The 288,358-nt window shown below is 41.6% G+C and overlaps 4 protein-coding genes across 16 annotated transcripts; 2 read left to right on the top strand and 2 right to left on the bottom strand.

Annotated features, from left to right (window-relative positions):
- Positions 1-24,728: 24,728 nt before the first annotated feature.
- Positions 24,729-71,084, top strand: MDFIC2 (MyoD family inhibitor domain containing 2). Of its 2 annotated transcripts, XM_032985650.1 has the most exons (4): positions 24,729-24,816; positions 52,094-52,132; positions 66,034-66,255; positions 70,825-71,084. In XM_032985650.1, exons 1-4 carry the CDS (start codon positions 24,729-24,731, stop codon positions 71,082-71,084), a joined length of 609 nt encoding a protein of 202 aa, XP_032841541.1. The 2 variants fall into 2 exon arrangements, with proteins under 2 accessions (XP_032841541.1, XP_032841542.1); XM_032985651.1 differs by lacking the exon at positions 52,094-52,132.
- A 48,899-nt stretch (positions 71,085-119,983) lies between these two features.
- Positions 119,984-156,312, bottom strand: LOC104367530. Its single transcript, XM_032985743.2, has 11 exons — positions 156,079-156,312; positions 150,422-150,581; positions 148,667-148,758; positions 147,416-147,648; positions 140,125-140,361; positions 138,691-138,768; positions 137,191-137,407; positions 132,119-132,327; positions 131,520-131,592; positions 126,800-126,917; positions 119,984-120,661 (listed from the first exon to the last, which is right to left on the bottom strand). The coding sequence occupies exons 1-11, from the start codon at positions 156,092-156,094 to the stop codon at positions 120,466-120,468; spliced, it is 1,629 nt and encodes a 542-aa protein (XP_032841634.2). The 5' UTR covers positions 156,095-156,312; the 3' UTR covers positions 119,984-120,465.
- Positions 156,313-158,664: 2,352 nt separating this feature from the next.
- LOC104367529 (2-epi-5-epi-valiolone synthase) lies at positions 158,665-165,361 on the top strand. Its single transcript, XM_009974678.3, has 5 exons — positions 158,665-158,834; positions 161,134-161,767; positions 163,436-163,669; positions 164,316-164,568; positions 165,261-165,361. The coding sequence occupies exons 1-5, from the start codon at positions 158,665-158,667 to the stop codon at positions 165,359-165,361; spliced, it is 1,392 nt and encodes a 463-aa protein (XP_009972980.3).
- Positions 165,362-171,743: 6,382 nt separating this feature from the next.
- MITF (melanocyte inducing transcription factor) lies at positions 171,744-283,834 on the bottom strand. Of its 12 annotated transcripts, none has more exons than XM_042799568.1 (11): positions 283,699-283,834; positions 283,506-283,620; positions 222,623-222,869; positions 193,695-193,922; positions 192,470-192,553; positions 191,047-191,142; positions 185,087-185,204; positions 181,816-181,890; positions 180,714-180,789; positions 178,479-178,626; positions 171,744-175,810 (listed from the first exon to the last, which is right to left on the bottom strand). In XM_042799568.1, exons 2-11 carry the CDS (start codon positions 283,607-283,609, stop codon positions 175,409-175,411), a joined length of 1,578 nt encoding a protein of 525 aa, XP_042655502.1. In that variant the 5' UTR covers positions 283,610-283,620; positions 283,699-283,834; the 3' UTR covers positions 171,744-175,408. The 12 variants fall into 12 exon arrangements, with proteins under 12 accessions (XP_042655502.1, XP_042655503.1, XP_032841599.1 ...); XM_042799569.1 differs by having other exon boundaries at positions 283,711-283,834; XM_032985708.2 differs by lacking the exons at positions 283,506-283,620; positions 283,699-283,834 and adding exons at positions 275,618-275,816; positions 276,671-276,704.
- Positions 283,835-288,358: the final 4,524 nt, after the last annotated feature.

The raw sequence follows: 288,358 nt of genomic DNA, 5'->3' as shown, positions 1-288,358 counted from the left end.
CACAGTGGTTCTCTCATTAAGACACTGAGGACCCTATTTCAGGCCCCACAGCCAGTAATACCATAAGTGTGCAGGCTCACGCTTACAAGACACCAGCTCCTCACACCTCCCCGCTCCGGGAGCAATCCCTGCAAGCTTTCTAATGAAGTAGCAAGGCACAGCAACCACAGAACTCCAAAAGACCTAATCCTATCGATTCCCAAACTACAGCCACCATTTAACTCTTGCGCCACTTCCTCCCTGACCCCACGGATTCACAGCCGAATCACCTCTAATTCATCCCTTTACTGACGAAGCACAGATTAAGGATGTCCAACCTTTGTTTGATATTATACACATGTTCTGATACGTTTGGTGTTTTTCATGCTTTCTGACTCACTTTTATCCATAGCACTTTCATTCCCCACTAAATTATCCCAACGCATTTCATTAAAATATCTCATCATCAGGCATATTATTCTCCACTTTCTACCTTTTTTACCTCGTGAGGATTGATTAAATCAGCATGATGGTAGCTGAGCAGTGTTTAGGACTCAGTGTGACCACATCTGATTTGTTCATAAAGGATTTTCCTTTCTCTGGATGCCAGAGGGGTGCAACTCAATGTTCACTTATTAGTGCCTTTTCTATTTAGAAAATCAGCTACTGAAAATGTTCCAGGTTAGTTTGTTTAATCAAAAGCACCAGATAAAATTAACACAATATTGACAGAAAGAGAACTTTAAACTCTGCAGCTGTGCCAGTATTAGATGCTCCAAGGTAATTCTTACAGTCTCGTTGCAACTTGTGGCAAACTTACAATAATAATACCTTAATAATAATAATACCTTAAATTTATACAGCAGTTGTTCTCCAGAACTATCCGAAGGCACTTTAGTGACTATATATAGTCATTACTTCACCTACCACCAAACTGCGGCTACTTTAGGGATGGAAAACACTCTCCTTTAGCTCTCTGCATCTTTTAAAATGTGACTGGAAAGGAAAAAGAAATTCTCCGGTTTCAGGTGAGCAGCTAAGTACACAGAGGGCTGATCTCCAGGAGAATATTCACAGGACAGCACACCCTGCTCCTGGTCAGAGTTTCCATACTTAGCTAGATGTCCCAAGCACCTGGGATTATTATGTTTTCTAAGTACATAAAATGCTAGTTGTCTCTCTTAGTGGAGATGTCTCAACCTGCAGCAAATCCATGATAGTGCCCAGAGGGCTAAATTATATCATAAAGCCCTTAGAATGAATGTCTTTTCCATCTTGTCAGTCCATGAAGCCATGGCTTCCTGATATTTGCAATTCCAAATTTTCTGTGTGTTCAGTTATTTTCATGATAATTTGCACCAGAATTTGAGCCTTTCACCATGTGCTTGTCACTAACTGCCTCGCCGATAAAAGTGGGAAGATTTCATCTTGTTCCTAAGTCCCCGCTTGCAAAAATACCTCTTTTTCTGCATGCAAACAGCAGAATTTGTTGAGTGAGAAGCCTTATTTCTACATGTGCTCTCTCTCTCCCGCCCGCCACAGTCCCTACATGGCTACTCGGTTTCTTGGCTACAGCAGCCACCAGCAAGTTAACAACATGTCCCCCTACATGCTTGGCGAGGATCCACGACGTATCTGCTGGCCCATTCTCTTGCTCGAGAAATGCTAAATAGCATTGCTGGCATTTACATGTCTCTCATCACTGCAATGCCATCGGCCCAAACACTCCTCCTTTCCTTCCCATCGGTTACCGACGCGGCAGCAGCGCCCGAGGATCGTTGTGCCCCCAGTTCATGTGGTAATTCAAGCCTCGGGTTTGAATGACCATGCTTGCTGGAAGTCTGTTTCTGGGATTTACAAAGAAGAATTGGTGGAGAGACCACAGGAGCCCCATGGCAAAAATTTCGGACACACCATGATTTACAGCACTTGTAACTGGTAATCTGCCACAAGAAACTGCTTCAGCTGTATGGTCTCTATCCAGAAATAAATGCATTACTCTAGCTAAATGCTGCTTCTGGGCATAGTGGAAGCATCTACCCTCTGGAGAGATGCAACATGCTCCAGGACACAGCAAGCAGCCCGGGATCTGATAACCCAGCTGTTCCCACCAGGTGCCATGCCATTACCCTGAGCAGGTCCCTGTAAAATCTCCATCTCCTTCTGTCTCCCCACAACCAAAAGGTCTCCCTGACTAAGCCTCAATCCGATTTGGATGTGTGCAACCAATGGAGTTGGAGCAAGGCCGTGTTTAGCCTTTTATGGTTAGACTGAACCGGAGAATAACACACTCATGGCATCTTTTCCCACAATTGAGGCACATGCAATTAGATGACGGCAACAATATTACAGCATTGGGAAGATGTTTGTTTCAGAGCTCTTGTACCTGTTGGAGCAAAGTCCCTATGGGAGATTTACAAGTGGTTCATCAAAACAGAACCCTAAACATGTACCCTGTACCCTTCAGAGACACCGCTCGCACCAGTTAAGGGGATGCTGTATTCGTAATGCAGTGTTTTCACGCTTCGTGTTCTGCAGAGGGTATGAGGTGGCACCAGACACTGGTGGCATTTGGTCCCATGGAGGTGCTACAAACGCGTCAGGGCACCTGACGTTGGCTCCGTGAGCAGCGAGCCTATAGTGTCACGGGAGGGCTAGCTCTACCTCTGCACCGAGCAAGACCCGTATGATTAACCCTTAAAGGAAGGCTGCATGGTGCTTGAAGGTAATTTTACACTGGCACTGATTTGAGGTGGAATTTGAAATTCATGACAATCTATGTAAATGTGCTTGTGACACTGAAGAGACACACAGTGCGGATTATGCGTGACATCTTAAGAGCACACAGATTTTTTCATAAATACTCATACAGTGTCTGCCTTTTAGACATCCTGGACGTACTCTGCTCTCAGGTTACATCCATCACATTTAAAATAACTCCCATGATTATATCAATACAAAAGAATTTAGTTTAGCCTCTAATTCTATCTGCAGATTTAATAATCTTCTCCGTGTAAATGTAAGAGAGAATAAGAAATTTAAGGGTCACGGGTATTGATCATCCATCTTTTAAACTGGGAAGTATAAGATGAAATGGAAACAGTGAGGAAGGGAAAGGAAACGCTGGAGAAAGAAGGAAGGAAGCAGCACCCCCTCCTCACCACTGCTTTCCTCAGCCTTAATTTTTCATATGCGCTGATAAGATTGCTTGACCACAAACAGGACAGTGGTGACATTCTGCCGTTTCTTGTTGAATTTACATTTATTCCTTAACACAGTATGGCCTTCCAAATGTCAATAAAACATCCATAAAGAGTTAGGGACACACATTGACATCCTAAAGCAGACAGCATGCTGACACTGTAGATAACCTTAAAGGGGTTAAATCTGAAGCGAGTTACAGAAAGAGGCTCTTTCATGAGTGAGATAAATATGACTAACGTACTTTTACTAGAGACAGTTAAAAATAAAACCTTAAAGAAGAAAAACATGCATTCATTTTACACGACAGACACTATTATTTCTACATATTTCAGATTCATTTGCAAGTTAGGAAAATTGTGACTGAAAAAAAAAAATGTTAGCAATCACATTTACAGGAAGAAATTCTACTGTGTTGAGTCATAAACTGCCCCCTTGCCTCAGCTATATTACGCTTTCAAGTTAAATCTATTCCTGAGCTTTTTCTTCACCTCATTTAGCAGTGGGTATATCTTTTGGATTAATTAGAGCAATCCTCTCATTCAATAATAGTCAATTGTTTTCTGTTCAACCATTATGCATAATTGTTTTCTTTGATCCATACAAATGCTGGCTATTTTTCATGCTTAATTAAATCAGCCATCCCTCCCCGCGCGGAGATGCGCGGCGGGGCGCGGGCGGATCCTGCGCGGGTGCTCAGCCGGCTCTGCACCGTTCCGCGGTGCCGGCAGAGGGCAGCCAAGCAAGAGTAATCCCGGCCCAGCAGAGATGCTGGCTGCAGGTATTTGTCACATCAAACAATTGGCCTCAAAAGCTCTTTTTTTCCCTTCCTCCCCCCACTCCTTTCTAACAAACGCACCCCTGGCAGGCCAGCTCATCGCTTGCTTAACCAGCTCCACACTGGCATGGGAGGCACTGCATCACCCAGGTAACTGATGAGATGCTTAAGAGACATGTCTACAGGAGAAATAAAAATAAAAATAATAATAAAAAACCCCAAAACTACAAAGCAACCAAAACCACAAACAACAACAACAACAACAAGCCAGAGAGAGGTAACTGTTGTTTGCACAAGCTTCCAGTCTGACTGCGTGGTCTAGGTCTAATAAACGGCAGAAATAAAGCCATGATTTTTATCCCCAAATTATAACAGCAAACAAAGGGAAATGTATTTTTGCAGCAGAAGACCCACTAGTTAAATCTTCACAGGAGGGCTAACAGCTAAAGCTCAATCTTGAAAACACTCATCCACGTGAAGATTGATGCTTCTACAACTATCCTCCATAAGGGTACACATATATGCTTCTATATATATTTATAAGCACATACTTAATGCACAAACATACCACATTTAGATATTTATAAGCATATAAAAATATATATACGCATACAAAAATTTCTTATTCCTTCTTACTAAGTAGAAATTTCTAATTCCATAAAATCTGTGTGTTATATACACTTATATAGATCTTTTTAAGGAAAACTTACTTTTAAAATAGGATTTCAGTCATCAGAAATTAATGTGTTATGCACAAGAGCAAAATAACACTAAAGCATCATCTTAGGGAGAAGCGTTCAGACAAAACCTAGAAAGTTACAGGAATCAAACCGAAAGGCTCTGCTGAAATCACTGTGAATGTTCAGCATAGTAGTCAGTGTGTCTTCCAACCCATTTTACTTTAATGGGATGATTGCTTATAAAAGTTTCTTACTCCCCCACACACAGGTTTAAAAAAAAAAAAAAAAAAAAAAAAAAAAGCAGCAGCTTGGTGTGAGCAACCAGAATCACTAATTAGGAGTGCAAACTTTGACTAAAACCATCACTTTAAGCTGCACGTTTCACTGTTTTTACTACCTCCCCACCACAGTTTCCACCTGCCGACAGCCCTGGAGAGCACGGCAGCGACAAGAGGGGTGCTCCCCTTCCCGCCCCGCCAAGGGGCTGCTCCCCCCAGCCAGGGGAGCAGAGCAGGGCCAGGATGTGCCCCACGTCTGGCAGCTCTGGTTTGTGCTCAGCCTCAGCAAACAGCCTCCTCCTCCCCAGCCTTCAGCTCCCCAGGCTTCTGGCCCTTTGGTTTTACCCCACCATTTTTTTTTGTTTAAAATACCAAGCCCAGTTCTTGGCTCTGCTCAGACTGCATTTAAAGGCACTAAGGGCTCCCTGGGTACACCAAAGACCTCACCTCTAACCCTGCTTTGAAACGTCGCCTATGGAGATGGGTAAATCCAGGCAATCCCCCACCTCTCTGGGACCCGGTCCCAGCCCACCGCACCCCTCCAGCACCCGCAGAAGTAGAGGTGGGCCGTCGTCACCCCTCAAATGACAGCCATGGATGTGGCCCTGCTCTCACAATACCACAAGGTTTTTCCAAATTTTCACCAATTTTGGAGGGGAAATCTGCTTGTTTTAGGTATTTTTACAGGTCCAACACTAGGTGCATGCCTCAATATCAACTCGCAGAGGATGGTAGTTGTTTTATTTTTTCCTTTTCACAGAAACCTCTAAGTAGCAGACAAAGCTACTGTCGAAAGAATGTTTTTACAGCAGTGGAAATAACCAGTGCAAGGCTAGTTTTTAAAACCTGCTCCTAAAGTGCTTGGAACATTAAACAATTATTTATGAACACTTGAAACATTAGCTGTTCCACTTGAAACCATTGTCAGGGCTTTAATAACAGCCCAAGCAATGCTCTGGAAGCAACACCAAGGACTCTCACTAGTCACAAACCCTTCATTTCATTTTTAAAGCCGCTGTTGCTGTGCATCAAAATTAAAAGGTTTATAACTGTGATTAAAACAAAATCTCATCAGCAGCATGAACATCTATTCCCTTCAATGCTCCACTGAGACATTCCTCTCACTTTTTTACTGTTTGGCATGACTTTGCTTTCCTTTGCTTCTTCCTAAAACAAGTTATTCCTGCAGAAAGCTTGACTGAGGCACTGGCTGCCCTCTCTCCCAGGATTCAGGCAGATTTTCACATCAAGGAGGCCAATTGACACCAGGTTAAATAGATTTCCTAATCAGTATTGCAAACTCTTTGATAATGCAAGTACCCTAAACTTATGCTATTTATTAAAAAAAAAAATAAAATAAAAATCTTTCCGGTAAGAGAGGGAAAGGGGAATTCAATGACAGATTTCTCAGTGACAGGAAAGACCTCATTTACTGAAGTTTGCAGGTGTGCTTTTTCCCGCAGTCTACTTTTCCCAGGGAACCAAAAGCATTCAACCTTTTTCATTTATTTTAATTAATTAACATCAATAAGTTCCAACCCAAAGCAGAATCCCATTACATGAGATGCAGCACAGGCACACAGTCCTGTCCCTGTGATGGTATGTTTGGAGAAAAAGGAAAAGAGGAGGCTTGCCTGCTCTGCAGTGAGGAAAGCGTGGTACATAGAGGCTGAGACCCCGGTATGGAGGTGGGAGCCTGTCCCCCTGGAAGGGAAACCCAATCCTTCAGCAGTCAACCCGGGCTCCTGATCTGGTACTTCCAAGCAAAACGCAATCCAAAATCCAGCCCTTTCAGTATCTAGCAGCCTAAACCCACCCTACACAAAGACCCAAGGAAGGAGATGTTTCACAATCCCCTTTTAAATTTTAACACATTTTTAGTTAAGCAGTTGTCATCCAGTTTGTAAGAAAGGTCTGATCCTGCTTCTGGCTTGGGAAGACACAAGTCTACGTTGCACAGCCATAGCCAGCTACCAAGCAGGGCTCATCCACCATTCTTCATTTTGTGGTTATGATTTTGCTCACAATTAAGTTGGCTTTGTTTTGTTGGTGTTTTTTTATTTTTTTTTTTTTTTTTTCCACAGAGAAGGATGGAGGCAGGCAGAGGCCAGAACGGTGTTTCCCACCTTGACAGTAAGTGTTGTTGGCCCTGTGGTTAGGCACTCAAGCAATGATCACTTGAGTATGAGTGCTAAAGCCAAGGCTAACAAAAAAGGCCCTGCTCCACTGGGTCTGAGGAAAAGCAGGCAGCATGGTGTTAAGAAATAACTGAGGCAGAAAAAGCAGCATAAAGAATCTGAAAGACATGAATGCCTGAGGAAATGCAGATTTTGGGGAATCTGTGAGTAAACAGGCATATGACTGACTGAGCCAAAATATATACAGGATTTCACAATATTTAAATCATGTATCTTTGTGTTCTTAAAAATAAATTAAAACTATACCAGTGCTTACACATGGGGAACTGACACACGCTGGGTGCTACTAAATCTGCAGCCAATGGCCTCATCCTGCAGCCCCCGCATAAGCAGACCTGGGAGGCTGGGCACCACCCCCAGGACATTTAACCACTGACACCAGTGGGAGCAAAGGCAAGCCAGTTGTGAGTGGTTTTAAACTCCCACATGAAGAGCCCTAACAGCTTTTGAGAATCACAGAACAGAACGTGCATTATCTGTTGTGGACCCCATGCCCTCTTTTTAAGATGGCTGTTAACTTTCAGAAGTTACTGTGGCAAAGGAGCGGAAAAACGATTTGATCATATTCAGTGATATTGCTAAGAGCAACATGGAAAGACATTTGAAAAAGTGGCTTGCAGTCATTTATATACCTCTTTCCACATGTTAACCATTTTTACTTTCAATAACCATGCATCAGTGCTCTTGCTGCATTACCTTATAACTCCTTTTCTTTTTTATGGTCCTTTGTGGACACATTTTCACCTGCTTAAATCTCTGCATATCTCCTAGGAAAAAAATGTGAGACATACACACAGGTACTCTGTCCTAAGTTATAAATATATTAGGGACATACAAATGTCATCACAACTCTCAAATGCAGCTTCACTAGCTCCTGCTACAGACACACATTATGACTTGCTAGAAAAGCACCAGCCAGAATCTGGAAAGTCTCTTGCACTAGTGCTCTTCTCTCATCCAGGTAATTTGTTACTCAGAGTGTACTGATCTTATTAAAAGACCTATTCTTTTTTTTTATGACTGTTTGCTGCTATGCTAGTTTTCCCTAAAGATAAGTAAAGCCCACTTTGCTCATATTGACAAAGTGAGAAAGTAATTATCTTGTTGCAGCCCTGGAGTTCAAATCCTGGACTTACAAGGCTGCCAACAACTGTGTAAAGCAACTTCTGAAAATTTACCAGAATAAGTCTGGCTACCTAGATCAGAGGCAGTATTCTTGCAAAGCATGAATTTGCAAACAAAAGACAGAGAGCTACTGATGTTTCCTCTCCCTTGCTTGTTTAGGTCCATTCACTCCTCCTCTCTAAACAACTCTGTCATCTCCTGGAGGTCTTGGCTTCAACTCATCTTTCTCTTCCCTGACATAGTTACAAGAATAATTGCCATTATTCTTGCTGACTTGGAAGAGATTTTGAATCCTTATCAAATTATATTTTCAGAAAAATGTTGGCCCTTGTCTAGACACCTGTGATCACTGTGTGTGTTCAGGAGGGCTCAGCATTTGGAGAGATAGGGTCTTTGGGAGTCTGGCTATGAATATAGCACCTGGAGATGCTGTCCTTGACTCTTGTGCTAATCCTTGTGTCAGCTTTAGACATAGAAAACAAAAATTGATAAATCTGAAGTAGGTTCAGATTGAAAAGGCTGTTTACAACTCATGTAGGACTTCTCAGGCGTCTCTAAGGTCCCTGGTACATAGATCTTACACAAGGTACTTCTGAGTTTAAAGATACTCCTTTTAGCATGACTAACAACATGCACACTCCATTTTCATGGTGTCTCTCTGTGGTGGTATTAGTCACATTCTCACACTGGGTAGAAACATTGCTTCAGATTTCAGCAGAATTTTTTGGGAAACACAACACGGGGCTGGATTCTTTATTGTTTTCCGTATCCTTTCTGATGCAATTCTTGCAAGCAGATGAAGCTGGGAAATCCTTACGCCTACAAGCAGTCCAGTAAGGAGAGCTGAGATCTATGCAGATGTAGTTGAAAACGTTGGGTAAAGCTTTGGTAAAGCATCTACACAGCAGCCAGAACTTCCTTCTGTCTGCTTGTATTGCGCATCCTTAACGACTGCCTTCAGTAGAAGATGTTCCTAAAGGGATGGACTGAAAAAGCACACTGGTAGCTGTGCAGCAAGTAGCTTTATCAATGATTTCATTTGCAGTCCGGAAATACCAAAGGGCTTCATGATTCAAAATGTTACAAGCAATCCTAGGCCCAGGGAACTTACCACTTAGAATTGAAAGTATATGGAAACAAAGGAATGAGCAAGATGCCTAGGGTGAAGATGGATAGAATAAATTAAAATTAATCTATCATATTTTAGGACACTGAGCTCTAGCTCTGGTTCATCTCTTTCCCAATTATCGATCAAGTTGTAGCTTACTAGTTTTTTGTGAAGGAGACAAGACCATTATATTACTACGTATGTTTGAGAAATCAAAATACCACCAGCATATGAAGTAGTTGGATTTCCAGTTATGAAACATGCATTTGACTCTTAAGAATGCTGAAGGCTGAATAAAGGTTAAAAACTCAGAAATAATATTGTTCCTGCAACTTTTGCAAAAATCTTTGAGAGATGAATTTAGCAATATGTGGCTTTTAATGGTGTTACATTAAACAGCAGGATTTCCATATGGCGTGAATCTGCTGAATTGTATCGAAGATGGGGATTTTGTTCCAAATTTCTATGGCATTCTGTGATTGTGTCATTAGATACCCGCAAGCCTTTGCTACAATGAAGAGTACAGAATGTGCCAAGTAAAACAATCTTGAGTGTGCCTTCCAAGGGAAAATACTGAGACTAACATTAAAATTTCCCAGTGCCATTTTCTTTGAAATGCAGTGAGTTCTTTTTTTTTTTTTTGTTAGAAAAGGGTTAAATGGAAATGTGTCATTTTCATAATAATAATGTGTTTTATATTGAAATTTGTTCTTTGCGTCTTTTCAGTATAAGTGTTGGTGTGTATGAGTGATATGAGGATAAGTTTGTGAGGGCAATTACCCATTATTGTTGAGTAGCTGAGTAGTCCCCTGAGCAAACTCATGCATAATTTGTTTGTTCATAAGATACTGTAGAGCTGAGGCTGCAGTATCTTCTATGCCCCAGCTTATGGGAAAATGGAAGCTTTTTCCCACTACTATGCATTTCTTACCCTATTGTTTGAACTCTGATCATCCTTCTTGCCCCCCTATTATGGGCACCTTCGCTGAATAGGAATCGCATATCAAGTGGGTTAAGGTCAGAAATACATCATATAAAAGGGGAAACAGTGAATTCCTTTTACAAGATTCATTATGATAATCATGTCCAAATACATTATTAGGAGCATTAAAGAAATCCTTTTCTAATTTATTTTTGTGCCTCTTACTATCTGCATATCCTTGTTATCTAAGAGAAACAGTGTGGTCTGCAAAGTTGAGGTTACAAACGTGCAGTGGTCTTGGGATAGACAGGACTGGCTTGCGATATAACTTCAATGTTAAATAATTTTCCACTTTTTAAAAACCTCTAATCTTTCCTTACATGGTTTTCTCCCCTTACCGCTCTCTCTCCCCTTATCTGTAAGAGGACTTGCCCTTTTCCTCAGGTAGCAGCATCCCTATTACCTCTTTCCCTTACACGCAGTACAGCAGTGATTTCTTGTTTTACTGATCAGCCCTTCTGAAGCTTCACCCTGGAGAAGCCCCACAATTTAAATGTTGCTATCTGCAGCCCTTCTCCTCTAAAGAGCTGCACACATTTAACATCATGTTATATGGGCAGTGTGTTTAGTTATTAAAGTTTCTGTAATAGGAATGTGTTTCAAAATGGTTCACGTGCTCTAAGACACCTGTATACCTTGATTTGTAAGGAGTTTCTTCCCACCTTTTTTGTTTTTAAGCCAAGGCAGTTCTATGCTATACCACAAGGAGGAAGGCAGGCTGATAAACAAGTTATTTACAGTAGGAGATACAGGTATCTGTATCAAGACATCACTTTCTTAGATGAGTTAATATTTACTGTTACCCAGAAAATACTTTTCCATAGGGGTTCACAAGTTTTTTATCAGTAATAGCTCAGAAGATGGAAGCAGCACCAGAAGCAGTAACAGGGACATATCAAACTGTGTGCCTGTTTGCTATGGCTGGCATGCCATATTTTGGAAGCTTTTGTTTTAGGATACAGCCACTTAAAGGATTTCTCCCAATACTGTTAAGAGATGACATAAAAGAAACATGTCTGTAATTCTTTGATTACGTGGTGATATTTCTGTAACTGATTTTGGTAAGATTTTCACAAGAGATTAGCTTTATAAAGCCTGCAGAAAAGCTCACACTAGTTTTATCCTTCCATAGGAACAGTACATAGGCCACGTAGAACATAGACAATCCCAGACTTACATTTTCATATTTGGACAAAGCATTACTACCTGGAGTGAATTATACTTGTGTTCCACCTGTACCCAGCTCATTTTTTAGAATGGCAAACTGCTTCTTTCTGAAAGTAATGGTACAAAATGGAGGATGAAGCAATAATTGATGCCCAGATACCCAAAATATTTCTTTTTAATTTTTTTAACAAGACAACTGTTTGAGGAAGGTCCTTATTTCTTCTTTAGATACCTTTCATGTATTCTCTCCTGTTGGTAGTGTAGGTAAGAATTTATTTGAAGCATGATTATAGCTCTAATGTAATTTGCATCAAGTCTTAATGTTTCAGTTTGGAAGAAATGCTAAACTAACATGTGCATCTCTCCCTGTGTAGCTCTCCTTGGGGAACTCCAGCATAAGGCATTTGTCAAAGCAACCACCAAACTCATTCATACCTGAACAGAATGAGCTGAACATTCAAGAACATAACTCCATACAAGAAAGAAAATAACCAAAGTGCCTGAATTCAGTTATCAGCCTCATCATGTAACTTGCAGAGATATGCTAAATATCTTCATTCTAGATCCACAGAAATTAAATATTCTAAATTCCAGTGTAGAACTCTCAGACTAGCTTTTTTCCCATGAAGTTTCAGAATAAATACATTAGGGTTCCAGGCTGATTTAAATGACAAAGCCAGTTATTAATTTTGTTACTAACTTTGGATGAGCCTTCCAAGACTTTATGACACCTCCCTTTACATGTGGAACTCTGCCACCAGTGCTTTTATCTCTTCTTTTGCTCTGGCTGATGTTATTAGTATCAGAAATGCTGTTTGGATGGAAAGAGGAAATGGAGATATAGTTAATTTCTTAAAAGGTGGGGCCATTAATCCTGTCAGAAGAATATTTAGATCCTACGGAAGTAGCTACTCTCAGGATGGTAGCTGTCAGTTATAGATGAGCCTGAACACACGATCTCCAAAGCCAGTGCTGTCATCACAATATGAAGGCTCAGACTTTGTCAAAAGGATTAAAAAAAATATCCTGGGAATACATGGCACACCCAGTACTGGTGTAAGAACAGCCTAAGTTGGAGAAGACTTTTGTCACCATAAACAAGGAGGGCACAGGTTAAGAAAATAGCAGATTTTAGAACCTGATATATTTGAAGAAAGGCATCAGTAGTAGTGTGATCTTCTGGGGTCAGGATAGACTGTTTGCGGTCCAAAAAGAACCAGGCTGCTTGTGAAGAACTGCCTCTCTTCAAGGTCTGCTTCACCAGGTGACAAGAAGCCGCCAATATCAAATGTAAACATAACTATGGGTGAGCAAATATTTATAAAATGCACCAGTTATTTATAACAATACAACATGGGCCAAAAAAACGAGAGAACCATTGAAATCATGAGCAAAGAACAGGGAAGTGGTGGGACAAACAGGCCTTAAATGGAGAATACTGAGAAAATGGTCATTTCTGCACAGCATACTCTGGTATCTGAAAAAATATTCCAGGAAGGGACTCATGTACTTGCAACAGTCAAAATTTAGTGTCAGTAAGAAGAAGTCCTGAGGTGCAGGAGACTTTCTTCCCTGCTTTTGTTTCTGTTCATTGTTCTGTCATCTTTTCTTTTCACTCTCACACAGCTTTAATTTAAACAAATAAAATGCCCAGCAGCCTGAAAACAGATATTGTACTAATTATAATAGTCCTAGGGTCTCTATAGATTTCTTTTTTTTTTCCTAGCTAGATCACATGTGATCTCCGTCTCTTTTACAGATGGGGAAAATACAGTGATTCAGCCAGATCACTCACCATGCAAATGGCAGAACAAGGAAATGACTATGTATTTTCAAAGCCCCTAGCTTGTAGTTGGTACTTGCAATATCATGTCTTAGCTCTAAATCATTATTAGTTACTTGAATTTTTAGTGTATTTTAGTATATTAGTGTATCTTTATCAGCATGAATACCAAAGATCATGTCATAAAATGTCATATCTAAAGACAAGAAATTTCTGTGCTATGGCTGTGTGATCTAAACAGCAACATCCTGACATCTAAGATACTATATCTGAAAACTTGGAAGTAATTCTTGATGTCCAAGACAGTTCTGTTCCTCAGCAAGAACTTATAAGAGCTGAGAGGACACTAGGGAATCACTTGGAAAATATGACTTGCAGTTAAGCCCTTGATCAATCAGTGTAGTGAAAGGAGCAGTATCACTCTTCGGAAGTTAATTAGACACTAAGAGTAATACTCCAGAAAGCTTTGAGAGCAGATTGTGTAAAGACACCTCCCCATATAAATCATTACTATACCTCAACTCTGATTTTCCATTAATAATTAAAACTTTATAGGCAGGCTAAGCAGATATTCTAAGATGCATATTTCAGAAATTTCCACAGGTTAAAAATTAAGTACTGTCAAACAAGCTGGGCCAGGCAATGATTGCCTTTAGAGGCCTCTGTTGCAATGTACTCATGTCACTCATCATCAGACCCAAGGGCTGCGTCAGGGTCCGTGCTGAGGCACAGTGTAGACCTGGACCCGGTCAGCTTCCCTCCGTGCACATCGCCGCCTTATCCAACCGATGAGTTTGGGTTTCGTTTCATTGTATTTGGGTCAGACCTGGTGATACAGCTGTATCTGAGGATGTTCAGAATTGCTTCTGGTTCTTCAGTGTACTTTGTGTCAACAAGGGTTTTTTAGATCATGACACAAGGAAAAGAAAACGGGGGTGCGAAATAAAGGGTTGGGCACAGGGAGGCTATGGACAGCAGCTTGCATGAAGATCCAAGGCCTGGCTGGATGGTAAGAATAAGGCTCTTCCCCTCATTCTTCATGTTTGCCTATGATGTTTTCCTTGGTTTTGTGACCAGATATGGAAAGAAACGGATCTGGACCAAAGACGTAGTTTGAATGAACCTTCTGGAATTCTCAGATGTAAGAGAAGTCAGACTTTGCTGACCCTTGGCTTTGTTTTGGAGTTTAATTAGAAACAGAAGTCCGCTAAAGTGCTCTCCTTTGGGATGACCACATTAAGTCTCATCTAAATCCAACTTCCCAATAAAGTAAGGAGAGCAGGGGTCTTGTTACTGTTTTTAGATCAATTATCTTCAGTATTTCCAGCTAAGACTAAGAAAAGCGCATATTAATATATTCTGAAATAGATCTACATCCAACAAAGGTAGATATTTCTCATGTTGCTGCAGTAATACTAAAGAAAATCAAGGGATCTTATTTTGTCATTGCAAAAACATGGGAAGATAATCCCCCCATCTATTCTGTGGGACTTTTTTTTATATTATATATAAAGTTGTTAACGTTATTTATAAATAACATGTAGACTTATCCTTTTGTTGGAATAGACAAAACAGGAAAAGATAGGCAATGAAAATGTTCAAAGGAAATGGAGGGAATGGCAGACTTCAGATTTGTATGCAAAGTTTTCTATGTGATGAAATGTACCCAAATAGAGTGTCTCAATTTTCGATTATTCAAATCAAGATACTGCAATATTTTTGGACACTCGAGACTTTGAGCTCTTTGTTTATTCCTTTTCTTTCTTTACTGGCTTTGTCCCCTGAGAAACCTAACAACTGAAATATAGCAACAGTGCAGAATATTTATTGGAGAAAACAAGCACTTAAGAGGATAGCAAAATTTCAGGTTCTCAAGAAAAAGCAATAGGCATTAAAACAAAAGCTGTTGATAACTTTAACACTAAAAAGTAGTGCAGGAAGAGAAACATCTTTTGCTTTCGAGAAGAAAGCTAAGGATAGTTCAATAAAAACTTTAGACTGCTTTTCATCCAAACTGCACAGTAGAAGGAGACCTTTGCAGAAACACACAAATCCTGTGTTTTACCACCTAGGTAATGTTTGAAAAAAAACAGTCACTACTGCATTAGTGAAGAACTAATGATTATTTAGGTAGAAAAACAGTTATGAAAATGGAACAGCCATGGTGAGCGGTCTGAAAAATAGCAGATGATGACATCAACAGTATTTTCAATTACAATTTTGGCAAGAATAGATGGTATTTTACATCTAAACCAAGATAAAGATTAAGAGCTGACCCCACTGATCCCCAGAAGTTAGATGATACCTGTCTGGTCAGAGAGATGCTGCCCAATGTGAGAACCACAGCTAAAGAAACGGGTATGTGGGGCCATGTGTGTAGAGGCTGGGCTGCCCAGATAAGTCTTCTGAGGTGAGATAGCAAAGGGTGCAGTGTTGTCCCAAGAAGGCAGAGAGTCTCTGTGCTGGATAAGCAGTTCTCTTCAACAGATATTTCTCTCACATTTGAGAGGTTTTTTTTAGAATGGTCACATACCTCCTTGCTCCTCATATTTTTAGCAAAGGATGTGCAGTATTTGAAAACCTCTCTGAAACCCTGTCCCCAGGCTTTCTGTGGTAGGACAAGCTGCCTTGCACAAATCTTTGTCTAAACCCAAGATATGGTCTGAATTAAAAATTAGTAGCTTCAATTATGTGATCATCTAGTATATTAATGAATGAGGGAGTAAAAATAAGGTTGCCTGAGCAACCTCAGTTCTGACTTTGCTTAATATCAGAATACTTTTAACAACCTGAATAATTTTCTTTTGATACCAAGTGGGTTTCTTGGACAGCTCTAGAGAGCACACTGCCTTCATACACTACTAGGAGCAAGGATACAAATGTATGTATCTCACTTCCACTACACTTTGGCAAACTTGGAAAGGATCATCCCAGCTTAGGGTCTGAGGTTGCCCACAGAGAAAAGCAGCACAGCCAAAGGGCTGCTTGAGCTTTCACCAGGGCACGTTGCTCCCCAGAATAGCTCCAAAGCATCTCTGCTCTTCCCTGGTTTGTCTCACCATGAGCCAGTTGAACCTCACAGAGCATCGGAGCAGGCTTGGCCTACGAGAGAGGAGTTGAAACTCCTGGGCAAATGTTAGTCTCCTTTGTATCATTTGTATACTGTTAGGACTGATGACAATTTATTATCTATGTTCAGGATTGATTGCAAATATAAGTTTGCTCTATTCTCATCTGCATGCTTTCTATATATAGCATTACTATTTTTTCTTCTTCCCTTCCAGCAACTTTGACAAATACTTTTCAAACTCAGGATGGAAAGAAATACTGTCTTCAAAACAAAACAGGAAAAAAAGAGCCTGTTTCAAATAAAAAAATATTAATTTGATACTATTTCACCTGTGACACACCTTCCCCACCCTCCTCCAGCCTGTTACATATTTGAACGAATTTGATACTTAAAATTACAATGAATACATACAAATGACTTTAAACCCTATGATTGTTTTTGAAGTATCATGCTACATTGAATCAGACAATTCTCCTCTTTCATCTACAGTCCAGGGAACTGCACTTTTTCTTCTGAAATTCTATAGTATTTGAAAAGAAATGGTCCCAGTTTAGAGTGATAGTGTTCCAAACAGTTCTCATGTTTTTCATTAATTTTCAGTTGTATTGGTATTCTATTCCAATTAGTCCCCGTTAGTGCTTCAAAGCTCTATCTTATCTGCAGATAACATCAAAGATGAGAGCTTCCAGTTTTGAATTTGGTTTGTAGTTATTTTAAAGATACAAAGGCATCATTTGTGAATAGCTGATCAAATAAAATAAATACTTTTTTATTTTGGCTCCAAAAGGGCCAGAAAACTACTGTTCTTTTTGAAGTTCAATTTCATTTAGACATCAGACTTTATTTTCAGGGTGCTGAACTCCCAGAGCTCACACTGACTTCAGTTGCAGTTGTATGTGCTTATGTATTTCCTCCTCCACAAAACTTTGAGACTTCTCAGTTTTTCTCATTTCACTAGTCCAAATCACAGACCTTTACAAAGCACCCCATAGAAGCATTAGTGAGAAAGATCCCAAGTAACTCCCATAACCAACAACGTATTTGTTTCTTTAGGTTGAGTTCTTAGTCTTGCTTGTTAGACCTTTTTCAATCCAGCTAGAAGCTAACATAATAATTCAGAAGGAGATTGAGCTGAGGTTTCTTGTACCCCAGGGAGACCCTACCTAAGAATTCACAAAGTGGCTGTTTTCTCTCTACTGCTGCCTTCTCTCTGGCATAATAAGGATTTAAACAAAGGCAAACAAACTTAGTAAAAGAACAAGACATTCATTTCATTAGTGGTGAGCTGAGAAATAGTAGCACTGAGTTCAAGGCAGCTACAAGTTCCCTTGACATCTTCCTGAGATAAGATAGGGGTCTAATTTTGTCTTTTTCTTATAAGAGTAATTTAGACAAAACCCCTCCTTCTCAGCTCCACTCAACACCTCTGAGGAAATGACCACATTTCAACCACTGTAGGAAAGCAGCATACTTAAAGCCATGAAGGGAAAACACTTAAGTCAGTTTTCATTCTGTTTAAAAATGACAGCGCTTTCACTGACATCTTATCTGGGATAGCGCTGTTTAGGGAGGTGCTGTCAAGCTTTACCAGTGAGCAAAGAAGTCCGTAAGTGCTCAGTTTCCTCTTCATTAAAAAATACTTGCCACTGGCTTTTTACATGTGATGGAACACATAGCAAATCACTGTTGCACCTACCTAGATTGCAAATAAAAAGACAGTGTGATTTGACTATCATCAATCCCAGTATCTGCTCTGCACTCACTGAAAACATGAGGGATTTTTCTCTATGGCTCCACACATGTACTTACGCACACAGATGTGTCATACTGATACTCAGAAGCTGCCTCTGTAGTTTATCAAACCATGAAGAACCAAAGATTAAAGGTATTAATGATTCCTGTAAGGGAATGGACTGTAGAGGCACACATGCCAACCATGAGCGTGCAGTTGGGAAACGTAAAGCTTAATTTCTGACTTACTCCAAATGCTTGTATTGCAGAGACAAGTGATTTTGCAGGAATTCTGCAAACATCCATCAGCCCAACCACAACAGTTCCGGGCTAAAAAGCACTGTAGAGGACAGGACAAGAGTTCAAAATTATCTTCACAAAACAGGGAAATAATATGGAGAATATTGGGATGAAGTTCAGGAAGCACAGCTGAACAATCCTATGCTTAGGTAGGAATAATCAATTGCATAAAAAAAAAAAAAAAAAGAACAGGACTTGTTACATTGTTACAATGCAGAACAGAATCTGGGGAACATGATGAATTATAAACAAAACATAAGTCAACAATTTCATCCTGTCATGAAAAAGACAAACAACATACTAGAATCTATAAACAGGAAGAAAGCTTGGAAAACATGCCAGAAACCTCATGGTCCTACCCCATATGGGCAGTCCTAGGAGGAATGTGACAATTTTTGGACTCCATGTTACCAGAAAGGGAAAGTTCCAACAAGTTATAAGGCTTGACCGTAGGCTAATGAATGTAATCTAAATGTCAATTAAAAAAAGCTGAGGAAACATGTGATAACATTCCTTTATCCACTTAAAGGATTGTCACAAAAGGATAGGAGACTCAGCTTTGAATCTACAGTGAAGACTTAGGTTAGACATCGAGAAAAGTTTTTGTATTGTCATCAGGATAGAAAAGCACTGAAGTAGACTGCCTGGAAAGGGCATGTACCTGCATGTCTTCATGTGACTTCAAGAACAGGTTCTCTGAGTATTTTCAAGTAGACAAGTCAATCCTGTATTGAGCTAAACAAGGAGTAAATGGCCTCCTGAGATTATTTAAAATTCCTCTAAATATATTCAACTAGGGGTCCAGCAATAATCTGAGATAGCCAGTTTCTACACAGTAGTAATGAACTGTTGCAATGGAGATACAACCTTCATTTTTTGCACCTGTTAAACTCCTGTACATTCCCCCATGAGTCTCGTAACTACTGTTGGTTACACCCATCTGCCAAAGAATACATCCCCTCCATGAGACTGTCACATTCCTGTCCCCCTTATACCAGTACACACTGTGATATGGGAGCAATTATTCAGCTTATTTTCCATCTCATCTTATTAAGTCTTCCCCAATTTTTGCTGTAATGTCCCAGAGCCTTTCAAATATTTATCCAGAAAGGTCTCCTGTAGCAGGTGTCCCTTGCCCCAGAGAGGTCCACCCAAGGGACCCATTTAATCTGCCTTTCCAAATGCACCAAACTGAGCCTTTAAAAGGGCAAGTTGTCCCATAACACGCTACAGATACATTTTTATAAAAGCATTTGAGTTTGAGGTACTTCCCATCCAGACGCGCCCACCTAAATAGCAGGGTAATGTAGAATCATCTATAAAGTCAGCGCACAGAGAGGAAATGGAGAGCTTGGCCTGCAATGGACAAAACATCAAACGACATGGGAAGATTTTCTGCTTGAAGCCAGGGTATACAAAGGCACACATAGCTCGTATGTCACTATAAAGCCTGGGCTTTAATTTTGGCTGAGGCCTCTGAGAATTTGCTGCTGGTAGGAAGGAAAATAGCCAAAGTATATTGCTGCATTCAGAGGCCCTTTCCCAGCCTGGACAGAGCTCTCATGGCTCCAGGGTTGAAAGCTGGGTCTTTCTGCCTTCCCCATCCCAGCACCACAATATCATCCTCTCAGCTTTATTTCACACTTGCCCTTCGTCCTCTTCTCCTAACATTGTCCCCATCATCACCTTTTAGTGCAGACAACAAGTAACCTCCCTCCTGCCCTCTTGGAAGATGAAAGACATGCAGTCTCTCTCTTTTCTTTACTGTTCAGTGGAAATACAGAGCATTCTTAATCTTACTGATTTGTGCTTCCTCTACATTATTAGTGACCTCTCTGCTAACCCACCTTTTCAAGCTTTCATTCCATCCTCTGGTCTAAGAATGCTCTCAGACACTCACCAACCTACTGTGGCACTGAGCGGAAAAGTGAAATCAAGCCCCATGTGTCCCCTTGCAGGACACAGTTATTGAAAAATTATCTAGTGTCTATGAGGCAGAGTGATGGGGAGTAAAATCCTACTGTCTTTGTATTGCTTAGAGCCTCTGCAGCATATAGATCATTTGTCAGTGCCAGTTTGAGGTAGTCGCTATAAACAGGCTGTTTTGCATTTGAAGCACTCACAGGACATGATGGTTCGGCTTAAAAACTATGCATTTTACATGTAATCACCAGGATAATTTGGCTGTATACTGTGTTCCCACAACTTAATATTCTACCTACAGATGCATGATCAAGAAGAGATTCCTTAACTTTGACAGGGCACATCACATTATACTCACTTTATTATTGGAAATGATCACCCCAGGGTGCAAAATGGAGCAAAGGTATAGTTTCATCATACTATTTTTTTAAAAAAAAAAAAAAAAACACAACACATTTACTGCAGTATGGGGTATTCCAAAGCTACAGAGCGCCACTTGCCAGTGGACAAGTGGCTAAATTTTACTTAGATTGTGCAAGAAATAGATAACTGCTTAATCTAATGCTGTACTGTGGAAAAATCACACTGGAAAATTCAACTTCTAGACACACAGTTCATATTCTCAAGTATAAAGTCACTTTATGTAGTGAAATATAATGTAAATACTGTACCCATGGATGTAACCAAAAACTCTCCTAGCTACAGCTACACACCCTCCCTTAGACAGGATCTGATTCTGGACCCCTGACCTAACATTAAGCACACAAGGAAACCTTGACAGTTTTGTTGCTTGTTAGGACCAACAATGAGTTTTTTCCTCTGCTTTGATGGTTATTACAACCTATTAAAGTTTCCTATTCTCCAACTCTGCAAAGACTTGAATGTGCTCCCAGTTGAGCAGACCAGAAAAATATACTCTTGAATCTCAACAAGCACTTGATACAGTACATTTATCTGACAACTGATTGATATCACATCTATTTTGGCATTATGATTTTTTTTTTATTTTATTTTATCCTCCATATAAATGCCCTATTTCACAATCTGGAAGGAAAAGGAACAAGTGATGGCCCATAGCTATTTAATAGCTATAAAATAAAACCTATAAAATAAAAGTGAAATGAATTATCAAACCATAAACTAAAGTTCGGTGTTTAAAATGGGCCATGGCTTTAAAAATTCAATTACAGCTTTAATAGAAACAAGTTTACTCAATATTTTAATGACCTTCTCTCATAATGTTTTCTTCCTCCTTTGTAAAGCCCAGCATTACCAAGGATGCGTGGCAAGCTTGTGTTTCCTCTAACTACTTTAAGATTGATTAGGAAACAGAAATATTGATGCATTTATCCAAAATAACTTAATGAAATGAGACAAAAAAAAAATAACACACAGAAACATAGCTCAGTAGAAAACTGGAGTTGATCATGATTAAGAAAGGTTACATTTAATGTTCCTGGATTAAAACATTAGGACCGTTAATTGAATGTCAACAACGGAAAACACTCTGAATAGGAAAGTCATTGAATGTTTTCTTAACTCACTGATGGGCTCTTTCCTGAGGTTCAGGCTAGGTCACTTCTGAATGTTTGTATGCTACCAACACACAGTTCTACAGGTCATCTCCGCTGAGACAGCAGATGAAGAGATTATTTCAGAACAGTAATCTGCATTATCCTTGTTGAAGCACAGATGTAAAGTCAGGGTTGTGTTTGCCCAGTTTTGTCAAATTGGTACTGTCATGGTTTGGAGGATACATTTTGCAATGGGCTGCCAGTGATGCTTGTTTCTTGCACTTCTGGAGGCTGAGTCTAGACTCAGGACTAGATCCTGCTGGTTTCAAGGAGAGTTTAAGTGAGAAAAACCCTTAAGGACAAGACTTCAGGGGCTGTTCTTTCAATCAACAGTAGCTTTTAAGTCTAGTGGTTTTAGAGGGGTTTTTATTGTCTGCTTTAATTTCTTCAGGAGACGTTAGAATTTTGACAAAGTCTATAGAAAAACAGAGATGGAGTGCCGAATGAACTAGAGAGAAATAATTTTCTCTCTAGTTTGTTTTGGAAACAACCCATATCTTAATTTTAAACAGTGATTCTGAAATGCACAGCAGCATCAGATCCAGGTTGCAATCAGATATGTCTAGGCTGATTTGTGTGGAGCCCAGATGATTTTATTAGGACCCACCAGGAGCTCTACAGACCTCTCTGACAAATTCAGCTGAAGAATCAGCACCACTGATAAATTTGAAGCATTGCAGGTGCAACATCCCAGGAAAAAATAGGTGTTCCTGGGAGAAAGATGGGAACTGCAATTGAAAATACATGATTGCCAAAGCTGCATCCAATGGGAATGGAACAAAGATCTTAAAATATTACCCCTAGATGTTTCCCCCCTGTGGTTGCAATTATTCCCAAAGTACCCTGCTTAAAATAGGTTTTCAAACCATGCAAGACTAATCATTGCAATTTGGAGATGTAAGTAGGCACTTACCATGCAATTCACAATTAGCTAAAGATGGTAGAAGAATCTCAGTCATGTTGGCACAGGAGATTTAAAAAAAAAAAAAAAAAGAAAGAAAACATTTTTTCTTGCAAGAATGACATGTGATGGGAGAGTAGAGGAAGATAATTGTCATAACAAAGGGAATATGTTATTATTTATTGGCCACACTTAAGCACTGGGATCTTGGATTATAGTATCTGGTGACAAATGCTGCTTGAAATCTTGTAAATATTGCTTAAAAGGTAAGATAACTGAGTAATTCTGAATGTGCTCTGCAACCAACACTTTCAAAATTCAGTTCTGGGAAGCAGAGTGACATTTTCTTTTTGTCCTAAAGAAAAAGGAAGATGCAACTTCAGAGCACCCTAAAATCTTGTTCTCTTTAGGCTTTACCCTACTCCTCCTAACAGAGCAATATTGATGGTAACGATGGCAAGAGAATTTTTAAAGCCCACTAATAACCTTACATTTTTAGTGCCTTCAAGGTACAGGGTAATCTAGACTGTCCCCCTGCCCTCTGTGCTGCTGACTGTGAAACCCACCCAGCACAAGGGTTGTCCCCACTAGAGACCCCTCAGCCTTGTTGTAACAGAGGTAATGACTGTCCCTCTGCAGACCTGCTCTCCTGCATGATGATGGATTTTACCCTCCTGAGCTCAGGAGGGTCACAGCACTCAGCTCCCCACATGATCAGACCGTTTCTTTCCCATGGTGGCAGCTGTAAATAGGCACTTACGGTCTAATTTCTACATCCTTCGGTATTTAACTTACATTTAGCCAAAACATTGACACATTTATCTGATTCGTCGCTATTAATTTCCTGGTTCCCTTTTTATTTTCTTTCTCCTCTTGCAGCTTCACTGGGTTATGAACTACAGCTATAACCCCTCCAAAACATTTTTTTTTTCCAAAGCTTTTGATTTTTTTACACTCCACTAGTTCTGGGATGCTGATTACCACTCCCCCCCGCTCCTTCCCTACCCTACCCAGCTCTAGAAGTGCATGCAAACAAAAAAAAAAAAAAAAAAAAAAAAAAAAAACCACCCAGCAATAAGTTGGCTGATTCTGGCAGCAAGACAAATCTAGCACCACACAGCAGGCAGGCAGAGAGTGCACTGCTCATCCTTTCGGTTTTGTCAGTGTATGGGAATGCTGGACATCAACACACAGCGAGGGATTCGGCCGAAAGCACTCCTCCTCGGCGTCTGAACCCTGCTGCTTTCCCCCCCGGTTGGAAGATACAGGTAAAAATAGAGAAATGCTTTAGCTAACTGAATTCAATGAAAATATAAAGCAGTTAGAAGAAGCCCGGACAGCCTAATCTTATTCCTAGCAGGCAATGGAAGTAAACCACAGTGTACGGGCTGATAGCTACTGTATACATAATACCCTCAGGTACTGTAACTTGCATGTGATTCTTCGCATTACAGCAAATAAATTGTCGCAAGTGGCAGTAAAGATTTGGGGTTTGGATACACATTGTTCGAGTTGCCTTTATAAATATTTATGGTTATTTACATAATTATACCTCTCTCTGACAGAAAGCTTTACAGCAACTTTGAACCACAATAAACAGGCAGACTGGATGCCTCCTTTTTTAGCCAGACCATATCTATTCTATGTGTTATATGTACATCTATTACCAGCATGCTATGAGCATATCACTCATTCATTTCATAATGTAATTTATAGTTACATTACAAAAGAGCCCATCTACAAACAGCAACTATGTAATATTGATAAAGCATTTAGGAACAGAACATAATTTTAACGACTCAGATATTACATAATATAAATAATCTGCAGAAAAAAAAAAAAAAGTAAGCACAATATATTATAACAGGAACCTAAACAGAGAACATATTTCTTTGTCAGAAACTTTCTTTGAAAGAATGTGACATCCCAAAATTCTTTTCTCCCCCACAGATGTCAGAAGCCAAGACAGACAAGGTAAAAATCAAACCAGCAGAAAGTTTTGAACATGACAAGCAAAATGTTTCTTGGCTGAAGGAAGGTAAGTTACATTGATGAGTTATTAGTTACTGGTTTGTGTTCAGATATATTTATCATTTATTAAAATTATTTTTTTTAAGAAAAATGCATAAGAATACCTTATAGGCTTAAATATGGCCAGTAATTTCTACCAAACAAATTTCAAAGCTTGACTTCTATGAAAAATGCTTGCACATTTACTTACGGTGCGGAAAGGCCTAAATTATGAAATTTTAAAGGAACATGAAAGTTCATTTTTCTAATATCTTTGCATTCTTGGGGAAGTTTTATTTGACTTGAACTATAAGCCACTAGGAAGTATGGATCATCCTCTTAATTCTTATGAAAAGTTTTTATTAACTCAAACTATTACTGAATTACATTAATATTAGTTTGGTTTTCTCAAACGCAAGTAAAGATCAACCCGGAAACTTTAGATTTGGCAGTGTGTTATCTTAAAATAAAGGAGCATTAGTTGTCAGCGGTTTATGAAATAGAGACTCTCTGAAGCAAAGAAGCCATAAAAACCAAGCATCAGGGACTTTTTCAGTTTTAAAGACTGAAAAATTACAGGTATGAAGTAACTCATTTGCATCAAATACTGGTATTTCAAATACTACATTCTGTTAACTGATTTCAGAAGAAATAGACATACGATTGCAAAAGTTTTCTTATTGCATATCTGTACACATAAAGAGAGAAGGTTCTTACAATATATCTCCTTCGGAAAAAATTGATTTGGCAAGTTATTACATAGCTTATTACATCTTCATGTATGTTTGTTGGTCATAAAGTCACTGTTGTATTTCACACACACACAAAAACATCATGAATTAAACAGTGTCAAAGCAGAGATTTTCAAGATGTACATGATACAAATCAAATATCCATGGTTAGGTGCAAATTATAGGTTCTAATGAGAACAGTTATATTCTAATCCTAACAAAAGTATTTGGGGAAGACTCAACAAGTGACCTCATATTTTGAAAACATTAACTAGGGAGGTATTGAGGAAAAGTCTCATTTATAGCCACTATTATGTCATCTGTAAAATGTACATCACTATTTTAAGCTCATGTAGTTAATTGTACATTAGATCCTTTAGCTGTAAGAGAGTTTGCAATAAAGTAGGCCTAAATTAGTGTCTCTGCCTTTCAGTCTTCATTGTTTATGCAGCACTTGTGCAGAATGAAAATTGCACACTCAAGCAGAGCTGACTGGCCGACATGTAGACTTTGTTTGGCTGGACACTCAAAATCCTCTGCTTGTAAGGTGTCAGCTAACTTCCGTAAAAACTCTGCAAGTGGAAGATTTGCAGTTTGTACATCACAGAGTGATACAGCGGAGTCTGATGCTACAAGACAGCATTGCACGTTAGCTTGTCAACAGCAAACACGTAACTTAATTGAGTATCTATTCCATCAGAAGATGGTAAAGCACAAGAGAATTGCAACTTGACAAAAGGGGCATAAAGGTATGGAGGACTTTAACTGGTCCATGTCTGAGCAGGATAAGACCCAGGGCACGGGCCCTGAGTCCCATACAGTTATTTATCCCCAGTCCAGACCTACTCCAGTAGCTGGGTGGCATCTCTCACACCCATACGTTGCTGACTTCATTTCACTTAATGATGCTAATCCAAAATGTTTTATTTCTCCACTTTCTAAGGAGAGACACCATTCAGAGTTTCTAGATCATTAGCAATGTTTGGATTGTTTTCTACTTGGAGGAGCTATAATTTCTTTCAGAAAGAGACAAATGTTGTCTATTGGCACCTCTCGTCTCTTAAGTGCTACAGAGCAGAACTGGGCCTTGAAGGTCTTACGTAGCAGCTGCATCAATAAATAGCTGAAATGTTTCTCATAAGGAAATAAAAAATTTCCTTAAGAATATAGACATTATTTTATCTTATCCTGAAATTTGTTTTTTAAAAGTTTTGTTATCGCTTCTTTGCTTTAAACACTTCTGTGGTACATGGTGGGTTTTTAGAATATGGTGAACCAAACTGGAGCAGAAGCTTAACTTCTATGTTTAAATGTTTTAAAAATACATCATGTATAGATTTCAGGCATTCCAATAAACAATGAATTGTGGAGAACAGACTTGTACTGTTTCCATCAGGCACAGTAAGAAGACTATATGTTCTTTTAGCATCCAGTTTTAAAGAAAAGTTATTTTTATTCATGGTTTTGTATTGATTATTTGTTCCTTCTAAAAGAAACAATCATGAACCACATAGTATCAGAAATAAACAAAAAATATAGACTAGGCTGTGGCTTTAGTATCTTTCCTAGACTTCATTTTTTTCTTAATGTTTTGCAAAGTAATATCTCATGGACTGGTAGTGTAGTGGGTCAACATCAAAATAAGTTATCTATTACTTTATTTTTGGCTTTCGATGTTAGAAGCTGATAAATCAGGTCTGAGGGAGTGGCATTTTAATCTGGCTGCCAGTTATTTATCTTACACTTTTTTTGGGAAGAAGATATCTTGCTTTTGTCTTGAAGCCTCTAAAAGCAGAAATCAAAACCTCATTCCAAGGGAAAAGTTCTTCCACAAAGAAAAACAGAAACCAAACCAGGTTTGTGAAAAGTATTATAAGAAAACATTAGAACATGCATATAGGATTGTATCTTATCATATCAGGAGAAAGAGCATAAACAGTCCTACTCGTGCCTCTACCTCTCAGTAAGTCATTTACACCCCCTGCTGCACTCACTGCCACAAATGCACCAGAAGCCTGATGGGAGTTAAAGATGACACAGGGAAAAAATACAATGTTGGACAAACCAGCACAGTCTTAGAGAGAAACATCTACCTAATCATAACCCTAGACTGTATTTTTAAAATGGGCAATGGCATATTTACCTTCTCCTTTTATTTCTTGCTTATCCTACAAGCCTTTTTTTGGTGAGGTGTTTGAGGTCCTCCACAGTGCCTAGCAGATTGTAGAACTATAATGAAATAATAATACAAATGTAAACAGAGAAGCAGACTGATAAACGTGTGCTCTAGCTTTACCGGGCTTTAAGTCCTAAAACACTTCTATACCTCCTAAGGCACGTAGCACTTAAGTCTGGATGTGGACAACATGAGAGACTCCCTGAGTGTGAATGAGGATGGTGAAATGATCACACCTATCCCAAGATGTCTCAAGGTGAAGAATATATACCAGCAATCTTTTCTGATAGTGTGGCATGTTTTTCAGGACTATTATTTCTGAAGATTACACAACAGATAAAACCTGTGTTTGGAGGGTATGCATCAGACCACCAATTGCAAAACAGCCAGAATCAGTATGAATGAGCACTGAGAAAATGCAGTTCTGTTTGACCTTAGCACTGATGAGAACTGACTCAAGTAAAGCTTGGGACATAGGAGTAAAGCCAGACAATGACTCGTATTTTGTGTAGGAGTGGAGGCAGCTATCTCTGCTTGCTTTTTCCCGTGGGGAAGAGCTCATTTGGATGGAGATAAAGAATTCCCCATGCCAACGCCTACAAAACATCAGGGCAGAGCGAAACATGGGTTCATTTGCAAATAAGCACTTGCAAAATTATCTACATTTCTGCCCTGAAAAATTAAAATAGGACTCCTCAGCACATGCATTATCCCCAATTATACACTTTTTGCCCTGACACACACAAAATGACATAAATGACAAAGTGTATAGAATATCAATATGCATGCATAAGTAAAGAACAACTAATGTAACTTAAAGTAATATTAAATAAACATCCTCTGCATTGGCCTGTGTCCCCGCCTGTTTCATGCACCCACAAGATGTGCAACAAGCAGACCATCACACCCCAAGCAAAAAACATCTCTATGGGCTCCTAATAAGCACAGTTATTAGAGGGTCCTGTGAAATCTGGAAGCTACACAAGACATGCCTTTAGAAATACAGTACCCAAGGATGAGTAACACTCCCAGGCGATGACTCAGGGATGCTCCCACCTTGCACAGCACAGCCATGACCACATTGTTGCCTCTTCCACAAGGAACTGGGGACTCTTTCCACCATGGTGGTGATTTAGTGCCAGATTAGCAGCCATCTGGTGGGAAGGGAGGTCAAAGCGGAGCTAAATTCACACCAGCCTCAGCATGTGGCTTTTGGAGTTCCTTACAAACATTTAATCTCTTGGTATCGCTTGATGATTACAGCCATATGGATACGTGGGAGCAGGCAGGAGCTTATCTGACTGACATAAAGCTGTAAAAGGTGACACTGATTTTGCACAGGGACCAGCAGTGGTCTGTTCACTATTTCTGCATGCATTACAAATGTAAAGGAAAATGTGTGAGGGCCTAATACTGCCCTCCTACGGTTTCATCCAAAACTGGCCACTGCAGCCCCGGAAAGCAGATCCAAGTTGCACAGAAATGAAATTTCATTTCAGGATATTTTCACACAAAGCCCTCCTGTTTTATGCTGCCCAGCTGTGTACACAAATTCCCTCCATATATAACTTCCAGTGAAAAGTTAATGAAATGGCTTCCTTGCTCTCCTGCCAAAAATATAACTGAAATTCTAATCTCAAGACTTTCTCCAAAATAGCCCCTTTCTGCACTGAAATTCTCATAAATCAGAAACATTTTTGTCTAAAATAAACCTGTTTTCATTGTCTTGCAAATACTAAAAAGTCTAGCCCCGATCTCTTTAGTCAGCTGCTCTAGCCAGCAGATTTTCGCTGTAGGGAGAAATTCAGCCCTGTACCGAGGGTCAGTACAAGGTCAGCACTTAAACCATAAAATAGGGCTTAAGTGGTAAATAGAGCCCCTGTTCAGGATTATATTTCACCCCTCCAAGGACTACAGTTCATATGAAAAGGGAGATTTACTCCTATCACAAACCTGGCTGTAGTGACAATATTCAAATAATACCTTACTCCAGAAGTAATCCCATTGGGTGAGACTGCACCACATTTCTTAGTGGTACATCCCAGACATCCAATACGGGAGCAGATTATTCCTAACTGCACCACACCAAAACATCTCGCAGCCTGGTCCTGGAGTTAATAGCAAAACCTTCCTATATTACAGCACTCAGAAACGCCTTTTCCCCAGCATTCTCCTCTCACTAGCTACACAGGGGCCTTAAGAGACTTTTATAAGAAGCAGTAAAGTGGGAAGGATGTAACACCATGAGACTGGTTTTGCAGAAGGTGAGTTGTCCTGGAGACACTCAGGGAGTTTCCCAGTTCTTTCACAGCCTTCCAGCTTTTTACCTAGTTTACAGGGGTTGGAGTAGACGTACAAGGCTTGTACTTTTGCTGAGATTATTCTCAGCAGAGTGTTCTGATCCAACTTACATCCCTGCATTTAGGGAGCTAAATGACATTTTTAGAATTTCTTTCTAGAAACTCAGAAGTCAATGAATACAATTTTGCATACGTGCTTGGACACTTGTTCCCTGAATTTTGCTGACTTGGGTCCAGGAGCTTTTTTCACTCTCTTCTACCAGCCTGATTTAAGTCATTGGATTGAAAAGCTTTATAAAAGACTGATAGCAAAGAAATACCTCTCAGTTTCATGTAACAGAACATGCCAAATGCTTATAAGATGAATACTGTAATCTAAGCAGACTGTTTCCAGATAAGAACACCACACACACAAGAAAAGCACATTTAAAAACTGATGACAAGGATCCCAGGGGGCTCAAATTCCTGGAAGATGCCTTGTCAGCTTCAGGACTATGACCAGATGAATTAATCAAGACAACCCTTCCTTTAAGTTGTAAAACAGCAGATTTAAAGACTCTTTTCCAGTGGACAGGGAGTATATGAAATCTGCAATGGTCCCAGCTCACCACTCCTAATTACGGTTTTATAAACTGAGCGGTCCTTGATCTTTGAACCAGAGGATCCTTGGAGATGTAAGACTTTGAATACTGCCACAAAAGTGGAATGAATGTACAGTAAAGACAGTGGTAATTCTCTGGGTGATAGGGTGAAAGTCACACTTCTATGCTGGGTATTGACTGTAAAAATGTGAGTGAATGTTTATTTAGGTTTGATTGCCTTAAGTGAATTTGTTCCACAAAGGAAGATAAAAGTCTATGTCATTCAACTGCCAATTCCAGGGAAGACCTGAAGATGTTGTTTCATTCACCCCTGGAAGTTTTCCAGACCAATTGTGTTGTCTGCTGTACTTGGGCAAAATCTACAAAATTTTGCCCTCAGTTGCGTCAGTAGAACAAAACATGTAACAACAAAATAGATACTCATTAGTTGTTGATTTTCACAGAAACATACATGTTAGAGCAGAATCCACAGATCCAAGGGCTTCCATAGTGCTTCCTACTTTAGATGGCAAACTAGTGCATGGAAAACCTTAGCCTAAGGGTCAGTGTCAAAGTGGTGAGGAATTCCACTAAAGAAACAGAGCTGCATTGGCTTGCAAAAGATTTCATTTGTCCCAGCATGTTTAAGACAGATATCTGTAACCATTTTCAGGCACCAATGTGGCAGGAGGAATGAAGCAACAGGTCTCATTTTTACCACTTCAATTCATAGAGGGAAGGGTCAGATGCCAAAGTGGTCTCCCAGCTCTAATGCAATACAAGCCAGAAAGATGCCTGTACTAACAGAATTAAGTAACCTGGATGATAAAAAATCAGTGATAATAAAAGTGATAAGTATTTCAGAAGCTTCATCATTTTTAGTATTTGACTGTGTAACCACTCCCTATTAGGGATGTTGTTGGCCTTAGATTCCAATACATGCATCACTTTCACAGAGTGGTTTTCTTCTCTTCAAGGTGGAATTGGAGCCCAATGTCAGTTTCTTTAGTCAACTTTACATTTCTGAAAGCTCAAAAAAAAAAAATTATTTGTATTCCTTCTAATCTGGAGTAGTAACGTAAATATCCTCAGTCTTACTACCAGTTTCTTCTGGAGGCAGACAGTAAGACCTTGGAATTTAGTTGAGTATTAGGTGTTTAAAATCTATGAAAAACAGACATTTCTAACCTATTAATGAGCATTTAGTTCATTTATAGAACTTAAGTCCTTGATAGAAATCCCGTCAAGACAACCACTATGCAGGCCTGAGGTACTTTTACCCTGAGCTTGAAGGCAGGATAATCATAGATGTAAGCAGTTCAGTGCCAGTTTTCAGAAGGTGTTTTACAAGCCTGAAAGATTATACTCTGATATATAAAGCCAGACTGACAGTCACATAGACTTGTAACAAAATCTTTACTATTGGACGCATCCAATGAAATATTTAGATTAACAATAATTAGATTATGAAAAAAATAGGCCTCCCCTCATCTCATTGGAGACTCACAATTATTCTCCAAAAGTTTCTAAGTACTCAAAACAAATGCAGTGAATGGGATAAATCCTGGGCATGCTGGTTGTCTATATCTTATGAAAAACTGAAAACAGTTGAGAAAAAGACCAAAAATGGAATTAGTTTAAATGTTCATTGTTAGCTGAGGTTCAAAGGAATTCTTTTTCCATCTATTTTTTAAATAAGTATTTAGAACTAAATTCAAATGGAAAGGTACTTAGACATTAAGAGTGACTGCTCTAAATGTCCAATAATAAAATACTGGACATAACCCCCCTTTATCAGAACAGCTTAGCAATTACTGAGTAGTTCTGTGACTTCAGATCTGGGCTGAGAGCACAGGATTTTATGAATCGACTCAAATTCCCACCTTCCAGAAGAAAACTCTCATACCCAGCTATCAGATACCCTATGTAATATTGTGGTTTAGAGATTCCCAAGTGTCTGTGTATGGATAGACTACTTAAAGCTCATTGCTCCAGAGAGAGAGGAAAGGACACTACAGCCCAACAGCTAGGACACCGGCGTGAAGGGAAGGAGATTGGCTCTAGTACCCGCTAGACAGTATTCATCTATTCAATAAAAAGTAGAAAACCTTTGTCAGGTTATCTCAACACACTGTTGAGAGCAAGTAGAGAGGGATTTGAGCCTGGGCCATGCCCAATCCACCAGCTGCTCTTGCCAGCAAGGATCTCACTCACATAAGTGGGAAGGGACTGGGGCACCTCCTCCTGCTCTGCCTCAGGATCAGAGGCTGGCAGAGGTGCCCAATGTAAGTGGAGTATCCACAAGTACATTGGTGTGATCCTTCCCCCCATTCCTTCCAGTAGGTTTACCTACTTTAATTCTTCTTGTGTTTTCTTCACCTCTCCCGTCATATTACTACTCCCAGTTACCCATTCCTCTGCATGTGATGTACGAGAGGTTGAATCTGGGACTCTAGTGCCTGCTGAGCAGAAGGGTATATGCAAAAATCAGGTGTTGAAGCCCTCAGTGTCAGCTGAGTTTCTTAACAGCTCCTACTACAACTGAGATTCATCTTTTTGAAGAGAATTGCACAAGGCCTCTTTACCACCTAAGAGACAGTCAAGTGTTACAAAGATCTTTGCTATACCTCTAAATTAATTTTTATTTTATAGGAGTCACACAGTCTCTTAGGGTCTCCTGATTATACAGTCTCATTCTAATTTCAGTCTTTAATCTGAATAAACATGTTAGAAAAACACAGACACAATTAACTTAATCATAAATTCAGATGGATTGTTTATTATCTGTCTACTTAACGTGCTTATGATTGCAGCAGTTAAACATGATAATGTTTTCTTCTCTCACACATAAATGAATATACACAGTACAGAAATATGTGCAGGAAGAAAAACTTCTGCCTGAATACATCAGTAGGCTCCAGAGATAGAGAAGTAGATGCACTGCTCACTGTTGTGCTCTACAGAAAAACACAAACATTTCCATGATAGTGTTGAGACATCCGAGAACTGATTACTGACAAATTATGTTCTTCTTGCTGAAATATGCCTACATGCAGTTTCAAAAGAAAGAAAATGTTATTGCAGTGAAGATGCAGATAGGAACACTACTTGGCTATACCAGAGCACCTATAATTTAAAAGCAGAGGTGTAGATTTTGGGTAAATATCACTTGAGTTCTTCAGAGTAAAATACAGGTCAAATCAATATCTTCCTACTGAAACTCATCAAACTCATTAGACATCAGATTTACAGAGAAGAGTTTTCTGCTGTGATCTTCATAAAGATAGTTGTCTTAAAAAGGGGTTAAACCCTTTTAACATGAAAATGTCTGTTCTGTTACATGCCCATGTTAACTAACACCTGTGCCAAAACACTATCACATATCCATAAATACTTGGATGACAAAATTAAAGTGGAACATGATTCTTCCTGTTCCCACAGCGTATTGAAAGCAATTACTCCAAACATGTTTTTGGTTAAATTAATGATTATTACTCAGAATTTCCTCTGTCATTAGACTAATTTTTTAATGGCCACATAGTATACTAAGATGAAGTTATATTTGGCTTTGAAATATTCAAGTTTTAGGTAAATTTAAAAATACACTACACTTTTCCCCCAAAACAAGACTCGTTTATTATCTCTCTCGCCTCACTCTTGCTTCCCAGATAAAGCAGCCCCAAACACATGTTCTTATGTATCAATAAAGCTAAATTCAGACTAGTATTTCCTATCTCTAGACTTCCTAGGGTTTCTGACTTCTGTGTGTTGACAGTCAGAGAAAGGGTCTTCAAGGTTAACTCTCTTAACCCGTGCCTCATGCTGGCTTTCTGCATGACACTCAATCTTACTAAATAGACCTTAGAAATAAGTTGAGAAGAGTCTTAGAAAAACAGAGCACATCCTCAGGTAATTACAATTTTGCAGGGCTACTTCGTGTATCAAATTTCTATTAGATGCAACTCTTTCAGCTTTCCACCTTATGAGCTGCACTCACTCTCCACGCTCATCGAATACTGAAGTAGTCAATACCAAACTAAATCACAACGTCTCTCTTGTTGATTAACAGAGGCCTAATACACTGGGCAATCCCTGCTGTTACACATATAAAAATTCTGAATTTGACTCAGACCAAGCTGAAGTTGAATGTTTTTTAAATTGTTATATAGTCACATCACCTATGTTGACTGCTAGACCTAAACTTACATTGTGACTGATAAGTCAGTCAGTATTCCTGACTGAGAAAAGTCCACATTAACAGTACATGGGCAAAGGGGTAGACAGGGGAAGATAAAAGAATGGAAACTCAAAAGTCAATCTAAGCCTCTTCATTTTCACTTTGCTTCTTCTCAACAATTTGCCTTGGATATAAACACTACCAAACCAAATAAAAATGTATGATAAACTTTTTTCTCCTGATTGAAAGAAAAAGAATTTGTGTGTTACTGGAATTTTAAATCTCTGAAATCCATGCTTATATTCCAGGAATAGGCAAGCAATAGAAGATATGGTGAGAGACAGGGGAAAAATAGTCAAAAGAATCATAGGAAAAAGCAATTATGGCACCTGCTAGTCATTCTGGTTAGACAAGCTGTGACCAAATATATTGTTCTCAGATATTTTAAATATTTACTATTTTAAAAAATACTATTGCTATTATAAAACAAGACATACTAAAAAACCTAGCATAAAGTATTTGAAATGTATATGTTTCAGCTTCCAGATAAATAACGCCTTTTTTTAAATTTTTTTCCTAGTTTATTTATGATTTAAATAAATAAACAGCCTATGATCTTCAGGAGGATATTCACTTGACTCACATTCTTGGTCCCTAACTTTATGATTAGCCCTGTTCTATCAGAGATGGTAATCACTAAGCAAAGACAGTCCAAACAGCAGCAGAAGCTTCCTCAGCTCTCGCATGGAGGGAATCACCAACAGCTGTAGAAGGACAGTATAGTCTCCATGCCTTAAAATTTTTTCATGAAAAATAAATAAAATATAAAACTAAGCAGCGGTTTTTACAGTATGACACAGCAGTATTACTTGCATTAGGCCAATTTACCACTTATGATAGCAGTAATAGCACTAAAAGCCAATAAAAGCGGTCTGTTCGTTCAGAGATTGGCTTTTATGGCTTATTCTAAATATTATCAAGTGAATCAAAAGCTGTCATTATAGTGTCTAAAAAGCCTTCGTACCTTGTAAGCAAACAGTGTGACTTTGACAAATAATCATTAATATGCCTGTGTGAGACCAGCACTAAAAGAGAAAGAAAAAGGAAAACCCAATATTTCACTTTACATAAATCATTAAGATCATTTTAGTTAAATTTCACACAAAATAAAACAGTTTTATATGTAAAATGCCATAGTTTTCCCAAGTTGTGGGCTGTTCTATTTTTTTTTTTTTTAATCTTTGAACACACTTTTTCATAAAACAAAAACTTGTCAGATAACTGAGCAATGAATGACTGAATTATAATGATATATTCTCATCAGCTTTAGGGAAACAAATAATGCACGTGTCTAGGTAGTGCCTTTTGGGCCAACATCCAACCTAACCTTCCCTTGGCTCCCATCCTGCCTGCCTGAAGACCTGACAAGCACAATGCTGCTGCTCCTCCTCTTCTTACTTCACAAGGAGGTGTGTCCCTATAGAGCTAGAAAGGTGTAATTTACATTATTTCTGTCTCTTACCTCACCGGTAACTCTTTCAAGAAGCTCAGGGGGGAAGAAACAAGGCTCTGGCAGCTCTCAGCTGCATTCCACCCACCTCCTGCCCACTTAGATTTGAACAGGAGTGTCCTGAGAGAGAACTGTGCTCTCTATTGTATAAAGGGCAGACACATTGGATATATAGTATTTCTTCTTCCCAGTATTCCTTGCTGCTGCTCAGTAATACTAGGGCAAGTCCTCTTCGAAGAGGCACAGACCAAGTCACTACCATTTGCAATTTCTAGTCTTTGAACTTCTTGAATAGCTGGAAGAGTGGGCTAAAAAGAACCTTGTGAAGTTCAACAAGGACAAGTGTAAGCTCAAAAGGAGTGAGCCCTGTGCTGCAGCAGCAAAGGAAGTCAACAAGGTGCTAGGCTGCATCAACAAGGACATCACTAGGAGAGATAAAGTGCTTATCAGACCACACCTGAAATAATGTGTTCAGTTTTGGTCCCTACTATACAGAAAAGGTGTGGACAGGCTGGGAAGGGTCCAGAGGAGGGCCACAAAAGTGATCAACAGACTGGGAAGCCTGCCATATGAGGAAAGGCTGATAGGATTGGGTTTGTTCAGCCTTGAGACGATAATGCTTTGGGTAGACCTTATCACCATATTCCAGTATTTAAAAGATAGCTACAGAGAAGGTGGGGACTCTCTTTTTACAAGGAGTCACATAGAAAAGACAAGGGGTAATGAGTACAAGTTACTCCTGGGAAGATTCTGATTTTACACAAGAAGAAAATTTTTCACAATGAGAACCATCAGCCACTAGAATAATCACCCCAGGGAAGTGGTGGCTCCCCCAACAATGGACACAAGATTCAGCTGGACAGAGTGCTGGGGCATCTTGTCTAGACCAAGCTTTTGCCAAGAAAGGTTGGATCAGATGTTCATTGATGTCCCTTTCAACATGGTATTCTATGAATGGCACTGCACAGCATGCAGTCACCAGAAACAGTTCAGGATGAAGATTTGGGCTTACCACTGGCTGCCTGAGACAACTATTACTGGCAAGGTTTCAGTGATTTACATGTAACTTCCTGAAGTGGTTGAGTTTGGGAAAGGATGGAGGCAAAGAGACAGGAGAAAACACCTTTGTTCCTACACTTGTACTGTCACATCATGGTGTCTAACATTGCTTCTTCATGCTCTAAACTGATGAACCTCAGATGCATTACTCAGGGGTCACACGTCCCACAGCTAGCTAGCCTTGCTGGCTCTATAGAAGGGCCCTCATCTGTTCCAGATCCCTGTGGGTAGACATTACCTGGGCTATCTGGAAATGGGGTAAGATGGACAAGGTGGAAACACAGCAGGAGCTTCGGGACATCACATGGGATGGGACATCACACATGTGGGAAGGGTGAGCACAACAGCACATAAGAGGTCAGGTACTGGGAAGAATGGGCATGGATTGTACAACAGCTCTGACTATATAGTCAAGGCTTTTCTCAATTAAAATATCTTAACTGTCCAAATTCTAACTGGACCAACAGTAAACTCTTAGCTGCATACACACTGTGTGCCCCTTCTGTCCATAGAAAAACTTTTCAGTGCAATGTCAACAAGAGGATTTGAGAGCCCTAATTCTCAGCATCCTACAAAGAGTCAGGCCTTATGTCTGATGGCCACAGCACTTCCTCAGCCCTCAAGCAAGTCGGTGCCATGCTGGCAAACATCCAGGCTCTGGACTCTAGACCAGGGTATGCAACCATGGCAAGAGCCTGGGACAAACTAAGTGCCTTGAGCCAGGCATGGCTGCCTGTCAAGTCTCATGCATTGAGTACAAGCCTTGGGCAGTTAGCTCAAGCATTCATGATTCCACAGCAAGTGCTGTGTCTTGGGGAGTTTCCTTGCCTACTGCTATTTACAGTTTTTGGGGCCCCACTGGAATGGCAAGCTGGTGTGCTTGCAGTTGACAGCATTATGTGATACACTGTGCAGCTGCATGGAGCACATGGGCTAACAGAAACACGCAGTGCTGCACTGCCAGGGGAATTATTCCCCCAGCATGGCTGTTTAAGGGCCACGTGCATCTTGCAGGCAATTTATGTGAGCAGAAAACCAACAGACCTCCCATTCTAAGCTTCTAATTTCTAAGGCTATTTTTTTCCATAGATTAAAGAACTTTCCAGAAACACTACATTAACAGTGAGATAGAAAGATCCCAGGTATAAACTGATACAACCGGGTTTTGCCTAAGGTACCTTAAAGCATGGTAGGAAACCTGTTAAGATCCTCTACATGCTTGCATTTATCCAAGAAACAGTGTATATAATTCTATATAGAATAGGATTCTATATAGAATAGAACAGAATTCTGTATAATAGAGCTGGTTCCCTAAAATGCTCCCACTGAATTATGGTTTTGATTATTTCAACTCAAGGAGTGAAAGAGTAGGTAAGAATTGTTTATCTACTCAAAAAGGACTTTGGTCTATCTGAACCTTCTCTTTCAGGCAGTATCTAGCAACTACCAAGCTCCCTTCCAGATGCAGTATGCAAACTGAGCATCTGCTTTTCTGTGCCCAGACATAAGCTAGTTCAACAGAGGGTCAACAATCAAGACCTAGAGAACATAAGCTGCTCATTTGAATTAATAATGCCAGTGTTACTCTTCCATTTCCACCAACAGTATTTGGCAGTACTGATTTCAGTCTCAAGCATTCTTATAAAATGGTAAGAAAAGATTTTATTGCACAAAGGTTTGAGTGGTTTGGCCTGTTTACTTTTCATGTCATGAGTCTGCAATACAAGTATTCATCACATACCATTTTCCTGTATTATTTTTCCCAAGGGTTCAATCCCCCAATACTTTAGCCCCACCTTCATCTCTATCACACACAAGTTCTCTATTATTGCTGAAGAAAATCAGAGCACAGGACTCCACAAATTGCTGTGCAACCTGAAACAACCTATGCAACACTGACAAAAAGCAAACATTGGATAAAATTCTTTTGACTGGGATTTCAATAGCAAAGTCACTAGAATTACTCATATGCTTGAAGTTAGGCTTGTGCTTAGGCATGTTGCTGAATCTGCTTCTGATAGAAAGATGAAGACTGCCTTGGCCTAGATTAGAGGCCACACCATGGGTATAGAGTGTTGCCCTGTTTCTAATTGCTAGTATAGCCAAGAAACTGGATCCTTCCCTCCACTCAAGAGACCACCTGCAGAAATAGTTTTCCCTGCAAACTTAACACAAGAGCCCAAAACTTGGTTTTAATATAATACATATTTTCCATTCCCCCCCCCCTCTAACGAGTTGCATTGATATTTTTACCTGCATGTACTGTGTTTTGTTAATGGGAAATGTTTCAAACACTATGTGGTAATGGACTGTGGGATATGGGATTATATATTTATTAATCTCAAGAGCACTGTGTAGACTGTACCAGTAAGTTACAAGCAAGCTGGTAGAACAGGGTTTGAATTCTGGCAAGAGCTATCTACCAAGGTTGCCTGTTAAGCTGCATTTGGCTCTGCTTTAAAACTTTATGCTGAGATATAGTTACTTTGGTCAACTGTGCTACAAACAGGCTGCACTGAGCTCTGGGTCAGTCACGTCAAAACTAGGGTGATCCGGTGGCCAAGGAGATTGCTTTGAGCACTGTGGTCTGTTGCATCATATAGAAAACATTGCTATATCCACAGATAACAGCAAAAAGATGTTAGTCATGGTGTGCTTCCATTGACAGAAAAAAAGCTCTCTCTGCCCACAGAGATTGTATTTATACACACTGATGTCTAAATCTATCTGTATGTGAGTTTATAGAAGCATGTTATAGTCAAATACACCCTCACCTTCTCTCCTGCCACAATAGGTCAGCCTACATTTTTCAATGTGGTGGCTTTTACAGAAATGAAAGGCATTTTTTTGCGCAACTGAAAGACTGTCATTTTAAGATGAAAAAGCCTGCTTTACACCCTGAGGGAAAGTTGGAGAAAGTTTCATGGATTTGTCCTTTGTAATATTCTGGTTTGTCTGCATCAAGAGGAGGAAATAAAAACTAATGGAAAGAGACATTTCTTCTTGGATCAAAACTGAATACTTCCAAGAATGCATACTCAGACTGTACTCCTGAATACTTAGAAGAAACAACTGCTAGGTCAAATGACTCACAAAGTCCAGCTCCACTCAGGCACTTTATATTTATTATTCCTAATCAGGTAAAAAAGATTATGAGAAATTTTTACTTTTCATTTGACTCTCAAATCCTTTTCAGCCGTTAAGCACTAAAACAGCCTATTTGCTCCATGAAGGTGATTAATAGGAGTGGAGGTGAAGCAATTACTTAGAACTGTGAAATTAATTCTTTCCTAGATTTGGACATTAGGACGCGAACATTCCGTACAGCAAGCCAAGTGAAAGATCAACCCATAACCTTTTTAAACTTCAGAACAATTCAGATCCCAACCTTGCAGGCTTGTTTCATCTTCCCCTCTGTCACCACTTATCTTGAGGAACTGAAGCATCCTACATATTGAGACAGTAACAAAGTAAAATTTATTACCCAGTGCTAAATTAGGTATACATTAGATATACGTATTACTTAGATACTCTAAATATCTAGTGTTCTGGGTAACTGAGACCCTTGACTGCAGTTGCCAGTGCCCAGAACTTCTTCATGAAGATGAACTTTGCCTGTTTCCAAGAAATAAATAATTGTAGCATCCAAAATTAGTAGCTGTAGATGAAGTAAAGATCACAAAGGACTGCCACTGATTTTAATGACAGAAAGGTTGAGCCCTTGATAAAAATGCCAGTGCTGAATTATTAGAATCTGACTTTCCCTGATTCTCAGTCTCATTTTCTAGTATTTGTTTTATTACTCTTCGAAGTTGCTTCCAAAATAACCAAGTGGCAGAAACTTCTTTTTTGGGCTGTGATAATCTAGTTCATATGATGCCAGTCTGTTCAAAATCTTCCATTTAATTTTATGAGCTCTGGACTGTGATCCTAGGATTGTTTTTAAAACAACTAAACTTTTCCTCCAGAAAATACGCTTTTGAGACAGCAGATGTTGATAGCCTTGTACGTAAGTCTTAAGAGGTCTCTTTCCAGGACTGGCCACACTGACCTCCTTGTCTCATAGGTGTCCCACTGGAATGCAGGTTGCGTGTAAAATTAGAATTGGATCCTGTAAGTACCTCTGAATCCTTGATTCCCTCTGACTGCCAGGGAAGTGACAGTAGTTGTCATCAGCCAGGTAAAACACTGGAGTTACTGACATGGAACTTGTCTTGGAATGTATGTCAATTTATCCTAAAGTTATTTAGACAGCTGATTTTCAACTATTTTCTTCACCTACATTGTCCGTAATGTACATCATAAAAATATTTGCCCTTCGGTGAAGACTACCTAAAATATGGCTGGATAAGAAGCCTATTTGCTTTGTCTAAATACTACAAACTCTCCCATATCCAATGACTATTGGAATCATTGTGTGATCTTTTTAGCTTCTAATACATATTAATTTGTAATATACAAAACCATTCAAATAAATAATTGTACAGACTGAATAAAAAAGCAATTTAAACTTTCCTCCCCTCCCCCCCCGGTAACTGGAGACACTTTTTACAAATAGTTCTTTTAAGTAGTCTTAATAGTATCTCTTTAATATTGCCATTAAAATTCACCAGAGTTCAAGAGCAGAGCAAATTTACATCTGTTAAAATAATGGAATTGACACTGATATTACATCATTGCTATTTTAAATAATCATTCTTCATAATTCTAACCTACTTGCTTTAAGTTGCAAATAAAGGGCTTGTTTCTACTTTCAAAGTCAATGGCAAAACTCCCTTTGGCTTTCAGGGAGCAGCACCTAGCTTTAAAGACGAGGGCCTCTGGTGATATGTGCTGGGGTTTGACTGCATTCACTAATGCAGCAAAGAATAAACCATTCTGAAGTCAAAATTACCAAGGACGGTTCTATGAGCTCCAATCAGACAGGATAATTGTACTGGACTAGCCTGTTCCAAAAAATCACAAAACTCTATAGACTATTCTGAATTCCAAGGTAGTTACAGTTCTTCTGCTTAGTTTCACAAGAAAGCAACATTTTATATAGGTGTTTTTGCGATTTTAGCGCAATTTTGTGGTTTTCCTTTCTTATTATGTCAGGAGACACAGTTTGAAGAGAAGCATAATGGCAACCCTCACAAATTCACCTTCTCTTGGGAGAACATTAGAAGTTTCACTGAAATTACATAAGTGTTCTTCTACAAAGAATTCAAACTGAACCTAAAGGAATTAAAAAGATACACTACACACAGCTGGAAAGCCACCTATAAAGTGAATCAATGTAGTCCTCTCCCTTATTACAGAATAAAAGGATTTTTAAGCAAGGATTTTTAAGAAATGCAGAGAATAAAGGTTATCACTAAGACTATTTAAAATACTGGAGAAAAATAGGATTTTTACTACCTGTTTAACACTCTAAAAAAAACCAAAATTTGGTACCTGTCTAGTCCTAGGCTGTCTTTGTGTTCTTCAGAAAAAAAAAAAAAAAGGAAAAATCCACGTCCACACCACAATTTATTATATGTAAAATTATCATGATTCAGCTACCTACATAGGCCTCAAGTTTTCAGGGACAGGAACATTTCAACTGTATCTGCACTGAGCTTTTAGTCTGACAGATTTCTGGCGATGGCAGAAATCACCAGTCACTGCAGTTAACTTTCTACTATTTTGAACATTTACTGGACAATAACCACCAGCTGAGTCTTAACCATAATTTTGCACTGCAGTATAGGACCTGTTAGATGTTATCTGGGAGCCAGAGAACTTTATTAGCACTGTCATAAAGCTAAAACAGAATCAATCCCTTGTTCTATCATCAACACTGCCCATTATAAATATCTATCAAACCTTAGCAAATTTAAGTCCTAACTGAAATGGCCATTGCCTCAGTGTCTTTAAGAGCAATTTGGTTTAAAAAACCCCACATAAGAGAACAAATTGTGAGCTGTTACTGTGAAGAAAAGTATAAACAGCACCACCAAGACAAGGGAAGAAACAAATTATTCCAGAAAAATCAAGTTTTGATGAACCTGCAGTGCTTATTACTTTAATCTACTTGGAATTACTTACCCCATTACATGTCTTTCCCCTTTCACAGCAGGACACTTGCCCTTATGCTTATTTGGGAAAAGAAAAAAAAAATGTAGCTCGGGTAGTAGGGAAATATCTTCCAAGCAAGGATGACTGGGCAATGCTCTGCCTCAGGAAGCATTTCAGGCACTGTCGTTTGATTGTGTCTAAGAAGAAATGAGAGGGAAAACACCTAAGGGATTAGCCTACAGAGATTTTTATGTCATGCAGGCTGGGACTAGCTGAACTAGGAGGTCCTTTCCAGATGCATCATCTGTAATTCTTTTTGGCACCATTCCTTGGCTTTAAAATATGCCGCCTTCCCCTATGCCAATGGCACTAACATAACATGACGTCTAGTGCAACTCAGCCTTCAGGATACTCTTGAATCACACAGCAAACCAGTGCTATGCAATTAAGTTACAAACACAGCTTTTTGTAAACAATCTGCTTTTTTTGTGACTTTCCAACCATGCTAACAGGTGGAAACAGCATACACCTCACATGGAGGACCAGTTGTTGGCACAACATTTCATCACTGGGGGAAGGAGTAATATTCAAATATGTGTGTCTATCCCTATCTAATCAAACATATATATATAATTATAGAGACTATATTTATATTATAAATATATAGTCTTGATTCTTCATGCCAACTCTATTCTTTTCTAACTAAAATTTGCTTATCTGAAGACTTCACGTAGCTGCAGAAATTTTCATGGGAAGAAATATGTTCTCATGTCATCTATTTTTGGCTTTCCATGCCGTGACAACGGAGGCTGGCCTGGAGTTTCTATATATGAATGCTTCTCAGGTAGCAGAACAGCTACTGCAGATTGCCTGGCACCTGCTCGAGGATGAGGTGAACAGAAAGTAAAGAAAAGTATTTTTGTTTCGTCAAGAACATGTTGGCCAAGCCATATTTGTAGAAGATAAAAACTGAGGAAAGTGTAAACCAATGGGGAATGGAGTCTTTTAATATTTTGGGAGCATGAAATGGTGAAATCAGAGTTCTGAACTTGAACAGGTTTAAGATGGAATAGAACATAAAGGGCAGGTGCTGGAGAGAAATATCCTTTTCAGGATAAGTATTTTCAAAAGCTGGTAGTCACATTTTGTTAATTCCAATCTTATTTTAATGAAGTAACTTCTGAAAAGGGAATATAAAAATATGGAACCTGAGTACCAATAGAAGCATATTGTAAGTATGATACATCGAAGTCTACCACTGCTGGGCTAAGAAAAAAAACTAACGCACTTAAAATCATCATCTTTTATTTTCTAATATATTTTTTTGGAAGACCTGACTTTTTTTAATAGAGTAGCTATTCAGAGAAAGTAATTATAATTTGATTTTTAAGGGCCTGGATTTTTTCTTACATGTATCATTTTAACTCAGGAGTAATCTCATTCAAGCAAATGAGATGAGGTTGGTGTGAACAAATTTAAACGTGATCAGAAGCTCACCCCAAGATATTTATGGATAGAGTGAGTCATTCTTGTTCTGGTTGGATGATTACATCAGTGGAGAATTAGTCTATCATCATGCAGGGCCTGATATTCCTTTCTCTTACATCACCACACAACAGGAAACATTGTGTGGAGTTCACCAATATTTCACTAGCCTAAAACCAACAAGATGGAAGAACTGAGCCCACATCCCTGTTCCCTTATACTAGTTGTGTATTGACTGCGAAGAAATTGTCCCCATTTAAATCTGCAGATCTTCTGGTCTTTCTTCCTTTGTTTACCTACTAAAACTTTCATATAAGTTGTTTTAAGATCTGTTTCTCATTTAAGGTATTAAGTAACTGTGGTCATAAGAGAGCATATGTTCTTTTTCTGGCATCACATTCAAGTAGTAATTTTTTCCATTGGTCTCCAGTGACATATCTACAGAGATGGTAAGGAGAAATTGAATAGATAACGTAATTTTAACTACTCAAACTCCCTCTACACCAAATGAAGTTCTGTGAGAAATCTTTAACAGTCCAAATCTCTGAGCATTTTGCAACAATTTCTGTGTCAAAGTAAAACAACTATGCCAGACCCAACAGTATCATTCCCTTTTTGGGCACACATTGGGTTTGGTAGCGCTAGAACATGTGATCCATCCATCTTATCTCTAAGAATAGGCAATACCAACTATTCAAGAAGCCAGCTCAGGAAGTGTTGTGGTGGGCTGCTGTGAGTATCTAAAATAGATTATGAGAAGAGAAAAAAATGGTTGGAAAGCCTTCAGCAACTGTTGGAGTTCCTGAGAAGTTTTCCCTCATGGCAATGACTTTAAGGCTAGAGGCAGAAAACCAAAATGGCAGCCTACAAATTCCCCAGACACCAGGTGTTTACCAGAAAAATCTGTTCCCCAGCCACACGTTGTCCCTGTTCTCAATAGTTTCCATGGGCATTTTCCCCTATACCAGACATGAGACGGTCTGCCTTCCCAGTACATCTGTGCACTTCTCAATTCTGAGAAATGGGGAGGATTAAAACCACCTTTGAAGTGCAGAAAACTGAGTGTAGCTGCTTCTTGGAGCCAGCTCAGCAACCCTAGAAACTGAGAACCACAATGATGTTTTACACCAGCTTCTTCATGCTATAGGCAACTAGAGCATCACGTTTTGCTGCTATCCTGTCTCTGGCCAGCCAGTGGTCCACCAAGGACACTGGAGAACAATAGATTGAAACCATTTCCAGCACAGTTTTCCTCAAGATATTTAAGCACCAAGCATTGCAGGTATCATTGTTTCATATTCATGTTATACTTTGCTAACACCATGTAGAGTTTCTCTGCATTAAGTGGTGTATTTTATCTTTTCCCACAAGTGAGAGACATCTGCACCATAACTTATCCTATGGACAGGTCTTTTTATATCTAAATCCCAAGATTTTTTTGGGGAAAAAAAGAGAAGATTATGTATGTTTATTCAGAAATTAGAGATTAATAATTTTGAAAGTAATTTACAAATAGCAATTGGCCTCTGCAATGAAGGTCAGAAGAAAAAGGACACATTAGCAATTGAATATCTTCCCTCCCTTTAAAGTTTTAATATGGCATACCTGCTAATAATGGGAAATATCCTTCTTCAAGAGTCGCATTTTCAAAAATTGGTAGGATCCTTTTGCTAATTCTAATCTTCTTTTAATAAAATAATTTGTTAAAAAGGATTATAAAAGAGCATGGAAATGGAATGCCAATAGAAATGTACTGCCTATACAATAAATAGTTAATGTATTTTCTAAATGAATGATTTAAAATAGCTATTAAAGTAAAGAGAATGAGCTTATGTTTCTAGTAATGACTTCTCTGCCTCAGAATGAAATCTGTAAATCCCTGATTGCAATTTCACATCCCAAAAGAACAAGCAGTCCTGGGACTGATGCTTACTGCCTTTATCATTAATACTAGCATACCACATATGTGATTTTTATATCACTGGTTTGAATATTTAGATTTATACTTGTGTGTGCTTTATATTTTAAATCTCATACAGCTATTCTGTCACAGAAATAAAGCTCTCCAACAAGGCTTTTTTGTATGTACATGCATACATGTATACACAGACTTTCAATATAACTACAATTTTATTCATAAGAGTGCATAATGATTCAGGCTGTGATTGTTAATAAAAATGCATTTCTAACCATCAAATTTGAGTCTATTATTCTAAGTTAATTGCATTTGCCCTAAAGAGACTTGCGACTGGCTGTCAGCCTATTTGTGTCAGTTCCATTTTATTCATCAGTCAATCTTGTCTCTTCTTTTTCCACATCCCATATATTGATCAAATAGATTTGTTAGCATGCCTCTGCAGCTTTAAAAAAGTTTGTTATTTGTCACGTTTATTTGATTACTATATTAGTTTATGTGTTATCTTAATTGTTATTTCAATATAAAATAAACGCCCCTTGGTAGTCCCACAAGATTCCCTTTAAATATAATCCATATAATAAGTTAGTGGATGGAGTGAATGTGGTAAGAAAATAAACACATTAAACCTATTTTAAAAGGTGGTATTAATCAGCAGCAGTATTGTACTTGATCCAAAAGACAGGAATAGAAGTAAGTACAGTGTGAAACAATTTTGATAAACATCAGTGCCGTATCATTGCATATTATACTATGTATAAAATACTTCAAGAAAAAGATGTGTGATATAAAATAAACGGAGGTCATATCTGGAAGAGTGGGTTTTGTGGTTAAGAGTGAAATGGAACGATATTATATATGGCTTTAGACACTAAAAATTATACTAGGCAGGCTGCAAGCAAAGGCAGGTGGAAATGATGTTACAGGGGGCCAATTTTTTGATAGGGAGAGGAAAAACAGTTTTTAGGAAGGTATTTACTGGAGCAAAAGTTAAACATCTAAGCAGGTAGCTTCTTACTCTGTAAAGATATGATACACTGTTTACTGAAATAAATAAGAGCTTACATAGATTTAAAAAATGAAGCAGCATCTTGTGCACAGTAGTTATTCAGTCATCATAATGACTTCACAGAAACACAAATTTTACCTCGATGTTCTCAAAGGGGAAGGTCATGTAACCAGTTTTTCCAAACTAATGTCTCAGGAACCTACCTCCAACTCCGTCATTACCAGCAAGGCTACATAAGCCTGGCTCCTTGCTTAACATTGAATCTGGGATCTCCACAGTTGGTACCTGAGCTTACATAGTGTCAGAAATAAGTACTGTGGGAAATCATCAATTACATGCTTACCATCTCAAAAAAAAATTATATGAGAAATCCATATGTTTAAGATTGCTCATTACATGGAAGCAATGATTTAATAAAATTTTTAGGAAACAACATCTTTACCGGTACTTAAGCACATTGACCAACCCCCATAGCTTTCTGAAATTGAAATGTGAAATTACCAAAGTTTTCCAACTTTCTTGTGAAAAGCTAAATTCTTTAACTTTTGATTTGCATTAGTCTTTGTATTATCTAACTTTAGCCACCTAGAAGTTTGTTTTCTGGTCCGGATAATTATCTATATATTTTCTGTAACCAACTGCAGGCAACAGGGACAAAACGAGTCTTCCAAAGAGCAATTAGTCTTTGCTTAGACTCTTCTATCAAGATGGGATGACTTGCCAGCAGCATGGCCTTGTGTATTCCGCTGATTATTGTAAGATTTTAAGCCAGACTGAACATCTATCATACCAGCTGCAGCTTGGTACGTTGAACACCACCCTAAGGGGGACCCATCTCATTATAGCAGGAGCATTTTTAAACACCTGTGCCTAGCTGTGGACAGTTGAAATGTCCAACTCAGATTATTGTTTTTCATCTGGAACCTCTTTAACAGTATTTCATACTAAGCAACCATGCTAAAGCTTCAGATGCCCTACAATAAAACTCAAATTTGCCACTGTCCTAGAGCAGTTCACAACACTCCTGTGATTCAGAAGCATGCGGCATGATGATAGTTTCAAGCTAAACTGTCATGGCCAGCTAGTATGGAATATAAACAGGAACAGATGAGAATAATACAGCCTCAACATTTGAGACAACAAAGAAAGAGTGAAATGATTGCTACATAAAAGACATTTCAAAGACCTCCCAGAAAAGCAAGCATAAAAATCCCCAATAAAAAGGCTCAGCAAGAAAGCTGTCACACCCCCTAATCCTCAGCAGACTTTAACAAGATGTTCGCATGAGCCAGAGATTGTCTCCTTCCCCAGAACACAAAAGGCACAGAAAACAATACTGTCTAGCATAGGATTAGGAGGCAAGAGATAGATAAAAAGGATTCCTTAACCTTACAATTAGAAATCCCAACTATCTAGCCAAAAGGATAATCGGAAACAGACTGCAAACCTGTGTCACAATAATTGCTGCATCTTTCTTTACTCTTTGAAAACTGATATATTTTCTGAAGATTATTTTTCATTTATTGCCACCCCAATAAAGGTTTTGATGGCCACTTCACTACAAGACCACTGCTACTACCAAACCACAATTCAGCACACATGACAATAGCCTTATTTCCCATTCTTTATATTTCCACCACCTCCAACTAAGCAAGAATTAGATTACTAAAGCTGATACAAACCTCCCAGTAAATTGTACAACTAAAAGCAAAATTATTTGTAATCAGTAGTCTTCTAACAAATAGTCAGCTTAATATTCCCTAAACCAGACACATACACAGATTCTTCATGCCAAACATGGCATAAGAATGTGCTCTGATTAAAAAGGAAACAACTTAGTTGTTATAACAAGCATCTTTAGCTTTATCTGGTATAACTAATGCCTTTAAACAGAAGGCAAGGTACTGCAAGAGTAGAAAACAGACTTGAAGCTGGAGGAAACCTACAGGCAGAAAAGAAACTACAGTCTCCAATGTTTGACCCGCCTGCTGTAGCTAACTAGTGACCATAAGGTGCAATAGCTGTAGGAAGCTTGCTGCTTAAAAATTTAAGACTCTTTCTGAAGTTCAACAAGGCAACCAGAAAACATTGGCAATTGCATTTACAGAGCGTATATTAACTTACAGACATGGCTTCAGCACCCAATCATATATGATGAGGATCTATAAACATCCCTGCTTTGTAGGGGATTATTTGAGGTACACAAGAATTCAATGGTTAGTGCAAGGACTCATTGAGGGACAGCAAGGATTTAAGTCACTGTCTCCAATGGGCTGTTGATGTTGCTAGCCTTTCCCAGTCTTCCTAGTACCACCAGGAAAGGAAAAGTCAAGCATTTTTTTTTTTCCTTCAGGTAGAGCACACTTGCAAACTATCATTCTGTGCTCTTGTGATCCTACTGCCTACTGGACCTTAAATCTCCTGACTTGAGCTAAGGTTAGGTGGGCTTGTTCTGTACAAGCTAGACGCTACCTCAGAGCTGCCTCATATACTGTGGCAGATGAAATAATCCCTCTAAGTAAACTACTTTAAAACACTTAGAAACAGGTTGGCAGAGATGCAACCTTAACCATTGTCATTTGTTATGGAAAGACGTAAACAAATCACACTTCCCAGAAGAATCATGGTTTGAAATAAACACACAGAAAAAGGCATACATTTCTTATCTTTTTAGTAAAGCTTAAAGAGAGGCTAAAGCTTGGCTTACACATTCTTGTAAAAGAACAGGGAGAAAAGCTAACTAAGGATTTCTGAGTAAACTTCTTGGGCCCCAGTGCAGATGAGAGCAAGTAATTCACTATGTATGTCCCCGAATCACATAACTAGCAGCGTACCAGACAGAGAAATACAGGATGGAAAACATTGCAGGATAGTGTGGTCTGCATGGTGGCGTAAGGAAATTAAGCTCTTCTCAGCCACACATTTCCCCAGGGACTCCAGATCTTGCTCGTGACAGCGTCAGAGACTCAATAACCATCACCTGTAAGCATGCTTGTCCCCACGCCATGAGGAGCTTTGCTTCTGTCCTGTGGAAAGCTCGGCTATGCTTAATTCAAGAGCCTGGGAATAGGCCCATGGCACCCTGTCATCTCAAAATTATTTCCAGACTGTATTTTCCTCATTTTGTGAGAAAGCAAAGTTCTGTTTGCCACTATTACAAGCACAACTTGACATTTACAAGGTAAGCTAGCATTTTTCATTCAGATCCAGATTTACCAAAAAAAACGTAGAATGTTATTTCTTTAAGTGACCCCTGTGTGGCACAAAATCCGCCATCCAGTGGGATCCACTGCCAATTTAGATAAGACCTATGGCTTCCCCTCGCAACTGAGGAGAAATGCCTACAAACACCATGAAGTTTTCTGCTTTGCCATTGTTACTGATTTTGAGATACTCTGATACCATGGTGGTGAAAGGCAGTGCAAAACCCCGAGGTACCTAAAAGCACAGGAAGCACTGCCATGCCGACACAGAAAAATAAAGATGGGTGAGCTAAACTTGAACATCCACTGTATCCTAAAGTCATGGTTCAGAAAAGTAGACCACATATTACAGTGGCTATGTTTAATAACTCACTCTGATAGCTTCAAAAACTGAAATTCCAGCATCTTCATATGTACCATTGGTAGGAACAAAGGTATAATGAAGCACACAGTGATGAGGTCTGTATTCAGGTTCATTACCAGTGTTTTCCTTGGTTGTGATTATTTTAATAAAGGTTTTTCCTAATTAAGGTTTTCATGATTTGGCATAGGAAGCAGATAAAACACCTGATATAGCATATCCTGAAGCCAAACATTTCCATTGGCCTTAACAGGCATTAGGATGAGCCCTTACAGATCAAGGCAGAGCCATTTCACTGATCAGATGCATGAAGACAACTCAGAATGAGCCAATAAAAAGACATAGCAAAAAACATAAACTTTACTCTCTCAGAAACTCAGGGATGAACACTGCATTTATGAGTCATGATCCTTGGAAAGTCTCTGCTCCTCTGGCTAGGACAATTTGTGTTGACCGTATGAAAATTGTCTGTGCTCCCAGGGGAAAAAAAAATCATCTCAGTGAGAGTCCAGGGAACACTGGATCCTTAAATGGAAGGGGTATCTCCCAGCTTCTATTAAGAGTTGTTTTTTTCCATACTTCTGAAATCAATTAGGGGACTAATTCTCCAGTCCCAGAAGCTTGACTTTACTCTCGTAACAATACAGTTTTTAGGTGATTTCAAAGCACTGGTGCCTGTGTGAGATAACAAAGCCACCTCACCAGCTGAGGAGCTTCTCCTGTTTAGTGAAGCCTTCCTCTCACATTCTGGTTTTCCAGAACTGGGCAGCCCAATTCTACCACCCCTTGGAGACTCAGGTAAGTCTCCCACCTTCTCATCTCCTCCCCACAGTACATAGGTCATGGCACCACATCTTTGAAATTACTGAAGTGACACCTTTAATGCAGAATATCAGCTCAATTATTCTAATTCCATGGGGTTATAAGCAACATTTTTTGCCTTAATACTGACCCATCACCTGTTCCAACCTTCAGCCCACCTTTAAAATGAGACTATTATTTGTATTAATGACTTAAAGAAACATCTTAAGATTTACTTAAAACAGCAGAACAAGCATAGAAGTGCTGTGCAGTGGGCTAAGCCTACAAACTTGTATGAGGATAACAAGCTCTTAACGTCACAAGCATTTTCTTACAAAAAATTTAGTAAGCACCACAAAATGTCAGCCTACAAACCATGCAAAGACTGCTCATTTCAATCTGCAGGATCTCAGTGAATTACTTTGAGATCAGGCAACCCCAAACTGACAACTAGCCACCTTACAAGAGTTTCTAATTCTACACCTTACCTGAAGAACAGTCATAATGTTGCTCTCTTCCTCTTACCTTTATTTATCTGCTGAAGGAGGAGGAAGGCCCATGGCACCCTCCCTTCCCAGCTGAGCATGTTTCCTGAGTGAGGGTTCCTGAACAAATCTGTATCACCTGAAAGCCTTTCAAAGGGGGAGATATACCAATTTATCTGCTTCCTGCTCAACCACAGCAGAAGTGAGTAATGTTTATCTGCTCCCTTTACTGCTGATGATGACATGTAATTGGAGATTTCCAGCTGGAACCAACCTGAGGGACCTCTCAGACTTTGGCAGTGGCTCTTAGCAGTCCTCACCATGACCATTACTTGGGGTGATGCTGGTTAGAGGGTGAGCACACCAAGGCTGTACAGCACCCACAAGCTGTGCTCTTTGAGTAACGATGAGCTGGTTGTGTTAGAGAACATGTCATTTTAAAAAATTTAGAAAGTGCCATGCCCTCATTAGGACGTCTCTTAATGGGGCACCCAAGACCCTGTTGTTGTAAGTAAAAAGCCTGCAACCAACTGCTCTGCATTTATTGGCATTGCAAACACACACGATGCAAACTTTCTCTGCTAGTTAGAGGACAGTGCTGGGGCTTTGGTAGGCAAGGTCAAGATGATGTTAGTCTCCTCTGATAAAGGATGAAGAGGTAAATCATTCTATCCAACTCAGAAGTCATTCAGATGGTACTTTTGGCATTTCCTCCCCACCCCCCCCACCCCCCACCCCCCCCCCGCTTTTGTTCTGTCAGTCTGAAGAGAACAGCTCGTGTGATGTAATTTAGAATGGAGCTTTTTTAAAGCTTTCACTCAGGAAAAGCTTCAGGAGCTCTGGGGGTATAGCTTAGCTCCGAGAAATAGAAAGAAAGCAAGTTTGCATTGACAGCTTGATCCCAGAGAGAGGTGGCTGCCTGCTTGTCTAACAGGTCCTCTGGGTCTGGATGAGGCAGAGACAGAGGAGCAGTCATATTAAGTGAACGCGCGCTGCCAATGTTAAAGGAACAATTACCATTATTCTGCATAGTTCACTGTTTGCTACTGCTATTTCCTTCAATAAAACCTCTTTTCACTTGCCAATTGGAGCTTGTCATGTAACAATATTTCTTATGCACAATACACATAGTAAAATGCCCCTGTGTTTTTAATACATTTATAGTTGTTAACAATAGCGATATAGTGACAGAAAGAATGTACTTGCTTTGAATACAGAATACATTGAAAAAAGAACAAACCAGAGGCCCTGCTCTGAAGGATTAATGAGGGTTAGATTTTGCCTAATCTGTGTTAAAACAGTGACACCTCTTCTATTTCATTGACACGCACTTTTCCCTCTCAGGGCCTGGGCTGTGACCGCCTTGCTTGAATTGTACACCTGAGCCTTGAGCATAAGCTTCAGTGAAAGTTTTGGGGTGAGGAGATGTTGAGGAGAGGGTCGAGCTCTCATCTGCCCCCATGCACGGGCAGCCCTGAGGGGGGTGGCTGAGGGGTGCTGCTCCTGGGGCTTTGGCAAGCTCAGTGCACTGAAGGTTGCCCAACCAACCCTTTGATCCCATGTGTGGTCCACAGAGAGGTGGGAGGGTGCTGACCTCCCGTCTAGCAACACCTGAAACCTCTGGTGTTCACTGCTCTCATCCGACAGCAGCAGAACTCCTTGGGCGCGCGGTTCCTTGCTAAGCAGGACAAACAGCCGGCGTTGGGGAGAGGCGGGAATTTCACTGAGGTCGCAAGAACTCTGCAGCTCTCCTCCGAAAGCTCTTACAACAAAGACATTGTGCGCATACTGCACTTGCCAGCATTACAAAGCCAACATTACAGGTGGAAATGACCACAGTGAGGGTGCCACGGTGAGAAGAAATTAAATGTTTGTTCTTGTGAGCAGGCTGAACCTGGTATTTCATGCACCCAAATGAACAAGCATTCGGTTTGGAAACCTTTGTAGCACAGTCATGAAGGAAACTTTCTTCTGCCATAAGATTCATGTTTTCTAAGAACACTATTTTGTTCTGAACAAGTTAATATACACAGGAAAAGACATCTTGAGTGTTCCTGGACTCTCCTACACTATCCAGGAATAGTGATAGACTGCGAGTTTAAACACATCCTTCCACTGCACAGCGAGAGAAGTGTATTTAATACTGTGAGCAGAACAGTTACTGTGTTTGCCTTTGCCAGAGCTGGCAAGACTACGTTGTCCTAAAAGTACGTATTACATAATTAAAAAACAGTGGATGTCATCTGTGTGCCCCCGGAATAGATGTTCTACATCTTTGGTGTCCCCCAGGATAAAAATGTTTTGTGAAAAGATGCACAGCATGATACATCTTCTGCTTCAGATATTGCTAATTGCTTTGTCTACAACTCTTTCTGAGGAAAAGAGAGAAGAAACACAGAGAAGGCTACCATACTGGAGGATTTTTTGGAGCCTGGTCCATTGAGCTCCCTGGGATTCTTTCCATTGACATGTGGTGATACTTGATCAGACCCTTGTGGAGCTAAACAAATGATTTTCCAGCATGGTCCAGCAAAGGCTGCTCAGCAGCACACAGGGAGGTGCTCAGATGGTAATAAGATTAATAATGTTTGCTACAGTGGACAAGTCCAGCTCCCAGTTGTGTTCCAGTATGGCATGCAGATGAGAGAGAAAAAAATTGAAGTGTTTGCTAGGAAAGTCTCTAGAAGACATAGAACTCCCACAAATTGCCACTCATTATTGCATTCAAATCAAATAAAAGCTTTTATAACTATTAGAAGACATAGGGTTTTGTAGTCATATATTATCACATGTCAATTTACCACAAGTAGAGATTTAAGGACCATCTATGTGAAATGCTGCATCTTCTGTGATTTGTAGCTCTATTTGATGGCATTTAAACTGTTTGGATGTATTTTAAGAATATATGTGGTTTTGATGGTGTCCCCCCACCAAATCAAAATGCTGACAGCCTCAGAGCTCCTCTGGCATTAATGCTGTGTAAGGATATCTTTGTGACCATAACCATGTGTAATACCTGCTTTGGGAATAAACTCTTGGCACATAACTTCAGTGTCATTCAGGAAGTGAAAGGAAGACACTGTGCTGTCTTTTCATTGGAAAGTTCACAAATTCTGCCTAGAGATCCCTCTGATATTTTTACTTTTCACTTTTCAAGAGGTAGTGGTTACCAAAAATAAAACAGAATTTTAAGTGCTTTCTGAACTTAATAACACAGAATTTTATGTGGAAAAAAAATATTTTGTAATAAACTCACTATTTTCTGTTTTACATTACCTATAAATTTCCCAAACTAAACAGAGTGAGCAATTATACAGCATGTCCAGGGGTGATACCTATCTTTAGTTACTGTGCCAGAATATTAAATAAAGCCCCGTCCACTTCTAGCTACTCCATTCTGGTTAGGATTTTGTTTCTGAAACTTGATCATATTGGCAAACAGTCTTAACCTCATTGATGGGGTGAGTATTTAATCATAAGAGGAAGGAAGGAAGGAAGACTGAATTAATGCAGCAGTCAAAGAGAGGACAATAATAATAATAATAATAATAATAATAATAATAATAATAATAATAATAATAATAATAATAATAATAATAATAATAATGTTTGGGGGTTTTTTTAATTTTAAAACAACACGATCAATTCAGATAAGATAATGCATCAAAACCTCCAGCTTCACGCTCTGCAGTGAGAAATAAAGAGAATTTGAGAGTTTTGAGTCATCCTGGCAATACAACAAGCAGCTGCCCGTGAGCACTGGCATGGACCTGCCCCAGCACCTAGTGCAGGGTGCCTGTGCAGCCCCATCAGTGGGGTGGCCTCAGGGGCTCTGTGTGGGGCCATGCATCCCAAATCCCTGCAGCCCAGGGAAGGGACAGGGACTGTCACGGCCCTATGGTGGCTGGGTTGACCTACTGACATTAATAAAAACAAACAGATGCTTAACCCTGCCCTTGGAGGGGGAAGGACAGGGCTGCATGGTTTTTAGTTTGGGTTCAGTTTGAGACTTACTTGCACTGAGTTTGTTTAATCATCCCTTTTAACAGAATGTCAGGTGAGTACAGCCTTGGAACAGAAAGAAACAAAAGATTATGGAAACAAGACTTTATTTTTCTTTACAAAAGCTTTTTAGGGCTGTTTCATGTGATAGAGACACCACACCACCTACAAGATCCAAAAATCCAGTCTGGGGCTTAAATTCAACTTCAAAAACAGCCACTCCTTCTTGGAGACTCCCAGAGAGGATGATCTCTTTCAAGAGCTGCTGGAGTAACAACAGGGTGCCAGGATGCCCTGTGCATAAACTGGAGGAAATTAATGCAGAACAGGCAAAAGAAAAAAAAAGTTACCTATCAGCAAGCAGCATGTGAAATGCCAAGAGATCCTGCTGCTCTCTGGACTAACTCCAGTTACTATAGTGGATTTATTTCATGAAGGCCATTTCATACAATCACAACAGCCAGGACATAAATACAGACCTAAAGAAAAACTTGGTAGGAAAGAAAACAGTGGTTGAAGGAGATTTTGGAAGATCCATCTAGAAACAAATCTTGGGGCTCCAGCACAGTCTACAGGAGGATGCATGGCTGTATCCTGCACCCTGGCCCAGGGGTTTCAGTGATTGCATTGCCTGGTGACCAGCTGAGGTTATGCTTCTGATGTAGTTAACACTAGATACCAGAGCTGTGAAGTCCTGTGATTTATCTTGGTGTTTATCAGCCGAGGGCTCCTGAGGACCTGGCGCCAAGCTCTGACACAGAGCGATGGAGGGAGCAGGTCTGTGGGCAGGCACCTGTAAACCATCCAGTGAACAGACTACAAAAGCAATTGTGAATTTTGCTATTGTGTTGTCTGAGAGTATGAATTATGTCCGGTGTCTAATGTGGATGATGATGTCTGAGGCAATAGGGACTTCTGAATTAGCGCATAAAAACCCTTTCATAAAGTGTTTGGTCCTCCTTGCAAAGTCCGTTACAACTCTAAAGTGTAAGCAAACAACATAAAATTCACACTGATCTCTTCAATTCTTTTTTAAGCATCCTTAAATCCAGCCTTTTTTCCCCTCCTGTACGTCTTACTTTTTATAGTTAAAAGTAATTTTAAAGCAAAAAAGAACATAAACAATATACACTGACTCTTGACACTCCATTGCTTTTTTAAACTAGAATAATAAAAATTTGCAAATGAACAAAAGAGTGGGAGGAAGATATCTGATTTACAATGTTTTTGAGATAAAGAACACTATAAAAAAAGATCAATGTGAATAATAAAGCATTGTTAACTGAGTCATGACATTTCTATTCTCAGTGAAGATTTGAACAGTAGAGCTCTGCAAATGAGCACCTTGTGCCATTTTCAAAGTGGGAGGAAGACATGTAATTATAATTTTTAAAGTGAAGAGAATTTTTTAAAAATCTCTGTGAAAAAGTTTATTGAAAAACATATCGACATATCAATATGACATAAATTACTTTAATTTTATTAAACTAGGAGGGGGGAAAACCTCTTTTTGAAGATTGGCTGCAGAAAACATTCCTTGAAAATAATTTTCTTTATTAAAAACTCTTTTGCTAAGATGAAACAGCACTGAATGTCAGCACTACCGTATATTTATTCTGTAACTCTTCCAACAGCTGAGATCTATAAAAGAAACATATTTTCAAAACAGTTTTAACCTCCATTGTCTTGATCATTCGTATTAACATTTTGCATGTCACCTATTGAAAACCCTTAAAGGAACCTTTTATTCAGTCAAAATTAATGAAGCCATTTTCTTAAACAACCTCTAAAAAGTAAAAAGGAAGTAATGTTGTGTATTTTATTTGACATACGTTTTCTGCCATTCACTTATTTGTATGATGAGAGCAAAACTTCATATTTATCCTATCAAATCTACAGAGAAAAATGATTTTGAGAGAGGAGAAAACTAACTGCTCTTGCTGTGTGTGCAGTTTAAATCCACAGTGAAAATACAGCATTGATCAGATTACTCCATTTGAATCATTTAGTGCTTTGGCATTCCTGAAGTTAGGGCCCAGCTGTGAAATCATATTTGGGGCCAAACTTTGCTGTTAGGTGAGTGCACATGGCTCCCATTTTCTTCAAAGGGAATGACACACATGGCCAATATTTAACTTTCACCCCTTCCATTCTTCAGCCAGAACCAGTGGACTATATGCAGGCAATTTAATAGAATTAAGAATATAATCAAGATTTTCCAAGACTTACTAGTGATTTGGGCTATATAATTCAATACACCTCAAAGTGCAGATGCTCAGCATATTCTGAAAATCAGGCCATCTATAATGTCTTACTTTAAGCAGGTAAAATCATAAATCTCTTTCAGTATTTTGGCCATTGAATCCTAGCAAACAGGGCGTAGGATACCTCTTCAAAATCATGAGCTCCAATTTCTGGGTTGGCTGGGATGTCTGGGAGATTTACCACATCCCAATCCGTTTTGGGTAATGTGTTTTCAGACAATTCTCCCCTGCCATTATTATCATTATGGGACTTGAACACAGTACAGATGCCCTTCTGCAGCAGCTGTCCCCTCGAGAAAATCTAGGGTCTGGTTCTGCAGCTCCCCTGGGATGGACTGCATTGCTGGGATGGCCTGCAAGACTTTGAGACATAAGTGCCACAGAGAGAAAAAAGGATGCATCCCAAAATCTATCTGCCCTATGACATATGCAGATCTTCATTTCAACTCAAGGTCAAGTGGAAAACTTTCCTACCATCCTTGCTGACTCTCCTCTTCTCTTTCCCTCGACTCCATCTGTTCCTCACCCATCTCCTTCGTTCCACACTCGCCTCCCTCTTCTTCCTGTGTCCATCTGTTCCCTCCTTCCTCAACACAAGTTGGGGAAGGAAAGTAAATTCAGTCATTCACTGAACAGATTTCAAGATGAACCCCCTCCCTCTCCAGTTCTAACTTCATTCATCATGGTAAAAATTATAATGAATAGAAATGTTGAAGGTGAAAATTTATTAGGGATTGTGTTGCTTTCTTACATCAAAAGCAGTTAAAGCTGCATATAAACATTGGCTTCATTCATTTTTCTTAATATATGGTATAATTAGTGAGAAATATTAGTGGAAGTGCTTGCTATGCAGTCCATCAACACATGCCTGTCAGAGTTTAGGATCTGGGCCAAAATTTTTTGCCAGTCCTGTGATAGATTTATAATAAGCCTATAGAAGGCTTTACAGTCAGCTGGGTCACTAATTCATGAAGTTAAAATGTATGCAATGAGGTCAAAAATTCACTATTGATAAAATACCCTCTCCTGGGATTGCACCATTAGCTTTGTTACTGCAACAGCAAAATAAAGTAAACCCAAAGCTCCTGTGAATTACCAGTCCATCACCATAAATCAGAAGAGAAGCACTTGCACAAGTTCATGATGTCATATGAAGCCCAATATATATTTATAGCCTTGTGTACTATTTCCTGTTTCCTCACGGCAAAAATAAACAGTCTCTAAATTCCCTGTATCCTTATGCCTGAGCTCAGCAAAATGTAATAGGCATGAAACTATGAAAGTATCCATGATATATTAGTCTAGAACAGCTTGCTTCAGGTCGGCTGTGATGCCTGCTCTCCCTCTGGCCTCTCCTACGTGGATGAGAGCAGTTCCCATGGATTTTGCTCCATCTGCTGCACTTACTGTAGGGATAGTCCCACACCTCCTTCTACTTTGCCTCTCTGACCCTGGGAAAGAGAAAGAAGAGGGTTTTAAGCCTTCAAGCCCTACACATGGAGTGGATGGCCTGGGAATCACAGCTGAGGTGGAGGAGCTCAGTGCCCATGTGGGGACCTGGGCTTGCCACCACAAGGACTTTGGTTATCTTGTCCACTAAGATGGCTAAGCCATGGAGGTTGGAGATTGGGATGTAATTTGCTGATGATTTGGGAACATCATCTAAGGTTTCTGGGGTGTTTGGGCATGGGTGATGCCCCACATGTCATTGCAGACCTCTCAGCCCTCAAATTTCTGTACCTACCTGAAACAGGAACTTCTGTGTTTTCCAGTGATCCTCTTCCCCTCTTCTCAGATAATTTCTCTCTCAGAAATTTGTTTTATTTTTGGCTTCCTTTCCAGAAATGAGACAAAGGGTAACAGAAACAGTACCCCAACCCCTGTAACCTCCCCTTGTAAGAAGGGACACTTGCTCTTTTTTTATCCCAAAGCAACAACTCCTGAAGTCAATGACTGTCACTAAATGGCTGGGGGTGACACATGCGCCAAACCACATTTATTTACAGTGTCCCTCTGCAATACTGTTTTGTTCTTCCACCAAGACAGCTGCACCAGGTCCCTGCCCCTCCCCACGCTCCCCAGGGTGATGCTGAGCAGTGGGGACCATCCAGGTAAGCTGCTGGACCCATACATGTGTCACACCATGCAGATATACCCCTGGCATCCCCTCATTGCTGCTGGCAGACAAATGATGTCTTTTAGACTGGCAAGAAAAAGTACTTTGTTTTTTCTTTTCACTTTTTCAAAACTTGGCCATTGAAAGCTGGGGTTTGGGTTTCATGAGTCTTTTCAAACTAAGTGAGTTCAGTTCAAGCTTTTATATTTACAAGTTATCATCCATCAGGTCTGATGTAGCTCTGACTGCTTCATCTCAGGACTGAATGGACACGGCACACAGCTCTTTCAGTGACAAGTATGTGATATATTAAGTAGGTAGCGACGGCAATGCGTGGGATAACCAATGACAGGGAGATCATCCAGGCATTCCTTTGGTTCTGTCGCTGCACTGATACATGAAGATGCCTTGTGGTGAAATTTAAAAGTTACACGTCCTAAACTGCTAGAGTTTTCCACACAGTTCACCATTAACCTTTGGGATGCCTTGCCACAGGGGTGTGAGGCGAAGGGCCACTGACCAGGATGGGTTTGGAACAAATGCCACCACAGAGTAGAGCCACAGGTTCCCTTGTCCTTTGCTTGCAAGATGTGTATGAGCCCTGTGCAAGGTGACAGATCAGTTCTCTTCTTTCAGTGGCAACTCCCCCTAACCAGTTGCTCCAAACAGCTCTTTGGCATTACCCATATTGCTGCAGCCCCTGTCCAGAAGAATAGACCACCCCTTATACGCCCTGTCCCATGCCAAAAACAGACTTAGAGCCCTTATATGACACTATATAAAAGCTAATTTCAAAAGCATGCTAGGAAACTCCAGCCTCCTAGTCTCCAGGACTGCAAAGCCCTGGTTTGTGCCTAAGCCAATGAAGAGAAATAGAGGCCAGGGGACCTACTCTGAATGCCAGTCTTAGTATCACTGCTCCTTGCTATTAACCAGAGGGATCTGGAGCTGGAATCAATGGAAAATAAACAATTTACTTTGTGCTTTCATGAATTTAGGCACTGTACTCAGCCGCCTGAATCACCCAACTTAAAAAAAAAAAAAATAGAAATTTCATGTGAGTATTGAGACTATCTATCTTTAATACAAACATGGGTGAACAATCCTAGTCTACTGCAACAGCCAAGGCAAGCCTCAGCTTCCCTGTGTGAGAAAGTTGCTGCTTCATGATACTATTTTAAAATGGCACATTGTGGGGGTTTACCTCTAGCTGTCTCTGCCTAACAGTCTAACACTGAATAATCTGAGCTTTCTTCATCACGATACACTTATTTTTCCCTTTTAATTCACTTCAGTGGATGATTTTTACATGTTAAAAACACAGACATTTGTGGATATCTGAAGCTGAACACAGGTTCTTATAAGACAGTAACAAAGTTTGACCCTCTTCCCATCTCTGATTGTAATTTATTTTTTTTTATGTTCTCATTTAACAGTAATCATAAATAATATCAGTTTTACATAATATATTTTTAAGGCCTATTTGCTTCCACTTATTTGTTCCAAATTCTCAACCTACTACTGTTCCGTGCAGTAACAAACTGTAAAAGAAGAAAAAACCAAAGTGCTAACCACTTTTTTTTTTTTTTTTTTTATGCTGGTCTAGCATAATCTTTATTTCTTTAGACACTTTGTGCAAACATTAAATTGATAAAAGACATAATGTAGATGGACCCACAGCTGAACTGAAGGTAATTGCATAAAAATGAAATGGAGACCTATAATTGTACACTGCTTTAGCCCCTATCACACTGTTTTCTAGAAGCAAGGATCTCGCTTGTCATAGCAAGTTGCTTGTTACGGTGATTGCATGAAGACTTGATCTAGCTGTACAAGACAAGTATAACATTACTTAAAGGGAGCTTTTCAAACTAAGAGTCTGACACTAAAATGTACTGTATTTTCAAAGATGTAGTATGCTTTAACAAACAGAAGAGTCCTTGAATGACAGCTTTTGTTACCCTTTTGTTTGATGGTACTGTATTGAAAAATTCAGGTTATGTCTATGCCTTTCTATTTCTGGTTTTGATTTCTCTTCAACAGCACTTCAAGAATAAAAATTGACTCGAAGCATGAATAGTAGAAGACGGTGGATACAGTAAATGTTAGTCTGGCATTTACTGATTACCTCTGATTTTTTTTTTTTTCAGTCTCGTTTGTTGAATGCTTAAATGCATTCTGTGGGCCATTGTATTGTCGCACAAATGGGCAACTCAACAGTTATATTGCAATTTATAATATATCCGGTTTAGACTTTTGGGCCAATTTTGAAAGTGGAAAAATGATAGAAATCGTCATTCTTGCCTAGGTCTTCCAATCCGATCCGTATGTATTCAAGTACTCAGCCTGCATGTAGCTCTCAGCCTGGACAAACAAGACCCATTTGTAAGATTACACCTGAATAACAGGTGGGGCATGTGTCTTTTGGACTCACAAATGAATTACTATCCAATAAATCCAACGCATAAGCGGAACATTGCTTCCTCCAGGGCTCTGCTACTTCAATTAACACAGCTTTTCATGGAGACAGTATGTTATTGAAAGAAAGTGCAGGAAAAACTGTGGTATGCCATTGGTTTATAAACACTGGAAAACAGTGGTTACTGTACATGTAAGCACATCCAAAATGCACGAATTTTCACATTTTGCACTCAAGAGGCTGGCCAAGTCAGAGAGGGGGAAAAAAAAGCTGTATTTACTTACTCTGGGGGAAAAAACATCAACAAATTATCACAGATAGGCAAAGTCAAATTTGCTTTGTCCAGGATTCTGGTTTCCTATGACCAAAGTGTACAACCTGCAGGCAAGTGCCACTGTGCTTTGCACTGCTGGTTCACTCCTGGAGGAGCCACTGCCCCTCCTGCTCTTCCCAAGTCTCGCCTGTGGCTTTCCTTCACCATAATGCTCACAAAAACTGACAGTTATCATTTTCTGAGACTCCTCTCCGTGCCACTGTTGTCTAACTCTCTCCTTCCCTCCACTTTTCTCATCCCACTGGTCACACCCTGCCTAAGGCCAACCTGTAAACTCTCCAGGACAGGGAAAATCCACGTTTCCTTTATGGTAGACTTTGTCATTATTACAAGTTCAAAATCAAGCCAAAACATCTGCCAACACACATTTTTAAAGCAGTGATCTAAAGTTAAAATGAAAATGATAGCTTAGTATTTCTTCTTATCCTCTCCCAAGGTCTTACTCCACTAACCTCTACACAGCTTTTCTGCTTCTACATATTTCACCACATGAAGATGATCTAAAATGGCATGAAATCTGACTATGAGTAAAAATCTGATGAGTGCTCACTCATTCTGTAAGTAAATGAAATCATAGAAATCATAGAAAAAATAGCTTGAAGGGGACTTCTAGAAGTCACCACACCTGGCCTTGCCTCAAACCAGGGCTAACTCTGCAGTAAGAGCAGGTTGCTGGGGTTTGTTCCCAGCTGAGCTCTCCACACTTCCCCAGTCTTGCCAGGGACTGTCCTGGTGCTTTACAACTGCCATGATGAAGAATTTGTTCCCATACGCAATCCCAATTTCCCTTCCTGCAGCTTGTGACAGTGGCCTCTTGTCCTTACATCTCTGTGCACTGCTGGAAGGAGTTGGGTCTGGCTTCTCCTTTACCCTGGTAATGAAGTGGAAGACAACATCCAGCACCACTCTTTGCCTTCTCTTCTCCAGGCCAACCAAGACTAGCTCCCTCAGCATCTCCTCATACATCAGATGCTCCAGATCCCTCAGCACTTTGGTGGCCTTCGCTGGATTAGCTCCAGATACCAGTTAGACCTTAAATTCTGGCTTCCCCTCACTTCAAGCCCAAAGGTCCCAGTGGATTTTCACCTACCTTGCAATCCACGCATCTCACCCACATTTCCTCCTTTTGGCTGCAAGGATACTATGGGACACAACTGCAGTCTCTTCAAGGTTTCATTCTATCAACCTTTTCTTGACATTTCTTTAATATATGTCAGGATTCAAAGGTACCTGAAAAACAAGAGATATGCAGGGTCTCTCTCTGGCTCCTTGCAACAGAGCACAGACTAACTGCTTTAGAGCACTTACTGTTCCTCTCAGAAAGTAATGTTTGTAAAACTGAGGTGTTTGTAAAGATTGATTTTCTGTATATAGCTCAAGAGCAAGCATATCACAAGATTTAAGTAAGATAAAAAGTGAGGCTGTGCTTGATGTGAGGTGCAGGAGTTAATCAGCTGTAGATAAGAATTGATGAGGTTTTATCATCCCAGCCATAGAGAGAATGAGTGTGTTTCTTGGCCTCTTGATCACTTTGGAGAGTAAGTGAAACTATATATCAACCAATGTTTATCTGTGCCTGAGAAGTTCTTCAAGAATAAATTGAGCTCAGAACTCTTCTTAACCTTTCCCCTAGTTGGGATTTAAAATTAAGCGCTCTCTGGTTTTTGAACTGCCTCACTGGCATGCTGACAGCATGTGAAGTATCCCATCTTCTAGTTGACTTCCAGGCCAACAACACAAGTGTGGATGAAGTTATGAAATAATGAATCTGAATGTTAAACAGAGACCATCTGGCTTTCTTTGCTACAAGATTATGAGCCATGGCAAGCTGGCACATCTGCATCTAGGTACCACCTACACACACATTGTTAGCTGTAAATTTAGGGAAACAGAGCTGCTGCTGAAAAATAACAAGATAATTGTTTTGCTTTCTTTTATATCACAAACTGAAGTTAGGATATCACACTGGAAATAGATGTCAACTGAGGCAATAGTTCTCTTCTCTCTCCTAACCTGATCCCACCCAGTGGAAGTGAATTATTGCTTAGCCTCTAAGTCCTCTGGGTTTAAGAGAAAACCTTAGAATGCAAGTTCACAAATACTTACACTATGAATAAACTTTAGTTGCGTAAAGAGACTGAAATCATTAGGTAAGTAGGGTTAGGCCTTGGAAGTAAACATCCGTAGGCTTGGAAATTTTGCATATGTTATTCTTTCAGATCTCTGTCTTAGTATTGCAAACAAGTCTTTTTTTTTTTTTTTTTCCTAATCCCACCAGATAACCATCTTACAAATGAAAAACATACAGATGAAAAGCCTGTGAAAGGTATTGTTATGAGTTCTGTCGCAGAATTCAGCATCACAGACGCTTCATCAAAGGGTACCAAAAATGAGAAGAAATTGTCAGATGCTAGCACATCGTCCATTGCTTCCCTGGAGGAATGCAGAGAATTCACTTACATTGAAGAAGACGCATCAGTACATCAGAGAGACAGTGACGGTATGTTTTATAAAACAGATCACATTTAAGCTGATTTCTAAATAATGCCCGTTGCAAGAGCACTGTGTGTATCTAACTTGTAATAAAAGTTTACGTGCTGAACAGGAGGTTCAAGAACATAGCCAAAAGCAGCATTAAATTGCCCTGCAGACATTTCTGAGATAGGTGAGAATCTGTAGACAATGATCTTCAATTGTCAGTGATATTAAAGCCATAGAAGAAGATCTCAGATCCAATTCTGCAACAGAGCATTTGTACTTCTGTGATGAGTATTTGCACAGAGGTACTAGTGTTGGTATGAGATAAACAGAATATCTCACATGGACACATTTCTCCGCAGTAGCGGAGGCTGTTGCTTTTGCCATTGGCACTGCAGCAGCTGTTGTGGTTGCTGAACAGATGCTATGTTTGGTGGTCAGAATATTATTTCTATGGGCCTGTATAGGCAGTTCTGCTGTGGACCATTGCATCCAACCCTGCCATTCTGCTGACCCATCACCAAATCCTCCCTCTGATGACTGCACTGTAAAACTCACGTGGGTCAGGATGAGGAGCTCTCTTCATACTCTGCCATGCTCCTGCAGAAAACTGTCTCTGATGGAGTGGATACATGTCAATAGAACTTCTGGTTAGTTAATGAACAAAAGCATATTTGAAAACAAAGTGTTATGAAATGTAGTTACAGACCAAAATTGCAGCAGAAGCCCAATAGTCCAAGTGCATTTTCACAAATGAACATTGTTAAAACATAACTTGCTCTGGGGCTAATAATCAGAGCTGTTTTACCTTCTCCAAAAAGGAGCTGATCCTTTTTATCATGTAAAAGCACAAGTTAAAGAGCTGAATATCTGGATATTTTTTTTAAGAGTTTCAGAGACAGTAGCATAACCAAGAGTTAAGGAATAGAATGAGTTGTGAACACTCATTACAAACCGAGGAACATGATTCCTGCTAATCTAAATAATACAACACACCTGATATTAGTGGAATTATGCTGAGAAACAGCTATTCCTGGTTATTCCAGTGGATGTGAAAAAAAAGGGCTTCTGTGAAGCATATTTGAAGTTTCTTATATGTGCCTTCTGCAGTAATGGATTAGTGTGTTATATCCATAGGAGTTGGGATCTATCAGGTATATAATTTAACAGTTCCTAAATTAAATATTTCTAAATACAGATCAACACAAAAAACCTCCATTCTCTTCAGGAACCATCACCATCTCTATTGTATCATGGATCCTGTAATAAAAGGGATGTCTCTGATACATTTATTAGGATACATTTAATTTCAATGAAGGATCTGAAGTATTTATGACATTTAGGGAATTTGTTCTCTAGTCCAGGCACTCACTATTTTCTGAGTTTGCTGACTATCTGAGCAGGCCCCTCAACTATTACTGGCACACAGGTGTGTACCATGTGATACAAATAACAGATTTCATAGTCCTTAAAAAAAGCTAAAAGTGAAGGAAATTAACAAAAAAACCTCAATCTGTGCTCAATTAATAATGTTAAGGGCTGGATGGAAGCCAAGAAAACCAAAGGAAGCCAGATTTGTGGTTGTCACTGCATACTCTGCTCACTCTACTCTGACAAGTTACTGCTTATTCCACTCACACGAGGCCAAATCCTGCTCACTGGTGCATGGAGAACCTCTGAAGGCAGAGAAGTATCTGAGGAAATAGGTGCTTATTTTGTTCCCTGTGCTCAGCAAGGAGCAGATCCAAAGCTCACAGGTCTCACCAAGGGTGACCATCGTGGCTTCAGCGAGCTTTGGACCAGGTTTGTTCAGGGCATCATCTGCGTGAGCAAAGCGTGAGCTGACAGCCACCAAACAAGAGCAGGAAAATTTGGAGATGAGGCAGGCTAGCAAAATTATTAGAAGTTCTTCTTTTGTGCTAATTAATCTATTAATGTAGAGAATGAGAGCTGAGGTCGTTGTTCTCACTGAGATAAATGCAGTAATGCTGTTTCGCAAACAGCAGGGAAAACAGAGGAAAAAACAGGAGATTGCATCTTCTTTTATGCAGTTTGTGGCTAATTTATTTTCAAATACATAAATGAATGCATAGGAATGGATGTTTAATTACTAATATCTATTATTTATATACATTACCCCACTTAAAACAAGACAAAAAAGCCTCACACATGCAGATTTTTTGAAATGTGTTACATCCATTATCACAGTTCATGGTGTGTGCTCTGATGGGAATTTAAAAGCATCTTTACTGCACATCACAGACTCTGTGCTGAAACATTATTTTATTATTAAAATCTTGTGCTTTTTGTGCGCTCTCTTTCCTGGATGAAACCCTGAGAATCGTATCTATATTCTTCAGATTACATAAGCACCATTATGGTTAACACATTCAGGAAAAAAACTGTTATTAGAAAACAGATCTTTGGAGAGGAAAAAAAAATTGAAAGATCCTTAACTGATATATAATTTTGAATTTAATCTCCCACATCTATGTATAGGAAGGAAAATTCATAAACATAATATATCTAAAAAGAAGAGTCTTAATTACATCAAGGACTACTGGATTAAATGATTACATTTTCTACAGTGTAAATTTCATACAATTAAATGCAGTGGCGTCACCTTATAAAATGTTTCAATTTTATAATTATTTCAGCTCATTTATTTGGAAAAAAATGTAAGCCTGAATTTACTAAGTATCATTGAAATTCAGTCATTCTTATTCTACAGAACTGACTTAGAAGTTAGTTGTGCTTGTCTGAACTTAAATAGAACTTGACATATTTAAATAAGTATTAAAATTGATAACATTGATGATGATATGCTACTCAGAAAGAAGTTCAATCACATGCTATTTATTCTTGCTACCTGCTTTAACTGACTTTTTTTTTTTTTTTTCATAAAGAAGCTGGAATGATTTTTTAATTTTGTTTTTCATCAAGAAAGCTTTCCTTAAAAGAAAAAAAAAAAAAAAAGCATAATTCTGGAAACTTCCTGGCAGTGAACTTTATGTTACGTGAGATAGAAAATGCCACAACAGAACCAATGCAGTTGAATGAGTTCACAGTTAGTCATCCTAGGGCAAGAAATGTGGTTATAACCATATGCCATATGCCATATGAAAGAACCAATGAAAAGGCATTCATATTGTTGAAGGCATTTTTCCTTTCCAAAAACAAGGAGGGAAAAAAAAAAATTGAAAGGTCTGGGTCTTTGCGCTCCAACTGGATTCACACAGTCAGAATCTCACACCTGCTCCGAGCCCTGCTGCACCCCGAGGCAGCCTCCCCAGATGCTGTAGTTTGAATGGTGGGGAGTTAATTAGTTGATTTTTGAGGGGAACAAATATAACACAAAGTTTTCATCATGGTGAGCAAGTTTTCAGGACTATTCACTGGCTCCAGACACACATCCTAGCTGATGCTGTTTTCCAAACTTTTGTCTCCTTTCAAACATTAACAAGTCTGTGAATGAAAAGGTGAGAAACCCATTTTGGTGGGGAAGTGGGAGGACCCTGGGCTGCGAATCAGTCAGCACGCTGCCCTCTGCAAAGGCTGTATTCTAGACTTGCTTTTCCTCCCTGTCTTCGATTAGGCAATCTAGCTGTCATTAACATTTTAACTGAAACAGACTACAGAAATCAAACTGTAAGCAGATGATGAATCTCTATTCTTTTTTTCCCTCCGTGTGTGTGGACTTGGTCTTGTTCATAAGATCATCTCAGTCCTTACCCAGATGTTGTACCGACTTCAGGAGCCAGGACCACACTACCCCCTGTATTCAGACTGATCACGTAGAAAAAGAAGAGCTAGAACTGGAGAGTCTGGGGGATTGAGCCACTCTCTACAAAAGCCTCGGGAGTTTGTGCACTGACTTCCATCAGGGATTGATTCAGACCGTAACATCCGTACAGTCCAGAAAGGCATCGATTAAATAAGAAGGATTCAGTTCTGAATTCTTCATATGCAGGAAAAAATGCCCCTGAAAGTTTCTTTGTTTTTTGGGGGGAGGGGGTGATTATTTTTTTTTTTTTGCCTTCCTAGAAATATCAGGAGCAGACTGATGATTTGAATCTTTAATTGAAAACTCTTGTGAAAGAGAAAATAAACTCTAGCATCATGTGTGTTGGTCAGGTAGGGCACGTGGCATCACAAAGCAGCAGCACTTCCAAACTCCTGCAAGGCTGCAAAGCCCCCAGCTAGCATCCCTGCTGCGTGAGTTTCACTCCTGTGATGAAATTTATAGCCCAAACACCAAGAGTATAAAATCATAGAATCATTTAGGTTGGAAAAAACCTTTAAGATCATTGGGTCCAACCATAAAGTTGGTTCAGAGTACTTGTTCCTCTGAACTTCACTGCCACAGAACATTTTCATTCAAATTGTTTTCATGCTGCTGTTGTTTTTCCAGAACAAATAACACAGAAAAGAAATACTTTCATTTGCCTTTATGGAAGTAGTTATCATCAATGTATTTTTAGCCTACTCTGTGTGCTGTCTTGCATCTCATTTCTGTGTAGTCACACTAGCCTCAACCTGGATAATCAGGCATACCCTTTTCTTACGTCTCGCTGCTTTTCCTTTTTCTTAGATGAATGTGCAACACTTATCCTGGCCTGCTTGTTCTGCCAATTTTGGGACTTTCTTATAATGCTGCCTGATACCTGTGAACATTGGCTGACAGATACCTGTTGTCCATCCAATAGATACTACCAGACGTCCAACGAAGACCACGCCAACAACGACTGCAACTGTGACTGTGACATTGATTGCAGCCTTTTTGAGTCCTGCCACGAGACTGGTGAATGCCTGGAACTTGCTATGGAGATTTCCGAAGTCTGCTATCGCTAATAGGAAAATAAGTGACAAAATTCCTCAAAACTGCCTGAAAGTGAACTGACAGAATTTAAAGGAGTTTTTGTTTTTAAAGGTAACAATAATAACCAGAGTGTTTGCCAATGAGGACTATGTGCATCATGCTGCTCCCACCCTGGAGGTCTGTGTATCTGTACCATTCTGGTTGTATGATTTCACAAACTGCTGAAACCAATAAAGGGCAAAAAAGGGTCTTCTCCTTCACCATAGACGACAACAGAATTCCTAAGTGCCAAGTATGCTCGATGCTTTACCCACTGTCAATCCAAGGCTTTTATAAACCTGTAATTGCTTTAAACATGGATTTCCCCATTCATAAACACCGGACAAATTAGAATATTATTTTAGGACTGATATATATTAGTTCATCTTACTAATGGATTCATACCTAAACATGTATTACACATTGTTGGTTATGATTAATAATGTATGATACAGCATCATTTTATAATTAAAAATTTATTTATTCAATCTCTTAAAACACACTTATATGCTCAGTTTAGGTAGAAAAGAAAATTAAATGAATTAGAAACCATGCTAGCAGTAATTACAGCAAATGTCTCTAAAAATCTCCGGTGAATTTTGTAGAGGAAGCATTTTAACAGGGTAGTGCAATTCGACAGTGTATTAATGTGCGTGCCTATGGTTATGTAATAACAGGTTATGCCTATTGTTCATTAGTTATAGGAAAGGGCTCCTTAAGTGTAATTAGCCTAAATGGGAATTGACTGCACACTTCCAGAGGAGAATTACCCCATGGATATCCAGTAACTCCTTTGCCTGATTTTCATTTGTAAGGTTTCTGCAAGCAGCAGAATGTTGTCACCTGTTTTAGTGGAAACAGGCATCTCCACCTGTGCACAAAAGATTACAAAATGACAATATCTATCCTGGTTGTGCTTTCAGACTCCCTCTATCTCTTTTCTGATGGCAGGTCTGATTAATAAAAAGAAAATACATATTGCACATTACACATATGACAACAAAGGCATGTAAATTCAGCTGCCTGAGGGCGCAGAACGCACGTATTAAGCACAGAGGAAAATACAGAGTTGCTTGCTCACATTAGTTATTTATAGGCTAACACCAAAGACAATGTTTGCTTTGTATAGGCACTAAAACTTCTCCCCCAAACCTCACTGATCTCAGTGCAGAAGTGCCTGGGGAATCCTAAACAAGAATCCTGGACAAGATGATGGGATACTCAGGATTGCTGAAATCATTGAAGCCACTTGTTTAATACTCCGAGTTTCAAGTCTGTAGTCCTGACACACGAATATTTAATGGCAACAAAAATTAATATGAATTTCCTCTTTTTTCCCCCCTTCTGGAAAAGTCATGTTTTGAACAAATCAGAAAATAAGAAGGTGGAACTGCTTATGATCTTTGAACAGGTGTCTTACAAAATTAGTGATCTAAGGATGGCAAACCTTAGAAACACATCATGCAGCCCAGCATACCTTGTTTCTGTGCTTCTTCCAGACATCAGTGGGGAGGAAAAGAGGTTTGTTTATTTTAATTATAATGTCACATTGTGAGTTGTAGCCACCTAAAGGAACAAAGTCGTTAGTCCTTAATTGCTACACCTGCTCTAGCCTACCAGCTGGGTCTGGAACCAAACCCAAGAAGCACTAACCACCACCAGCCAGGAGACACTGGTTTTGCACACCCTGGGCTGGGCAATGCTGAGTTTTAATGCTCCAGTTTGCACTCTCCTGTAGATTTTTGATCTTAAATCTCCCCATACTGAGCCTCATAGCTAAACTCTCTGTGCAATGTAATGGGCCACAGAGTCTTGGATCATCCCACTTTCTACCATAGGTTGTCCTTGATAAAATGGCAAGTGGGTATGTATGAATAAAGACACTGACCCAAAGCATTTAAGAGTCAGAAAAGGAGAAAACTTGCTCCACATATAATTTCTTAGAGAAGTACCTATAGAGATGCACATTGGCTGTCCTTGCTCTTGATGTTGCCATCCAAAAGGGGAGACTTCACATGCAGTGTCTGGAAGGAGCCCAAGAGAGGAAACCAGAGGGTGGCATACCCCAAAACGCCACAAGTGAGGGACTGAGAGATGGGGAACTTGTCTTGCAAGACAGGATGTCTTGTTCCAACTCTGAGCCTGCAAGGTAATACACCTTGACCATACTGGGATCACCCATGGCAAGTGAGATCTACAAGGACTACTAGCACAAATATTTTTTTTCAACTCTTTACCTAGGAATGATTACTCAAAAGACCTTTTTTTCCATATTGTAATCTACAGGTTGGAAAACTGAGGTCATGTCTACTATAGGGCATGGGTTAGGTCACAGACAGAATTACAATGGTCACAGTCATAGCCATGGCTAGACAGGATGGCCCAACAATATGAATTGAATCACACTGTGGGATATATTGAGACCTGCTGTTGTAGTGAATGGTGGTGGTTTAAATAATGCAGCAATATTTCCTTGACTAAAGCGTACAATAGCACATTGCTCAGTTTCCTGTTTTAGGAAGTAGATTTTGAGAGGCCTTCTGTATGAGCAATGAAACTTTGAAAAATGTGTGATTTCTTACAACATAGTAGAAGCAGCAGCTTATGATGACTTTGTTTTCTGTCATAAAATTGTTAATTGAGACATTGTATCTTCATGCCCACAGGAACCCTTCAATACATTAACACCAGAGAAAGTCAGTCAGACTTTTCCATTAACTGTTCCAGAAACTGGGTTTTCTCTTTGGAGAGCCACCCTATTCCCACACTAAACTGACTTCCTAGGCCACAGAAATACCCATTTATCAGATCTGAACATGGGTAGACATTCCAGTGAAACAGAAATATTTGGAACAATTCAAGGCTGTCTCTGTATTTTTTATTTACTGGGAAGGAAGGTCTGAGCACTTGAGTAGGAGGCGTTTGGGTGGATGGCTGTTCTGAACATGTTGGACTCAGCTGTGCTCCCGGAGAGATGTCAGCTCCGCAGCGTGTGAAACCAGCTCCTCAGAACAACAAATAGAAGTTACCATTTTGCAAACGGGAACATCGCTTCGACACGACGCCTCCCCTCAGCACCATAAATGAGCTGACAGATTGGTTGGGGGAAGAGAGAGACAGAGATAATAACGAAGAGTTATATTGCTGCCTTCTACAGGAAGGGGCCATGGGATGCTCTCTAAGGATCTCCTCTTGGAAATGACCCAGCAGTCTCCTCCTTGAGAGGAAAATGTCTTTTCACCTCCTTTCACTGTGTTCTCAGGACACAATACAGATTAGGATGTAAACTCTTTCCATGAGAAACTGTCACTTGCTGAATATTGTGCTGCACACAGAGTACTGAATGTGAAAGGCCACAGGTTTCTTCCAAAAGATTAAAGACCAGTTATCACAAAGGAAATTAAATTCTCTAACTGAATATGAGCCCTTCCCTAATGTCGTTCTGGTGCCTTACTCTCCATGCACACTATGAGTCCCTTTAGACATGGGGCTAACACAAATTAACCTATGTACACTCCCAAACACAGAGATGAAACATATTACATTATCTCCTTTGAATTTCCTCTGTTTCCTAGAGCATTTTAATCATTCTTACTTTTTTCAGCAATCACAACCAGAATGACCAACATCATCTAAATGTCAAGACAATGCACAACTCTGCCTTAACTCCAGTGCTGCATAGGGATTCAGTCTGCGTGCTAGAGCTGAGCTCTAGAAGAATTTTGTTCTCAGGAAAAAAAGCAAAATGCAGGAACAATTTAGTTGTTCACAATTGTATTTCCCCTATTGTTATGCTTGTACAGTATCAAGAAACGTTGGACTAAGAACATATGTATCTATTAAATTTTTCTTTTGATTATGTGAAACGGGTGGTTCCATTGTTTTAATCTTTATCTATGTCAAGCCATATTTTAGACTTCTTAAATTCAAGGTAAGTTTCCTATTATGCAAGAAAATAAGTTTACCAAACAGATCGGGATTTCCAGGCAACGATCTACTATAACTCACATTAACTGACTATCAATAATGATTAATAATCTATCATTCCTGTGGCCTTTTTTTTTAAAAAAAAAAAAAAAAAAGAGAGGGAATTATTGAGAAACTGCACTTTCTGTCAGCATACTTCATATAACTGCATAACGGAACAATTCTATGGAATTCATGATTCTGCTGGTAACGATCTAGATTTCCTTAACATTGCTCATGAACAGGAATTGTTGCCATCTGATGCATGTTCCGTGGCCTGTGCAAAATGAGTTGATGGGTGCAAGCCAATTCATAATGGATGTGTGCCCATATCACAAAAAACACCATTATAATTGGTACCCTTAGGAAAAATGCCAAGATCCGAGTGTAAACAGAGCACTTTCTGTCCCAAGAGCTAGCTCTTCCATGGTCAGAGTTGAAGCACAATAGAAAGAGCAATGCTGAACTGCATCTGCTGGCTCTGTAAAGGGCTTCACTCTCCTGAGATAGCAATTGGCAACTCACATCCCCTTCAAAATAAAGAGAAAATTCACTTTTAAGGGAAACATTCATTGTGCCTCTTCTCCCTGCACCCATTAAAGTAATCATGGAGGTTGTGTAAGTATAAAATGAAACAGAGCCAGTTGTTTTTACAGTATATAATTTTTCTTCTTTCTAGGTATATCCAGAAAAAAAAAATATATATATTGTCACTAAATAAAAAATGTCTATTTATCAATCCCCATTTGAAATCTAAGAAATCTACAAATCATAAAACGCCAAAAGTCACTGACTTATCTCCTAGTGCTTTCCAGTGGTGAGCCACCATTCTCCCGGTATTTAAGAGGGACCATGGCCTTCCAACCAGCCAGTTCACAGGCCACTAGAGTATCTTGCTTATAAAATAAAAAGCAAAAAAAAAAGACATCTCATAGACATTCTGTTGATGGCCTGCCTGAGCAGAGCATTTTACATGACAAAGTAATATTGAAAAAGTCTGCTTCCTTATTAGAGGATCTTGCAGCTGAAAGAGTCATTCACATGCTCATACCGCAGTATATCAAAATGACCATGGTAGAAAGAGAAAAAAAAACCAAAACATTTTATACAAGCACACAAGAAAATCACCATCAATATCATTAAAATGCAGACTCAATTTATATTGCCAGTTTTGCCATGATTTCTATGAAGTAAAAAATAATGCCAGGGAGTGGTGAAGACAATATTATTAGATGAACTGTATAAAAAGCACGAGTGATTCCATTAACAAGCACAGCTGAGAAAAGACAGGATTTAAATCAAATCTAAATATGATAAAATTATACAGCCAAAGTGACATGTCCATTTTAGAAAACATACAGGGCAGGGGCAGAAGAAGCAAAACAAAAGTAGAATTTTGGTTTTATGCTGTAAAACATGTTCCGTCTTACACAGCATTTAAAAACACGATGGAAGCATCCTGTTAACTCCTCAGTTTTATACTGTACTTGTTCTAGGCGAATAACAAGCGTGCAGTTAATTTACAGGGACACCCATTGTCCATCTTTATCGTGGTATATTTGCATCATTCAACCCCTCAGAGAGTCAATGTGCCTTATTGCTTGACACAATCATCATACACACAAACTCTTCTACTCAGAAAACAGCAAAGCTGGCCACAGAAGCACCGTTTCAGCTTCTCAAAACTTTTGGGATGTTGTAATATATCTTTGCTCCACATGGAGGGTGAAGCAAAATGTGCCAAAGGTTGGTGTTAAAGAGGAGAGTCAATTGTTTAAAATAAAAGGATTGGGTTTTCTAATCTGTTCTCTTTTGGAACAGGAGAGCTCACCCTGCACTTAATGAGCCTTTTCATAAAAAACGTAACCGGAAACATCTCTCTCCAAGAAGTGTTTTCTGGATAGTACAGTGTCCAACAAAGTCTACTGTATATACATAAAGAAAGAGACAGGTAAAGGATTAAGAACCAGAAAGAGATGGGGTAGCTTTGGGTAATGTAACAAATAGCGGTTGCTACTAGCTCAGGATTTCTGATTGCTCCCTGGAAAAGTTTTCTCCTGTCAGGGTAATCTTTGTGATTTCTGCCGCACCAGAGGCAAATGAGCCATGGCATGAAAACAGGACAAGCATCAGCAGGCTTTTGTCCCAGCTCCTGGAGATTTCTGCTTCCTCACGTACTGCCCACTCCTGTCCTTGTTTACATCCAGATGGTCTCTCTGAAATAAGTTTCATTTGTGAGGGATTTCACCACAGTTCAAAATCAGGAGTGGAGAAGGACATGTATCAATATTCATCTTCTCAAAGATATAATCAAATATTAATCCATTTTAAACCCCTTGATTTTACTATGCATTTCAGTTTTTCCTATAATCTATTACCCATACACATCATAAAGTCATCACTAAGAGGGGAAGCTGGAAAAATCCAGCTACCTTTCCAAATGGAAATCAAAAGATATATTTTTAGCTACATTAAGCCAACTGCATGCAGCTCTGCACACTTATGTAATTCCAACATAAAAATAATCCATAATATTCCAGAGGAACAAATCCAATTCTTAGTCATATAAATTTTCATATAAGTCCATCAAAATCCATTCCAAAAATGTCTCAGTCTCTCTGAGCGCTAGAGTTGGAACAAAAGAGCAAGTCCTTTAAAGTGCCTTTGGAGCTTCCAGGGATGTTAAATCTAATTGCCCTTAGCATAGCACCGATCCACAAAGGTTTAAGTCATGGAAAATGTATTTTACCTTTATACAAGATATACTACACAAAGTTTATCATGGCACAGTAAAGTCAGATCTAACTTACTTCATACAAATTTCAGACAGAAAGAAATTAACCTTTGATGCTTCACTTTGACTAACCAGGCCAGAAAAAATGTGTCGTCTTATTGCAGAGACACAATATTATATTAAGTTATATGACACAATAAGGTATGGTATGTTAAAATATCAATTTGTGCACTTGAGTGTATATGTGTATGTAGAAATCCATATTATTCTCATGGATATTTATAGCAATGTCTCTATGTTCCAAGAAGCAAGAAATGATAGGGAATGGGCAAAGATTAATTGTGACAGAAATCTTCTTAAGACAAAGCGACAACCAGCATTATTTGTTAATGTTTTTAGAAGCTGTATAATTATCAGAGTTAAAGCTGAGCTGAAATTTTCCAGTAAAACAGTTGTTCATGACCCAGTGATCATTTGCTAAAGCAGACCTTGCAGCATCATGGGCAAGGTAGCACTGGGAACTGCTCCTTTCCCTGGAGGGCTCCACGGGGCTTTGGCAGCCCACAGAAAGAACAATGACCCAGGTGTTTTTCTGGGAGCCTGGGAAGTCCTTGAGATTCAGGTCAACTGTCTGTTCAATTTCATTAAAATATAAAATAAGAACTAGAACATAAGCCTTCCTTTTTTTTTCCAGAATGAGTTTTCTTTGATGATCCTTCTACGTGAGTCCTTTAATTTTCTAACATTTATCTGAACTGGTATTTTTCCTCAAACTCCAGAATCTCTGGTGGAATAAAATCCCCTAATTTTTGTCTGTAACGGCTCTGTCATGACCAGTGTTTTATAGGCATGGGAGGAGACTGTGTCTGACCCAGACAGCTCCTAATTTTAAAGATGAAAGAGGGAGAAGTATAAGTTTGTATAGTCTGCAAACAGGAAAGCAGAATGAAGGGACCAAGGGTGGATTTTTTTCCTCCAAGAACTTCATTTCTCATCTAGAAATCTGATCTGCAGTGAGGGGGACCAAGCGACAAGCCGTATTTATAACACAGCCAAGGTCACTGTTCCCTTGGTCCAGTCCCCCAGTGTACTCAACACTCCTAAGCTGCGTCTACACTATAATGGCCCAAGAAAACTTAAGCAGTCTTAAAAGAAAAAAAAAAAAAAAAAAGAATTTGCAATGGCACGTCTTCTTAACCAAGATCATCATGGAAAAGTCAGCTGCTCTGCATATAGCCTTCAGGATTGTGTCTGTAACACTTGAAATCCTGCCCAAGTCTGGCTTCGCTCGCACTAACAGGTACTCTGTGTGCTTCTGCATCTTTTCCTACAAGCAAATGTTGCAACTTTCCTATTGCGACAGCTGTAATAGGCATTCACTTTACTCTGTTTTTCCTTAACACTCCTGATTCCTTTTATATCTAGTTGGGAATACACTCAAGCGCTAATGGCACTTGTTCAGCCATCCAGAGAAGGCGCAGCGTCGCCTTTTGAGCTATTTGTATTTCTTCATTTTGGAAATATGAACTTTGCCAAGATCCAAATGCCTGATATTTAATTTAGATTCATCCCTCTTAAGGTCAGAAGGCACCATTAAAATTATCTGGCAACACAAGATCGGCATCAACTTGGAGAAAGGAGGTTTTAAATCAGTCATTCCTTCCTCTTTCTTCTGTTTGGGCAGTGAGAGTATTCCAGGTGCCAGATAATTAAGTCACCACTGACAAATGAGGCAGGTGATAGACCTGCATCCATATGCTATCACTTCTAGTTTGGTAACCCCAAGGGATGTGGCTCATGCTGCACGATAGTGATCTACAGCTGCTGGCGTTTGCTAGTTGGTCAGCACAGGCTCCTTCTGCCCCCACCTGATGGAAAAGTCCTAAGGGGCTGAGCAGAAGTGTAGCTTTTAAGGTTCCAAAGACATAATTTCATGGAAAAGGACCTGCTGTGAGGTTTCAGGCCATAAGCACTTTCTGCTGTCGGCTCTATGGGGTGGTTCAAAGCATTGGGAACAGCATCAGTGCACTCCTGCACAACTGCAGATAGCATGAACTGCCTTGCAAGCTTTCAAATCTTTGAATCCATGCGTGAAAAACGGCTTGAATGGCATAGGAAGAAATGGTACTAATAAACCCTATGAAAACCATTGGTAAGGCAAAGCAAGGAGAGCTAAGGGAGTGTGGCGACAGCCAAAAAATTCAGAAACTCCTTCAGCAAACAGGGAGAGAGACATACCACCACCCAGGCAGGTCTGACATAAGGGTTTTGAACAGGAGCCTTCAAAGTTTTATTACTAGGCTCCTTTTTGTAAGGCAGGGCACAGCAAATACTCCATTTAAGGCTTCTGTGGAGTAGAACCAGAAATATCCAGCCTTGCAAATATCCTCACCAGCCAAGCGTGGAGCCGAGACATGCAAAATGAGCGCCCGTCAGCTCAGTGCCAGCACAACAGAAGGCAGAAGTGCTTCAAGGAACTTGTGACAGGTTCTCTGGATGCACCAATTTGAGACGGGCCAATCCCTGCTCGAAATGTGCAAACTCTCACACTCCTTGGCATGACCGCGCAGCCAAAATGCACATTTTTTAAAGGATTCAGAGAAAACACGACCAAAGGGACAGGAACGCGGAAGAATTTGGCAATGGGAAGCAGATGCTTCCTAGGGAGGAGACAGGGCTTAGTTCGAAAAAGGTTTGAGGGAAACTTTATATATAGCAATGAAGTTGCTGAAGTCTATTTTATTGCAGAGTATCTAACTTACAGGAAGGACTGTACTCTAAACAGTCACACCTAGGAAAGCAACTCTGTGGAGATTCACTCAGGGGAGTGGGGCAACTTAAGTGGTATAAATGTCAGTGCTCTGGTTTACCTACAGCAGTCACTGCAGTCACCCATCATGAGCCAGGTTACCCAGGTTTTGCCATTCTCTGCTTTCTAACAACCCATCTGAAACCCCAGTGGTGATGTACCAGGAATGCCTACAGTGAGAAGGTCAACTGGTGTGCAGGGCTGGAGGGGGAAAGAGAAAGAGAGGGGATCAAAACAAAGTATAGAGACTCAAGATGAACTCCAAAGTTGCTGGCAAGAAAGAAACGTAACCATTAGTTTTGAGGAGGGAGGTGATACAGTCCAGGCTTGTTCCTGGCTAGTGGGATACAGTTTTTTGTTGAACTTTGTCTGAGAACAGTAATGTTGTTAAGCGCTGAAATGGAAAGAAAATGAAGGACAGGCTAACCTGGGAGGGAGGGAGTTATCTACCTAAAAGAGAAAAAAAGGCAAGTTTTAGGGGAAAGGTTCCAGGAGAGGGTAGAAAGTTGTATGAGAGAAGGAAGAGAAAGAACATCACTATTTTCCTTTACTGAACTAAAAAGGTGATTGCCTCCATCCGAACAGATCTTACTTTACTTTCTTCTCTCAGGTAAGTCTGAAATACATTACTCTGAATTGACCTCGCTTATACCTTGAGCTGAGCCTTTGCATCCTTCAGTTAAAAAAATAAGACACTTGCAGTTCTCTGGGCTTCAGTCCGTTTCATACTGGTGTTAATTTTATTTTTCAGGCTGAACAACCTCACTCCTCATTCACATCTTAGGGCCTCCTCATAAAATTAGCCTTGGAAAGCAAGACAATTGGACTGAAAATTCTTGGACTTGCCTTGGCTTTGGAACACTCCTAAAAAACCTCATGTTTCCTTGGAAATACTCCCCTTTAGACCAAACTAAATCTGCTCTATTTCCACTAAGTGTCACAAGATCGTACCTCCCTCCAGCGGGACCAGAGAGTTTCCTTCCTATAAAGCTGGGTTTAAAGGCCAGCTGCACTCCCGAGGCTTCAGCAACAGCCTGCAGTCTCCAGCACACCACATGCCAGAAACCAGCATCTATACAGGCTCACAAAGGCTGTAAAACATCTTGTGTGGAGTGGAAAAAAAAAAAAAAAAAAATGCCAAGGAGCTTTGCCAAACACTTTCTGCTTATTTGTACCTATGCCAAATGCTTCACAGTCTTTTGCAGGGGGCATCAGAAAGTTACCCCGCAGCAGCCCTGGGAAACAGGGACGTCCCTTCTGTCAGTGCCCTCGGAGAAGGCTGGGGCAGAGCTCCTGCTCCCGAGGAACTGCAGTAGTTTTGAGATGTCTGCATAGAGATTAGGCTGTCTGATGCCCTCGGGGAGAAAACTTTCATCTGAGGCACAATTTAACTCCAGTCCTGCCACAGAATCCATTTGTAACCCTGCTGACACACGTATGACACTCGCCTCAGTTTCCCCATCTGGAAAAAATATTAGTATGTCCTTTACACAGCTATCTTGGGCACTGAAGGAACGTTCACTTCTGAATCACATAGTTTGGAAACCAAGAAGCAGAGAAACAGGAAAATACAGGACATGAGCCATCCTCCTTTTGAAGAGCACTTGATCTTCTGCAGCAGTTTGGCATTGCTGCCTACACTGTGCTATAGGGACCTACAAGACAAGCTCTTCTCCACACCTAACAAGAGTCTTCAAGAGAAGCAGCTTTTCCCAATCTGAGGTGTAGGAGGAGGGTCTTACAGTTAAGAAGTTCCTTCTTGTCCAGAAGGAACAAAACTTGGAGACAAAGTGAACCAAGGGGAGAGCTGACTTCAGCTGTGCCCTTTGCTGCTTTGAAAGGAGCTCAGATGAGCTGTGTTCACCTGCTGTGGAGAGAGGAGAGAGTTTTAAGTGCAACAATTTTTAAGCAGTAGAGGAAAGCCAGTGTCCTGGCTGGGACTGGTGATCGAGAGTATCTTGCACTGCATGTAGAGCAAGAGAGACAGCAAGGCATCAGTCAAGCACTGGTCAGAGGAAGAGCAGTGAAGATAAGCACTTTGCAGATGAATACACTTTACCCTGATTAACTTTTCCTCCCTGTACTTTGTCCCTTTCACCAGTGGTCATTCCCTGCCAGCTGGTCCTGGCAGCCTGGGGTGAAGCACTGGGTGCTTGTGCTTCAGCAGCCCTTCCCCTGGCAGCAGGGCAGCCCCAGCTCCTGGTGCTGCCGGCAGCTGGGGTGAAGCCTTTCATCATGAAAGAGTAATTCCTTCTACTGGGGGAAGCATTCAAAAGCCACAAGTGGCCACACAGACGTCCAAAAAGGCAAAAGCCTCTTTGAGGAGCTTACAACATAAGAAAGAAATAACAGCACAAGAGAAATGATGGGAGAAGGCACAGGCAGAGGGTTACGGGATGTTCTGAGGTTCAGGCAGCCAGTCATTAACTCCTATACTTCAGTGAGGTTTTATTATTTCACCGCATAACCATCTGCTTAACCAGCCTCAAGTCTCCAATGTCCAGGTCCCGCTCCAACACAACAGAGATACTGAGTTTTGAAGAGGAAACACGAAGCATAAAGGTACCTTCATATCTCTGAGCAGCCTCAACCTCCTCTCAGAAAGCACAAGAAAAGGCAGGTCCCAGACCACTACTCTCACAGGTCAGCTTAAATCCGTCCTTTGCAAGGGACAGCTGATTTTGATTTAAACACAGCTGTGCCTTATCCTTGGCTCCTGCAAGCTGGTATCCATGTGCTGAAGTGAGGGTCCCTGCTAATGGCTGCCGGGGGGGGGACTTGGTCCGCTGCATCCGTAGGGGTTGCAGAGGACACACGAGCACCCTGATGGCACAGGACAGATGCTCCCGGCCGCTCTGTGACCGGGGGGACATCCCTGCCCTCACCCCTCACACCACCTCACTCTCTCTGTGCAGGCATCAGCGTGGAATCTGCCCTGATAATCCGATCCGGGACTGTCACTTCTGACGTGGGGCTGACTTTTGTCAAAACCTATCATTAGGACTCTGTTTCCCCACTGTTTTGAACCTTCTTACGTACAACATTGAAGCCTCAGATTTGTCAAAACACGCAAAGGTGCTGCCAGAGGCTGAGCAACTCATTTTAGTCCCTTTACAAAGCCATTTTAAGGAAAGAAACAACATGTCAGGGCGATGCCAACAGCTGACTGTACCAACAAGAAGAGATTTGACGTACTTTTCTGTGCTGCAGTGCCTGTTATAATAAAAGACAGCAGTGCATTAGTGAAAGATTTATGCTAGTATTTCAACAATGGAAAACATGAGCTTTGCTGTATTCTCATTCACACCGAGACAGGCAACGAGGGCATGTCATGTAACACTATTTCCAGGAATGATGTTACAATTGAAGAAATGCTGATTTGCTGGTACAGTAAGACAATTCCTGGAAGCAGGAGAGACCCTCGTATTATTATCATTGCAGAGGGAGAATTTGACTGTGCAGCCTCTTACCCAGGGCTGGTGAGGAGGGATGGCTCTCCTGATCCCAAAGGGTAGGAAGGAAAGGTGAGCCAGAAAGCCTGGGAGAGCTGCCGCTCCGCCGTGGCCCCCTCTGCGCGGCAGCAGCCTCCCTGGCACCGTCAGAGCCCTCCATGCCAGCAAGCACAAGTGCCAGCTAATTGAATTTGCTAATGATACATTCTCTCGAAACCCTTCGTGCTGCACCCACCATTTTGCGCTCGCAATTAAATTACAAGCAAAAAAAAAAAAAAAAAAAAAAGAAGAAAAAAAAAAAAATGCCATGTGGTGTCATTTGACATTTAGATGTCAAAGTAACTGATTGACAGGGAAAAAATCAACAGCAAAAGGCCCGTTCCTGCCAAAGCCAGCGGGGAGGTTGCCAGCGGCGTTGGGAAGAGCAGGATCGGAGCCCTCGTGGGGCAACGGGATGAGGCAGGACAGTGGAAGAATGGACAAGCAAGCCCCATGCCAGGTTATCCTGGCCACGAGAGATGTGGGAAGAGGGAATCAGACACCTCCAGGAGCCTCTGTCTCTGTCCCCCATCTTCCAGCATGGGGGTTTGGGACCCATGGAGGGAGAGAGGGAGCAGACCCCGACACCTTCGTGGGAGGGTTGTTCTGTACAGATCCTGAGGAGATGGGTGTCTCTTACCCTGCCAGAGGTTTTGATGTCTCGGTGGTTTTTTTCCACCCCTGTTCAGGATAAAGGAGGGATTTAAAAAAATAAAAAAATAAAAAAAAAATTCTGAGCTGACCATTTGGAAAAAGGGAGAGTTAAAGCAAATAACTCATTTTGATCATTTTGAAATATTTTCTTCATTTTTTTTCACCTTATGGAATTTTTTGTTTGTTTTTAGCCCAAAGAATAAATTAACAAAAAGGAAAACTTTTAAATGTCAAAACCTAGAGAGTTTTCATAATTCAAATAAGCTTTTTTACCCAAAACCTTTTTAAACCAAAGAGATTCACCCCAACAGGCCCCATCCTGCAAAAAGCCTCGGCAATGACAAATACGACATTTTTCCAATGGAATTAAATGTTCGCACCCAGATTCCTGGTGAGCCAAAGGAGGGAGACGTGCCTTGGGGTCAGTGAGGTGGGAAGGGGAATGCAGAGCCAGGGCCCCAGCCCGGCCGTGCACACGTGTGCACATCAGCACACTCATCCCTGCAGCCTCCACCAGCATCTGCATGTGGTCCAGGAGTGCAAAGCACTGCTATGAACATGGGCCTCTGGTTTGACAAAGGGAGAAGAAAGGAAGAAAGAGCACAAAAAAAAAAAAAAAAAAAAAAAAAAAAAGAGGAATTACAGCTGCATCTTTTCTTTTTCACAGACCTCACGTGGAAGTTGGGTAAATAAGTGAAGTTTTGGGTCATTCACTGCAGGCAGTCCTGGATCCACTGGCACAGTGCTCAGCTGCTGGAGGGGTACAAAGGCACAGATTCCTATAACAGAAGAAGAATATTAGCAATACAAAATTAAAATCTCTCTCTCCCTCAAGCTCATTTAAGCACTGTCTGTGGCAAACAAGGTACACCACTGAGCTCCCAGCCTGCCTTCATCCCTGCCTGCAGCCTCCTGCAGACCCCACGGACCACCAGTGCCGTGGGTTTCTGTGGGCTCCAGCTCAGCCCCCCACAGACCTGTGCTGGGCAGATAGTGGGCACTGGGACATATGTGTGTTTTAATGGAATGGACTAGGTATGTACATGGAGTTAAAAATAAAGCTTTGGGGCTTTTTTCATTCTCTTAGATGCAGGTGGGGCTGTAAAACCCTGTTACCATGAGTCAGAGAGCCAGACTTGGCAAAGCTTGTCTTGCCACTTTAAAAACAGAGCACTAATTAAATCAAGTAACAACAAGGAAAAAAAATATCACTTTTTTTCCAATAACTAATCCAGCCTGAAATGAATTAAAAATATTTTACCTGGACTCTATTCATGTACAGAATAAAGCAAAAAAACATGCCTAGAAAAAAAATTGCTTGGCAAAAACCTAATGCAAATTGCTCTAGCATGAAAGTGCAGACTCTTTTTTAAGCAGTTTAGATAGATTTAATCATGAAGCTGAAAGCCTCCTTCTTCTCTGAGGCGAGGCCAAATGAATAGCCCATGCTTGGGTGTTCTTTGTAGAGGAGAGAGGATGGACCATCAGAGTCATTCTGAATATCCCATTACAAACTGCTAACAGGCAAAAGTGTACCCTTTTTCTTCCAATGTATATTTTACATCCTATTGCCACTGTAAGAAAGGTTGTGGGTGGGTTCTTTAAGGTGATGTTAAGGCAGAAGTTTAGGCTTCAGGCTGGTCCTGTATCCCCTGCACAGAGATCTGCCATTGCTCATAAACTCTCACTGGGCGATGCTGTGCTCTGCCCCAGAATTGTCCCTGACACGGAGATGCTGAACCAGTTCTGGCAGCACATCTTACGGGCACAATTGACCTGAAAGATTTTAATAGCCATTACAGTGATTTCATTCCTCTGTGTTCCTGTTTCATGCAAACGTTTCAGAAAAATGAGATCCATTTTGAACCCGCATCAGTGCAGAAAAAATGTTCATACTTTCAGTACTCCACAGTTCCTTGGCACTATCCTTACAGATTTTCTTCCAGGGTTTTTTTTTTTTAATCATATGTTGTTTATAAAGAAAAAAAATCTTAAGAAATGTTAGTATCAGTGAGACACAGAAAATTAGTGCGAAAAACACTCAGTAAAAATACTGGAATGTGACGGGAAGTAATCTATTTTTAAAAGCAGCTAATTCCTCCTGAGCACGCCACACTTGCAGAATTAGTTAGCAACAGTCAGGCTTCACACAGGAGTCACAGGACAAAGTTATAAAGCTTGCCTTGTGCAGGACATCCGATCAGCTTGTCATGGGATTCACTTGACTATAAAATTACTTGGGGCAAAACGATGCACAAATCCAGCTCACTGTACATGGCAGTCATACCATTAACTCCAATAGGAATCTGCTCGCCTGAATAGAACAAGAAAGTCTTGCTGGGGAATTTCTATCAGCACAGTGAGCAGTAATAGATACAAAACGTAAAGCCTGCAGTTATTCATTCTGGAGATTTATTTTTATTGGGAGCTATTTACAGCAGTATCTGCAGCTGCACATTTGCGGATGCTCAGGCCAGCCTGGACCACAGAGCGTTTCCCCAGGGGTGATCCCGAGCGCGGCAGAGGCACGCTGGCTCCTTTCCCCGTCTTTATCTGCTGCAGCCGGTGCTCTGCGTGCTATGTGCAGGCTTATACCTGCACCCAAATCTGCTGCTAACTTCAGGGACAAATTTGGCTGCCAAATAAAAGCAATGTCTGGTCCGGTCGGCCGGGTGGGTGGAGTACACGCCGTGTGCCATGGCAGGGTCTGTATTAACCTTGAAGACTACCCATAAATCTCATTAACGGTCATTAAAATTCCCAGCTGGTGTTGGGAGGAAAATAGACATTGATTGGTATGCAGGGGAATTCAGGGGGAGGGAGCAGGCACCGGGGAATTGTGCAGCTCCTGCTTAGGCTCCCGATCTGCTGGGGGACTGTTTCGATGGATCAGACCAGGTTTGGGTACAGCTCACTGGAGCAGGGGACCCAGAGCCACAGCAGATCCAGTGGGCATGATGCTGAACCCCGATACAACTTGTCCTCACCTTGTCCCAAGCACCTCATGTGAATATGGCTCTGCAATATTTCTGCAAGGAACAGAAAACTCAAGGACCATGCCCAAAATTACATGGGAAAAGCAGTGCTGCCTGAGACCTTCCAAGTCCCATCCCTTGCATCTTTTCACTGAAGGCATCTTTGGTTTTTTTCAGAGTGCTCATTTAAATTACATTTAATAAGATAGGCACGTCAGATTTTGTTTACAGAAGTTTACTGTTCAAGTCAGTAGGGAAAATAAAAATCTATCGACTGTGGCTTTTAAACAATAAGAACACAGATTTTTTTTATTAGCACTTTATTTCAGTGCAGACAGAAACATCACTGACTATCACTGTTGTTTACCGTTAAAGGCACAGCTCCTACCGCCTTTCCACACATAGAATATTCCCATGACAATCAATGGAAGTTTAGCATAAAGAGCAAAATATACTCCATCATGTTGTCTCTCTATATAGTAAATGCTAATTTCTTGCCAACTATAAACTTGAAAATTTCTTGCAGTGCATTGCAACACAAACCTATTCTCAGTGTGTAATTTAGATTTTCAAGATGTGTACATTCCCAGCGGAGAGTCATTTGTGTGTGTGTGTGTGTGAGAGTATATGTATAGAAGAAATGAAATGTTAATGACTTCTCCATCTACGTTTCTATACTTGTTAGCTTTTCCTACTAGTTTTCTTCTGCCCTTCAGTGTGCTAATTGTGCCTGTAAAAGTCCAGGAAATTTGTGTCATAAATAGTTTCTGCCTATTATAGCCAATGAAACACATATTGAGACAAATATATGGGACTGAATCACAAGTTATTTCACTGAAGTCAATGGGGTTACTCTGCATTTTGATTTCGATTTGGCAAAGCATGTGGTCTAAAGTTGGTCTTGGAGACGGGAATAAAATTAAGCACATGCATACATACTTGTCTGGGTTTTTTTTTAAATTGATTCCATACAGGGAGCAGAATTTAGCTAAATATATTAAATAGAGTTTCCTTCTGATTTTCATCACTATAGATAATAGCTTGTATTAGGAAAAGTGTACCATAAATATCACACATTTGCCAGAGAATGGGCAAATAGGAAATACTGATGCTGCACTTGAATCCCTACTAGTGCTGATTTTGATGGCCAGGTTATTGCCATCTGGCCATTAATTTTGCTGGCAGGTTGGAAAATAATATGCTTTTCTGTGTTAACTAATTACTTTTATATTCAGGAGCAAAAAAAATCCTTTGGTTTCTCAGGTGTTCAGAAGTACTACCATTTATTTGCCATTGCCTGTTCCCCAGAATTCTGGGTGTGTCACTCTCTTTGGTGGGTATATTGAACCCTTAAAACCAAGTTGCTCTTTTTTTTTTTTTTTTTTCATGTGGTACAGAATTGTGTGCATGTGTGTTTTTAAATAAGGGCACCTGCATAAAAATGTCTATCCTCATTAGATCCATTTTCTCAATTAAATTCAAGTTTCTATGTCCAAAATGCATAAATCTGGGTATTGATTTAGTCATAAAATAATGAAACTCCCAGCAGTCTTCTAAACCCATTTTACTTGGATGAGCATATAAGCTTTTAAAATATCAAGTTATTCCAGTATTTAATACACATAACTGCTTCCAGAGGTCTGAAGGCAATAAGGCATATCTTCCCCACTCCATTTGAAGTGCTACAGTTAGACCTAGCCAGTCCCTCACTACTGGTTTTAAGGCTTTTGACAATTTTATTCAGTGTGAGTTTGATACTTTCTCAACAGGGGCTATATCCCCTGAAGCCAAAATCAATAACCTATCAAATCAAAGCTCTATAAAATACCAATGGGCTCTTGGTGTTTTGCTCCCATAAATACAATTCAGCTTAACTCTACACTTCCAAAACAGGCTGACTCTACATTTACTGGCCTGTTCCACCAAGTTAACTATATTGTCAACGTGTACTTCCAAAAATCTCTTTTTAGGCCACAAATAATGATCTGTTCCTTGTAAAATAGAGAATCAAAACCAATTCCACTTACCTGTATTCAGGGAACAACTGAACTTTTTTTTTTTTTTTTTTCTCCCTTCAAACAGGACAGTATTTTGTTGCTCCAGAGCATCCTTTACCTTGTTCAAAGGACATGCCCAACTGAGCAAGTATAACTTCTGCATGGAGACAGCAGGAGCCTGGGTAAAGCATTTAAGTTTCTTGTGGTCCTATTTTAAGTTAAACTGGATTTCACAGTGCATAGACCAATGTTGGTAAACAAGCTTTAAGGTAAACTGGCCTCTTACTCAGCCTTATATACGCTCAGGGCAGTTTGAAAATCTAGAAAAAATAGTAAATTGAAACAAATTTTTAAAATGTCAGTGTGTTTTATTTGAATCTTTTCCACTCCTCACACACATGCTGAAGTTGCTGCTCGATAGAACAAAATCTTACAGAGTTGAGCATTTTATGAGCTAAGAAACATTCTCTTCTACTGCAAAAGGTAACAGTGCAAGGAGTAACTTACCTTGGTAAATCAAAGCAAATTCATCATACAGTGGTTTTGTTCAGCTGCCACAGTTTAGCAAACAAACTTGCCCTGCATAATATAACAAATATTCTTCCAATAACTAAGTGCAACATTTCAAGTTCAGTGGGTTTGCAAGGTGTTTGATCTGCTGATTCAAGCTTCGGTTCCTTTCCTTTCCTTGCTTGCCTTTAGCACCAGAAAGCTCAGTTCACTACCACGTTATTCCAGGATTTACACTGCTACACAACTGGAGCAAAAGATCCTTACTGCTGGCTGTTTTCAAATTATTTCAAAATAATTGAACTGTCAGGTTTCACTGAAATTGCACACACAGAAATCTGAAGTAACATGGTGATGAATTGTCCTCCAAGTACAAGTATTCTGATTATTAATGAATATGAACTACAATTACTCCTAGCAGTTTCATATATGCAATCTTGACTCCTGTTCAGCAGCAAGACTGGTTTCTAAATATAGTCTTGAAGTCAGCATGTAAAATATGTAAAGTGTGGCCACATTTCAAATTCAGTTGTATATCATAAATCAAAATTAACGCCAAAAACTTTCACCCAAATTAGCGTATTTTGGTCCTCTCTTCTCTTTGATTAATTCTTCTCTAATAAATATTACTAGTTAATTGCTATTTTTTTTCCTCTGTATGGCATTTACATAGTTCCTCTACAGCAAACATCACAGAAACTTATTTATGTATTGATCTCTCTGGTGTCCTCCAAAAAAACAGTTGTCTAGCACTGCATTATTCCAGACAGGTCCCGACATTCTTGACACTGTTCTACAAAATTAGTAAGCACATTTGCTTTTATGCTAATAAGAAAAAAAAAAAAAGTTAGTGTGATTGTTCAGAGCCAGTGATATCATCTGGAATAATCTTCTTCCACTATTAATTTCATCTCTGTAGCTAGCAAGGACGATGTCCAGATTTGGAGGGCTGAACAGCTGCCGAGCAGGACCACAACCTTTGTTTCGTGACATCTCTCATTTTGACCCCTGTTTTCTGGTCACCGGAGAGATGATTGACTAAGTGCGCAGGGAAGTCCATTTTTAGTACGGTGGACTGGAGCACGGCATGACAAACTGTGATGTCTGAGTTTTGCGTTACACCATCTGGCCTGCCATTTCCAGAGCCTCACATCAGAGTCCTGATGATGTATGTTTAAGCTTGGCACTATCATTTATCTCATATCTTGTGTTTAAACAGATGCAAGCTGAATATAACAGAAAAGGAGACCTTGATGCAGGAGTCACTGCAGAAAGTGATGCTCTTGAGCTGTCTACAGACTCCAAGATTAAGTGTAAAATCTGACAGGGAGGATATGTATTAAAAAATATGTGTTGACAGAATGATTTAACTAATATTTTAAAGGCACAACATCAACTGAATTTCCATATCATTTATAATGTTAGTGAACAAGGTACTACAAAGCAGGCTATCCCTTTCTGTCACCATCATCTTATTCGCAACTTTATTTTACAGATCAAGAATGTTTTAATAAAAGGAAGCTCTGGGGCCTGATTTTCAGCTGCTGTAAATCAACCCAGCTACACTGATAGCACCAAGGTAGCCACATTAATGAAGCAATGACAATTTACATCAGCTGAGGATCTGGTTCCTAACTCTAGCACAAGTTCTTATACACAGAGATATCTTGCTGCATCGCCAGGAATAAAAGACCTCAATGATTAAAACAAGCTCTTGAATTGCCATGGGTGGGAACGCGCGACTGCCCAGTCTGAACCAGATGCATTCGTCAGCCCATGAAAAGGAGGGAAAAGGGGAGGGGACTGCCCTGTGCCGTGAGGCCATGCAGAGGTGCTGGGTGTGAGGTCCCCACTGTCCCAATCATGCTCAGCATTTTTTTTTCTTCATCCCCAATTAAAATATATGTCTCCTTCTGGACCTCGATCACATAAATCAACAAATCCAATGGAAGGATGTCATTTTACACTAGGTTTGGATTCTGCCCCTGAAGCCTAGATTAAGTTCACCAACCTGTAGAAATTCACCTAATTGCAATGCTGAAATTAGCAGTCCAGGTCAGCACTCCTAATCCACAGAAAGAGGTAGGAACAACCAGAAGGGGTTGCAGCTATTTTAAGATATGAAACATATCTTAAATGAGGGGTACAAGCCTCTTTTCACTGGAAAGGGAGTGTTGAGAAACTGCTTTGTATCCTGGACACTGGGTCCTGGCATCCGAAAGAGAGAATACCCTAGGGCAAACAAACTAACCGATGTAGGCAAATGGGAACTTCTGGAGGAGAAACTGGAGGCTGGAAGGGGAAGAAAACATGATGAACTGGATAACAGAAGTAGGTAATTGAGATGTGAACAGTTTGAGAAGACTGAGCTGTACGAAACCTAGATATGCCACCCTCTTATTCCCTCAACATTGCTGTAAGTGACAACAGCACTTCCACGATGTCCATGGGACATCCCAGTGCTGAAACTGGACTAGGAGCAGCCATGGTGCTGGGGGGACAAGACAGCAGCCCCTAAGTGACATACACCCTGCAACAGCTCCTGAGTAGACAATTTTCAGCCCTTATTAAAATGTTAGCACTTTATTTTGTGAATGGAATGTTACTTTTATTGCATGCACAATTAGCCTTTCGTATTAGCAACTTCCTAGCAACTCTGTTTCTTAAAATAGGGACTTACAGTGCAAGCTTTTATCTTATATAATCCCTTAGAAAAAGATAGCTCAGACACCTTTTGGGGGTTTTAAACATCAAACCTTCAGCTTGAGACCTGTCTTTATCAAAGGAACTAGCAGCTCTATCTAGGGTTTATGTTCTTTAGAGGAATTCCAAATTGCCTGTTTTTTATAGACTACCTACATAACAACCTCCTACAGTATTTAAATTTTTGTAATTTTCTACTTCTAATGTGATCTTCACATTTAAATGCACACAGAGTATTTTACATTTATCTATTTAATATCATAGTTATGTCTTTCTTTAAATGCCTGTTATTCAACAACTTATTAATAGTGAACTGTATTTTTTTTTTTCAAACAGAAACCATTTAAATTTAGTTAGTTTATGGTGATTTCTCATATCTTTTCATCCAGGAGAAAAGTCTTAATAGCCTAGAAGTCTATATTTATAAAACATGTTTGTCTATTTAGCCCCAGATGTATCGTCATTATGAGAGAATTAAAGCATTTTTCCTGACTTTTCACAGCATTGCTATGCATTAATAAATGTGACTTCTCTGAAGCAGATTTGCTATTTATCACCAATCCTTAAAAACAGTTTTGGGATTAAAAACCAAATAAGTTCTTCCCTGCAGAGTGTTTAAAGTCTTCTCAGGAATCTGTCCCAAAGACAGAGGTCACAGTGGAGCTGTGCTTACCTTGGCTGTCACAACGTTATGAGGTCCCATTGCAAGGCTCTCAGCCAACAGCTGCCAGATGTGACCCCATCCATGCTGATACAGAGCACCCTGATGCCTGGGCTACACATGTGGGGTGACTGGCCTGAATGTGGCTCAGAGAAATGTCTTGTTAGTGAAGGGTGTCTACCATCTCCTGAGCAAGAAGAGATAAGGGAAGAGAAACCAAGTGTAGTGTCATTTAACATCACACTCACCCCTGCAGACTTCTTACTCCTGTGGACTCGCGTTTTGGTGCGAATGTGGGCCATAATGCAGCACAAAGCCTTTGCACGTGCTGTACTTGAAGAGCAGAAATATTCGCGGGGTTTCAAGGACGTCCTTGGCCACTGCATGTAGCTTCTAGAGGAATGAGACAGTGAAATGTGTGTTTTCCTGACAGGCTCTGGCACGCAGAGAGGAAAAGATGAGGGCTGAGAGAGAAATAGGATCAGCTGAAGTGTTGTTCGTAATGACCTGCACAGGATCATCAACTGTAGCTTCAGTCAACAGTGTCATTGACTTCACCCACACTGTTAACTCCAGAGCATCTCCCAGGCAGGAGGGAGGTGACCCACTCACTTTTGACTGGTGCCTGAACATTATTACTCTGAAACAGGCTGAGCAGGAGGAAATGGAGGGTTCTCCAAGGATGGGGACAGCCCAGCTCCTTGCATTCCCACTGGGCCCCCAACACCAAATGATGTCTGAGAAAGTTTGGCTGTAGATGTATCCCCGAGTGCAGGGAGGGCCTAAAACGTGGAGCATCTCACCCACCTCTTTGGGTCATTCTCCTCTCTGCAGGACCTGAGCCATTTGCAGGTCATGCAGCTTCTGCCCTTCTCCCTTGCTATGGGAACCTAACAGCAAAACTTCAAGGAGTCCTTTTCCTCCTTTTTATTTATCCACCAAGCATGCTTAGCAAGGGTTGATTTATATTTGAGCAGCAGTGTGTATGAAGGTCTACACAAGGCAGCTCAACCACCAGAAAAGTTAATATGTGCTTTGCATTTGCTGTCTCTAATTACAGGAGGGAAGGAGTGGAGGTACGTCTATGCCTGCCTCTGCATGAGCCACTTCGACTATTGCAAAGCTAATTAAATATGTCTCCTGTATATAAAATATATCATCTCTAGATAACAGCATACTGTTAAATTCTTCATCTTATTAAAAGCTTGCATTAATGCTTTTCCAACATAAATTTTAACTGTGGACAGGTACTATTTGAGGAGCCTGACAATAGGACTGACCTAGATTAGGCTGACAGTGCCAAAAGATATATCACCTTTAGCTGTCTGGGAGAGAAGAAGGATGAGGAATACATTCTCCATTATTGCCTAATGCTGATGTGCCGGCATTATCTCCAGAAACCCGGTGTTTCTTTGCCTTCTGCTCTCTTGGTATGGCAGGCGGCTACACCATGCCAAGGAACGATATTCTCTGCTTGCTGTCTCTTATTTCCCATCTTATAACTCAGCTGCAGGGAGATTTAATGCGGCATTGGATAATGATTTTAAAGCCGTTGATAAGTCCCCTTATAGTTTACAAAATTATGGGAGAAGTCAAATAATTCCAGGTGGTTGGGTTTATGCAGTAAGTTCTCGCAGGCATTTAGGTCAGGGCTGTCTGTACAGAAGCAGAAGGAAGTCTGCCTGCACCAACACTCAAGCCTTTGCTAATTAAATCTTCTCTAAGGTTGCTTGGACTCTTGTACTAGGCCTGAGAAAACAAGAGGCAGTGATGACAGGTTTAGAAACCACAGGGAGTTTCACCACATAGAGAACATTTTGTTCTTTCAGTATATGTGCACAGAGCATATCAGAGATCTTTTCAAGGCATCCTTGTACAAAAAAAGAGACAGCAAGTGGATTCATGCAAAACCCTTCACTTTCACACAACTTCTAATGCAGAAAACAAGACTACCAAAGAACAGCAGTATTTCTCACATGCATTACTGAATATTCAAAGGATATGAAAATAGCTTTAAGAGTCTAAGAAAATAGAAATTCCAAATATTAATAGGAACTCTGCCATTGATTTTAGCACAGAACTTGCATTGACATTGTGAGAGTCTTAGACACTTGATTGACACGGTGATGGCTCATTCAAAGTGTATGCAAAGTTAGTGCAACTGTATTAGGCTTTTCTCTTGACTTCAGTTTTTTTAACTTTTTCCACTGACATCCCTTGGGCTATTGTATTGACAGAATAATACTTCTGTTGCAATGCTGGTGTATGAGAGACTTTCTTTTTTGGGCAGGGGGAAGGGAAGACTCTTCCACTGCTGTCCTCCTGGATGAAGTGCTCAAGATAGAGTGAATGAGGTGCAGCCACAGAGTATCCAGCCCATTAAATTATTTTTTGATTAATTAGTGGGTTACACACTCAAAAATTCAGTGAAAACCAGCAGGAGCTCCCTCTACAAACCAGCACCTTTGAAAACGAGACTCTGTATGTATTCTGTTATTGGGACAATAAAGCCAAAGATCAATTTTGGAGCCACACCTCTTTAAGAGCGTTTTGCAGAGCTGGCTCAAACCTCCTCCGCAGGGCAGGAGAAATCCAACATTGCCATCTCCCAGAAGAGGACAAAACTGCTTCCCAGGACAAGGGTGATATTTGGCATGTTTCCTCCCCACATACCCAGCCAGCCGTCTGCTGTAGCACAGGCCCATCCCTTCCCCGGGCAGTGAGCTCATGTCCCCTGGAAGGGGCTCATGGACTAAATTACTAAAGCAGTCAAAATTGGCCTGTTCCAGAGGGGAAGAAAGTAATACTTCATTGACACCAGCTTTTGCTATACAACTGGGTGAAAGATAAAGAAAAGGAAGAAAAACTGATGGAGGAAAGGCTCTCTAGGGACAAAGTTATCCCTCGAGTGTTAGGACAGTAAAGTAAAATTTATTGTATCTAAGGATTCTGTCTGATGAAAAGAAAATACAATGCCAAAGCAAAACTGAGGATTGGGAACACAATGAGCAACAACTGGAAGGGTCTCAGAATGACTTCCTCAGCAGGAGTAAATGGCTGTAACTGCACTGGATTTAATACCAAACAAGACTATGTCAGGGATCTATCAAAAATGTCCTACAGAAACAGATGTTTCCACCTACTCAGAGATATGGACAAGAGTCTCAATTACCCCAAATCCCTCTTATGCTCTTCTAAATATATACCCATCATATGCCCTTTAAAGTGTGAGAATGATGCAAGACAGACTTCACGTGTATGAAAATCTTATCCTGGATTTTTTACAGGGAAAAGCATAACTTATCATTAAACTTTTTCCCAGCAGTTCCACTGGCTGTGGAAATTCACCTCCTCATTTTGGAAGGTGCATAGAGAAATATGTCTAACTCAAGGAAGAAAAATGAAAACTGACAACAAAACATCATAATCTGCTTGATCAGCTCGAACACAGAAATAAAAAATGCTACCTTTTAAAAGAGCAGTCTGAATTATCTTGATTTGTACATAGAAATAACTGACAACAACTTCTAGATAGCACCACTTTCTATCTGCATGTTTAAACTTAAAAGTCAAGGTTGAGTGAAAAAATATTGCTGCCTTGAAAGATAAATATATTACTTATATTAGCTATAACAGGAATATGTGCTACTGCATAAATATTTAAAATCAGATTTGGAAACTATATATTTTGAAGAAACCAAGGCCAATAAATATTGGATTACAAATTCATATTTACAATTTCCTTTAAAAAAAAAACCCTTATGATTTCTGTTTCACTGAAATGGGGTGGTAATATTTTGTCTATGTTGTACAAATGTTCAATTTGTACTCTCTTCTCCAAGCTAGCTTTTCCCATTTCCTTTTAACTATCAGAAAAGTGAAAACAGTGTCTTAAAATTTTTTCATTCAAATTTCCTAGATTAAATCACATGCTTTTAAACCTCAGTCTATCAAGACACTTTTCCTGCAGCATTACAACCCAACTAGTTGAGAGGGATGAAAAGCAATAGAGTTGTGCTAATAGAGCAACACTAGTTTGGAACAGATAAAACAGAAATGCTGCACAGTAGGCAACTGACAAAGCCCATTGCCAAAAGACATCCTGAAAGAAGGATGTTGGCAAATTTTAAAAAGAGGAGGTGGGCAGGAGAGACCATTGTACATAATTAGAGCAGAAAGGGCTTGAAATGTTTTAAAATATAAGACATGTGCCAGCCTGTAAAAAACATGAACAAGGAGGAGGCATTTCGTTTGGTCTGCTCTTGCGTTTTGACCTACTGTAAATATTATGGCATTTAACTCCGGGGCAGCTCTTATGGGTCATTTTTACCTACAAAATTAGGCCTCCATAGCCTGGGATCTCATATGATCAGATGGCTTCTACATTAATTACTGAAGACCAGGTTCTTCCCTTCTTGCTCAGATAAGTTGCTGTCGGTCTCTGATGGTGCAGACTTTGAATCAGAGGATTTATAGCAGTGTCAGGGAAGGACTAGGGAAATGATAAGCAAGGGGTAACAAAGCAAAAACTAAAACCTAATTTGGCAAGTGCCAAAGTATAAAAAGTTTAAAGTATGTAAAGGATGTTTATATAAAGTTTAGGAAGAATATAGACTCCAGTCACACAGATCACATTTAACAAAATGCTTAAGTGGGGCTAATAGTAAAACAGTCAAGGAAGAAAATAAACTGGTCTTTCTGTCCTACAAACTTACATCTGCAATTGTTCAGGATGGGTGATATCCCAGAGGGGTGAAAAATCTTGTCACTGAAGTTGTAGAGTCATAGAGTCCCCTCATGCTGGACCCCCATGTTAGTTCACGGGGGAGCCAGCACCTCCACACAGGCATCAGAGGGATGCTAAAATCTACCCTAACACAGCTGATGGTATGAACAGCACAGCACTCTGAATTTCAGAAAGTGATTGCTGGTTTTAGTTGCTCTTTTTGGGTGGCTGCCCAATAGAATTGATTGCCAGAGAGCAAAGGCTTGGGCTCACTGTGAATTAGGAGCTAATAAAACATCCCAAGGGACAGGTGAAGGCATGCTGATTGTTTCTGAAAGTGTAGGCTTTTAAACATAACATGACTACCAAAAAACAACAGCAACAAAAAAAAAAAAAAATCAAGTTTTGTTCATAACCAGCACAACAAAAACATCTGACTTCAGGGGGAAAAAAAGAAAATATGGATTTTTTTGCAAAATCCCGTTAGAAAATTATCTCATTTTTGAACACCTATAATGCTGACTCAGATACATCAGACTTTTTTTTTTTTCCCCCCTCGGAAAACCTAGTTATCTTTTACATTCCTTTCCTTTTCATTCTACAATTGACTGTTGTGATAATGTAGCATATCTCTTGCCCATTACTGGACCATCAGTGACTACACCAAAAGAAAAAGCCATGTACAGTTAGTGCCTTGATCCAAAGGGAAAGATAAATGACAACAAAGTTTTAAGAAACCTTGGGGTAAATTAAATCTTCACTATTTTAAGCTATTTTACCACTCTTTCCAGCAAGCTTACCTCAGCACTGACAACCCACTGCATTCACATGAAGCGTTGACATCGTGCCCATAACTGCAGAATGAACTTTGGCAATACATTTGGCTCTCTGGGATACAGCAGATGGACCTCTGGGTTTCCAACTGCTCCCCTTCTCAGGAAGTTTTCACACTTGTTCATTAATACTTAGCTTAAAGGGCAATTTGCTGCCCACTACTGTGTGGACAGCATTTTTAATAAATAATGTATACTGTGTAATGAGGACAATAAAGGCCAAGGTAAAAAATGTAAAACACTTTGATGGGATGTCTTGATCAAAGTTTCCCATCACCTTCTCTAAATACTTTACTAATGATCTTCTAGCTTGAGGAGATTACTTTTTTCTCTTAGAAACAAGTTCATAATATCCTAATAATATGCTGCTAATTGTTGAAGTAGCAAAGTTCAGATGTGTTATTCCAGCTGTCCTCACTGAGTAAATGTGCTTATATTGCACACTGAAAGCTTCAGTAGGGTGTAAGTGATACATGTACAGGGTCTTCTTCAGGTCTGCACTGCCTGGGAGAACTTCAGCCTCTCAGCACAAGAGTGGATTCCAGTTTTCAGGGGTTGAATATGGAATAATGAAGTGAAATAATAGCATTAACCAATACCTAATTAACACACAATCTATTTAATTTCTAGCTCCACCATTAGGTTACTATTAAAGTATATTTAGTCGGTCTGTGTAAAACTGCATTATGGCAGCTTTTCAGAGTTAGGCTATTCACAGGCCATTTGCAATTTTCATTTCTCTTCTCTCTTTAATGTCATAGACTTAACTTCATGAAGGTCTAGAGCAGGTTAGTGCACAAGATTGACGATTACAACCTAATAGGTTTTTTTCTTGGCCCCTTCACAGCATGTATTAGAAACGTGCACAGATTCAGTCTGTCTCCTTCTGGCCTCCAAGGTAAGGGGGAGCTGCATTTTAGGTAAGAGGAACTGTTATTTCTGACAGGGCTATGTGGTTCTCTGCTGGCCTCCAAAGTATTTAGTGTATTTGGATACTCAGGCAGGTAAACAGGACCAGTGCTTTAAACCTAGTGCCCATGGAACTAACAGAGTCCCATCCACTGTGGGAGGACTTTACATCCAACACAATGTACAATGTGTTACATCTCTCTTGTACTCCTACCTTAGCTCCTGTTAGGGTCACGGCCAAGGGCATGCTTGTCCATGATGTCTATAACTCCAGTTCTGCATCCCACCAGGCCAAAACGCTTCTGATCGAGAAGATGGCTGCATGCAAGCTCCTGCTCGTGCTCAGGGACCAGCCCGGTTCGTCTGCTGCCCGTGCACTGAGCAGAGGGGATGGAGCAGCGTGAGCAGGTCCAGCACTGCCGTGAGCACCAAGGGGAAGAGTCTGTGCTTGCAGCCCTGAATTTCTGCCCAGGTGGGTGCTGGGGCAAGGGTTCAAGCTGAGCATGTTGTGGACCTGTCCATCGTCATGTATTCCCTCTCAGTAAGGTCTGGGTCATGTGCATTCACAGTTAAATTATTCCATCTGCACCAAGCCTGACTGTGGTCACAGATATCATCGTCAGCAGATGAGACCTTGGGGAGTCACAGTCCCCTGTTGTTCCCTGCCAACAGGCCCCACCGCAGCAGTCCATATACTTACTTGCTAACTTTAGTAAATCATTCAAAATATTGCCTAGCCCATAGTGTAAAAGACAGCTGTGATTTAGTAAGGCTCTCAGGCTGGCTGGGCAGAACAGAGCTGTCTGTGTTACCTCAAGCTAGAAAAGGATGAGTTTTCAACAGACCTCCTCAGGATATTTTAATTTGTGTAAGTGCATTCAAAGCATGAAAGCAGACGGACAATATGTGAATTATGAACTAATTGGGGGAAGATGGAAATGAGAAGGTAAATTTCATTTACATTATCTCCCTTTTTACGCTTGCTAAGGTCTAAGGTAAAGGCTTGGTCTCTTTCTGGTCCATAAAATATGGATTGCTATTTTCAAACTACATCAACACTGCTAATAGCCATTCCCATTAGTCAGCCGTATAATAGCATTATGATGCTATGAAATATTGACATGATAAAACAATGTAAGCCAGAGGTTACTGACAGTGCACACTCTGATATTGACAAATAAATGCAGATATTTTAATGCACTCCTTTTGCCACCTCTCTACCTGGCTGACAGTACATAAAAAGCATTTTTCCAGATCCTTCACTCACTATTGCTAATGCCAGTTGCTGGCAGAGGACACTGAAATTAATGGGACTATTCCCACTGATTTTTTTCCAGCATGGAAGAAGAATTCAGGGATTTGGCTAAAATGGGGCCACTGCTGAAAATTTTATATTTCAGCTGATGTGGTGTGAGAAAGGCTGGGAGAGGAGGTGCAAGAAACCCACTACAGAGATACAAACTTGCTGGACAATGCCCAGCTTTTTGGAAATGAGAACATACAGAAATGATCAGGGGAAGACAAAGTGATAGACTTGGTTGCTCCAGCACCATTTACTTACACCCACGCACTTTCTCTGGAAGGGAGCTGTACTGTATCTTCTTCACTAGCTAGCTGCAAAGTCATCTTTCTGCAAAAGAAATATACATAAACATATATCCATCTACCCCAAGGAAGTATTCTGTTGGGCATTTTTAAATATCAAATTCATTTATAACACCTGTTCAGTGCCTAATTTTCCTCCCTAAATCATACTTGCAGTACTTATTTTGTTAGGTTAAGGACAATTTCATGTAACATTTGATGATACAGTATAGATGAGAGGGAGAGAAGCCTATTTTTCCAGAAATAACGATTACTGGTCACCTACTAGAATGCATTTCAGAAACATTAAGGCAGAAATCATCTCTTTAATGGAAAACATATCCTCTGTACCAGACGCTCACATTCATTACCGTTTTCTTTACCTCTTGTCTTTAATTATACCTATTTTCACTCTGTTATTCTTCCTCTCTAACCAAAACACGTTCACACAGAATTTCAGATGTGGCCATCTCTATTTTCCAGCCGCTCCAATGATGCCTCCTCATTTACAGCTCTAGATCCCATCAGAAACTGGGATAAAGGCTCTTGCCAGGCGATGGTGTTTCATTCACTGGTGTTTGCAGAGCAAGTGGACGTTCCCAGGTGCTAAGGTCCAGAGGCCCTGTTCTGCACGTGTTTCTGCTTCCTTTGTACCCAAGAAGAGCCTAGCAGTTTTGTGTTTCTCCTGAAGAACGTGTCTGCTGGACTCACTCTCCAGCCTCCCAGGAGTCCACTCTAGGACTGAGCTCCCCTTCTCATTTCTTGAACCCCATCTGTTTTAATGATGACTAATTTCCACCGCACATAAATCACCAGCTCCCCCTTGTTTTCCTGGAAGAATACTTATTCTGTGATACATACCTCCTTATCTGTTCCTATAACCAGCTGTCCTTCCTTTGATGGTTTCTACCAGGATTGCTATACAAAATCCCCAGGCTGTATAAATCCCATCCTGTGGAAATGTGGTGATTTTGCCACTGGGGTATCCAGCCCACTCCTGAGATGACAAGACACGAGGAAGGGTCTGTAACAAGCGCTGGCTTTGATGTTGTCTTCCCACACACGCTGTCGCCTCACGTCTGAGGCTGTACGTACCACAGGAGGGTACAACAAGGGCAGCCTGAGGACAGCTTGTCTGGTGGGGCTTCTTCCAGGAAGACACATGTTTCTGGTCTCCATTATCTGCAGGAGTCAAACAGAGGACGTGTCAGTGTGAGCTGATGGGTAGTGCTGAGCTAAGGAGAACACAGCCATGTTTGAACAAACACCTCCTGTGTGCCTTTAACAGCTTACACTTCACAGGCAAGGTCTGGATAACAGAGGAAATTTCACCGCCAGATGCTGTAGCTCTACCTGCAGACATGGACCACACAAGGGAACGGAGCTGTTCCGGGTGAAGAACGGAGGGAGGGAAGGACGAGGTCACTGCTCACCTCCTGCATCCTGGCACGGCTGGGACAATGAGATCTCCCCTTGCTTCCCACCAACACGGGACACATACTCTTGCTTAAGATTGGAAGTGTAGCTTTTAGTTATGGAGGGGCATGGATTGTCCAAACTGCCGTGCAATTAAAACAAGAATGAAACAGAGAAGCAGGTGTAATGAAGGGAACAATAAAAAGAGAAAGGAGAAGCTTTTGCTGGCAGGGAATGTGCTTGCTCCTCAGCTATTGACAATGAAGCTGTGAAGCGGGTCCCTTCGTTGTGCCCACACTACAGGGTGTCACTGCCATCCCCACTTGCCAGACAGGACTCCAGAGACTTAACGGCAGAGTGATCCCATCAGCGGGGCTTGAAGTGGGGCGATTCCCCCTCCCCGACAGGAACAAGTGCTGCCTCCACTGATGCCCGAGGGTCACAGTGGTCTCAGTCACTCTCGGGCTACCTGAGAGTACAAGCAACAGTTTGCAACTGTGACTGTTGTAGTGCCATAAAGCTGATCAAAATCCCAGAGGAAGCTGATATCACTGCTCATCACAACTGCTTTCCCTGCTCTTATTCGGGAGACAGCTCCAGAGGACAGGCACTCAAAAATAGACCTTCCTGTAAAACTTAACATTACTGGATTTTAGCACAGGTTTGAAACCTTACTCAGACTAGGATACGATGCTTGGAATATGCTCTCCTGAATTAGCACTTTACTCTGCTGATCTGGCTCCTTACCTGAGCAATGCTTAATAGCTGTAAAGTAGCAGAAAGCATTCCAAGTTGTGTGCTACGTTGCTGAGCTGGTGGGTGAAGCACGGGCAATTAAAAATGTAGCCAGAAATAAGTTTTCAGCTACAAGAGATAAGAGAAGTGATAGTTGCTTGTCCTTACTATTTACCTTGGTTTAGAAGCTGATGGCAACACTCCAAAGGAATTAGTTTAAACTGAACACTGAACTCAGTTTAATTAGTTTTAAGGTATTGACACCACAGCAAGAACCATCAGACAAAACTTCAGTGCTTGATCAAACATATGGCTTTATCTTTGTCCAGTGTGAGGCTTTTGCTGCCTAAACCTGAAAACTTCTTATCACTTAATGGCTTGGCTCGAAAGAAAGCTAATTTGGGATGGTAAGTGGATTGACTGACCAATTTGTGTTTTAAGACTAATCCACATGTGCTGTACTTCACAGTGCTCCATGGTGAACTCCTCACCTTGTTCTGAAGCTTTCTGTATAAGCTATCTTCTGTGACAAGTGCAGGGAGATGCAGTGAAGAGTTAAAAGTGAATCTCCTGCCTCTTTGAACTGTTTTCTCAGTACTGCATGTACACAGATACACTTTTGATGTGTTAACTAGAAAATCTGACTGAAAAAGAACAAAGCAGCTGTCACTGAAAGGAAGACACTGACGAAGAACCACACAGCCTTTTATTGAAGAACTGTCAAGATTGATCCTACAGCACTCAGTTTGTCTGTAGTATTTATCAAAGACCAAGATCAGATGAAGGAAATTAAAAAAAAATAATAAAATTCTATCCACTGGACATTTATAAATGGTATCTGAAAATGCATTACATTTAAAACACCTATAAGGACATTTTTTTTAACAGTTCAGGGACTGAAATACAAGCACACTGGCATTTTTCACAAGTCCTGAAAAATATTAATTTGTCATTGTTGAGCAAACCCACTTAATTGCTTGCAAAGTTTTAAGTAGCAAACTTGATTAAAAACCATTCTGTGCTAATAAATAAATGAACTCCTAGAAAGTTCAAAATCTCTTGCCTTTAAAAGAAAAATGGCATGCAGTGCATCCTTGTAAGTACTGACTTTCATGTCATAGTTGCACCATGAGAGCTCAAAACAAGATCAGGGCACAAGTGTGCCAGAACCTCCCCAAACACCTGAGTAGGATGCAGATGGCCACACAAGCAGAGGGATTGAGATGTTTATTCAAGGTCACAGAAAGCTGCCTTTGGATAGTCATATCTACAGCCCTGAAGGTTTCAATCCAGTACTCTACCACAAGTCCAGCTGCTAATTGAACATCCTTGCTGGCCTAGGGATGAAGCATGTGATGTGACGATGTGAATGAGGGCGATACATGTCTCGCAGGACTGACAGTGACTGCCATTGAAAGGATATTAAAAGCCAAAACCTTTCTGGATTAATATCACAGGTCCTGGTCCTGCAGTGAGCTCCTTGGGGGAACCAGAACTCCCTCATGGGTAGCACAGCAAAACCTGTGGTCCCTGTGTGATATCTCTTGGCAAATGTTGACAGTTTAATGATGAATACTCTGGAGATATCTCCAACATGGACCCAAAAAAACATCTCAACCAACCTCGCTTTAAAAGTAACAAAAATGCTGTCCTTTCTTCCAAAGAGGCAATTGCTGCACAAAGAACTCGGAAGTACTATGCAAGTGTTGATTAACATTCAAATTCTACTCCTCTACACACACACATGCTTTGGGAAGGGAGGACAGATTAAGCTTTCTGTCAGAGATGGAAATGGAAGTTGCACTAAGGAGACGTGGAAACCCACGTGAAAATTATTTGTGCCATTGCCTTTTGTAGAAAAGCACCAATAAATCCTGGAAATTCTGGTGCGCTATTCTGCACCCTGGGCCATTTCAGGCACTGTTTCACATGGGCTACGAGAGTGGTTGCCAGCCTTTCTTTAGCCAAGGATCACCTGAAGAAATCAGAAAGAATCTGCGCCTCACAGGGTCCAGCTCCTTACACCACAATCACACATTTTCAATCATGATGGTTAATACCTCCTAGCTACCGAGGCTGCCAACATTTCCACCTCTCCTTCCAGTAGAGTAAAACCACATCCCTGAACAGGATAGGGCATATGGCCAAGAAACGCATATATATGGTACATCAAAGAACTGTCCATAGGGGGTTCATGCACACTGTCTTTGCAAGATGCTTACTAATAAGGTAGTCAGACCTTCATAATTAATTCATGTGCCTATGGATAAGCACAGCACTGGCCTGCCTCTCCCTTGAGAAACGGCCCTGGGAGACATGGCAGTGTGTTAGGCAAAGCAGGGGTTAAGGAGTTGGATTGGGAATAGACGTGTGTCTCAGTTTGACAGTCATACGCTAACTGGGGATGGCTGAACAGATGCTCTCCGAATGCTAATGTCACTCATGGTGTTCTACTTTGGGCAGACTTTCTCCACCAGCACAAGTCATCTGGGAAACGGCTGAGCTTGGAGGAGCTGGTGGCCGTTCTCCTGGGGCACCGGGGCTCTGCCCAGCTGGAGCTCGCCCCAGCGCACATGGCCAGGCTAAAATCCTTTTCTCAAACATTATTTAAGTGCCTTAAACCAGCGTTGTCCCTTTTTGCCAGCCCTTGGCAGGTGGTGGATTGCTATAAATCACCTGCAGGTGGGGCCTTAGCCATTCAGATACTCTTGGAGGAATTTGAAAAGTACATTGGACTTGCCATGTACACTGTAAAAGACATTTAGCAAGTCCTTAGCCAGACTATCTTCATCAATTTAGACACTGGTTCTGTATTCAGACCAGCTCCTACTCAGACTCCTAATTCTGAAGCACCTTTTGAAGCTGAGGGGTCTGTGCTATCAAAGCCAGTGCACGGTCAAGACCTCATATAACAGGCTGCTTAGATTGAGGATGTATACAGTGCCACAGGGACCTGTGACATTGTATAGTGATCATTAACAAGAGTTACTTAAATTGCACTTGAAAAAAATATATATTGATATAAACTTTGAGCAGAAGAGCCCGAAATTTTAAAATTACATTGCAGTTGTCCATTATAAATAAAATATCAGAGCTCTTCCCTAGCTCCACCCATATAAACTTTTCCCGAAATTAATCAGTTATTTGTCTGGGTGACTACAGAGATATGGGACTCTGGGTGTACCGGCAAAAGCTTGCTCACATAGGATGCTCTCAGTGGAGTAACACTCATTTACACTACCAAGAATCTGTCCCAGAGATTTTACTTTTTCTGAAAAACACTTCTCGCTGTGGCAGACATAACGCCATATCAAAGGCATGTGCTGTAATACACAATAAAGATATAGCTTTCATAATTTTCAATTACACTTCCTCTGCAATGATGTTAGTGAATCTCACCCAAAAGTAAATTATTCAGTGCAGATGATATAGAAATCTTTGATGAGTGTCACTTTTCCATTTAAAGTTTTACCAAGATCTTCTTGGATAAGGGGCTCTTTTTCACATGACACATTTTATATTTTGTTTCTGTCCCTCACCTTCATTCAGCAGGCTGTTTCAACTTTTTAATATACTTTTCTAACGAAACACTGAGTAGCCATTCAAATAGGTCTATTCAGGCGAAGTGCTCATTCATTCAGCCAGAAATACTGATATATATGTTTTATTTAGTTTTAAGAATACTTTTTTTTTTTTTTTTTTTAATTTTGAGAACACTGAAAGCTAGAGCCAAATATGAAAAGGCAACCTTCTTTCAAGGCAGGCTTGGAGGGAGAAGTATCGTGGGCTGCACTGGGAATCCTTTTCTTTCATGTAAATAAATAGTTCATTTACAAGAGCTTTTTAAATGGAAAAACATATCCAATACACCAATACATTTAAACTCAATCATATGGTAAAATATAGCAAACTGAAAAGCTGAATTCCAGAATTTTTTTATCTTTCTTTTCATGAAGTTACAAATACATTGGATTCTAATTAAAAAAAAAAAAAAAAAAATTAAATGTCCCTTTAACTTCACAGTTATTTTCTACTTGCTGTATTTCAGCTATGTATAACAATTCATAATTTCATTTTTCCATCTACTCTTTCTCTTCTACTAAGCTATTGAGAATCCTGCCCATGTGGCATGGCCAGTAAATGATGTCCTGGGTTTATTTTTATATGATTCAAACTCCTAGTTTTATGTCTTGATCACTAATACATTCCTTATTACCTCAGCCATACTGGTCAAGAAGCACCAGGTATCAGTTCAGTAAGTGTTATGTCAATTATTCCTGTTTGGAAATGGGTAACACCTAACTCCAGCCATAACTACTTTTGCAAGCGTGGAAGCAAGGGAAGAAAAAAAAGGCTTGCACACTGTTACAGGGTGTTCAACCGACATACAAGGAAGCCTCTATACCATGATACTAAATTGGTAAGAAAAGCCCCATCTCTACCTATTGGAGAGAGGGTGATAAAATTTCATTGATGAGCACATATATCAAGATAGACCAAGACGAGCCTTGAACAGAAAAATCAGCAGCTTGTGTCTGAGACTAAAAGCTGTATCAGCAAAGAAGGTAAGAGATAATGGAAGTCTGGATGAGAGAGGTTTAGTGTGAGTTGATGCACAGGAAAGGCGGCTTCAGCCATGAAGGGAGTAGAGACGTCACTCTTCACTGTTTTCCTCCTTCTGCCTTAGAGTATTACACCTGCCTGCATTTCCCTAATTCTTTAAAAAAGGCCTGGATATATCTGCAGCTCATGAGAGGTGACACATACCCATGCAAAACCCCAAGCTTCAGCATCTGTCACAGAACACATCAAAAGCATAGTAAAGCATACCTGTTTGTCCTGGCATTTATCCTACTCTTGCCTTGGTTTTGGCACTGCTTAGGCAGTGCAGTGTGAGCCTGGTTCCAGCCTGTTGTAAATAGCCCACAAGCAAAGGTCAAAGGCAGTCTTTATCCCTTGTGTCTTACACACTGTATTTTTCTTGACACTCTAGAAAATATTCCCGAAGATTAAGACTTCCCAGTAGTACACAGGCACACTCAAATTTTTGTCCTCTGCTAGCAATAATCTAGAAATAGAGACATGTAACACTATCTGAAAAAAACAGGGAATTTTCCAGTGGGAAAATACATCACTGCCTTTCACTGCTGAGGTCTGTAAGCCCAGCTGAAGTTCTGCATCTGCAGTTGATGCATAGTCTTTGGGAGAAGAAACCACAAAACTTGGTGAATTATAGATCCAGTGTATGGACCAGAACCTCTGTGCTATGGGCTAGCACACCAGTATTACTCAGAAGTAGTTCATAGGCGAGTGATAGAATAATCAAAGCTGTGGAAAAACCCTTATGTGAAGAGCTGGAAATGGCTTGGGTTTATTTGTATTAAAGAAAAGGACATACAAGAGACATGGGTAATAGAGATTGACTAGGACCTTCTAGTCTCCCTGACTCAAACCATAAGAGGAACATGAAAAGGTGGGAAATTAAAAACCGATAACTAATTTTCCCAACTCGCTCAAGTCCAACAGAAAGTCTTTGAAGCCTACAACCTTGCAAGATTCAAGATGGAACTGGACATTTGTACAAATTTCACTATCCAGAGAAGTTCTATCTCTGTTTAACAGCCATCTGGTAAACACAACACATCATGCTTTTAGCCATTCTTACATTTTGAAATGGCAGACCAGCATGGAGAGCAAAAAGATTGTATTCCCCTACTGTTGGGTTTTACATTACAAAAGTTAAGGTTCCCAGACTTTTGGGCTCTGGGACCACCATAAAACCACTGGTGTTCCTACTGATTCCCACCCCAACAGTGGCGAACCGATAGACTTACTAGTGTTGCCATCTAACACAGATCCATACATTAGCTACAGATCATACACCCTTGCCATATAACCAGATTGACAGCCCGTGCTGGGAAAGCTGGTACAAACTTTGACTACTGTTGGCGTGCTCCTTGTACAGACTTCAATTCAAATGTGCACAGTGCTCAAAGAAACAAGACCATGGTTCAAAAGACAACAGGACACCCCTTTTTGCAAGCCGACATCTCTCTAAGCCAGCGATCTATCAGGAACACTATTCCTCCCTACCACAACCACTCATCTCTGAAAGAAAATTTGTAATTCCCGTTCTTGATTTCCTTTCAACCTGTTTCTCTAAAACAATCTTCCCCTCAGGCAACGTGAGTCTCCAGCCTTTGTTTGGCTGAAGATGTAAATATTTGGGCACTCACAGATTTGATATATATATACATATTTGTTGGAACATTTACCACCTGCTATTCAAAGTTAAATCCATAGATTACAGAAAACAAGTTCTTTATCGCTTTTTGTCTAATGTAAAATTAAAGGCAGCTGAAAGCCTACAAGCTTTCTCTTGCTTGTGAGTCAGTTGTAGCATAATTACCCCTCTAAGGCTTGAATAGCAGAGATGAGCTAGATCTCTGCAAAGGCCCATCATCCCAGCAAGATCTCCAGAAGCTTCTGTGCTGCTGAGGACATTAAAGCAGAGGTCATTAAAGCAGATGCCACAGACTAATGAAAAATCCTCGGCTGTACTCTGCATGAACTCCCATTTGCCAGTGATAAAGGCTCACTTGGCTCTTGAGGCAGGGAGGTCCAGGGTCTCCATAGCACCTCATAGGCCTCCTTCTGAGACCAATGCAGATAACACTGTAGTGATGCTTTGCACAGGGTTTTTCCAGACCCATTTCCAAAGATAAAAGTGGCTTTTAGAGGTCTGTGAGATCTTCACACAGCCAAACTCTTCCTATGTGTGAAGTCAGGTCTACCACACCTGCATTGTTTTCCCAGGGTGGCTTTTCTTTTGTAAGGTGCTGAGGCAGTACTAGGAGCAAGGTCAACCATTTCCAGGCATCTCAGAAACTTCTTCAGACTCAAAACCCAATGAAGTATCTGGGTGCCTGGTTGGAGTCACTGAAGTGAGGTTCTGCCAGCACTCACAAAAACAAACCAAAACCAACCAAAATACCAAGGAGATGCATTTGCCAGGAGAATTGTGTTGCGTTCTCATGCTTACTATTTTCACATGGTGACCTGGGGGTGGAATGAACAGAGAGCAGACTACATAGGAGCAGGACGTGTGTGTGGAATGTATACAGTGGTACAGCAGAGATAGTACAAACAGCAATGCAAACTGCTAGAATGCCGTGACCTCCAGTATCAAACTAGGCTTGATTCTCAGTACTACCTACAGGTTCCTTTAGGTTTATTTCACTCAGTGAGCTCTCAAAAATATGCTTGAATAAAATACCACATCCCTGAAAGGGACCAGGCTTACTTTAGACATTTCCGAATTTCCCAGTCCCTTGTGACTACTCTCAGTAAACGGGTACCAGCGTTGTTTCAATGCCCACGTCCACTGCTGGCATCCAGGCTCCAAGCACAAAACCAAACTGTTCACCTGGTAACTGCTTTTTGCACTTAATTGTATACGTGCAAATATTTTAGAATACCCAGCTATGTATATGGGACTTACATGGTATGCACCTAATGATACACACAACAGTATGAGCAATATCCTCCAATCAAGAAGGTTTGGAAATCTGAGAAGCAGAAGCACTGATAGCTGGTCACTAAACTGACTGTTTGGATCTGACTGTTATAGGAGAGGAAAGGTATGTCTCTGTTCCCTAATGAAAAGGATAGACAGATATTGAAGATGAGTAAGTTGGACTTTAATTACTGTTTTTGATGTCTGATCTATAACTCTCTGAAAGTTTTGTACAGGATTAAAATGGAAGCATCAGAAAATTCCACTGGGATATAGATGAGGTCCAGTTTACAAAAATATTCTCTTCATAAAGAAGCTCAATGCCCTCTTTTGCTTGGCAAACCATCATGAATTTATGATGCATTGCATTTGGAAGGCAACACGGCGCACAGCTGAGGCAAGTTACTGAAACGCAGGGAGAGTAAAAGCAAAATGTTCTGAGAGTGAGGGTGCATATGGGGATGTATTTGAAAAAAAAAATATATATATATATAAATATACACACACATTTGCTAGAGAAAATGTATATGTATTTATAAAAAAATCTAAACTTCTCACCAGTCAAAAGTTAGAAATGATGCAAAACGCATCTGCTTTGATAAGCCTGTTATAAATCTCACAGCTTGAAGCTTTCAACTGACCCTTTCCAGTTCATGAATATTTTAAGCGAACCTAGTTTAATTTAAAACAACCCTGGATCAATATATGCATTTATCCTGGCACTGTCCAAATTTCAGGTCCTTGTATTATCAAAAATTGTATCATATGTCTCCAGTTTGACTGCAAATCTAGGGTTCATTCAAGGCTGGAACTCAAATTAGGGGTAAACCTATATGGATTGAAACCTAAAAACGTCTGTATGGAACCCAGCCAAGCAAGACAACGTGGCTAACTATATTTAGAGCAATCCCGTGACATAAAGTCTCTCCTATTGCCCATGCTGATGCTCAGAGAAGCACACAGATGCCCTGGGGAATCGGTGGTTTCTAATACCACTTCGTGTGATGGTGTTCAGCACACGATATCTGCAAGGAGACATTTCTGCACTCCAAGGAAGTCCACACTACCTAGCTTCAGAAAACCCACCCACTTGTTCCCCGAAACACTAATGGGGAGAAGAGATGCCCACCCCACCAAGAACGGACACCTCCAACCTAGAGGGGGGCACCTTCCACACAAAAATCATTTCAACAAACCCAAATTGATACTGCCCTGAACACCTTTTGGAAGAAGTCCTCTTGCCTGTATGATGCTCTTCTTCATCCAGGTGTGCAGAGAGAGCTGTAGGCTGAGAACCATGAGTCTGAAAAATCATTCTTTGGAGATTTTCAGGATCTTGGAGCACTTGTATGACATTGCAAGACTTGAAAAAAGCAACTATTTGTAAGAATAACTCCAAACCTACTGTCCAGATTAAATCTTAATGGCATTAACAACTATTCACTGTCCCACAGATCAGTGTTCTCCCATCTTCATGTCAGTGAGAGGCATTTCTTAATAACTACAGTGAAATTTAAATCCTGCTTTCCTCTTAAAGTCAATGAGAGTTTTGCTGTGAGTCATAATTTATTATGTACTTATGTTTTTCCTTCCTAGAACTGTTCATTTTTTTTGAAAAAGTTCTCTTGAAAGACACTAGCATATATTCTACTGCACTAAATACGTTTTTCATTTTAAAACCTCTCTTTCCATACATCTCCATCCACTGCAAAATTCATTTGGTGCCACTAACATAACACAGATCCTGTATTAATCCAAGCGGCATACTTCTAATGCCATTAAATTTTGTAGCAGTGACAGGCACCTGGCTGTCACCATCTCACCTGGTGTCAGGGGCAGCAGCCAGCTCCCCAGCTGCAGTCCCTTGGGTGCACTGGGACACCCTTGTGAGCACAGCACCCGTCAGAGACTTCCCAAAAGCATGGACACAAATTTACAGGTGTCCATTGGAAAGGCTGTAGAGTTCCTCACTTCTCGAGGCATAATTTTAATACCTGAAAAACATCCGTTGCCATAGGAAGGACAGACTAAACTAGCTTCCAGATGCTTTGGTAAAAAGAAAAGCTATTGGTCATTTTAAATGCAATTAATAACAGATACTAAGTTAAGGCTGCCTCACAACACCAACCTTTCTACCTAATCACACATGCTAGCGATGATAAAAAGGCAGAAACATGGACTAATTTTACACTCGAGCTGTATTTGTGGAGGCTTATTCAGTGCATAGATTGTATAACCAACCTCTAATGAAATACCTACATAAACATCCAGCCTGTGACTTCATTAAGATGCTCACTGACTCTATGGGAAGTCCATAATAATCTCTATAGAAAGAATGCAATCAATATGTTATCGAGAAGATAAGTCAGTGTCAATGTTAATGTTTAAATATTCATCTACTTGTACCAACATCTTGTCTGTTACTGAAACAACAGGAATATTCAAAGATTAACTCTACATAAAAGACTCGGTAATTTTTTTCTCCAATTCCTTGTTTTTCTCTCGTCAGTTCTACGAACAGTTGTTAAGTAGAACAGGTTGGCATTTTTTCATCAAAACGTTACTTATTTGAAAAATGGGTCTTGGAACAAACCAAGACTTTTGCAGAAAATTTTCATTTGGGGAAATTTTTCAGCTTGTTGTCAAGAAAAGTGAAAACTGAAAAGAACTCATTTTCCAGGATACACAATAGTTCTGAATATATAATCAAAAGAGCTAAAAGAACCAGACGGTATTTGTTTTAATCCAAAGAATTTGAAGGGAGAGAATATAAAAGGACTCGTATTAACTGCAAGCACATTTATGAGAAGCTTCGGAAGAGAGAAGATTTGCTTCTTCATTCAGGACCACTAGACTAACTCCAGAAAGTACCGGAGGAGGGAAAGAGGGAGGAAGACTTCCTAGCATTTGCGACCCACTCAAGCCATTTCTATCACTCAGAAGAGACTTCTCAAAATTTCTTCAGTGAAAGATCTGTTTAAAATTAGAAATAAAGAAAAAAAACCTTATGTAGAAGATTAAGGAGCATGTGAAATGCTTGGACAGAAAGATGCTGAAGTTCATTGAAGCTTGTGTTCTGTGGGGTGCTGTTTGGAGGCTCTAAATATAACCAACATTTCTGCCACCAGAGGCAACAGTCCCCTGCAAAAGGGGAGAAAACTGATCTCTCAGATGATTGCATTGCCCTGAGAAATCCTGCTGAAGAGCATTAATATGGTTTCATGCAAGATGGTGAGTACATCTCCCAGATATCTGGAAAAACTAATATACGGCAGTGAACTTATTCCCACAACTGATTCATCCATTACAGCATAGGTAGTGTGCAGCATATCAAAAGTAAATCAACACTTCCAACACCTTATTCACAGGTAAGCACTGAAGTAAAACCTGTTATCATTTCCTAGGTGGGATTTGAACAACAGAATTGGATGAGTGATATGGCAATAAGAGAAGCAGAGACAAACCACATCGTCATCAAGAGAAGTTGGTAATGGGATAGCATAGTACTTGCCACTTTGCGATTTACCAAAAGCCTTGTTTTAACCAGTGCTGTAATTAAAGCCCTTAATCATTCTGAACAGTTCCAAATGAATGGCTTCTCTCATGCGTTAACATATCATTTACACAACAACTCTACATGTAAGGTAATGTCAGTAGTCTGTCTGGACATAGGAAGTAGCCTATGGAAACATAAATCTATTTCTTGGTATTTTAATACAAATCTGAAAATGCAGAGTTTACACATTTAAGAAGCTGTTACAAACTGTCAAGCAAAAGAATATGTATCTTGTGAATTAATGAGGCTTCCTAAAGACACAAACTGCGTCTGTACACAGCATGCTATGCTGGTGAAAGGGGAGCAAATAGAGCATGGCAGAAAGCACTTGCAGCTGCAGTGTGGGGTTATGTCCCGAAGGACATCTCCAGGGGAGGCCAGCTAGGGCTGAATTAGTCCTCATCAAGCTCCAGTTTGGGAAAGGACTTTAACAAAAGGGGAATTGGATTTACAGCCTTCCCTTATGCTTGGATACATTTTCAGGCCACCCCTGGATTCAAGAAGATATTCACATAATCAATTGGGAAGGGATGAAGTGGGAGTTACTGGTACTTACCCACAGACAAGAGTCTTCCTGCGTTTCCTACCACCGATGAAGTACTGGTACCAGAAGCTTTATGGATTGCAATGGCATCATTTAGGGTGCAAGTAAATGAAGGCTAAATCCAAGCCTTAGTATGGAGAGGTATTTCTGGGTAACCCGTGTGTACTTTCAACTCACTCTGCTTGGTCCCTTGCCACTCTTCTCCGTTTGCCTTGGTGCGATGGGGCGACAGCAGCTGCACTGGCAGCAGAGCAGAGGAAAGAGGTCAGGTAGGACAGGTGGGGAGTGGAGAGCTCTAGAGAAAGAGGAAAGATGTATTGGATGGAGAAAAGACACTGGGTAGGTGAAAATCTAGCAGCAAACACTCCCTGTGATTTGAGAGTTTTGAAGAATTTCAACCTGTTCTGGTGAGAAGGCATATGCTGTAAGACTGCATTGGGGTTCTCCAAGGAAGAGCATGTATTTTCCTTCCCTGCTCTAAAGAATTAAAACAGTGTGGAAATTAATATAAATCAGATTTATAATCACAGTGTAAAACACATATGGTATTAGGCAAGGCTGGGAAAGTTATCCAATTTTCAGTCCTCAGCTCCCTGCGTTTCCCCTCCCAACAACTGTTTAACTGTCTCTCTTGAAGATCATAAACCTCTTGTTCCCAGGTGTTAATGCTCCCTTCTGTTCCTCTGTTGGCTGGCTGGAAAGGCAACAAGAGCCTCCCAGATCTTCTTGCTCCCTAAACGAGTGGGAAAGGCAATCCCTTTCTATCTTGCTACCCAAAGGCGCAGGAATTTGTCACAAAAGCTTTTGCCCTAAGGGAACTACTGATTTAAGAAAATGTTCCAAAATGAGTTTTGCTGAACTTCCAGCAAAACGTTGGTGTTTTTCTGAGGAAGAACTGATGGACTCAGTGCTGTGGTGGACTCCACAGGGAAGACCTAGCAGAGGGATGGAAGTCCTCAACAGGGCATGTCGGACCCTGTGCCTCTCAAAAAACAGAAACCCATGAGACTTGGGTCCTCACACACCTGATGGGTCCGGTTTCTTCCGCATGCAGCAAAGAGCCCCAAGAGCCACACCTGACAGTGCACAGCTTCCTCCCCTGCTTCGCACTGGAAATTTGAATGGTTCCCACCACATTTGCTCTAGTTACGTGCTGAAACAGATAAGTAAAATGCACCTGCATGAAACGCTTTACCAACCTGCTGCCCCTGGCCTTACATACCCAGTTACTGGAGACATCCATCTCCCAGGTGCCTTCCAGCAGGAGAAGCAGTATGTGTGCGCTTCAGGGCTGCAGCACAGGCTGCAATCACCAGATATTCCAGGTCAATGGTCTTGGGTCACCAGATGTCACCCGCAGCACCTATGCCTTCGCAGGTGGCACCTTAACACATTTCTTTCAGGGTGACTGATGATGGGTGGATGAGCTACCATAAAATCCTCCTTTTTCTCTCAGAGGCCACAGTAACATTCAGTCCTACTCCTGTGTCAAGCTTAGGTCTGCATTTTAACGTATATATTGAGGAGACTGTTAAAAAAAAATCTAATATTATGCTTTTGAATAGAGAATTTACCTAAGTAAATAATTATTTTTAAACCCAAGATTTAGGCAGCTTTAGTATTCCACATTATGCTAATGTTTGACAATTACTAAGTGTGGGTATCAGCCAGCATTTTTTTTTTAAGTTTAATTTAAAGCAATTTGACATGGAAAGGTTATTACTTTAGTTGCCAATAAAAGCTGTACTTTTAACATAAGTGTACACCAAGCCCTAGGGTATGTGACTATTATCTTTTCTGCAATTATGTGGTGTTCTACATAAATGTTTAAAAAAAAAAAAAAAAAAAAAAAAAAAAAAACTCAGAAATATCAAAAGTACTAACTTAGCTCCAATATAAAAGTTGCAGAGCCGGGAAGCCCGGCTCCCGCAGACACAACACAGGTTGAGGTTTCCTCCTAGAGGTACCGCCGGGAACGGCGCCTCCGCCCGCGGTCGCTCCGCGCTGCTCCGCGCCGCTCAACCACCTCATTAACACTGATGATGCCATTTCGCAGCTTTGCCCTCATTCCCCAGAAAGACGCTTTCCCCCCCGAAATATTTCCTTTTTTTTTTTTTTTTTTTTTTTTTTCCTCCATCCTCAGGTATTCCGTGCTTAGACAGTCTTTCCTTGACATCCCTCCCGAGCTTTGCTTTTCCCTTCAAAGGGGAAATCGCCACCTCCCCTTGCTTTAGGGCTGTGCTTCCAGAAGAGACCCCGCGACTGCAGCACCGCTGCACAAGGCAGGGTGGGATCCCGTGCCCGGGGAGCAGCCCCCACACAGCAAGATGCAGACCCCAACCCAAACACAAAGTTTGGTCCCATGAGCCAGAAGCACCACTGCACGGTCAGCCCTGCCTTTGAGTAGAAGTCAGCCTTTTCCCCCCAGAAAATTACAGGGTAGACCATGAAGAACCCCAGTGCTGTTGCTGGAGCCCTGGAGTGGAGGATGCCCTGGGTGCTGGCGTGTGGAGGAGAGAGGTGAGAGTCTGGCCTTAGGAGGAGACAGGCCAGTTCAAGCATGTGTGAGGAGAGGCATTTCCCTCCTCACACCTGTTCTCCTCCAGGATTCATTTCTTTGGCCAAAGCAAGGATGTCATTCAAACCAAAAGTGCCGTGGGGGTGTTCGCCCGTGGCTCCCGGGGACTCTGCACCAAGTGCCATGCTGCCTTGGGCTGCTCGGTCCTGAGTCCCGCAGGGCGAGACGCCTCTTCCACCAGCCTCTCTGGGCCAGCAAGAGGCCGAGCCAGGGTTCGCGTGGGTGCACTGCCCTGTCTCCAAACAGGGTCCAAGCCCCACATCAGCCCGTGCAGGTAAACTCACTCCTCTCTGCCCTGCCCGCTCAGCCCTTCAAAGGCAGAGCCTGGGGGCAAACAGATCCGAGCCAGACAAGCTCTAGTCCAAACACTGGAGGCTGCTTAGTTAAGACATCATTTTGATTATTTTTTTTTTTCTTTTTTAAAGTCTGGGGTTTTTTTTTTTCTTTTTTTTCTGTCTGGGTTTTGTTTTTAAAGTTAATTTTAAGCTTGTGAAAGTCACAGCACAGCCCTTGCTGGCTGCAAATCTTCTTCCCCAAAACACCCGGCACCAGGGCAATGTAACTTCAGCTTCCTGCAGCGCCCTGCCAGCGCCTTTTGGTGCTCACCTGCAACCATCTCCAGACAGGGAAAGGGAGTTCAGCCTCAGCAGCCTGTTCAGTCCTTCATCTTTCTACTGAAAAAGTGGGAACATTGGTTACAGTTCCAGTGCCAACTGCAGTTCATGTTTCAAATTAGCTGAAGTTTGGGTTTTTTTACACTTTAGGTAGGATCTGCAACAAACTGTTCACCAGCAGTCCGAGCAAAAGTATACAAGCCCCTCTAGGATCCCTTGGAAGAGCTCCTGATGAGTTCACCAATGTTTATACATGAACCTCTGGGTGAAAAGCCAGCCAGAGGGATGTGAGAACTCCACCAAGGCCTCCAGAGCATGACACAAAATGATGCAAGTGTGGGAGCTAGGAGAGAAAAGTTTTTGTGAGCCCAGAAAAATAATAAAACGTTTAAAACCTTAATTGTTTTTCTTGAAGATTTATCCAAAATTGAGCTCTCCTTAAGTCTGTGAGTTTTCAGAGCATTGTCAATAAATTAGATCATGCACACAAGACAGGGATTTCAAGCCAAAAAGCTCTAGCCCTAAGTCGCTTTAACACCAACACTCCCCAGAAAAAAGGCTGGAGATGAAACATGAGATATGTATTAATTATCAATGGTCTAATAGAAAATTTAATGAAGACAAGTATCTTCTTGCACTTTATCCACGATAACGATGATAGTACGTCAGCGAGATGCATACCTTACACTGTGGTGGTGAATGTCAAGTCTGAAGCCATTATAGCAATTCACCACAATAATGGCTAGCCAATGTATGGACTTGTAGCACTTAATCAAAGTAATGACATTCATCCACAATTATTTATGTTATGGTAACAAAGAGCTGCCAAATGCAAAACAAATGACATGAGGATTTGCAAGTGAATTCCTTCCCGTAAATTCTCCTTAGGCTATGCTTAAAGGCCCTCGGGATGGAAGTCTGTATAAATTCAGAGCGTTATCAAAACGGTGGTGTTACCATGCCACGTTTTACTGCCTATAAGCAATGAACCCAGCACTATTGCTGAAATGAGCTCTTTAGCCAACAGAACTGTACTGATAACACTTGAGCTGGCCCTGATTTACACCGGAGAGTTGTCTTCAGAATTTTACAGAAGGAAAAAAAAAAAAAAAAAAAAATTAGAAGACAACCTTTGCTTACATCTGCCTATCAAAGAAAACAAAGAACCAGTTGTATCAACACTTGTACATGCATTTAACTTAAAATATATGAGCAATCCCCACTTACCTCAATGGGCTTTGGATTAGAGCCATTATAATTACCAACGATGATTCTCTATTAAGTGCAGTACTTTTCTTTCAGGGGCATTTATGTGGGTGTTTGTATAAAAACACTGTCAAAAACTAAGAACACCAGTAAATATAAAACGGCAACATTCAGATTCAAATGCAATGAACTAATTTATTTTTTTTAACACTACATCCAACTGGTTTTCACCACTCACAGATGTCACTGGAACAACTTGGATACAGAAACATCACCTAAGGACAATATACTACACAGACCAGTTAATATTGATTACATTAAAAATGTCCCCTGGTAAATAATAGCCAAATCTCACTGCAGTAAATGTGTCTTTATATCATTAAATACTAATTTAACAGAAATCTGTATGCATAGTGGAAAAACATGAAAATGTTGAAAATGAAAGATTGGGGTTTTTTCTTTTTTCTCCTTTTTTTTTTTTTTTTTTTTTAATTTGCATTAAGCGAGTCTCCAACACAACACCCGAACGAAGAAAACAGTAATTTCATATTAGTTGGCCACTTAGCTCCACAGGCCAAATGTGGGACTCAGCTCAACTCTAATACTTACTTGCCAAAGTGACCTACGCCCCTGAGAGGGGAGGCCAGAGGGCGCCCCTCACCACAGGCTCTGGCCACCCTCGATGACCAGATTATGGCCTGTCATGTAGTCTGAGGCTTCGGAGGCCAAATAGACGGCGGCAGCCTGGAGGTCGGTGGCCTGAGCCAGCCTCCCAGCGGGGATGTCCCCCAGCCAGCCCCGCACCAGCGGCCGCAGGTCCTTGGAGCGGATGAGCGGCGTGTCGACGATGCCCCTGCAACGAGCAGACCCCGCGAGAGTTTAGGACCCGTTTTCCCCCAGGAGAGACAGCACTTAGAGGTTTTTGAGACGTTGACGCGGACGGAAAACCGGGGAATAGCACAAAGGAGGTGCCCAAGTCAGACCTGCTCTGCCTCTGCTGAAGGTCGTGAGGCAAACTTCAGGAGCGCTTCTGCCCTATCGCCTTTCACCACCAACAGGCAGGCTTAGAGGTTTTCTTTAAAGTGTGTACACACATACTATCTTCTCAGCTGATAACAGCACCCCCTTAATTTCAGGTTATTCATTGTAACCACCAGTTTAAATTATTTTATAGAAAACAAGCATGGTATTGGAACTGAAAGTGCCCTGAACTGGGTCTGTCACAGCTCTTGGGAGCTTTCACCCTCCTACCTTCTTCTCACCGCTTTGCAGCACAACGTCACCCAGTGTGTTTGTGTACAGCCCAGAAACTGAAAACACCCCAACTTCCCATACGTCAAAAAATGGGGGAAACAAAAGTCAGTGCCCTTCCGGGCACCAGACCCTTTTCACATAAAGAAGGAGAGGCAAATATAAGCACAGCACACCCAGTGCAATTCCCCTTAAACCAGTATCCCAACAAATCACACTGCATTTACCTGTCTTGCCATTTTTACATTAATGAGTGACTACACCATTTATTAAAACTCTGCTAAGTTCATTTTTTTCAGGTGCCCTAAAAATGAGTGATGCTCCAGAAAGCACAATGCAGGGTGAACATTTGGCTGGCTTTTATGACTTTAACTGCGACTGATTTGTCATACTCCTCCTTAACAACATATTTGTATTTTGCAAAATGTATAATTTTTTTCAGCCCCTGAACAAATATATTTACATAACTGTGTCTAACGAGAAATTACATTTAACTTCTCAGAAATGACAATAACTAAAACCTGAACTGCCAATTCCACTTCATTAGTGTGGTAGAAATGCATTCCAAATGTTAATAAAAATTCCAACATGCTGATAAATTAGCGCTTCTAAGGAGCATGTGACACCTTGGTTAACATATTCAACCTCAATTATATTTCTCTTCAGCACCCTGTTATCTGGAACCTTTGCTGGCAATCAGAGGTGCTGTTTTTCAGCGGCCAATTTTCTAGATAATGTAGCTTATCAACACTGTGGGTAAACTTGCCAATGAAATCAGGCTGCACTGAACCACACACACGCTAATTGCATCTCTTTTTTATGCATATTTACAGACTGTCACTTCAAAGAAATCAGTGGCCCATTGAGGCAGCCAGTTAGCTGGAAGAATTGCCGCTTGCAAATGAAAATTAGCAAACAAGCTAGTGATAAATATGAAATGAACAAAGTATAAAAATACCCGTTTTGTTCTGAAACTTCATCGGCATCCCAATTTATACTTCCAAGGAAATAATTTTTTGAGACACATTGGATTCTGGGTATGAGATTTACCTTTTGTTTTAAATGAAGGCTGAAATCTGCTATTTACTCTGTTATGAAGTGGAACTAATACAGACTTTCCCCCAAACATTTCTGTTTCCACTAATCGAGCAGGATTTAAATGTCGGCTTTATTTTTTATTGTAATTGTCAATAAACACCAGAGCAGTTCAGAAACACTGAGCGATGCAGCTCACTTAAGCTCTGGCAACATAATAAAGTCGAACACATTCCAGTATAGGACTGCAGACGGGTTACTTAGTTCCCCCAAGCACAGCCCCCCCCTCTCCCCCCTCACTCTCCCAAACTCCTCAAGAACTGGTTTTCTTCAGAGAGAAACATGCTTTGAGCAGCAGACGTGAAATATATTGGACTCTTTTCCCTTACGTGCCTCTCACCATGCTTACAAAGCCATCAACATAATCATTTTGGCTTTACACTATCAGAGACCAGAATAAGATCCATATGAATTTATAATTTCTTTAATTTACATATATGCTTTAACCCCAAGGGAATGCAGATTAGGGAATACAACACATAGTCCTCCAACAGAACAGATTTTGCTAAAAAGAGGACATTTTTCAATCTGTTCAGAAAAATGATCTTTGGTCTGATCACTGCAACCTGTAAATCACAGCACCGTGCCTCTCGCTGGACCTTTCTTTACGTTCACTTCAAGTAGCAAAAATTTAGATGTGTAATAAAACTTCATTACAAATTTTTGTTATATAAATGAGAAAAAAATATAGCGCAAAACTTAAAAGTTGCAAACACACATACTGATGGCACTATAAATATTAGGCATGTCATTGATACTACACATCTTCTGGGAAAGCTCTGATGCCAAGTTGGGCAATTTAATGTTGTCGAACCCTTTTAGGCAGATTTTAGTTGGCTTCTAACCAGTTCCAGCAAAGACAACTGCCAATGCATTAATTCCCTACCTCATCTTGTATGCAGTGCTGAGCCTATCAGTACTTTCTGTTGCATGTCAATGTAATATCAAACTGCTGGTTCTTTAATGTTAGATATGAGCATCAATATTTCATTATTGATACACAGGACAATACACATTAGGATACATTAGGGGAAAAAAAAAAAAAAAAAGAACAACAAAAAACCCCAGTTGCCTAAAACATTTCCACTTTGAGAGACACATTAGGAAAAATATCACTTACCAGATACTTAACTGGAATTGTTACGTATGCTCAATCCCCAAATGAGAGCAAAAAAAGATTCCATCTGTGTGTAACTTGATTTCTTTCAGATGAGTTATTAATTTGAATGAGTTAAGTACACTCCACTTAATCAGGAAGTGTTTAATCACAAGATCCACTTAATTGGGACATCTCCCACGGAATTAAGATTTAAGTCCAAAGATACTTACCAGCAACGACTGCTGCTTAATGGGGATAGTAATGCTGCTTAATTGGGATGCCTTCAGGAGATGCTGGGGTGCTCCTTCTCCTGCCAGCTCTGCCTCTCCTCCCCCCGTGATGGGGTACACCCAAAACCTGCTGTGATCCTGCCCTACACCTGCTTTCTGACTCCTCGTACCCACTGGGCTAAAAGCCTGGCACAGCACCGTATGGCTGCTTCTGTCCCATCCTGGGGGAGCAAGATGGGCATCCAGGGCACAGCCTCTTTGCCCATCACAGCCCAAACCCAAATCCCGGCAGCCCCGCGGTGGGGAACGTGGTTCATCCTCTGAGACTGGAGTTTCACTGGGTCTCCAACCAGTTGGCCTGGCTGCAGCTGGGGGTTGAGATGAAGATCAGCTTCCAGCTGCCCATCCCATTATGGCATTTTACGCCTTGCAAATCAAGCAGGGAGATGCAAGTAGCCCCAAAAATGGATACTGATTCGGTGCAATGCCTGCAAAAATGGAGTTCCAATGCTGCACGTGCCAAAAATCAGAGACCCTCCAAAGTCCCCTGCTCCATCACACCCAACACACTTCACATGTGCAGGGACCAGGAAAAAAGACTAAAATACACCATGGGCAGCCAGGTATTGACACCCAGGTCCCCTCTGCAGCCTGATGTCCCTTTTGGGGAGAGCCCAGCACCTTCTTCATTCTTCATGGCACCAGCTGTGCAGCAATCTGCGAGGTAATTGCACTGGGGGGTGGCAGAAGGGCTGAGCACAGTTCCCACGATACACTGAGACGCTTGCTGCGGCATGAAGCAACAGGCAAAGTCAGCCAAAGCATCCAGGGAGTCTTGGCCACCTTCTCCCCATGGGCATGAGGCTTGCCTGGCCATCAAGAGAAACCTGAATCTTCAATTTTATAAATGCAATAAATTATCCTAGGGAGTCTTCCATAACATTTTATGCATTGATAACTTTTATGCATTGCTTTCCATAAGTTTTATGCACTCATTAAGAAATTTAGTTGATAAAAAATGACCAGATAGGAAGACAGAAAAAAGGCCAAAAGGTTTGCATGGTGAAATAATGTTTAAGGCCAGACTGGAGTGTTTGGAGCTTCAGGCAGTGGTATGCTGAGAGTGCCTTAAAGCACTAATGCAGCTGAGAGTGGGAGGAACAAAGTCTTTAAGGACACATGTATTTTAATTACAGACAGTATCTCGGGTATCATCATGCACTATATCTACCTCTGTGCTCCTCACACTCCTCAAAATCCCCTCTTGTTCTAAGATGACTACATGCTAGGTCAGACAACCATGCTCAAAAACGCTTGTGCATTTTGGACATTTTTCAACCCTGCAAAGCACTGACAGCATCGAGAGAGGTGCTGTTGCTTTGAGGCTACTGCCCAGCGTTGGGTACTAAGATCAAGTGGGATGAAGATGCCCCTGTGCCTCGGTGAGTCACGTCAAGAGGCACGACAATGAGACCAGTGGGGTCCACAGTTCTGGGGATGGGACCAAACCTGCACTGAAACGCAGGTTCACATCTCATACAGGCAGAAAAGGGTGAACGTGAATATTTATTCACCCTCAAGCACATGTGGCTTTTGCTTGTGGTGAGGCGGGATCTGAGCTATATGATCTGATGTGGGCTCCTTCCTCTGAGCCTCCACCCAGAGCTCCCCGAGCCAAGGCTTTGGGCTGCCAGCTCCCGGGGAGGATCGGCTCAGGTCTCCGGCTGTGTTAGGGGCAATGGCTCTGTCCCAAACGTGGGACCTTAAAGACAGCAGAAACATTTGTCCTCTGTGCGTCCTTTCTGGCTATTCCTCCACAACGAAACACTGCCCATCTTGTAGGATTTTGAACTCAGAGCTAGAGTTTAAGACAGGTAGGGATAATCAAAATGCAACCCTGTTTTGGCTTGAAAAGCAGAAAAAGAAAAGGGTGACTATTTTTTCTCCATGCTCTGACAAGTGCCTCCAGAAACATAACTTCTTCAAATATGAGTGTATGCTTCCAGCTTATGCAAAACAATGAGTTTTGATCATTCGGTGGATATTTTTTAAATTTATGTAAACCCTCTAGAAATGGGTAATTCCTCATCTAAGAGCCTCCTTATCCGTGATTTCTGTGAATGTGGTACTACTATCCCATCTCTGTTGGTAAAGATTACCCATGTGTTTTCAGACACAGTTCCTGCCAGGTCCTACTGAGCTTCCCTAATTCCCTTCATCTCCTCTGGCTCCCGAAAGCCAGTGTAAATTCACTAGCACAAGTTGTGGGAACACTATTGCAGAGCTGCTAGCATCAGGATGGGGAAAATCCCATTACAAAGTAAGATGCTGTTTAAAGAATCTGTGGATCACATAAATGACGGCTGGAGTCACTGGTATAATTAGTAATAAATAATCATAAGGAAGACAGCTAGCACAAGGAAGTGGAGAGCAGGCCGACAGTAAAAACAGAAGCACTTACCATTGAGCTCTGTGATTTTTTTTTTTTTACTCCACTTTGTGGATTAAAATATGTAATTTGTTTTTCCTGATTTGATGTACATTATATCTTCATTATTACAATTTAACTCCTGGGTTAAAAACCTGCCCTTACTTACTCTGATTGACTCCTATGGTCTATGGAATTTGACCGCTTCCAATTAATGCTATCCACTTGGGTTTCTGCTTAGCACTATCATGCACTGTTAATTGTTTAATAAAATGACTGTGTTGGGTATGTGTGTGAGAAACAGGGAGAAAAAAAGTATATGTGATAAGAAAACTTTTCTTTGTGAATCAATATCATAAAATAAAACATACAGCTCTAAGCCCCTAAAAATAAGAAAAATGTAATTTGTAATAAATACATATATATATTTACAAAATTACACCTGGCCCCCTGTGATTGTCAGAGCTGAACAGTATCTCAATTACAGCAGTATAATGTGGCTTTTAAAGTGCCTATATATTTGTCTCAAGTAAAAAAGGGAAAGAAGTATTGTCTATTAAGTGTCAAAAGCCTTTTCTTTAACCGCAGAAGGCTTGGACAGACTAAGGAAATATTTCATCTGGAAAAGAAATGCTAAAAACTACCCTTCACATTACAGGAAAACCTATTATCAAATGCTAAAACCTCTTCTTAAATCCCTGAGTATACACAGCAACAGAGCAGGCTTGGTTCTAAGTATTTAAACCTTTGTTAAGGAAAAGACAACATAAAAAGGGATGCAATCCACCTGCTAATTAGAAACTTTATTTGCCGAGATACTGTTCATTTGAGCTTTTTAGAACATTTCATTCTCTTTGTACTTTCAAAATGAGACTACATTTTACTTACGGGGAAATGCAGTTGACTCTCACTCCTCTGTCAATCCACTCGGTTCCTAATGTCTGTGTTAATTTTACGACCCCAGCTTTCGAGACGTTGTACGCCAACTGCTTCTGTGGGTGTGGGACTACAAGGGATTCAGAAATAGAAAAATATTTATTCTCCACAAATTAAGACAGCTTAGGCACTACATGAACAATTCCCTACATTGAGATGAATCATTTATCATTTTGTCTGACACTAGGCAGGGAGCAACAAGAATTAAGCCACCCACAATAAAAAACTCAAAATCTGTATTTTGCCATCTAACATTTTTACCTCAGCAGCTGGGCTACTGGAAAAAAACGGAGGGAAAAAAATAAAAAAGAAATGAAGAAATTTAGAAGCTTCTATATTTGTGCAAAGTCAAAACCAATGTGTTAAACATACATATGCAATATTTGACTACACTTAAGAAAGATAAATAATCATATATACACATGCACATTCATATATTATACACATATGTATGTTTATATACAAAATACTTGCACACTGTAATACTAATAAAAAATATCATATTATATAATATATGATATGATGTAGTATGATGTGATACTATATTGTGTAATATAATATTATATTATAATATAATACTATTTAAGTGCATAATATATTTTATATAACATATTATACTGGTTGTAGCCTCTTGGAAGAAATTATTCTCCTTAATTTTTGAATTATCCATAGTCTGATGCAAACACATCATATTATCTAATCAGTGTTTGTGTGGATGTGAGCACAGGTGCATCCCAAAAATTCAGAACACCCACCACTTTCAAAATCTGAAGCTTTTGAAAATGTTTCAAAGATGTCACATGTCAGTCAGAGAGGGAAAATGATCGGCTTGCTAATTACAATGTTCGAGCTTGTTAGTGCTGTGTGCTCGGGTGGCTCTGCCCCTCCACCAGCTCTCACACTTGCAGTGTTCCCAAGAAAGCTACTTAAGGACAAATCCCCAGTGGGTGTAAAGTGCTTTAAACCCACGGGAGTCAAAGCAAACCAATCCAGCTGTTGGGATTTACACCCACAAAGATCTCTCCTTGGACCTTTCTGGTTGCCATTATGACTTTGTTAAACAAATCCAGTGCAAAGCACTGATCCATAATTAGCACAGTATCGGTACTGAGCATCACTGAGTTGCTGACTTTTTTGTGGGGGGAGAGTGGGGAGAATCAGTGTTAAATATCAGTAATCACAAAGGCAAGCAATTGTAGGCTGTGGGTTTAGGTAGCACTGAACCCTGGAAGAGAGTCAATTGCTGCGTTTGTGTAAGGTACAGCAGGCAAACCCCACAGCATTTTGATCAAAGCACATATGCAGCACTGGCAGATGGCATTAAATTGGTCATAATTTATTAAATTAAGCTGGTGCATCAGTTCTAGATCACCACCATCTATGGTATCCCAATACATCCACTACTGCTTTTATTGACTCAAACTATTGGTTTTGAGCGTGTCATTTTAAGGGCTGAAATGAAGACGATAATAAATCAAGTTATCCAACCTCTCTAAGAGCCAAAAGCTCTGCTGAAAATTACTGAGCACATGAATAAGGACCTTTGCCTTGAACACAGATGTTTGTGAATAGATTTAAAGCACACACATGATGGGAGCAACAATTAGCGTTTCTTTTTTTTCTGCATGTGCTGAAGGTTTGCTCAGAATTCGGAGACCTTTTGTTTGCTACAAAGAGCATTTCACACCGTGGCCACCCTCTGCCATCATTTATTCTGCTTTCATTTTTTTGTTCTATATGAAGTAATTCACATTTTGACCAGCAGAACCGCTTTGCCCTCTGCATGTGCCTGTTGCCCCCCAGACGCAGCACACCGTCTAGGCTCTCAAAGAGGTGGAATGCAATTTCTTGATTAATTGCCGTGCATCAGCTCCAAGTTACATACAACTTCGGTAGTTAACCTTGTAACCTCCCAAAAGCAGTTCTTCGCTAAACTTTCCAAACATGTCTGTTTGTGATAAATCATTCGGCGTTTGCTAAGAGGATAAGAGTTTTGGCACCGGTTCTGCACCTGAGCGCACGTGGGTGAGCGCAGCAAGTCGCTGCAAGCTATCAGAATCAGCTTTCTGGTTTGGGGTGGGTGCTGAGACAGGGCTCTCAAGAGTCCTTCTGTGGAAATGCTTTTGTCTTCCTGAGAATATCTAAGGAAGGCAATTTAAAAGATGAAATTTCCACCTCCTGAGACACTTGGCCCCTCTCAATGGGAAATGCTCAAGAAGCTGCCAGTGGGCACCGTGAAGCTCCAGTGCTGGGTGGGCTTTTCTCCAGCTTAGCACCCCACACCGCCCCCTCTTCCCTTACCCCAGGGTGGTCCCTTCTAGAGAGAAGAGTAAAGCTGCAGCCCTGCAAACTCATACAAAATGGGGCTAATGCTTCTGAACAAAGCTATGCCTCCAGCAGTGTCACAAAGAAAATCTGAATTTGTAAGGCTTCTGGGAAGCGAGGACACTCACTCCTGTTTCAGATGGAGAAGATGGGAGGAAAGCAGATAAGAATGCTGCCAACATCAGCTGCATTACATTTTAAACACCTGACACTACGTGTTTGCAACCTGGTTCGGTGCATAAGGCTTCTAGCCTGACCTTGAAGCAGCCATGTAATGTTAATGAGAGGTGCACACAGATAGAGAAGACCAGACCACTTACCACTAAAGATATTCACTGTAAAAATTACAGATCTGAGTTACACCTGTGCAAATCGCAGAGCTGCAGCAGCCTCGTCTCCGCTGCTGAAGCATACGTCTGGAATAATTCCAGTGATATACCAGAATCAAAATGCACATATGCAAAATGTATGCAGCTTATTTTCAATTAATTAAAACCGATTCTGAGCAGTGTATCTGGAAAAATCACAAACAAAAACCTCCCTATCCTGCTAAGTGTCTCCTCATTTGCCTGTATCTCTAAGGAAGGACTCAACCTACAACAACAACAAAAAAAATATCCCCTAACTATTTCTAGAAACATTTCATACTATGCCAGTTGGCCAACATACTTAAATAACCAACCAACCAACATATTTATTTAACATTCAGCAGATGGACATGATATGAACATCGTGGTTTTCAGTCGTAGTTTTATAACTACTAGATTTTTTCAATGCCAAGATTCAAACAGGTTCAGAAGGTAAACACATCTCTTCATCTCTTAACTTCTGGCCTAGCATGCATTAACTTTCAATGACAATTAAATGCATCTTGCAATGACCCTTCCAGGCTGCTCTCGGGGCTGCTTTCCAGTGTTTGCTCCTGCTCCAGGACCGATACCTCCCTCAAATGTACTCCCCATGGGGGTCCCTGTGGAGTTGGCACATTGGTCAAGGAGGTGCAGCCCCGAGTTGGGGCTGGGAGGGATGCCGTGGTGGAGTGGCGTTACCTCCCAGCTCAGCAGAACTGTGCCAGGGCCTGATGGAGAAGCTGGGAAAAGCCTCTCCTTAAGCAGTGGAGAGCACTTCTGGGCTGGGAGAGCAAGGCCGGGAGCAGTGTGCCAAACCAGCAGCCCCCCAGCTGGTGCCAATTTCCAGGGATTCATAACTTTCTCTAAGGTGGAACACTTCCCAGTAAATTTTGCTCTGCGACGATGATGTGGGTGGTGACAGCCCAAGCCCAGACCAGAGCCCCTCTGTGCAGAGCAGAGCACAAAAGTCTGGAGCATTGAAAATGTAAAGTTTTGCATTTTTTTCAAAACTATTTTTCTTTGGGAGATTTTGTAACTCTGCAAAGCTGGGCCAGAGGAATGGTGCCTATGTTTAATCATAAGTAAAACAGCTGGTAAAGACACTTGAAAAAAAGATTAACAACAACATTATAAATGCATTTTTGAAGAAACATTTAAAGTTACTGTGCAATAAACTGAGCAGAATGTCACAGAATGTCAAACTGGGCACAGTAAAAATAAATGTTATTCCCAAGGAAAATAAAAAGACTGTGTATTTATGTAACATTCAGCAGATGGACATGATATTAATACAGGGGTTTTCAGTTGTACTTTTATAGCTACTAGATTTTCTTGCCTAACTTGGCAACCCAAGGCACCATTTGATTTTTGGATTTGGACAATACTGCAACAGATGTCCAGACCAATAAAATAAATTCCTAAAGGGCTATACTTAATTTGTGTAATTGATCAATTTTTGTTACATGGGCCTCAGTTCACCAGCATGTAACTGCCTTCCAGATTAGCTCAGCAGTAGGGATTTCATTCCATATGTTACAATGGTTTATTGGCGTTTTTGACGACACTGCTGATTCAGCAGCATTGGTGGAGACACCTGTTGGCAACGATAATGAAATAAAACCCACGAGTACCGGGGCGAAAACCGGTGCAAAAGCTTTTGGGTGGCTTGTAAACATCACAGGGACACAGCTTCCCTCACTCAAATAATGTTTGCCTGAAGTTACTGGGGTCTGCCCCAGCACCTCTCCCATGCCATCAGTGCATCCCAGTCAGAGAAGGTGACTCCGCCTCTTCTATAAAAAGTAATAAGTGCTCTAAAACATAGAGGACAGATAAATGTTGAAAAATGGTATCAATAAAAATTTTGTAGTACATTTCCTCTAATACAAAATGTCAGTGATTTACTCCTTCCCAATACAGGTTTAATTGATTCAAATAGCATCGGTAGTAATTAAAATATGGATTCTGAAGCACAACTGTTAGCTCTCATCACTCACCTATTAAACTTGCCATAGATGCTGTGTTAATTATCTTCCCATATCCTTGATTCAGCATAATGCGGCCTGCAGCCTGTGACAGAAATTAAAGGAAAGACCAGTGACCCTTTTTGTGATTGCGCTAATAATGACATGATAATAAATTAGTCTTCACTTTTCAGAAGAGTTTATGTGCTAACACATTTTTTTTAAGCACTTGATATAAAAAATTGATAGAAAAATGGCTGATGCAGGAAAAATCCCATTGCCATTTCAGACCCTCTTCACTGTTGGCAATATTTTTTCAAAATAATCACTAATGTTGGGAAAGACCCCCCAAAGTTTTCTGTTTTTCCGGATGTATCAAATAATCACCTACCAAAAAATTTGACCATTCTTAAATGCCTGGGATCAGGCAGCCAGTAAGGACCAGCTACTTTTTAAAATACTGACCAAAATCTTTAACTGATATAAAGCAAATCTCTCCCTAAATCCACCAAAACTAGGACCAATTTTATTGTGGTAATTAGTAATAAAGTGTTATTAAATCTTGGTAAAGTAAATGCTTAGAAAATTATTGCCCATTTGCAAAACAAACTGGTACAACATTTCACACTTACTTGGCAGCACAAAAATAATCCTCGTAAATTAACATTAAATGTTTTGTCCCATTCTTCTAGGGAAGTATCTTCGCTTGCAGAATTCATATTGATTCCCGCATTGTTGCATGCAATGTGAACTGTGCCCCAGCGAGCTACAATGGTATCCACCATCCTTTGCACATCCTCGGGTTTGCTTACATCTGCTGTGAGGGCAAGGCTTTTAATTCCTGCATTAAAATAGAGTGATGAACTCAGGACGGGAATTCATAGGGAAAGAAAAAAAAAAAAAAAAAGTTTTACGATTACTTATTAATTCATATATATATACGCCACCTTAATTCATTGCTCCACAAACTGTAGCAAAATGTGCTTGTTGTTGTAATGCTGTTATTATAAAGTTGCTAACTGGTGCGAGGGTTGCTTGTTGGAGGCAAACCCGAGCCCGAGGGCTGAGGGGAGCCTGCCACGCCAGCGGGGCGAAGCTTTGAACACTGCACCATCTTCTGTCCAAACCCTCAACTGCACCTTCCCGTCCGGGAACACTTCCACGGAACATCGCCCGTGAGCGGATGGGGACAGCTCAGGAACAAGGTAAAGCAAAGCACTCCTTCATTTGCTCAAATGTAGATGGTGTTTATGTCAGTTCCCCCCCCCAAGATGCTGCAGAAATCAAACCGATTTATTCAAAAAGTGCTCTCCGGGTGAACGACAGCATCCAGACAGCTGGGAGCCTCGGACAAAACCAAACCAGTTTTAGGTGGGAGCTAACTGGGAATACCTGCAGGTTCACAGATACAGTAGTCACGGTGCCTGGCCTTATTTCCTGCAAATTACACTACCAGAATAGCACAAACATTCAGAAGTTAAGAGATTTACTGGATTTGAAACATGCAAAAGTTGGGGGTTTTTTAGGAAAAAAAAACAGGTATTGACTTTTGCACCAGTGATGATCCATAAATAGCTTCATTACTGTTGAAATCAGCTTAAAATACCCTATTATTAAACAAAATAAGCAGCCTGATGAGGCACCTGATGCTAATGGGATTATAGCTACCCTGAAAGTCAAGCAAGGCTACACCAGTAAGGGCTGTGGTGAAATGGGTGTTAAGCAGGGAGGGAAGCAGCTGCTGGGGTTGGACCATAGATCAGCAGTCTGCAAGCAGAGAGCGCACAGGTTGTGAGTTACAGCTGTTAAAGCAAGATTTGTAACTTCTATTTAAATGGAAAAATTATTCCCCATCGGTCCCTCTCTTAGATCATCTTAATAAAAAGTTTAAAAGAAGTCTTAAACCTATCCTAGGAGAACAGGAGAAGACTCTCCCATAATGGAGCTTTGAGATGGAGGCTTCCATAAAAGCAAGGCAAAGCAATAACTGCCCCATGATGTTTGAAGAACCTGACAGGGAAGAGGCTTTTGGATGGAAAAGCTCCTCTTAATCTCCAGAGCCTCCAGGAGCCGGCTGGAGCAGGGGGGTGCCGGTCTGGGGGGCTCCCACGCCAGGTATGGGAGCTCACGTCCCCTCTGGCCTTCAGCTGGGCCACGGTCCCCTTGCATTCCACAGCAGAGAAAAGGGCAGACCCATGACACAGCCACCTACAGAAATGAATGCACGCTCTGCCACAAAACAAGACCTCTTATTTTATCGCAGGTTTTATGCTAAACGTGCTGAAAGAATAAGAATAGCAGACAGCCCCCGTTGCTCCTCCTAATTGTTATCAAGACATGTAACGTACAGGGAGCTGCTGCAATCTTTCTTATTCAATTTACAGACAAAATGGGTGCAAGCGTGTTACTAATGGTAACAGAATGAGGCTCTTCACCTGCCCTCCAACTCTCACCCCATTTATGGCTTCATCTTATATGATAGTTCATAAAAATAAGACAAAAGGTGCCACATGTGACTGTCTAGAGAAGAAGCAGTGAAGGCACGCTCGCTTCAAACCAGAGTCCCACACTTGACCTTAATCAATTCAGCTGATATCCTGCATCCTGAGAGAGGGAAACAAAACACTTTCTCTCCACTGTTCCCCCAAACCACCTGCTAATAATAATAATAATAAATAAAATGAGATATGGAAAGATAACTTTAAATCTGTGGTCCCAACCAGAGGTAAGAAACGCAACACACGACCGTGCTGCTACATGCAGGATGGTGCCTGTGCATCTCTGCAGTCCTCAGTTTAGTTTAGTGGTGCTCGTGGAGGCAGTTTTGTGATGAGAGGGGCAGCAGAGGAGCCAGGGACTCCATGCTGGGGAGACATCAATGTGCCAAATCTGCCAGAGGTGCCCTTCTGCAGGGGACATGTACAGGCCCCCCCTGTCACAGGCTTCATCTCTGGTCTCTCAGTAGAAATGGAAGTAATACATTGCATATAGACAAGAAGATCAGAAGTGACATTGTGGGGAAGGCATTTGCATAGTTTACAGTGAAAATGCACATTTTAAAAATCCCATCAGACTAATTCTTCCCTTAAGGTACAGGCAGCGATTCCCCCTGAAGACAGAGGGGTATGTAATGGAAGGTAACCCTTAGGATTTTTTGGTTATGTTTTATCATTTTTGGTTCTTCTGTCAGGATCCATTAGTAACTGTTGAAAAAGGTATTCACGCAGGATCTAAAAACAAAGACCCCTGTAGCCAAGGGAGATACACCCGAGCTGTCTAACAAAGCTAAAATTGAGATCACAGAGGTTCTGATGTTTAAAACTCATCATGAAATGATGGCACCATCCCAAAAAGACAGTAAAGGGCTCCTTGGTATAAGAAGCAAAGCAGGTTTAAGAAAGCTGAGCAAAATGTTTTGAAAAAGTATCAGTATGTGAATGACTTGGGGCACTGTGTTTCCAACTTTGAGTTAGAGATCCACAACCAAAGGGAGAGGGAGGGAAATCATACCTCTTTTGTGCTTATTATAGCAGGAAAATTATGTATTAATACTAGAATTGCTTCAATTTACTCATGAATATTTTGAGAGTAAAGCTAGCTGAATCTTTTTGTCAACATTTATTTCCAACAGAGTACATTACTTCTTCGGAGGCAAAATGTTTTGTGGAAATGTATTGATTTTAACAAAAGTTTTCAAGAGAAAGATTCTGAGGTCTAGGTTAGACTCTCTAGTTACTTCTGGAGAGAAAGAGAGTGAAAACCTGACCTTTTCAGATCCTTTCCAAAAACGGGCATTTGGATAGAATTCCCTTTCACAAAAGCGTTACAGAGTTTGGCTTTTGTTCCAATGAAGAATGACAGTAAATTTGAAACCTTAAGAAACATCATGAGATGGCATAGATGTGCCCTGAGCAGCTGCAGTGGTCAAGTTGAGAGAGAATATTTGACCTCAAAGGATAAAGATATGTAAAGACTGAGAAGTGAGATTTTCTTCATGTTAGACTGCAATGATATTTGCTATGACCTCTTTGACTGCATTTTGTAACACCCTACCCACCTCTGGGCTTGCAGCCCACCGGTGAAGGAGCAGAGATGTAGGGCAGCCATTGATGGATGATCAAACTCCTACTGACAATGCCCTGGAGACAAGTTAAGTTCGTTTTCAAATAGGCTGTTGGCATCCCAAGTCTCATGGCTACATCAACTAGCCCATTTCTATCTGAATAGCTCTACTTGATATGCAGGACCTCACTGTGAAAAAATGTCCAAAAGGCAAGTTAACTTGTAGGGCACAGCTACTTTGTGCCAAGACCATATGGCTTCAGTGCATAAGAAAATGAAAAGCTTCAGGGAAGGAGGGACTGGATGACTCAAGAATTTGTAATAGGAGCTGGACACTTTCTATTCTAGGATGCTATTTGGGATCAGAGCAGAAATTAGACCTTTAACCATTACACTGATAATCAGGGTAAAGTGTCTCCTGCTTACTAGAGCTGGGATCGTACAGACTGAGACTTTTTGTTTAAGATGTTCTCTGGGGAGCCTTGGGATGGCATCAAAACCAGAACTGAACTATTCCTCACCCCTTCCTCAGGAAGTTGATTGAGACTGGGTAGTAGAAATACATCTGCAGGGTCTGGTTTTGCTGGAGAATATGGTTTCCAGTGGCCCAATCCCTTTCTGAAATCAGAGTGGAAACAAATACTGGTGACTTTATCCAAACAGGAATGTGAAAATTTCCTGGGTATATCTCTGTCTTTAGAGGCAATGAAGTACCAAACTTAGAAGAAGACTCGGTTGTAATCTTGCAAAAGGAATTATAAAATGAGTAACTTTTCCTTTCTTTTCTCATTAAAATTATATTTCCAGTTTTCTTTTTCCCCTTTACAATTGCAGTTTAGCATGACTCTAGGGGGAAATTCAATTTTATGTTACGTTTTCTGTTTTTACTGCTAGAAGTAGCTTGTAGCGGATTTTACCTCTTATTTGGGATTTTAGTTATTATGTCCATCAGTATTTTGTTCCTAGATCTGACCTTGCATACAGAAAGAACTATAGCTGAGGGTTTCCAAAATGACTTTGCTTCAATTTGAGGGCACAATGAGAGACTTAAGATGAAAATACCTCTACCTGGTTTTGGTCTTTTGGCTTATGGTCCGGACATTATGTATGGAAGAGGTGCCAGGGAGGGGATATATGCGAGCGAGTTCGTAGGCCACGTCTATCATCCATCCTTAGTGAAGCCTGAGGTGCCTTGGCTGCTGCAGGATTTACTCTGAGGAACACCATCTCTGTTCAATGCAAGTTATACACATCTCATCTGCAAGAGGTGGCCTTTCTCTGTCCCCATCAGCCACATCTCACTGCCGTTTTTCCTTTGGGCATTGTTGGCAAGGAATTTTGTCTGGATCACTTTGCATCTCTGGTTGAGTTTATATTGATAAATACCTCTAGCAGATGATGTGCTATCGATGACTGTTTGCTGAGACAATGCTGACATCCAGCCTGGGCAGGAGAAGTTTTGTGACCATGGCATGTATTTGCTATTTGAAAATCCTCTGGTCTAACCTATTTCCTATCAGGGCTGGGTGGATGATAATTGCACTGCAGAGAAAGGGTCAGGTTTGAACAAGGAAAGCAGCCTGTGACAACACTCATCACCAGGCTCTGTACAGCAGGATCTGCAGGTCAGTCCTGTGCTTACCTTTGAGGCTGAGCTCACACACCACCGCTTCTGCCTTTGCAAGGACCAGGTCCACAACGGCTACTTTAGCACCTGCTTCCCCTAACGCATGAGCAAAGGATCTTCCAATTCCCTGCCCTCCGCCGGTGACATAAGCCACCTTGCCATCCAAACGCAGCCGGTCAAGGATGTGGCGCCTGTTATAACCCCAGAAGACGTCATCCCTCACCACTTCTTTCTAAAACAAAAGCATATATACATTGCACAATAAGGTGCAAAGCTCAGTAAGTGGTAGCTATGAAGGACTCTACCTGTGAGAATGAGGTGGGAGCATGAAGCGGGGTCCATGTTTTCCTGGTCCATTATTTAATACAAAAGGTGTGATTAATTCAGGCCAAAAAGCACCCTTAACCCTACAGATATTAGTCTCAATAGGAGCTCTAAGGTGCAAGACAATGGAGCAGAAAGGCTGTGGTTCAGCGAGATGCACTGACCGCTCCACTTCCATGAGAGTAGGGTATGGTATTTCCTGACCCAGCTTCTCATGGGAGACTGGTCAGGTACAGTGTCTTAGAAGCTGACTGATTAAGTCTTCCAGTTATTTCACCCCCAGGGCCCAATCCTGCTCGCAGGCTCAGCTGACTCCAGGGAGGCACAAAGGCTAAGAACAAGTTTCCGAAGGCAGGATTTGGCTCAGGTGGAGTGCAATCAAAATATCTTCAACAAGGCTGGTGCACAAATAAAGATATCAGCCAATAACTTAAACCAAGCTGTCATCTGATCAGCTGCCATACATCATTTCCCCCCTGACTGGAATCAAAATGGAAAATACAAGATGTTTAAAATATTGAGTTCAAAATGCTAGGAACTACCAGTGGCTGTAGCTTTAAGAGCATTCAGAAACTGCAAAACAATCAGGATGTTTGGGTCTGGATTTACTGAGTTAGGTCATTATGATTCCAGATGGGAATTTCATTACAGCTGGATGATGCCCACTACATAAAATGGAGAAAGATAAAAGCACCATCTTTTCCACAGGACAAGCAAAATCTAAGGCCATGAAAATATTCAGATCAGAGACCATAGGAGAGCATCTTGTACTGTCTCCTGGGGGAAAAAAAGAGTTACTTCAGAAATATTACATTGGTTCATTATGGCCAGGCCTTGGCTCCATCTGCCTGCACTCCCCTGCACGGGAAGGACCAGAGAGCACCAGGCACAGATACCCAGCAGGCAGCATGCCAGCCTCTCCGGGGATTTATCACAGCACCGGCGTAGCTGATCCAAAAGACTTTGAAAGGAATCAGCATTTAACAGGTTTAGCCTATTAAAATTATTTAGCCCTGGACTAGTGAGGCTAATATGTCAAGCCCTAAGCTGGCAAGTCCATGCTGCACAGCACCATGGCATGGCAGAACATGAGTCTGGGCTCTCACCACCAAACCCCTGGAAATTATTTTGTCACTGTCCTCAGCAGAGTCAAAATTTTCCCAAAAGTGCTCACAGAGAAGAAATACGCACCTTGGATTGAATCACTGCATCTGGAGGTGCAGGGCTCCTTCGAATGATGCTCAGTCCACTCTGCACAGGTAAAATTACCTGCAAATACAATGCACACACACACAGTTCTCAACTGCTTTGTACCTGGCTTTTTATCATCCAAATTCCACTCGTATGAAGGGTAGTCTGTCTTTGCTTAGGCCACAGTAGCTTTTTTCCTACTCCTATTCTTTAGCTGAAATTCCTTCCAACACAAATATGTCAGGCATTTGTATTTGCTCATATTCCTCATCCAACTCCCAGCTTCCACAAATGCCAGGAAAAAAATGCAATTTTCTCTCTCCGTTTTCTAAATCAGTGTCAGCTGCTGAGGTTTCTGGGTTTCCACTGCCTGGCTAATGGTGTCATGAGGATATTCCAGTCTTACTCGTGGAGCTCAGCACCATAATAGCAACATCTTGGTGTTCTTCAGAATTTGCCAGAACATCTATCCTGCACTGATAGATGAATGTCAGTGGGTTTTGACATCTACCTTCTCTGATACCATTATCACATTTTAGTGAAAGCTGAACTCAATGTTGGAGATTCAACACCACTATCAAACTATTAGAACATTAGATACGGAAACAACATGCTATTTACATGCATTGAATGACTAATAGTAAGATTTAGGGTATGGAAAATTGTCATTAATCTTTCCCCCTTCTACAAAGAAAAACTGTTGCTCCTGGTACATTAGTTGACAATGGTGTGGATGGTCGAATAAATACAGAATCACAGGAGGCACCTCTAGAGGCTGTCTGACCTGCAGATAGACAAGGACCTTAAGCCTACGAGGCGCATATCAAAACCCTCTGGGCACAAGCCTGACATGGGCAGGCAGGGATCCAGCCATCCTGGGTGGCTCCCCCCCAGCCCCAGCAGCCCCTCTGCCACCCCGGTGAAGCCATGGCATGAGAGCAAGCTTTGCAGGCTGGTGTCTACTGCCCTGGGCTAGCATCATTCACACCTGCTTTTAAAGCCCTGGAGGGTATGTGTCTAATTTTGCCTCTAAAACCAGAGCATATTTTCTATGCATCCTATTACTTCTTTCATTCTCTCCTGCTGGAGTTGGACTTTGTTGACTCAGGTTGTGCTGGTGATGCCCTACGGCCTCCAGAGCCTTTAAAGCAGAGCGGCAGTTCCTTGGTTGTACTGCAGAGCCGATTATTCACCCTTAAGTGCTCCACTTTTATCTTGCCTTTAACACTCTATAAGATGTAGACAGAGAGTAGGGACCATTTCTGAATATAGAAACTCATACATAGAGGTCAAGTGAGGTGAATTATAATAAAATCTGAGTTCATTTTAGGTCCTCTGGATAATGGCACCAACAAAAGAAACATTTTAAAGAGTACTTTGCAGAATCCATAGATACAGTACCACAGGCACCTTAACCAATCACATTGCACTAACCTGCTCAACACGAGGATCTGAATTAATCACTGTATTTAATTTTCTGACAGCTAGTACATTTTCATCAGATATGTTCTCCAGGTAGACTTGTCCTTTCATGAGTGTATTCTCTACACAGATCACTGCATCCATTCTCAGCAAGTGGTTATCCATGACAAAGCTGTAGTATTTAATGGCGTTCCTTTGATCAGCATCAATAAAGACCATATCAAAGTGCTCGTCCTCAGCATGTATTGCCTGGAAAAAAAAATATGTTGGAGAAAACAGTAATTATTTACCTGAAAATTTAAAGTCCTGCCACAAAAATGTCCTTTACGTAAAACCCAATCCAGAGGGAACCTTGTTCTTTTAAGGTAACATTGCTAGAATTACTTCTGGAGATCTTGGGAGTTTTCCATGCTTTGCAAACAATTCTCCAGCAGTGCTGGTGCCAAGAACTCTGAACCTCTCAAAGAAAATCAGGATAGAAAAGGGAATTGGCTCATCCCACCTTGTGATGTGAGAGTCACAGCAGAAACATCAGCATATCTAGAGTCAAAGCAAATTGATCCATCAGGGTAAGGTAAAGGACTGGTATTAAACCCTGTGGCTGAGGTGCTGCAATAAGTTATCTCTTCTCAAAAGAGCAGCCATCAACAAATTGAAGAGTGGAAAAAAGAGGCATAAGACTGATCCTGGGAATTGCAAACTAGTGAGTCCCACTTCAGTAGCAGGAAAATGGTTGAAATCCCAATTAATAATAGAATTGTAAAGCACATAAAAGAACAGGTCATGATAGAGATAAAGCAGCACAGCTCCTATGAAGGAAAATGATGTTTCTTTAATCTAAAAAATTGCTTTGGATGGCTCAGCAACAGAGAGGATAAAAGAGAACTGGCTGCTATCATCTAATTGGATTTTCAGAAATGTGGCACACCTTCCCTCCAAGCAGGCTGCTGATGATAATGTATAAAAGTGTTGATGGATGACCAGATGGGAGCCTTTACAGCCTTCTCCTGTGGCAGTTAATGCACTCGCTGCCCAAGAGGCTGCTATGGAATATTTCAGATTCCATCTGGGACTATTTAACTGCATCTGTGTGCGTTGCAATGAAACAACGGCTCATCCACCTATCTCCGCAAGCAGAAATGCTTTCAAGTCTTGGCATTTTGAATGAAAAGAGAAACAATTATGTTTTCCAGAACTCACTGTTTCTACCACAACTTTTAACAGTACTTCTTGCGTCCAGATTTCTCTTTTGTGTTTGGAGACATTGAGCACAATGAGTGATGAGCGATCCCCTGAGATGTACGAGAGAAAGCATCAATAACAAATGGCAACAGAATGTGAAAAACTAATTTGTTTTCAAGAGTGAGGTTGATGGCTCCCAAACAGAGATTTCAGGAGCCTTTCTGAAGCAGGGAGTGCGTCATTCAGACGATGAAATAGCGGGAAGTGGATCATTGAAGCTCTGAATTACTCTATTGTGCAAACTGGTGTAATTTTGAGCTTGTTAGTGGTTAAGAAATTAAGCTTTCCTGAGAGCCTGGATAGTCACAGTTATCTGCAGATGCTTGATAGCACAGAAGATCTGCCAAAAGCATTCACAAGTCCACATTTAGGGCACCTTTTGATACTATACTACAATAAAAGAAGACCTTAAGGCCAAATATATGCTGGTTTATAATAAATGCAGCAGAAACTGGGCCGTCTCATTTCCTGGGATTCATCTTTTCACTTCATGACCAGTAAGAAAATTTTGCCCTGGTTCCCTCTTGAGCTGTATTAGGGGAAAATAGCAGGAACGTTTCTGCTGCTGTGGAAGAGCATCTTATATCAGGTCACAACTCACTGAGTCTGTCCAATGTAGATACTTCAGGAAGGGTCAGAAGATGAAATCTGGGAGGAGGAGTCCATCAGGAAGAAAGATTAGAGGTCTCATACCCCAGAGAGGACAGCCAAAGCCAAATTCAAGTAATTATCATGACTTATCACTTCTTTCTGACTTGTAACCTTCCCAGGCGGATGAGGTGGGGGGCAGACATTCAGAAGCAGATGTGGCCATCTCTGAACATATGTTACTACCGCTCCGAGGTATTGCTCCCTAATGAAAAAGAATCTCACTTTTATGTATTGACTTCATTAGGTCCATATGGGGCTGTGTAGATTTTTGGATATTAGCTGGACTTCTCATTTCAGCCCTCTTTCTGTACTGTCTACCTGCTGACAGCTCATCTCCTTCTTATCTATCTTCTGATACAGATAAACCACCTTTTAACTTCACAGCTTTCATCCCAGGAGGATGCCTGTGTTGTATGTGTATCCAATACACACCTGTCTTGTCCTTGCACTGTCCGGGTGTGCGAGGCCGCTCTTTGGAAGGCATTTCTCTTCTGCCAGTTCATCACGTCCTGAACAGCCAGCCATGAAGGTCACTTGAGCACCTTTCATTTCTTCTAGATACCCAGTACTAGACACCTATATGAAAATGCCTGAATCACCACCTTGGAGTTCATACTGTGACCATGCCATCATTTGAGCTTCTTGTTTCCACAGCTTCAAGATTGCTGTTGGGTTTTCAATATTTAGCTGGAAACAGCTCCAGGCCTGTAAGGGGGATCCATGAAATTCCTTGAACCTCTTTTGCCTCTAGAGCAGCCTCTACACAAGAGGATAACAGCCACATGAGCAAGAAAGTGTTCTGTTTCCTGGGGCAACTTGGCTTGCAGAGCATGGGTCACCTGGGCAGGTGGTCACCGTGGCCAGGGTGGACACACTGGAGAGGGTTTCCTCACTGCCAGCACCCGCTGCTGAACCAAGACAGCCAGAAGGAAAAAGCCTGCTCTACTGGTAGCTCTGACTGTGGAGATAAGCACTGGAAATATTAGTGTAGTGATGCTCTCCACCTCAGAAGGGATGAGGGAGTTTTAAACGGAGGGATTTGACCACCCTTGTCCTCCCACAGCAGACTGGGCCAGGCCTTGCCTGGGACCTCACAGAACGTTGGAGATGCCTTTGTCCTTTGCTAGAAGAGGGGCAGAGCCCAAACGTCTCCAACTGTGAGGAAAGATGAGATCCAGAAGGAAATAATCTGCCTGCAAAATATCCCGCTGAAACTAATTTCCTGAATGTTTACAGTGCAATCCCTGCTCCTTGCTACAGAGGCACCATGGATGGTAACAGATGGCAACAAGAAGTGTCTTAATTCAGAGCAAACTTGGCTAAAATTAATGCTTTTGCTTACAGTGAGTCATTAACTTCCTTTTGGATTAAGAAAGGAAAAAATCTTGTAACACCGCATTCCATAGAAGAGATGCACCAAAAGCGAGCATGAGAAAGGGCACAGCAGCACTGTTGGCGGATATGGCAAAAGATCAGGGAGAGGACATCCCGTTTAAAAACATGAATGAGTTTTCTGCCAAAGCTCAGAGCAAATTTGATTGGAGTCCTGATCAGAGACAACACTCTCTCATAAGGCACATACAAACTCAATCAGAGTAAAATGACTGTCCAGTTCCTTTGATATGGATCATACAGTCAGCATATTTGTAATAAAGATGTACTCAAAACTTATTACGTTCCCTATGCCTTGTTCTTGACCTAAATGTAATAGCAATCCATCCTTAGGGTACACAGAATACATGAAAAAGTACAGCTTCCTTTTAAAACACCATTAGAATATTTTACTGTATGTGGACATACACTCTTGTTACTCCTAAATGCTATTCTATTGAGTACAGTTTATATTCACCGGCAAAGCTAAATCTCTAGGGAAGCTAGAGAGGGAATGCAATTTCTAGTAATAACAGCTCACAACAGTGAATACTATCCACTTATCCCCACAATTTCCAGCTATTTTGGACTCCTTTCTGAATTAACCTTTCATATCAAAAGGAGCAATTCTGCACACTAGAGACTCCGACACAATTTCATGCATAATTTATTCACTCAGTTCAACATTAAACGCAGAGTCCTTGACTTTGTCAAGGTGGATTCTGTTGGCAGACTTCACAAGCAGCAAAACAGGAGAAATGAGATCTGCAGCTCAACCTCTTCACCTATTCTGTCTGGTAAAAGGAGGGAAAAAAGAAAAAAGAAAACCCCGACATGCTTACACAATGCCCTGCAATCAGCAGAATCTGCTGCAAACACAATGTTATTTTTGTGTTGCATTTTCAATTTTAAAATGAAAGGATCAAAATCGTGGATAAGAATAATTTCCTGGTAGTTTGCATTCCCTCTGGGCTCAATCCCATATCCATTGTTCAACCAAAAGTCCACTGGGAATAAAAGGAAGCTCTTTGTGTAGGATCAGGCCTCATGCTCACAGCTGATGCATGGCAAGACACATTATTCAAGCTCATCACGAGAGTTTAGACTTAAGGAGTTTGTTGGGAAAGGTTTTTAAATGTTGGCCCAGCACCCATTGAAGAAGTAGCTAATTCCCACTGAAAGCACCTATATCAGAGACTGAACACAGGGAAAGGCTTCTCCTCAGTCCACATTTCAAAGTATTACATAAAAATTACTGAGATCATTGGGCACAGAGGCTTGTGTCATGGTGAGCTGCATGCTTTGGTGGGGACCTACTATAACTTGGCAGTATCTGTCCCTCACATGTGGGAAAGGTGGATTTTTTTCCATCATGCCCTCAGGTACCAAATGAACCCCACTGTTCAGCTCTGAGGCTCCTGTCTGGTATTTAGCATCCTTTGGCAGCAAAAAAGCCCAGACGTTTTGGAGCTGACTCTGATCTGGGACAAGAGATGGGGGCTTCAGAAAGCCTGGTCAAGGTGCCACTATGGGCTGATGTGCTGCCTTTGCACTGCTCTTCACTCGCTCACAGCCCTGATGAGCTGCGTTGTAGGTGGAAGAGCCAAAGCCCTGTGGGTGCTGCAAAGGCCCCACTGGCACAGATGTGTCAAATCTGTGTGGTAATTGATGCAACTTCTGGCAGATTCCCTTGTAAAGGACATCGAGACATCGACAGCGAATGTGGATGCAGCACTGGACACATCCTGCAGCACTTGGATGGTACCCTCTACCCGAGGCTAGGATGTAACCCTTGGATGGAGTAGTTTTACACCAGAAGTGAGAGTACATCATATATGTTCTGTCAGTTTGGACTTTCTGAATCATAGGTACATGCAGCAGAAAAGGACTTCCCTGCCAGGTAGTGTTATTTATATGTCATATGACACTTCTGTGATTTGAAAGAGACAGTGAAATTAGGCAAATACTGTTCCCAGGAGCTTGCATTGCTGCAAAAATTTGAGGAGCAGCAGATGAGGAGAAATCCTGCCTTATTACACTCAGCTTGGAAGCAAAATCCAGCCATAGTCACCTCATCAAGAAAGCTGCAGCAGACACCTCCAAAGAGCAAGTGGTGGCTGACCATCTCTGTCTTCTAATTTCTCTAGAGGGGCAAGAATGAAATGTAGGGCTGCAGACACCATAGACAACAAAGATAATCCTTGCCAGAGCTTGTTCCAGCTCTCCTGAATCTCACCAAGCTTTTCAACAGTTATTATCCAGCTCTGCTCTAGACCAGCCTCCCTGCAGACGATGGTGGACAGAAACACTGTTGTTCTCCACCTCCTCCATGAAGCTGAGCTGGGAGATCTTGGCAACACCATCCCTGGCCCATCTGCTGCCTGTGACTGCCTTGTCCTCCTGCCTTTTGGCATGTCCATGGGGCAGTGGAGGAAGCCTGCTTGGTCTCCAACCTAAACTGGTCTCCTCTAGGAGGGAAAAGGCAGCATGCTGTTTACAGCCTGAGCCTCTTCCATGCATATGGCTGTGTTCCCGCACAGCTGCCCTGCTCCACTTGGGCAAACCTCAATTAGCCCAAAATGCAAAAGCAACAGAAAGGCCACCAGATGCATTACTTCAGCTCTGTGGATTAAGACCTGTAGGACAATCCTGACTGTCTTGATAGCAATGACAAAATCTCTGCCAGGTTGAGCAACAGAAGTTCAGAGCGCAGTGCAGAAATCCTGTGTAGAGAGATATCCCCAGTGCTGGGATCTCTCCTGCCAAACAGAAGCATCTCCGCTCCCATCAGCCCCAAGAGCTCTTTGAAGCCCTGAGTACCTGCAGAACTGGGGTCAGGATGTGTCTTTGTGTTGCAATCAGAGGATATAAAATCAATTGCAACATTCTGTTTTAAGGATTTAATTTTCATGTCTTTGCTCCCTTCTTTAATCTCTACACAGCATGTGCTCTGCCTGCCTCTAGATATTTTAATTCAGTCACAGTAAGTCAGTTGCACAGAATGGGCACTAGAGAGCAACAGCAATTCAATTAATTTTACACTCACTGCGGGGAGCTGGGATTTTAGATGCTGCACGTTGCAGGTGATCTGTAACGTTTCATTTATCCATATACTTGGTAAAGCTCTTTGTTTCTTCCTTACCATGCTTGGAGGTCATGAAAGCCAGAGGTCAGAAAGCTCCTGGCCATTTAATTTTAGAAATAAATATGGTACCTGTTAATCCAAATACAGTCACAATCAAGCTCACACTGACACATCCAGATCGAAAGTGGAATCAGATCAAATTGGTTTGCATTAATAATAGAAAGGTTATATACTTAATGAATTTGGCATGGACATCACCTGTGAGCATGCTGGACCTTCAGCCACATCCTGGAGATCCATAAACTGGAATTAAACATGAGACTCCTCTAGCTGCTGGCAGTCATAAACTTTTCTCTTTCTCAGGACAAAGTCACTAGTCAGAACGAAACAAATACAGCTAACAAGTTTGCTTGTCTGAACCTTATCATGTTGCTCTGAAAATGAGAAACTTGTGTTCCAATTGCCCACAGTGTTTTCAGTGGTGGAAAATAGCAAGAGGTTGTGATTGAATTACCAGCTCTTTCAGGACTTTCCAAATTCTTGTGAACATTGGGAGCAAGCTGTCCTTCTCAAGAGCTGGCTCAGGAGGGCAGAGATGCGCTCTTCCAGCTTGTTATATTTGGAATTAAAGACCCTGAAACAAAGCTCAGCCATGTCAATAAAAACTCTGCCATTGAAGCTTATTGACCTAAATTTAGAGCTTGTGATTCCTCTGATCAAAAAGATGCAGCATTTTTTTTACAAAGGAAAAAAAAAAATATCTCATGTGTCAGATCTGTTCCATCATACTTTGTCATGAATAAGAAATAACTCCAATGCAAGGGTGTGTTCACATATTTGCAAGCAAACTAGGGTCTCCATCCAGAATTTTGTGGGAAGGAAATAGGACCTGCCTGAAACACTTTAATCTGCTCTGCACAAAAGCTCCCAAACTCCCTTTCCAACTGACTTTACCTCCAAAGTGTCTGCCATTGGTCCCACTCGCATGCTTATCTTTTTACCATCTGAAGAATAATCAAATGCTTCTTGGCTGTTCACTCCGAGATACGGTGCTTCTGCACATGCAAAGATCTTACCATCATCTGGCAATTCTTCTGCAATAGCAAGGATACTGTAACCTTTAAGCTTGCCAATTAATAAAATCTTCCTGGCTCTGATCATACGAACAAACATCCTAAAAATTTGGCCTGTTGAAAGACAAGAATGAAAATTTTAAAATAAAACCATAGGAAACACTGTACCCTGTTCACAATGAAAATTAGATGTACCTTTTAAGTGATCATGAAAAAAAAAATCTTATCTTAAAACACTCTCAAATAAGGGTTTAACAACAGAATCTGACAGAATTTCATCTGAAATGCAGCTAAAAGACAACAGAATAAAGGGACTGGTTTTAAATGTAGAACCTTTATCATCAATGCTGCTATTGTTCAAGTGCTTGTTAAATAGTGCTTGAAATATTGCATATTTTAACATTCCCCCCATATGAAAATGGCTTTAAGATGTCTCCATATTCTTTCTGGAACCCAGTTAAAAAAAATCACTACATTACCTTGCATTTGCTCTTAGAGTCATTATCCCTAGACAGCACCATCATTTAAGAAATTTATCATCAGTGGTGTCCTTCGAACAATGTATTAGTGTAATACATTATAAGAGAACTTCACTGTGATGATATATTACCCAAAGATGGGAACATCTGGGAAGAATGAATCTGGGAATAGATTTAGTGTAATAGGCTTTATATGTGGATACAAGCCTGAGTATTGCTACTTGAAAAGGTACAGTGCTTGGCCACAGGCCACCTCCACTGCAAAAGCACGTAAACTCCTATCAGACACCACCAAACACAAAACATCATGGGTTTTCCCTTCCTTCCCCTTCCAGTGAGGACAATTATCTCCTTGTTGATCATGAAGAGATGGGTTTGGCACTGTGAATTAAAGCACTCACGAGCTTGTGCGTGTACATGTGTGCACGGGCACAAGAGCACGAGAGGCAAAGGACAGGGAAAACTCATGCAAAAGGAAGATTAAAGTCTACAGGAAGTTCTTATCTTTCTTTTTAAGTAATTTTCCACATTTCCTGAACACTTCCATGGCATTCATCTTTTCTCCACTCAAGATGGAGTAGAGGATGATGAACTTTGGTGATAATCTTTACACCCATCCAGAGCAATTTTATACTCTCGGATGGCCAACTTGCCATTCAAAGAGCCAGAGGCGCGTTCTTCCTGCAGCCTAACTCTGTTTTCGGTTCCTTCAGAATCCCCTGGGCTGTGGTCAGGTGAGGTTTTTCTGGAAAAAAAAAAAAGAAATTTCAACATTTTGATAACAAACAAAATCTGAGTATCCCGCATAAAAAACAGCGACCAAGAGGGAACTCTTGGAAAATGTCCATCTATGCATGAACATGAAAAATTAGCCCAGAGCATTACAAATATCCCTAAATTACAATCCTAAAAGGACCTGGCTTGGCGATAGGCTTTCCTTGGTGCTGGCAGCCACTCCAGCAATAGGGCCTTGGGCAGAAGGGTTTGTGGGACCAAAAGAAAGTGTTCTGCTATGTTCAGCCCCAAATCTTTCCCATTTCTAGTTGGTCCCAGACAGGTGTCTATCTGCTGTTTTTTAGTAAATGGCTCCAGCTACCCCGGCCAGGTTTGTTCAGCTCTAGGGTGGGTATTTTTTTAGCCCAAACAAGCTATCATTACAGAATAGGGAAAAAGATGTCAAAATAAAATTTTTTTGCAAGACAGGAAAGAAACAGTTTTCCTCACAAACTGCTGAGAAAATCAGGGTATCTCCAAATGCTATTTCACAGAAGCCAGGCCTGTGACAATGTCTCTGGATGAACTGAGATGCTACCTATTAGAAAGAGAAGGGAACAGACAACTAGGAGAAGTCCATAGCCTCCAGACAGATTAGATTACCCTATCTGAAGAAAGTAACCACCAGAAATGGCTGGTGATGCTTCTGTGGGCCAGAATTTAGAGTCATTTCAGCTTTCTTTTTTTTTTTTTTCCCCAGCTCCCCTCCACTCCTCAGTAAAATGAGAAAGAATTCATAACCCGTGTCAGCCACACTCAGATAATCCAAGATTTAAATAGTAGAACATTTCATATAACCTCTTTTCTGCCCCTCACAAATGCTTTAACAACTTTAATAAGATAATGTATAGCTATTATCGTACAGCAAGCGTAAGTCAAACAACTATCAGCTATTATTTCAGCAACAGAACGAACGCTCAGCGTTCCCGTAATCCACAGCCTGGAACAGTTTACACATTGTCAGTTTTAGACAGAACTGGCTTTTTCCACATATCAAAATGTACGCTGATAAATGGGAATTATTTAGCAGACCCCACATGGCTGGGTAATATACTGTAGCTCAAAAAAGAATAATGAGGGTATCAGTTGGACTTCTGAATTAATGATACCTTAAATTAGTTTAATTAATTAGTTTAGCTACTAGAGTAATTTAGTTAGCAGATTAATTAATGTTTGTTAAGCACTTGGAGATAAAAGCTGCATATAAAGGCTGTTATTATAGGGTGGATCCAGAGGTGCAGGTTTTCTTCATTCTTTATTTATCCCAGCACCAATATGATCCAGGGGCTCATTCCCTGAGCCTTTCAGCAGGCACTGTGTAGAGGCTGGCATGCTGATTTTTCACAGGATATGGTCCAACACAGACACTGCCATACTCAATAGTCAATTGGTAGAATACTTTCCAAAATTTAGAGTTAGAATTTTTTGTTCTCACCTCCACTCCTCAAGGCCATAGGCATACATAGGCACACACACATCCATGAACACTTTGCTATATTTTTGGGTGCAATTAAATCTCATTCTTTTTCTTTCCACTGTCCCCCACAATTATGACATATTCTGAACAAAAAATCTAAGAACATATTCATACAATCACAGAAAAAAAGCATGAGGTTACAAAGGAGCATACATACCTCTCTGAAGTTGCCATTGCATCCAGGTAAGGGTCTAGTCCAAGAGCAACATCAAGAGCTTTTTGTAAGTAATTCTTGAGCTGTTCAGGAACATGAGAGTCATTGAGGGCTATTTCTTTGGCTTTGAGAAGGTTCTCAGCAATGAGTCCAGCTGGGGTTTCTGAAATGGAAAATAAAGGGAAGAACAATGATTTTGTAACTACTCAAATTAGCAGAAGAGGAATCTAGATTGCAAAAAACAAGTGCTTTTTTTTTTTTTTCATACAAAATACAAGTTTTTTAAGGACCATGAAAACAATAATGGAAACCTTTTAAAACTGAAAAGATATTATACTTTTAACTCATTTTTGTCACATGAATTCTCCCTTTTTTCCCCTTACAGCTGATTCTTTTCTGAGAAGAAAAGGATATTTCAAAAAACATTGATTTTCACATTTGAAGCTCTGAGACAAACATTAAACACCAACCAACTGCATATGAACTCCACTCCTCTAGCTAGTTTTTCCTTGGAGAAAACAGAGCATTTCTCAAACCACTCTTGCAAAGCCAGACAGTTCCTCTCAGGACATGCAGGCACGGGGTCTAGCTTTGTAACAAGGAGGATCTCCACTACCTGAGTATCAATGGGGTGCAAGAGTGCCCCCGACACGTGTTCATGGCATGGAGGCTGCTGTGCACAGAGTCTGCAGAGAAACCCGTGATGCTCATGCCTAAAATACAACTACACCTGTCCCAACACAGCCCAACTGACAAATGCTCAAAAAACATATTGTGCCAAATCCATAACGGCATAAAATCAAAGATACTCTTTAACTAATGATTTTAAGCAGGCAATGTAACAATCACCCTGGCAGGAACACAATCTCCTAACCCTTCTTCTGCCTTCAACCTGCCACAATCTTCTGCCTTCAACCAGCTCACAGTGGTGATGCACCATGCTGAACTTTCTGTTTCTCAGGTCACAAAAAATAACTATGCTTGAACCCATCAGCACCACATGGCAAGTCTCCCAGCACCCTTTTACAAGCCAGATCCTGCCAAAAGCTGAATAGTCAGTAAAAGAGAAACAGTTATGCACAACACAATAACGTATCAGTGTTCCAAAGGCTGCAGAAATGTCTCTAGGATCAAGATCACCCTGCCCTGGGGGCAAAAATGATGCTGCCCATGGCCACTGTACTTGCCCTGAGACCCCAGGAAACCCACATGGCAGCAATGCAGTGATGGACCTCAGCAAGCTATGGCCCCACAGAGTGAGACATAGTTCAGAAAAACTTCCCCACTCCTCAAGTGTAAGATCACGCGCTGGGTTATGAAAGCATGGGTGAGACCAGATTTCAGAGACACAGGGCAAGCAGGCTGTGAGTATAACTGGGGTGGAGCAGATTGCCCCTGGCACAACTTTATTTCATATGATAGAAAAGCTACAGACAACTAAAAGAAGCAGGTGAAAAGAGGACACGCTTCCTCTGGAGGACTGGCCTGGACCAGCCCAGAAACCACAGGGCAAAGCCCTGTCCACGTGGAACTGCAATTGCTGCAGGCACCATGTCCTCATCCCAAGACAGGTTTCTGGTGGAGTCTTGGACATCGTAGAAGGCATCCAGCAGCTCCATGGCCTGTGGACAGAACTTCAGTATGAAGCCACTGAGAATCACCTCATATAAGTAACTCCCCTGTAGCCCACTGTTGAGAAAGATTGTATGAAGGCAAATGCAACAGCATATTTTAGGAATAGCTTTTAATCAGATCATTAAAGGAACAAACTGCAAAGTGGAGATACATACATGATTCTGACTTCTCTGTTCTCCATTTCTTTCCTATCTCCTTAGAGTGCCACCTTGGATATATTCTCCAAACCCTGGGTTGTATGGCTGTTCTAACCCAGCCTTGGTGGTGGCCTCGTGTCAGCATCTAAGCCAACTGCTAGCATGTCATGAGGGTGTCTGGTTTTTTTAATGTCTTCTCTATCTGAGCATTTCAAGGGATAAATCTGAGGTGGATACACTGAGCAACTACATATCCTGAACGCAGGATGTGAGAATAGTTGAGCCTTATTGTGAACGTGACCACTATGAGTGTCTCTTTCTACAACCCCCCCAGCACATCAAGATGAATGGAGGTCCAGTAGATGACCCCCTCACCAAAAGAGCACCAGGACTTCCAGATGCTGGGAACCTGTCCTTTCCCTGATGCCAAGGGGCATCATATGAATAAACTCATGTCTTTGGGAACAGGGAAAGGTCTAAACCTCTCCAAAAGTCTGCTTCTCAGAGCATCAGTTCTCAGCTGTCTGTTGGTACTAAGATGATAACTCTGTTGTTTTTTGAGACTTCACCAATTTTCATTATCCAAATTATAAAAAAAAAAAAAAAAAAAAATGAAAGCAGACAAGGAACGTAAAATATATGTGCATTTTGCATGGGAATTGCCAACCTGGACCAGACTTACTGGTCATCTAAACAACAGCGTGCTCATGGCAGCAGCCCAACCTGACGTATTAGGCTAGCTATAGAAGCCCCTGATTTACATCTCATGGCAATCTCTTGCCATCAGGGGCAGGTTAGATATCTTTAAGCAGTTTTATAGTTACTTGCAAGTGCAGGAATAACCACCCTCTTCCCAGACCATGTTAGTTTGTTGACCTCAGCCCAGCTACATTTCGTGTGAGGACACATTGTCTTTTCTCACTGTTTTCACCACCACATGAGCGAGCATCTCCAGGCTCCTGCTGTATGGCTGCAGGATGCTGAAGATCAGGATCTGTTTTACCAAATACTCAGAGACTTTTTGTTAATTTAGGGGAAAAAAACATATTTATAATCCACGTTGGGTTTTAGTAATCATCATGTTACTCTTCTAGATGAGTAACAGATAAGCATCCCCTGTATTACTCAAGGGAGAAGAAAAAACAATTTACCTCCAGCTGTTTTGTAACCTGTGTTATAACACCAACCTCAAATGCCAAGAAGTGCTACCAGGGAGAGGGAGCAGGCAGTGCATGCCAAGATCAGCTCTATATCTAAGCTTATGCAATCTTTTCAGCAAGTGTTGCATTTTTTTACAGCCTGATGATGCTTTGGGCCGACAGCAGATGTCAGAATTGCCTTCATTTATACAAGCACCCGACAAGTCAGAGCAGAGCTCAGGGCTGTGCTCAAGGCTCTGAGTACTAAGGTGAGCCAAAATTTATGTAACTAGGCGGGGGTTATGTTACTCCAGGAAAAGTGCTTCATTTTATTGCATAGATTTGCATAACTCCAGCAAAGCTGCTGGACTGTATTAAGCACTGAGATTGCCTGGTTGCCTCCCCACAGCTCTATCTATGTACAGACATCTCTTTCCCTTTCCCATCTAGTTGTGCATTATCTTTTCATTATCACATATACAAGTGGGGAAAAAAAATAAATAAATAAAGGCTCACTCAGAGGAGGAAAATTCTGCCAGGTGTGAAGCAGAGGAGTTCAAGCCCTACCATGAAAGAGCAGAAAAGGGCTGCTTTAAGCCTCCAGCAGCCTCAGAAAAAAAAGATAAGGTGGCAGTTCTTAAAATGGACCACAATTGCCAACAGGATCATTCCCAGCTGAGACCTGGAAACCTCGGTAGATGCTGAGAGCACAGCCAGACTGTTTTACAACAAAACTGAATAATAGCCTGCAGTTTCTATTTTTTTCCAGAATCAGGCACTTTTTGTTCAAGTCAGGAGGAGTCAGGGGTGCAGGTGGGGCTGTATGCGGGGGATATTAGCATCCCCCTGAGCAGGCAGGCAGTGCAGCATCATGAAGGGACATGCTGCTCCAGAAGCGAAATTAAACTCTACAGCTTGGTCTTAGATGGCACTTTTTTGGGGGGGATCTCAGCCAGGAAAGGGGAGACACTGCAATGTTTGCAGGGGGCTGCTCAGGAGAAGATGTGGAGACAAGCACAGAAGAAGTCAGTTTTGTTTTAGCAAAAAACAAAGCAAAAATGCCAGACAGGATCTTTGGTTCCCGTTTTTGGGTTATCCTCATTTCACCTTCCAACCTCTAAATCTGTTTTGCAGCCCCAGCAATGACTTCCAGGAGAGGTCCCCTTCCCTGCCAGGGAAAAGCATTAAACATGATCCACCCGAACACCGTGCTGCCAGACGGGTGCCCAGCACATCGGCAGGAGCTGCTCAGTGTTAAACACTTGGAAATCTGGTCTGATAAAATATTCCCAAACTGTTCCAGCCATCATATTCACCAAGGCACCTCAGGCATCGACAACAGCTTATCACAACACTCACCACTTCATCTGGGAGTGTAAATACACCTCAGTCATTGCATTTTACCAGGCAATCCTGTTTATGGAAATCACAATGCAATGCTTGAACTATGCCCTCATCCCACCAGAACCCTGAACACAAAACTGCAGCCTCCTAAGAGACCCTATACTACTGCTTGACCCAGTGCATTAAACCCAGCTGTGATGTCTGCCCATTCTATGGATGGAGCTGTAGCAGAGGAAAGCAGGAGTGTGATTGTGGCACACATGAGGCTGCTCAGTGGCTCCAAATCCACCACCCATGAGCCTGGGCAGGGCCATGCACCCGGGCACAGACATGTCACAGCCCGTGTGTGGCCAGGAGTGGGCTGGTGGCATGGGCCAAACTCAACTGCCTGGCCATTAAACATTGCAGGGGGGCATGAGTGGAACCAGCCAGGTTCAGCTTAATTGATCAGCTTGATCTCAGCATCGTTAGTGCCTGAGCGTGCAGCAAAGTCAGCAGCAATGTCAAGGGGGGAGAGAGCAGTTTTGGGATGGAATGGGAGCACAAGGAGGAGGGAGAGGAAGCAGCCAGGGTGGGGAATCTGCTGCTCATGTCAGGAACCGGGGTGCTAAAATCTGCCTGAACTTCAGGGGAAGGTGAGGAAAACTAATGCTGGTTAATGCATTTTCTACAGGCTCTGCTGCTGGAAAAGAAGTAAAAAAGCTGGATGCTCCCCAGCGCTCCTCTGTTTACATTAGGGAGGCTCTGGAGTCACCAGAAGAGAGTATGCAAAACATACTTTTATTTTCATACATAATGAAGGATGCTGAGTATGGCAGGAATAAGCAGTACCCACTGACAGTAGGATCCAAAGCCCAAGGCAGTCAAAGGGAGCCTTTCAATTGCTTTAAAGGGCTTTAGATCAGGTTGTAAGAGAACAAAGTCTCTTGGTTCAGAGCAGTCTGGATTCCCACATGCGGCTGATGATTTTAGAAAACAGGCAAAAAAAGCAGCAAACATCTTGCTGTGTGTGACACCAGGCACATGTGGCTATCACAGAAAGCACAGAGGCAATGTTAAAGCTGCAGAAAAAAAGTATTTCTAAAACAAGCATCCCAATCCATTCAGAAATTAGTCACAGACAAAGCTCTCTTGGCACTGTGAGTGTCCACCTCCCCACCCCTCCCTTTCTGCTGGGAGCATCCCTCTCCCTCCACTTCAGGTTCCTGCAGACCCATCTCCTCTGCTCAGCCTCAAACTCCTCTCCCCAATAAACCTTTCCTCTGCTCCTTTCTGCCAAGTCACAGAGCCTGTAGGTCACATCTCTGTGGGGCAGTGGGGGACCCAGGACTGGGACAACACACAGAGTCCCCTCCTGTCACACCACCTCTCCTGGAGCTCCCCCCACCCCACACAGGGAGTTTACCTGCTGGATTATGCATGTTGCTTCTTGTCCCCCGGCCTCCGAGGATGCTGCTGTGGGTTTGCTGCCTCTGCAGAGCAGCACGTCGGTGCTCAGATGTCCATGTCCATCGAGGGGATGGGCTTCTTCACCTGAGATCACCTGGGCAGAGCCCCAGCCCTGGGCAGAGGCTGCGCAGGGAAGATGGCCCCGGGCTGGGGCTGCACCCACCTGTCCCCACCCAGAGCACGGGCAGCGGGTGAGATCCAACAGCATCTGACATGGAAACAACACAAAAAAAAAAAAAAAAAAAAAAAAAAAAAAAAAAAAAAAAAAAGCTGACTTTCAATGCCTTCACTTTATGTAAGAGCAGTGTTCACGTCCTGACCTCGGGAAGCTGCTGGATCTCAAGGAGATAATTGGCAGTTTCATAACCTTCTGGTTACATAGCACAGACATGTGTCCCAGCTAAACCATCAGCTATGAGGCCGAAAATGTCCCAGGGCTTTGAACCCCAGATTATCTACAAGTGGTCCATAGGTACGAGGTCACTGCTGCCCCACACAGCCAAAGGCAGGAGCACCTCCTGCTCTGGGGTCTGGAGCCTGGGGCTGGGCAGAGGACGTGAAAAGGCTGTGGGGAGCAGGTCTTTGCTGCAAGGCTCTTTGAAGCCCTTCTGCAGGGCAGATGGTACAAGGACATGGCAGTTATTGGCTATGGCAAGCAGTTGGACATTGGAAAGTCAATTTGCCAGCTTCTAAACTGAAATAGAAGACATTTCAATGCCCCCAGAACACATCAGGGAAGTATAAACGCAAAATAAGTAAATGAACAGGACAAAAGAGTAAAAGAAAAGCAAATAAAATAAGTTCCAATGCTCAGTGGATCGCTATTAATCAAAACAAATAAACAAGACAGAGAGGACAGACCTCCTTGCATACCTAAGATTATTCCATCTTATGATTTAGTAAACAACAAGCTGCATTAGACCTGCAGTCCCTGTGGAAAGCAATCCAAATTGTGTTTGGATTGGGAGTTAAAATTTCAGATGTGTATTTGGTAAACAGACCAAGAGCTTTAGTATGCCACCTAATCCACCCCCCACGAGCTTTGGAGGTGACTTTGGGCAAGTTGCTTTTCTTCTGGTGACTCTATTTTCCTATTCTGTGAAATGGGGGTAACAGTCTGTCCTCTTTGCAAAGTGCTTTGCCATCCAGAGATGAAGCCAGCACTGAGAACTAGATATTAGGAGTTATTACCCTTCCTGGATCAGGGCTACAGGGCTTTAGAGTTTATTCTTGTAGCTTTTTCCCAAAAAAATAATTTTGAGGGAAATGTAGGCTCTTAAGTGAGTTTGGCTGCAATTAAGCCTTTAATGCAATGAAGTGGTCTTGCCTGATGGGCTCTTGAAGAACCGTTTTTTCCAGCCTCTGCTTTTACACCTGTTTTTGGTTTTCTTGATCTTTGTTTCTGAACAAGGACAGCTTCCAGAAACGTGGCCAAGAAGGAGGCAACGACAGGTTTGTACCTTCAGGCACTGCTGGTGAAATCAGAAGGGATCAGAGGAAGATCTTCCCCTGTGCTCAGCACACAGAGCTGGATGCCAAGGGAATGTTTGGTGCGGCAAGCTGAGCCCGGGGCCCTCCGAAAGAGCACCTGGAAGATCATATGGAAAGGTGAGTTGTGCATCCCTCAGACACGTGTGCTGGCCACCACCACTAGAAGCACTGGCCCCTCGCCAGCCCCCACCACACCATCAGATCCTAGAGAAGGGGAATTGATCCCTCTGGCTGAGCCATCCCACAGGATCAACATGCTTTTGGGTCCGGGAGGTAGAGTCTCCCCGAGTATGTGGCAGGGATCTGTCATAGTCTTAATAAGACAAACAGGTGACAACTGCAGGAAAGCATGGGATTCAAAAAGCAATCTGGACCACACTGCTGATCCTGAAGTGACTCCACCACAGGGAAACCTCAGCATCTCAGTCCCACAGACAGCTGGGCAAGCAAATCAAAATTCAGCTCATCCCCCAAACAGCCTTTCAGGAGATAAACTCTCTCTGATTATGGTTTTTTAAGCCCACCATAAAAGCTAAAAATGACAAAAAACCACATTCTTCTCCTCAACACAAGAGAAACCTGGGAATGTGAGCTCAGGAGGTTTAACCAGATGGTATCAATCCCCTCCCCATGCTCCCGCTCCTCTCTCACCCCATCAGGGTGGGTTAGAACCACAGCCAGATCAGAGGCTCCACATAGCAAAGGAGGTTCCTGAACATCATGGAGAATCACACAAATTGCCTTTCATAACTTTAAATTTGCTGTAGGGCATCATGTTGGAAGTTAAGGTATGAACTTGTATTGTACTTCTTAAGCATTATAAAACTAGCTGATTATACAACCCCATCCTGGTACTTGCACGTGTGTTCAAATGCTCCTACTAACCTTAATGTGCATCCCAGATTAGATAATCTTAGTTTTGTAATTGGTCTCCCCCGTGGAGACAAGACCTCCCCTTTCAAAGCCTGGTCACCTCAAGCATTTAAAAAGCACCTCAAGGGCACCCAGTTACAGGATATTTCTTAACAGGGAGATTTTACCTTCTGGAAGTATGCCAGTGTCAAAAGAAGCCTTTGCTCCAGCAGCCCTGGCCACTGTGCACCAGGACCCCCAGCAGACAGACTTCCAGCTGGTGCGAGTCAAGAGCACATGGTGCCGGATCAAGAAAGGAGAAACTCTTTCTGACAGCGAGGACAAGATAACTTTATCTCAAGCAAAAATGTAAGTATAGGAGCCCACGTTGATCACTGGTGACTGCACCGGACAGCTCTAGCTAGCCAAAGTGTGTTGTCTCCCTGGCGGGGTGAAGCTCAGATGGAAAAAACACCTTGTGTGCTGTTGCAGCTTAAACCGACTACTAAGTGTACAACCCTCTGAAACTGGGCTTCAAAACATGTGCAATTACTCTCTGTGGCATGACTTGGTCATGTTACAGAGGGAATTTTATCAACAGCTTCAATTTCTGTAGATAGGAAGTTTCTTGAAACTTCTGAAAACCTTATGCAGGGACTTCTGAACACTGCACTTGGGCGTTTTTTTTCCCCCATGTGTGTACACGAAATCTTTGTGTGAAAAAGCTCATGCACACATGGGAGAAGGACTCATTTACAGAGATGGTTGTAGATAAATGAAATGCTTAGATGGGAAAAATAAACACAGTAGGTCACTGACAGGAGCAAAACCCATAACACATCTTTCAAACTGTAGAAGTCACCTAACACTGCTTCAGACAGAGGAGAAAGACAAATTTCCCCCAGGGACACATACAGATCTTTGCTGATATTACATTTCTCCAGTTAATTATCCTTTAATTACAGGATACTCCCTGTCATGGGCACACAGAACCCCATTTGTGATTCAGGTCTTCCTTCATATGGCTAAATTTGCGTGTCAGAAATTTTCTAGCATTTGTCATACTCACGTTGTAACGTCACAAGTCTAACCCATTTTTCAGTCAGGTCAGAGGGATCTTCACCCGCGCTGGCAGCGGGCAGCGGCTGCATGTGAGCATTGCTCGGGCAGAGCTGAAGTAGGTAGAACAGGACTTTAGCAGACCCAAAGGCTGCCTGCTGGACCTCAGTCAACGGCAGAATGAAACCAGAGCCTAGAGCACACCCAGAAAAATCCTCAGCTGACATATGCTCCAACAAGCGTATGTCCAGCCTCAAATTCACCACTATTTTTGTACAGCAGTGGGGTTGCAATGAGTGCTACCTGTGCCATCCAGCACCCAAAGCTGATTCCATCAACTAACTTTCAAAACCATCCTGTCTCTTAGAAGTGTCACGTGACGGAGAGGGATGCACATGCACATATATTACAGCTATAAGGTATACATTTGGTGCATTAAAATGTACATGATGATGTTTTTCATAATATTGCATTCTAAAAACCTGGTAGAAATTTTCTGGAAGGTATAAATCCTCACTGTTTTTCTTTAAGACTTTAAAAGGTTTGGGCCAGATTTGGAGGCAATTTGGTAAAGAAAGCAGAGAAGCATCTACTTAGACTTACAAGAGAAAGTCCAGGCATGTGGAAAGAAATTGGGCATGTACAGAAATCTGATTATCCCATGAGCCATCTGCTCACTCAGAAACCAAAACAAACATTGATGGAAACTTTCAGTTTTTACCCAACTGCAGCTCAACAAGAGGTCTTATATAAAATACATTTTTCATTTTTGTTCTGTCTTTTTTTTTTTTTTTTAAATAATCCATTCCTGATTTCCAACAAAATTAAAAAGTCACTTGTTTTTCACCTGGCTCCCCCTTCCCCAACAGGAGAAGCAGTAACTGGGTTGCAGGGCTATGTTCTTCACTGATTCATATAGATACTACATGCCAGCTTTGTAGGCTTCTATTTATCCTTTCAAACTCCACTATGGAACCCTTTTCTAATTCTCAAATAATTACTTTTTTATTTTAACTATCTTGGAGCGCTTCCTATTTCTATCATACCTATCTGACTGTAAAGAGATCCACTTTTCAATGAGTTCCACTGTTCAGCTGGAGAATTGTAGAGACACTCTTTTGTATTGAGGTGTGTGTATGTGTGTGTCTGTGCACATAGACAGGAATAAGTCAACTCATATCACCCAAGATATACTGGGCAGAGGATGGTTCCTTTATACTTTGGAAAATTTTGACAATCTCTTTCCCACTCCCTTTTGGGAAGCTGGGATGATTGGTCTGGAGTTTTCTGCTGTTTTAGTGACAAATGAATGAATTTGAAGGAAAAGTATTTGCTTCTCCAGCCCTTCTTGCTCTCTGTTTTATCATTACCATGTGGAACTTCAGCCATTTGACTGTTCTCCAAGATGTGGGAGGGTTTCTCCAGTGCCAAAGCAATTGAGCCCTGACACCCAGGAGAAGCGTCCCACCCTCACAGCCCCACACTTCTGCAGTGCACGGGCAAGAGACCCCACATTCCCCACCCCCCAGCTATATCCTTAAACTAGTTCAGACATGGAAAGTACGAAAGAAGAATATGATTTCAAACCATGTTTTCTGATCTTTGCCAGAGGTGAATGCGTCTCCGAAGGTGGGATTTCCTGGACAATTGAAGCTCCCATCTATTTTTGCTACAAAGTAGTAGAAACGTACAATATTCTGGATCCTTCTAACACTACTCTGCTCTGGGGTCACATTAGCGACCCCCAGCAACTAGAGCTAGCTACTAGCGGCAAAAGGAAGCTGAGGCGCTTTATTGTCATAGATGAAGTCGTTGACGAACTTTACGGCTCCAAAGTCAGAGAATACTTTGAAGCGAATAATGTTCAGCACAAAATCCTTGCCCTGCCTACCACTGAAGAAACAAAATCCATGGACCTGGTCTTGAACATCTTGCAAGAAGTCCAGAACTTCAGCATCGAGAGGCGAACCGAGCCCATCATCGCCATCGGAGGAGGAGTCTGCCTGGACATCGTAGGACTAGCCGCGTCGCTCTATAGAAGACGTACCCCTTACATTCGGGTCCCAACAACCCTCCTCTCTTATGTTGATGTCAGTGTGGGAGCGAAGAACGGGGTGAATTTCCTGCAGTGTAAGAACAAGCTCGGGGGCTACACCCCCCCAGCAGCTAGTTTCCTGGATAGATCCTTCATTCAGAGCATTCCTCGGCGACACATCTCCAATGGCCTTGGTGAAATTTTAAAGGTATGAACTTTTGCAACTGCAGCTTGCAAAACTGAAATCATAGAATGGTTTCAGATGGAAGGGATCTTTAACAGCCATCTGGTCCAACCCCCCTGCAATAAGCAGGGACATCTTCAGTTAGATCAGGCTACTCAGAGCCCCGTCCAACCTGACCTTGAATGTTTCCAGGGATGGGAAATCTATCACCTCTCTGGGCAACCTGTTCCAGTGTTTTCCCACCCTTACTGTAAAAAATTTCTTCCTTATATCTAGTCTGAATCTACCCTCTTTTAGTTTAAACCATTACCCCTTGTCCTGACACAATAGGCCTTACTGAAAAGTCTGTCTCCATCTATCTTGTAAGTCCCCTTTAAGTATTAAAAGTCTACAATGCTGGTAAAACATCCATCAGCATCCATGGCATTGTATAAATCACCCTGTAGAAACAAGGGTGAGCCATCAAGGCTGCACGGGGACTTTTAGCTCCCATTGAGCCTACGTATATTTTTACAGCTGCTGAACTTGTTAGAATATCCCTTACACACAGTGCTTAATGCTAACCCTGTGGAGTACACTCCAAAACTCAAGGCCAGACATAGGCTCAGTACAAACAGGAAAGAAAGCATCTTCAGTTGAAGCTGATCCGTAGCACTCTAAAATGAACTGCTGGCAGAGAATTTGAGGTTCATTATACTGGGGATTAATAATCTGCAAGATCATTTGCACCTACCTCACAGAGTATGTTGAATGTAGTCAATCAATCTCCTGTGAGACAAATTCTACTTCTAAAATTACCAGGGAAGTGAATGGTAAATGGTTTTATGCCTGAAGAGCTTTGAAAACTTTGGATAAAGCAGAGTTCAAATTACTAAAGTGTATTAGAGATTAATTAATAAGTAACATTTTTCAGTGCTTGCATAGTGGGAACTCCCCACGATATCTGGAGGTTTCTGACATGTCACCATTCCCCACTTCAGGAGAAGGCTAATGCCTGAGTCAGAGGGTGAAAAAATACGTACTCGTAACAATGAAACCACTTCTGAATCCCCACATTTCCCATATTGCAGTGCTTTCCCACCTTCCCTTGCTCAAAGAGCAATTCCAAGGATTAGATGAGAGTTATCCTGTGGATGTCCACCATCCAGTCCCTGTCCTGGGGATGGCCACCATTCAACTGAGAGAGTCTCGAGTTTCCTGCCAGGCACACAAATAGCCAAAGCTCATTACAAAGCATCTGCTGGGCTACTAGAGCGGGCAGGAAGCTCACAGCATGGTCAGGGTTGCCCAGTAGCAAGGGAGCTTGCCCACCAGTGCTCCCATCATCTCTGCCATTTTACCAGAGCCCCACTGGGCATTTCCACACTGCCTTTTGCATACATCTTCACTCACCATAGCTGACAACATGTGTGACACTACCAGGTCACAATTCCTGGAGACCTGAATATATACCAAACTGGTATATCCTCCCTACTCCTACAGTTCCATCTACACACTAACCAGGAACTGTATCTACAGAAATAATTCTGTGCGTTGCAGAGGCAGAACTTGCCCATGTACCAAGTGTGTAGGTATGCCTTTGCTAGTGTATAACATGATATTAGAATCTAGTCTATCAAAACACTCAAGTTTTCAACAGCGCATGCAAGGATCACATAATTATCTTCAATTACCTCTTCTGTTCCACCCTAGATGGCACTCATGAAACACAAAGGGCTGTTTGACCTGCTCAAGACCCATGGGAAATACCTGCTGGACACCAAGTTCCAGTCCTACAGTGGTTCTGCCGACCACTGGGACGCTGCACTACAGACTACCAGGATTGCCATTGAAACCATGTTGGAAGAGCTGGCTCCCAACCTCTGGGAGGATGACCTGGACAGACTTGTTGATTTTGGTCACCTTATAAGCCCAGAGCTGGAAATGGTGAGTGACAGATTTTTATATTTCAACATCTGTTTAAAAAAAAAAAAAAAAAAAAAAGAAAGTTTTCAACTGCAGCATGAAAACTTTGTGGAAAAGGAGCCAAGCTAAACTCCAGATTTGCATGTTACCTCAGATCACCCAACACACTTAGTCTGGTCCTGTTGGATAAGGACCCTTTTTGCTGCCAGATTTCCCCCACATCTCTACCCATGTTTCCTATTCAGACCACAGACCAGTTACTCCTTTTTACCAGGCTTTTACCAAAGCACAAAGTTGACCAGATTTCAGTGAAGCCATTAAAAATCACCAACATGAGCTACAACAGAGCAAAGGCCATGGAGACCATAGCCTGTATTACTGGGGAGAAATTGGCACTTCTCTCCATCCTATGGTGCTCTTCATCAGTGATTAGAATGGGAGGAGGATTGGATCCTGGATCCCTATGGGAGATTTTTACATGCAATTAATCACCTGTAAAAGAGATCATTCTCTGCAACCCATCAATCACAGGATGCTAACACCCAGCAAACCCGTATTCCTGCTGTGAGTCAAATGTCAATTTTTGCAAGCACTTTTGGGAAAAACCTTCTTATTTACTATTTGTCAACCCAAACCTTTTCCCCCACCCACCTTCGCTTCGTTTCAGAGGGTTTTGCCATCGCTGATGCACGGGGAAGCTGTGAACATCGACATGGCATTCATGACGTACGTCGCCCACGCGCGTGGGCTCCTCACGGCCGAGGAGAAGGAGCAGATCATCCAGTGCATGAGGGGCCTGGAGCTGCCGGTCTGGCACGGCGGCTGCAGCTGGGCCCTCATCAAGAGAGCTCTGAGGGAACGCCTGAAACACAGTGGGGGGCAGCCCCGAATGCCTCTCCCCACCGGCCTCGGCGTAGCAGGTACCGCAGCGAGAGACACCAGGGAGCCCCCAGAGAGGGAGCGTGGGGGGCAGCGGACACCCCAGCACCCTGACACACCAGAAAACGTGCCCTGTAGCTCCTCAGTTTCTGGTTTTACCTGTGCTTTTCTTAACATCTCGATAGATCTATCGAGAGACAGGATCCTTCTCTCGTGTGTAGCCACCAGAACTCAGTTACACACTGAGGTCTAATTAATTGCATTATGATTGACCAATTCACTTTGCAAGCGTGCTTGCAAACCAACAGTCTAAACGCACGTGCTGGCAGACAAACCAACAATGTCATAAGGGAAAAATAAGTCCTTTGTTCTACTTGAAAATATTTGTCAAATAATCCTTGACAAAAAGAATTTAATGTATTACTGCGCCCAGAACTAATACCTGAAAACTAAAGAGTATCTGTTCAATATCTGGGGTGAATCACTCTTTCTTACAAGATTTAAAAAAAACTGAACAACCCCTAACAAAGAAGCAATGCATGGGACCAGGTCATGATCTCTTGTATCAGTATCTGTCTAGACTATTTCCATGAAGCTCAGTCTCTACATACTCACAAGAAAACAGACTCTCATAAACTGTTTGGAGGAGCTACTCTCCCCCCTAGTGAGTTAGTGTATGCAAGCAGGAAAAGCTTCTCTGGATGTCCAATTAACTACAAGTCTTATTTTACAGAGATATTCAATGACACTAGTGAAGAGACCCTGGAAAAAGCATACAAGCTGTGGGTTGGGGACTGCAAGACAGTGCTGGAAGAAGAACCAGCCGCCCTCTGAGATCTGCGAGCCGGACTGACGGCCCTGCCCCACACGCTGTTCAACATCGTCAGTTAGTGAGTAGGACTGAATTTTAAACAAGGTAAATACAGCAGCACCTCTGAAAGCACGTACACCCCAGAGCTCCATGGAACAAGAAGAATATTGGCATCTGACCTGATTTACCTCTTTCAATTGCTCTATTTGAAAGGGAATTCATTAGTGCTCAAGAAGCGATTGCTCAGAAGTGAAACCACTGTAGCGTAGTTCGTAGCAAGCTGCCTCCTTTGGGGGAAAGTGAGTGGCATTTATTCATTCATTTATTCTCTTATTTCAACCTGGGGGCTGCATGGCTTTGCACAGCACTGTCCCACCATGGCTTGTTGTTGGACACCTGAGGTCAGTATCTGGCTCACAGACCGTGTAAAAGAAGTGAGGCATCTTGATGGCACCACGCAAAATCTCCATGCTATATAAAAATCTTTGAGGCGGCTTGTCTCCTTCACTAGTTTTGGCATTCTGAGTCCTGCTTGTTTTCTCAGCTCATTCTAACTATCAAAAAAAAAATAAACTCACCTGCCAGCCTTTGCTCCCAGTGTGAGGCACCGTCACGTAGCTGCAGATCAGCAGATATTGCTGCTGCGAAGCCCGACGGGAGCTGTATCTCGACAGCAGGGCAGTCCTGTGTCCTGGGACTCTTAGCTACAGAGCACATGCTGGCAAGACTCACCTTGCTGCCAAAATGTATAGCAGTGGTTTTACCGTGTAACCCCCACAAGCCTCCGGTGTGACAAATACAGTACAATTTGTACCAGCGCTGCCTATAAGCGAAGTTGAGCTCCAGGCCGTACCGCAGGGACCCCACGGAGCGTCTGCCACGGGCCTCCCCGTCCCAGGCTGGCCAGGGCTCTGCCCCCATCCCAGGTAGATAAGGTCAGCTGGGGGAAAACCAAGAGAAATCAGGGGACAAGCGAGTAGATCATCTTCAAGCAGCCTCAGCATCACATCTCAGGATCGTGGCAAACTCAGAGCGGCTTATATATCAGATGCTGACTGTGAAAAATGTAAAGGCAATGTCATCTTTCTCCCTGGAGGTTGAATCAAAGGAAACACAATCAACAAACAGCCTATGAATTCTCTACTGCGTTTTTTTTTTTTTTTTTTTTCCTTATGTCATACTAGTTTGTGCTGAGGTGCTGGCCTCTGTTTTGCTGAAGTAATAAAAGCTATTAAATCTGGAAAACTTTAAAAATAACGATTCCATTGGTGCACACAGTGTGTGCCTGTGTACATTTGCAAGTGCTTGAGAGACAGAAAGACACTGGAGGGGTGAAGAATAGAGCTGATCTAATAAATATTTTTTTTCTTCTTGAGCCTGGAGAAACTGTGCCTAAAAGCACACAAAAGACTTCCTTGGCCCTTCTCCAGAGCCACACACTTCTTTAGCTTCAGGATGGGGTTTCACACAGATGGCATCACCTTGCCAAACAGACTTGTTGCCGGGCCCTCGCAGCAAACAGCATAAAAGCACATCCTCAGAGCCACGTCTTCCCACAGAAATAATCCCCTAGCACACCGAGTTAGATAAGCCCGTGGCTGAGAATATCAGTGAAATTTTGTCCTTTTTCCAGACCGTCAGACATAGGTTCATTCAGCCGGTCCCTGACAGCAGCCACCGAGAGGGGAAAGCATCGCTCCCGCCCGCAGGGGAAGCCACCGTCAGCCCTTCGCTAGAACAGAAAGGGACGGTGCAACACAAGAGCGGATGAGGACCTGAACTTTTTCAGAGCGTAAGAGAGCCCCGAGGACAGCCGTGCTGAGGGGCAACGTGCTGAGAGCCGCCGGGAGGGGAGGTGGGGGTTGTCCCTGCCCCACCTGGTGCTGGCCACCTCTCTGGGACCGGAGACCCACAGCTCTGGTGCTCCTCTCCCAGAGCTCGCAGGGATCACCTGGGTACACTCACGAGTGGTTTTACCTCCTCTCCAGGAGCCATTTCCCACATCCAATAATCTAGAAGTGAATGAAGCGCAGGATTATTGGCTGCCCAGCAGCTTCCTCCAGCGCCGCAGTCCTGCTCCCATCTACCTCCATGGAGGAGGCACAAGACAAACGTCAACTTGAGTTGCTTATTTTAAATGTCCGGGGACAGACTCTCAGGAGCCCAAAGGCATTTAGCACTCCAGTCCCATGGAAAGCCAAGCAGCAGCTTAGCAGGATCCAGCCAGACTGAACCCAGAGTCACAAAACCACACGTACACGTTAAAAGCCCAACATTTAGGACTGATGTGAGGGGACAGTGACGTGGCTGCAGGTCACCTGCCAGCTGTTCCCACTCGTTGGCTTTGCCTCCGTCTTCAGGAGCCGGTGTGTGTGTGTGTAACAACATATCAAAGGAGCTGGAGCACAATTAAGACTGAAAAGTGAACACATGATTATTATTTTTTACCCTCCCTTCTGCTGTGGGTGACAGAATACAATCAACCCCTGACATGCTTGGTTGCTTAGTAGCAGACAGCCACATTTTTAATTATATACTAAAATATGCTAAAGAACATAAAACGGCTGTGTGACTAATACGTGTATATCAAGAAAGGCATATGACAGCAACTAAATTGCTTCAGTGTCTGATAAAGAGTGCCTCTGCCAGGCTTGTCATCGAAAGATCAAGGGAAGGAGGTGGAAAGTATTATTAATAAAGCAGCGACTTTTTAAAATACACCTCATTGTTTGCAGTGCATTTTTTTTTTAATGTCTAGCATGAATTTAATTCTTTTCCATTTATTCAGCTTTGATTCAATTCCTGCTTTTTCAAATGGAACTATTATCATTAGACCTAAAATCTCTGCTTATTTTCTTATTAGCTTCAGTGACATATTACTCCAAAGAGAAAGTGGAAAGTCATACGGGACCCAGCTGTGTTCTCTGAAGTGCAAATTCTTCATAGATTTCTTTTAATAAAATTACTTTAGTGGTCAGAGAACAAGAAATTATTTTATTATTTACATGTTTTGAAGTAATTTCTATTGCAACAACCTGCTCTAGAAACTGCTTTGTGACAGGAAAAAAAAAAAAAAAAAAAAGATTATAAGCTCTGATATTTTTTAATAAAGGAGTATTTATGCAGTTATCATTCATGTCCAGTCAACAGTAACACTCAACGTACCCAATGTAAAATGAGAATCAGGCCAGAGGTCTCGAAGACACTAAGAGATTTTGAGTAAATGTGTTTAAAGTGGCTAACCAAGCAGCGCTGGGTGTAACAGCAGCTGCCCTCCTCCTCGTACGACGCCGGGCGTGCTCAGCCGTTCTGCGCGTGTCCGTCTGGAGCCGCTACGGCCGGCACAAATTACACGCTGCGTTCCGAGAAAACGACTTGCAGGCGACGGCATTAAATCCAAGCTCACCTTGGAGCGAGGCGAGTCCGCAGGCCTGCGCCGGGGTGGAGCTGACGCGCCCTGGGGGGATGTCGCCTCCGCCAGCGCCGGGGTGCAGCCGAAACCTTCACCGCGGCGGGGTCTGCGCCCACCCGGGGAAGCCTTGCCCTCCTTAAAGCCTCACAGCCCGGTGGAAAGGATGTGGCCCCACAAGAGTGTGCTGTTCCCTGCTTTTTTTTTTTTTTTTCCATTAACATCTGACTCTTGCTGCTATGGAAGGCGGAAAGGAGGGAAGCCGGCGGGAGCACCGAGGCCCTGCTGAAGGGCGAAAGAGCAGGCGAAGCATTTGAGGGAGACAAGAGCCCCCAGAGCCGCGTGCCCCATCTCCCAAACCCTGCTCAGAGCCCCGAGCGCATCCCGGGGGCCCGGTGCCTCCCTGCCAGCACCCGGCTCCCGCAGGGAGCCAGGCGCTTGTCCTCCCTCCCAAAAAATTGCAGCTGCCCTACCTGCCACCAGCTACAGCGAGGCCGCTGCTGATGGGCTGTGCCCAGCTCCCAAAGCTGCCCCAGACACCCAGTGCAGCTCCCCCGGCCTCCCCTGCCCATCAGGTGTTAAGGATTCCTCCCACAGCTCCTTTGAGACAGTATCCACAATACGCAACCATGTGTATCAGCCCCGTGGTAATCAATATTTAGATGTGTTATATGCCCTGGCTCGTCCTACTGACCGTAGCAGCCTTCTCATTACCTCGCACAGCTCTTGGACAGCGTTAATGAAGAGGTCTGTTGCAGAAATCATTTCCCTCTTTGATCGTAGAGCACGACGGTGCCTCAGCCCCAGTGATCCCAGCCCCGGGAAATGCAGGGATGGGGTAAAAGTGGCAGCAGGAGGGGCTGGGAGCTGCCTTCTCTCCGAGGAATCGCAAACGACAGCATCCACCCGGCGTTCAGCACCGCTGGAGTTTGACAGAAGCCAACTCACTCCTTTGCGACCTAGGTGAGAAAGTCATAAAAAGGGAGAAACTGCAGATTCAGGCCTCGGTGGAGACATGAGCCTCAACACATGCCTGTTAAGAGAGGCACTCTCAAAAATTTAGTTAAAATGGGACAGTTTCAAGTAAGGATGCACTTCAGATCACAGGCTAAGGCAGCAGCAGTGCTCAGTGCACGTGCATTTAACCTGTGAGCCAGCATCCTATTAAGCCTTACTGATCTTAATAAGTCAGGGACACCTTTTCAAGCCATTCTCCTGCAATTTTAAGCACGTGTACTTCAAAGGAGCTGGAGAAAGAGAGGTTATGACAACCATTCAGTGCCGGGACTTCCCCCAGACGTGACAGCAAAAGGAGCAGCAGCTGCTGACGCTGCAGAGGCAGCTCAATCACCATCTCCTGGCCCGGCACCGGGAGCTGCCGAGCTCCCAGCTGTGTCTCCTTGGGCGGGAAGCACGATGTGGTGACCCGGTGGCAGGTCCTGCCACGCTGCTGCACCACGCAGCTTCCCGCAGCCCGGCCACGGGGCTTTTCCAGCAAACCAGACTCCACCAGGGGTTGGTGGCTTTATTTTTAACATCCACTTCCTTACCCCGCACAGAGTTTTTCAGGCTCGTCCAAAGGAACTGAAAGGCTTCTCACCAGACCTGCTACCACCTCTGTCCTGACACACACTGAGCAACTGCTTACAACCATTATCCCCACAACGGGTTTTCTCCCTGCTCCTCCTGAGCTCTGCAACCCAGCCGAAACCTGGAGCTGCTCCCACTGACAAGCAGGAAAATCACTCCCTAAATGCAGTGCTAGCACAACTGACCACCAAAAGGAAAGCCAAAATACATCTAAAAACTCAAACTCGAAATTATATCCTAGGCTGCTGATAAATAGATTTCATATTGCAGTACTACACCACCACATTCTAATACTCTACTGAATTTCTGCGGAAATAGCTGGAAACACAATCTTTAACACAAATATCTTCCACAAAAAGAGAGCAGGGCTTTTCTACAGTAGTCCTAGCAGAGCCAGGTAGCTTCACCCAGCATTTTTTGTTTGGTTGGTTTTTAAATGGAACGATGCAGGGCAGCAAGTAATTTTTAATTGTAACCAAATGAAGTCTTTTCTACTCCTAAAACGTATGAGATTTTTAAGACAGGACAAATTCCAAACTTCTGTTGTTTGTTTTCAGGGCTTAAGACCCATGAGATAATAGACATTTAGTCACCACAGCTGCTGCAGCAACGTCCACAGAGATGGCGAGGACTCCAGGCTGTGAGCACAGTTGCAGAACATGACCGGAAGGGATGAAAGCAACAGAGAGACAGGGAGAAATCATGAAGATGGGAAGACAAAAGAAAAACCCAACTGATTCCTGACCGGCACGAGCTGCAGCTCCGGGCACAACCCAGGAGCAGCTGTTTGCGTGTTGGGCGAGCGGAGTGACCCAGGGGGTGAGCAGAGAGAGGACGGGGATCTCTCCGTGCGCAGGCCAGCCGGAGGAGGTGAGGAGGTGCTCCTGCACAGGACGGCGGGGGGTAGGTGGCTTGCAGGAGGGACAGCTTGGCGAAGGGGTGTAGGTACCCCGAGGCCTCACTGAGCCCACGCCTGGCCCAGGGCGGCTGGTGGGAGGCGAAGGGTGATGCAGCCGGGCGTGGTTTCGGCAGACACCCCTTCCAGAAAAGAGGGAGGGAGGGAGGCAAAAGGCAAGAGCCCACAGGAGGGGAGAGAGGCAACGGCATTTTTCCACGTCCACCTGTTTAGTTTCTTATGCTGGACCATAAGCTTTGGGTCTGTCCACTTTGGCGTGTATTTGCAAAGCCCAAGTGGGGCCTGATCCGGAGCTCTGTTCCCCTCCGTTCAACCAAAAGACAAAACACAACCAGACAGCTCTGGTACAACCAGAGTTACTGACTGACAGCAGGTCAGGAACACGAAGACATCCATTGCAAAGTCACAAACACAGGAGCACTGCTGGGACTTCAAATGCACAGAAAAAACAAGATTCACTTACATGGAAAACGAGTGGCTTACACAGACGTATGTGAAAAACCAAATGCTTTAATCCATCTATCAAGAACAACAGTTCAAATTATTTCATTGGATACATTAATATTGATCCATAATTTACAGTGCTATGGACCATACACAAATTATTGCTGCAGTCAACAGCAGATGAATATCAACATTACAGTACCAAGCATCATAGCAAGAGGCAGTAATTAATGTCACTTTTTCAAGAAATATAGGTATTTATACTTTTATCAACATCCGCTTCCCCCCCAGTGCATTTTATGTCAAACAACATAAATGTAAGTGCATTATTTTGTGCTTTGTGCTTTCCTTATGTACCTTCTTTTTGCTTTTACAGGTTGTAAGAGTTAAATATTGCTTTGTAGGCCAAAAGCAGTAAGGAAGAACTTCACGGTACTCTGCACATTCCTGCTTGCTGCATGGCTTTGGCAAAGTGAGAACTGGTAGGCATCCCGCCTGCCCGCTCAGGGAAGCCACCACCAGCCCGGTGTCACCCAAGACACCCTCATCAGACTGGGCAACAACTTCTGTCCATCTCACTCCACCTAGTTCATGCCAAACCCTGCCTGTAATTGCTGTCTCTGTCATCTGCCATTGATCCCCTGTAAAAGGTCCCGGCCACACGTTCCAGGGTGCTCAAACAGGCAAAGACATCTCCAGTTAGCACCCGCCCGGAGGTCCGTGTCTCCTAGAGGTGTCCCCACTGCAGTGTCAGCACGCGTCCATTCAAAGGGTGGGCAAACTCAGAGGGGGGCTGTAGCCTAAGGAAACATGGGGCAAAGAGTGAGCAGGGCACAGCCGAGTCCTATGTTACCCCAGAGCAACACGATGTACGGAGAGCACACAACACAGCTGCTGGGGCCACAGTGACTTTTATCAAGAAATCCAGCTCTTGATGTAACAGTTTTCCTTCAATCCTAATTCATCTCTGTGTAGCATGTAGCCAAAAATCAGAAGTCATGGCTGTCAACGAGTACCAGTGGTTTTACGTAAGCTTTAAAAAAATATTTATATACCACAGTCTAGACTTCAATTTCTGAATGCCCAGCATGGGCATCAAACCTAAAGCCTTATTCAATATATTCAGTGGTTCTCAGTTACCACACTCAAGCGCGCACCCCCCGATTTTGTTGTACAATGCTGCAGGGCTGTCCCATTTTACTGGGGGAAGGTAACGCGGCCTTGTGTTACAGCTACAAGCATTTCGCAGCCCCGATTTTCTTTACTTGTCACCGTTACCAAACGGCAGCACCAGAAGCCTGCACCCACACACTCAGCTCGGAGCTAACGACGGCGCAGCTGCCTTGCAGGGAACGGGGAGCGTTTCCCTGCGCGAGAACCACGGCGTCTGCAGCGCATCCTGGGTCCTGCCCTGGGCCGGAGCTTCGCTGCTCTAGGAAAGACACATTCCCAAAAAGCTGTCTGGGGGTGGGGGGGAGAGGCATCATTATAATCTAACTCCAGCTCCTCCTGCAAAAAATAAAATAATTAAAAAAAAAAAAGGTGGTTGCACCAACACTAACGCACAGCTCGCTGCTCAAGCAGAAACGGAGAGGGCCGGGCTCAGCCGGCGACAGCGGCGCAGCCCCCGGCGTCCCGCCGAGCCCCCCCCGGCCATCAGCACCAGCAGGAGTGGGGCTGGGCAGGGGCTGCTTCCAGAGCTCCCTGCGGAAACGTTATTTTTTTTTGGGGGGGGGGGGGGGGAAGCCCAGCGAGCCGCCCCACAGGCTCCGGGAACTCCCGACGTCACCCCCGGCTGGCCATCGCGACCCAATTCACATTTGGTTTCTGGACACTCACTGCTGCGACCAAGGTTTCCTTATAAAGCCTGCCAAACTGGCACTCAAGTCACTAACCGCTTCACTTATCCTATGTAATTTCCAGTGTAGCACAAAGGAGAACGGGAAGCTCTTGTTTTCTCTACGTAGGCACCACGCTACACTGCAGCGTCCTATAAACCACGGCGCTAAGGCTCTCTCTCTCCCATGCCACACTTCAGTCAGTGCTAGTCGAGGAAGACTACAACTAGAGTTTAAGGCACTTCATTCTGAACGAGATACGCTTGCCTGCCGCCCGCGAGTCAGCTGTAGGCTGCTAGTGAGAAACTCATTCACTCCGTCTAGCTCGTAACACCACAGGTCACCTCTGTAAAACACCTAGGCTTGATATAATACAAGTATAACTACCAGTATTGCATAGGACTACACTTGAGTAGATAATGCACCGAACTACTTTTACAACATTGTTGCATGTTAAAAATTAATAACATTGTTATCAAGTAACAGTTATTTGCAGATACAGTAATTTACTCTTTTTTTTGTTTGTTTGTTTTTTTTATATGTCAGCCCCAGTGCTGAAATAAAACACAAATTACTATAACGGGTATATTAACTACATAGGTATGTTTTCAAGCATATTACTACTTTTTTTTCTGTATCACTAAAAATAAATATGTAAGTTCAGTTTCTCTACAGAGTTGTTTTATTACCTAATCTAAATTTGTATTCTACCTTAAATGTGTTTAAAAACATTTTCAAAGTGAGACTGTAATATACAAAATATTCTCAAAATCTCTCTTAAAACACAGAACCCTGCATAAAAGCTTCCTTTCAAGTGTTTACAATGTACGCAGAAAACCTCCAATGAGTTTTAAAAATGTCAAAAAATTGTTGCAATATTAAGAGGCAAAAATCTTACAAATGAAATACAAATATATTTAAAACAAAAAGTTGAGGATAACTAAGGAATCCATGCAAATCAAAATAAACTGTACAATGCAATTTAAAAAAAAAAAAATAAAGCCAATTAGATATGTACAACATAATGTGCCCAGCTGATAAAATGTATCAATTTTTTTTGTCCAAAGAGTGTATACCAACTTACAGTGTTCCTGCTTGGTTTACTGTTGGTAAGCCATCAACGCGTGTTACAAAACAAAATAAAAATCTAAGAGAAAAACTCGAACCATGATCAAAAGGAAAACCCAAATCAGCTCAGAGTAAAACTAAACAGCACTCTGAGAAACAGACTCGCATCTCCCTGCAATTTTCAGCAACGGCATTTTATATCGCAATCAACACAATCAGGATGTCTTAACACCTTTTTTTTTTTGTTTGTTTGTATTCTGAGTGGAATAGGGTGGGCATTTTTCCCTAAACACTTGTCATGTAAAGACCAACTCTGAGGGACACTGTATCTTTAAGGCAGCACTATTAAATTAATACAATTACAAATTGGACATTTTTTTTTTTTTTGGTTTCTTTACATTCTTTAACTTTACATTTTGTTTCCAAGTAAGTAGGTTGCATTTACAATTCTATGATACCCCCCTCCCCCCCCAGTAGAAACATACTCTTCATTTGTAATTCTATTGCTTTGAGTAGATTTGACCAGTTCAAAGTTCTTGGCGAATCCAGTTCACAGATCCTGTACATATGCTGTACAATATTTTGGAGGCAATGGTAGTTTTAAAATAGAATATACAAGTTTCTTCACAAAAATTCTAAAAAAATTCCTATATATATAATATATACACACACGCACACACACTGGGCTACTGATGAAGCACAAGGGAAAAAAAAAAAAAAAATCAAAAAAATTCTACAAAAGGTAAATTATTTAATCTACTGATCAAGAAACAAAGCAGTTTATGAGAGGTGGGCCAAGTGTATGCTAACAAGCATGATCGGTGTCCTCCATGCTCACGCTGCTCCGCCTGCTACTCGTCTTCGACGCTCCGGGAGACACAGAGGAAAGTAGTGGGTCAGTTACCCCGACGGGGGAGAGGGTATCGTCCATCAAGATATCTTCCAGTTTGGATCCCATTTTTGCAGGAACACTGTAAGTGCCAGTCGGTTCAGTCACGCTGCCGAGGTTGTCACTGAAGGTGATGGTGCCGTCGGTGAGATCGAGGGTGGTAGTGCAGGACAGGTCTGTGTGGTGCGGCATCATGTCTTGGGTGCAGTTGTCCAGCACAGGCTCTTGTTTGATGACCCTGTTGACCATATCAGGGGAGCAAAGGCCTGTAGATGGAACAAGGGACAGTCCGTGTGCCCGAGCTTGCATCTCGAGTTCCTGTGAAGGAGGATAAGGGACAAATTAAAAAAAAAAAACAAAACAAAACTGAAAGCAAAACCCGTCATCTTACGCTCTTGTGTACCGCAACTCCTTCTGTTGGAAACAAACAGTTTCCTCCCTTTCCAGCAGCGACAAGTGCTTGCACCTTGCACGTTTCTGCCCCGCAGATTTCCACCTGAACATCAGTCTCTTCAAGAGGTGGGTGGACGTGACCCCACACAGGTCCTTGACACTCCTCCTCAGAACTTACACCAGGGCCAAAACCCATCACCCTGTAGAAGACACATTTCCCCTTGAGCCACTCCTCAAACCAGTGCCATGGTAGGCGAATCTGGCATCAGTTCAGGTGAGGAAAGCATTTAAAAGTTGGGGGAAAAAAAAAAAAAAAAGAAAAAAAAATGGCAGAAGTGTATGCTTAGTACTTATTTAAAAGTCATATGTGAAGGCACAGCACGTCTCTATGATGCTTGTCATTTCCTGCTGAGACACTGGAAAGGACACTTCTCATTCTGCAAGTCTGGTAGAGGTGGAAGTAAAGAGGTCAGGCAAAACTGAGCAACGATATTCCTGCACTGAAAAATTATAGGCAAGTCACAGGTGGGCCTTAGACTTCACACAGAGCCAGGATTCTTCGAATCTTCATGAAAAGTTTAAATTCCAAATTCGCATTTAATTATATAGATGCACTTGACTGAAGACAGGTAATAGAAGAATTCACTGAAATGCCCCTTCTCAAACGCTGTAGTAAGAGACGTGTTTGGCTTCTACTTATGCCCTGTATTAGGCAATCACAATCACTGTTGTGACTGTACTGTTTCTGGATATCCCTGTCACTGAGGTTGATTAACAGACCTTTTTCCATTTTCAAGCTAGGACAACAAGCTTGTAATTGGCATGCTGCAAGATCAGCAGAGAAGGTGGAACAGGGAAGCACCTCTTCCATCAGCTAACATGCCAAAATCCTGAGTTCCTTATTCTGTGCTTAATCAGAATCAACGCCAAAAGGGAAAAATACAGACTTCAGGTTATTTATTGCCAGAGGTATTGCCCATGATTCAAAGGTCTGGATTTTATGTTATTTTGACTGCAGGTGCCAGAGCAGATGGATATGCAAAAGAAGATGAAAGGTGGTTAAAAAGTGATCTGACTTAGCTTCAAAATACCACTGCTCAATGTTGCTGTGCAGAAGGGTTGCACATCTTTACTGTCTCACTCTAGCAAACAGATCGCTCAACAAAGTACAAAAACTGAGCCGAAGCTCAACCCAACCCATTCTATTTTAAAGCTGTTTACTTCCACACTTGACTCTCAGGTATTTCTAGCTTCATTATCCACTTTGTGGATTAGCCGTGCAGCCAGGCTGGCACTCTGCAGTCCGCACCCTCTCTGTGTTAGGTGTTCTTACACCCAATTCTAGATATACTGCTTTAATTACCCTTTTATGGAGAGGGGTGGACATCCAGCTATCTTTGCCCACCTGGAGAACGGAGTTGACAACAAAAGCTGTGTAGGCTGCAAGGCTAAGGTTTCCTATCTATCTTGTGGTGAAGGCAAAGGAATTAGAGAAACAGAGTCCTTACTCCTAAATCTCAGTGTAATAGAGGCTATTGGGAACCTGAGTGAATCTAACAAGGCAACAACCCATGAAGAAAACATACTCATGACACCTACTGCTCTTCAGTGTTGAAAAGGAGAACTGTTTTACAGTCCTAGAGACTTCAATGAACAAGGAAGACAAACAACTGTAGGTCCTCAGACAAAAAAAAAAAAAAAAAAAAAAGCAGCTCAACATCCACAGGTCTTGCCTGTCTTGCTGCAACAACTCTCGGAGCCCTCATGTTACATGTGCTTCTCTGCAACTGCTCTCAGAGAAGCCAGAGCAGTCTCAACATTAAATACAGTTGCCAGTCCCCAAGTTACTCACAGGGAACTCAAGATACAGTGCTGCAATGTCTGTCACCAATACACCCCTCCCTGCCCATTTTGTCCTCTCAGCAGTGTTTACCCTCCACCAGAAAGCAGATGACAGATTCCTGCAGAGCATCACAGAGAGGTTGATTGAGAGAAGACATAAGGGATCATATGTAGGAGAGACTAACCTGAAGAGTTCTCTGACAGATAAGGCCTAGATCAGTCCCCTCACATACTTTAGAAAACCCACAAGCAAAACAAGAATATTTCATCTATTACCATTCGTCCAAAGCTGCTTCAGAAGAAAAGAAAACAAGCACTAAAGCTACAGGTCAAAAGAAGTCCCCAAAGACAACAACTAAAATGAGCACACTGCCAAACAGCTGAACTGAATTTCATCACTATTGGCAAATAAATGATATATGAAGTCCCAACTCCTTAGGCCTGGCACCCAGAAAAAGTAATACCATATAAATCTTTTTCATAGTATAGTTTGCAACTTATGTTGGCCACGGTAGAACAAAAATACACCGGCCATAAGTGCTTTACTAGACTACTGGGATTTTATTTGACCTTTTTTTTAATTAATGTAGCCTGCTTTTTTTTTTCTGGAAAAATTAGCTCAGCATTGTTCATCATTAATTAAGACAGTTGATCCTTCTAACCCACGTCCCTACAAACACACTTCAGTTACCATTATTTGCAGTCACACACTGCAACATCAAGAGCATTTGCAGCTTATTTTTCAGCAAACCTGTATTCGGAGCAGCAGGTGCCTGTTGGCATGTTCCAACTTCTTCTGTCTGTTCTCAAGCTCCTTTGTGCGTTGCTGCTCTCTCTGCAGCTTACGGATGTAGTCCACTGATGCTTTTAGAATAGTTCCCTTATTCCAGCGCATATCCCTTTGAAATTGAAACAAAAGGAAAAGTTAAGGCTTGCAGGGAAGCTTTATTTTATAGTCATTACCTTCACATCAGCATCTATGATTACACCTCATATATACGTAACACCCAGCTAACATTTACTACAGGCTTATGAATACAGAAAGCATTTGAAATGCCCTAGAGGGGGCCGGAGGGCAGCCCCAGCCCGGCCAAGGGGCACACAGCCCCAGAGCTGCCCTGCAGCCCCCTGGGCTCCCCGAGGCCAACTCCCTGCCTTCTGCACAGTTTGGGACCAGCACTGTGCAGGGCGACTGAAGACCAGGGTCTCCTTTCGTTGCCTTATGGCAAGGCTGCAAGACAACAACAACAACAAAACCCCACAAGACTCTTCTCAAACATCACAGGGCTTGCTATCTGGGTGATACCTGATGTCAGCTGGGGAATTAAAAGGCCCATATATGACGTGGTGCTTCTGAGAGAGAAAGACCTGAGGCCCTTTAGCTCTCAAGAAGCAGCAAACAATAGTCCTGGTAGCACTGTATCACAGCTGTGTTACAGTAGGAAGAGAAGAGCCTAATGCAGCAGCATATTCAAGTGCTTTCAACTTAAAACTCTGGATAAAATACAAACACCACATTGCAACCTAGGGGCGATGGTTCTTCAGTCAGGGGCCTATGTGGCTCCCATATTGCCTCTCCCACATTATTCCTCCCACACTCACTTTAAAGAGAGAGGCTGCCTGCATCATCTTCTCTTCCATATCACCTTTATTTAAATTAAAAAAAAGTTCACTGCAGACTATCAGACCAAAGATAGGGCCACAAAGATCAGTGGGCTGGAGCAGCTCCCCGGGGAGGCCGGGCTGAGAGAGTTGGGGGGTTCAGCCTGGAGAGGAGAAGGCTCCGGGGAGCCCTTCGAGCGGCCTCCCAGGGCTTAAAGGGGGGGCAGGAGAGGTGAGGGGGGACTCTCTTGATCAGGGAGTATAGTGGTAGGACAAGGGGTGATGGCTTTGAAACTGAAAGAGCAGAGATTCAGATTAGATGTAAAGAAGAAATTCTTCCCCGTGTGGGGGGTGAGGCGTTGGCCCAGGGTGCCCAGAGCAGCTGTGGCTGCCCCCTCCCTGGAAGGGTTCAAGGCCAGGTTGGACGGGGCTGGGAGCCCCCTGGGCTGGGGGAAGGGGTCCTGCCCGGGGCTGGGGGGTTGGAACTGGACAATCTTTAAGGTCCCTTATGATTCTATGAAAGATCCACCTGTCCCGTAAGTTGATACTGTGCAATATTGTCTTGCTTGCCTCAGAGGAAGCTAAAGAGCCTCTCTGAAGAGTAGCTATGAGCTGCTCCATGAGCAACTACTTTAAAATAATGGAAAGTCTCCCCAGAAGCATCATGGGGCATTGATTCAGATTTACGTGAGCCTCTCAAGCTCCAGAGCAAGGGGCTCTCCTTGCTATTGAATCAGGATGGGGAAAGCATTAAGGCAAGTTAGTAGCAGTAAAATTACCTAAAAGAACTATGGGAAAATTACTACAAACAGTAGCAAATTATCAGTGGACACACAGCTATGCTCTTTATTTTTCTTCTTTTTTCTTGGAGGGGAGGGGTATATGATGGCTTCTCAGATAAACTGCCCTCCATTTTCACAGAAAGAGGGATTGGTTCTGTCTTGCCAAGCTATGATGTCTCATAAGTTAAAAGAATCCTTTAGCAAGGCAAGCAGCCAGGCAGCCAGCAAGCAGCAAAACTAGAGTAAGGTTTCACATCCTGACAACTCCACCTCTGGTACGGCAGTCACTCCTAGCATCAACCCCTGCCATGCCAAAGCACAGGGTCCTGCCAGATGCTGAGCTGCTGCACAACAGTATGGTGTCTGTTTTGTGACAAAAATCATCGAATTAATATAAACTTAAGCAAGTTCCAAAAGAGAAAAATAAACCCCCAAATAATCTTCAAAAAAATATAACGGAATCTTGAAGCATTTCTACAGTCATAGATTGCAAAGATCAGACAAGAAAACCCAGGATTTTTATTTTTTTTGTAAATTCTTTTTTTCCCCTAAGTTTTATTTTTCTTTTAACACCTCCCTCCCATAGGTCACATTATACTTACGGGTCATTTGACTTGGGTATCAAAGTGCCTAGTTCTTTTATACGATCATTAATATTAAATCTTCTTCTTCGTTCAACTTTAGGAAAAACAGCACAAATGTTACAAGTAATACTCACACTTAATTACAACTGATAAAGTGTTTCATCAAAGATTTCTTTAAGTGCTTTTGAAACGTTTGCATGAAGCTTAAAATCCACTGACACAGTAATTTATTTTGCTCCCCTACACATGGACACCCTAAGACAGAATTTCTGCCTGTACTGTAAAAATGTGGGACTGCTGGAGTGCCAGAGTTAAACTGAGACTCTAAAAAACAGGATGGCTGTGTTAGCATAGGACTCAACTGAGAAGCAAATGTTTTCCTGAGAAAAAGCATCACAGTCGAAATCAGAGACAAAAATTCAGATGCTCATGTAAATCCCAAAGCAGGAAAAGAAACAAAACATAAAATCTCTTTTTTAAATGTACTCTTCCAGATGTATGTAACATTTTGAGGATCCAAAAGTCAAATACAAATTCTCCTGCATTAGCTCTTCATGCTATGGAAAAGGCTTCTTAATAGGGCAAGGCACAAAACAGTTCATTTTTTATAGTAAGATAAAGTATAAAAGCATAACTTAAAGATCTTTTAGGTCATAAGGTGCTCATGATTTTAAAATGTTTTTTTTCCAACTTGGAAATATGCTTTCCCTTCAAAAATGGTATTTATAAAATTTCCACACTGAGAACGCACACGTTTAAAGTCACAAACTCACCACACATCTAAGACTTTAGATTAATTTGAAAGATTCAGCTAAAGACATGGTGGATTTGTCAAAAGCAACTGGATCAAATGTTGTTCCCAGTAATTCCACCAGTAACAAGCACCCAATCGCTTGGCTTATTAAAAAAAAAAAATAAAAACAGAGTTTAAAATTCCATAGTAGATTTAAGCACACATTTTACAAGAATCTGAGATATTTAATCTATGGGCATAACATAATGAAGTGGTGCTATATACTACATGCAGCGTCTCATTCAGATTTAAAACACCAGCATTCAAACACTTTACACCTAAAATCATTACTAGAATTGGTGCAAAATGCAAAGAACCAAAACTTACTCAAGTTGTGATTGTCTTTCTTTTGCCTCTCCTTAGCCAACGCTCTCGCTTCTGACTCTGTAGGAAAAATACATGCTGTGCATGTGAATGAAGTAATTAGAATTAAAGGAATTCAAACACAACGTTTCAGTCTGTGAAACATTTGCACAGGAAGCCCAATCCGGTATTTGTCAAACCAATTATTACACCCATTCCAGCAAGTGAGAAGGGTCTGTACAACAAGCTGTGCCTGTCTACAGACAACGCTGGTGTCGAACTTCACCCCTGCACCTGCGGAGCACCTCTGCCCACACTTCCCATTCTGACTTCCGTGACGAAAATGTTTCCCACGGAGGCCCTGATTCAGCAAGGTATTTGAGGACAACAAACTGCTGAAATCCAACATACCTTCTCCTACGTTTACGCTCACGTACCACACAGAAGCTGAACCAGAGGAACAGCATGCTTACTGCATTGCTACCTGTGCAGGATGTGAAGCAGGCAGGAGTCAGAGGAATTAAGGCTACGTCCTTTTGCGGCACGTGCATGCACATCACCACAAGACTCAAGGTATAATTTAAGTGAGCTATTAAAAATACTGTATTCTCCAGCTACACTAACTGTTCTCATCATATGGAAAAAAAAAAAAAAAAAGATTAAAAGTTCAACACCTTTATTAGTAATAATGTTAGAAAACAATGGTCCTTGCTTTAAGAAAAGCAAAAAGAAAAATAATGACGACCATGCCACACATCACTTGTCTCCTCAACTCGGAACTGCTCTTAACCTTGCTCCATACATTTGTTATTGGACTTCAGCATGCAATAGTTCAGGCAAAAGCATAACTAAATTTGTTATTTTCGGCTCTTGTTTGATCTTACATTTCTCAAGCAGTTTTAAGTAATTTCATGCTTGCTCTACCCCTTTTATTTTTTGAAAAAGGTGAGGTTATTAATCCTTGACCTGTTGCATTTAAGTCTCAAAACCAGCAATCATTACTTAGTTTCACAGTAAGCCAGTGAGGAGGAATGAGTGTACGATCTATTACCACACGTTCCATTATGAAAACAAAATCCCTCACTGACTCCAACAAGTTTATTTCCTGTATTATTTTATTTTTAAGGAATATGGATTAGGTCCCACTCAATTCAAAGTAACAGGTAAGAAGGGTTTCCCTCGGAGTAATGAAAGCTTACTACTTCATCACTTAGAATACAGAGCTGCCCAATATTATACAGAGTATAACAAGACACATCCTTTTCTAAAGAATCCCCAAAAAAGTTTGAAAGATCATTGCAAGTCTTAATGAAATTTGGGCTTCATCTGACATGGCCTTATGAAACAGATAGGAGATTTGTAAGGCCAAAACTGATAGAAACTGCACTCCTGGGTGAGCAGGAGTCCCATTACATGCTTCAGTAACTACAGCTGAGAACTCACAACCATCATCGATATCAGATGCTGGGACAACAGATTTGAGTTTTTGGGGGATTCTTTATCATTTTGATATTTTTACAGTCGGATGAAGAAAAGTTTCTGACAAATGCTACATTTAAATATTGCAAGCTCTCTCCAGCCTCGCTCAAACAGCTAAATCAGGAAATGGAGAATCAAAAGACTTCTGCCTGCAGTAACATGTTGATTTTAAAATCACTGGCTGTCAGAAAACACCATCAATAGTGCTTTCTGCACAAAGGCTGGGCCAGATCAATGTCAAAGTGACTGCTGTTAAATCTGAGTTTAACTCCTAAACCTCTCCTAAATTAAATGCAATCTGCTAGCATATACTTTGAACAGAAATAGCCTCACCTAAATTGTTTCTGTGTACAGGCTTATGTAGCACATAGACATTTAGCTTAGTTCAGGGCTGTGTTGGTGTACTGAGGACTTCCATAAGACTGCTTCACTCCCTGATTTCCCCTCTCTTTCTGCCTTCTCTGCCTGAAGTCTTACACAACCATTTGCAGTAAATCCACCAGCCTGGACGTCTGAAAGTTGGATGTTTACTTTGCAGTCTATAGCCACCTCTACCTTTCTATAGCCGGGGCAATTAAACTGTCTGTAATGCAGGACTTTTGAACAGTTCTCATCTCCTTCCCACCTCCTCTTGCCATAGTTCCATTGCTGTACAAGCTTTTCTTTTTTCTAGCAGCCACAAATCATCGTGCAGCTTGTGTGTCTTCATTTGGTGATGAACTCAAATTTTGTGCAGTCATATAAATGCAAATATCCACCAGCTCAGAGATGTGGCATTTCCTCCCGAGAAGCTGACTCCTGGGCTATTAAAACTGCTCTACTTAAACTAATTCCTGCCCAGAACCTGCTTTGCAACTGCGTCAGCCTGTGAGTTTTCACAACAGAGACCCAGAAAGATGACAGACAGACAAGAAAGAAACTATGCCTGTACCACACTGCATACAGTATGACTCCCTCTTGGGCTTAAGAACAGCCATTTCTGGGTATTAAGATGATTCTGTCATCAGTTCTAGAATGGATCTCTATTTGTTCATCCTGCAGACAACCCTGCCTTGAATACTGCACCCTATGTGTGGCTATATCCTTTTAAGTGAAGCAGAACAGCAAAAACAAAACATGCCTGAGAATACAAAATTTCTTATTTCTTCCTTCAGACTACTTAGCTTCTATACACACGCACCTGAGGAAAGAAGCTTTTATTGTCTCCCTTCCCTCCCCCTGCCTCCCACGGCTTATTCAGAGAGCTGCTGGAAGAACCCACAGGACAAGAAATGTGCAGGATGCCTCAATCTCATCTGAATTTAGGAGATGCGTATTCTCTCTCTTGAATGCTGAATTTTACACTTGATAGGATCTAGGTGTCCAGGTTTCATACTACAACAGGTTATTTGTTCATTTCTACCCTCCCCCTACTAGAGTACAGCCTCAACATGTAGCATTCCTGGACACAAATCCCACAGAGACTCCAGATGTGAAGTTGTTAATGTTCAGTGTTGATGAAGCAAACAACAAGCCCAAACTAGAAAACAGCTCTGCAGGAGATGCCTAGAAGCTTCCTGTGACACAATGTTTTCAAGGTGCAGTTTTGATTATAACAACCAGGGACTTGATCATCACTTGTCACCGTGAACACACACATGCCCACACGTGAACACAACCGCATTGCTGGCTAATATGTCTGCTAAAAAATGGTCTGCAAAGCAAAAAGTAACTATTCATCCACAGTTTCTTTCTCATTACTGAAATTATGTCCAATATCACCTGAATTCAAACCAATTATACTGTTGCTCCAAGGTGGTATTTTAAACATATTTACCTGTGAGCTCCCTTTTTATATTAGGAAGATTAGCTGGACATGAGTTGCTGATGTTTAGTCCTGGAGGAGGCATGCTTTGGTTGCCATAAAGGTCAATCAAATTGCCAGACACAGGCAACTGGAAAAGATAAACAAGGAAAAAGATCATTTGCTTTGCCCTTATGAAAGGCTTTGTACAGAAGAACAGAGTTAGGATCTGCTAAGAAATCTGTGCTCTTTTCTATGTGCAAACAGAGCGTGCAGGAAGGTCAGCAAAAGTCACAGATACGCACAGGCATGAGGAATAAAATACCTACATTGGGGAAATTCTGTCCTCTCTCTCCTCAAGAATATGCAGACAGACTATGCAGAAGAAGTAACATGCTGACAATATTGCTGTATTGTTGCTCCTTATTTTTCAGTGAAATTATTCAATCTGTACCCCCATCACTTCTCTTACTCAAAACGTCTGAAAGAGCCTCCAGAGGAAGCCCTGCTTTTACCAAGAGTACATGAGTAAAAGTACTTAGCAAGTTGTCACATGATTGAAGAAGAACACTGTATTAATCAATCACATTCTTCATGTGATTTGAAAGCTACCTACACAGAAAACATTTAAGTTTACTTTAACTTGTTTTTCGCCTTACATAACAAGAACATGCATCAGCAGGAGGAGGATTATTTTTACATTCAGCTTCCTCAATTACTTGTTCATTCTGCTATTCTTATTTAGGCATGTTTAAAGCCAGGAGATTTATACAGAAATAGCACAGTATTCCAACAAGACTTATCAAAGATATCCCTTTAAATTGAAACTTATTTAAAGCTTACGTTTATCTCAAGTGGATTATTTTACCCATCTCTCTTTTGTTTTCAAACTAGGTTTTGAAAAGACAGGTATAAACCACTTTGATATCTTATCTAGGTGGCAAATACTTCTTATCATCGTTGCTGCAAAGAAAACCAATCCCTCCAAGGCACTGATCCTGCAGAGATTAGAGTATTAACTTTACACCCATGTAAATAATGCTGTTGAATACAATGGAGTGAGCCACAGCCTGGACTATTAATCTCCTACTGATGGTCCTTGTCAGTCCGAGACCTAAGAAAATTTCTCTGCCATTTGGAGCTACCATAAGAAGCAAAGATGATACGTATCCATTAAAATACTACTAGCTATAAACCATGCTGATAATTGTCTTGAACAGACAGTGGCCAGCAACAAAGTCCCCTGACTCAGTCTTTAAGTGACAGAAGAAAAATGTAAATGAATTCTCACCAAGATTCAGCTTTAGAATTCCTTGCCCTCCCCTTAGTTCTTGAATCCAATATAAAAAAAAAAAAAAGAAAAAAAAAAAAAGAAAAAGGAAAATAAAATAAAATTTTTAAAAAGGCACATCTATAATAAAGATAAGGTCACAGCTGTTCCTCACAGATTATGGTCCCAATTGTGACCTACCCACATTAATGTCAGGGTGACCACTCACTCTCACTGCTCTACAAGGCTGACCCTTGTAGCTTTTGGCCCCACAAATGCGTCCATGACACAGGCACAGCAATAGCGTCATACACCCTTCTGACTTGGATGTGCTTTTTCTATTCATGCTCCTAAGCATGGGGAGAGCACAAAGACCTTGTTTGTAGCCCAGGGACTTGAAGTTCAAAACCAGACATGTGAAATCTAATTAGGAATTTGGGGGAATAAAAAGATTTTTTTTTTCCCCCCCCTCAGAAATCTAGAAACTAGCATCTCAAAGCCTGGGTAAAGCAGCTAGGTTATAATGAAACATGGAGAACAGCTAAGGTCACCAAGCTGCTTTCCTTACTGCAAGATGGACCCTGATTGTTACAAGTTTGTCTTTTTTTTTTTTTTTTTTTCCTCCAAAGGTGTCAACACTGTGTGCCAGATTTCCATGTAAATAAACAGGACCTATGTAAGCAATCACCACAAAAGAAGACAGTAATGCAGGCAGCAGCCGCTGAATGTCCTGCAGAAGCTGCAGGCACCAGAGGAACCCAACCAAGAGCTGTGCAACAACCAAAGCAAAGCACTGCTGATGCAGCATTAGCTAAATAAGGGAAGATATTTGCACAGCTGCTAAACGTTGCAGGTTTGAAGGTACACATGGATGCTTATCACAGAAATTTACAATAGGGGTAGATGCCAACAGTCTCAGATTAAATCAATGATCCATAAGCAAAGAGACTGACCAGCTTCTTTTTTTGACTATTTTTCCCATCAAGCTGAACTGCACAGTCAAAGCTTCAGTTTTCACTTTTTACTATGTGTGTGACTACATGTATGGTCCACACTCAGTATGAGTCTCTGAGAGGCCTCTTCTCCAGAATGGCTGCAAGTCACATCTTTGGGACTAACCTTATACAGTTCCTTTCAAATGAAAAAAATATAAGGTGCATGCAACACTTCAGCTCATCTCACATGGCTAAAATACCTGCAGTTAAAGGTAAGTTAAAACTGAGGCACATCCTCTATTCACAATTATATTCCAGGTTCCAGAGGAGTAAAATTAGTTGACCTGTAAAGTTAAACCAGTCATCACTAGTGCAGAATTCAGGGAACCGGCAAGGCGAGAGGACCCCGATGCAGAGGGCATTGGTTTGAGAGGGACAAGCCAGTAGTGCTGTGAACACACAAAAGCAGCCTCTAGGCTGAAATGGGGCCAAAAACAACTCAGAAGGGGCTTATAATAGGCATAATGCAGCGACACCTAGGCATTTATTTCAAATGCTTCCTATTAGAAGAAACAGGAAAGAATTAAACATTACTTGCAAACATTTCAGCTCTAATCTGTTAGTCAAGCCTTTCATCCCTTTCCCCAAGTAGAAAGAGATGGAAAAACATTCAAAACTCCCAGAGCCATTTCATTGGGAAGATGGAGTCTCAAAACGCTGAGAAAGACATGGAATTTTCTGGTGCTAAGGAGGTTCCTTCTCTGTCTTCTCCAAACTCTAGCATGTTTCCAACCTAAATATGCCTTCCTTAAGGCTTTCTTAGCTACTTCTGGCTAAGAAGAAATTTAAATACAGCATCATTCTGATCATCCACTTTTACTCTCCCAAAAAGTAAACAAAGGAAGAATGGCTTATGTCAGGCTTAGCTTGTTATCTCATTGAAGTAGCATGATCTAAAATGCCTTCGTTTGTGAGATTTCATATTTTTAGGCCTTGGCTTCACACGGTGCACAAACATACCAAGCAAAACAAATTTCAGCCTTCCTATCACTTTGCATCTGCCTTTTTTTTTTTTTCCCTTTTTTTTTTTTTTTTTAATAACTGCTTTTATAACAGAAATTTCAAGTATGGTAATTATTACTGAAGATTCATCATTGTGTACATTCAGGGGAGTCTGAGGCCTTCCTTTCTCCTCCACTACTCCAACAAAACAAGCACCTACATTCAGGTCATTCAGGCTCTGTATAAAAATCACTGAGGCATCAGCTGTGGGATCAACAAGGCTGTTTCTAAGGTATCAGTACACTCGGGAATGGATTCTGTTCCCCAGCTCTTTCAGCTTACAACACATTGTGTTGTTCCCTTACCTACAAGCACACGCTCCAGCAACAGGCCCTGAAATAAGACTCCTCTCTACTTCTAGAGTTTAACTTCCACAGGAAAGTCACATTTAGAAGTGGAGCTGCACATTTTCACACGGCTTTCCATATCAGACTCTTGCTAGAATTGATTAGTTGGATGAATTAGTTGTAATTCCAACTTGTCATACAAGAGTATTTTACACAGTTCCTAGCAATTCAATTACTAGGTCATATCTATGCAGAAAACTACTGACCATTTTGTGATACCTTTCAGCACAGAAGCAAAGTCAATTAACTTGTGACCCAATACCAAAGTTTACAAACACTTCCACAAGCAGTTGATTGCAGTGAGCCCTTTTCAATTAAGAGGTACTTGGAAACTTCCCTCAGCTTGCTCTACACAGAAATCTCTGACTTTGATTATCAATTAAGTACTGTTACCAAATGTAACAAAATGCTCGTTTTGTTCTTTGTTGGTTATGGAACAACAGCAGCCTTTGTCATGGTCTCAACACTGCTATTTATAGGTTGCATCTCTTTAGAGACCATTTCCTCTCTTGATTTCTTCCACCTCTGCTTACATCAGTCTACAGACATTAATTCCTTATTAGTCTAATGCTGTGTGTTTTAAGAACTAAATCCTGTTCCAAAAGAAAAGTGTCTGTTACATCAGGTTCATTTTACTCAAATCAATTGCTGGGAAACATGGCTCAAATTTCCACCTCTTCAAAATTGGTACCAGATTAATTCAGAGACTGAAATATGCCTTTTGCCTCCAGCAATTTAAGTGTATTAGTAAACAAGTCTTAATTCTACAATTTCATATCCTTATTTTACAGACTTCACCACATACAGTGGGCAATTCCTGAAATTTCACAGCAAATGTTGACCAGGTGGTCTTTACAAGGCTTGTTGTCATGCAGTAAGCAGGAGGGTTGCAGACTACCCTAAATATTGACTACATGGACTCCTTGAACCACAGGAGTGCAGAATACTATTATGTCCTCGCCTGGGAGCAAAGAGCTACTGCTGGTACCCCTGTGAAATAAGAGAGGAAGAAAAGCACAAAGAAACCCAAGTCCCCTCTAATTTAATGGATCCCAATCCAATGGAACTTCAGAGGAAGGACCCCAGAACCACCTGGTCCCTCAATTAAAACAAAACAAAACAAAAAACAAGCAACTATCTTGAAAAACATCTTTTTCACAGGTTTTTAAGTTTTCCTCTCAAATTCCAGGACAGATGCAGTTTTCAAGTCATCTTAGATTCAAGAAAAACTCATCCCTTCCAATAGGACTCTGCAGTTATTTCTCTGTTTACTCAAAGGGCACTACTTAGCAAGGGATGCTGGTGGGCTGTTTCCTGTAGCACACACCACGTCTCCGGGAGGGCTGTGGGAATCTGTGGGAGCGTAGGACTAGCTTAATATGACATCAGACAAGTACTGTCAGCAAATGTAAACCTGTGCTACCAAATCAACGCTTTGTGGTAAGCTGTAAATTTTGGCACTAGATAAAAAAGAAACAGACGCCAGCCCTGGCAGACATCTACTCAGCCAGATCTAACAGCACTTAAGCCTACAGCAAAAAATTCACTGGAGCTACCCTCCACAAAAGATCAAAATAAGATTATGCCAGAAGTACAATTATATTAATGCTTACAGCAACGTGAACCAGAAAATAGAAACAACAATTTGGAGGTAACCTACTCCTGCCCTCACTCTCTGACTTTCACACCTCGGTGTTCTTGTCTTGTCACAGGCTTCCTACATCCCTTTCCCCCATTCAGTTTTTAAGCTTCTTAATTCCTTCCCCTTTGTTTGTTTTGAAGGTAGGCTTTTAAATTTTTCTTTCTCTCCCTAAATTTTGCAACATCTTTGCTGTCATCTAGCTAGGGACTTATCTCCATTTAATATCAGATTAAGCTAAAGCTGTGATGTTAGAGCTAACAGACAGACTGAGTGTCTCTGGACAGGGATGCTAACACATGCTTAAGCGTGGTGTACAATTTCTTATTTGAACATGACAAGATACAGGAACCTGGAGTGCCGGAGGTTCCTTCTAGGTTTTCTGAAACCAAGTATAATGTCCATGGTGATTTTTAATATCGATGGGTATAAGCTCACTCCTGTTGGCCCACTTCACTCCTCTGTTAAAATCCTCTCATGGACTAACTTGATATTGAAATGAGAAAAGCAAAATTGCCCTTTGTATTCCCTCAACCTGACTCCAGCTTGCATTTTTATATTCATCTTTTTCATTGCAACTGTATACCTTAAGCTCTTCAAAGAAAAACTAATTACACTCTGTGGGACAATACAATAACTACTTAATTGCTTGGAAAAAAAAATAACGCTATGGTTTTGCATTCTCTCAAGGAAATACAATTAGATTTAACAGGGAAACCAGAAGGAAAGGACCATTGTACCGTATTCGCCATTTGCAGGGCTGGGTCCATCAAGCCAAGGATTTCTTCATTGTAACTGGACTCCAGACTAATTATATCATCAATCACATCATCCATCTGCAGCAGAAAAGGTGGACAAAGGAAAACGAAACAGTTATCAAAAGCAATAGGATACAGAGGCCTGACAAAGCACTCCAGCCACACACTGGCTCTCTGCAGCACGGGCCCACGCAGAGGCTCCTGTGCAGTTCTGCCACACTCCAAATCCAGGCCCTCAGCCCTGACTCCCCACTTTTCAGCCAGGACAGTCAGGTCACCACAAAGCTGAGGCTTCATGGTCTAACCCACTCCTCCCACCAGCAGCTACCCTGACCGAGCTGCCCACGGACACACCGTTCCTCCCACAGCAGACGAGGAGGTAGCTCCCCATAACAGGAGCTCCGCTAACGACGTGAACGCCTCTCCCCCCCACAGCACTGCCTGACCACCCTCCACCTCCTCCCTCTTGTTCTGGGGCCAAAATTTGTGTATGGACAGTAAAGTCCAAGCTCCTGACTCCTGCAGGGGAAGCAGAGGGAACAAAGGCTTGCTGCTGGGTGACAGGCTGCCCACCCTCGACAACAGAATCCGTTGGATTCACGTCCCTCACACGCCCTCCCAGGAAGCACCATGCAAGAGCAGCTCGACGATGATTTTAGGTGCTGCAAGCCATCTTCTTTCTGGGGCTGGGCTGGAAGGTGCCTCCGTAAGCTCCTGCATGGTCAGGAGAAACAGAACCCTCCAAAGCACCCACACAGGTGCTCCAAACCTTGCTGCAGGATTGACTACTTCCATTTTGCTCACTATAAAAATGAAGCTTAAATGACAGTCATCTACAAAATTAATATGTAAGGTTGATGGTAGAAATAGTAGCGTATGGAATTTGTATCAGCTGAAGAAAGTGTGATCAGAACGAATTACAGTGACTGGAAGTGAGGGCAAGAAAAGAACTAACAGTTACAGCCCGTAGCTGAAGTCTTGTTACTAGAAATAAAAACCCCTTAGTTTTAAAAAAATAAGTAAGTAGAAGGATGACTACTGAGGATGAATTACCACAGATGGATTAAAGCCTTCTCATAATTTTTTTTAAATGCAAATGTGATCTGCATAGAAATGTCTTAGAAACTATCAGGACAAGAACACATACATGCAGTTTTGGGAAAACTTCTGCTATATCCTTCTGCTATAGCACTGCAGTGCTAGAAAAGCACTAGCACTCTCCAGATGTCTTAATACATTTTTGACATCAATGCTAATAAACAACCTTGTTGTTTTGTTCCTTAAATACATCTTATATTCATCTTCCTAAAGACACTGTGGGGCAAGTTTATTCTTCAACATAACTTCAAAGAAACATGCTCATTAGAAAGGGGACCTGTGCTCCAACTCCTGTGTCATCCAGTACCTGCATGCATGATGCTCGTGAGTGTGTATTCAGAGCCGGGCACTCACTCTCAACCCTGCTTTGCTCTTCAAATTTATAAAATCCCTGCAGAAATAAAAAGGAAAAAAAAAGAAGGGGAAAAAAAAGAAAAAAAAAAAAAAAGGCAAAGCATGGATCTGAGTTCATGGCAGTCTCAGTCCCAAAAAGAGCACAACTGAAACAGTTTCATGCACACATGTGCCTGATGACACAGCGAAGTGAAGCTATAAGTATCTTGAGGAAAAAAAAAAAATATTTGGTTACAACTGGGATGATAGGATGTAACTATTTGATTTTCATTTCTTTTGAAGCTATGGAGCACAAGTATTTTATCTTGCATGTGCAAAGCATGTTCTGCAATAACTGTTTCTCAAATTGGTACAACTTTTTCCTCACAGTGCATCCGTATTAAAAATCTGGCACAAAGGCTTAAGGGGGGAGGATGAGGGGACACAAGGAGCTCTACAATTGTCTCTCATTTGTCACATTACAAAAATATTGACATGATTCTTATACTTTGTTAACATCTTTCAAATCATCTTCCTTCAGCACCTGAGCAGACATGTAACATCCAACTACGTTTTTGCCAGCAAATATTAAGACAAGGTTGCGAAGGACTTCTAGGCATAGGCTAGTAAAATCTTATATTTGCAGCACTGATCTTATCACGAAACAGCCATCAGTAACATTTTAGGATATATTAGCTGGGGTAATCTGGCCTTCCAGCTAAGCAAGAGACTTGCTCAAGACTTACTGTAAAACTATCCAAAATATCTCAGAAAGCTTTGTTTTTCAGTTATTTTTGCTATGCTCTTTGCTCTTTCTACACAAATGAGCCATAAATAACATTATTCCAGAAAGCTACAGCTTACAAAACTGCTTTGTATTCTCCAAAGGTCAATTATTCATTGCGTGCATCAAGCAAAGAGGAAGGGGGGGGGGGGAGTAGTTTTAACAAGCGTAAACTAGTTAAAATAGTTCAAAAAAGGGGAAGTTAAAGGGACACAGTTTTTTTTTTCCAAAATGTTCTATGCAAATATATATTCATCAGGCAGACACAGAGGTAGTAGTTGCATTTTCAAAGTGAGCAGTTCAGAAAAGAAGATAGAAATCTCTTCTTAACAATGAGCAAATACGGTTTAAATCAGAAAGCAAGCAGACTGCAATTCCATTTTACTGAAGAATATGCACAGCGAGAACGTATTACCTCTTTCTCACAGTTGGAGTTAAGGGTAAGCATAGCCATTGGGCTGTTGGGTGCGCTGCTCCCAGTTCCAGGCGGCATGACATGGTCACCGGGCTGGTTTGGACATGGCAAGCTCAGGGCTTGGTTGGCATGTTTATTTGCTAGAGTGGTAGAGAGGTACTGCTTTACCTGCTGCCGCTGGGCTTGCTGAATGTGGTACTTGGTTGGATTCTCAAGGTGAGTCTGCACCTGTATGACACAATTTTTAAAAGTGCTTTATTATAGTTTTACAACATCGCTATATGTGCTATCGATTTGAGTTGTACATTTGTGACATATACACCAGCTAAGCATTTGACTTAAAGTACAAACCCGTGCAGCCCCAAGAAAGTCAATGGCGCTTCACTAATTCACACTCAGTGGCAAGAAATCAGTTTATGAGCTGGTGTTTCAGTCACTGACTTGTTAACTGTAAACCAAGAAGTTCCACTTGTTTTTCTACAACATGAGGTTTCTCACTGAAGACCAATGCTCAGGTTTTCCAGTTTATACAGATAAAGACGGCTCTGCATTCAGACCTGCGGCTACGTGACATTTAGTTTTCACTAAACTAAAATAAAAATAAAGTTTTCACTAAAATGGAGAAATAAGTTGCAGGACACATTTTACTTGTTAGTAGCTACCAATTAAAACCAAGTAGTATAGATTGCTATCCTTTATCGGATGTCAAGTAACAGTGTGATCAAAAGTTTTGTTGTTGGCTTTTTAGTTTTTGTTTGTTTTTTTTTTTTTTTAAAGTAACACATTGGTTAAAAAAAAAAGAAATATATAATTTTTTTGCCTACAAATTATTTATATCTCAGATATATGGCCTAAATCATATACAAATAAGACAGCCTGTTTATAAACACATTATGCAAATAAGATGCAAGAAAAGAAGTGTTTCTGTTCAGATCAATCACTGTCCTCAGCAACAGCTATTTTTGCATTTAAGATAAGTTTTTCAGTACTTAGAATTTTTTTATATACAAAATATGAAAAACTTCATACCAAACTATTCTCACGCACCCTAAATAAGCAAGAGAAGACAATTTTTTCCATACAAAATTTTCACCATATCCTGGAAACTCTTTGTCACCTTTCTTTGATCATTAGTGTTTTTATCAGAAGGCAGAAAACAAAACAAAATATAATAATGCTCTGGGAAGATTTTTAGTTTTAGAACAGTTCCATTAAAGTGACTTTTACTGTCACAAATGACCATGTGTGTCCCCCACTTATTTTTGTGGAAGAAATTAGTCAAAGTATACTAGGTATCAGAGGAAAAGGTTTTCCTGTATAGTGTAAGCCTTCTTAACAACAGGTTTTAAAATAAGTCTGCAATAACAACTCACCTGATAATGATTATACTCAAGCATTTCCAGCATACTGCTTATAGGTTGCAAGAGAAGAGACTGCAGTATCCTTTGCTCTTTACTATTCCAGTTTGAAGGATTCACATATGGAAGCACCATAAACAAGCTACTCCAAAACAGCAGAAGAAACTTGAATGTCACTGCTCAGACTTATAGCAACCTACACTAATTAGCCACGCATGTAGAGAAACAAACAGTTCACACAGGGGCTCTTCTTGGAAGCTATGCAAGTTTAGCCCTAATTATTGGTATTATTTTTTTTCCTCTGGCTTTGACATCATGCTTTTTCATAAACATAAAAGGACCTTTTAAGTGATGGGCTATCAAAGTCAGATTGACAGTTCGCTCAAGGCTAATTCGCTATTCATCTTTCGTTCCAGTCATACTATTAGACAATGGTATTTTTCTTTAGCACTAAGCTTAAAGGTTTTTAAGTACAGAGAAAGAAATAAGTGAACAAATGCCCTATGAGCCTAACACATATCCCCTGGCAGTGGGGTGCACTGGATAAGCCCATGGGGCGATGCAGTCCTATTTGGGCTTCCAGGCGCAGCAGGCCACCGCAGCCACCGGTCCACCCAGGACCTGCAGCCGAACACGGCGGATTTGAAAAAGCTCTACCACATCCTCAGCCTCCCTGGTGCTTCAGAGTCCACTAATTCTGCTTCAGTCTACAACTGGAGGGAGCTTTCCAGTTCGGGAATGGTTGACAATGGGCTAAAACACGTCCCAAAGGCACTTCGCTGCACTCGTACACAGTCACGGTACTGTGCGTGGTCCCTACACCTTCCAGAATTACTACTTCTTTCTATCCAACTCCTTGAAAAAAAGCCTGTACTCAGGCACAGGCATCAAAAGCTGCTCAACCAGTATTTTTTTCCAAAGTCTCTGCTGCACAGCAAAGCACACTTAAGATAGCATTTCTAGAGAGTTTAATCTGATTTGTTGCACTAAATCTCAAGACAACACAATACAGAAGTCTGCTGTGATAAGTACAGCACTTGCTTTGTCAGTCCCAAACTGCGTTATCAATCTTCCTACCACCAGTGGTAAGAGTTAGGCTACCCAGATAAGTCTATTTTTCACTTAAATTTTCATCTTCCAAGTAGATAAAGTTATCAGTAAACGAGTTATTTTCATAACGCTTATCTTTGAACATGTTCTTTTAAAAACAAGCCCTACTTGCCTGAGAGAATTTGCACTTTCCTTTTCCTCTACAGGCATCAGCTACCACGGCTGCTCTCCATGGACCCGGCCAGGGCGACAGGATGGAGCAAAGACTCTCCTCCCTGCACCAGTCTCCCACCCAGGAGAGACACCAGCAACACTCCAAGATCCACACCTCAACTCTGCATCATCAAATATCGTATTATTTATTATATACATACTAATAAACTGAACTGGCTCCATGTCAACTTTTGAAACACACACTGCCTAACCGACATAGGATTTTTGTTGGCAAATCACATACTTATTTCACAAGAATGTACTTTCCCTAAGATTTTGTTTTATTATCGTACATTAGAATAGTTTGTGTTATTTTGTTACTCCCTTTTTTTAAATTTTCTTTTTTTTTTTTTTTTTTAATGGGTTGTGCTGCCCTCAGTGTGCTGGTGAAGGCAAGAAAAAAAAAAGTTGTGAATCTTAAACAAAGGAGCTGCATTCTTTCTCAAACTTAAGTTGTAGATTTCTACTAAATACAGAAGTGTAACTACTCTCAGCAAGATTAAAATTCTCAGAGAAGTGCATCCTCTTTGGTACGTGGCAACAGATTTCAGCTGCAGTTCAGAAGCTACTGTCAGCTTTTATCTACCTCCCCCCCCCTTTTTTTTTGACAGGTGGGGGTTGACTATGGATTTTTTCTTCCTCTGCCCACCCTTACAGTGAATTTAACAACTAGATAAACATTACTGCCTATTTGTGTGTGGCATAACTGCAAAGGCAAATTATAATCTAGCCAGTCTAATTCCTGACACACCACACAGTCACTCTGGCTCACAGAAAAAGGAATATCCTTCTGGAAGTATACTGAACAGAGTGATCCAGTAGACCACATTTTCACATAGATTCAACTCTTGCTAAACACAGGCAAAAAGTGACTCAGGAAATCAATTTACTGTCATGTGTCTGGGCTTAAAATCATCAGCAGCGAAGAAGATGCTCTATTGCCTTTACAGAAGGAAAAACTACCAGAACCACCATAGTCATTGCACACTATATATGCACAGTTCTCCAAGGACATGTCACCTTCTCATACAAACCCAGCAGTGAACCGAAAACCACAGAGAACTGCCTTTCCTGTCATTATATTGCTCCAAGATGATGTAAAGGAGAGATTCAGGGACTGAACATTCCCTTTTAATCCACAGCTTGTCAAACATACTTTCACATTTGAATACAGGAACATATTATTATTCTCCAAATGGAGGAGAATGTGACACAGCTATTCCTGCATGTCAGTGCAACAAGGACAGAAGTTCGTGCAGGATGGAAACAGCTTGACACACGTTCCTTCTTGGACAGACAGACCAGTTTCAACTACCCTCACTCTGGCCAAGTGTGAGGCACAAGAGGCTATACAGAAGGCATCTGAAAAACTTCAGTTTGATTCTTCGTTGTGTCACTTACAAGCTTCATCACTGAAATCTGGTGGGGATTACCTTTATGAACTCAGTGGTTTTTGTTTAGCCTAACTCTGTCTTTGGCCTAGAGCATCCTTTTCTGCAGTCTCTACATCAAAGAGAGCACAACTGTGCCTGCTTAGGCAAATGTCCCAAGATGCACCAGTCATGGTCAGGCTGTAGATAAGCCACAAAGCAGTCTTACTTTTTGACAAAATATCTCACAAGCAAAAAGCTGTAGAACAAACTCTAAACCAAAATTCCACTACCCCAGAATTTGAAACCATGAATAAAAGCTTTGACTAGATCTAATTATGGTCTGCAGCCCCTTCTTCCCTTCGGGGTGAAGAATAGGTCCTGTTCTTCCAAATTCGTGAGACACAAAGTGAAAGATGGTAATTTATTGGTTTGGATATACTCCTTAAAAAATGCAGCTGAATGGGGACATGCAAGGAAAATGGAACAACTTGAAACTGAATCCTTTGGATCTTCAACCATCTGTCTCCTGGAATTTCAACCCAAACTTTGCTGTAACACTGATAAACTGAACAGAACATTGGGGGTTTTTGAACATTCTGGTATCAGCAAGCAAGAAGTAATGGAAAGAAGTAATGGTAGTATCATCTGTAGAACTTTGGAAATTATTTAAGACAAGGTGGCAAAACCAGCTAAATTTATCACACCATAGCAACAGAAGAATTTGGCTAGGAGGAACTACAGATCGAAGATGACCAAGTGGCACCCTGCAACCTGAATTCAACCCAGAAACACCTGGAAGAAGGCTACACTTTCAATTTGTATTCAGGTGCATTTTCAATTTGCATGGTTATCAAGGTACTGCTGACATGGGTGTCAGAATAACACTGCCTTAAAAGTAGAGGCCCAGAACTGGTTGCATGCTAGAACAGCCTCCAAGGTCAGCACAGCAGAATCTCCACGGGCATCACTGCACCAGCTACTCCCGGCACTATGAGTCTCACGGGTCAGCAATTCAAGCTCCAGCCATTCTTGACATGCTGACACTGAGCTACTGTGTTTTTTCTTGAGCTGAAGAGTTGACAAAAGCAGTATAAAGACATCAGCTTGACTGCACCATATGTAACCCAGTTTAGGCCCTACAAGGCTGAGCAGGACTAGAAAAGTTCTGGAGGGAGCCACACTGATTACTCAGCACCCGTCCCTGGCTCTTTGGGGTATCCTGGAGAACAATGTTATCTCAAGCAGGTGAAAGGCTTTCTCATACCTTCATTTATCTCCAGATCTGACTGCTAATTCCAGTGCATACATCCAGTTCAAGTATCTGAATAGGGGAAAACCAGCTCCTGAGCAGCCGTCTATCTCCTTCCACATCACAAAAACAATAGTAATAACCCATACACATAGAGCAGATTTTTCCCAGCCCTTGGGTCTAGTGTCAATCAAGCAACCGTTTAATCAGTGGCTTTCACTAGCTTTAAGCATGCACACTGTATCAGTGGGAATTTCAGGTGTACTTCAGACTACATTCTTCAAAATCCTTGTGTTATATTACACATCAGTAACAGGACTCCAGAGTAGACCCGTCTACTTCCTTCAATTTGAAAAACTAAAAGTGTTTCCTGTTAAGGTGATCAGGGGGCTCAGGAATTTAAACACCAAGCACATCTGCTTGCTTAAGCACAAAGCATACAGCTCATATAGTTCCTCTGTGTGAAGCCAACACAAGCAACTGAAACAATGCTTCTGATACTCACTCCTCCTGTCAAATCTTGATGGGAATCACTCAGCCTTAATTTACTAATAACTTGCTAATGGTGGCAAGAACTTGGAACAGTGCTATGTGGCAACAAAGCAATGTACCCCCACTCCCTGTGGGTATGCAAGGACCAAATCCCTGTTGTAGAGGCAGGCAGGAGAGCTCATTCTTGGGCAGGCACTGAGCAGGGAAGCCTATTGGCTTGGCCTATGCACTTTGAACAGTGAAATCCAGAAACTAAATGACTAATGATTACAATAGCGGGGAATTTATACAAGAGTAAAAATTAGCAATTACCTGCGGCTAATCATCCTCTAGGAAAACTTCAAGTCCATTGAAGCATAGAATCATTTCAATTTGGAAAAGACCTTTAAGATCATCGAGTACAACCGTAGTTTGAAGTTGATTAACTGATGTAGGATCAAGCTTCAACCCATCAGTGCTTCTAGATGAAGGTAACTAGGCTAAGTTAGTTGGCCTGTGTTATTGATATACTTATGAATTTGTCCATGCATGGGTTTGATTTGTTTGAAATGGGTAATTCCAGGAAGCAAGCACAAACCCAGCAGATCTTGTGTTAAGAGTATTTCTTCAAGATGGAACACTGCACATTGGTTTTACCATCTCAGGTGCTACTTAAAACCACAGTGTGTTACTTGTCATAAGTACCACTGCTTTCAAACTTCTCTTACTACCCAGGGAGAAACATGAAAAAAATTTTCTACTTGAGTGTGATCACAGAATAGTTTTGTATTAACAGCCTTAAGTGCTGCATTATAACCACCTCCACAGTCCCCTCCAAAAAACAAACAAACAAACAAAAAAAGAAACAAAACACAAAAGCCCCCCAACAAAATACCAAAGTTATAAAACTCTGAAACACTCAACAGTAGTTTTACTCACTTGTGGTTTTTCCGGCAACTATTGAACAATTCAACATGCAATTTCATCACCAAAACTTTTGCAGATATCCAGACTATTCCTGGTTCACTCATGTTCCCACAACATTCACATGAAGTGAATTAAAGGCAACCAGGATAAGTAGAAAAACCATCAGGAACAAAACATTAAATGAATTTGAGGAGAACAAAGACACTTCTCAACTAGCCACACTTGAAACCCAGATGTAGAAGCAGGACTTGACCACTCTGAAGACAGCGATCATGTCCCACCTCAGGGAACAGGTCTCCTTGTCCCCCCAGCCCAGATGCCTACTGGCTCCAGGACTTCTTTTGCCACCTCTTGGTCTTCCCCGCTCTTCATCTCGCCCTTTCTTCATGGCAGGTATCACATCCCCATCTCTCTCACTCCCTCTGGCAAAGACCACCACCACTCCAGAGCCCCTGGCCATCCCCACTCCAGGGACTCACCATGGGTCCTGCCCAGAGCCAGTGCTGTGCTCAGCCTCTGCCATGCTCAGCCAGGAGCCATTTGTGCAGCCAAACAGCTTCCCTTGCTTTCCTCCCCCCATCTGAGCTTACGAGACCCAACACCTATTTCCTAGCAAAAAGCAAAATGCTAAGAACCAGGACGTGGAGTTAAGCAGTGGAGACCTCGTGTCTGTGCATGCAAAGCTGAAGATGCTCCAAATCCTCCGTTGGTGCAACACAAGTGACAAAAGGCCATCATGGTGACAGCAGTTCTGGGCTGCCCCACTGCTCTGGCCCCCACGAGCTGGGAAGGAGCATATTCCCATTCCCCAAACCACACAGAAGGAGATTCTTCTCACCAAAAACATCACTAAACCTTCCTATGAAAGTAAAGCCAAACCACTTCATGCTTCATTTAAGCAGACATAGGCTTGAGCACCAGGACATACCAGAGATTTACAGAGGACAGCTAACCAAGGCGGAGGAAGACTTTTCCCCGCACCCTTACTCTTTTTTTTTTTTAATTAAAAAGACCATTTGTTTCAAGTAAATTGCCTTAGGACTCACAGTTTATAATTACAAATAAAATACTTTTTCGTCAGTTTTCTTGGTTCAATAGAACTTTTTGTTGCTTAGACAGCTAAATGTCATGGGATTTTTAAGAAAGGTTAAAATTCTGTGCCATTTAACAATTAATGGTACCCAAAGAAAAACGCTGCAAAACCACATCCACTGAAGTGTTTTGCAAGGGCTACAAGCTTCAGTTGGGTCCACTGCAGCAGAAAGCCTGTTCAACATGCTAGTCCAGGGCATCAAAGCCGCTTTTTAAAGCTGCTTCGACTCACCACTTTCAAGGATAAAAAAACAGCAGCAACAGCAACAAATTATTTTCTAGAACTCTGAATAAAAACAGAAAGCTGTATAAATAGCTGTCTATCCTTTCAGGCTTGGGGGGGGTGGGGGGGGTAGAAATCTGAGGAGAATGACATATAAGAAAGATAATCAATTAGTGCCCCTTGCATTAGCAGTGATTTATTCTCCTTATGTTTTCTAATCCATGTTCAAGATCCTGCAAGTTATATTCACTGCAGCTTGATCCACTAAGTCTAAAAAACTTAAAGACCACAAAAAACCTCAATTATTTGATTAAAATATCGACCATGGGTTTCACTGCAATACCAGGAAGAGCCCTTCTACTATCCAACTCTGAGCAATCCAAATAACCAGCCAGACAATGGTTTAACTCATTCTCAAAGACATTTTCCCACATGCTGCATTCAAACATTAAGCAATGGCATCACATTTTTCCCCCCAAGGATGTCAGTGGCCTGAAGTAGCTTTGCATGAGAAGTTCAACCCTCTTGCTTTCTGAAATCTTTCCAGCCCTCCAAGACAGAACAGCTACCTCGTTTGAAATGTAACCAAAATTAAATTGATTGGGTTGCAATATATCATTCCCCATAGGGCCACTGTGAATTTAGTAACAGATAAACCTATTCAGTAATTTCTCCAGCTTCTCTTTTCCTCTTCCCTCCATCTCTTCTAGAGCATATTTGCTCCCCTTTCTTTTACTCCATAACCCAGGAAGAGTAGCCAGAACACTGATGATGAAGTTCAAGAGCAGGAAAAAGGTGAAGAGTTACTTTTATTGACTGCAAAATGACAAGCAGGATGAGTTGATTCTAGCATTTTACCTTAGGACATAGCCAACGCAAGGAAACAACATCAGTTACAGCACAATAAAACACCCTGATTACTTAATTCATCCAAAAAACCTGCTGAACTTGAAAACCAAGGCAGGTATGAGACAGTTATTTAAGATCTGGCATCATGATTGCAGTCTAAGTGGATTCAACAGCCATCTTCAAGCACGAAGAGTTATGAAAAAGGCACATTGTACAGAAGGACCATCATTTATATAACTAGGGGTTGTTTTGCAAATCACCAAAAATTCCTCTGTATAACGTGACTTTTTATCCAAGGGAAAGACATGAAGCAGACAAAAAGAACAAAGTTTTTGTGGATTAGTATTTAAAAACTGTTTTAGCTATAGAAGCACATGACAAGAGTATCTAAGGAAATTAAAGAGAGGTCAGCCAAATTTGCTTAAGGCGACAGGAATTGATGTAATTTGCAGGTTAGTGGCATGCTAGCTGCTGTTCTGGCTTTCAGACAGGATTCAGTCCTTTGAACTCCTGCGTTTTTTTTTGTTCGGAAACCAGCATTTTAGCTGTTTACTTCTTAAGACACATGCCATAAATTTTTATTTTATACAGTTGCTGAGAGGATACCAAAAAGCACTGCAACATTTTAGGACAGACAAGTAATTGACTTCATAGAATGTCAGACACAAATCTTTTGCTATGATTTCACCTACCCCAGGTGCTTCAGAGCGTAAATATTTTATGACTAACAGGCAACAATATCAGCCACACGATTGCATCTGACAGGCAAGTTTGAATTATGGTACTGCCATGATAAAAAGCTTAATTCAAGCACCTCATATTTACATCCACTTCTGCTATCTGCCTCTCTCATGGGGAAGCTGGGCAGCACTTTCATCGGCACTAGCGGGTTTGAGATTGCTCACAGTAGGACGCGACTGTCTCCTCCTTACAGGAACTGTCAAAGATAGAGATAAAGTTGCTTCCAAAAAGCTCTCTTGTAAGATCTGGCATAGAGATGTGAACTCAAGAGGGAGCAGTCATAGGACTACAGATATTTCAGCTGCCCGAGAGTCCAAAGCCAGTACAGACGGTTTGAAGCCACCTCTGCTCCCAGCTTCCCCTTGCAAAGCCCAAGCACAATCCTACAGACCAAGCAACACCAACACAAGATTTACCAGACCATTCTAACACAGTTCACTATCGACTTGAAAGAGTCACATCAGAGAGGCAAAAGTGTTTGTCCAACCTTATCTTCCTCTAAGGTTGCCAAGCACCGAGTTAGCCAGTGCCAGCTTTGACTTGCGGTCGCATATTTAGAGCCTGAGCAAGACTATTGCATTTCATAGGGGTTACTAATCCAACCACTGTTCCAAGTTGTCAGTAACCCCTGCTAGACCTGCACAACAGAGTATTTCACTTCCAGGTCTTTGGTTCACTAAAACCCTCCTGGAAAAACTGGTGTCTTTAATGACTTCAGTCTACTGCATTTCCCATGGCAGGGAAGAGGTGCAGAACACTGACTGTTCTCCCCAGCCAGGCCTTGACAGGTCAGACTACTACTTAAATCACATCAACGTTCACATGTGCAAAGCACTCAAGAGATTCTGGGTCTATTTCTAGAGCCTACAACCGACAGCATGCACTTTGCTATATAAAAGGAGGAACATGAGTTTTTCCTCAAATCCTGCAATACCCCCAGGAGGCAGTTTCCACAGGTGAGTAGAGGCATCCTTCTCCACACATGGTTTTGCCCTGGTTGCTCATCATTGCTCATTTGTCAAATGTGAAGAATGTAAATGAAACTGGGTGAAAATAATGTCATCTTTCATAGAAAATGAACAAAGGAGAAAGCAGAAGTCAGTTTTACACAAGATGTTGAGTAAAAAGTAACCAGAGCTAAGCTTAAGACAGAAGGAGAGACAGCACGTGCTGGCTTTAAAATAAAACTCCTTATGACCAACTTGCTAGAGACATGGAGCTCCCCACACACAGAACTGGACAGGTTGTTTGCTTTTCCAGACTTTAATAAATACAATTCAAGAAGCTTCTATACTCTGTGCCAAAAGCAGATTGTAATGCAGTAGATCTACACTGACCCTGCACGGACTTGACTTAATGTGTGCCATGCAACACTGACTTTTAACAGGTGAAACCTAAGCTAAAATAGGCTTTTTGCCCAAACTGTAAATAAAAGTTATAAAAAAGGGAAAAAAAACAACCCGTTACTTTTGTAAATTTTGAAAACCCATACCCTCAACACTGGTCTCATTTGTCACTATGAGGTTTGTGAAAGGTTGCTCAATTTTATAGTATAAGAGACAGTTTTGAGCCAAGATAATTTTAAGTGTTGAAGAATGTAATCTTCAGCACTTTGTGGCTAAGCAAGAAGCAAGTGTGATTTAAAAGTCTTTCAAATCCACAACACTAGCTTGTGAGAAAGAACTGGTGTTCTGAATATTGCCTGTGGACTACTGAAGTATTTATTTACAAAATTTCAACATTCAGCACTGAAACACAAGATAGGGAGAGAAATGAAAGATGGCACTAGATCAAGTTATATCAAACACCCAAAAGCCACAAACAGAAACAGTTGTATCCTTCTCTTAAAAAAAAAAAAAACAACAAACAAAAAACAAAAAACAAAACAAAACAAACAAAAAAACACAACAACACTACTTGTAAACTCAAATGCAATTCTTGGATTATTATATTCAAGGGAAAAAAACTCCCTACTTTGGAGGCATACTGCACATCAGAAGGACATTTTAGAATAGTTTGGGTTGGAAGGGACCTTTAAAGGTCATCTAGTCCAACCTCTACATCTTGTTGCATACTTGTCTAAAGACATCTACACTTGTTGCATACTTGTCTGAAAATGATCTAGGTGAAAGACTGCTACACTCATTGTTCACATAATTACATGGGCACTGCGAGGTTGGCAGCATGCTCTCAAGGTCACTTACAAAGCACATATTAAGAACATGCCACTAATCACAATCCAAATGTGAAAACATAAATAAACCAAACCAAACACAACCAGTGTCACATAGTGCGTGCTGGAACTGCCTGGCCTGTGCATCTACTGAGAAGCCTTCCTACCAAAACTTGTAAAGAAGCATCCAAAAATAAGAGTGAAAATAATTTCGAAAAGACCATTTATTTTAACAAACCACTTGGCAACAGACTGGCTACAGCACAGAGGACACTTGTTCTGGAACAGGCCTGTTTTGAGGCTATCCACTCTACAACAAAGACACCGCGCCACGAGAAGAAGTTAGCAAGAGAATGAAGATTTTGTTAATTCGAAACAGTTTTATGCTGTTAACATGCCCTGAGCTTCTACATGTCACAGTTAATAAAGAATTAGAAGGACTTAGCTGGGCTCTATACCACTTCGCCTACAGCTGATGATGTCTCATGTCAGCCCCAATATGGAAGGCTTGAATAAGCAGAAGAATAAAGCAGTCTAGATCCATCCATTTTATTCACACTACTAATATGATCATTAGACACAGCCTAAAATAATAATAAATCGCTGACTTCATTTAAGTGAAGGAAATGCAAGCTGGCTTACCACCGAACTCCTTGGTTTTTATCCTTCTGCTCAACGAGCTGTGATGTTATTTATGACTGTATTAAAACCTACTGAGTTATAATAAAACAGTTTCAGTACCTCAGAGTGCTTGATCATCATGTTCGCTAATGTAAGATAATCCAAGTCACCTTCATGCAAACTCCACCGGCTGTGTTCTGAAGCATTCTGCTAAATACCAGAATTAGGATTTTCTGGGGGACTCTGGCAAGCCGCAAAGGTGGCTTTTGTACTCCTTCTGCAGGGTGGCAAGCCACCACTCTGGAAGAGAATTAACCCAGGCGGCCAAACTGATGCTGTGGAGAATCAAAAATGAAAGTCAGAGCTGTCAGGGTTACTTTGCAAGAGCAGTGGCTCTTCCTAGGCAGCAGAGTGCCAAAGTCCAACACTTCCATTAGCAACATTACATCTTTTACTCCCTGACATCTCACTCACTAAGTAGGTGCTACAACTGACATCACAGTAGCCACAAGAGATTAAAGGTAACATCAGTAGGAAACTAAGTATGTTTGTTCCACTTCGATTTTAAACCCAGAAACCACAATGAAACTTACTGTTTTAGTTTTTTCTTAGCTAAAGGAACGTTGCCATAATACTTCTGTAACACAAAGACATATTTAAGGCAAATAGCCATTAGGTTGCATGACCTCACCTCTACACTCCATGATTTTATTCCCACAACAGTCAGACAGCAGCTATCGTCTGACTCTCAGAAAAAACAAGAAGAGTATCAGCTCATTTATTAAACAAGGATGACAACATTGCAGCCCTTTTAAGATCTCGGGCCTTACATACGTAGAGACATAGCATCACAATCTATTTTATACTTACAAAAACAACATCCAGCCACTTGGCCATTTTTGTAACCTTCCCCACACCTGCCCCTCCATGTCTTCCAGAGATGAGCTGTTGAAAACCCTTCTCCTCATGTTATTTCACATATGGTAGGCAAATAATTAGTTACACTGTGCAACGAGAAGCTCCTGTCCACATAAATGACCCTTGATCAGGCCAGAGGATGGCGCGATTGCATGACCATCACCTGAGCCAGTGAAACCTTTTGACAAAAACCAAGTTAGCTGTCAGCAGCCGTGTTTGTATTGCAGTTGTAACGAAAAACTGCAGTCACAATTGTTACTTCAACAGATATTGCACCAGCATGTTTCTCATCACAAAAAGTTAAGACTGTGAAAAACAGGTTATATAAAAAAATAGTCAAAACTTCTCCTGTGATGCTCATTCAGCACACACACATACCCTGGCGCAGCAGCATTTTCAGCATGTGAGCACATGTAAGACCTCCAGCTCGCAACAGACTAGAAGCCCTTGAGCCTCTGCTGCATGGAGTCCCACCAAGGTCGGGGTTAGGGCTCTTTCTGCAAGACTGGAATCACATTTTATTACATGACACCAGACAAATTCCACCTTCCCAAACAGCTTACAGAAAACTCTTTTTAATGGTTTAATCTGAACTTCAAAAAAGCACAAGCCAACAACTCACCAGGGGAGGCACATTCACAAAACACAAAGAAGAGTGTGTGTTATCATTCCAGTTCTCCAAAGGTTAGTTGCAAACACGAATTGCCAAGAAACTCAGAAGTAATAGTTTTGTCAGAAGATCAAAACGTCTTTTGAGAAAGAAATACAGGGCCTCCAGGCTTGGTCTCAGAAGAATCCTATTTTAAACCGCACTTGACCCACACTAACGTAACACTTCAAATGCTATTACAAGAACAGAACTACGTTCACAAGGGGAAATAGGCATAGTGTCTTCCACTAAAGCCATATTTATTTATGTAAAAAAATCATTCATCTCCTCTTAACACTGAAAAAAATACAAACAACACGACATGTATTGTACAATATACCTCTCATCACTGATTGATAACCTACACAAAGTTTTAGCTACCCAGGAAATAGTATGGGAACGTAACACAATTCAAGGCAACCAGGTATCAGAGTTGGAAGGATGTAATTAGAGATTAGGTGTGGATTAACTAGTTCCTAACTCATCCTTCCCCACCTTCCTCACCCTTTTTTAAACAGCAAGTGTAAACCCATTTTAGTATGTCACTACTTTTCAGGATGGCATAAATATTTTTAGATATCTTAATGCTTAAAAAATGCAAATAAACTCACACTGAACAGAATTTATTTTAAATGAAATAAAGCTTGAACGGAGGAAAAGCAAAAGTTTGGGGTTTTTTTGGTCATCTGCTAGGAGCCAGAGGAGATGCCAGTATATCCATGATAGCAAACAGCTAGGTTTTGACAACAGCAGATCTACTTGCAGCCGGTCCTGAGGACAGCAGAGCTGGCTGCGCATCCTCAAACAGCACAGTGCAAGATGTGGGACCTCGTAGGGGAATGGTTCAGAGCACTACATGCATTTCAATCCGTTGATGTCAGACAGGCTCTAGTCTGCTCTCACAGACTGAACTCCCAGTAGTGGCTGGAGAACACGAGGTCTTCTGGTTTAACTTCCTCGGATGAGAATCTAATTGGTACTCATCAACAGCACTGGGCAAAAATAAGCTAATATGTAGTAAGCGGGGGCAACTGGGAGTTTACTTCAAAAGCACATTGCTGCTCCCCACTAAAGGCAGAGCTGGCCTGAGAAGGTGCCAGTGTGGATGTCCAGCTGCTATGTTCTTGCCCCACCACTTCAGCTCACTGCTTTTACCCCTCAGTTATGCTGGTACAGCTGTTTGCAGGGCTACACTGAACCATGCAATCAAAGCCACTAAGCCGATTTAAAAAAAAGTCACTTTTCCAAAAATAGGCCTTTTTTGAAATCTCAAACTGTCTCCATAGTCCCACATAATTTTTAGTGTAGCCCCACAAATGCATATATTGGCCCAACCACAGGAGCAGCAACTAACAGGGCTGCAAGGGGCATCATTAGCCACCTTTGCTGCCACAGGCAATGTATCATGGAACCAAACCCAAAATAAAAAAAAAGGGGGCAAAAATAGGGAACTGATTAACAGCCAGAGCTGCTTCTGCTTTACCCCATCTGGTGGCCTACTGCTTATATACAGCTGGTAGCAATAGCTATTCAGGCATGTTATCTGGAATTGCAGCTACTAGAGAAGAAAATGCACAGTTAGATTAACTGTGTACCTCTAATACTTATCTGTTGCTATTCCCTGGGTCCCGCAGCAGTCAGCACATTCCTCACCCCGCATTCAAAGTGGAGCGTCTAGGCCCTGTGTGCTCAGATCACACAGAGCCACCAAGACCCGACTGTCCACACAGCCTTCCACTTTTAACCAAAGCAGATAAATGGAATTAAAAAATTTTCTTTGAGAAAATGTAAGTTTAGAGAGAGGGGTTTTCTAAGGATAAATCCTGGGAACAGGCAGAAGCCCTGTTTGGAAGCTTTTCCCTCATTACTTACATTAAACACCACAGGGAAAGGCAGAAGGCAATTCTGAAGAGTGAGCCATGTAGGAAGCAGCACCTCGCATAGAGCAGCCACTTATTGAATAAATAGGCAGCACTCTAGAGCAGACGGCACCACTTTTATTCCCTGAAAAAGCCAATGTACATTAGACAAGGTAAACTCTTTTGAAAAGCCACAGTAGCATGATTAAATACTATTTTTCCTTTTACACAGCAAACCATACAGGGCTGAACCCTTAAGGAATATATGAACTTTCATGTGAATGGAGCCCATTAAATGCTGCACAATGAATGGTGCCTGTGGTCCAGAATTCATTTCCTTTTGGAAAGCAAAGAGGACAGAAAGCTTACGATTGCTACACACAAGTGCTGACTCATTCAAAGTCATTTTACTCCTTCCCTGAACAAACTGTTTCTTTGAGACCAAGGCTATCATGGTATTTCAGAAGAGTATAGTTTTGGTGAGAGACAGGAAGCAGAACTGTAAAATAGTCAAATTAATACTATAGTAAAGCAGTTTACTCGAAAGATGACTTTTCAATCAGTAAGTTATGAGAATACAGATGACTGATGTATTTTTTTAAACAGAAGTCTCACTTCTCAGAATTTTCTGTTTAACAAGACAAGGATTAACTTTACTCTTTAATACGGCAGGAATTCACTTTAAAGCAGCTCCTGAAATGCTAACATTGCTTCAAGAGAACAGCCCTACTTCGCATGAGGCTGTAGCAGCACTAAAAGCGGCTCTGCCCCCACAACAAAAACAAGCTGTCTCACCAAAAGCGGATTTATCAGTACAGCTGCTATCAGGACAGCAACGCTGGTTAAGGGCAACAACTCTGGATCACTGATATGGGTAAACTGGAATAAGTCTTTCCTGAGAATATCACACCCTCTAGGCAGGACTCCCAAAACAGGGAAGAAACAAAAACCCCACACACCTAAAGAAAAAAACACAAGCACAGAGAAGGCACAGCCTTAAGTAGGAAGTAGAAATCTTAAAGACAAGGTTTAGTGTGCTGCCTACAGGTCCTTGTCAGGACCTTCATGAAGACCTGGGATAGGCAGATAGGTTTCAATCTTGAAATAGGTTCCTTTCAAGGAAGGGAGTATTTTATTTTAAAAATATAATTCCCATTACTTGCCGGTTTGTATTTTCCTCTGAAAAGAACAGAAAGTTTTAATTCATTGCCAACCATTACGTCCCTATGCTGAATTTTAATGGTTTCAACCACAAATTTCCTGGTGACTTTTAGGAAGGAAGCCTGAAATACAAGCTTCGATTCACCTCCCTTGACATACAAACTTCCTCTCAAATTCATAAATTATTTTTGATTTCAGGTTAGAATAACTTCTTGTTCAATACCACGACCAGCATATTTTATAGAACTGTTTACTGTCAAGGCCCTTAATTGGAACTAGGAAAGAAAAAGAAATCTCAGTGTTAGATAGGGAGGGAAAAATACTCTAAAACTTATTCTTAGGATTTTCTGAAGCTTGCAGCAATGAGCCCTTAGGCCCAGACCATTCAAGGACGCCCAGGTGCCTGACTGCCACTGAGACCCCACGCTCAGCTCCAGCGACGGCTCCCAGCACCCCTGTACATTCAGCACCTGTAGCACCCGTGGCCTGTGACGCTTTTTGGCAAGTGGATCTGCTGCTCTCCGTGCTCAAAAGGAGAGGATGGATGGATAGGAGTACATTGCTCCAAGACAGAAAAATAACTCTTTAAAATAACTGGTTTCTTTAAACACACAAGACACCTTCCTGCTGACGTCAGTGTGTTCATTTGGAGATATGACACCAATTCCAGCCAAGTCAGTAACAAAAATACTGTTGTCACAAGCCAGGGCTTCAAGTAGAAGGGTTGCCTGAAAACAGCTACTGGTATCTGGGTTGTATAAGTCACATTAATTTAGAAATACAGTAATATTTGCTACTTTTTTACGGAAAGCCATCACATGCTTCTTCAAATGATTTTTCTTTCACTAGCTCGCATCGTCTACAGAAAATCAGGATTTGTAGCACAAAGTAGAACAGGGGTATAATTTAAAACAATACAGTTGTGTCTTGCATAGCTTTGAGGATTGGGAATGTTCAACAGGAAACATGCTTCAGTTTTATCACTTAAGCTTTTTTTAGCACTCTAGCCTTACTTGCTGAGCAGGTTTATTACTTCTACTGGACGCCGGTAGCAGGTTTATTTACAAGAGGCAGTCTGCCTTTCACAGACTTTCTAGCAGTAATTGGTTTTCACGTGTAATAACGATTACATACAGCATTTAACTGGTAAATGGATTAAAGGTACCTCTGGGACATTAGTTGGTGAAAATAAAAGACAGTAACACAAGCAAACAACACAATTAGAATAATGTGTCAAACCACATTGAACACCTGAGCATTAGACTTTGTCTGAGAAAGGAATAGTCTAGAAAAATTATTTCCCCAGCAGCTGAGAGCTTTCCCATCAAATACACACACTCTTGGAAACCATAATGCCATCTGCTGAGAGATTATGAAAGTGCAACGCAATGAGTGACAGACCAGAATGTGTTCTCGGTGCTTCTGAGCATTTCCTGTACTAGTTTAATTACTGTAACATTGGCATTGAAATGCATGCTGCTCGTAATCAAGTTCAAAAGGAAAAAAAAAAAAATAAACAAAACAAACTATCTGCTTGAATTGTATAAGTTACCCAACAATTTTCAAAGAACTAGCTGGAACATCAAGTACTGGTATTTAGCGAGTTGAGGACACTAAGTCACAGTCTATAACAAGATATTGTTCCAGTATGTTAAAAAGATAAGAATATGATGTGGGAAACATAAACTATTAATTTGGCATGGACATTCTAACTTTGCAAAAATAGTGGTATTAGAATGGTGTTTGTTGTCTTGGTTTGGGGTTTATTTTTTGGTTGTGTTGTTGTTGGGTTTTTTGTTTGTTTGTTTGGGGGGTTTTGTCTGGTTTTGCCTTTTTTTTTTTTTTTTTTTAAAAAAGATACACGATTTTCTACTCCAAATCATTGCAAGCTGAAATAAACATACCTAGTTTTAAGTCAATTTAAACTATAAAAGTTTATTAACAAGTCTCAAAATAATAAACAGGTGGGTAACTGGCATCCTGTGGAAGTGCTTCTAGTGACAACCTGCAGGACTGAGTCGCTACTCCAACACCCCAGTGCTCTCTCTGCAAGTGTTTGGAGGCAGCAAGTTATTGTAGTAGTTAGGTAGTAGTAGTAGGTAGGTAACAAAAGAATTGCTGAGAACTAAAGATTGGCAGAGTAGTATTTCCACAAAGGCCATAATTTTCTTGTTGTTGCTTTTTGTTTGTTGTGTTTTTTGTTTTGTTTTGTTTGTTCGATTTTTATTTTTTTTTTAATTTACCAATCTAACAAGTATATAAAAACAGACACGCAGTTTTGCTGGGTCACAGCAGCAAGTAACAAAGACAAGCTCCCCCAGACTAAGCACTGTTCCAGGGGATGCATGGAAGATGATCGAGGACATTGTTTTTTTCTTATTTCCACTGAAACACTGTATCTAATTCTGTACCAGACAACACTGATGAGCTTGGGAGAGGTTCAGAAAACATCTTCTAAGGGATTCAGGATCTGGCAAACCTATCATAAGCAGAAGGCAAGCACAGCCTGCTTTTCCTCTAGCCCACAACAGTTTCAGCAGTGTTGCAATCCGAGCCTGACATTAATTATTAAAGGAAGATTTACAGTAATAGTAACTTAATTCTTTAAGTCAGACAGACCTAACCAGATCCACTGGCCAGCAACTGTTGATGTAACAAACTCAAACAGGTTGCTGCCATACAGAGACATTCTCCCACAGTGCAGAGGTAGCAGTGTATTATCCAGTTCTAGGCTCATCCTCTCGTTTAACTTCTGAGTAATGCTATTCCTGTCTATAAAGAAAGAACATTGCATGAGTATTTTCCTAGGCAAATACAAACCAGCTGAGTTCTATCCTCAATACAGAGAGAATTTTCCACTACAAGCACTGAAGAGATGCGTTAACTAAAATGGATTGTCTTGCTCACAGAAGAAGACATGAAGCTGGCACTCATTACTGAGAGATAAAGGGTTAAAGCTGTTACCCATTTCCTCAACTGGACAACTACTGCTATTGTAAAGTCCATATTCAGCTGAATTCCATCAGGCCATGCTTTCTTAACACAATCTGACATGTACCTCTTCAAGATCTTGGATTTTTTTTTCCTCCTTTTTGCCTCTCAGTAGTAGACGTTAGAAATAAATACACCCAAAAAGCCAAATGGTAATCCAAATACAAAGTAATATTTAATTATCAAGCTGGGGAGACTGATGACAGGATTGAATAATTTATTTTTTTAAAAAAAACAAAACAAAACACACTTGCCAGGTTCTTTACAGACAACACAATACTGTTTTTTGTTTCAAGTTCATAACTTGGCTCTTAAAGTAGTTGATAATGAACCAGCAGGCATTATTTTAAATCAACCAGTTTTATTAAATGAGCCAGAAAGGAAAGAGGCAGGGCTAATTACCAACATTCCTTGATGAATTACCTAGCGGTGTGTGGTAAATCTTTGGACGTCTTTGTCTTTATCCCCAAATTTATCCCTTACTTATTTCTCAAGAGGTTAAAGGACATGGGGCTAATTAAGGAACCAATCCAATGACAGACAGAATCATTCAAGGTAAGGCTGGTTTTTACTCTTTCAAGCTTTTGCATCTCTGCCTGGTACTTCTTAATCTAACTTTTTTTTTTTTTTTTTTAATATTACTGCTGGGGTAGGGGAGGAAAAGTGCTAATCTTGTCACGGTCAGACAGGTTGAAATTGCCATGCAGTGCTGGGCAAAATGCTACATATTTGTAATTTAGCCAATAAGAAATTCCTTAAGCCTCTCTTGAATGGCAGGAATGTCTCCAGCTTGTCACTTTGAATTCATTCACTACACAGGTTCAGTGTCTCAGAGAATAATGCTGCCGAACTAGCTGAAGAACTGAAATATTTGCAAATACACATAATACCAGAAGATTACTTTAAGCAGATCTAAATTTTCACATTTAAAATTTAATGTCTATCAAAGGTGTCAGCAGAGGCCTCCCTAGACCTCCACCCAACTCCCTCCAGTCTCCAGCACCACGTGTGGCTCCAGGAACTATTTTCTGCCAAATTAAGCTGTGGAAGCAACGAGCACAACTGCAATGATCAGCCCTGACCCTCTTCATACTTCTTTGGCTCAACCAAGGGAGTAAAATAAGGTGCTTTTTAAATTAACATTGACTGAAGTAGTACTTAATGCAAGCTGTTAAAATCTGCTAGCTGGTGGGATGCAGAGCCTCATTGATGCTTTTAATACCCAGAACTGTGGGCACCTACAGATCTCTGGGAAGATTAACTCATCTTCTGCAGCTCCAAAACAGCCACTGACACGTGATGAACCACCATTTTCCCAAGGTCTGGTAATTCAGCCATCAGATAATATGGCTAGACCATGAAGGAAAAAAAAGTGCTTTGAAGCTGTAACAGAACAAACTTAGCAAGCTCTCCTTAACTTTGCGGATGTTAAGCCAGCAGGAAGATAGCAAATCCTCAAGACCACCAACTAGGGTATAAACCACCAAGAATCTTCTAAAAGGTGATCAGAGCTTGGACTTCCAGATGCCTCTACGGTTTTGTGTGAATATATCCTTATTTCCTCCATGTCAAAAATGTTATTTCGAACTACCAGGTAACTACTGTGAACTTGCAGGGCAACAGCTCTGTGATAAGGAGCAGTTTCTCAGCTACCTTCCCACTCTGCTCATTTATCCATGCACTCTGCTCACAGCATCATTTGCCCAGAAAATAGTCCCCCAGTAGCACAATTCAGCAGCAGCATGGCTTGTCCCACAACTTTGGGAGCTGCATTTTGTGCCACAGTGACCACAGCTGAAGAGTCAAGATGGAAAGATCAGGCATCTTCATCAGCGACAGCATTTCTCTCTAGAGCTGGCAACATGTGTATTTGCATCTATAGGAAAAGGACATTTGGGACAAAGGCTGAAAGCAGTGTTTTGCACTAGCAGTCAAGCAGTCAGATACTTGTACACCGAAGCATGTTGACCCCTTGAATTCCATGCATTTTTAATGTCTAATAACCCAGGTGTTAAGCAAGAGTTTACATTTTACCTCTATTAATAACCACAGACATTTAGCACCAGTGCTTGTTTTGGAACAGCTTTCAATCCACTAAGCAAGCAAAAGATTTAAGGCCTGAGAGATACTTTTACTTACATGAAGGCTTAGGAGATATGACAGGCTTTAGTGGTTCTGTAGTTAAACACAAGTTTTTCCTTATGAAGAATTTGCTGCAGGCTTAAGTTATGTATACCAGAGTCACTGAGTGTAAGTAACCTTAGTTCAAACGTTCTATCTGTATTTCACTAAGACTCAGTCTGGCACATCACTTAAGTTCTCAATTGCAAATACATGCCATGCTTACATAACATACCAGCACACACTACTATCTACCATTGTCAGGTTAGATTAAATTAACTTTTAATCAGATAAGTGTGTCCACAAACACACATTTGCTGTAGCAGATGCTACCACACGCTTATCTTGACATCCCATTGTTCCTGTTCTTCAGAACCATGAGATAAGTCCCCTATACAATAAAGTTTTATGGTAATTATTACACCAAGAATACTATTGCTAACTGCACAGCCTTCTCTGCTAGGCAGGACTGCATTACCACCACAGGTCACTCCGTAATAAGCACACTGGAAAAGGACTAGGAGGAGGTATTTTTTTGATATAAGTCCATAGTCATTAACATCACTCAGAAGGCATGCTTGGCATTTCAAAAATGAAGAAATACAGGGTATCTGATGCAAAGAGCTTATCGTGGTGGCACATTTAAAATCTGAATGAACAATGACACGAGGGTGAAGGCAAAAGGCCAGCCTGGTCCCTGCATCCTTCCAAGCAGCGTGGCTGCAGCACTGCGCCCCTGTCAACTCGGAAAAAGTTGCTGTAAAAGGAAAGATGAGCACGAACTACAGCAATGAGACAGCATTAAGGAAGGGAAAAATGGACCTGCTGTGCTATCCGCAGTGATCAGCCCACAATACTGCCATGAGATTGGGAAAAAGCTCATGGAGTAATAAAGCAGAAGTGGAAGTCCAGGGAACAGTTTCTGGTTCTAGGCTTTGAAAAGAAGAGGCTTCATCTTGTTTAGCCAGAGAAGAGATCTCAAACTGCAGATCACCAAAGCAGGACCTGCCTTGACCAAATCCCCTGGAGCAAGGGAACTGTTTGCTCACTCTTCAGAAACGAGGGTAAAATGGATGTTTGTATCCTGAAGGGGACCTGTTATATCATCTGCTGGTCAGGAGATCTGCTTTTATCTTACTACCCGCAAAGCATTTAGACAGTGTCTAAAAGGCATCTGCACCACTGCAGGAACACGCCAGTTCATGCAGCAAACACCCACTGTGGGTTCTCACCCCAGCCCTCGAGGCTGTACTTTGCAGCAGCATCAGATGTGACTCTCCCATCTTAGTGCTGGTGCCAAATGGAAGTTGCGTTCTTAAAGCCCCAGTGGCAGGCAGAGAGGTTAGAAAAGAGACACAGGAAGCTCAACAGATTTCTTATTATGCTGTTCTTTGGTGTGACAACACTCAGGAGGAAGGAGAGGTAAACCAACCGCATCCTCAGGACCGCTAGCATTCAGCAGCGGGGACAGACTGGAACAAGGACCACACCATTGCACTACAACACATCCAGCGTAGGCTTCCGTCAGCCCTCGTGCCACGGCCTGGTGCATCAAATTAAAAACACGACAGCACAAGTGTCACATCCATGCACCAACTGAGGAACGCCAACAAGTAACATGGGGGGGACAGAAGGAAGTAGTGTTCACCCTCAATTTTCCACCTTCCGTCTGCTTAGTGAGACATGCAGAGGGCTGGATGTCAGCTGCCCACCGGTAATGTGTTTAATTCTGCAAGATCTGGTAATGTTTTCAGAGGAACAGATTTGTGATTCCACGGGCCAAAGCTGGCACTGAGCCTCCTCTCCTGACTCTTGAGGATGCTCCAGTGCATCTCCTCCCATGGAGGACATAAGCCTGCTCACACCAGTCACAGGTTCTGCAAAGCCACATTGTGTTTTGGGCAGGCAGGTCCAAAGTACTTAGGGGATTGTGTTATGTTTGTTCTGAATAGTCAACTTTATCCAGAAATCAGGCAAAACAATACAAACCACACAGCATAGCTATAATTCTATTTTTATAATGTCTCTCAATGAGCAAACAAGTGAGTCTCCAGTCTCCCTGGCCCACCTCTGTGAATATCTGCAATAAGTTTACTTTCTGGACCAGTGCAAATTATGTAAATAAAATTACTTTAAGTGCACTTATTAAAAATAAATAAAATCGAACAGAGCCGTCTTCAAAGGTAAGACTTAATCAGCATCTTGGGTGAGACTACTACCAGCAGAACTTCTCAGACTAACCCAAAGAACAAGTAGAGTATCTTGCATGGCTTGCTTGGGAAAATACGGGATGATGGTTGGTACTTTCAAGCCTTTAGACAGATTCCTTTTTTTTTGTCCCTGGATCTTTTTAAAGTTTTAAATGGAAGAAAACCCTTTTCCTTCTGTGTCTCCTAAAAGCATGTCAAGGGTGGTGAACCCCAAGTACTGCCACAGTGCAGCTTTGGTGAAGACGCCAGAGGGAAATATCACGTAAAACTCTAGCTATACAAGTCAGTGTTTCTGCCTGCTGAACAAAAAAACCTTAAAATCAGCTGCCTGGACTGATGTGGAAGACTGCAAGCCAGTAGCCTGGCAGGCTGGAGATCACTCACTTTACAAGAATCCTGCAAGTTGCTTGGTAGGAAAGGAGGCTGTAAGCAGGCAAGTGAGGTGGGGAGAAGGGGACATGAAAGACACGAAAAGCAGAACCCAGCAACTCCATCACATCAACAGGAGATGCTCCCTAAATAACTGTCAACAGACAGCTGCTAGGACCACAGGAGAAAAGCTAATTCTGTGGTATCAAGCAGGAAGACGGTAACAGATGAAGTCTGAGACAGCTACAGGGAAGCTGATTAGCAGACCAGCTTCACTACAGACCAAGAGCATATTCTCTCAATTTCTAATAGCCAAAGATTTCACCACCTTTAACAAATTTAACTCCACAAGGTATGGGATTAATAGCAGTAATATTTTTCAAATGGACAACTGAAGAGCAAAAGGACTAACCCATCATCAGGTCTCAGTGACTACAGGCAGGGACGTGATGTAAGACCTCCTCCAGTCCTGGGCTAACTCTGCTTACAGAAATGCAGCAGCCAGTTCCCAGAGATCAGCTCTGGAATACTAAAGTTGAGATCTGCAACAGTGCTTCTGCTCCAACAGATAAGTACTCCTACCAGACAACAGAATAACTGCAGTCAACAACAACAAAAAGAACAGCTTCTTAATATCAATTAAGTATACAAAATTAATATACCCCTGTATAGAAGAAACTACTCCATTAAAAAAAAAAAAAAAAAAGAAAAGAAAAACCTACTGAAGACATCTTAAGAGGAGCTCTTTGCAAAGAAATTAACTCTTTTAAATAAAAATATAAACTTACTTTGTACCTCAGGAATGGATCATGATCCAACAGTGATAGTGCTTGGAACTACTCCAACAATCAACATTTTAAGTTATATGCTCCTATTTCCAAGGCAGATCCTGAAGTTGAATTGCAGCAGAAGCAAAGAAACTCTTGTGCCATCTTCCTGTAGAGTTGGTCCTCAACTACCAACAGGAGATGGATGACAAGGCGCTTAAATATAAACCCAGCCTGTCCAGCTGTGAAGCTAACATCAGCTCTGCAGAAGGATAACTGAAAACCATAACAAATCTTCCTTTTGCTATCAGATCTGCAGAGATACTGTTTCAAACACATTAGACCTACTCCTAGTTCCTCTCTTAATAAGGCTGCACAAAGCAACACAAAACTGGAATTCCAACAGGTCATTTCCTACCTTGCCAAGCTACATTACTTGGCAGAGAAGTGATGCAGTAAGAAGTCATTACTCAAGAAGATGAAATCCTATTTATTCATATGGCCTTGAGCATACCACATTATGTAATTTGGAGATTCCTATGCAATGTGACATAGATTCATATGTATTTCTCTTTCTTTCTGTATTGTTTCTAAATGAACATCTTGAAAACAAATATAAAATCCAAGCTCATTAACACCGTTGGCTTCTTTTTAAACTAGTCATTCCAAACTACCATCCTTAGACATACAAGTATTATCCTCCTTACAATGCGAGATAGGGGAGAAAGGGCAAGTCACACAATGTAATTAAAAACACAAAACATTGACAAATTCAACAAGCTTGGAGTGCGGTTTTTTGATGCTAAATTCCAAAACAAACAAAACAACAAAAAAAATCTACATTTGGTCTTCTTTGTTTGTGAAGTAATATTCAAAAAGATCTCTTTTAAAGAAAGTTGCCTTGCAGATTAACATTTCTGAAAGTGTAAAAATACCCTTTTTGTCTATCTCATTCTTTAAGGTCACTAAATCCAGACCATCTGGATAATAAAGTTACCAACTTAGTTCCCTATTTCTCTAATTAAAACTTCTGTACAGCTCATATGGAAAATTTGTCTACAGCTAAAAAACAACTGAAGTGTAAAAAGCAGCTGCAGGGAAATGATGTCACTCGTCCAGTGTTACTGCAGGCAGAGCTGGCTGTCAGCATCTCGGCACCAGGAAGATCCTGGTTTATTGTTAATCTCATCTTTGGAGCCAAATAATCTATTTTAAAAAAAATTATATGGATCATTCAGCCAAATCCTACTCTCACTGAAGCATCAGTGGTAAATATTCTGCAAGATCATAACTTCAAGCCTGGTGTTTCATACTCTTTTTTTTTTTTTTTTTTGTACAGAACTGGTATACTTTTATCAGTAAGGATAAAAGGTTGAATCTTTAGCTGCCTTCCTCCCCAAGAACACAAGCAGCAAAACTAAGAAAAGCAGTCTCTCTTCTCTCATGGGCAGAGACCAAGAGGACTTGTTTTTGCTACTTTTTTTACCGTTGCTTATGTCAGTACAGGTGATTAGAAGACAGGCATCATTTTGTTCTAGCAGGTAGCTCACGTTTCCACAGCCATCCCCTTCTATGCACAAAAGGTAGTTGTTCACAGTTATTACTTTTAGTTTGCAAGCCAGTTAAGGATACATTCTCCTAATTTTTTGCTCTACGGGCTCATGCACGCTGCTGTTTGAGACAAAGATGAGTGCAGCGAAGGTGTTCTCCCCCTTTCATCCAGAGGAAATGGGGACAGACACTTCTTTGCAATCCTGAAGGGCAAGGATTCAAGCTCAAGTCCTTCACATGAAGTTCCCTAGCAATGCTTCAGCAAGCTACAGATTTGCATACAAATCCTCCGATGAGCTTGTTCCTAGTAACCCCCTTTTGTAATAACCGAGCATCACCTTTCAGCTGCAGCGTCTTCTGTAGTTTGTCCCTCAGAAATAAAGGGCTGCCTCCCCTCCTCTCTCATATAGAGGCAATTGTAAAATGAACGATACAGACAACTGCTAATGCTTCTTCAAGAGATTACACTCCTTCCTTATCAGTAAAGTATCGTCAGATAATAAACACTTTCCTCCAAGTTTTCAGAGAGGTTTAAAAAAACCTCCTAAAATTCACATCATAACATATTAGGATGAAAGGATGTAAAAATGTAACGTATGCTTATTTAACTGGGTGTATTACAAACAAAAAACTATTTCATAGCACCTATACATCTGCCGGATCTGAATTATAACTATGGTGTTATAACCTGGAAGCAAGTTTAACAAACTGTTATACACCAACATTGTGAATAATTCACAAATGTTCAACAAAATAGCTCTTCCCAGTCTATTTCGGACTCCTTACTATATGCACATGCACACATGCTCGAAGTCTATCGTATTTAATTTTTAGTGGAAACGTGTCTGTGTGTATATATAGGTAGAATTCAAAAGTCAACTGTTGCCTTTTTGCTCCTAGATCGTAGACCATACTTGCGTACGACTCGTGTCCCAATTCAGTATTAGTTTTGGCACTGTCAACACAATACCATAATGCATATTCAATAACTAAAAGCACCCTACATTTCCTCCATAAATCCATCACACAGACTGCCTCGAAATCCTGAGCCTGCAAATCTATTTTAGAACTAAATCTATGAATACATATCATTGATATGTAACAGCGATGAGCAAACTACAAGTGGATTGTTACCAAGCTCAATTAACTTATCTGGTAAGAATATGCTTACCAACTGAAAGCATTTACTAAATATGAGACTGTTAAAAAAAGATTTAGCAATAATGCAGAGCAAATAGATAACTCTTAAAACCTAATGACAATTTTAAATTTTCATTAAATACGTCAGCAAATTTCTCCAAAACATTTTGCATTCTTTCACTCACACATTTCACATTGCTTTACTCTACTTGGACCTACGCAGTGCATGAAATTATCTCTTTTCTTATAGCTGTTCACCTTCTTCCCCAAGTAATTAGCAAGCTACATCCCCTCTGACAGAGGGATACTAACAAGCTCCTACAGTTTCCAGTAGGACAAGGAATCCAAAGCTACTAATAGCAAACAAGTCATTTAAGCAAAAAAGGGATTACGAAGGCTTGTTGCGAGAGGCTGGAAACTCACCCGTATTTCAGATCAAGGCTTTCTGAGGAGCTCTTTTGTAATGAGTTTTGACTCCATTTTACAAAAATATTTAATTGTTTTCTTTTAAAAAACAAAATATTGATTTAAATATCTATTAATAATGTCTTCTTTTTGAAAATAATTAAGTACTATAAAGATGCAGAAGTGTTTTCCAAAGGGAAAATGATGGAAACATTAGTTTTGTAACAAAACGTTCCTCCCGAGATCTCAAAGTTGAAAGAAAACAGAAGTCACACCAACTTTTTCAAAAAGGTTTTCCATTTTTCACTACCAGGACACCAAACTAAGCTGCAAGTCGAGCCAGAGCGCAGCTTGTTTGCAGGATTTCTTTGCCAAAAATCCCTAACAAATACAGTACGTTTAGAGGAGCGAGAGCTCTTAACCAGCAAGGCAGAGGGACGGGCGTACCTTGAGGACCTCCATGGGTACCTGGGTGGCGGGGGGCAGGCTGGTGGGGACGCTGACGTTGATGGCAGGTGTCTGGCTGACGGGTACTCGCTGCTGCATGAACTGGGCTGCCTGCTGCTTCTGCTGCTGCTCCCGACGCTCCTGCTCCTGCATCTGCTCACGCATGAGCTGCTGGCGTAGCAGGATTCGTGAGGTCATGCTGGAGGAGCTTAAGGGAGGCTTGGAAGCGCCAGGATGCTCGGAATTGCTGTGGGAAGACCAGAGAGAGACAGCTCAGCTTCCACAAGCGGGATCGCGGCTCCAGCGGTCGGAGCTTGCAGAATTACACCAGAACACGGGGCGGGATGGGTGAGGACACACCGCTCCACGCGAGGGGGACTTTGGAGCCGACCCGCTTCGGGTACTTAGCAGCCACATTAGGCTGCCTTAACTTGACTGCAGCTAACCATTTCCAAAGGCCAATACCCAAAGAAGTATTTGCTGTTTCAATTTTTACAGCAACCACCCACAAGAAAAACAAATGCTTTTATAGATAGCAGCAAGCACTCATATTCCTTTTTTTTTTTTTTTTTTTTTTAATTAATAAAGGGTTGTATCAAGTCTAACGATAGGTATAGGTAATACACCAGATCTAATGATCTAGCCCAAATATAAATAAATAACATACATCTACCTCTCCCATGAAAGCAAAACATAACAAAGTTGATTTATTTTCTGCAAAATACTACCTCAGGGTTGGATTTGCTAGTGGTGACATTCCTTACAGCTAGAAAACAGACTCAAAATAACTCAACTCCCACTTCAGGCCTACCAGCATCTTCCAAGCACAGTAAGATATGAGAACAGGCAGAATAAACAACAATAGTCGCTGTATTTTCAGTCACACTGAACTGCTTCACCAACTAAGTGCTATTTCTAAGCCATGGCAAGCAGAGCTTCCCACCAGACAGCATAATGCACACGCAGGACTTTGCCATGGACTGCAAGGACATCTCCTGAAGCAGCCCATCTTCCCGTTAGCCCTCAGAAGCAAGAGCCCATTTTTAAGACATTTCTCTAGCATCAGTAAGACAGAACAAGTAGGGTAGGTAAGTACCAAGCCACACATCCTTCGAGGAAAGGATGTTGAAGTAGGTAAGAATATGTGACTCCATATATCCAGATGAGAAAGAGCTACAGTGTGTACAGTTCAAGATATTTGGGTTCTGAACCTGACTGCTGCAGCTGGTTGCCATCAGCCCATGGAAAGAAATGTCTCGTTAGTCTATAACAGTGGAAAGCCATGCCTGGGGAAGCCAACAGTAGCCCTCTGGCTCTAGGAGAAGACTGCTCTTGCAAACCCCACCTCTGGCTCTGATGTTTAGGTGGTACCTGCAGGATGCTGACTGGACAGCTTGCAAAGGAGTCCAGGAGCCAACATCTCTTCCAGGTCTTGCCTGGAGGCTGCGGGCACTGAGAGCTACTTCTGCTTGGGCAACCAGTGTCAGAGTTGCTGGAAGATTTCTGGCTTTGTTTAGGACAAATGTTGAAAACAGTTCAGAGCAGAAACGAAAAAGGAGAACCCACACTTACTCCCCCAAGAAATTAAACTCTGCTTTTCCAGAGCACACATTTTGGGGGCAGGGAGGGAGGGGACCATCTTGCTATTTAAGACCTGTCAGGTTGAAACATTCGCAGAGACACTGATCCTTTTGATAAAACAAGAGAAAACCTTTGTGGTGAAACTAATGCAGCTGTGGAATAATCGCACTAATTAGCTGCTCAAGACAAGTCATTGACTGTGATACTTGTAAAAAAAAAAAAAACACCCTTTCAATTAAGGGTGAAGCATTCTCACATCAAAACCCAGCAACATGTTTCCTGGCTGCACATCTGAACCATTTGCACATTTTCAAACCAAGGAGACGCTTTATTTCCATGACTAGGATAGTTACAGATAGTGGTCTCCCAATTTTTTTTGATCACGCACTGCTACCAGGAAGAAATGTTGGAGCATGCACCTTCAATATATGTATACTTATTTCTTTATGAATTATATACATGTATTACTGAGGCACTGGTATTTTCTTCCTACCCGCCAGAAACATTGCACATCGCACTTTGGAGACCACTGTAACAGATGAGCAAACAGAGGCACTCAAATACTGCTTTTAAGGAAGGATTCATTCTCCTCATGTTGAAGGAAAGTCTCTTTTGTATTTCACTAAGCAGGATTCTCATTTGTGTGCTACTGGCATTTCTTAGATACCTAATGCTGCAAAACTGATAACCCAGCAGTTCCTCCCACCTTCTTTCACTTTGAACTGTTTCTCCACCTACCAAAGCTAAGTATGCTGAAAACCATCTCAGAATAACCTTCCCATATGCTGAAACTTGAGGGAATGCGAGGGAGAAGGAAGGAGAAATTATTTCCACAGCATTTCAAACAGCCCCTGACAGGAACCTCATCTTGCTCACGCGATTACTGTACCTACTCACACCAACAACTCAACAACTGTTCTTACAGCTTCCTGTAGGTGATTCAGGGCTCTACCATTGATTGAAAATTGTCAACAAAAGCTTCAAATATTGTGTCTTTAAAAGAAACAATAAGCCAAGAAAATGCTGTTCTGCCAAATCCTTCCCAAAAGGGCAGAGACTCTTCCAGGTTTTATTTCTTTCACAATTCTGCTCAATATTTTAATTATTCACTGGTAAAAAAAAAAAAAAGTCTTAGAAGTAATTAGTTAGGTGGTACAAGGTTGGGCAATGTACTTTTTAAGCAAGTATCAAAAAAGGAACAGACACAAGCAAGGGGAGGAAGAGTCTTATCTTATTCACATTCAGAACACCAGATTTTGATGGCCAGACGAGCAGAAAGAAAAAGGTTGAGAGGAGATTATCATATGTCCCGTTCACCATTATTTCAAAGCCAGAAACCAGTGTAGCTACAAAAAAAAAACACGAGCACAGTGGACAGATCATTCTCTTACTTATGCACGTTGTAATTTTCTGCAGCATAGAGGCACACAAGCCCTGAACTCATGCAGCACTGGCAGCAACGTGCTGCCAGACTGCAGCTACTGCCATCAACGCATCTGAGCTCAAGTAATGCTTTTATCTGGGATAAAAGCTGCTGCACAACACCTGCCTGCCTGACCAGATGCTCCTGTCACAAGCACTGTGAAGGGAACTGGACAAACACAGGACAGCTCCTGCCAGGCAGATTCCCTGGTATTCATCCTCCGGGGGAAGGGGGGGGCTGTAAAGCTCCTCCCGCAGGCAGGGCAGTCTCACCACCCCAGCACTCCTTCTATTCACCATGAGTGGCACCCATCAAATGAGGAAAACTGTTTGAAACTTTGGTATCTCATCCTCTAAGCCTGTCCCACGCACAACATGGACCACCCTCCCACCCAGCTTCCTTTCCCCACCTCATCTGTTCCTCCTCTCGACTGCAAAGCTCCAGGATGGAATGGAAGATGGTTTGGGCTTCATTGCCACGTACCCTCCGGAGAGCAAACAGGAGAAGCTTTGTCAGAAACTCGGTTTTTCAATCAAAAAAGCAATTAAAAACTTTCTGTTAAAGGCTTCATCAAGAGTTCTGAAAATTCCTATTTGTACAGCTTCTTGACCTTTACATGCTGCTGCCCAGGCAGACCTCCCACCATCAAGCACGGTGCCATGTAACACAGTGTGACCCAGAACCTGGACATGTGGATTCAAAACTCTCATACGTGAACTGATTCACCCCCAGATTATGCAGAGTTGGTAACAGAGCCCACGCACACAACTGATACATGATGTGATTTAGATACTTCCTGCAAACATGGTTTATGGATACCATCTAATTGCAATAAATGAAACCGACTCATCCTTTTAATTGACATATGACTAAACCTGTTATCCATTAGCAGTCTAATAAGCATAGTGTAATACAGACTGAGAGTTATTAGGTATGAGTGTCATCTGCCAATCCAATTAATCATGAAGTGATAACGTTTTATTAAATAAGTTTAAATTACACATCCTTTGCACAGATGCCTGGGAAATGTTAGTTGCTGCATCCATAATTTATGATGCAGATGGCCATTGCATAATAAAAAGCAACTGATCAGATTAAAATCAAGTTTGATTTTGTTGCCATCAACTCAAGAGATTACAGAGACCGTATCTTTTAGAGCCTAATCTACCTTCCCAGATGTGTACTGATTATTTCACCTTTGTCTCCTTGGGCAAAAAGACAAACTAGTCTTTTGTTGGTCAGTTTTGTTTTCAGAGTCTTATAAATTGATCAAATTCTCTGGTTCACCTGCATTATTTACATGAGTTGTCACGTTTACAAATACTATTTTGCATTAGCTATGTACTTGGTAAGAAGCTTCTCTGGACATTTTGGACTGGACAAAATTATTTAATTTAGCTTTGCTTTTCAATTATTGTTTTAAGTTTGTTTTTTTTTTTTTTTAAATAAAGAAAAAAGAAAGGCCTCCAATGTAAGGTTTCTTAGACAAATTACAATAAGTAAAAGCACAGGCCAACTTCTCCTCAAACCCAAAGCTTCCTTAAACAGAGATGAACAAGAATCAAATAAAAAGCATTAAAAAAAAAGAACTTTCTAAACCACTTGTTCTGGGCAGCATTAACTACCCTGCTCCAAGCAGAGAAACAGCACACAAAAGGGAGGCTGTTGCTCTTCTCTGTTTATGTCAACTGTTTGTTAATGGGTTAGTCCACACAGAAATCAGTCAAGAAAAGCAGATTTAGAACCTCAAGAAATCCACTGAGCTGCACCAGATCTTGGAGGTCAGAGGTAAGAAATAACACAGGATTTAAATGCTTGTGTTTCACCTCTTACCCTTAATCCATTCATAATTATTTATAGAGAAAAGAAAGCCATCCACATGTAAGTATCTGACATTAGCATAAAACTATTCGGATCTTTAAAGCAAGCAGATGAGAGGTTGCCAATGTTATAACTCAAATACTTGGCCTGACCTCCAGAAGGCATTATCAGAAGAAACCACTGCACAGCTCTCCTCCCAACACCCCTTCTGTTCAATGACACTTCAGTTCCCTCAAAACTGAAGTTTATTTGTCCAGATTCTGTTTTCAGTCTCTCTACCAAGCGGTAAAACCTCAGAAACTTTTTGTTGCCAGTACAATGTGTGGCTGAAGCAACACCACTTCTAGCAGCATCTAACCTGCCAGCCAGCATTGCTGTTTGCCACAGAGAAGGCTGACAGACAACGAAAGGGCAACAACCACCAAAATAAAATAAAAAAATAAATTAAAAAAAAAAAAATGCAAGAGGGAGCCACATTACTCCCCAAAAACCCCAAACCCAAAACACCCACAAGCAACAAAAAAGCCCCCTACACGATCTCTTCTCCCCTATCTTCAGCTAAAGCAAGGGATTCTATGAACAAGAAAACTACCAGGACATTTTCTCTGGGGCACTTTGTACTTCATTCCTAAAATTTAATAATTATTGCAGGTTACAGTGGTGCTCCACTCACCACGCCAACTGGCTGGTGTGCTTAAAGTATCAATGTTAAAAAACAAACAAAAAAAAAAAAAAAAAAAAAAAAAAAAACAAAAAAAACCCACACCAACAAAACCAAACCAACAGTTGGCACCCTTGTACCTCCTTTCTTGCCAAGGACACAGCAATTACATAAACGGTGTGGAGACCTTTATCAGCTTTTATAATAAAGCAAGAACTATGTTTTAGGCCTCTATATGAAAGGTTTCCTCATTTGAAGGTTGCACGTTTAGAGACACACTGCCCGCTGTTACGTCTGCTCCATCAAGGTAAATATTTTTCTGTCCCTCGGGTGCTTTCTTATCCTGACCTTCGCCGGCACAGAGCAGCTCTCCCGCCGCAGTGCCGCTTACCCTACACCACGGGCTGCACCCACAGAACAACCCTCAATCCAACAGCCATCCATCTACCCGAGTGCACTGCGTCCACCTGGTCAGCAGGGGGAAGGAGGAAAAAACCCTCAAACATCCACCATGCAGATCTACTACCCAGGAGCTAAGGGCTGAATTACAAATTGAATTAATCCAGTGGATACACTTGTTTTATAAAAAAAAGAAGAAACAAAAACAAATCCAAGCAAAAACAAAAGAAAAAAAAAAAGAACAAAAAACAACTACACAAAGCACTTCATTTAAACCTCAGCTAAGAATTTTTTTAAGTAGCTGTACACCATTTAGTAGTTTTCCATTTTTCTTCCTGTCTTTAAAACACACCTTCACAAGCTGCTGAACATAATGCTTTCTGAACTTAATGAAAACCTCTCTCATGACCCAGGAGCACTCAGTAAATAATTATTAAGCTCTGGAGGTGGCTTTTGCATGAGTGTTGACTTAATAAAATGCCATAAGTTGATCTGCTTGAATGCCCATTTACTTGGGGACACAGCTTCCAGTATAGCTTGGAAAGTTTGATTACCACCAGATTAAGGAACAAGGTAAAACTAAAGAGGTTCAATCTAGAAGCCACAAAGGTCACATTTTACAATCCTTTACTATAGTTCCTTTTAAAAGGGAAATGTATAATTGCAAGCCAAGAGTAGCTTCAGACTTCTATATAATCACTATAATGCACTAAACTAAACCTCCATTACCCCAAATATGTGTGTTTGCCATGAAATTTCAGAAGGAGATATCTAGCTAGCTAGATATATGCATACACATTTATATTTCTTTTTAAACATGGAGTATTTTACAAGTCTTCCCCTCCTGAAAATCACCACCATTAACTCAGACGGTCAGCCACAGCTCCTGTGGCTCTGCAGAAGACAGTGGCCAGCTCCCAAGCATGGTATTTTTAACTCCCAGAACACAACCTCCATCACAACAAATCAATCACGCAATCTGCTCACGGTGCCGTCGCTCCGGGAAAGCGCCACTTACAGACAGAAGCTGTCAAAGGAGCAGGGCATGAACATCTGAACTCTAACAGCTTCCATCTCTTCCCCTCCCTCGTGTCCGAGGGCTTTTGCTGAGCACCCTCGGGTGAAAGTCAAGCGGTGTCCTGGCCGGCCGTGTCTCTAGGGGTGGCTCCAGATAAGGACCTGGCAACTCCAATCCCCACGGAGCAGCAACACGGGCAGCAGTGCCGGCACTGCAGACCTGTGCAATCCAGCACCTACCGAGCAGAAGAGAAAAAGGGGGTGCTGAGACAGCCACGCACAAGGCCTTCAGATGTCACGAAAAGACTCCGAAACAGCCCAGATGGTCAGAGTCAGCATCTCGCTACGTCTTGCCTCACCTGCATGACAGGAATGCACAAACTCCTGATGGGGAGAGCCTGGAGCAAGGTGTGGGTCCTGCAGCGGGCACAGAGAAATGCCCGGCGCTACCGTGGGGCTGAGCGGGACCCGCAGCCCCGTGTCCCGGCGGCTGTTCCACCCTCGCCGTCCCGCGGACAGCCAGCCTGCTGCAGGTCTGGGAGAAAGGGAAGACGCGGGTTGGCGTTGAAAGCACTTCTCCCATTCATTAATTAAAAGGGGTGTGATCAGGCCATTAAGCCAACAGAGGAGTGGATAAGAGCTGTCTGTAACGGCGCAGTTTTCTCACGATCTTTATCACCAAAAAGATGAAGGGAAAGGGTGGGTTCAAGACAAATTTGTTTTCTGGGACGTAACTCCTTCACATTTCAAGGTTCACCTAGGTGAACCTCCACCTAGGAACCACTGGAGGTGCATCTCACAAAAGCTACATGTGCATCTGTAACGGTGCGGAGACTAGATGTGATGGTGTACACACTGTTTCCCCAGTTTCACCTCTGCTCAAACAGGCTGAACCCCTCAGGCAGAAAAGGAGGAGGCAGATGAAGATACCTACACACACAAAGACCTCAAGCTCCCAAAAGTATTCCATGAAGGGTTAAAGGAATTTAAAATGTAGCTGACTTGATTACCCAATATTGGTTTAGTGGTCTTCCTCAAACTTTCAAAGCCATCACAAACTTAGACAAGATACTACTACTACTATAAAAAAAAAAAAAAAAAAAAAAAAAAAGAGAGAGAGAGAAAAGGCGTGAGGCAGATCTGTCTTTCACTTGGAAGCCTGACCTTGTCAAAGGCTTTTTGAACCATTTTCCAGACACCACCTCTATGGGTACTTCCCTCTCTAAAGAGCTCTACACACATTTGCAAAACAAAAAAGCCAGATAACTAAAACAACCAAGAGGTGATAAAAGAAAAAGCGAACTGATAACACTCCACTAATAACCTCTGTAGTTCTTGATTTTGTAATACAGAATTTACCTTCTTTTATCTGGGTAAATAGAGAAGATAACATGGTCGCCAAGAGGGAAGGTGACGTATGATCACCGCACTTTTTGATACTTTGCAACTACATAGTGCCCAGATCTGACTTCACATCACCTTTCCACCATATCTTGGTTTAGAAATTACCTATCACTTACATAGTTGGATAGCAAGTTTATTCACAGAGGCAGCCCTGCGGGAAACAAGACTCGACCACGTCGTGTTCACAGCTTGTACGGTCACCCACATGCTCAGATTCCCTCCCAGCCAAAAAGCCACCGCGCTCCTCAAGGCTTACAATGACCCAGCAATTCCCAGCCTAAATCCTTCTGCTCATCTGAGGTTTTCTGCTCATTGACTCCAGTGTTACAGTGCCATTCAACACTTTCCAAAGACGAGGAGGCAGCTTGAAGCCTCATCTCACGTAGATGACATCCTCATTCTGGTATGCTGAGCAACCAAGATCTTCCGAAGCAAAAGGGAAAGTGTTTATGGAAGATTTGCTTTAAATGATTAAGAACCCCAAAGAGTCATAATGAAAACCACAAAGTGAATTCTGAGCTCAGTATGTGTTAGGTTGGCGTTACCAGCATGTAGGACTTGCTTGTTACAGTGAATACTAGGTGCAGGGGAACAAACACCACCTAACGCACCAGTGCAGTAACTCTAACACTAAAATAATCTTGGACACATATTATGCAAACTCCCACTTCAGTCTCTAGCGGCAACACTAGCTGTTCATTACAGGACCTGATCAGATCAGGGAGTGTCTTTAGCAACTTTTCTAACAAAGCAACTCTCCAGACTGCAGAAACTAATTCCTCAGCGTCCACAGGTTTTAAACAGACTTCAATTTTAAAGTCCTTAAGCATTGCGCATAGTTCTACATTTTTGGCTATTTGTGGAAGAGTTATTGAGGCAAAGAAGATTGTTTTACTGGGCAGGCTGAACAATGGGGTGGGGGGAACGACACGGGCAGAAAAAACCTTTATGCAGCAAGTTACTTTACCAACCATTTGGATATTTACACTGCAAGTGCAATTTGCAATTGCAGGACAGATGTACCAGTCTTGCTGCCTTGGGTATGTACAGCACAGACAGGAAGGTGGGATAAGCTCCAGCTGTCCATGTAAGAAAGCATTAGTGATGTTTACAAACTTGCTAATGAGGCTAAAACAGTCGTTCACTAGAGGAATTGCTTAACTGCAAACAGCTAGAGAAAAGACAGCCTTCACTTCCCTCGCTTAGGCCATTTAATGTAACCTACAACATCCCTTACATGGGGTAATGCCAAACCAAGGCTCCTGGAGAAAGCAAACCCCAGGAGTCCATCAGGTACCACTGCTATGCTACCACAGGATCCAGCAGCATCCTCTGTACAGCCCCATCCAGCAATAAGGTCCCTCTGTCCCCAAGTACCTATCCCAAATCCCTGCCACGCCCCGTTCAGGGATTTCCCAAGATGTGTATGGTTTCTGTGTGCTTACAACATTTGGGCGTACGCTGTGGGTCACATCAGAACACCTCGGGGTCTACTCTGCAGCTGCAGAAGATGGCCAGCATAGGTCAGTGCAAGTGTTGAGTAGAGAACCTCTCCATCTGACATCCAACAGCTAAAAATTCTATTTTAAGTTCATGACATCTATATGAACTACAGTCTTTCACAGAAATATTCAGTATTGATTTGAAGGCTGGAGTACTAAGGAACTGGCATGTTCAGGGACTTTTTCTGGCCATTCCCCCTTTGCCCCTGTAAAAAAAATTCTGCACCTTGTTTCTAGCTAGAAACTCTTCATGAACACCAGAGAGAGGGGAAGAGGAAACCAGTTACTTAAACTTGGGGTCACATGTAAATAAATGAAATATCAAAAACATGATACAGAATGACATCTCACTCAAAATAAAAACATGCAAGCAATATTTATACTTTCTGATTTCAAAGCGTCAAAGTATATACAGAAAGATCCTCTTTAATCCATTCATAAGTCTTTTCTTAACACCTCAAATACAGCCCTGCTCATACACAGCATTAATTTCATTTTGCAATCACTCTTTTGTTCTGTATCTTTCTTATGTTGCATCTAAAAAACATATGTTCTTCTCAAAGAGGAGACATCAAGAAGAATCCTCAGAAATAACTTTATGCAACCAAATAAATTCTCAAAAATTAATACAGCTGCTGCAGTTCTAGAAAAAGGCTAACCGTTCAGCGTGGTCCATGGTTTACAGTTTAATGATAACTAAGTAAGACACGCTGTCCATGTAACTGGCTTCAGGAATACTACTTCTTTTCAAAATACATTACAGCTACTGGCTTCTTTTTTAAAAAGAAAAAAAAAAAAAAAAAGGAAAAAAGCAGCCAACTCAAAACTATTTGACTTTCTTAATCTCTTCTGCACTGCCAGAAGCATAGCACTTGAATGGCTATTTCTGTTCAAAGCTATATTTGTTGTGGAACTCCTGCTGCAAACTCCTGAATCATGTAAACAGTGGCAAGAGCCAAAAAAATGTTTCACCGGACTTGAAGTTCACATCTGCCTTAGTTACTAGGACAAAAAGAAAAAAAAAAAAGAAAAAAAAAAGCAGGCGTTTAGTTTATAACCAATAAATCCTGCAAAGACTACAGTTAATCATGAATTCCCGCAACAGGGTTTTGTTTAATCTGGTTTATTTAGCATTCATGACCTTGGCAAAGTACCTGCAGGAGCACCCACCAATACTGTAGAGAGCCGCAATTCACACCTTCTGTTATATTAGGCTACAGCAGACACCTATAAAGCACTATATTAGTTAACCAGGTTTATAAACTTGCAGCAAAGTCACCTGGAAATGATGTACAGTTCCAGACTTGCTGGAGCCCAGTCGTCAACTGCGTTGCTGTCCCTAAAAAGCTGTATTATAACACCTCTCAGCCTGGACTTGGTAGCAGCTTTCACGTTTCTGCAAAACAAATGCTTGGCAAACACTCTGCTGGGAGCAAAATGACCCTCCTATTTCTTTGGCTTCTAGGTTCAGAGAGGTTAGCACTAAAAACCACCTCCCTCACCTAGACCTACCACTTCAGATACAAAGTTCACCTTCTCTTCACTCACCTTCTTCTATTCCTCCTGATACTCCTCCAGCAGGAAGAATCCCCAAGATTCCCAATATGCTAGAAACTATGAAAAGCCCCAAAACAACAACAAACACCCCCACAGGTGCTTGATGCCAACTTCCCACAAAGAAGCTACCACTGCAGGCAGGGACAAATTCTACCAAGTGGTCTCTGGCACTGCACTGTAGAAAGAGGTGCTACAGGTAAAAGGACAAGCAGAATATTTTTGGAGAAGAATGGGACATCATAAATGGATTAAGGAAAACGAAAATATATTTTCTTCATTATCCACAGAAAAAATCTGGACTAAATTGTAGGAGCCTGTTTTTGCCAAACAACCATTTGCTAAATTCAGAAGTTTAGTAGCCGTTTGATAGCATTGCCAATATGTGCCTAATACACTGAAAATATTTTTTCCCATCCTTTTAGAAAGGCTGCTTCAAAGCCACATTCAGGAACTGCAACTGGTTTTCCAAGTACTCAAGGAGAAAAAAAAAAAAAAAAAAGAAAGAAAAAAGGAAAATCTATTTTTAGCAACTTCCAGAACAAACAAGATGATTTATTATTCTTGTTTTGTTTTCAAAAGCAGGTAATAAAATGTCTTGCCCATTTATACTCATATTATCTACCACTTACTGTAGTTTAAGATAGTACAAATCAGTCAGGAAGAGTCAAAAGATATTTTGCCTTAGAAGTGTTAACCTTATACATCGTTACACTTCTGCGCCCCTTCTCTTCAGAGAGCTGTAACTTGGCTATACAATTCTAAATCTTAATAGAAGAATGCGTATTTAGTTTTGCCTAGAATTGACATTACAGACTACTTCAAATTGTATTAAAGCTGGTATTAACCTCTATATAAGCCAGGGTACAGAAAATGAGCATCAGCTGTCAGGGTGCCAAAGTTACTCAATTAACACTTGCACAGTCAAAGAGTTTGCAATCCTATTCAGAAGTTACCATAAAAAAACAAACCAAAAAAACTCTACAAAGCCATGCCTGAGCTAGGGAAAGCCATCTTCCACAGGATTTCTTCTTACTTTGCCAGCTTCCCGACCTCTCCCTTTCTACACTAGATGGAGCTTTGTCCCTGCTTCCCCAGCCTGCACCTGGCACCGCTCCGAGCCCGGGATGAAAAGGGTGAGGAGGCAAAGGGTGAAACGCCGGCCGGAGCGTGAACGCAACGGCTCCAGGAACACCCCGATACCCAGCAAGCTCCCACCATGCCCACCCTGGTCCTGCTCCCCTCCCGCCCCCCTTAATCCCTCGTTCGAGCACTGTTTTGTCGTTTTCAAAGAATAAAAGATTTCAACAAATCCAAATCCCGAACTATGCTGCAACTTCTACCAGCTTTTACTATGACCATAAGGCACTGCCTTGAGTTCATACCACATTAAAACTACATTGCTTTTTTTCTCATTATAAATGGTCATCATTTAAGCTTATTACCAGATTACACACCCAAACTGCTCACTGGCTTTCCTGGATCCCTCTTCATATTCCCACTTTTTTTCTTTCAAAACTGTCTCCTCTCTAGTAATCTGAAACATCTGTACCTAATGCCTCTGCTAAGGCTCCAGACGTGGATCCACTGACACTTTTGGGAAACAACTAATTGATTAAAGTAAAATTCCCTTGACTTTTATCTGCTGGATTTGGTCTGTATTGTTTTAGAACATAGTTCAGGAGAAACAGCTCATCCTTCTGGTGAGCTGCCACAACTCCATTAGGATGTTTCAAAGCACAACAGGATATGGTCCATCATCAGTACTTCTATGATGAGTTTAAACTCAATGGGACAGAGGAGAGCCCAGGGGATTGAGTCACTCCTCATGTCACAGGAGGCCAGCACTGCAACACAAGTGTGAAGTAAAAAGTAGCAGCCGGAGGCTCTATCGGACAAGGTAATACCAGAGAGGATGCAGAAGCACAAGTGCCCGTAGTACCAGATGTCTGTGTAAGACCTTGTGGGCAAGGACTCCTGCCTGGGAACCTCTGCTCAAGCACAAGGACCTGAAAATGAAGTGACAAGAGAAAAAAAGAGCCCACTCTATAGTGGGAAGCTAAAGAAAACTTTGGCATTTTAATCTCACAAAATGGAGGTTGACGGAGATGAGTGTTGCTGTCTATAAATACAGCAGAGAAACAAACACCCAGGAGAGAACAACCCTGGCATTTCACCAAGCGATATAAACCAGCTATGAACACGATTAAATTGGTACCAACAGTCTCATTCTGAGAAGTCCAGTCCTGAAACAGTTTCCAACTGGAGGACTGGCAAAGGAACAACTTGCTTCTTTACAGATAAAGACTCATTGCCTAATCAAAGTAGGTCACTGTGGAACAAAGGAGCCAGTAACTGAATTACAGGCCACAGAAGATGCCCTCCAGCCAAAGGCTCCAACAGGACAGATGCAGGAAAAGACAAACGCTTTGGCAGCGCATACAGACCTGAAGTAGCACTGGACTACAGTATTGCACAAAACAGGAGCCGTTGCCTTCACACCAATCAGCATGGTCAAACACAATCCTGGAAGGCGAGCATGCTAGCTTGAACAGGCTTCTCAGCAGGTCCCACCAAAACAAAGATGCTCTGCTAGAGCTACCAGCCTTTTCAGACCCTAACAAAACATTCCTCCTATCTGGCACACTGGGTCGGCTGGAAAGCGAATGTCAGCAATCATTGTGCTGCAATTTCTTGGAAATCCTCTCTTCCCCCTCGCCCCCACCTTTGGGGATGCCGTTGTCCGTATCCTCTCCCACGTTAGCCCAGCTGAGTGAGCCAAAGTTCATAAGTGTTGAACCGAAGCAGTAAATAATACCTCAAAAATGCAACCCCTCCTTTCTAACTAATTTAGAAATAACTTGAGTGCCTATGTCACCACTTTGCAAGTGAGTGACTACAGTTCAGCTAACCCCACCTTTTGTGGCTGGCTGCTACACTATTCCCCGGATTCCTGCACTGAACCATGCAGAGATCAGAGCGGTCCTGTGCTTCCTTAATTTGGGGCAGCCACACATTCAAATGGAGTAAGTTGACAGATAAGACTAACTTCAAGTACTAACAGTAGGAAAAGGTCTGAAAATAGGCTCCAAATAAAGGTCATTTTTGTCATGCAAAAGTTCCTCCAAGTCACTATTTCTTAAATAGGCAAAAACTCCCATCAAGCAGTACAAATAACTGACATAATAGCGCAAAAGAAAGCTAGAGTTAGAAAACTGTGGGAGCAGGTGATGAAAAGGAAAAGCTGTTATTCATTCACATCAGAATGATCAGCCTCGGTGCCTATTTTCTGTTGACCATGCCACATTATTCAGTTTAACTGGTCTGCAGAGTCAACGTCAAGGCGTTTTGACTAAATCAAGTAGGTCGCCAGTTTTGAGCAAAAATATTTGCTTCTTCAGCTGAAGAACAAAATGAAAAAAAGAGAACAAATACAAGGCACACCTACTATCCTTACTTCTCCTAGGCAGCCTCCCTGGTTTCCAGGCAATGGCTTCCTGACTAGCCTGGGGGTACCTCTACCAGTCCACACTGGACAGACAAAACTGGTCAGTCAATTTAAGTAGTTTTCAGGTCAAGATGTTTATAACATGCATATAAGTTACAGCAGACTTTGACAGAGGAAGAAAACTCACATTCCCTTCCAGGGAGTTTGCTTTGTAAGGAGAATTAAGCCAATTTACCTTCAAGGATCTTACCACCACACCTCCATTTGCCCATGACTTTCTGCCATCCTGGAAAGCTGGAGCCCTCATGCTTTAAACTACCAGGCTGTATGGGCTAAGCTATAGAAGCTCACCTGCCTCTTCCTCTCCCAAACAAAAACTGATAACCCAAAGATTAAGGGTCCTCCCCAATACAAGCTTAAAAACCAAGAAATATCTACTACAGAAAGAGACAACTTAAAGTAGACAGAAGGCATGCAGAGAAAGAGATTTAATCAAGAGCAGATTTAAGGACATCTTTCAAAGACAAAACAGCAGCTGAAGAGTACAACAGCCACATATCTGACAAAGGTGCCATCACCCATAATGACTTTCAACACAAGGATTTTGAGCAGAGCCTCTTAGGGGATTGACTTGGGGACACACAGCCTGGGCAGTAAAGACAGGACGTGAAACCACATCTCTAAAACCCAGCATCATCCATCCTCTGCAGTCAACAATCATGCGTCTTTCGTTTTCTTACCTGGCAATGACAAGCAACACAAGACATAACTGCAGGTGACCCTGCCAGGCTCTTGCAACACCTACTCTCAAGTTTAGCAGAGAACCACCCTTTCAGTCTGTTACAGCAGCATAAAAACCCAAACCCTTGGCATCCCGTGACTGTTCAATTTCCTGGACTTGCCATCCAAAATTTGCACTGAAGTTCCGAAGTGGAACAGAATGAAAACATCTTCACTGGCCATGTTATATCCAGCCTGGGAACAAAGAACTTCAGCCTCCAGTGCTCTTTTAATACAGTCTAATTTATTCTGAAAAAAGTAATAATTAATAAGTACTCAAAACCAAAGTATGCAGCCTGAAAAACATCCTCCTGTCTGGCAGAGCAAGCGCTTTCTAAAGATCCATTAGCTCATGCTGCTAAAGTTGTTTTTTAAAAATAATTGGGGGAAAACGGAGACGATCTACAAAATACACAACAATGTTAAATAGAAAACGTTACATTGAAAAAAAAAATGAAGCAGATCAAATGCATTAGGTAATATGTTCTAATGATTAAGTCCATACACAAGTTCTTTGGAACTGAAGTCTTTGATATCGGAACGATTATGTATGAGTTTTTAAAAATCTAACAAGAATTTAGTGCTACTAAAAAGCCAGCACATTACATTTTTCCAGACTGGGATTAAAAAAATTCTCTGAAATAAGAGCAAAAAAGCCCAAGGCAAAAAAAAAAAAAAAAGTCAAACCAAATTTCACCATGCATCCCACCACACACCTCTGCAGAACCAGCACCAGGTAAACTGAAGATTGCAAAATCAGCCAGAATAATGCTGTTCCCAAGCCAAAGGGATTTGGTTTTCAAACAGGTCCAAGACCTTGGTACTATAGTGGCCCAGAACAGGATGGCAGATAAAGCATCAGCAACTACCAGCAAGGGATCCACTCAAGACTGATACCAGCAGTTTTACAAGAAATAAAACAGCTTTACAGTTATTACTTAAGTCGTATCCTTCCTTATTTTAAGGAAAACCTCAATATAGTGCCATAAAAAAAGTCAATAAAAGGCTACTGTGATTCCAGTGAATGCAGAAGATCATAGTTTGGGAGGATGAAAAGCCCTCTCCATGCCCACGTGCAAATAACAGGCTGAAGTTGGTAGGAATGGTCTGATTCACCTCTAGAAGACCATGGCACTTCCAACACAGCTTAAGAAAAATAAGCTGAGTAGTGTCCTCAAAACAAAACCACTCCACAAAAATCCCCAAACCACTCACTGAACCACGGCAACTCCAAATCTATTACTGTAAGGACATATTACTACAGGGACAACTCATGGATAAGACAAGACCCATTTTCCAAAATCGTTCTCTTGTACTGATGCTCTCCCACCCTGAACAAAATGGTGTAACCCCCAATCTTGCTTACCTGGGGTAGCAGGCATGCAGAGACCATGCTCCAAAAAAACTGACGTAGTCAGTTTTGTTGGAAATTGGCCAGAATGCTCCAGATTCAGCTGTAGCAGCTTAAAAACCCAGCTTCTAACCAATTTATCATTTTCTCACTGTATTGTTCAACAGTGGTATCATTTTACCAACTGTCCAAGTACTACCCTCCAAGAAGCAATAGATGAGAGCTTCTCTGTAACAGTGTTTTTCATCGTAACTAGAGTAGCAAAACAAGTTTTCTACAGCAAAGCCCATCTTTATAAACCTTAGTTTGAGATTAAATGCAGTAAAACTCTTTGGAACTAATAAATCAAATATGCAAATACAAGGTGGGACCCACCCTGCATGCATTTTTGTATTGGTTAACATTTCACATACATAAAAATTTCAACAGTGAACTTCAAGCCAGAATGGCTAAATCATATACTTGCCTCATTTCAATTAAAAACATGAATATAACTATTTTCAGTGTCGTTGGGAACGTTCAGATGCATGGGAAGAAAACAAGGAAATGAAAGAAAACCAAAACCCACCAAATGAAAGTACCTACAGAAAACAGATTTAAAACTGTATTTCCGCATAGCAGTAAAACAACATGCTGCTTGGAAACATCCTTCCACTCCTATTTAACATAATGGTGGTATGAATTACTGCCAAAGTAAACTTCAAAAATTTGTTTGCCATGGAGGAAAACCAAGCAAACTGAAGTTCTGTGTGCAGAAGCCTGTTTCAAAAGCGTGAAGGTTTCTTTGTTCCTTTTAGTGCCAGGTCATTCCAAACTTTTAAGTCTAAATATTTTATTCTGCTTGCAAAACCTTTATTAACCAAAAAAAAAAAAAAAAAAAAAAAGAAAGAAAACTGGAAGGAAAGAGCCCTGCTTAATGCCCTCTGTAAAAATATCACCAAGGGCAACACTCTTCCTATTCTATCAGTCTACTCCCAACAGTTTGGCATCTGAAAGAAAAATATTATTTCATGTAGTGAATAGGGAAGGTATGTTTTTTGAAAAAATGTTTCTATTAAATCCAGGGGGAAAAAAAAAGAGATATATTTACAATTTTAATACAAATTACTTAATCTGTCCTCTTAAATGGCAGTTTCTGACCATTAACAACCGTAAATATAGATAAGACTTTTTATTCAACTATCATGCTAAATTTCAAGTTTCTGTAAGCAGCCCGATAAAGCAGCTCAATTATTCCTCCCTTGCTTATCTGTTATCTAAAAACCACAGACAATATCATTTCAGACACTAGAAAAATACTTGGAACTTTCTGTGCTGTGGCTCAGCTGCCCCAACAGATCTCTATGCACAAACAAGAGTTTTACTTCTCCATCTCTGCTTTCCATTTAGGTCTTCTGCATTTCCATGGTTTTAAGTCCATATTTTCAGCATACAGACATCTAAGCAAACAGCAATTTCTGAAAGTTACCTCAGAAAGTTTATGTTACTTATTCACGATATTTCTCATGGTATTTGTTGTAGTAACCTTCGGATTTAAACTCATAGTGCAAGGTCAGATTCCTAACTGCTGCAGGACTGGGGAGAAAAAGAGGTTGATTTTAATGAGATTATTAGACAGCAACTTTCACTGAGCATTTAATTACAACATTAAATTCAAGCACACATTCAGTGCATCATAATCAAATTTAGCTGGGACACTGTCCCAAACCCAAGGAAATTAATAGGAGTATTTAATTCTTACTTCCCATGGACTAATGCTCTTTTGGCACAGACTGTATTTGACTACAGCATTTTCAGCTGAAAACTCACTTTGCCGTTACTGCATCTGAGGAAACGGCAGTCGCAGGGCAGTGTGGACCCCACCACGTACAGTGTTGGTTCTGCAGTCAACGGCATTTGCATCGGAGCAAACCATGAAGCAGCTGGCTGGCCATTAAAGCACATACGAAGGTGTTATGCATGCTTGTTCGGCTGTTTTGTAGAAGAAAAAGAAACGAGCAAGGAGACATTTACCACCCGGTGTGGGTTCGGATTTTTTGTTGTTGTAAATCAGGTAATTTCTTAATTTTATTCCTACCTGGGCCAGGAGGGGAGGGAGCAGGGGAAAAAAAAGAAAAAAAAAAAAATCCTACAACACTGTTCTCCAGTTCCTGCAAGGCAGCTGCATGAGCTGACGTGCAAATGCAACCCCGTGCTGGCACCAGAAGTGACAATTGCTCTGTACAGCTCTGCTGCAGCATAGAGAAGAAAAAGCACTGAGAACTTACCCAGGGGATTCATTCTTTCGCTTTTCGATCCAGCAAGGCAAGAGCTCACCGGGAACTGCACTTCTGATGGCCACAAAACCAAGACTAGACAGAAAGGTCTTAGTAAGCACCGGCTTCCAGAAACTGCACTTCCACTCCTACCATCCACCTCCTAACCCTGCCGCTGCATTTGTGGCTGCCTTTGTTAGAATACTTCTGCAAATGAAAACAGATGAGTAACTATTGCTGCTTTAGCAAACTCCCAAGCCCATGGTCACTAATAATAGCTTTGTTCCTTTTATTACTAAACAAAACCAAAAAAAAAAAAAAAGTTTAAATGCTTGTATAAAATGCACATTGCTGAATGTTTTCTTTCATTGATCCAGTGCCGTTTCCCATACGAGCTTAGGCCCAGGTCTCTCGAACAATTTATGTGCATCAACACAATGTGGAGCAATCTCAGGCTTTTTGAAGGGGCATCCCTCATAAAAAAAGAAAAAATAAAAATAATCAGGTTTTATGCTCCTTCATTTTAAACATTACAAGTTCAATTTAATTAAAAAAAAAAAAAAAAAACCAAAATCTGAACAGAGACATTCCCACTTTTTGCACAAACTTAAACCCAAACACAGATCTGAGCTCTTTGGTATGTGACATCCCGGAGCTTATGAAGTGAGAGAGGCAAAGGTGCTTTGGCAGGCCGAGCTCCCGGCTCCCTGCCCGCACACTGGCACATCACCGCCAGATCCTGCCCTGCTCCGGCAGCAAACAGCGGGGACGGGAGGGAAAGGGCAGCGTGCGGGGAAGCAAAAGTGGAGAAGGGCAACAGGCGAGGAAGAAAATGGAGACGGTATGAAGCCATTGCTGTGAAATGACAGTAGGAGAATGATGACAAGAAAGCCTTTGCTTGCACAAACTCTGACCTGGCCAACCACTGGTAAAGGAAATAAACAAACAAACAAACAAACAAAAACAAACAAACAAACAAAAACACCACAAAAAATACTTTTGTTAAAAAATTCTGATTTTTCTCCCTAGAATCAAATCAATTACAGGAACCCCTAAAAATAATAAAAGTAACTGTCTTGCATCAGGAAAGTCTGTCATGCTTCTACATGATGGCGCCTTACACTACACACCCCCTTTGGCCCAGGACCTGCGATAGCCTCCTCCTCCTCCCACCGCCCGTGCTCGCACCCGGGGCCGAGCAGGGGCTGTGCCTCTCGGCTCCCCTGGTCTGGCACGCAGGTTTTCACACCGAGCTTGGATGGAACCGTAGCACCGCCAAGCCCAGGGCCTCCCTTAGCCTGCAGGATGCTCCTGGGAAATCACTCTGGGCCATTGGGCTTTGGCCACCCATGCTGGAAGGCGAGTAGACATCAAGAAAAAAAGATATTGAATGTTTAAAAGTCAGGCCATAGCATTTTCATACTGTTAACATCTCAGAGCTTCCAGTGCTTTTTAGCTTATTGATTTCTATTATTGGTTGACTGTTGCTGAATAATCCCAAGCACTGCATGGCAAGTGTTTTTTTTACAGGAAGTCACCAAGCCAGAAGCAGCGAAAGCATCCTCTTGTTCTTGTGTGAGCCCTTTTGCTTTTTTTTTTTTTTTTTTTTTTTTCAGTTTATTTGAACAATGGCACCATGAAACAGCTTACAATAATGACTGTTACAAAATAGGAAGCTGAATTATTAGGCAAGCTTCGTCTGCATAACTCAATCAGCCTAGGGAGGATATGACAGGCACGACAAAGACAAAGAACCGGACTTGATGACCCCAGGCATCTAATTCAGGACTCTGTTTCTGCAACTGAGTTACTTAAACGTTGAAGTTTGCTTTTGCTCCTTTATTAGATGCACCATTACTATAACTGCAGCAGCAAAGCACACACACTTCCCAAGGAGGCGGATCACCAAGCATACACACAGAAGGCAAACACTTTGGAGAGGCTGCGCTGAGAACTTTACTGGAAAATAAGTTTCAAAATGCAAAAGCAAAGTTTAGTATTTAACCTTTTTAGTGTACAAGATGTACACACAGCAGGATGGGTAAATCATGAGTTAGTCTTTAAGCAAAAAGCCAAGCATAGCTTTGGAAACCAAAAAAAAAACAACTATTAAAGGTAGTTTTTAAGTAGTTGCACTGTTCAAAGGCACAGAATTTCTACATGCCTGCTGAGAGCACCACTGGGACCAGCTCTGGAGTGATACACTTTGGACCAGATGTTCAGTAACTAAAGGCAGATACCCACCACCCTGTCATTACAATAACCCTAGTGAAACTATGAAAATCAGGTCTGAGTGCTTGTCTGAGCAATACTTCTGTAGACAACAGCAACACAAGTGACTGAGCAACAGCAATACAGGAACCTGTAAGTGAATCATTAACGAGCAATGATTTCTCCATTACTCACTGTGGATATAGAGTTACTGTGGGTAAGATTTGTTTCTAAAAAAAGGGAACAGCCAACGACATGAGTGCTAACACATTCATCAGAGCTCCACACAACGTAGAAAGGAAAGAGGAAGGCATGGCTACCGGTCAGCCTTTGTCCAAAAGAGCAGTTCATGGAAGAAGGCTCCGTGGAGCTGGGCAGCAGCATCGCGCACCATCTCCTTCCATGGGGGTCGTGCTCAGCAGCTCAAGTCAACTGGTTGTTGATTTTGCATTACACCAAGAAATTATTAACTCGTTCTGCAAAAGCTATACATCTGTCAGACTAGTGATACAGATCAATAACCAGCACAATCGAATTATCAATAGTTTGACCTCTAGGCAAGGGTTTCTGTATCCTTTTACACATATTCTACAGCAAATATTCCTATTACATTTTCTCCAAGCATTTGCGGTCTATACTACTGAAAACAAGCAACAGGAGAACTGAGCTGACATTCTCAGCCAATCTTTAGTCAAGATTAGCAAGCAATTAAAGCTGTTGTATGAGGAATTTTAAGTGCTCTGCTACTTCATGCCAAAACAAGAGCTAGTCAAGCACTGAAATTTGTTTTTTCACAATTCTGTTCTATACAAAAACTGAAGACAAATTTAAAAGAAAAGATTTTTGAAGCAAGGATTCAACCAATTACCAAAACATCTATTATAGATTAAATACCTATATATGCTGAATGAAATTCTACATCAAAAAAGGACATGCAAATATTCTGATTGCTTCCTACCAAAAATGTCAAAGTTAATGTATTCCTACAAAACATTTCAATTTCAACCAAACTGGGGGGTTCTAATAATTTTTTATTGTTTTGTTGCCAAAACATAATTAACGGTTATGTTAATTGCACCCCAGACAGTTTGGGTGCAGCACATCCTGGGAATACTTTTAAAGCCTAGAGCCAAATCTCAGACCCCAAAACAAAGGAGTGCTTTGCCACTCATTGCCTACAATCAGATCCACCAAGACAGGTAGCAGAGAATACAGCTTTTGTCCCAAGAGTGGATCACTTAGTCCCAGCTACACCTCTTCATTAAGTCGCCAGGAAAACTAGGCAAATAGAGAAAGCCATGCATTTTGTGAAGGTAAGAGTTACAAGATGTTCAAGAGGGAAAGCTTTTTTTTTTTTTTTAAGCACAACAAAACCAAGCAGATTTTGTGAACTGTCACCCACAGCAACAATTACACAGCCTGCATGGGTTTTAATAATATGGGTTGAAAATAATTATTTTCATAAATGCACCAACTGGAGCAGAAAGAAATGTTACAATGAACAAAGCAAGTAAACGAAGTTAAGTAAGGCAAATCAACCCTGAGCTACAGTTTCAGACTGATCTGCTGTTCATATAAAGAACGCTGTAGTTGGAGATTAGGGGTGAGAAATAAGAACTCATTAGCTCTTCTTCAGGGTTCATGATTCAAATCTGACAAAACACACACTTCAGTGTTTCCAAGCTTAAAGAAAATTCCAGCAGGGTCACAGAAGATGCTATTTATAGCTGACTTAATCTCTGTGCACTCAAACACAGCTTTTGTGCATACACATATTTTGTTAGCACTTAAATACAAAAAAAAAAAAAAGATCTGCTACTGAAAACTTTATCATTCACAAGTTCTGAAAATGCAAATGAGTTTTTCCTCTTAATATTAGCTGCTCCTGACTGAATGACACCAAAAAACAGCCTATAGTTTTTCCAGCCAAAACTGTTACCGGAAAAAAAACAGGTCCTGGAAAATATTCAGTGACAAAACCGAGAAAGAAGAACGTGGAAAGTTACCAGCAATTAATTTCTTCAGTAGGAAACAAACTCTTCCCATCCTCTCTGTACCTATCAGTACAGCTGATTTTGTTCTGAAACCTGGAACATCCAGGCAGTGAAATGCATTGGGAAGTGCCTGGCACATGGAAGGAAAGCCAACAGCCCTGCAGCCCCGGTCTTTAAGGTCATTCTACAAACATAAGCACAGCTAAGCCCTCTGACAAAAAGAAAATACATTAGAAATCAGTGGTCCTCTGCTCTGCCTTGGCTCTTGACTGGCTGCTCGCTGCAAAGATGATTTAGGTCTGGAGCTGTTAGTAAGAGGGCAAAGCAAACTGGCCAAACATCTGCGTAATCTACACTGGGATCGGGGAGAGGTGATGGGACGGCTCCCATGCCAAGCAAATGGTGCCTCAGCAAACGGACTGCCATCTGGGGTGAGATGGCTGGCTCAGCGGACACAGCCAGAGAGCAGCAATCACTGTTTATGTGACTACAAGATGAGAGGAAATCCGGACAGACTACCCAGCTCTACAGGCAGTGGTCAGCGGGTCAACCCGTGCTGGATGGGTTGGTTAACAGTAGCCATCCTTGGGGGCGATCAACACCCGGATCACCACTTGTTCAACATTTTCATCAGTGACTCTTGGGAGATAAGCAAAGCTTGACTAGACAAGGCTGCTTAGAGCCTTGCCCAACTTTGAACTTGGACATGGAGCCAAGAGGTTGGACCAGATGACCTTTGGGAGACCCTTCCAAACCAAATGATTTTTGGTCCAGAAACACTGAAGTTAAGTCTCTTAAATTACTTATCATATACTTAAAAATATTTTATTCATCCAAGTTAGAAAGGTTTCAGTCATGGCAGATGGGATGAAGAATGATATGGCCCAGGCACTGCATCCCCCATGGAAAGATACACAAGAACATTTGTAGTTACAAGACACTTGCTACTCTTCAGTAACTGCTCTGTGCATGTATTGCTACACAGGCTCCACACAGGTCATTTACTCACAGGGCCCTTGTTATTAATCCTGGTAAATAAGTTTGTCTGTTGACCGACTGTAATTTTAAGCGATTCAGAGGTTGAATGTTCCTAACCAGCCAAACTCTTTTAATGGAATTAAAGAGAGATATCATGTAAGCTTATAATAATGTTGACAACTACTAAAATTCAGTTAGCTGAGCCAATAAGAAACCACTGAACCCTTACATACATTCTCTTCTTCCCAGCGAGCATGCCCGGCACAGAACACCATGTGGAGACTGCACATTTCCCTAACTGCCTTCTTCAAATACTAACGGATCAAATCTGACTGTAAGGGAATGGTGAGCAGCTGAACCCCTCTCCTTCCCCCGAAACAACACTCTGGTGAGTCAGCCCTCAGCTTTTTTCCGGCTCAAATCCAACACATGCACACATACACACAGAGGTTGTTTAGCATATTGTCATTCTGCAACAGTGCCAGTGCCCAAGTTTACTTTTTATTACCTTTCAGTGAGTTTAGGAGAAGATTACAGCTTGGAGGAACACAGGAAAGCATCTTCTTTACCAAACACTACCATGGTGACAACTCCATATTACTAACACGCTGCATTAAAGTCTTTGAGTTAATAGCTGCTTAGCACTGAAAACAGAAGTACTTTACCAATGTACATGCATCAGAAAAATTAAGCAGAATCAGTCAGAATCTCTCCTCATTAGTTTTCTGTAAGTGATAGAAATCTTCTAGCGGTCATAATCCATAACCAGCCGTCATTTCTCTTAAGGTACACCTCAAGGAAACTTGATGTACATCCAAACTTCTGCAAGCTTGCTGCTTTTTGTTGGATGCATCTTTCATTTTCCCTAGGAGTGAAAATCATGTTCTGGAAGGGCTGCAGCATGCCAGGGATTCTTAAAATAGAAAGGCCTGTAGTTGGTGATACTGCAAATATAAACACAGTTATTGGTATAGTGGTGGGAGTAATAGCAGTGACACCGACCCAGAGCAGCCCCGTGGTCAAACTCGGCTGGCAAGCTGCAGACAGCTCCCTAGAATGTGAGCAGAAGAAAGGGAACGGCCGTTTAACAGTTTGAATGGGCATAATGCAAACAAAATGAGTTGTGGCAAATTCACAGCACAATTCTAACCCTCAGGCTGCAGTGTTACTATATTTAGGAATTTCAGTGCAGGAAGGGAGCTAAGAGAGCTACAAGAAGTGCTTTAGTAAAGTAACAGTTAGAGAGCAAGCTGATGGCAAACCTGTGTAATTTTGACCTTGCTGTACAAACAAAGAAAAAAAAGCATTTGCCGTCGGCAGCTGAGGCATGGTGTCTAACTGCCACTTTTGTATGATCGGGGAAAAGTGCAATCATGGCTTTCTGTAATAGCAGACTTTAGAGAAGGATACAAACACCAAGAATCTCAGAGAAAAAAGCTGGACTGAGAAAGGCTTAGCCACCAAACTAGCGAAGCCTACAAACCTTAAAGTCTGCTTAGAAATACTAGATGTCAAAGTTATCAAAGCACACTACCAGTTATAACTGTGTCCTAGTCTAATATAATAATGTCATGTTTATTTTTGTCCTCAACTCCAGACTAGGTGCTCCAGCTATATTTGTGCTTCTCGTAGCATTTTAAAGGAAACACACACACTGACTGAGCAGAGTAGTAGAGAGTATATTATATTATCTATGCCAAAGAGGAGCCTTGGTGCACCACCAAGTTAATAAGCAATTTCAGGTCAACAGAAACACCAAAGCATATATTGAGAAATACTTGCCCAAACATTTTTAAATAAATGTTTCTATTGGACTAAGAACAAACAATATTCCATAGGTTTTAGAATCATTTAGTAAGCTTTGTTTGGTAAACTAAAAGAAAAACTTATTCCAAAAATTTAAATCAAAAAGGTTACTAAGCCTTCAGACATGCGATGACCCAGCCAGTGGCCAGAGCCACTTGAGCACACAGTCCATCTGGCAGCATCATTCAAACTATTGGGGCACTGCAGCACATACATCCTGACAGCGAGAATTCCCAAAACTTCTGAAGAAAATATTCATGATCTCTCTGGTTATTGTTAAGCACATTGCACAGAGCAATGGTGGGAAGAGGGGAGACAGTGTCCCTTCACTTGCCTCTGATTTCAGTTGCATTGCTGTTGACTAGAATACAACTATTAATTACTTTGTAAAAGACAAGACAGCAAGGTTTAGGTCAGAGATAATAAACAGTGCCTAAATGTTGGAAAATAAACAATGCACAACTTCAGTGTAGCTCCTTAATCTCTACTTAGGGTGCACTGTCTTAACTTCCAGCATCCTTCTTGCAACCAACACACACGTGGAAACAAAAGGACATTCACCATGTTATTACCAAGGGTTCAAATTTCAGGTAGAAACAAAAGTTGAACTTCTTGCTGAAGGCAGAAAAGATTGCTCCCAAAGGATAGCTGTTCCCATGACAAGTAACACCCTCCAGTAGCAGCAGTCTAGCTTTAGGGACAATGAAAGTATGGTTCTTGCACTCAGAGAGGGGATCATCCATTTTAGGGTAACACTACCTCAGGCAGGCAAAGTCACATCTGAAGTAAATCTGCTCATTATTTTATAACAAGCAAAAGCACCACGTTACCAAAACTCACTTAAAGTCATTTCAAATAGACCAAAAACTGATAAAGAAATAAAACCTGTACAAATTATTTGTTTTATTTCTAAGTATCACCAGGAAAAAATAAGCCCATCATACGGCCAAACTTACCAAAATCTAAGTACTCTGAAAAGAAGCCTAGCTAACAGCATGAGACATTTCACACTCAAAAAAAAACCCCAAACAAACAGAAAAACAAGCAAACAAACAAAACAAAAAAACAGCTTCACATATGGTTAAATAACATTATGTCTGAGAGATTTGAGAGAATTCTGCTCCTGGCAGGAGCAACCAGAAAACCGCTGCAAGAGAGGTCCCACTGCACTTGTTTCCAAAGATGCCAGAGATGCAGAGGCCACCCCCCTTTCCAGTTTCTGTGTCCACCCTGTTCTCAAATGCAAGGCTGAGCATTTGGTCCACAGGAGACCATTTCTTTCAGCTTCTCATGAGACCCCCTGGGCAGGAGGTGGGGCCACAGTTCAGCCCTTCCAGGTCCAATACTCCCTCCAGTGCTCAACCTAGGTGCCACAAACACTTTATGCTTCTAGAGGCCTTCAGGAAAAGCTACAGCCAACACACAAAGACAGCAGGCCGGCTACATCTACAGGATCAGCAAACAGATCTTAGTCACCCTCTTCCCTCCATTTCGGAAAGGTCACTGTGACCAGTCTCTGAAAATCAGACAGAAGCCCCCACTTTTCTCACCACCTCCCTAAATCAGGTTACAAATTTCAAGACAAAGTTGCCTGCCCTTCTCTCTCCTTGTCTTTTCTTCTTGCAGCTTGTTTTTTCTTACCCCTCACCCCAACCTTAGGATGACAGGCCACAAATAAGATGAGCTGGACTCAGATATCCACACAGAAAAGCCATTGTTTAAAGGTCTTGGGCCAGAACTCAAACTCAAAGTAGATGGCCCTGACCACCCTTGGTCAACTTTAAGTATTCAGTACAGATCCTTTGCCTTCCCTAAATATAAAAGAAACCAGGGCAGATGACTGCAGGATGCATCCGCAAAGTACTTGCTTAGAGCGGCTGATGAACAAATTCATTCGCCTGAAACGTCAAAAGTTATATTCTTGTAATAAGAAAAAGTGATGTTCTTGCAGCCACGATGATCACAGGATATGAGCAATTCAAGAGTTTTTAAGGATATTACTTCATTAGATCAAAAGAAACACTTGTAGGGGGGAAACATAAGCTTTTAGTAGACAAATTCAGCTTCCAGGTGTTCACACCTTGCACCACTCAGACCACCACCAAGCTCCAAAATGTATTTTTTGTTTTGGTATTTCTCACACAAGACAGAAACAGGGCTAAAGGACAGACAGGACACTGGACAAAGCCATTTCTCTCCTGTGAGGTCAGCACAGTTATATTCCAGGTCAAACAGTGCCAGCATCTATGTTCGCACATGATTAAAGAAAACTACCAAAGTATAAGAAAATGCTTGCTTAACGGTTGACCAAATCTGAAATACCGTTAAGTGTTCTGCTGTTCCAATAGCATGTCAACAGATGGATCAGCATTAGTAACACAGAGATTATTCACGTCACTGGTTGCATAAACCAAGAAAAAGACTGCTATTGTGGAACAACTGAGATTTCTTATGAAGTAATAATTTAACCATAAAAATATTAATTGATTCATTTTCATACATTTTGTGGAATCCCTATCCTTAGATGCAAAGCCAAGTCTGCTTAAATTTGATTAGTTTTGGGGAGGAGGGGGAGTGGGGAGACAGGAAATAATTAATCATTTATGAACAGAAGAAAAAACTGCTAATGCAATCAAGCCATCACTTCTAATTCAGTTGGCAAGTTTTCCTTTATTGTATGATGGGAACGTGCTAAATCAAGTCACCAGATCTGAATTCCTCCCCTTCCATGACAGAGGCATAGAGAGGCTTTAATATTACCAAAGCCATGTAGTACAGCTTTTATGCTAAATTCTACTTATCCCGCTACTAGCCACCGTAGCAAAAAAATTCTGAGTAAACAGGGAAAAATAAATCTCAGTGAGATGTAAGCTACAAAGCACACATTATGGCTGGTTTGGGCCACAGACATAAGGATTATTGGATAGTCAAACAGAGGATAAATAGTAAAAAATAGGCAGAGAGGTCACAACTACTCTTCAACCTCTCCTGAATCCAACGCAAACTCATGTCCTAGCCCAAGCGCATGACCTGCGATCCCAGACTGGTCTCAGGAATAGCCAGTTTGCAAAATCTGAAGTCCTCAATACAAAAGGCGCGCTCTCCTTTTCCTGCAATCTGTCTGTAATTAATCCTACCATTTGTTGTTTCCATATTACTTACCTTCCTACCATTTCTTACCCTTTTCTACCCTACCCAAGCTAAGTAAATTCACAAAACTAGAGTTCTAGGGATCATCCTTGGATTTGTGCTGTACAAAACACCACGAAGTACAGAGGTATAGCTGGGATTCCTCTGTACTGTGAAAATACAAAGAATCAAGATCTGGCTATTGGCAGGAAGCTACAGACATTTCATTTAGCCTTCAATGGTACCGGGGGAGGACAGAGGGGACAATAACGTGGAAGACTTCACATCAAAAGAAAGGATGTAGTACAAGAGGCCTTCTCCTTTAGGAGAAAGGGACACAGAAAAATGCAAGAAAGAACAGAGAATGCAGAGAAGAAGCTGCCAGGACAACAGTGGGAGTGCAAGGACCAGCCCTGAGGGATGTGGCACAGGTGGAGACCGCAACATGAGAAAGGCAGGAACCAGATATCAGGGCAGGTGAGGTAAGGGACAAGGAAAGACAGGGACAGCAAACAGTGTGGAGAGTGCAACTGAGTATCATCATAGTAAGGATGGAGGAATGCTTGTCTGGGTTTATGTGGGGAAAGAGGTGGGACAAGAGACCCAAGAACAGCATCAGCTCCTAGAAATGTTTTAAAAAAAAAAAAAAAAAAAAAAAAAAGAATTGAAAAAATAAGAACAAGAAACCCCAAAGGCTTTTGGTTTTGTTCTGTTTAAGGAAAGGTCAAAGCTGCAAGTGTTGAGCAACAAAAACTAAATGACAGCTTCAAGAAGTGAGCTGGTCAGAGTTCATTCTCCGTGCATTGGACCATGCAGGAGAGCATTTCCCAGTCCCAGCCAGGAGCAGACAGTGCAGGAACTTCCTCTTTCAGTAACCTGACAGATAAGAAGTACCCTGTTGTACATGTTACTGTCTGCCACGTCTCTCCAACACTATGGGTCCAGCACTGACTACTAAGCTATTCCTACATGTCAGAGAACATCATTGCCAGTAGCGTAAGGCCATCATTACCAGTAACTGCAACTAAGCTAGTTCTGTCTGCACAGAGGGAATGGTTGTTTTATGTTCTGAAATATTTTGTAATAAACTTATTTTCAGAAGCTCATAGGAGAGTTTTGCTTGGTGACACTAGCATCAGATGAAAAAACTACAGGACCTGGCAAGGATGAGGGCTGCTGACTGCTGCTCATCTACACTACCTGAGGAGAACTTGCTCCCTTTTCTGTTTCTATTTTGCCATTTGCAAAGCAGGAATGATGATAATGGCCTCTTCTATAAGGTATTTTTTGAATTAGAAAACACAGCCACTGTTGTCCAGGCACAAACAATGGTCCCTGTTCTAAAGAAAATGGAGAGAGGCCAAATACTTGGATGTATAACCCAAGCAGAGCTGCACTGAGGGCATGCAGTCTGGTAGAAGGTACATGGCAGGCTCAGAGATGCCCAGCAGCCCTGGCATTAAGGAGGTGGGGAGAAGCACACACACCCCTCCCTCCCAGCACCACACAGAAAAACACTCCATATACTTAATGTTTCACTGCACAAGCAGCTAAGCATTGGCTGTGCTTAAGTCCCAGACAACAGGGAAAAATAATTATGAAAAGTATCTGGGATGCTGGAAGATTTGCTTTCTTATTCACAGTGTGTTGTATCTGCCTCTGCAGTTTTTCCTCACGTCTCTGCCCAGATGCGAACCGAAACTAGTTAAGTAACAGTACAGTTCACCCTTGATGATGCAGAGTTTCTAATGAGGGACTTCCCAAGAAAATAATACTCAGACTTTGAGTAATAATTATTCATACATGTTATAAATAAACACAGCTCCTAATACTTTTAATTAGACAGTTTCCACCAAGAAGTTATGTTCCCCTTAAATATTTACATTGTAAAAAAAAAAAAAAAAAAACAAAAAAAAAAAAAACAACAAAACACACCAACCAAACCCAAACTTAAACAACATTTCTCCCAGTGTTAAAGGAGTTGTAGAGCGGCCTACATCAACATGGTCTTACTGGAATCCTCTCTCATTACAGCTTTCTTCCTTCAGACTAGGTAAAAAATTGAGATCAGAAGCATTCATTTACTCAGCTATTCACATTTGAACAAAATTAATCGTTTACGTACGTAAACGTTTTATCCATCTGCATCACAAGTTACAATTACATTTGAAAGTATTAAACAAACCAGCTGTTGAATGACTGGCTTCTGCAATTCTAACAGACAGTAACCCATACCCAGAGGCTTCTATTTTGCTACATTCCCTTGAGCATATAGAGTATTTTACCCACTGTGGGAGGAATTGCTCTCTCCCCCTAACTGAAAATAGCTTATTTATCACAGTCACAAAACTTAAGCTTTTTCTACAACTCCCCCCTATATATTAGCATATCACAGGTTTTGTGCACATTCACTCATATACACCAAGTCTCTACCTGCCACGTAGAAGCTACTTAATTATTTGTTTGCACTGCCACAGCACACAGGAGCAGTCAACATCAATCAGCATCTTGTACAAACAGCACTACACAAATACCCAACATGACCACTCATGTCCTAAAGAACTTATAGAAGACAAACAACATAAGTAACATGGGGGGAGCCAAAAGTGTTCCAGGAGATAGCAGCAGTCCCTACAATAGATGCTAAAGGGGTCTGTTTGTCTGTTTTTAATAACAACAATAATAAAAAAAACCCTCAACCAATTCCTACTATGGATCTCTTCTTCCCTTTCAAGGAAGGAGAAATACTCAGAATACTGTTTCCATACTAAAGTTAACGGTCGCATCAAAATGAGTTGACAAGGCAAACAGACAGAAGCTTTTACTTGAAAGAGCATGGTAGCTGGTAGTCTTCCCTCTCCTTCCGCCCCAGGCTCTGCTCTGCTGAACCTTCCCCTTCATTTTCTATGAGTGAATTTTATTTTATGTAATACTGCGATAGGAAGCGTTGCAGCAGAAAGCATCTCAAGATCATCTTTACCTGCCAATTTACCCCCTGCACTGGCAGGCTGAAGATCTCAAGGGAAAGCATGCAAGACAGAGACAGATGGAAAAAATGAGCTAACAAGACTGTTTCTATTAAGAGCACCTCATCAAAGAGCAACTCAAAGAAACTGAAAAGATGGGGCAGAAAAAGACACACAAGAGGAAAGAAAGCAAGGTAAGCACATTCAGTGAGACACCTGCTGTAAAAGCTTTGTGAGATGACTCACCCAGTCCCCTGTTCCTCTCTCCAGCTTAGTTCAACACTGGATCAGAGGGAAGTGCTACACATCAGGAAAAAAGGGTGGAGTTGACAGAACATTTCCTGGGCAATCACAGGAGCAATAAGCAGCCTGTTTGACCACCCCGTGAAAATTACAGGAACATCAACACTGCTCAAACACACACAGCACGCTAGAGCGCCCTGCAAGCTGCTCCCTCAGCCTTATGCAGCCAGCATGCTAGAGGCTGGTTGTAATCTGTCCCTGTGATAGCAAGCTCCACTCCAGATGTTCCTGTGTGCCACCCAGACAGCCCTAAAAACATGACACCAACACACTGCCAGTCTCTCAACACAGTTCATTACTAAGACCATTTTAAAAGGCTCATGATAATAACAATCTTGAAACTGTGCTCTGTGGGACCAGGCAGATGAGCACATGGCAAAAGGTTTGAGAAGGTGAAGCAGATGTGCTGTAACACGGAGACAAATCTGGAACAGTGATTTCCAAGGTCAGAAAGAAAGAAGGTGAAGGTCAAATATGAAATTATGGCAGCTTGTTGACTAACAGACAAAAACCCCTCCAGGATGAAAGAGCAAGTTTGGGAAGGAAGGGACAGGGAGCCTCATGGCACTGCTGGATTCTGAGGGACAGAAGGTAGATGTGAAAGGATAAGGAAAGTTCTTACAGCTAAGGATATATTTAACATACATACTTTCAAGCCAGAAAGAATAGGCAAAAGACAGAGCCTGAAGGCTCCGAGTTCCTCTTTGTGCTGCATAGAAGACCGAAGGATCCTCTAAAGATACAGTCCCACTTATTTGTTAAGAAGGCCCAAAGGCACATATACGACAAAGTGAGGTACTACAGCCAAAGCAAGGAGATTAAGTGGAAACTCACCTTGATATCAGCTCCCAGCCAGTTGCTAACACCTGCCCTAGAAACCCTCTGGACAAAGCTCCCACTGGGCCAGACTGTCTCACGCTTCCCTGCTGCCTCGCTCCCCTTGGAACTGAACTCCGAATACCCCATCACCTTCCCTCATGTATCCAGCCAATACCTTCATATCCTGTGCTATTCATCTTTCTCATCCTCATAGCAGAGCTATTACCTACAACTCTCCTAATCACAGTTAATTGCTGTATGCTATATGGAAGAGATCCATAATCTTCAAAGCATCTTCCAAACAACTACAGCAGAAGAGATTTCCCCGTCTGCTCAAGGCATTTGGCAAGAGCACAGCAGCAGACATTACACCAAGTGGCCTTTTTGTTTCCATTCCCTTAGTCACAACCCTATGCATCAAAGATTGATTTCACGCCTATCTGGGATGAATGAGCTTTCCTAAACGTTTATGACATGCTAAAGAAAAAAAAGCAGCAAGGGGAAGGTATGACTCACCAAGTATTTGCCAATCTATAGCTGATCTTCAGAAGTTACTACATTTGTATCATGTTTCAGAAATAAACACGCAGGTTTCCAACACTTATCTGGGACCTACAGCACACAGCATTCTACCATTATGGGCTACCGCAGCTTCTGGAGGGACAATACCACACACACTAGCCTTCCCCAGGAGACAGTAAATACCCAGTTACCCAGAACAGAAAGAAAACGCTTCCTTAAACAATAACACACCCATTGATAAAGGCTTTTTTCCCGAACTGTATTTTAATCCCTACTCTCTTCTACAAGGTGTAAATGACAGCACAGACTCAGAAGATTCAAAATCCACACAAAATTTATTTTCTTTCTTTTTAATCACCAAAATTCTTCTCAGGTTTCCAGAAGGACCATGTTGTCTCCTCCCATCCTCAAAGGTATTTGGCACAAGAAAAGGCAACACCTATACCACAGCTGAACAGATAAACCATCTACCTTGGCTGTCTGAATCACTGTTTTAAATAAAGCACAAGAATATGGGAAATCCCAAGCTTTCCTTTGCCTCCCAACATTCCTATTCCCCGTTTCAAGTTCAAGTGAAGTCCTACAGAACTTCAGGGATCAGTTTTGCTCCCAGGTATGAACAAGCAAAGTATGCAACAGCGGGCTCCAGGTTCATGTCCTGGCTATGTTTTCTTCTCTCAATGCCATTTTTACAAAATTACTTAGCAGACAAACCCAGGCTAGAGAGGTAGATTTGCATGTTGGCAGTCGTTAGTTAGGTGAAGAAAGTGGCTGTAACTCTTAAGAGATGGACTTGGAGTGGTCCCTCCATTAGGGAATGTTGTAAATACTCCAGCAGAGATTTCCCACCCGCCCCCCCTTTTTTTTTAAGAAATGCTATTTGCACCACAGCTGTTGTCACAGCCTGTAAAAGCCAAGTAAAAGAAACGTCACCTTTGGAAAAAGTTTTAAACAGCTGAAAAATCCCAATCTCCATGAAACCACTGGGGTGACACCTGGGGAGGTTGGACGTACTACAGCTGGTGATGCCAACAAACCAAACCCCAGATTAGGAAGATGAAAACCGCCACTACAGACCACACCATCAATACCACCATCCTTCAGAACAGCTATTATCAAGTACATGGAAAGAAATTACAAAACCCAGTCAGTAGGGAAGCTTATTCCCTGCTATTCCCAAAGCACGGAGAACTGCTTTCACTCTAGCAGATGCTCTCTTGCCTCAGTTACCCAAGTGCATCCAACTCTGTCAATCCCATAGCATCAATGCAACTAGTGATGTTTACAGGAGAATTATACCACATACAAAGTGTTCTTTCTCCTGAGCAAAGCAATACACATGATTACACATACTTTTACAGAAACTCTAATTTTTTTAATCATCCAAAGATTTAGGACTGTGTTGTCCCATGAAGTAGAAACAACACAATCTATCAATGTAACCTAAAGCATGCACAAAATACAAAGACACAAAACCACCACAACATTTATGTAAAATTATATCCATTGCTAAGTTATTGGACATCAAAGCAGACAGAAGACAAGTAATTCTGAAGCGTTCAAATCCGATGCAGAACCTCCGTGTCCCATTGCCACCTGCCAGATACGATGGGACCCTGAAAGGACATCAGGGCAAATCAAGTTAGCTCCCCTAACCTCCACTGAAATGAGTTATCTTTATTTTTTTTTTATTCTTGCCCCCATTTTTTCCCTTTTCTGGCTTTACTTTAGTAGACCCAAAATGTTTTTGCTAGTTTTCACTCTTTCTTTTCTCCAGGTCATATTTCTATTATATGTGGGCACTTCTGTCTGATAACAAAAGGAATTAAGCACTGGACTACCTTAAAAACTGTGTTTCTTTTCAATGTGTTGTTCCTATTGTATTTCTTTTATGTTCAGCTTCAATGACTACTAACATACCGAGCCTAGGTCTTTGGTTTTTTTAAATAAAGCAAATCTCCTGACATCACTCGAAACAGAAGCTTGAACAGAGAGTAATCAACAGTTACTCTTAACAGTGTATGGTAATGAATGAAACAATCTCCATTAACTTTGGTTAGTAACTACAGTTCTACACCCTGTAAAAGTTCTGCGGCTTAGCAAATGAGGAACAGGCAGCCTTCTATTAACTCTTTCTTGTTTAGACAGTATTTTGTGTGCTTAATGCTGACAAAATTCTGTTTGCCTAACTCATGAGAGCACTTCGTTTCTTTTAGTAGGAAAACTCTGATAATTCAGCTTTCGTTCAAGCAAATAAAATCTAGATTTGACTTGAGGTGCTCTCATGGCCTTAATGTCATTAAGAATGAGTCTGCATCTTGTGCCAAGACATTGTATCTTCCTCTCCACCAGGTAAATATCCAACTGGGTAAGAAGTGGAAAAGAGCTGGATGACTAACAAACATGAATCCAACAACTGAAAATAAGCAGATTGATCTGTTATCCCCATTCTGGCCAGCAAGTGTTGCTGTTTACCAAGGGAAAGCAAGAACGGAGGAGAAAAAAAAAAAAATCTAAATTGCTAAATTTTGTTATTGTGTTTGTACCCAAATACTTCCATGTAGAATTGTCTTTCATCAGTGGAAACTCAGTGTGGCTTCACAAGAGCATGCTTTTGATAGTTTCTGAAAGCAGAAAGCTTGCCGACTATTTTATGCAATAAACTGAACATGTATATGATCCTCGGCCGTGTTAAGCACATTGCAAATGACCAAGGAGAAAATTTGTGTGGGGAGGTAACTGCAGAAACTATTCTTAGTAATAAGAGTTCTGCATCTGTTAAATGAGCTCTGCTGGCACTGTGCTGAAAATTTATATTCAAGAACACGTGCTCCAAATGTTGTGAAAAAGATACTATTTTAAATTCTGTTTTATGTAACCTGAAACATCTCTGAGAGCTCATGGAGGTATTTCATTGCGTACTAAGAAGGAGCAGAGCCCAGAGCAGCAGTCTCCAGCACAGCACTCAAACAATAGCCAGTGGTGCATGGGCATCCGAAGCCTGAAAGGTAAAAGCACAGCAAAAGCCAGAGCAAAGCCCAATCTCCCACAGAAACAGGTTACACAGAATCACAGGCCGAAACGTGGCTGAAAACTATGGCTTTAAAACAGAGGGTTTGCTGGCTAAACCACTGTCACTCAGCATGGGGATGATCTGCAGCAAAACGTTTAAGCAAATCCTTAATGTTCAGTGTACCACAGAGTTCCATTTCCTGATCCCCTCACGGAGGCAGCGTAAGACTCACAGATAAGCAGTAAAACCGTTAAGAAACCTGCAGATGAAAAGAATATGGTGCAAGCCTTGTGTGTGTGGCAGTGAATAAGACGGGAAACTTGGTCGGAAGACAGAATGAAGCACCAGAGCCAGTTTCCCATTTTAATAGACAATTTCACTGATCAAACTTCAATACTTATTTTAACTGTCTTACTTCAATCTGAAAACCAACTTTTGGTAGGGCAAAAGTTTGGTACAGGCTTTTTTGGGTTTTGTTTTTTGTTTTTTTTTTGTTTGTTTGTTTGTTTTTTTTTTTTTTTGTTTTTGTTTGCTTTGTTTTGTTGTTTTTTTTTTTTTTTTCTAGTATCAGCCATTTTTTGTAAGTCCTCCCATAGCATTTTAGTTCTGGACACTGTGAGAAGATGAGCTGAAGTTCACTCTCTCCCCAGTACATCTTCAGCGCCTCTTCAGTTAGACCAAGCAGAAATCATGGCAAAGTACACTCTCTCTAATGTAACTTCTTCAATGGTTATGCCTCTATATACCAAGCACAACTAGATCCCTGCATGCACATATAAATAACCACTACACAAAGTGCTGTCAAATGGATTAAGACCATTCACCTCTAAATCCACAGCTGAAAACTCATCATGTGGCTGAGAGCACTCTGCATTTGACATCACCTGAAGACCACTATGACACCACCTTCCTGCAACACCTAAAAAAGTAAACGACCACAGGAAAAAGTCATTATCCCACCTGGGAATAACTGGGACCTTTACTTGTAGAGCAGCTGTAGAGAGGTCAAAACCTGAAAGGATTTTGGAGACAGACAGAAAGACAGACAGAAAGTTGCAGGAACTTTGGCAAAATAGTTTTCTAGTTGGTTAAACAGCCAAAAGCAGTATTAGCCTGTACCACTCACACCAGACTTACTCCTAACCCCTTCCTCCTAGCTCCCAGGAGCCATATTCCAGTACCCATATTCTGGTACCCATTTTGAAAGACAGCTCCCCTCTTTAATCACTTTTTACTAAAAAGCTCCTTTTAAAAGCTGATAGTACAGACAGGGCCCTACAGTAGTCACAAAGTATTTTCTCCTGCTAACCCATCCTCATGGCAACAGCCAGAAATACCCTTCAGTAACCCATACGTGTCAACAAGCTCCATTACAGCTGAGGATGTTTGGTATAGCAGTTATTTCACAAGCCTCTGGTGGGACTGTAAATTCTGGCAGTGTCAAATACATTTCCTTTTATTACAAAACCCATTTTGAAGCCATCAGAAAGATCGTTCATTTGTAAACTAGCACTCCTATATTTAGAATATTACTCGGATTACAGATTTTTTTTTTTTCCTTCCTGACACTGCAGAAATGAAGAAAAAGAAAAGGCAGCAGCACTAGCCCAAGCAAGCAGGCAACTTTTCAAATACTGGAAAAGTTTTTAAGTTCTTGGATTAAGGGACTGTTCCACTGGATTTGAAGGAAAGGCCTGGTTCATGACTTCCAGCTAAAACATTGTCCCTGACTTCACCCCTCTGTAAAATGGAAACTCTTCCTCTGGCCAGGCTCACCTTGCAATGTGACACGCAGTTCGCTTCAGAAAGCAAAGGATCAAGGTGTTGCAGGGATGTGGGGTGTGAAAAACCAAAAGGTCCATCAAGTATATGGTGAAAAAAGGACCACTTTCATAACTCCCCATTTCTTCTCTGCTGAAAGTACAAACACTACCTACTGACCCCTCAGCCAAACTGAGGGCAGCAGACCCCACTCACAAGGCTCCCCCGAAGACAGGCAGCCTTTTAGAAATATTGGACTAATTTGTTTTAACATGTACACTGAAGTACATCATGACATGGAACTTGCAAGTCAAATAAAATATGACAAATAGATTAACTGAAATCCGTACTTCCTTCAACTAACAACTGAACTAATACATTAGGAGAATAAACAAGTCTCCCGTACATGCAAAGATGAACACAGCTTCGCATGAGGGACCTCTAAATAAACACTAAATCGAACTACCAAACATGACTGACAGGATAATGACTAATACCCCATTTAAAGCAAAGCACCGTATAGCTCGCTCTTACGGACCTGGGAGATTTTGATGTCTTTGACCAAGTTCTCCCAACACAGATAAGCTTTTTTTCATCAAATCTGGATTAACTGGATCAGTTATCTACTCCGCGTAAAGGATATCCAAGCTTTTGATTTCTTGATGAAAACCTGCTCTGCAGCTAGAACTAATGTCAAGGCCTACCCCAACAGCTTGGTACAAATAAACTGGGGGAGGGTTGCATACATTAGTTCCCAGATCTTTGAATATACTTTTTTTTGGGGTGGAGGGCACCGTTCCAATAGTTTCTTAAAATTATGGCAGCAGAACAGAGTGTGAAGCTGGGTGGCATGTAGCTGCCAACACATCAAGCATTTGCAATGATTCATTAGCCCAGACTTTGATGAGTTGTTCCTGGTTTTGAAATAACTAAAGAAGGAACTAGACATCCAAACTGCCAGAGCTCAGCTCATTGGTACCCAAATTCCAGGTGCTGGGCAAATGCATGGAATAAGCAGACTCATGGTCCATCCAGCTCTGCATCCTGTCTCCAGTGGGAAAGCACACAAGCCCAGCTACTCTCTGTACTCTGTTCCCCCCATAACCCTCCAGCATCCCCAAGTCATTAACTAAGGGATAAGGCAATCCCAGGCCAGTTCCCTTTAGTGTCTGTTTTGTCCATGAAACTGTCCGATCTCTTTCTGAACCTACTAGTACCATCTACACCTCCACAGCCTCCTGCAGCAACCAAATCCATAAATTAGCTACCTGATTAAACTTATTTATTTCCCTACAAACCTACATTATTGCATTTCATGTATTTACTTTTATTTTAACACATGTAGATATCTTGTCAAATGATGGAAAAGTGGTGTGCATCGTGAAGTCATATACATTAACTGGTAGGAGAGAGAATAAACCAAAAGAATAAACTAACCAGCCATTGGCTAGGTACCACTTTCATAGCTCAGCATTTGTATTCAATCACCATCTAACTTCTGTGTATTTTTTTTTTTTTAATGAAAACACTACCATAACTTCCTATTTATTTAACCCTAATCTCTTTGTCAAATTTTCCTGTTAATCCTTTTTTCCAGGCTCCCCTCCTCCCTTCCCCTAGGGAAAGTGTCTTTGAAAAGTTTTTATCAAATATAATTTAGACTGATCTAGCTATTTCTAGATGGCCTCCAACGCAATGAATTTATTCACTTGCCATGAATTTTCCAATAGGGAAGAAATAAATGGATGTGAGATGGGATTTCTAAAAGCAAGAACCTTGCTAGTACTTCAGGAATTATGGTTCTTCATGTCTTCTAATAAAATCACTGGATCAAATTCACAGAGACACCAAATACTGCCAGTGACTTCACCCTTGTCTCTAACCCAAACAGTTCTTTCACAGAAAGAGGGCCACAGCACAGGCAGGTATTCAGAGTGTTGGCACACCTTACTGGAATCTTTTGCCTGAAAATCCAGCCATTAACATATGGAGGAACTGGAGCAAGCACTTCTATTTTTATTATACACCATCTTTTCCAAGTTATCATTTTCCCTGCATTACAAGGTATTTGGCAAAACAGACAGAAAATCGTGAATTAAGATCAAGAATTACAGAACAGACCTTAGCCTTCCCATCAGTGTGACGGTATATTTTTCTCTACAGAATCCCCGTTCAAGTTGCGTGTTGCACAGTACAAATAATTAATGCGATTACATTTGGGCCTTTTCTCTTCTTTGGAAAAGAAGCTCCTGTATAGCACTATCAGGCAGCCTGGAAAGTCGGGAGAGAGATCTCCAGGCTCCTGTCTAAGACCAGAAGCATCAGTAAAGCCACTATTTTTCTGTTTTCACTATAACAGGTTTTGTCACTTCTCCACAGACACTGTTTCCTTGGCATGTCACATCTTAACTGAGACCCTACACCTGTTCAAGGCTCTGCTACCATCAGCCTCTAGGCCACAGTGAACCACCACCGACTACCCAAGGTGACAGGGCTGGGATCTAGAACCACGGGTTCCTGATGCTTAAGAACAGCTTCAAGCTGGTCACCAACAGTGCCACATTTCTCCAACATCATCTGCTCAGCACTTTCTCTCATTTACAAAGGAAGGTCCTCAGAGGTACCTCCGAGTGTACCTGCCCTGTCGTGCTCCATCAGGTCTGTCTCAAGAGCCCTTTCCTGGGCAGGACGCCGACCAGGGTTTTGCCAACAGCAAGGCAGTGGGTGAGCTAGGACTCCTTCCCATCACGCTGACAGCTCTGCCTCATTGTTTCCCCCTGTAGCCATCTGCTTCTCATGTCTTATTCTCAGACTGCAGATCTGCTGTGAAGCAGCCCACCACCTTCCTTCATGCTCACATAGCACCTACCAGCAGCACGGGATGCTGGGTCCCAAGCAGGGAACCTAAGTGTTATAGTAGAATAAGTCATAACATGCAGAACAAAAGCTGTTTACAGAGGACTTGGTTGTTGGAGCTTCCCAGATATACTGCTGGCAAAATAACATCAGATTTCATAATAATTTCCCTGACATGTGCCAACTATAGAGGAGCCCTCTTCAACCAGTACAGCTCCAGAGTTCCCAGTATCAAAGTCCTAGGTCTATATACAAAGCTGCTGAGGAGAAACAAGGTTTATATTCTGATTAATTGTTCAGGATGAAAATATGGGCTCTGACATAATGTAATAGCTATTTTGGCACAACTTTTGAGGAGCATGAGTAAGCAGCCTCTCCTAATTGATGTGCAGATCCTGGAGTGGGTAGTAACTGCATAATAGCTTCATGTTGTCTTCTGAAAGTTAACACAGATGTGAACCCTGTCAAACTAGTCCACAGTTACCAGCAGTGGCTACACACTGGAAGAATTTAATCCTGTTTCATCCATTATCTGTATTTTCTGTCTCCCACGGAAAACGGATTAACACAGGACAACTTGGATGTTACAGCCGCAGTCAACACAAGTGATTCCAGGTCTCAGTGGTGGCAGGAGGACTCAAGCAGACAATCAAAATACCTTAACAAGTTACCATTTAGCAGCTGAGCAGTGAGAACAGCCACGTGCGCTGTTAGATCACAGCCAATGTGTACTAAAACAGCTTAGCTTAGTCTACAGTCAAAGAGGTTAGTGTTAACCTGCATTACATCATATTTGCTATGAACCAGGACTTTGCACACAAATAACTACTGCAGTATAGCTGAAATCAGTAAATTATTACACAGAATTAACTAAACCATGCTTGAGCCGTAAGATGAGCTCAGTGAGCCAGTGTAGATGGGACATGGTTCCTATGGAGTAAGCATAAAGCTCAAGGAAAGAGTCCTGTCAGATTTCTAGACGACTAGAATTACTGCTCATTCATTTAAGAGATTCAGCATGTCAAAAATCAGTCCTATGAAGTCATCAAACTGGACTCATTGGTAAAGATGTCATAGACTGGAAGCGTGATCCTTGTCACACTTTCTGCTGGAATGCTGTTTTTAAAACAGCAAAATTCAGCCACATACAGAAAATCAACCACAGGCCAGCAACCATACAACTCACACATCATTGTTACCATGTTTTTATAAGGTCAGCAGTATGATTTTGTGTTCCATCTAACCCAACATAACTGCAAGCTGCTACAGAAGGAAGAGTCCTGTCCTCCCACAGTCTGGTTCTCCACCCGCCCTTGGGTTAGGTCTTGTAACTGTGTGGCCGCAGCACAAGTCAATTCTGTAAGCAAATGGAAAACTTTTTTTTTTTTGAGCATGTGTGGTCCTTTCCCATTGAATCATCGAGACAAACCAACTCTCCCTGCTTTCGTTCAGCAGCCAGCTCCTTCACAGGGTGCAGGACTGCGACTCAAGGCACAGGCAGTCACAGCCATACCTTCCAGCAGCAGGCTGCAGCCAGAGGAGATCAGGGGTAGCACAAAACCACTCCCTAGGTAGTGCATAGTCCTTCTGTCAGCATTCATAAGATGAACTTTCACCCCACATTACTGCCTTGGAAATAAAGTAGTTAAGCAAGTGATAAGAGGCTATTTTTTTTTCCCCTTAAATCACTCAAATGAAAGAAGAGATAAAGCCTCTGATTCCACATATCTAAGCTCTAGACGAGACGGCTGGGTGAACATCAAGCCTCCTGCATCTTCGTCTCTACTGGGGTAGACAATACCAAAGAATTGGTAGAAGTGCACTTTAACATGAGAATGCACATCACCAGGCAAAAGCACGATAGACAGTATTGCTCTGCAAATGCCTTTGTGTTCATGTTCTGAATTGGCACTCTTACATAGTCCCCGATACCCAGACCTAAAAGGATGCGTAAACAACATTCTGTGCATGCAATGTTCAGTAAAAAAGGGGAAGGCTGCCCCTTATCCCTGCAGTCACCCAAAACCCCTGGGCAGCAGAAACCAACACAGTTTTCCAGGCTGCTTAAAGGCCTGTAACTTTTATCCAAAGGTAAGTCAGATCATACGAATTGATGTGACACTAGCAGCCCAGTCCCGACAAGCATGGGACTTACCAGCTGGCATATACTCCACATATATATGCAATAAGCCTGACACTTGCTGGGAAAAATTAAACCTATTTCCCCTTGCATACAAGCTCTGCTCTTGAGGAGGGGAGCAGCAGTATGCAGCTATATGCCAATGCTAGGAGTAGCAAAACAGTCCTCTTGCCAGGAAAGATGGGGATGACTTTTGTTTGTAACAGTAACGGCTGTTATAGGATGTAAAATATGAGCACAGCAGTATGAAGAACGCTACCAGATAAATCACAAAGGCCAGGCCAATTTTTGTGAAGCAACTCTGCTGCCTGCAGGTGTAATTTTCATTCCATGTACCATCCTTCTGTGCCTCTCTCCAAAAATAAACTCAGTAGGATATGCTGGAGTTTGGGTTCAGTCTTCAGTTAAAACAGAAAAGGGGATCTCAACTATTAGTCCAAGACTCAGTTGAACCAGGGGTTCCCCTCTACCTTTATACACTTTTCTCCCAGCCTCTGAGAATGTCTCATGCCTTCTGGCAGCTGTACCGTCACAGCCATCCAATGTCCAGATTTCACAAAAAGCTGTACAATAAACCTAAGTGCAAGAACAACAGAAATCCCAACTTCATCACTAATTCCCAATTTAATTCAGAACATTCCTTAACCATGCAAATACAGAGGTAAGGCAGTGCCTTCAAAATGCTTTTCATTAAGAACTCAGCATCTAGCATAGCTCCCTGTAAACTGCATATAATCTAATTTCTGCACTACCCAGTTTCAGTTCCTCATTACTGAATATCTTTCATGTTTTAATTCACATGACATTAGATTTGCTGCACTAAACGAGCACCTTCTGAACTTGAGAATAAAGTGGAAGTTAATTACTAAACCAGATCTTTAAGTGAGAGTAAAACTCTATTAATGCCTAAAGCAATGCTAAACTTGACAACTTAATTGAAGTTAAGCATTGCAGAGTTAAACTGCCCCAACAGCTTTATTCAAGCAGCAGCTCACACAGTGAGACCTCCCAAGATCCCACATTTTACACAGATGACAGAGGACAGGACTCCTCCTGCTCCCACATCTTGCATTTGCAGCAAGATACTCAAGTAGCATTTTGAGATGGCCTTGTAAGCTGATGTCCAGACCTCTGCCCCGACCTGCTTCTCCTCATCTGCTCTGCACACACCACTAAGCCTTAGAATAAACAAGGGGAGACAAACAAAAGTGATGGAGTAAAAAGAGCTCTCACTTCAGGTTGTACAGGTAGAGGCAAAAACTATCGTCAAGATCTGCCAACATCCAGCATTCACACCGTATTAATTTTGTCACCGAGGCACCTAACAGTAACTGAGCCTCACAGCACCCTGGGAGTACAGACACTGCTGCGCACAGTTTACCATCCAAAGTCATCCTCATATACAAGAAAAAAGCCCAAAAGGAATTCATAAATGCAGACATCATCTTCATCTATTACCTCAAAGTAAGCAGGATCATTGAATATATTAGGTCTCAAGTTAGTCTGGAGCTTCTAGATGGCAGTAAGTAAACAAGTCTCTTCCCCAGAAAGTGCTACTCTGGGAAAGCACCCTTAACTTTCTGCTTATTTCTCAATTGTTACTGGAAATGCAAAAGGAACAAAATCTGGAGCAGTAAACATGGTTTATTTTCTATACTTGATGTTTTGCCATTGTCAGTCAACTCCAGTTACCCAAACATGTCAGAGCCTGACAGTACAGAAAAATGAATGCAGCCTCAGAAAATACAAACTGGAGACTGTATAGTCAGCACATGTTCATTTCTGTGTCTGATACCAAGTGAATGTAGCAACACTGCTACGGCATGGCATAGCACTGGACTCTAACAACACTGTCAATAGCAAGTAAAGGACTTGTATTTAACTGCTACACTTTATTTTACCCTGGAAGGCACCTCTGACAAACTTCTCCAGTAATTCCAGTAAACTTTTTTTATGCTAAAGAACATATTCTCTAAAATCTCCAGTTTGTTATCCCTCAAAGCTGCCCAAAGCAAGCTACAGAAAACTGAAATGTAGTCCTACATAACTATAATGATGCAGGACAACCAAGGCAAAACCAGTCCCAACTGAAGCTAAGATATTCAATTCCATGTGATATTGAACACAGCTTGGCAGAAATGTGTTGTACGCTGTCCTGATGAACAGAGACACAGTCGCAGGTTACAAAAAGGCACTCTGTGCACAGCACACTGAGGAACCGATTCTAGAATTATCCCAGAGCATGAAATGGCCAAAGTTCATGTTTACTATTTTAAAAGTAATTTCATCTTTAGTGTATGAATTCATAGCAGACATGTTAGTGCTGGTGCATCAAAGAACTGGAATATTTTAGTCAACAGCCTCATGCAATTATTATACATGTTAAACAGTTCAGATAACATCACAAGTGATGAGCATCTGTCAGATGCTTTACACAAACACCACCAAGGTACAGTTTTGCAGCACTGGACACAACCCCTGCACTGAAGCAGAAGTGTTTATTAAACGTAACGTTATGTTGTAGGGTGCTTTGCATCCATCCACAATGACAAATGACAGAGCAAAAATCATTTGTGTTAAACAAGATTGAATCAACATAAGGAAGAAAACCTGGCAGCCTCTGAGTCAAGACTGAAAAGGATGTGGAAGTTTTGCCCACCATGTCTTTAACTATGCTTGTGCAATTGATTGCTTTTAGGACAACAATTTTGCTAAGAAATACATCCCCTTGCCTTATTTAGAAAAGGAAAGCTGAAGGATTGCAACTCGGGGAGGAGGTGTGAAGCCTCCTGCATACTTCATCTTGTGCACACTGTGATACATAAGAAACAGTTTATGTATGAGTTATATATAACTCAAAAAAACCCCAAAAAACTCAAACAAAAAAACACACTTTTTTACTGTAAGGATCATCAATACTGGAATAGGTTGCCCAGAGAAGCTGTGGAGTCTGTGTCTTTGGAGATACTCAAAACCCAACAAGACATGGTTCCAAGCAACCTATTCAACCTGATGAGTAAGAGCGGGTCAAGACCATCTTCAGAGGCATCACCTCAATGACTCTGTGATTCTACGCAGCCACTGAGAAAAACTTAAGTCTGTTGAAAATAATTCTATTCTAAATTTTCAGATCCTGTTCACATGACATGCAGTATTAGAACAACGACGCTGTGGTTGGCTTTGAGAACAACCTAGTTTGGATTCCGAAAGCTGCAGTCATATACAGCTCCTTTTTCAGAGGCGCTGCACAAGCACACGCTGTCACAGTGGGCACACACACACACGCAACTGCTCAAGGAACTGTTCTTCATGATTTAAGCACATTCAAATCTAAACACTCATCTCTCAAACTCCTAAAATTTTCCAATGCTGAGAAGTTGAGCGCTTTACTTCACCCCCACTTAAAAAGAAAAAAAAAAAAAAAAAAAAAAAAAAACCCCAACCCATAAGTCAACACTATCATCAGGATGTCAGAAACTAAACGGGCAGTTAGGTCATTTGGAGGGGGGCGGGCAGAAGAAAAACCTAACTGATAGTGCTCTTCAACTGTTAAACAGACTATACTGAAATTCAGTTAATTCTGCATCCCACGTTGACAAGATTATGCATTTATCTTTTTCTAGTGAGACTTTTTACTTTTCTAAGTAGTATTTCAGCGTAACTAGAATATCTTGAAATCACAGTGTCGGGCTCAAAAGTACATCAAATTTAACAGCCTGCCATATGCTGAACACTCTTCTCCCAATCCAACATGTTCAAACCATGAGCTGAAACTTAAACACAAATAGTCTCGAGCAGCACAGCTCACGTGCTTAAGGTTTGCCGGATCAGGGTAGAGCACTCCTGTGTTTGTTACAGCCCCAGGGCTGCAACAAGTTTAAACCTACAAGTACAAAAACAATTGAATTATTTAGGATTCTGAAATAAAAGAATACCTGGAAGTGCTTTGCTGAACAGAGGTTTGATCAAGGGAGGTCTTTAAATATATGCTGAAATTCAGCTGGCGCTTAAGTCTGATCTCTTTCAAAGAAGCCTCGGCATGAACACTGGATGCTTTCTTTAGCTTGCAGCTCTCACTATGCCAAGGATTCAAAGTACATTAGGAGGAAAAAAAAAAAAAAAAAACAAACAAAAAAAAAAAAAAAAAACCAAAGCCCATGGCAGGCATTTGTTCAGGGAGAATGCTTTTGAGAGAAACTATATATTATTTTAATATTTTGATTACTTTTACAAATTCAAACAAGCCCAAGGTGTTTCTAAAATCCCAGGTCATAAACGAGCACATAGGTACCTCCCTGAATTTTAACTCAAATTCTCATCTTCATCTACCAAGATGACAGGAAACAGAAAAGAGCCTGTTACCAAAAACTTCGATAAAATTCAGTTAAGTTATCCAGATGGTTTTCATTCCACAGAAAATACTAAACCAGCAGTTTGCAGAGCATAGCATTTTCTAAATACACAAAATAAAGAGAAAACAATACACAAGTGGAAAATGCAAATGCTGAGCCCATTATATTTTTGTTCCAGCAGAAACACAACACAATCAATACAATCTTGCAGTTCTAGGGCACCCGTCTTTCTGCTGCTGGGGGTGCTCTGCAACCGTAAGTGCCATCAAATAAAGCGCACACAGTTCCTAGTTTGACAGCTTATTTTTTCCTTTGCTATATGCAGAAAGGAGGAACTGCATTTCTATCACATAGCCCCCAAAGCCTGGCATTCCCTATACCACTACAAGAAGTCAAACAGCAGCTACTGAGCAACCTGTATACTTTGGATGACTCTGAGAACAGCCAAATTTAGCATTTCTCCAAAGCATAGCCTGATTCTGTAGCTCAGAAATACAGGGAAAACTATCTTTTATTAAATAGCGATTACAGAATTGAAATTTTAAGAGCCATGAAAGTCCCTGCCACAAAAAATAAGCCCGCTAAAGAGAGACAGGGACAGATACTGCAATTTCTGCACTGTGTTATTTAATAAACCTCAATGAAAAGGTATTAAATTACAGATGGGAAACACGCATCAGACAATTGTATGACAACACCAGAAATCACTCAAATCCACCACCAGAAGAATTAGAAAACTAATCAGAAAGATCAGCAAGAGATGAGCCATGAAAAAATATCTTTATAGTTACAGATGGATATTCATCCCTTTTACACGGCATCTCACTAAAACGTTTCATAGCAACGGGGCAAGAGTTATCAGATAGCAGGGGATGAGACTGGTAACCATACAAACCAGTACCATCCTCCAGCTCATAGCACATCCCAAAAACGATATGAGAAAACAGGCGAGTGAGCAAACCCAGTAGTTATGTGAGGAGGAGCTGCAAGAAATCACTAAAGCATTTCTTCTTCAGATCATTAATATGCTTTTTTCTGCAGTAGTCCTGGTTTTCCACATCAGCCAGCCAGGATGGCACAAACAAGGGCATCACCACGATCTGCTGAACATTGTGCCGTAACGAGAGCACACTGACGCTCTCACAATCCTTTGGGAGAGCAGGACCTGTCATCTTCCGTGTGCCTCTGTCTCTGTGCCTACCTAAAAGAGCTCTACTGCCCAGGCTGCGGAGGAGAAGCCCTGGGTATGAAAATGGTGGGATTACCAGCTGAGACTGCGCCCACCATCAGAGATGCTGCAGGTTGCAGATCACTGCAAGAGCCACCTTTTCTCACCAGCCTCCTTTCACCGAGCTGGTAACGCAGCACGACATGTGGCACAGCAGAACGGCGTTCGGGAACACGAGATCATCGGACCTGTTCCTCTGAAGGTCTATTTATAGTCTCAAGTGGTGCTGCGAGGCAAAAGGCCAAATGGTCAACAGTTTCAAAGAGCAAGTCCCTAAAGATCCCACCTGAGATCCAAGGACACACACATACACCTCCCTCCCCCCAGATCGGTGCGTGAGATCGCTGCAGACCCTGAGGAGGGAAATTTTGTGTTATGGAGATCACAGCACCCCAGCACAACTCTTACAAGCACCTTCGTTAGAAAGGTTAAGTGAGGGATAATTAACAAGTCTCCTCCACAAAGGAGGACTCCTTTAGAAAGACGGTAATTACTGCCTACTCAGAGGGATCTCTCCCAGAAAGCAGGCTGCTGTAAAGGTAGGGTGGCTGATTCCTTTGGGAAATACCAAAAAGGCTGCAAGGAAGACCCTCCTCAGCTCTGCAAACATGCAGCAGCAGCACCAGGCCCCTTCCAGACAGCCCTGTTCTCTTTGCAGGGGCAGCTCCAGAACCTCTGAGATCCCCTTAACAGGCAGATCTGCTTCATGCTTTTCTACACTACTTGACACGCTTGAAAAACAGATAGTCCTTGCTGGCCCACAGCATCTTCAGGGCCAGCAGCTCCAACAGCACCGCAAATATCAGAAGCTGTATTAGCTGGGAACTAAATTATCTCTTGCAGAATAGTTTTGCAATTAAATTGAAACTGTAATTGTGCAACAAGCTAAATCAAAAAAACAAGTTTGTGATAGAGACACAATCATATTTCACCTCCTGACTTACTCACTTTACTCCTTTGTAACTCACTTCTACATAGGTTCAAGCTTTTCTTGCTGTACCACGAATGATTTCACATTCCTAAAAAATTAAGCGCTCTTAAGAAATAACGTATACTTGTCTCACTCTTAATATACACCTTTACCTGACAGCTTCCTCAGCAATACTTACCACTCAGAGAGGCCCTTCAGCCATCAGTACCATCAGAGTTCAATACCACCCTTCGACCTCCTTGCCTTCCTGCAACAATTCAGGAATCTCTGGTTCCCATAACACTAAAGATCCAACTCCCTGTGCCCCAAATACCACCACTTGTATTTCAAGCAGATCCTCATATTTCATGCTGTGACCTCAACTACAGAGATTTGGACAACTACCTTTTAGAAACAGATGGAGCTGAAAATGATCTAATTTCTGAGCACATCTTCCTTACCTCCTGGTAGAGCTGTTCCACTTTGTACAAATAACTATTTTCTGGAGCAGCGTGAGAACCATCCCAGGTGAATTATCATTCCCTTGTGTTACACTAAGCCACTCCTGCCCCTACCAGCTCAATGAATACTATACAAGGCAAAACGGACTAGCTGCTGCAAAACAGACACCTCAAAAAGCCCATGGCTTACTGGTCTGGGCACTCCAAAGGGTGGGGGACATTTTCAATCCCATGTTTTGAGTCACATACAGGACTCAAACTCAAAACTTCTGAGTCCCAGGTCAATAAAGCTGGGGTAAGGGGATGTCGTACTACCTGCTCTTCCTCATCTTTGTAAAACAGAACTGTCTTTGGCACGTCGCTCCGAGAAAGGTTTAGCAACAGCTCACCTAGACCAGACAACCAAATCTTCAAGGGACAGTGTACGACACCAACATCAGCCTCTTACACCCTTCACTGGCTGACTCAGGCAATCCCTCACTCCATATGCCAGTTTTCATAAGCCTTCTTTGAAGCCGCCTTTCCCCGATGCGTTCTGTAAGGAACCCAAACACCTACCTCATGGTGGTTTTGTTTGTTTTTTTTTTTTTTTTTTTAATTCCACTAGGCAGTAGAACACATAAAAATGAGATGATGCAACACTAAACCAAAGTTTCCCTTATGAATATAGCCCTAGGTGCCCAACAGGATGTGACAGGTGGACAGGCAGGCGAGCAGAGCAGGAGGATGAGGTCACAAAATGAGCAGTTGCACAGCACACTACTAATCTTAAATTCCAAACTCATTATGCACAATCCTAACAAACAAAGGAGCAGCTTAACAGATTTACAATGTGCCTTCTCCAAGGGTGGAATAATTATTTATCAGATAGCAACCTTCATGTTACAACAGCAATAAATAAATAAATGATCCCAGCAACTCTTCTGAACCATGTCTATACCTTCACTAGACAGACTGACATCTGGGATGTGCCTCTGGCTTGGCTGAGCTTGGGTAGAATTGTAAATATTTGGTACAAATAAAATAAAGCTTGCTAGACTGAGCAGAAACCCAAACACAGTAGTTAATGGCATCCCAGGAGACCCACTGCAAGAGCCCCACACCCCCCTGAACTCCTTCCAGCTTCCAATGAACAGCCCGTAAGAGTTTTTTTCCCTCTGCTTTTCTGTAAGATCATTCCCTTCCGAATGTGTACACATCTCAGTATCATTCCGATTCATTCAGACCGAAGTCCACAAACATTATAAAAAGGGGCTGTACCTCTATATTCCTAGTTTGGCTTTACAGCTGGATATTACCATGCAGGGACACATCCAGGAAAAGCACTTCCAAAGTAAACCATATTTTACACAAACTCTCTCCTCCTTTATTTAGGTAAAACCCAAAGAATTCTGAAAGGAAATAGTAAATATGGACAAACCATGCTCAGGCAGGCTCTCCCCTCAGATATCCCAAAAATCCTTTTCTAGCTCTATTGTACTGTTCTGACTTCCCAGTTTGAAGTTCCAGGACCACAAGCCCCCCTTGCCCACATTCCCTATCTCTTACCATCTGACAGATTCCAAAGTGTGCTCCCATCTTCTCACCCTGAAACAATTCCCAGCTGATTTACCTCCATCCCAAGCTAGATGCTTTTCCTCCAAAAAGGATCACAGTAATTCCTATTTTCTGTACATGTTACAACAGGATAGCTGGCGGTAAGATTTGTAACGATCATTCACCGTTCCTGTCTCCATTCTCTGAAGCATCCTTCATTCAGGACATTCTGGTTGTTCCCACTTCTTACTTTTCTCTGGTCTCCAGACCCCAATGCCCCTGCCCTACTAGGCATCCACCATTCATACAGCAGTTTGTGTTCTCACATACTGAGAAGACAAAAAAACAGTGTGTCAGCATCCCAGAGTTACAAGCAAGCTTTGACAATACAGTATCTGTTACTGGTGTGATGCTTTAAACACATTAAATTTTGCAAGCTTCCAGTGCCTAAATATCTCAAAGACGATCAATATCTTTCCAGGTACCCAAAACACTAACTTTCACCATGTAAAGTCCTTTTCACTTGGATTTCATCACTAATAAATTATTCAGCGTAACAGTGGGCTGAACCAGGCACATAATCCTTGCACACAGACAAATGAAGCTTGCCTTTGTAGCTTTGAACAGACACAAACCTTCTTCCTACTCCCTGCAACTTCAGGGGTCTCTTCACAAACGGTCTCACAAGATGGTCTGAGAACACTAGGCCACCCCCAGCATGGCACCCCCAGCCACACCAGCCTAATCAGCAGGTTCAGGTGGGTTTATGCCCATTTTGTGTGAAAAGAACAGCACCGATGGAGGTGCAACATACCTGTGAAAGTAGATCGCCATTTCTTGGGAAGCATTTAAGGAGGATGAATCCAGTTCTTCCAAGAGATGGGAACTGCCGCATCATCTCAAATGCGACTGTTTCCCTTAACCAAAATGTCCCTATGAAATACTGACTGCAGGATTGATCTCCAGCCGCCTGGCACCATACCTGTGATATTCTAGAGTGAGAGAAGAAGGGTCTGAAAAAAAGATATTTATTTGATCTCGATGCTCATTTCTCCAAGTCATACAGAATTCATAAACTCCACATCTGCAAATGTATGTCTGCCTACATTGTAAAGGAATAATCTTCATGGGAACTGATTTCAGAAAAACTTGTTTACTGTTAGAAGCTGTTAATTACAACATTAAAATACTAGCCCAAACCCTACATTAAACTTGCATTCTACTTTACATAGCAGTATAGGTAACAATCATCACAGCAAGCAGCTCTGTTGGCTCGTGCTGGAAGAAGTAATTATACAGCACAGCAACGCATTTTTGCCCTTCAACCTGCCAGTCCAGTCCATGCAGCAGCTGTGAGCAGCAGGTCAGGGCGGGGAAGCCTACAGAGGGTTTCTACATAATCACCACTGAAGAAAAAAAAAAAAAAAAAAAAAAGCTATAAAACCACCAGACCCTGGCTTGCATGCTTAGCAGAAAGCTGCTAACACAAACATTACAGCAGCCCTTGAAGCAGAGATGTTACCAGAAAAAATGAGCTCGATCCAAAGTCATTATTAGTGGTTAATGTATTAGATAGCAGTTGTATTGCAAGCTTTCCTTACTAATCTTCACAATTTTTGTACTTGTACCAGTAGTACCCACACTATTCTCTTTCACTTGGACACTCCTATATCCTCTTTGAAACACTTATTCTCAGGTGAAGCCTATGGGCATTGATGACTAGGGTCTATGCAAGTCGCAAACTGAAATTCTGGCCAAAGATACCGGGCCAGAGCCCTTTTAAAAGGCACCCAAAAATCGCTAGTGCCCATCCACAGCAAGTAGACCCTTGGCGTGTCTAGCACTGCAAACCACACATAACTTCTACCTTGGAGATGGGCTGGAGGACTGGCTGATCTGTTCCAGACTGTATTATGGTCTTCGGTCCCAGTGAATCTAAATATTTCAATCTTGACACTCAAAGCAGCATCAGCTCTTTTACAGCTGTTGCAGATAAAGCAGTAGTATTGTTATATTATTAATATGAAACAATATTCCTTTTCCTGTGCTGTTTTTCGCTGGTCTGAAGTGTAAAACTACATGTAAGTCAACAGTCCTGTTACTGTTTAGCTGCTGGGATTATTAAAAACAAATAAATAAAATAATCACAGTTCTAGTATAATACGATAGTGATGCAACAGTTAACCATCCAGGAAAATCTGCTGTGCCATGCTGCTTAATCATGTTGTCTTTGTACCAGCACAAATTATATTAAAAGACTGTGAGTTTTACCAAACAAAAATGTTACAACCAATGTATTTCAAAAACTTTTTGAATCTAAAATAGAACAAGAGAGACAATAATGGCTAAGAGCCTGACCAGCTTAATGGAAGTTGGACTCTTGTTATGTTCTCAACACTGAAACAGCAGATCGTTCTCAGAAGACAGCTAACAGCCAACACACAATTTCAATTTTTAGCAGAAAAGTAAACAGAAAATTACACCTTCCATTTCATTTTCAAAGTCTTAAAGTGTGTTGCTTTAGAAAGAAAAGCTAGAAACAGGAGGACAGCATAGTTAATGTTGGAACAGGTTTCTCCTGTACCCTCATTCTTAAGCAGCTGTATAGATTTCTTCCCATTAAACTTTTAATCATAGAACGCGATGAGAGGCTGAATTTGTTTATAAAATAACGCATCTCCAAGTCTCTTCTGCTCTCTTTTCCCAGTTTTCTTCTAGATCCTGATCAAACTGTACAGCAGGAATTACTCACACTGCCTACCACTGTGCTGGAAAGGACCTCTGATATATCACCCTATGTGCCAAATAAAAACATACACAGTGCAGAATAAACTCCGCAATGACTTCTTAATGACAACTGGTAGATTCACAGCAGCCCCAAAAATTCTGGTCCAGAGGCTTATGAAATTACCTCCACTACACGTGGGGAAACAAGCAGTGCCAGGGGCACCCCGGGTATCCATCAGCAGGGCTGCAACTGTTTACTTTCAGCCATTTATAAGGCAGAAGACTATATTGATTCAAATTATCACCTGGATTGTGCAAATCGATAGTAGCCAGCTAGGGGAGCTTCCTGCTCATCAGAAAGGTTTATTTCATGCAGAATGCATACATACTTACACACGACTAATAGGCTGCAGTCTGATAAATAAAAAGAAAATACATGTGCATGCTAAATGGTGCGTGGTCAGTGCAGTTAGCTCAGCCTCAAAATATCTGTGCTCTCTCTGATCAGCCTGGCAGCTGAACAAAATCCTCCCGAGGAAAGCCGGCTAGGGAAGCAAAAAGGTGACGTTCAATAGTTCATATCAAAGCAAGTGCTGAACTGAATTTCATGGGCTATTTCTGTTTCCTTGCTAAATAGCAAATGCCTACTGCAAATAACAGAGTGAGAGTTTCGCAGAAGAGGAAAAGGTCAACAAGGATCTCTCACCATGGAAAATGCTCTGCTACAGACAGGGAGCAGCACCGGCTCCCAGTATAAAGAAATACAAAGAAATGCCGTTTATTGTCTCCACATGTTTATACAATAGACACTCCACTTGCAGCCTTTCTGTTTAAGACTGTTTTCAAAAATAACAAAGTACAAAAAGATGTGGCGAGGGTTTCCTTCCCAGTGAAGCGAATTTGAGGTGCAGAATAAACATGAGATTATTGACTCACTCACAAAAATGTTACCGGAGAAATTTCAAAGAGACGTACTTTTGGCTTAGCTCTACTCCCACTGACGTCGGTTAAGACTTTTACCATTGACTTCAGTCAGTGCTAGCCTACGTATCACTTCAAACCCAGCTATTATTACCTTTTAGTTTAAAATATGTAATGTTCCTCTGGAACAGACGGAAAAATATTTCAGGAACTTTTAAAATCTGTTCCTCCACGATACTTTTTTTTTTTTTTTTTTTAAACACACTGAGACGCAGTTCCTGGATGCAAGCACATGTGACCTGTTCTAAATAAAGGATATTTTCCACTTCTTGCACAACTGGAACAGATATAAGCAGTAGCTTGAACAAACTGCATTGCAGAACCCAACCAGAATATAAAACACTTGAATAAGATCCATAAATAGCAGTAATATGAAAAGACTACCTCCAATAAGGCACAAACTCAATGCTGAGAAGCCTAATGTAATCAAGTTCAAATTTAATCACGCTACAAAGTTCATTTACAAAATTAAATTTGCTCATCTGCAGACTAAGGCACTTTAGAAAAGTCCTTTCTGGCTCCAGAGTAAGTATACATTTCAAAAATGTGTGCCTCTAGTGAAATTAATATTTCCTCAACAAACACTGTGTATTAAAAGGGAAGTTTCAACTAAATCAAGACGTCAACGTTTAGCACAGTACAACGGTGGGGGGAGAAAAGGGGTGCTTTACAGAGGATCTTAATTTGACAGAGATGAGATACTAGCTGATATAAGTAAAATATTGAAGATTTACATTTAAAAAAGCATTTGGGCACCAGGAATGATGATAATTTTATAAAAAACATCACTGCTTTAAATATGACAAGCTCTACATCTCAATGCTATTGCTCATAAAGCAATAATAAGCTTCCTAAAAAAACTATCATGCAACATAAAAGCATTTCCTAATAATTTTTTCCACTAAAAATACTTCAGTAACTGCATCATTCAGGTGCTTTTTAACCAGTTTGAAAATAAGTAAGCTGGGAAAGGGCAACAGAAAATAGCACAAATAGTAATTTACCTGCACGTACGTGGTTTTATTAAGAGCAAGGCAGTAAATTACATCAACTGACAACAAATTGCTGACACTTGCTAGGCCACGCACACCACCCAAATGGACACACACTGCAAAGAACCAAAAAACAGAGAAAAACAACTGAACGTAGGGGGGTTTTGCTGCATTTGGCACATCTGGGTTATTTTAGATGGCCCTGAACAAAGGCAGACTGTAAAGTCTTTACTTCCAGATACCAGTTTGATATTCAAAACGTTGCTTTAGTGAGGAAAATGATTTAAAGAATCCACATTAGTGGTATGATAGATTGAACTTAAACCTACAGCGTCCTGATAACTGCATGCAGACACATCAGGATCTGTGTTTACTTTTGGTAATAACTGATTATTTTCTTCAACTGATTGCCTGAAAATAAAACTCTGTAGATCTCACTGCGCTCTCCTTATACCAGAAAATAAATCTTATTTACTTTTTCATTATACAAACGTATACATATTTAAGTGTATGTACTTATAAAGCAAAACTATTATCCTTTGGAAATATGGTAGGAGAGGAATACAGTATGAATGTGAGGGAAGAAAAAAAAAAAAAAAAAAGAAAAGAAAAAATCAGTCTCAATACTGGCTAGTCATACCGTCCAGTTTCCTCCCACAGTGAAAAGTGACTCTGGAGAAACCAAAGTGACTGAAACATCTCCTCAGTTTTCAAAGACACTCAACCACAGCAAATTCCAGAGAACCCTTAACTGTAGCTAGCACTTAGCACAAGGAGCTAACTTCTCATGCGGCTGAGGGGTTTAGGAAATATGGTTGGCACTGATGTATCTCAGCCCCATGTATTCTCCATCCCTTGTGATTAAAGCTTTTTGCTGGGCTTACATTTTTCCTTGGCCTCTAGCATTCAATTGTGGCTTGGCCTAAGTTAGTACAGTATTTACTGCAAAAAAGCTTTTATTATCAGACCCCTTGTGGCTTTGGATTGCAGACTTGAATTATGAAATATGGATGGAGTAACTGCGAGGGCACACCGAAGAGGAGAAATCTTTAACTGGATGACATTTATTGGAAAACAAGCAATCTGGGAAGAAGCGAATAGGAGTTTTACTGAGTGAGGGACAGCAATATCGGCAGGGCCGAGTTAAACTAGACAACAAAAAAACTTTCTTCCTGGTTCAGAGCACTGGCATTCTTACACATTTCTGAGCTGGGTGGCTTCTTCTCTGTACTCACAATTTCAGCTGCTATGAGTAAGCCAAGGATGCTTCTCACATCTTATGGTTAAAAAAGATCAGAGAAAGTCCTAAATGTTGCTAGGAAATCAGTAGTTCTCACCAGGGAAAAGAAGAGTAGATCACTATTCAGACTCATCTCCCAACATCAACTCTTGCCTACGGTTTGCCTGCTCCTGAGGCACCTTTCCAGAGCAAGGCTGAGGAGAAGACAGTAAGAAAGCAATTCCCATGGCCACAGTGCCATCGCTACACCACGCTGACCTGGTGCTGTTTCACTGACTGCTGTGCAATTACTCCTGATTTACATCCACGAGAGAAAGCAGCAGGGTGATGTTGGATACCCTTGATAATCATCAGTCAGACTGGTTTCAGGCCTGAGCAAAGCTGAAGGACTACAGAAGTCCTCTTAGACTATGATCATGAAGCAAACAGGTTTGTGAGCAACTTTTGCCTCCTGTTATCATCAAGTTTTATCAGCCTGGCTCCAGGGACAGGTTTATATGGACCTGGCAAGGGCCCCTGGCTCCTTTGCTTCTTCATCTCCCACAAGACCAGGAAGACAACTGAGACTCCACCTGGAGGTAGGAGCTGTATGTGAGCTGGGCAGGCTCCACGCTGAGGTTAACATGTCAGTTTGCTATCTGCCAGAAAAAACAGGGGTTGTTATTCCACCCTCGGGGCTCCCTCTTCTTGTACGCATGGGTACGTGTGGGGAGACACAAGGCACACTGGGGCAAGCTGGTCACTTCTCCTACCCAACAAGCCCTCCTGGAAACATTGGACTAGAAGTTGGCCCGAGGCACCCTCAGGATGACTGACACAGGGATCCCTTTAAGCCCAAAGGGTGAGCAGTGCTGGCTCTGCAGGAGTAGTAGGTAAATATGTACTGGGGCAATTCAGTCCAGGGACATTTGAGGTGACAACATTTAGAAGATAGCCAAATACTCCTGTGCTTCATTACAGAGTATCCTTATTAGTTTCCCCCTGAGAGAAACGAACAATGCAGGGATGGATTCGCGTCCCAAAGCATCAAGTCACGGGAATTAAAAGCAGTTGGAACATCTGTACAGGGTCAAATGCAGACCTGCTATCTGTGCTCCGTGTCCACACCATCTGAAGGCCTAGACAAATTCCTGACTACAAAGTGGACGACCATAAAGGAACAAATCCTGCATACCAGTTAGAACCCACTGCTGGCGCAAACAGGGCTAGTTGACAATGCTGAAGTTGTCACGATCTACCCCCCGACTGTTGCACTCCACCAGCAACTCAGGCACTGAACCCGAAGCCCTGTGGGTCTCCCAGATGCCTCCATCCCAGCTGGAACCCACCACTGTGGGTGAACCCATCTTCCCTTCACTGTCCTCTCACTGCACATTAGCCTGGCTCCCAGCTAATTACCTGGATAACAGCAACTTCACCACGCAGCCTTGGAGGGCAGAGAAGTTCTAGCAGCTTTGGTGAGGTTGTCTGGCCTGTCAGGCTGTGAGAGGCTGCACATCACCACTACCTCTACCATTTCTCGGCAAGACCAGAGGTTCAGCACAAGGCAGGGCTGCCCGAAAGACAGACTGCAGGAGGTAGCCCTGATTTGCCATTCCTTGCACCAGTGACAGAATATTTAACATCTTTTGCTAATCTTCGATGTTTCTTAAGCATTCAGAGCATGATCACAAATCCATTTGTTTACTTTGAAGTCTGTCTGACAGGCAGTACAACCTCAGCTCATTCTAGCACAATTTTTTAAAAATATTTACCTTCTCACTCATTTTTCAAACACACACACAGGCATACGAAGAGCACTGTTCCAAACTAAAACCTATGCCTATTAAGACAGGCTAACAACAGACTCGATTACAAACAAGATACACTTGGAGCAACAACGACCTTATATTCAACTGAGTACTGCTTAAGAGTGTTGTGATGAAATGGAGGGTTCCTTACTGCCAGAGTACTTTGAATGAAAAAGCAGAGGAGGGAGAAATATGCTAGTGCTGACAAGGTGGATGCTCAAGGGGTGGGAGAGCATTTATTTGCTTTCTTTTTCCAGCACTAGCAGAAAAAGCAAGTACCTAACATCCCGCAAGGGAGAGAAACACACACTGCCTTACTTTCCTTTAAGGGCCATATCTATGCAACGCAGCTGCTCCAGATAAAAACAAAGTGTGTATCTCAGGGAGAAAATACTTCGGGAAAAAAGCGACGCACCTAAGCAAAAGTTTCCGGACCCTAAGAACAAGTAACAAACCCGCTGTCAAAGCCAAGGAAAAAAAAAAAAATAATAAACACCCCAAACAACCCCAAAAACCACCTCGCACGCCGCCAAGACCTTGCAACAACTTTGCAGCTTCGCGCTGACCCCGCCCGAGCGCGGCCGCACCTGCCCGGGGGGGGGGGGGGGGCGGGGAGCGGCGCTCACCGTGGGCAGGTACCGCCGGTGCCTCACGTCCCACCCTCCACGGACACCCGGGGGAGCCCACGGGCGGCGGGGGCTCCCCGAGGCCCCGCACGGCCAACAATGCCCTTTACATAACGCCGGCCCGGCCCGCCCTCCCCGCCCGACAACGCCGCTATTATGGCAGGAAGCGCTAAATGGCCGCCCCGCTGCGCAGGATGCCTCCCCCCCTCAGCGCCGGGGGGTTCGGGGATTTTTAGCGTTTCTAACCCGAACGCGGTGAACCACCCCCCCCACCCACCCCCCCCCCCCGGCCGCGCCGCCTCCGGCCTCTCAGCCCCCGGGCGGTGCGGGTCTCCGGCCGTCCCACCTGCTCTTGAGGGGCTGGCTCTTCAGCTCGTAGTAGGTCTTGGGCTCCTCGTGGAACTCCTCGCCCACCTCGAAGTCCGGCACGATCCCCGACTCCGCCTGCATCGTCGCCGCCGCTGCGAGAGGGAGAGACGGGAGGTTACCGCCGCGCCGAGCCCCGCCGCGCCGCCCCGCTCCCCCTCACACACTCACACACACACACACACACAGCGCCCCGCCTGGGACTTGTAGTCCGCCCCGGGGCCGGCCCGGCCGCCTCCGCCCGCCGCGCACTACAACTCCCGCCGGGCCGCGCCGGGCCGGGCCGGGCCGTGCCCGCCGCTGTCAGCCCGGGGGCGCCGAACCGCGCCCGCCACCTGCCCCCCGCCCCTGAGGGCTGGCGTCACACGGCTCTGACGCCAGGCAGCGATGACGTCACGCCCGCCCCTCCGCTCCAGCCGAGCGGGAGGTTGGGGATATGGCTCCTTTCGCCCTCAGCCCAAGGCCGGCGGGTTTGCCCCGCCGCGGAGGTGCCAACGCAAACCGCGTTTCGTCGTGGTACGCTTGGAAACGTCTGGCATGAAAAAAAAAAAATAAAAAAAAATGTTTTTTGGTCAGGCAAAGAGCAGCTGGCGGCCGGGCAGCACGACGACACACCTGCGCGGGTTTGGGCACCGCGTTAGGCCTTGGCGGGAACTCAGCTAGAGGTGGAGGTGATGTTAAGCAGAGGAGGGAGCGATGGGTTCGAATGCAAAAACACCTAGAGCGGAGGGGGGTGTAGGCACACGACATCTATGGTAATTTATTTTTCCAGGTGCACGAGCAATGGGTATTCACGTCCCAGGACGGCGTGCGCTTTTCGGCAGGAGAATTGGTAGCTCCAAGAGGCTTCCTTCAAGCTTTGCCTGCCTTTATAAATAGGCAAAAGCTCATAAAGATTGTGAAGAGGGGTGCAATAAAATTAAACATGTGAGAGCCAGCTGGATTTCAAATATTTGCCACAGAAATATTTTAATGAAACCTCATCTTCCAGGTTGGCTCCTGCAGGATTAGGAAACAAAGAGCAGGTAATATTTGAGCACGGAGTTAAGTCTCTGCCCTGGTCCGTTGTTCCCACAACGGGTGCAAGGCCCCAGGGAGAACTGGCATGGAAGGGTGGGCGAGGACGTCTTGGCACAGGGGCATTTGGGTGGTATCAGGGATGTCCTGCGCCTGCTCAGCCCCCGTGAGTGACGGGGTTGGTCTTTCCTCAGCTTCAAAGACTCTGAAGGTGAAGGGTCCCGTTCTGGACTTGATAAATGTTCCTCTTTGGCTCTTCCTTGCTTTCTTCAGGTGGGGCTTTTGGTGGGAGGCCACAGTGCCGCAGGGAGCTGGATTTCAGGAATGGGGCTGTGTATCAGCACTAACCATCAGGATGTACCTCTACCATCCAGAGAATGAGAAACCTTCCTCAGCTCTGTCCTGTTTCCTTAGCTGCTGTGACATTAGGGTGACAGGGACCTTCCAGTTCAGAAATTTCATTCATGGCATTTCCCCAGAGCTTTTTCCTCACTAAATGAAGTCACAGCACAACTCAGAGGCTCAGGGCATTTGAGGACGCTATTGATAGCTGATGCCAAATCATTCTGGTGCCATTATAGCACTAGCAGCTAAAAAATCACACCACTCACGTTGCACCAGTGCAGCACCACCAACTCCATCAGACCATATAGTCAGAAAAGAGCCTTTTCCTGGTCACAGCTGCCGAAGCAGCTCAGTGCTGCACTGGGGACTCTCACACCCGGACAGCCAGGACCTTCGGTCATTTCAGGCAATGGGAAATTTAATGAAATGAAAGCAAGAATTTTATCTTGGTTTAGAAATTTAGGTCCCAGACTATTCTGGAGCTGCCAAACTCCAAGCAATGACTTAAGAGCAAGAGTAATTACTTTAATGAATCAGATACAAGTTGGATAAGGCCCTGAAGAATGTTCTTTTGAGCCCACATTGGCAGATGGCTGGGATAGCTTGACAGAGGAGTAGGCTTGCTAACAGTGCTTTGGGGAAAAAAAAGCAACCAACAAACAAACAATTAAAAACAACTTAGAAAAAACCCACTGCTAAGCTACATTTACAGCCTGAGCCTCTGTGGATTAGGGAGTGCTTCTGATGAGCTCTGTTTTCATGAGTGAACAAATGCGACATGATGTGTTGCAAGGGAGTAAGCATCAGAACTCATCTCTTCGTAATGACTTCGCTTCTATTTTTCCAGGTGTAAAAATGAGATATTCTCTTCCACTCTTTGAAATGTACAGTTTTAATTATAGCGCAAGTCTAAAGAACTAAAATCTAGTATATATATGTCCTAGGCATAGCTGCTCCATTTGAGATACTGCAGTTTCAGTAGGGCTGGTGTGTACAGCTCGCAGGGAGAGAGGAAGCTGGGTTTCTTTTCATCAGACCAGGAAGCTTTTATTTCTGTCTTTCATCCCTCCTCAGTGCAATGCAGTTTGTCTTTGGTGTTCGGATGGGGGTGATTTCTCATTGCACCTGAGCTAATTGGGACCTTCACACTGTTTTGCTGAGTCATACAAAGCTTTATTCTATTCATAATAGATGTCATTTGAGTTTATAATATTTTTTTAGAGTTTATTTTTCAGGGTGAAGGAACAATACTTCCACTGTGCCTAAGCAGGATACTAATATGTAAGCATGCCCCAAAACAAACATGATGGTTAAAAATGAATCCTATTATGCCAACATTGCAGTTGGCTTGCCAGAAAGAAATTTAAATTAAACCCAAAATACGCATTAGGTGAAATTAAAGATGAAGTGACTATTGTGTTGATGCAGGGTTTAGATTTCTCCATAGTTATTCTATATAGCTAGATTTCTGTACAGCTCTGTTGAGTGTTTTCCAGTCACGAATGTTAAACAGCTTTAGGGAGGCAAACAAGAATGATTATCCCATTTAGCAAAGTGAAAAACAAAATACAGACAGGTTATTTGTCAAATACCAAATCAGTGGCAGAACATGAACTTTAACCTAGTGTTTGCATTATGGATATAACCCTCCTAAGGCCCTTAGCAGGTAGGATTTCTGTAGCATTGTCACTCCACTAAGGCTATGACCTATAAGCAAGTCCCAAACACTTTCTAGGAGGTAAAGTCAGCTTTCATCAGGGCTACAGTCCCATAATCAGATTTAGGGATCACTGGGAATGCACAGCTTGGTTTTCTATTGCCTCAAACTGGCCTTGCTTTCAAGAATGTTTTAATGCAAATCATAACCAGAATAAAACAAACAACTGCATCTATATTGACAACTACATGTTAGTTTGTTCCCTTGGAGATAATATTCCATTTGTCCACATTTGTTTTTTTATTGTTCTCCCTTTTTTCGAATGGAATGAAATTTTAATGCCTTGTTAACTCCTTCCTAGAGCTGCAAATTAACCTCTAGCAATATAGGCAGTCTCAGGGCTCATGTGACACTTCTGTCTTGTACTTCACTCAAACTAACATAACCCCCTCCAAAACCCATGAGTGATTGCGTCTGGGCTCCCCAGCACCGTGCAGACATCTCCTCTCCCATCAGCGTTCAGTTACTTTTCAGCTGATGCGTCTGATACTGCTCAAGCTGCTAAAATATGTGTTCAGCTTATTAGACAAATTCTCCTTTTCAGACTGGATTCTCGTCAGGTCTGAGAAAGGAGCACAGAGGTTCAGGAGACTGAAGGACTTCGGCCATTCAGCTCCCGAAGAGAAGGGTTTATCAGGAGACACAGCTCTTCCTCATTCTGAACCAACATTTCCTGTGATTTCAGCATTGATTTTCAAGATAGTGTGGGGTGCACAATTTAATGTGAAGCAAGCATGGAGGGCAGAGCTGCTAGCTCCCCCCCACACGCTGTTATTACTCTGCATTTCCCTCATATGTAGTAACTTTACTTATACTTCTCATAATTTGTACTTTTCTTCTGGCCTACAAGTACCATTTAAAATGGTTCTCCCATCAGTAATGTTGCTCAGACCACAGTCTGGGGATCTCTAGTTGACAGCAAGGAGCAGCAACACAGATTGATATCTCTATAAGTAGGCAAAAAATTGACACCCGACACAGCAGGGTTCCAAGTTTGGAAGAATTCCCCCACACCATTTGTGCATTCATTTCAAGGGGAAAGGAAGCAGTCAATGCTGCTATTCAAAAAATAAACAGACTTGAATTAATTTTGAAGAAAGTTCCCAGACCTTTGCATTCATACTCTGTATCATACACTGTGAAATTCAGGAAGAGAATGCAATTCATGCCTGCAGACTAAAAGACAAGAAGTTGTCATTGCTCTTTCTCTCCCTACAGGGAAGAAGGCTTGTTTAAAAGCTTTCAGCATTGAGTACGGGAATTAAGGTGGCATTTAAGTGAGAGCTTCCAGTACCCACGGAGAGATTATGTAGACTCTCATAGCAACATCCCTGTCCCGTTTATTTGCTTCACCAGCTGCATATATTGCCAGTTAAAATCTCCTATCCCCAATATCTCAAAATTGTTTCACTCCCCCAGGTCAGATGTAGCAGAGAGTCCCTCTCTGCCCACGCTCTTTGTCATCCTGCCTCATTTCTTGTAACAGTTCCTTTTTATCCAGTTGCACCATTTCTTTACAGACCCCCAATCTGTCACCCATTCTCCTTCCCGCCCCAGCTGCCATCCCATCTCTTTGCCCACCCAATATGCATTCCCCCCATTTCAGTCCTCATCTCCCTCCACCTCCCAGTGACATCCTCACACATTTACTCAGGATTTAATCACAGTTTCTTCCTACCCTGCATGCTGTTTGAGCTTTGTCTCCCATAACGTGCAGTTTTCATCCTCTCTGCTTTCAAATCAAAGGGTGTCCT

This window comes from Tyto alba, unplaced genomic scaffold (assembly GCF_018691265.1).
Source record: "Tyto alba isolate M040663 unplaced genomic scaffold, T.alba_DEE_v4.0 Super-Scaffold_3, whole genome shotgun sequence".
Classification (NCBI taxonomy): domain Eukaryota; kingdom Metazoa; phylum Chordata; class Aves; order Strigiformes; family Tytonidae; genus Tyto; species Tyto alba.
This window is presented reverse-complemented; position numbering and strand designations above follow the sequence as displayed.

Excerpts from the sequence above, each read along its gene's own strand:
- MDFIC2 (XM_032985650.1), top strand. The coding sequence starts at position 24,729 with ATGTCAGAAGCCAAGACAGACAAGGTAAAAATCAAACCAGCAGAAAGT. Across the intron at positions 24,817-52,093 it reads TGTTTCTTGGCTGAAGGAAG|AACTGGGCAGCCCAATTCTA; the intron begins GTAAGTTACATT and ends CTGGTTTTCCAG. Across the intron at positions 66,256-70,824 it reads ACATCAGAGAGACAGTGACG|ATGAATGTGCAACACTTATC; the intron begins GTATGTTTTATA and ends CCTTTTTCTTAG.
- LOC104367530 (XM_032985743.2), bottom strand. Across the intron at positions 132,328-137,190 it reads GTGTGAGCTCAGCCTCAAAG|GAATTAAAAGCCTTGCCCTC; the intron begins GTAAGCACAGGA and ends ATTTTAATGCAG. Across the intron at positions 131,593-132,118 it reads GATTATTTTTGTGCTGCCAA|GCTGCAGGCCGCATTATGCT; the intron begins GTAAGTGTGAAA and ends TTTCTGTCACAG.
- MITF (XM_042799568.1), bottom strand. The coding sequence starts at position 283,609 with ATGCAGGCGGAGTCGGGGATCGTGCCGGACTTCGAGGTGGGCGAGGAG. Across the intron at positions 181,891-185,086 it reads TATAAAAAGGGAGCTCACAG|CATGTATTTTTCCTACAGAG; the intron begins GTAAATATGTTT and ends TCACATGCACAG. Across the intron at positions 178,627-180,713 it reads ATACCCAAGTCAAATGACCC|GGATATGCGCTGGAATAAGG; the intron begins GTAAGTATAATG and ends TCAATTTCAAAG.
- LOC104367529 (XM_009974678.3), top strand. The coding sequence starts at position 158,665 with ATGCCAGTGTCAAAAGAAGCCTTTGCTCCAGCAGCCCTGGCCACTGTG. Across the intron at positions 158,835-161,133 it reads ACTTTATCTCAAGCAAAAAT|AGGTGAATGCGTCTCCGAAG; the intron begins GTAAGTATAGGA and ends GATCTTTGCCAG. Across the intron at positions 161,768-163,435 it reads GCCTTGGTGAAATTTTAAAG|ATGGCACTCATGAAACACAA; the intron begins GTATGAACTTTT and ends GTTCCACCCTAG.